Consider the following 232,601-nt stretch of genomic DNA (forward strand, 5'->3'; position numbering starts at 1 on the left):
AGTATAACACAAAATGGAGCTTGGGAAAAAACAGATCCATTTTTAGTTTGGGAGAACAAGCTGTTCTCAAGCCAATCACAGTTTGGGCCTGCTGGACAGGGAGCAGGATACATCTTGAAGGGCTGCCCAGTTGATTGACTTTTCTTTGGGTTCAACACACGTGTCCTGTGACCCCGCCACACTTTCCCATGCCCTGCGATGCCCCATCTATTCTAACAGACATCCCTAATTCCCCCCATCCTCCACAAACAGATCAGCCTCGGCCATCACACTTGACAGCAGCCATGTGTACGACTTCCCTCTGTGATGTCATGGAAGTTTGCTGTCCAATAATTAGAGGGCGAGGAAGGGTCAGGATACGATGTGGACAGGTGATCGAACAAGATAGAGGAGCTCACCAAATCAACCTGCTCCGGCTGGTTTTTATTCAGCACATCTGCACCGGTGATGTTTCGTTAAATGTGGAGTGTAAAAAATAAAATCAGAAATAATATCATCAAGCACATCATTTACCTTAACCTGGGGAAAAAAGTATTGTTCATATATGGAAAATGTTTTCCATCGTAATAGGGTTATATATCATACTGAGGTTATATATTTAACAATAATACAAATAAAAAGGTTGTTATTGATCAAACAATGTGACATAATTACAATAAAAGGAATTATTATCAATAATATTTTACAATAATTATTTAAAATATAATTTCTTCTTATTATTCAAAATCATGAATTATAATTGTACTTATGTTTACAACTATTTCATATAATTTAATTTAGATTAATTATAAAAAAAATAAATGACAAAATGCTTTCCATTTTTCTTTTAGTCGGAGATTATATCAAATGTTGCCAAGTGCCAACACAACTGATCTTACTTAATAGATGTTAAATATATACACGGTAAAAAAAGTAATAATACTGTTTATAATTATTGGAGTACGTTTTACAAGAAAATACTATTTCAGTCTTTCTACTTAAAAATTGTATGTTTAATTCAATGCGTTACTTGCCATTTCTTTGTAATTATTTGAGAAATTTACCAGCAAGTTAAAATTGTTTAAAAATAAACTCTACACAATTTCTTTCAGCGTCTTCATATGCGTGTTAAGTTGAATATACATACATAAATAAAAACGACACCATTCTTTGTGTAAAATTTCCATTTCACAGGATGTCAGATCTCATAATCTCCATCTTAACTTGTTATCATCTCTAACATGTATCTGAATGGCTCTTCTGCTCAATCCTGCTTTGTGGTTCTGTACATCTGTTATTCATACAGCGCTCTTCGTGTGATTAAGTCGTCTCTTTGTGGACATGGATGTCCTCACTCTTCAGTGTTTTTGGACTTGCGGACAGATCTTGCTGTGAATCGAGGGTATGTCTGCCAGCTTGACACGCACAGAAGGAGAGCATGACATCAGGGCTTTGTCATTTAGAAGATCTATTCATGGATTACAGTGGAGAATGAGCCCCTGCCTGGAGGAGGCTTATTTCACTGAAACCCTAGCTGTTTTCACTACCATTTTCTTTTTTCTCCAAGCACTTCTGGAAGTATGTAGCTTGGGAGAGTACTATAGTTGGCATTACGTATTCAAATCTGAGACTTTTAACCCTTAGGCGCCACTTCGGAATACAAAAGAGGCTGTGTGCCCACATGATAATATCACATGAGCCTCCCACCCAAATATAATAAAAATGACAAACACTGATACCATAAAGTATTTCTATTTCTGGGAGTAGCCCAGGAAAAGCTAAGATTCATTCAAAAATTCAAGTCTTAATTCTTGGCTATCAAACAAATTAACTAGACCAGATAATGTATTACTTTTATATACACTCTTAAAAACAACGTGTTCCAAAGGGGGGTTTTCACAGTGATGCCATAGAAGAACCATTTTTGGCTTCCCGAAGAAGCTTTCAGTGATCAGTTCTTAAAAGAATGATGTTTTTCTTATTGCAAAGAACATTCTAACAATCTAAACAAATCTTTTCTACTATAAAGTACCTTTATTTTTAAGAGTGTGCATTATATGGAATGGCACACATTGGTATACTCCTTTTATTTCTTGTTTTGTCACTTAAAGAAACGTACTGTTTTATAATGCATTTCAACTCTTTAGCCAGTTATTGATAAAAATGTACATGAACGATAGATGGATTTCAGAAGTTTACACAATTTTTTTCCCTTCTTTGTTGCAGTAATAAATTGTTGTTTTGGCAGGCAGAATATCACACATCATAATTATTTTTTATTTTTTTTTATTTTAAGAAAACAATTTAGTTTTTCTTCGCGGCAAAAACTGACTCTAGTGACAAGTCTGACGTTACTTGCTGTTTGCTGAACCCAAGTAACTCTCTTGCCCTCTCTGCAACACAGCAGAAGACATTTCCTGTGGATATCAGGGAGCCATTCTACTCGCATACTGCTTCTTTTGTCTTGTCATTTCCCCAAACAACTGTCCTGTGATTTTTGGGGGAAAGTTTTTAATTTTTTTTGGAAATTTTATACTTCCTTTGTACTCATCACAGGTGTTTGTACAGCTTACTTGTAAAGGAGACGATAACATAAGCAGAAGCATGTTTGGACAATTCCAAGTTAAAAGTCATGTTTCAATTTGACTGAGATATCAACCAGCACAAAAAAAAAAAAAAAACATGGCAGGAATTATTTTTGAACTGGCTCTGATGTTTAAACATTCACACGGTCATTTCAAGTAAAACTATTTTCTATGGTATATAATCATTTAAAACTGATTTCTAAATTTCCAAGGAAAGCCTCTTCCCAGCAGGTATCAGGGTTTCCTCATTTTGCACATTAATCTACAATTCAAACAATTAACAATAATTTACAATTATAAATACATAATATTAAAATACATACTAAAAAGGTGCATTTACTAGTACAACCAAAGACATTAAAGCTGACTAATTTTTTACTGACACATTAAAAAAAAAAGTACAAAAGCACCACAAATGAATACAAATTGTCACAATATGTTATCTCCTTGAGTCAGGTTTGACATCAGTGTTGTAAAAGACCAACTGCTTTTTAACCAACTGCAACTCACCAAGTTTGAATGCATCTTCTTGAATGAGATTTGAAAGTCAATTGGGAGAGGATGATAATAGCTTTAGAAGACTTAGAATAGTGCATAAGGTGGACTTTCATTGAATTATTTAAAATATATATTTTTGTATTAAATTACTGCAATTATTAAACATGTGTCTAAATGTAATTTGTTATTAAAACTGTTTTATGAAAACAAAAAAATATTGATATAATAACAATGTAAATTATACTAGTGTCATATAATGCATAATAACAAATATATTGTGGTTGAATTGCCATGTTTTGCATCACGGCTTTGACAAAATCCTCCTATATGAAGTGAAATTGTCACAAGACAAGAGTTTTGGTGGCTCACAGTAAAAAGTGATCAGTTGACTTAAAAAAAAAAGGGAGGAAACCTGTTTCCCCATCTTATTTATTTCAATTACGCATTAAGTGTATTTACTTAATCATTTGAAGGCAATGGGTTTCCTCTTTTTTTTTTTTAGTAAAGTACACCGATCACTTTTTACAGTGGTCTCTTAAGGCCCTCGAACAGTGCTCTCTCTCTCTCCTCTCTCTTTGTCTATTAAAAGTAAAAATCCCTGAATACTTTATAACTCAAAAGTACATAAATATTATACCTTTATAACTCTTTAAATGGCTCCCAAAAGGTTCAGGTAGTATAGCTACTAACACATTCAGCATAACGTGCGAGTATGAAAGAAATTCCACATTCACCCGAGGAATTTGAACAAGATGGATCTAATCTGTCTTAATCCTCTGTGAACTCCAATTACAATTTTCGTGATCTACACTTGACCTAATACTCCCATGCGTGGCACCTCAGACCAAGAACCTTAACTTTGCTAATTGGGCCTTCTTGTCAACTCGATGAATGTAGGTCTTCAAACAGCATTCCCAGCAGGGTTGTTTTTAGTCTACAACTGAACTCACCAAAATCCTGAATAGAAAAACAGCGTTTCCTCAGCCACATGAATATCAATCATCATTGGTGTAATGTAACTTTATCTGTTTAATGGTTAATAACAGATAAACCCCCCCCCCCCCCCCCCCCTTTAAGTCCTTGAAAGTGACAGAGCCTGCTGGTTAGTGTTTGCTGTCGCTAAAGAGAAACTGGACTAGACACTTATGCAGCTAAAAGCATACTTAACTTAAAAGGTTTATAAAAAGAGAGATAACATACTTAGCTTTTATTTAATATTAACAAACACACACATATATATATATATATATATATATATATATATATATATATATATATATATATGTCTTTGTGTGTCTGTGTAGATAGTTAGATAGATAGATAGATAGATAGATAGATAGATAGATAGATAGATAGATAGATAGATAGATAGATAGATAGTCTTTGATACAATTTTATACATCCAAATATGAAAAGACAATATGGAACGAGGAACTGCTAAAAAAAAAAAAATCAGCCTCTTGTTTTTTACGTGTGTTCAAGTAAAAGACTGAAAATCCAGACCAGGCCATGAACTTGTCTGGAATTTAAGCACAAAGCTGGCTTTTTGCCTCAATTCTGTTTCAGCTGATAAGGCACAGAGCTTGTTTGAAGAGTCAATATAAGATCACAGAGAAAAAAAGAAAAAAGATAATTTTTTGTAAAGGACAAATGGGAAAAGATTGCTAAAGTCTATGTCCATTCCATGTGCGTGTGCGCACATAACGGCGCAAATACGCTTTACTCTCTGAACAAAATTGTGTAGACAAAGAAGGCAGAACACACTTACCATGCCTTTAGCCAGTATATCATAAAGGGAGTGAAGCATCCACCTTTATCACAGTCTATTCCATTTAAGGTTTTGAAATAACTGCTGTCTAGACCACGCAGAAACTTGGTGCTAAAGAAGTGAAACGACCTTCCCCCTTCCTGCGAACGATCTATTACCCCCCTCCCCGCCAGGCACCCCCTACCTCATCCATGAGTGGAATCGCTTTAAGTGCCTGTCAGGCAGAAAACCGGCTTCAGCATTGTGCAGCTGTAAGTTTCCCCGATCTGTTCTCCAATGAGATTGGTCCTTTCTTAACCACATGACTCAAAAAAAAAAAAGGCTAGAAAGTGAAGAGCAGAAGAAGATACTGCAGACGCCTAGAGAGCATAATCCTGTTGCGGGGTTGTGTACCTGAGGAGCAGGTTTAAGTTTCTAGAGCTTTTCCGACATAGTTTGTGGAGGCCTAGGAGAGAGCGAATGGGAGGGGGAGGAAACTGTGCATAATCCCTTCCCTGCAGAAACTTCCTCCCTCCTGCTCCCTCTCTCTCTCTCTCTCTCTCTCTCTCTCTCTCATATGAGCTGCTGGCCCTTGTCTGAGCACTGGAATGCTAAGGCCATGCTTCAAGAGGCCCAGTCAGACAAGCTCAAGTCAGTCACTCCTCTGTGACCTCAAGCTTAACATTAGCACGTGTGCACTGATGTGCATTTAAACCAAATTAGAGCCCTATTATCTCTTTTACACTTTTTTAAAAATTAGTCAGGGTTGAGGGAGAAGTGCTGTAGACTAAAAGTAGAAGGATACAGGTGGGAGGTGCGTACACAATTGTAATGAAAACATACTTGTCAGTAATAATATTTTTATTAATTTAACTGTTTCATTGTGGTATTGCCCTATATACACTGCATTCAAAAGTTTGGTAAGATTTTTTGAAAGAAGTTTCTGATGCCAACCAAGACTGCATTTATTTGATCAAAAAATTCAGTGAAAACAATAACATTGTGATACTGTTTTCTATTTTAATTTATTTTAAAATGTCATTTATTCCTCTGATACCAGAGTCATTAATTGTCTTCAGTGTCACATTATCCTTCAGAAATCATTCTAATATGCTGATTTGGTGCTCAAGAAACATTTCTTATGTAATATTTTACATATAAATATTAATATCTTATTGTTGAAAACAGATATTTTGATGAACTTTTCTGTACAAAAGAACAGAATTTATTTGAAATAGAAATACTTTTATCAATGTAAATACAGTTACTATTAAAAAATATTCAACAATCTTACTTATACATCTCTTACCTGAACGTTTTCATCAACTGACATTTTTTTAAAGACAAAAACAAACTTACTGAACAAACTTAAAGGGATAGTTCACCCAAAAATAAAAATTCTGTCATCATTTACTCAACCTCAAGTTGTTCCCACCCTGTATGAATTTATTTCTTCTGCACAGATGATATTTTGAAGAATATGGGTAACCAAACAGTTGATGGACCCCATTGGCAAGGAACACAATAAATGGAAGTCAATGGGGTCCATCAACTGTTTGGTTACCCATATTCTTCAAAATATCATCTTTTGTGCAGAAGTTGTGGAACAACTGGAGGGTGACTATGACAGAATTTTCATTTTTGAGTGAACTATCTCTGTAAGAAATAATGTAACACATTTATAATGCTTTTATTTTACCTTTGTAAAACTTTTTTTCCAGAATTTGACTTATATCACATGCCTCTACTCTGTTAACTTTTATCCAAGTGTATGTTTTGGATGTCAAACGAGACAAGGATCATTTTCCATGTCCAACTGTAGCAGTGAAAATAAGTTACCGTGCCTCGAGGTAGGTTGTGAACCCAGGCAGACTTTTCCATCGGGTTTCTCGCTTGCTAAGTAAACAGAACATCAGTGTTTCACCATAAACACAAACTTCATGCTCATATGATCAGGATACGTTTCCGTTGGCCTTTGCCTTCCTCACACTGTCTTAAGGCAATCACAAGACATATATGCTCCTCTGAGCCAGTATCTTATGAAAGGAATACTATTTCTAGCAATGCCGCTTTAACTAATACTTTCACTTAGAGTCAAAGCTCAAGATATGCAGAAGTCGAGTGGGTTTTAGAGCACTATCAACTGCTCATGTCTGTTCGAGACCACACACTCACTCCTGTAGCTGCTTAGAACCTATTTTAGAATCAACCTTGTCTTCACTGTGCCCTTTTCAAGAATTATTCTTGAGACTAATCGAACCCTGGGGATCTAGACCTCAGTGCTGAGGGTCTAGAATAGGGTCTATTAGACGTCCATTTGGACTCAAGCCAACACAGCACATGACAAGTGGAGTAAGTGTTTGCTCCACCCATGAGGCCCTTATGAAAAAAAGTGCTTTTCAGTATGACAGAACCGCCTGACCTCATGTCTGACACTTTTTATAAGATTTTTTTTAAATATTATAAATGAACAAGTCAAAGAGTTAATAGACTAAACTAAACAATAAATAAACACCTTACTAGCAGCTGGATTTGTTCAGCTGTGCACCAAATGACCCTTTGTTAAACTCCACCCTCCTCTCAGACAAGCTCTGCTGAAGGTCCCATAGGAAAAGAACTGGATCTTTATTCAAAGCAAATGCTAGATCACATTACACTAATAACACAATTAAAAACTGAATAAAAATCAATGCAAACACTGGTAAACTGAAAAGAGAAAAGCCTAATTTGAAAGCGCTTACAGTAACGTTAAATGTAAGTGAACGGATGTCTCACTCACTATTTTTGGATAATTTCTGTTCATTTCAAATTCCACCCAAACACATCAGAAGTCTGTAGAATTAGATTTAAAAGAGTAAAACCTTGGCTGTGTCCCAATTCAAAGGCTGCATTCTTCGAAGGATTCAGACTTCAAAGGCCGCGAAGGTTGGCCAGCCTATGGAGGACTCCTCTTGTCACCTAGCAACTGTGACCGTTTCAGTTGACGTTGAGGAGCGGCAGTAACGTTTGTACTGGATTTTTTCAAAAGTTATATTCAACTGCCTAAAAACAAAAACCGGGTTTAGAACCTGTCTAAATTTATTCACTTTTGCCCATTTATGTACATAATAAAGAGTAGGCCTATAAACTATATAAAATCACATCTTGGTAATAAATAGGCCTATAGCTACTCAACATTTAAACTGCTTTATATATTTTTACATTTGTAGCACCATCACAGGCGCAACTATCGGTAAGCAGGGTACGTGGTTGCTTACGGGCCCGGACCAATCGGGGCCCGCATGACGATATTGATTGACAGCCGGGGCCCTCTATCGCATTTTACTACTTTTAGTCTGATCGCATTTTACTTTATCGCGAATTTTTTTGAATGAATAATGACAACAAAATATTTTACTGATCATTTTATACATGTGTGAAATGAACAATGATGGATTTTGGTGTAATTTGTTTCGAATTGGGCCTTGCGAATCTCCGGGTCGGTAAGTGAACATGCATATTCTCACAGAGGACAGACCGGAAAATGCAGCTATAATGTAAGTGAGCATTTGTTTTATGTATTTGGACCTAGGCCTATGTGTGAGTAGTCATAGCAGTGAATAACAATGTGTTATGGTACGCCGTCACCAGCTGTGTTTTTTCATCTGTTATGGTGCGCATTCACCAGTGTTTTTTGTTTTGTTTTGTGGTGCCCGTAGGCTACTCCTGATTTTGTCAGTCATCTCAACTCTTATATGCTGTGTCTCTGTGATCCTATCCTGTCCTATTCATGGTAGCCTACTCGTGGACATTGCATCATCACGTGCTGTAGTAGGAGGCCCCGCCTTGATAATCCTGCATAAGGGCCCGGTGTTGGCTCGTTATGCCACTGAGCGCCATTATAACCTTGCTTGTGAGAAATACCATGTAGCTTTTAAGTTGCTAAACTATTTTACTGATAAAATCGTCAGAGCAGCGCTGACAACACGTTTCTGTGCGAGTGTGTGTCCATACTGTATGTGTATGCGTTTGAGTGGGAGAGAGATGGCGAGAAAGAGAGTAGTCTAGGCTATGTGTTTTAGTCTGTAAGGACCTTTAAAATAACTGAAATCATTTGGCGAAGTGATATGGAACTGTAATGTGGTCAAGAACTGTCTGGAACTACTTTAGCCGTGCGTCTCCCTGAAAATAACTACACCGCTTAGAACTTTCATTTTTTAAATGATTAAATTGCCCCGCAGTATACATTTACATAATGCAGTTAATAGAGGGCATAATGTATTAGTCCTACAGTTAAAGTATGAAATAATATTTAAACTTTTAACATTTTAGATACCATTTAAACCTATTAAATTTTTGTCTCACAATTACTTTTTTCTAACTATTGTGAGTTTATATCTCCAATTGTGAGTTTAAATTAGTTTCAATTGTGAGTAAAAATTGTAAGGGGGAAAAAAGTCAGAATTGCAGGATATAAACTTGCAATCCTGAGGAAAAAAAGTCTGAATCTTGAGTTTATATCTCGCAATTCTTATTTTTCTACTCAGAATTGCGAGATATCGTTTTCTGCCGCCAGGTAGGCTCCGCCCACAAAATACATCATTGCTGTTTGCAAACACCCAAATGGTTTGTGACTGATAGCTAAATTTGCTAAGCAAGTATGCTATTGGCCAGTAATGTTTTTAAGGCGTTGCTTAGCAAAGTGTCAAGTGAAGAATTAAATAAACATTGTATTAAACAATTTATTATCTTCTGCTGTCCTCAATCCCGTAACAGAATCCACAGGGAATTTTGATTATCTTAGCCTGTGTGTATCCGCAGTCTTGATATGTTTATGTAAGGATGTGCTGAAATATAAATCTTGGAGTGCTCTACCCTCACAATGACAGTAACACTTGCATGTAACTCTAGATGCACTACACTGTGATGAATTTGGTCCCCACCTACAGGTGCTCATGGAAAGTGAATTTCATGAAATACATCATTTTTACAGTGATGATAATATTAATACCACAGTGACTCACAAGATCCATTCTGTCTGTACACCAGTTTGCAATCAGCTGACTTGTCTGTTTTCCCGCTGGTCTTTCCATTTGCATACACTCTATATGGCAGTGCGGTAATATTTCATCAGGTGCACTTTGTACTATTTGCAGCTAGCTTACTGCAAAATAAATCACAAGCATTGTTAAAATGCATGCAAAAATTCAGATGAAGAACTGTGCCTTAATCTGTTAGTCATAGAAACTAAATGATCAAAATAAAAATGCATATAAATGTAAAAATAAAGTGTCAGGCTGTAGTGAGCTCTGCTATTGTCGTCTGACATTTGAAAGCATTATTGCCTATTGAGAATCTGTAATAAAACTGTTGTGTTCTTCAAATGGTCACATTATACTAGCACACAAAACTATAAAACTAAACAAAGGTAGTTAGGGCACAACGCATTTATGAGCATCGCAACAGACATCTCATTGGCTAGCAGACCTATCATATTGCAAAGGTAATACATTTGAGTGGAAGTTTTTGTGACAGTAAACAGCGTGTCTGTGGAAGAGAATGAATTTTGGGTTAATTGAGAGGCACAGTTTTGCGATAAAGCTCCACCACCTCGGTATGACCCCTGTAATATGAGCAGTATGACAGAGGGCAAGTTTTCCTTGACTCTAACAAAAATCTACTGCCTTAAAAAAATAAAACCATTCCCAGGTTGTCACCCATTTCTTTATCTTTAGAGGAAAAATAAGACCACATCAGTACTAGTATCTAGAGCCTGCGTAAATCGGATATTAAATTATCTTGTAATCACGAAATGTCTAGACAGTGGAACAATAAAAGGTTATTTGGTGATTTAAGGACTGTTATGGTTGTATTTGGAAGCAGTTATGTTTAACCAAGACATTCTGTCTGCAAGGTCCTTGACCATCAAAAAACTCACAATGGGAACAGGAAAACCCCTGTTTTTCCACTCTCCAGCTTGTCTTACAAATGTGGGATTTCCCTTATTAACCGACACTTGCATTGATATGAAATGGAATATGTAGCGCTACCAACCCAGATATACTTTCGAGCAGTGACCAAAGTGCAAGTAATCAAATGGAAATAATGAAATCCTTCAAACCAAACACTATTGTTGTCTCTCCTCTGTTTCTCCTTCATCCGTTTTTTTTTTTTTTTTTTGCTTGAGAGATCAAAGGCGAGGATTTTAGCATTCCTCTGAATAAGCTTTTAGCTTAACAACACAGGGCAATTTAGATCTCTTGCCGGCCAAGACAAAAGCTTCCATGGATCTGTTAGCTGATATTCTAGTGCCTATTGTTGCCCTTGAACCTGATAAATTTGACAGGGCCCAAGAGAATGGACATTGTGATTCCACAAAGCTCTCCTTCAATAACCACCGGGCTAATCTCCTCGCCTGATACCGTATTAATAACCTTTTAATTAAAACAGAAAGCGACATTGAACAAGGACTAAGCTGCCCCATGCTGGGAAGTATAACGAGAATCAATACATATACTCGCAGACTTTGCGAAAGGACGTTCGAAAGAGAGAGAAAAAAGAGGCCCCTGTGAAGTGAACAATGTCACAAAAGGCAGATAGTGAGGAACAAAAATATTTGCTTATCAAAGGACTCGAAAGGGCCAAAGCTAAACAGTGCATCAAAGTGTTTATGGTGTATTTGAAATTATTCGTATTCGAACATATTACATTTTATTCTATTGATTAATGACTTTTAAGTTGTTGTTTTTTAAAAATGAATGAATCTTATTTATCTTTTATTAATTGATATCTATGTGTTCATTTAATCATCATTAATCTTTATATTCCTTATGTTGCATGATTATTCGTTGATATGCTGATTTCTTCAATACCATATATTCTGATATGTTTAATTATTTTGAAATGCAAGTTCTTTTGTGTCTCTTCTGGGGTTTGTCCTGTTGACCGGGTGTGTTTTTCATCAGAATTGATTACGTGATGCTCCTTGGTATCACAATGTGTCCGTTTCCAACTCTGCAGACATCATATAATGCAAGATCTGCAATATTCTCTTAAAGGAGAACTCCAGCGCAAAATGAACCTGGGGTGTAATAACACATTGTTACCGAGTCGATTGTTCTCTGGGATTTGTTTTCATGATAATCGAGTGTAAAGAGTTTTATCTCTAAAAACTTTTTAGCTTATAACGCTAGTATATGGGGCATACAATAAGTAAAAAGAGATCGCTAGATAATACCACTAACAAGGCTCAAAATAGCCTCACACTAACGCGGTATCTTAATGAGGGTCTCTACATACAAAGAGCTGAACTGTACACGGCGTTCGAGGTTTGACTGGTCAAGACTGTTTTCCAAAGATGGCTCCGAGATGGTACTGTCTTTATAAAGTATATTATTATTAAACTGTCTGTACACTTACAAAGTTCTCAGTGCTTCGATTTGTATGTAGAGGTTGCATATTCAAAACAGTAACAAAGGCGTGGCTTGATGATGCTGTGAAGGTCCCGTACCTTTTACATTTCTTGGTGTCACCTCTGACGACATCTTCAATTGTGGTCCATGAAGAAAGTCTGAAAACAACAAAATGTCTTGCTAGAAACAACAACAGAGTTGCGTGCTAGATGCTACAACTACTACTTTCAAATTCTCACTATGAAGAGGCTCACTATGTTGCCATGGTTTCAACAGCAGTAAAAGCGTAAAACTAGGATAAATGCAGACATGACGCCATTGACAGGTGACGCAATGAGGAGGGTGTTACGCTGGTAAAAACTGCTAATTTCTAATTTCTCTAAAACATTTGAGATACTGTAAGTACATAATTGAACAAAATATATAACGCTGTGCTAGTGGGTTTTTTATATTGTAAAACAAAAAAACACATATTGTGCCTTTAAAAAGAGCATGAAATCAAAATTCAAATTATAATAAGATTTTCTACATTTGTTTCATATTTAGGTAACACTTTTTAGTTCATGAATTAACTAACGTTAACAAATGGGACCTATTGTAAGTTTCACTCCTTAAGTAAAATGGGTTGCAAATGCCGTTTCATGTTGACTTCAAGACTGAGATTTAATTTTTCACACAATTTATCTTAAAACTAAAAGGAAAAGCAGGTGAATGAAAAAGGAAACAGCATGATTTATAGCCAGGAAATGTGAAATGCTCTGATAAAGATGTGGTTGCTTCAGTCTGAGTCTGCAAAACCTGCTTAGAAAAGCTGCTTGTCTGTCCTCAGTCGTGCCTGGCACACAGGGGTCACGACCTGGTCATGAATCGCTTCTATCAGCTCCTTGCTGGGACAGGAGGGGAGGGGAGGGGAGCCGTGAGCGCTTTTGATCTCGGTTGGCTAGTCAAGCAGCGGGTAAGATATCCCTCAGTCTCTCCTGCAGGTCATGCTCTGTGGGAGCGGGGCTGAGGGCAGGTCAAGAGCACAGTTCTATTTTTCCTCTTCACTGAGACTCTGTTGAGCTCCTGTAGCTTCAAGTGTTGCCTCAGAGATGTTGGGTTAGAAGTACGATCGGCTATGAATTTGGAAGGTGTTCATTTATGCATCTAGAGTATCTTGGTCAGTGTAGCGCCCATAGAGGACCACAACAATTATTTTACTTGCTATTGTTTGTCAAAGCAGGTGGTATAAGGAGTGGACATTCTCATTCCAACAAGCATTTGATAGGTTTTTTGGTTGTTGTTGTTGTTGAAAAGATTCATATTTTTATTCAGGAAGGAAGCATTAAATGGATAAAAAAATGACAGTTAAGACATTATAATGTTTTAAAATAAATATTTAATTCAAATAGTTATTTTGAAATTTCTATACATTAAAATTATATCATGGTTTCCACAAAAATATTAAGTAGTGCAACTGCTTTCAACATTGATAAGCAATAAGAAATGTTTCTAAAGCACCAAATTAGCTTATTCAAATGTTATACATAAAAAGACAAACACATTCTCACCTCTGAAAGGTTATCCCATTTCATCTGGAATTTATGGCTCTGTGGTTTTTACAGCCATAGGCAGCACAATGCTGTGACATTTTCGATTAAAATTCATTGATTTGTCAGCGTGAGTGATGGTAACTGTTCCAAGATGGCAGAAGTGTTGAAATATCTAGACCGGCATCTACATATAGCCTACACATATGGCTACAACAACCTATAACAAAATGACCCTTATAGATAATGCTTAACACTGAACTCTGTTAGCGAGCTACATATACCAATTTATCTGTTCAATGAAATACCTTACTCACCCCTTGAGTAATAAAGAATCTCCACCTTGCTGTTACAACATTTCAAAATCAAAGCCAATGTTGATTCTGTTTTAATTACGAGCTCTGTTGTGTTCTCTTCTTGCCACATACTCTCCTCTGCTTGGCGTTATTTTTAATGGGTGATTCCCCAGAGGTTGGAGACTAAGGGTATGTTTACACGACACCGTTTTCAACTGAAAACAGAAAACTTTGTATGCGCTTTGGCCGTATATTTACATGACAACAGCGTTTAGGGGAGACCTAAAAATGTTAGCTTTTGAAAACGGGTTTCTAAGTGAATGCCTTTACCGTCTCCGTGTTAACAACAAAAACGTATTACATGTTCACGCATGCGCATTACGTGTTCACGGGGTGTTTTTTTGACAAAGTGATATCGCCAACTACTGGCCTTGTATGCATAATACAGCCTTTTTAGTCATTTTTGCAGATCCGAACGAACGGGGATAGTTTTGACAACGTTGTTGTCTGTTTTACACCGTTGTCATGTAAACATTCCCTTAGCGTTGTGAACCATGTCAAACTTTCTCACTCGTTGTGACAACTATACCTATGCCACTCCCTCACCAAACACATGTCTAAGTTGTAACTTTTGTCTATTTACGGATATGATGAGATACCCACGGGCGAGTGACGCAGGTACACAATTTCTCGCAGAAACCATGCCGACCAATTGGGGTTAGACAAAAAGACGTTGGGAAGGACTGTGGCTCATTATTTAAATTTTGTTCATTTTGAACAAAAAAAGTTACATTGTGTACCTTTAAAATAGAAAATATGTATTTTGAACTGTAACATTATATTGTTTTTATTATCTAATAAATGCAGCCTTGCTGAGCATGAAAGACTTCTTTCAAAAACATTCAAACCAACCCCAAACTTACGATTGCAACTAGTATCCACAAATCTTAGAATTTGATTTGATAGGGTCTCTCATCTAAAGGAAATTGGTAATTAAAGTGAAATTCACTTTTGCTGACATATCTGGCACAGTTCCTATTTATCAATCTTCTAATACAATACCCCAGCTTACGTCATTGAAAACTAATACATGAACCAGCTCAGAAGACGAGCATCAAGCTGGAATCAGTGTGTGGTCTTAAACATTGAAGCTTATTCTTCTCTTCACAGTGTCTCTTGACAGTAGAGGCTTTTTAGCTCTGGATATCGTCAAGCATTAAGTGGCTGAGAGTAATGGGATACATTCTGGGCACGCGGTAGAAGCCCAGCACTTTAGGAGAGGTGAAACCAGGACAATCAGAGCTGTTCCTCAGTGCTGTGTTTACATTTAAACCACACCTGCTTCCTCCACACAACTTGGAATGTCACAGCACTCCTTCTCAGAGCATTGAGAAGTCAGGGAGTTTATTTAACTAATTTCTGGTAGGATAGTCCAATATAAGCTTTTTCTAGAGATGTATGCCTGAGACTTAACACCTAGAATCCAGGTGAAATAAACCTGTGCAGTGCACACTCAATTTGTCATGTGTGCAATGTTGCAAATAAAACACTCCTGGATAAGACTTATCCAGAGGAGTAATTTTTTGTCATTATTAACTTTTCTGTTGTAGTTGTTGTTCTTACAGGCTAATATTAGAAAGTCTCACAGTAATTTACTATAAATGAGATTCAGAAATCCTCAATGATTGCTTTGGATGCATTGTCCTGCAGGTAATTTGCCTCTTCAAGTCATTCAATTATGACTGCTTTATGCCCTTATCATTTACTAATCATATTGGTTCTGCACTGCAAACTGCAGAACCATTAAAATGCAATAACAGAGCGAGCACAGAATACGGAGCTAGTGTGTGAACACTTAGAGGATTTTGGCGCCACCTACAGTCCAATTACATTTCTGCATCAGGACTTTTTGCTTATTACACCACGTGACGAACTGAAAGCCTATAATTCAATAAAGCTATAATTCAATTAAACGATACACAATTAAACCATACGAACAAGAATACTGAGATTACACATGATCTTAAATCTAATTTTACTCATCATAATAGCACTGTTATTAGGTAAAACGCAGTATGTGCAGCATGGTTAAAAAATATGATGAAATTCCTATTACTGGCAAAGAAACCTTTCTCAAGAGACTTACAGGGAAAGTGACATCGAAATACATCCTGCTATTAAAAATGTTACATGATTTTTAGGAATAAGGGAAATCGAAAAGTGAAGTTAACATCTATCCCTTCTCGGAATCCACATCAATGTGATGTTGCTTATAAATGCAATGGGTGTTTCTTCGACTAAGAGCTCTTTTGGACACAAAAAAATATACAATACACTTTTAATCTACAACAACAGCAAATATTTATCCATCACAATAATTAATTCTGTCATTTGATTTTTTTCCCCTAAATCTTTTTCCCACCACATCTCAAATTATGTATTTTGATAAATAAAATTATGGTGGAAACTTTTTTTTAAATAAAATTATCAACCTCTATACCAATTGTATGTTAAGGCTAATTTCTAAGGTAGTATTTTATGCAACCTAAATACACAGAACAAAATCATATTTTCACACTTTTGGAATATTTTTACATTACAGCTTATAATGAAAAAAATATTATCTAAGTGATATTAACATGATATGTGGGAAAATAATCTATTTCTTATAGAGTATGTAATTTCAAGAATTCACTTCATTGACAATTGTCTCCTTAGTAAACAAAAACAGTTTTTTAAAAGTAAAAATAACAATAAATGCAAAAATACATTTAACAGAGTGATTGTGTATCGATGTCAATATCAGCACTGCCTTATTTCAGTCAGAATGCAAAACAAGTGCCAATACCTTTTAAGTTTTCTAAGGGACAAAATAATTGTGGCCAGTACAATTTGCTTTACATTTTTTTAACTATATAGCACAAAAAGAAGAAGAAGAAAAGAGAACTGTTGCAATGGTTTTAAAGTTCAATTTAAAAAAAAAGTACAAACCAAGTTAAATCAAAATACAAATGCATTGACAAAGATCTTAGTATTGTTCTTTCTTGAATAAAAAGTGGAAAGCTTTGCTCATGCTTTTCAAATATTAATGTAATTCATATTTTAATAATTATTACTATTGTTTTCTTGTTGAGGCTGCTGTTATTGTGATTACCATTTGTAAAAGTCATTTTACAATAAGCAGGACAACATGCTTCCTGAAGTTTAAAGAAAACATATGGAATGATCATTTGAGCACTACAGACACCATATACTCTCACTTCCCACCACATTTTCTCAAGTGATCCAGACATCACATGATCCGTCATACTCTCCACATTAACCTTAGCGTCCTGTCTTTGAGCACTGTTTGACAGAGGAGCCCAGTTTATCCGCGAGAAGGAACGGGCTAAGGTGGCAATACTGGAAAAATGAAAACTATGATTAAAAGTAATTCCTTTTATTGCTTCTATTAAAAAAAATCATCACTTGTAAAGTAACCCGTATTTACCCATGCGCACAAGACAGCACATTTACCTGAGGAGTTCCGCTCTGGTTTGGATCTGGAGTGTCTAACATCGTAATATTGAAGTCTGTAGAGAAACGTGTGTTCTTGAGGACGGCGGTCATCTCGGCATCTACCTCCACTGGGACTTTCGTCTGGAATCGAATTAGCAAAACCACTAACTGAATAAGTCATACTAACATAAAAAAAAGAAGAAGTAGAAGTTTACCTTGAAAGAATGAGAGGCATCAAACTCAAAATAGTCAGCACAGTCAGGCACAGTTCCTTTATATGTGACCAGAGCTTTGCTCTTGATGGAGTTTTGAGGCAGTTTAAAGATCCGGTAAGTTCCAGATGCGTATTTAACATCACCTATGATATGTCGCAGGTCAAAGCATCACTTGTTAGAATTTAAAGCATCTGCCTGCATCCACATAAGAGCACAATGGCACATGAAAACAAATGCAGTTCAGCTTTCCACATTATTCCTGCGCCCCATGACACTTTGACACTCTTCCATTAAGCTGTAAACAATCAATGAAAGACTAGCTCTATGGATGCAATATTATATATTTTTTCAAAAGTGTTCAATGACATTACATTATTTTACTCACCCTTCAACCATTGAACAATAAAAGGACATTTAAAAGTGTAAAAGCATCAACAAGGTACTTTCAACAGACCATGAATAACCCCAAAAGCCTGCATCTTTCCACAGCAAAAGGACGGTTAAATATCACTGTGGTAATCTGTATTATGTAACATATGTTGCATAAATAAAAAAAAATAAAAAAAATATTTATTTACTTCAGCATTGTGTGATACTATTTCAAAGTGATTTCAGTCATTTTGACAGACATTTTGGGAGAAAAGGAAAAAATAAAATAATCATGAGGAAAAGAATGTAGTGACTGAAAAGAGCTCTTGCCATAGATATTCTTGTTAACGTCACATTAAAAAAGCAAGTGTTACGTTATTCTCATGTTATTCTTAAATAAAACATGAAAGATAATGATAGCTCGTTGAGTCAAACTGACGGATCAGCTTTATTTGTAGGGCAACCTTGAGTTTAGTTTCAGTCTTTTTGAATGGAAGTTCCCCAAACCGGAAGTGCCACCCATAATTCAGAACACAGTGAGCTCGTCAGGCATAAGGTGGATAATGCAAGCACATACACAAACAAATTGGTAAAAAAAAATAAAGATTTAAAAATAAAAGTTAACAAATAGGTTACCAGTCTTTTTTTGAAGTTCAGGATTGTGAACCACAATGTGACTGCCTGCAACCATGTGGGGAGTGCTGAAGCCTACGTCCTTCATCAGAGCGATGAGATCTCGCCAGTAGAGGGCGCCAGCCATTCCCTCACCTGATAATAACACGCACTCATTTAAATCCACTTCTTCGAGGCTAAATCCAATTCTCTTTCGCATGGATGAGACACATTTCATAAGTTAGTGAAGAATGCAATTTCAATTAAATGTGTTTCAATGTGGACCAGGGTTAGTATGACAACATATGTTTTTACATTACTTCAACTCATCAAAATAAGTTAAGCAATTTCACCTGTAATTTAAGTTGAAATTACTCAAAAATCCAAGTTTAATGTACTTAAAAAATTTAACGAAGCAACTTTTCATATTTTCATTTAGTTTCATTTGATCTACTAAAATAAACTAAAACTGAAATTATTGAATAAATACTAAATAGGCATGTATAGAAAATAGACAAACATTTTAAACTAGAATTATTTTTTTTAAATCTATTTAAAATATTAATAAAAATTATATTATACTAATCTGAATTATACTAAAACAACATTAGTGTTAACCCAGTGAGAACTGATTTTGACATAATTTTGTAATTTTTTCCCTCTTAATAAATCTTAACTCTAAACAGCCCCAAAAAAAGGAATGCAAGGAATGCACAGATGAGAGAATGTCAGAAAACAAAAAGAAATCAAGTTTACCCCAAAGAACTGGATCTTCTTTGAAAGAGTCTGGAACTACTTTGCTTGCATATATGTCACTGTAGTACAACTCTCCACCCTCCTATGAGATCATTCACGTATGAAACATAGCATTTGTAAGTGCAAGACTTCATAAAGGGTTTTGTTGCATAAATAGAAGAATGAGGGGGACATTTTCAGTAGCTATATGATGGAAATATCTCACCTTTAGAACTTTGTAAGCTTCACTTATCACAGTTCTCTTATCTGGGCACAGACATATTACACAATTTGACCTAGAAAAAATATTTTTTTTACAACTTTTGCACAGCCAGATTAATGGTCAACAAATCATGGAAACATCATAAATGACCTAAGGATGTGCATACACAACTACATCCAAAGAGTTGTTCTGTATCCCTGCATCACTGAGCTTCTCCATGTATCCTTTCACAAACACAGTGTTTGGTTTTGAGTATCCAAACTTCTCCTGATGGTACTGGATATATTTTTGCGAGGCAACAATCTAATTATGGAGCAAACACAAAGGTTAATGGTTGCATTTTCTTTCGTATTGATTTACACTTTTCAATTATACCATTTATACATTGGTTAACACTTATTTACTTGGTGATTTAAAGAAATTATTCAGATATTTTGTTTCTGAACTTTGAAGTACCATTTCGTCCGTCATATCCAGTCCAATGACATGACCGCTCTCCCCCACCAGTTTACTGAGGACGAAGCAGTCTCTCCCCGATCCACTGCCCAGATCAAGAACAGTACATCCTTCCAGCTTCTCTGGGATCACCAGGCCACAGCCAAAATACCTGCAGATTTATTTTCTGTGCATTACTGAAACACATCAGACAAAACTAAAGTTTTAAGGCACAATCTCAGTGCTGCTGCTGTACCTCTTGCAAACATCCGGGTGGACTTGTTTCAGGGCTTCACATGCACTCTTGGCCACGGGTCTGGAGGGCATGACACACGCAGCATTGGTCTGCAAGTCATCTGAAGTCTCCAGCCGAGAGCCATAATAATTCTAGTAGAAATTATATAAAAGTAATTTATACGTACTGTAAAATCTTATCCAGGAGGGCTTCTTACCCCAGCTAGGGGGTCAATTTACCTCAGTAAGGGGCATACCCCTCTTTACATTTTTTTACAACTAAATTAGCAAATGTTTCTATTTCTTTCCTATGATTACACATTGGCTGATGCATCTTCATCCTGCACATGCTAAACTTATTTCTAAATATATTACAATTTAAAAGTAAACCCACATTGTTCTTAATCTTCCCCCATGTTACCCTACATATGCAAATGTTTTATTTCTGTAATCCAGAGGCAAACTACAGTCAAATATTGCTCAGTTGGTCATCATGAATCCAACAGAAATAATGTTTGACCATTTCTTTTTTTTTTTTTTGTATAAAACTTATATTTATTTTTAATATTCCTCATTTAATGCAACAATACGTTGAAAAAATTACACATTGAAATTTTGAAATTGTAAAAATCCAACAAACAAATATCAACATGCCTCATAGCCTACTTAATGAGGAACATGATTCAGACATCTTTCTCAGACTTCAGAGGGGCAAACTGGAATCAAACAGCTCTGGTCATGTGACTACTTACACATGTCCACATGAAATCAAAACAGTTTGAAATCTAAAGTTTCTTGCATAGTGCACAATTTTCCATAAAATACATCGTCGACTCTTATTAGGCCACTCAAACGCAAAAGTATATTTAGATCATAGGTGTATGGTAGCTATTAATGTCGTTGGTCGCGTCGCGTCATTTGCAAAGTAAACATGGAGTAAAAGAGCGTTGTCACCGCTTACCTTCACGTTTTCGTGAACTGCAGAAGACATGCTAAGGGTTTGTGGTTTACGCTGAAAAGCCAGAGTCCGGAGAAGTGTGGTAACGTGTTTCATAAATGCAATTGTGCAAAAGAATCAAACGGAATGTGGTTGTAGTTTTGTGGACGTCTTCGAGTTTGTATTGTTTGGGATATAAATTTACCCAAAATCTAACGGATTACTGTATTGCAAAAAGTAAGACGGCCTAAACTTTAGCAATATGCTTCCAACTTCAGGGGTAAAGTCCTTGCTACAAAGATCCTGCAGATATGAATGATCCACGCATGTTCTAAATCAGTACTAACCACTAGACGGCGCAACTCGTCCATAAATTCATGAAACACTTTTCTGATATTATCATACATTACAGGCGATTTATTACTAGCTATGTTTAATGACTAGTGGGCAGAGGTCCCTTTAAGTGACTTCCTGACAAATTGTGAAATATTTCACTTTTATGGTAATATTGAACTTATACACTTATAATAAGTCTGTGATGATTTGTCAAATATAATGTCCTGGACAAACATCTGTAATATTCTAAAGTGTGTCTCTGAAGTTAACTATGGATGGAGGTGGTATAGTTTTGATATCTTGGCACAGTTAAAGTGTGAAGAAGAGGCCTGACTTGCTGTGATGAATGCAGACATTGTTACTCTCCCGTGTGTGTGCATGCAACTGGAAAACTTTTCCCACAGTGTCCTGCTTGACATTAAGCAGAATCAGTCAGCTGTGACCTTACTCTACCCTCAGAGTCCTGAGCCTTTTACCAAACAACAGCCTGTACTTTGAATAAAGGGTGGTCCAAGTATGTCTGGTTTCACCCCCTTGTAAGCAAATATCTGTGGGACGAGTCTGAAAGGCCTTTGTTGACAAAGACGAGACATTCTCTGTCATAGAGATGAGTCATAGTCATAGTATTTTGACCCCAGAAAATCAATAAAATAAATGGTACACTATAATTAATGCATAAGGAAATTAATAAAATATAATTCTAAATAAATGTTTCAATAAAAGTTCAACATTCATTATTTTTAAAATATATTTTATGCTCATGAATGATTAATAAAGATTATAAACAAATCAATGTACATAAATGTAAACATTTATTTTCTTATTTCTGTGTTCTTAAATTATTATTAATGTTAAGCACCATGAATTACTATTGTGTATGAAATGTTCTATATAAACCAACTCGCTTATATGCATAAATACAGATTATTTCAAGCCTATTAAATGAATTGTATGCTATTTGCACACATTCACATGTATGGCATCCGACTTGATAAGTTAACCTGACTGTTTATCAAAGCTCTGTTTTTTTTATTCCGTGACCCTTTGTAAGTGCATGACCACTGTACCGCAGACCGAGACATCAAAGCCAGTGTTCTCTGTGCGCCATTTTCCACCCCCTTCTGTGTTCTCTGACAAACGAATAGTTGTCAAGCTCCAAAGCTTGACCTCGGTCTTGGTCCCAGACTTATTTGTTTAATTTCTGTTCCTTTTTTTGTAGTCAAGGCAAGCAAGAGGTTATTGTCAGTTCAAGCCTGACAAACATCTATGCTGGGAAGGGTTCGCTGCCAGACTAAAGGTTATGAGAAGTTGAAGGAAAGGGTAATCTTTGGAAGATCAAATAAAGTGGAAGTCAGAGGAGGAGAATGTGTACAGTGTCACACAGTCTGCCTTTTCCTCAGCAAACAAAACCACACTGTTTCCACTTACTCACATGCACACGTACCATCTCTGAGGTCTTTTTTAACCTCTGCTGCCCTTTTGAACTCCTTAGACCATCTAGTTAAAGCAAGCTATTGCAACCATTCAAGGTTAGTTATTTCCCTTTTACACAAGAACAATGTATACCGGGATAGCATCAAATCCTGCTGTGTTTGACTCACTGTGGATGTTCATATGGTTTATACAATCAGGTGTGTGTGTGTGTGTATATATATATATATATATATATATATATATAGTATGTATATATATATATATATATATATATATATATATATATATATATATATATATATATATATATATATATATATATATATATATATATATACGTACATGGATGTGTGTGTGTCTGTGCGTGTGTCTTTTTACACTTGGTCTAAAAAAGGCTGAAAGCACTCAGATAAAAGTTACTTACATCTTATGTGGTGTTATTCTCTGCAGTTCATTTCTGCACTCTCTCTCTCTCAAAGTAATCTGGCATATCTAATGTGAGATATATGTTCATGTCATTTTCATAGGCATAACTGGGTCACATGAAATCTCTTTGACTTTTCTGTTTGATCAAACATGGAATATGCATGATCGCACACACATTTCCTTGTTATGAATCACAAAATAAGCCATATGAGGAGATACGAGGAAATGAGATAAATTTCACTGCTAAATTTAGTCGTAGTAAAGATGGAGGCACCCCTATACGCATACTGCAAAGTCCTGTGCTTAAGGTTACAAGGCCTGTTTAAGTGGCGAGTTCAGAAATAGGGGGCATGAATGGGCTGTAAATGAGCCAAGTAGTCATATTCCATGCAAGAAGTTCAGAGAGCCATAAATTACAGGTATGATTTAGAATCACCCGCTTAAGCACAAGGGGCATTAGCTATCATCAGCCAAGCACAGCATACTTTTTATGTACTGTTCCACATCGGCGGATTCATGCCAACTGTGCAACTTTCTTTGATCCATCAAAAATGCACGCAAGCTCTTGTCCAATTACGAGGAAGAGGATCTGTAAGAGAAACTCAGCAGGAATGTGAAGAGTGTCCTCCACTTAATCAGTGGCTCCTCTTTACTGACCCTCCCGACAGCACTTTACAGTTGTTCAGAACTTTATCATCCCTTCCTTTACAGGCAAAATGATGCCATTTATTATGCTTTTTAACATTCAAAGCCAAATCGGTTAGTATAACCTGAAACTCAAAACCATATGTACATCACAAACCTTTTTGATTTAAGTTAATCCCATCAGCTCTCACTTCAGCCACCCCCTACCCCCTCACTTGACACATAAAAGGAGGTGTAGGCCTACACTAAATGACCTAGTTTTGGAGGAAAACATAAAAGAAAGCTCATATTCAAAAACAGGCGTGCGCTTCTCCCAGCTTTGAGCATTAAAACCCCTCATGCTCCGCTGCCTGTCATCAAAATATGCCTGCATGTCATTTTTTTAGCTTTTAAAAACTTAAGTATTTAGATGTGAGAGAGCAGAAGGTGAGGGAATATGATTTCTCTCCTCCGTTTCCTGAGAAGCAACCCTGTAGGCCTGAGGCAGGTTGCCCTTTTTTGTTGCAGAGTGTCCCTTTCTTCCAGAATACCTTTTTACAGTCCACTGATCTGTCTTGATGTTGGCCCCAGTGATGCACGAGGTCATCTCTGTCCTATCACTTCCTCTCACATCTATGTATGTCACTGCAACCGGCAGGAATTAAGGTCATGACTCAGGGCCCAGCAGCTAAAATTTAGGTCAACAGCAAAGTTTAGTCAGCCAAAGACAAGGTTTTTATGTACAACAAACATACTCTTAACGAATTCCTCCTAACTTACTTTTTGCATGTAAGATCACTGTTTTTGTGCAGCCAGGGGTCGAGCACAGGTCTAGAGACATAAATTATGACAATATAGTAAGAACAAAAAGCTCTTGGCAAGACAAACAACAGTTTATTCTGATTGTGCATTTCAGAACTTTATTCAAAATCTGTGCAAGTAAACACCCAAATGAAATGTATTTTTAGAGATAATGATACACAATAATACTCAAATGTATTGCAGTTAGCCTGCATCAAAACAACATTTTAAAACCAATAAAAGTCTTTGAAGCATCAGTGTAATCCATCTTTGTACTGTACAGTACGGAACATGATTGTTTACCTGTTTGTTTGGTTTTCTCCTTGTAAAAAATTAAATTGAGTAAAAACAAAATAAATATCTTCATATGCACATTTGTTCCAAAAGTTCAAACATTTTGCCCAGTGGTCTATTTCTCATGACAAACATACAGATCACATTTTTATGTATTGGGCTCCATGACATATATATATAGCCTATATATATATGTATGGTTAAGACTTCGAATTTTCCCATGTCCAGTAATACATAGGAACCTTCTCATGCATCTGCATGCAACAGGCAGCAGTGTACTCTTAAATATCTGACATAACACAAAATTTTGCAGAACAGATTATCATAGTTTAATCAGGAGACACATGCAAAAGGAGGTCAAAAATCATCCTCTAAAGTACATATTCACATGGCATTTACTTTGAAGTCTCTTTTAGAAATTTCAAAACTAAAATGCTTTTCATTCATACAAAATAGCTGTCTTTCATAAAGATTATGCTATGTACATAAATATAGTTTATAACGAGTCTTTAAATTGATGAAAAACAACATGTCAAATTTAAGACTGCAAAACATCACATGAGCAAACATTTCTGTGGGAATGGCCTTAATATCACAAACACTCCCTTTATTAGATCAACGTGTCTATTAACATGACAGGCAGCTGAGATTGGGCTGATTTGTTTCAAGTCGATGCAACAATCTCTTGCATAATAGAACAACATTTTATGACATGCTAATACCAAGACCTGTTTGTAAAGTACACAAATACAAAACATATGAGGGGGAAAAAAGCAATCATTTGTAGTAACTCTTGTGATTTGCATTCATCATCTTCTAGAGTATTGTAAAAACCCAATGCTTTCTTGACAGGTAAATGCTGAGAATGCATAATAAAGAATAAAGCACATCACAACATTGTTTTCAATGAGAGAAAGAGTTAAATTAAAGAGGAGATTGATAAAAGTATACACACTTCACATACCATATTGATATCAAGACCCCATGTTTTAATACTGATGGATTCTTATTCCATATTATCCAAACATGAAGATATACAGCTTTAAAACTGCTGTTAGTTTATCCGAACAATACAGAACCAATTAGAGATGCCTATCTTTTTTAAAAGGGTGATTTCATTTACTTCAATGTATAAATACGGTGACAAGCCTTTAAAGCCTTCCAGGCATAGACAAAAGTGACAATACATAGTTATTTCTTCGTTTCAGCATGGTAAATTGAAGAATATTCACTAACAACTGCTGAGGCACAATCTGTTTATACAGATTGTCATGTGCATTGTTGCATCATAACTCACTGCCTGAGGCCAAAAGTCCAACCATGTGTGGAGTGGGAACTGATATTGTTACGAATACATGAGGGCAAATCTGTCACACACCTTTCATAGAAAACATATTTCCTTTGCTGCTTAGAATGTAAAAAAGAAATCCGCCAGAAAGCAGTGCTTTTAAATATTCAAATGAACTTTGGTTTCATGTTCTGTGAACTAAATGATCTTTAATTCAAGTGAAAAATGTGTGATGCCTCAATAGAAACAAAAGTAGCAATCGGGTAAGTTGAGAGAATAAACACATTTCTAGTTCAAGCACAGATACTGGTTCACAAACTCAAAACTAGTACTTTTTTCAATGACCCGTTTAGCCGTGGTGAGTCACAACTAAGTGTTCCATGGTAATTCTGTGAATTTTGTTTCAAAGTTCAAAGGCCTCAGTATTACCTGACGACTCGTTTTTGACCTTTGTCTGCATTTGTCTCGAGCCTGCCTCCAGTCCCTCCCCCTCTTTTACCAGTTGTGCATTGCTCCTCTGGAGCATATAATACAAAATAGGGTTAGTCTTGGTAAACCGAGGTGAGTCGAGCCCATACTTTTGTGTTTGATCGTCTCCATTAACCATCCTTGCAGGGCCCTTCAAATCCTTTATGATACTGTAATCGATTGTTGACCTTGCAGGCTCCGGCTGTGTAATATGGGGAGATTCTTGCCTATGAACGCTTGCTTTTTTAGGAGATGCATTACTGGGGCTCAGGCTCTGGTGAAAGTTTTGAAACTCACCTTCATTACATGGTTGCTTGATTGTATTCCCATTCAGCACAACATGTGACGGTGAACTGAATGTACTCCTGGGCTGAGACAATTCCTTCAAGCAGTTGTCTGAAAGAAGCAGCTGCTTTAGAACATTGAAACTTCGGTTTTCATTAGACTCATTTGGTGGAAATTTAGCTGGTGGACTGTCTACCTCTGGGGGGCTAGATTGGTCTCTGGCCTCTAGATGTCCATCAGCAAAACAACCACTGTCGTCTTCTTTTATGATACCAGAATGCTCCAAATCCCTGGCCTGGTGACTCGAGGAGTTATGATATTCTAGTTCTACCGAACATTTCCGCTTTTTTGGGATCGTTGGTCCCTGGCTTTCAACTGATTCTTCTTTGACACAACCCCTGTTTAGGTGCTCTAACTTGTTTGGCTGAAGGGTTTTGTTGGGTCGTTTCTTTAGGAGATGACAGAGAAGACCATCTCTGGTGGAAGCCTCGGGAGACAGTGGTTCTTGCTTGATGTTTTCATGAGAATGATAACTGGTGCTTTTTCTAGACTCCAACCCTGAATTCTGGCATTGCTTTGATATTTTGTTATAGTCATACATATGAACCTCATCAACTGGCTCAATTTTTATTGTACTATCCAAAGGAGGACCATTTGCTTGGCCTACTGACTGATGTGTTCGTTTTTCCAAAGAATTGGCCTTGCCATGTTCTCGTTTTCGTTTACTGCCTACCTTTTCATTCTGAGGAGCATTGCCCAGAAGTAGCTGAAGAACTGTACGTCTTTCAAGCAGATTCTCAATTTCTGAGACATGCTGTGCTGCTTCAGGTACAGTTGAAGTTTTTGCCTTGTCCTCTTCCCACAGTGGGTTATTACTTTGAATTGGCGCAGTGAGTCTTTCAAGTAAAGTTGGAGGATGGTTAACTTTCAGCTCTTGGGTCATGAGTTTGATAGGGGGTAAAGTTGCCTTCACTGGAGGAGAAATGTCAGGGTTTTGTTTTCCACACTGAGCTAAATTCTGTAACAGTTTACTCGCACTAAAGGCAGGTTCTTTTAGTCTTACATCACTTGTGGATTGTTTTGCTTTACAAAGATCCAAGGGGACAGACTGAGAATGGGGAGACCCATAAAGTGTATATGGAGATGCACTGCTGTTGGAGTCTCGGCTCTGGGTGTACGTTGCCAAAAGTTGGGGACTTCTACAACTCAATCCACAGTGGCCACTAAGTTCACTTGTGTCTTTACACCTAGCTGTACTGAAAACACTCTGGCTACTTGTAGATGCACTAGTGACCTTAGGGATTACATCATGCAGCAAATCTGGATTATCCAGACATTTGTTTACTCTCTTGTTATTTTTGTGATCCAAGAGCAACTGTAATAGAGTGACCTTGTGATGAGGTTTCATCTCTGGACATGCATCCACTTTGACAGGTGGACTCTCAGACTTCCACCTATTTAATGAAGACTCTGGGATTCTGTCCAGTACAGGTGAGGATGAAGTAGATACTGGTGTTTGTACATTTGTTCTGCTCTTTAAAGAAAGGTCAATAGGAGAACAACTAGAGTAAGTGCTCTCAGCATCACTGCTGTCTTTTGTGAGACTGCTGTCAGGGTTTGAGTGCTCGCTGTCTGAAAAAAGCGGAGAGGCCAGAGTGCCAAGGGTACAGAGGTCATCTTTCAAGTGACCCTGTCCATTAATTCGCTGTGAGGTGTTGTGACTGTTGAGAAGCTGAAGTAGGAGACTGCTGCAGTTCTGTGACGGTCTGCCTTGTTTCTCAAAAGGTCGACGCTCTCTAAAGCGTTGTCCTGTTCGCATGGAACCTTCTGTCCTTCTTTGCCCTGAAGTTAGGCTTGGACTCTGTCTGCTGGAGCTTGTTGACAACAGTTGTGAAGAAGGTATTCCGTTCTTGGTGTGTAAGAGGCTTAGTCCATGAGTCTGGCTGGAAGTTGTAGGTTGTTTATCTTGTGTTTGCTGTGTGGCCATGGCTGATAGTCTTTCACTAGCTGATCGTCCAGAGTGTTGGGTTTTAAGGGCATGTTCTCGAGAGTACTGTTGCAGGTGGGCCTCACTGGAGAGCAAAAGAGCCAGTTGACTACATGCCACACTTGGTTTGGGTGATGGAGCGGGGCTGGATCTGATATTTACCAGGTTTGCCACGGCTTTTAGGCGCTCGGTACAAGATAGAGACTCGGGAGATGGGGAGGGAGTACTGTTCTGCAGTGCCTTAGGGGATTCTGAAATACTTTCCTGGCTAGACCGTCGACGTTGATAAGGCACACTGTTGCTGTGATTCTGCATTTTGCTCTTGCTCACTAACCCTTTGAGGTGACTCAAGGCAGGTCTGTGGCAAGGCACATCTGCACTGTCCTCTTGTGCAGGCTTGCTTATCTGGCAGGGGGCGTCCAGTGGCCTCAAACCTTGGATAATCTGCTGTGGCAGGGTCACGTTTTGAAGTCGAGAACTGAAAGACTGCAGCAAACTAGCTAGAAGTGTACTCTCTCCTTTATCCTGGGAGGAGCCATTCTGGCCACTGTGGTGGTCTTCACTTTGCCCGTTCAGTGAAACGGAGGGTGCTGTTCTCCGTTGCGTCTCACTCTCTGCCCAGGCCTCCGAGTTGAGTAGACGAGCCTTTCTGAGGTGCTGCGAGGCTCCACAGTGGGAATTTGTTCGGTTCTGCTCCTGTCGAGTGCCATTAGGCTGTGCATGCTCTGTCCCCCCGTCCTTATTCTTCTGCTCTTGGCTTCCACTTCGTGTTGCTGCCGCACCCTGTCCTCCTGCTACCTGATGCATGAGTAAACCTTCCAGATATGTTAATACAGCAGAATCCTGGTGTGTTTCAGGGCCAGGCTCTTCCCCATGAGTCATGTTCAATACTATAGTCCTTTGTATGGTTGGGCACTACAATAGAGGAGAAAATCGTTCTGTTATGTTCTACCAAGAGACCTTACAGTTTTTAGCTTCCAAACCTTGTTTTTTAGGTAAAATTAAGACCTAATGTAGATTCACAAGCCATTCCCCCATACAGGAGGCAAGACTATTGTTTATAATCATGTTTGCCATTGTTAAGAAAAGTACAGGATTGTAATGCAGTCAGTCTTGCGGGATTCCATGGCACTGGTTCTATACTTCAAAGCTCCAGGGTTGTGAATAAAATCACTGCCACATCTGTCCACAAGGTCGGCTGTTGACGATCCTGCACAAAAGAGAGAAACATGAACTATTAATATTATTAGCTAAATTTTGCATACCACATATTATTGTATTATACAAAGCAAATTCATCTAATCTTTAAGAAGCAGAATCATATTTAACATGTCATATGTTGATAAGTTTTAGAGGCAAAAGACACTGTAAATGTGATTAAAGAGCAAGTTATTTAAGATGAAACATGACAATGATCAAACCAGCAAGGCCAAAAAATATAAATGCAAGTGTTTTGACAGCCATTTCACATGCAAAAAGTCATAACCAACGATGGACTTTTTCATATAATGAAAGATTCACTTTTTCCTATGACAGCAATTACAATCCGTTTCTTGACTGAGTTTAATTTTTTCCTTCTCCAGACTCTTAAGCAATAGGAATTAGCTTGCCGTATCTCATTAAAAATGAATAAACAGGACTTGACTGTGGCACAAGACTACTTGATTGCTTTGACAGATATTAGGTAAAAAAAAATAACAAAGCAGAGTATCCTGAAGAGGATTAAATGTTTTGACAGAATTCTTGCCAAGATAGACCCACAGAACTGCCAGTTGAGAACTCAATTCTGTGTAAGACAACCACAGACAGCTAGCAGGTACTTTGGAACAGTCTTTCCATATATCTATAATGACTGGCAGGTTAAAAAATTAAACCGAGATAAAAGCAAAAATGCCACAGAAAGTGAAAAAAAATTATGTTATTATTTTAAAAAAACACTGTTTTAGGCTATATCTCTTATTGCTGATTTGCAGCAAACATTTACTACATGTAGCTGGCTGCTTTGACAGACATAGGTTAAATCGCTTAAAGGTTTTAAGAATTGGCTAAAGTTCCTTGCGATCAGACCCCTGTGTAATGTATCTCTCTCTCTCACCCTCTATGCAGTCACTGTCAGTGCCCGGAGAAGGAACACCCACATAATCCAGCCTAGTCCTTCACTTCCATGTTACCACAGTTGCTCTCACTACATCTCAAAATATACCACCCCTGGATCACACAGTGCCATTGGCTCTGTAGAATGATGCATTTATTGTGTATATGCGCAAGCCTGCTAAACGCTATACTCACCACACGACTCCCCGAAGTACAGTGAAAGTCACACACAAGCCTCTTGGTACACTAGTACCACAATTATGTCTACACATTAGAAACTGAAAACATAATTTGAGATTGAACTGTAAGCACTTAATCATGGAATACACACAAGGCTGACTTTGTCAGTGCTCTATGATCAGAGTGAAGGTCAATGGCTATGGTTGATTTGTTCTGCTAATAATTGGCACCTCTGGTTGTTCTACTTTGGCTGACATGGAGTGGACAGTACGGGATGACCTTATCAAGCCATCGGTCACAGAGATGTCAGAGTGACAGGCCAGAGAAACTCCTGTGCCACCAAACTAAATACCTCTAATTTGGAATAAAGCTACTGCTACAGACAAATTACTGAATGTAGCCTAAGTCTTAGAAAGACATTTTCAGCTATTTGGTAATGGTATGGGATACTACTATTTGTCAAAGAAATAGTCAAGGAGTTTCATTAAAAATTTGGTCCGAAGTTGAATCAGACTGTGAAAATTAAATCTTTGTCTCTTGCTGACCAAGCGTTATATCTAATGTGTCAAAGACTGGAAGAGGGTAATTGATTTGGGCCAACAGCAACAACACTTTGTACTATACTTGCGTCAATAGGCACTGTTGTCCTAATCCAATGAAAAGAGGAAACACAATACTGACAACTCCTTCACTCTGTTAAACAAATAATTTTAAATTATTTTATTTTAACACACTTCTCATCTCTAAAGAGGAACCTTTATCGAAATCAGATTTTTTTATTGAAATCAGATTTTTTTTAAACAGATTCGGTAACAACTTTCAAATCAAAGCTTTGCAAAGATTAGAAACAGCATTTTATGACAGCTGTGAGCTTCAAAATAATTGTGTAAGAAGCGATTGTAGTAGCCTCTCTTAAAATCTAGTTATATATGAGTCCGTTCACTCAGTTCTTTTCAGGGTTTTTTCATCACAATATTATCACCATCAGTGCAGGGAGAAGACGCTCCTGAATGAGGCCTGATATAAATGGAGAGGATGTGATATCTGGACTGGATCCCTCATTCTTCAATTGCAAGTTTGGAAGATTAATTGACCCCCAAAGAAATACCAGATCATAAATTACATCCACAGTCCAGAAACTGTAATCCATTTAGGCTATTTAAAATGCATGATGAGGCAAAAAGAGCAAAACCTGCTGCATGCCCTGTTTGAAGTCAAGGTCATTTACTCCGCCGGGGCTGTTTGAGTTGATGCAACAGCTGGCATCCATACAAAGCATTAGGTCCTAATAAAAAGCGACAAAGCTGCCCTTGTGATGTGCGTTCGTACCTGGCGTCTAGATGATGTGTTCTCGAAATAAAAAGGAATCTCAGACATAGTTGTGCCACTGCAACTGCTATGTTGTTGTTATCCTCTGGTTGCACACATAGGCACAAAAGCCTGTGGAACTACAACAACACATTCCTAAGATAGCGTTTGGTGACTCAGTCAATCAGGGCCATGCATCATTCAAACTAGGTCACTGTGACCTACTTAGAAACAAGCATTATGGGCATCATGCATCGACATTTCCCAGCTGGGGCACACCCCTTTAGTTAGGGCTTTGCCAGGTGCAATCTCTGACTCCTAGTAAAAGCATGGTCTGACCTACATTATGACGACCCTATGATGAGCTACCCTTTCACATGGGCAAGCATGGGCAATACCAGCATGTTTTAGCCAAGCAGAAGGAACCCTTTCCCAAGTAGACGGCAGAAATATACAGGGGCCCCTGTGTGTATCGTCACAAGACTCCAAACATAATTCCAGAGTCCTGACACAAGTAATAGTCTTGACCTTAGACTTGTAGATTTATGATGGCAGCATAATGTTAACAGGAACACTTAGAGAAGACTAAAATGGTTCATCTTCGACTACAGAATAACATGCATCTTTGTCGGTTCTCTTTCAGCCCAAAAACAAATGGCACACTGAAGTGATACCGAGTGCACTAAAGCTTGTCAAGGAAAAATTTAATTACTGCCCACAAACAGGAAATGAGAACAAACTAAATATTTGTACTCTTAATTCACTGTGGTAAATGGCCCAGTTTCCGGGGGTTGGAAATTACTTGAGGAACGTGAGCATGAGAATCAGTCTGTGCCCAAAAAACAAAAAAACAGATGATAAAAATACCAAAACTGACTTTGAGTACTTTAGAGGAAGTTTTTGGCTGTGTGAACTTGTACCCAACCTCCAGAAAGCTGTGACCTTTTTTAGGCTTCACACAGAAAAAACAAAAACAAATTTGCATTCGTAGTAGACATTGTGAGAATAAGTCAGATAGAAACTAATAGCTACACAGCGAGAGCCCGTGGCCCTTTAAAAGTCACCCTTCGCCTTAACTCAAGAGATCATGTTTATCAGGATCATAGTTTATGCCAGTCATTATGTAAACAGCTCTGACCAAGTATAGCAATCGACTGCCAGTACTGCAACGTGCAACTGTACTTGCAAAACCAAACACAAGTTCATATGACAAAATAAACAAAAGTCACATGGTGCAGTCTAAAGTGCAATATATATCAATGGTCTGAAAGTCCAAATCGAGAAGGAACCAAAGAACCCTTTTATTAATAAAATAAAAATTCACTGCATAGTTGCCTTAAGGGTCAGATGAAGGGACAGCATGTGCGTCATGAACCTCATGTCATCTGTTCGAGTCTTTAGAGATAACTAAGCAATGTTCTCATCCAAAACAGACAGCTTCCACTTTTTCCAGGATGTGATCTCATTACAAGTTACTGGCAGTACAGGTTATATGTCAGGCACGATGGGTCTAATCCAGTAGTTCTCAAACATTTTGTCTCCAAGGCCCCCCATTGTCAACAACAATCGATGGCCCCATGGTTTTTCCAGTTATTTGTGATTTACTGGAAAATAATTTTAAAAATATATTTTGTACTCACAATTTCCCAAAGTTCCATCATCCCAAAGTCCATGGGTTCCTTTAATTACTTTTTAGTTAAATGCCTGAAATAAGGTTTTGGTTTACAAGCTAAATATATTATCATGTTTATTCTAAAATGTAAAATACATCAGTAATACCCCGCTCATTAGTTTTTTTCAGCTTTTCATGTCTTGAAAAAGGCTATAGTGGCTTAATTTGGCAATATATTTGCGCTCCTGTAAACTATTCAACTCAAACTTTTACAACTTGTAGACTTTAAATAAATATTAAAAGAGCTGTCATAGGCTTAGTGGTGGTGACGCTGAAGTCATGCGACACCGGAGTTAGTTCGTTTATAGCCTAACTTCAGCTTTTTACTTCCAGTGATTCCATCAAGGCTTCAAAATGTATACAATTTAATCTTGATGAACAAAATGTGCAAAAATCCTAAACTTTTGTTGTTTACAGAGCTTATTTTCTGCAATAATCCAAAAGCCAGTGGGAAAAAAATCTTGTTGTTTTGTCGAGGGAACCAGGGTGATGCAAACTTTTGGGTTGGCCTACAAAATTACATCATTTCAGCAGCACTCTATGAAGATACTGATATGGCTAGAGACTTCATGATGTTAAACATATCTGACTGATTTCTTTGTGCATATATTTAAATAAGGGGGGGAGGGGGGGTACTAAATGCAAGCTAATTTTTAACAACCTAAAACTAATCACACAAATTATCTATAACAGTAGCAAAATAAGAAAATATGAAGTATTAAGACACATCCACAACTTCAGAAAGCTCAAATTCATAAGGGTCCCAGCAATGTGGAAGAGATATTTCTGCCATGCACACACTCATATACAATATACAATCTTACCTTCTTACGCAACAGTGACATCAAGAACAGGTACAGTGTAGTAATCATTTTGCTCTGCAGGCTGTAAGGTTTCATCTGAATACTAATATACCTCAACAACATCCTGCCCGTCTTTGCTCTCTCCTTCTGTCTCTCCTTTCTTTCTTTGGGGTTGACACCCTTCAGTGCCCTAGCCCTGACCAGTGAAGGAGGAGGGCAGCGGCTTGTCCTCTAGGCAGATAACCAAGGCCACTAATCAAGTGTGCGAGCACCCGGGTGGGGGATTAGACGCTCGCTCTGAGCAACTCAACACTAAAAGCAGCTAAGTGCGTGCACAACAAGGTCGTCATTAAACCTGTAGTAACCCTGTGGCTGGTCTCTCTCACTCTTTTTCTCGCCCACACACTCTTATGTGTGCCGCAACCACGCCGTTGGTGCTCAGTCACACAAAACAGGCTGACACACACAAGCGTAGCCTCTCTTTATACACCCTCACGTATTCTCGCGTACACACAGACCCACACGCCCACAGACGGCCCACTCTTTGCCGAATAGGGATAATTCATCATATTTTACAACTGACGGCTTTCTACCTCAGCTGAGTGATATTGCATCCTGGCAGCGTGACAGGAACAAGGCACCGCTAGCCCTTCTGACAGCCTGCATTTTGTGTCTTAGAAGATGCTGCGCTCTGTCGCCGCACACTTGCTTTTATATTGCAACAGCGCGTGTGTGCGTGTTGGTGAAGTGGAGCAGAGACTGGTCATGGCTTCTTGATTACTACAGTCGACTAAGAAAGCTAAGCCAAGCTGAAATGCTTCAGCAGACAAGACCTTTATGGCTTGAACTTGCCTTGCAGTGGTTAGTGATAGAATTTTTCCCCTTTTTTATTAACAGAGGAAAGTCTAACCAATGGCTTTCCAATGTGTGCAGCAAATGATCTGGAGAGAAAAGTTCTCATTTGGATCATTCGTCTGCTGCACATATGCTGTGAAATTCTCAAGGTGCTGGCATTAAGAAAAATACAGTCATTAGCCTAGTGTCTTAAAATACCAGCTGTTTTTTGCTATTTATACACACACAACTATTTTTACTTTGGCAAACAAACATTATATTTTAAGAGTTTTGTTTTGTTTGGGCAGTGCAAAGAAAAAAAAACCGGCATGTTTTGTTAAAAAATGTTTAAAAAAATGTAAAAAAAATGTAAAAAAGAAAATTAATAAAAAAAAACAGTTTTAAGAAAAAAATTAAGCCTGTTGCCTCAGCAACATGCAGCAGGTATTGATCATTAAATATACAATAAAGTAAGATTAAAAAAAAAATGCTGATAACCGACAGATTATTGCTTATAATCAAGTATTCAGTTTGAACTTGAAAAAATATGTTTCAAAATAAGCCTGCTTTAAATATCCAAATCAGATTGATAATAATAATAGTAATAATAATAAAAGGAAAGAAATGCCAATATTCGAGGATATGGTCACTGATACATATAGGGTAAAGCTGAAATAAGAGAAATTATAATAAATATAATAAATATATATAAAGTTCTAAAGTGCTAAAATCGCTAAAACAAATAAAAATAAAGCTAAATAAAATGCAGAACAGAATTAATAAAACGTAAATTAAAATTGAAAAATATAAGCTAGTTCAAAATAATAAATACTATAATATTATAATATAGGCCTATATATTTTTTTCTAAATGATAGATCCAAAAAATTGCCACGCTTTACTTTAAAAGGTAAATAACCAACCAACATGCATATGTTACATACAAAGATAAAAATATATTTAATCCAGTTGTGCCTTAAATTTTATCTAATATACCCCACCCAGGAGACCATTCACAGCATAATGAGCATGATTACGAGCCTAGCAGAAGAAATGAAGAGAGAATGAAAAATATCACTGCCTCTCCGTCTGAGAGCTGGGGATTAACACAAAATCTACCGTGCATGCACGTATTCGTGTAAGTGTGTTTGGGGATGCAGTGCCACCTTGACACATTGACATCAAGCTACTGTCATGTGACACTCTGTCATTGGCCACCTGGCAGATCCTCCACCTTCTCATGACCTCATCCTCCTGTGACCTGAGGCTCTGGGCACGGGCCCGGCCCGTCAGGCCCCTCCCTCTGCTCCCCCTGCTGCGGGAAGGTTGAACAGGTCATCGTGTCCTCATCTGTAATCCGCTGCCATTCGTCAGCAGTGGAGGCCGGAGGAGGCAGCCTCGCTACGAGGGGAGAATGCCCAATTAGGCAGCTGTCACACAAAGCAGAGGCAGCAGAAAGAGAGTGAGAGAGGAGAGGGGGAGGCCGGGGGGGAAATCATCCCCTCCTGTTTGTGGAGAGGACAAGCAGCTGCGGGTGCCAATTACATTGATATGTTAACCATTTCCACCCTAGAGCAGAGGGAGAAGGCAACGGGGCTCTCTAACCCTTACTTTGTCTCCCGGTGGAATTCCTCTCGTGGGGTCTGTTTACAACCGCCGTCACATTCGGCTGAGGAACTTGACTCGAATCATAGCAACTCCACTGTTAATAAAATAAAATAATTATTGCTGGAAAAGCATTCCTATATAACTTTCGCATTTGTGTCCCTCTCTGTTAATGACACAGGAATCCGTTTTGCAATAGTTCAAAGAGGTACTGCTACACATATAGACAATGAAAACAAGGCTGTCAATGGAAGCGTCATGCCCATTCAAGCAGATTTTATTTCGAGCCAAGTGGATATTCGATCCGACAACCTCATTCAAAAATGGTTTCCCATGTTTTTCCATATAGCGAAAATAAAGGGTGATCATTTTAAAAATGTCTATGTCATGTCAAATTAAATTTCACAATAGACAAATAATAATAATTAAATAATAATAAAAATATGAATTCAAAAATCCTCAGAATCTTTCACCACCTCATTTTCATTTTAGTAATTTTAACTACTATCTACTTTTACAAAGAGCAGACTATAGGACTTTCTATACTTTCATATACTTTCTATAGGAAAATCTTTTGAGGTTCTATACCATTCTTGGCACATCCATTATATATTAAAAGTTAAGCTGAATACTTCAATGTAAAATAAAATCATACACTACCGTTCAAAGGTTTGGGACTATTATGTTCACTGAGATGACTATATTTGATCAAAAATACAGTAAAAATAGTAACATTGTGAAATATTATTAAATTTTAAGATAAGTTTTCTATTTTCTAATATTGTAAAACTAAACTTCATAAATCATTCTAATATACTGATTTGAAACATTTCAGTTCAAAAGAACAGCATTTATTTCAAATATAAATCTTTAGTAATATTTTAAATCTTTACTGTCACTTTTGATACATTTTGTGAATTTTGCTAAATAAAAATGTTAATTTAAAACTATAATATCTTACTGACCCTAAACTTTTCAAATCTGCTGTAAATCATGACCGTATTACTGTTTAACATTCTGTTTGTGAACATCTATTTAAGCACCAGGCGAAAATAAATGTAAACTTGTACTTGAACATAATCTTGTTGTTATTACAGATTAGAAATGACCCCAGTCTTTTTTTATTGAATTCCTATTGGGGGGCTGGGGGGTGCAGCCCTTAATTAGGAGGGTTAAACTGTGCCGGACCCTTAAGACAGGTTATGCGGCACAAAAAGATACAACCCAAACTTAAACGCAAAAAGAGATAACACAGCTGGAAGCACAGCCTTTATCAAGACGAAGAGACCAAAGGGGACCATTTCTTATCCTGCAACTTATTTAAAGACCTCAGGTTCGTCTTTTCTCTACTGTCACAATCTCCTCCTGTTTCACATGCCCCGGATAGAACAGGCAAGTGCAGTTACCGAATGCTACAAGTTTAATCAGAGATGAATGAGGCGCTGGAAGGGAGAAGGAGCTGACTCGAGGCTGAATAATCGCTCCTCTTCTTAATTAAATGATTGAAGAAAAGCCAGCACATTAAAAGGAAGACGGTGCCTGGGTTCCCTGCCTTTTCCCTAGATGAGAGAGAGAAGTTATTAACACAGTAAAGTCTCTGCAGTCATCAGAACCAAACGCTTAAGTCTAGAGGAAGGAGCAGAGAGTTTTCAAGGATGTGACCGGACAGAGTCAACTGTCAACTTAAGACAATGTAGACAAAGAAACTTCATATAAGGCCAAACTTGAAACTGCAGCTATTACTGCCAAGCTTCGAAATGATTCAACTCAATATGTAACCAGTACATCGAATCAATCCAATACCTATGCTGCAGTATCTCTGATCTAAGCAATTCATTTAAACCCTTACAACCACGTTTCATTTAAAAGCATGTCAACACACAACGTTATACTACTAGATAGGCAGTAAATCCTTTACATGCATTTCCATCAACATAAAAACAAACCACTATCTGCTATTTAATTTGGTCATATTTCCAAATATCCAGGGGTTCATCAAATATGATAGGGAATTCTGTGAGGACTAAAAGCAGACACTGTGTTAGTGAAACTGGATGTGTTAACAAGTTACATAAGCAGGTATCTTTCATTTTCATGTCATGGAGGTGCCATGAATAACACAATACCAACAATCTGCTAAATTAAAAAACTCATTCCTACATATATACCAACATTAGGAATGCCCTGATACTCTTTAAAGTGCTTTGGAGTCTAATATAAATTACAATTCTATATAAACATGATAATAGTTCTGTAACCTACATACATACATATATATATATATATATATATACATATATATATACATATATATATATATATATATACACATATATATATAAGTACCACAGTATTACCATCCCTGTACTATGGTATCGCCACACCACTTTTTAGGATAAATAATAACAAACCACTCTTAAATGAAATCATCATAAAGCCTCAGGAAGCAGCAATACTTTTTCAGATCCTCAATTGTAACTCGGCATCTAAAATGTGCGGTGGACATCTACCCACAGAGCAGCTAGCGCTAGGCCTCCACAGCACATGGGCTTTTTATGTGTCTCTCCTGTGTTCCTGGCCTGCTCTCTTTACTACGGCCTGCTCCCAAAAGAGCTGACGGTACACTTTCCATCGGTTTGACTTAAATAATAATAAGCACTTTTGAAGGACTTGAAAAAGACAAAAGTAATGAACAACTCGAGAGAGGCAATCGTTGTCCTGACACAGACGGATGGACATGGCAAGGCCTGTCAGTCCTACAGTTGCTAATTAGCAGAAATGAAGTTGGATTAAAAACTTAATGGGGAGGAGATAACAGTGCAAGACACAAAGCTGAACGATTCAGCAAACCTTTGACAGGCCTGTCTCTTTAAAAGTAATGTTTACACAGTTGTTCTCCCTCCCTCTATCCTCTTGTCCTATTTTCTGTTTTGTTATTTATTAATGAGTGTCAAACAGTAGCATAAACACTTACGAACGATAACGATAATGTCCTTGGTCATGCCTGCAGCACTTCGATGTTCTGTACTTAGAAGGGTTGAATCAGTTTTGGGATAGAGTGATTGACACTTTGATGCTATCGATTAGCATTTCTAAGTTTTACAATCATGACTTAAAAGGATTGAAATCAGAGACAACTTCCTTGAGAGGGGTTCTAATGTGCTAAAGCGTGCTTTTGCATGCTAATAGTAAGGGGTGTAGAAATTATCTAAAAAGTGGTGAGGGTATAATATAAATATTTAGCTTGCTTTACGAAAATTAATTAGATAATTAATTCGATAATTAGAAATTAATACATTTTCTAAAGGCAATTAAGTTAGTGCTAGCCATGATATGATTACCATTTGCGCATTCATTCAACTGGGTGACAGAATTAGCTTCCAATTGGATTTAAAGATGTTATTTAAAGTTATCGGCTACTTCTTTCTACTGTGCCAAATCAAACTCTTAAAAATGATTATTTGCTAGAAGTTGAGTCTACAATTCATCTTTTAAAGTATTGTTATTGTCAACTAAAACTTAAAAATGTTTTCGGTAATTGAAACAAAGCTAAAATAAAATATAAATATAAAATGAAACGTTGACGTGAGAAAATTACAAAATACAAATGAAATAAAAATAAATTCCTACTAAATAAAAATATATTTTTTTTAAACTTCAAAATAAAAATAATTCAAAATATTAATAAACACTATATTAGTATTTAAATAATACTAAAATTACACCGATTGGTCAGTGTACACAGGTGAACGCCCCTTAAGAAAGGCTAACGGTAGACGTGCTAAACCAGGCTAATAATATAAAGCTTCGTTCTGACTAGTCAGTTATGAAAATATGTAGTTTTTTTGCACATCTTTATTTTATAGATTATAAATATATCATACGTGGTAATGTATCTACTTCCTTTATTATATCACAATAGCATCCGTTTTACAGAGAATGGAAGCATATGCCATCTCAATCTCCTGAGTGCTCAGTACTGATCACATAAAAGAACTATAAAGGCTTGAAACAGCACAGAATTTAAAGGTGCATTAATTTCGGAGCCGAGTTTGAGATAACTCATACCTAAGTCAAATAAAAACCCCTGACATGACAAACGGTCCTACCGAGCGGCAGCCAGAGAACAGCATGTCTCAAGTTGTCTGCAAATGGGAGAAATGAATAAAAACGGCTGAGCAAATGAGGCCCTGGCTGCGCTCACACAGAGCAAAGTGAACTGTTTACTCAGAGCACACAGGGGAAGATGACTCGCTCCCTCCCTTCCCCCAGTCTCTTCCTCAGTAACACACACTCTCGCTCTCTGTCTGTAGTGAGTGAATGTCAGAGGGTGAGTGTGCGTGACCTTGAGTCACGTCAGAAGCACAGCGAGGGTCGTGCTGCCTGAAGGCGTCCTTGAACTGCATCTGCAAGACAAACCCTTCAAAAATAAACCCTTCACGGTATCCTGATAGATATCTCAAATATCCTGCCTTTCTTCAATGGCCATCTGTGCTATCAGTCCCAGTGATGAAAAATTTCATAGAGCCGTGTACCTCTACCCTCACACCACAGTGGAATCGCACAGTTATGTGCTGGTCTAGTCAAAGATATGATTTGCAATATGAAGGGCCAGGCAGTGCATCATCTACTCTAAGAGATGACAAGGGGGGAATAGAAGAATAAGAGTGCTTAAAAGGAGGTCAGATAGCTTTTGCACACTGATGTAGTGTTGAACACCATCCATAACAGTTACATGCATGCCAAATAATGCAATTACAAAAAGGATGCACATGAATTTTTAAGTGTATCTAGGGTGACCAGACGTCCCGAAAAATTCGTGACAGTCCCGAAATCTAAGCTGTTGTCCCGAATCCGGCCCTAATTGTACCGAAAATTATACTAAAGCAAAATCTTGAGTAGTTGTTACTAGTTATTAGTTATGATAAAACATTAAAAACTGTCTGTGGAGGTTGAGTCGTCCTGCAGCCAGCCCCAGCCGACTGCTCATTGGCTGCAGCATATTTTTTGTTTCTTTTTTTTAAGTTCTACAAAGATACCGTAGGCGCGAATTTAGATATGCATTGATATGCTCATTTTCATTCATTGATTCGTTTCGTTGACATGGCTGGTGTACCGGAACATTCAGCTAAGAAATTAAATTTAAAAAATGTCACTAATTCAATACACACCATTTTACGTAATTACAGCTTGCCACCTCAATGCATGATTGAAGTACTCCGAATGCTATTGCATTAACACTTCGTTGGATGTCCACCCTAGATAGGGTGGCTTTTTCTGGCAATTCAAAAACAGATACATGCAGAGCATTTACAACGTGAACGATGACAGATTCTCAGAGGCCCGGGCCCCCTTCCGAGGAAGTAGAATTGACCCCCTCGGCAGATGAAACCCTACACCCTGCCAATCGTGGCCCCACTGGTACCCAGCTGTTCTTGTCCTGCACTTGGGTGTGCTTTAGCCTGCATAGAGCGGTTTTTAGTTTAACCTCAGGAGGGTGATCAGGAGGAGACGGAATTCAAAGTTGTTCATCATCCCGGCCTGGTATGGCTGAAAACATGTTGCCAGATATCTTATCTGGAAATACAACGCATGCAGGTTGCACTGCAGAGCTAAGTTTACACAAGTCAGTGGAATGCTAGGACACATTTGCCTTTCACAACACTCAAGTGCAGGTGTACTGTGACAAGAAGTAGAAATGTAGCTCGTTACTATTGAAATTGGCGAACACATGGGCGAGAATGCTTGTTCTTGCCAGTAATGCTCTGTAGGGATAGGGATATCTTGAGTATCCATTTCTTATAAGGCAACATGCTGAACAACTGCCAGGGGTCCTGATAAGGACCGAGATGAGGTGACCCTGAGATCAGAGGTTACGTTCATGGGCAAAAATGGAAAGGCTGATTAGTTAGTCTGTCTTCCCCTTTAAGACAAAGGTCAACGTCACGGACCATTAGAAGTGATCCAGAGAGCTGGGTGACATAGCTTAAATAATCAGTAAAGAAATTGAATAGAATAACAAGTAAACAAAAAAGAATAAAATACCAATTTATTTTTAAGGCAATTGACAAAATAAATAAAAAAGATTTGATGTAAATTCCATATGCATTTTCTCTGAATAAAGAAATTAATTTTAATTAAATTGTAATTAAAAAAAGTAAGCTTTTTAATGTTGCTTAAGTTTAAGTCTGAAACACATTCTCATACTTGCTCTTTAGGAAACCTTAAGGTCATGGTCATGACATTTCATATAATTTTTTAAGCATATTTTTGAGTCACAATCACAATGTGTTTAAACATGTTTCAATTGCACACGCTGCTATGTGTTAAAACTAAACACATTTAAGCCGTGCCAATTTAAACATCGAGCGCAAGACACGAAAGAGAAGAGAAGATTTGAGCACCTATCCGAAGCGCGCACACGGAAGTGCATGTACAGCACAAAAATATTGAATTCTCTTTCAAGTATTTTAAATAGTTTTCTTAGTCTGTTCATTTGTGCCACCTGACATTTTGGGGTTTTAAGATACCAAAATTTTAAATAATAAATACTAAATGTACTGAAGATAAATTTAAACTAAATATGTTTTATAGAATGAAGTGATACACGTCACAGGTTTATCCAATTATTTTAAAGGATTATGGACACAAAAATATGCAGGTCAGGTCATTAACCCCCATCTGAAAAGCATTTTAAAATCATAATTTGCATTGCTTGCAAATATATAAAGAATATTAAATATATATTTCCAGCTATAGTGAATTATGTAGAAATGTTTCATACAGAGAGTAATGAATCAATGCTATATTTATATTTGTAATAACCTTTCAGATCAATGTAATTCTATTTCCACAAGACACCAAACTCCATTCCAAGCCATTTAAACTTATTTCACAGGGACTCTTGCTTTGTGCTGGAGAAAATAGGTCACATATAGTCATCCACTTTTTTACTGGACAAAAGAAAAGTTCAGCTGAGTTTTATCACATAACTCAGCAGAGACCACCTTCATTAACCCCAGCGAAGAGAGATCAAGCTCTCATATTGCCAGATGTGCTTTGGAGCCCTTATCAGCCAGCATGTATGTGAGACAGGCTGATCTTAATTAAATACTGCTCCTATCCAAAGGCTATGCAGTACGCTCGGTTTTACTCCCTTCACTGCTGCCTTTTCCCATTCAGGGAGGAGATTATTTCAGCAGCTAATGGCGGAGGACTCTAAAAATCCCTTGCCTTATTAAGTAACATATTGTGCCTCATGCTATCTTAAGCAAATGGTTTCGCTGGAACTCGCTAGAATTCAAAGCTGAGACCTAACACCACGGCTTTGGTCGTGACAGGTTGCCTCATTTTGGAGCCACGTTTACTCACTTGTTAGGTCGCAAATCCTAGATGTCACAATTCTCAGTTTTAACTCATCAATATCACCAGTCACGTGTATGTTTTCTTTTTTAATGCATGTTAAAATCTTGTGTAAATGGCAAGTCTGTGAATTTGACATTAATTTAGTGCATCTCATTTTTTAAAGCAACTAAAATCTGTACATTTTCTGTTCACAGGACATGTTCTTGCATAGACAGCTGATGGATTGCAGTAGAATGTAACAGAAGCCATAAGATGCTTTTTTAACTAAACTACTTTAAGTTTAACTACTTTCAACTTCAACACAATGTCTTAAATGCAACTATATGTCATGAGATGCTGACAAACACCAAAAGACAGTACTTTACATAGACCATCAACTTTAAAACATTGCAGAACAAATGCAACAAAACTTGTCTAGTGTAAACAGCTGAAGTCTACCACAGACAGAAAGACAAAATCAATTGCAAAATATTACTGTGAACTGTTGACAGTGATTGGTTAATGTTCACTGATATGGAAATAGAACAAACAATATTGTCCTCGAACACATTATGTAATATCAATTCAATGTTTTGGTATGTTATTAAATTATCTTGACTATTTTTTAGCATATATTGAAATATGTGCTATATACACATTGCATATAGTGTATACAAACTGTGAACAAGAACGTTCAAACTGTCCTATATATGTTATTAAATTATCTTGACTATTTTTTAGCATATGAAATATGTGCTATATACACAGTATATATAATTTTCACTAAAAATACAGTTGCTATGTTAACCATTACACCGTGTCCTAACTACAATCGACGCGCGATAAAAGGTATCTTTTCCATGTTAATCAGAGTTTTTGTCTTAACCAGCCGCGACGGCAACACGCAAATTTTACAATTGGTTTCTATTTTTCTGCGATGTCGTGGCTGGAACAACAAACACAAAGTGTGGCAATGATAATCTCAGGTACTGTTTATGTGCTTTATTAAATGTTAAAACCGTGTAATGTGACTTTGAATATCATTTAGTGCTCCTAACTTTGTAGCTGTAAAAGCAACAATGGATAATTCACCTCAGATCTTGAAATTAAACAAATGGAAACAAGAACGTTTAAACTGTGAACAAACAAGTGTATTCTTTGACAAAGATTGTTTTCAGTATCTCTGTAGCCTATGTATTTTTAATAATGCTTTAATGGTGTTAATATTTGTGAATTTAATTATGTAGTCTACTAATCCATTTTCTTGGGAGTGCCGTCAAGATTACTCTCTGGTGCTGTGCACTTGCCGTGAGACTCCGCCCACACGCTGTTCTGATTTTGATTGACTTTGATGCATCTCGCAGTCGCGTCACGTCTAGTGTGGACAGACAAATTATTTGTCGCTGGAATCTTATCGCATCGCGTCTGGTTAGGGCACGGTGGAGCCACCAAAAAAAAGAGATTTCACATATTAATTAATTTTTGGTTTTACGGTTATAATAAATGTGGAATTTGAGGTAACTGGTTACTATATTAAATGTTTCATTGGTACTCCATTTTTCCAATACAGTCAAGCCCGACAGAGTTCAATGTTAATAACAAGCTAGTGTAAAAATAGATTTTTTTTGTGCTCTGGAAAAGGTTCTTGTGTTGGCCTACAGTGTGTGTTTTGTGTCTTTCACATACCTTCCAGCCTGCAAACTGTCTGTCTAACCCTCGCCCGACCTTCAACCGAAAGAGAGGCAAACATGGTTGACCTGCCACTAAACTTTCCCCGGCTGGATGATAAGCACTTGTTTAATTATATTCATCTACATGGATCTGACATTGTTCCAGGATGATGTCAGAGCTCAGCAAGGTTAGCGGGAGCTGAAAGTGGATGGGAATGTTAAAGCCACCCACTGCAGCACTTTGCAGGCAGCAACTTTATTTTCTGCTTTGTTCCACGAGCTCAGAGGGCAGCTTCACTATCCGCTGTTACCGAGGTCATACAAGGACATCTGCCGAATACGGGCAAACCAGTTGGGAACAGTGTGGAAGATGGTGTTAGAGAAATAAATGTCACTCAAACGAGAAATAAGACAGCTCTGCGTGCTAATAGTTTGTTGGATGCTAGCCCACAATAGAATTTTTAAACAAATGAACTTAATTTTGGTTCAATACACTATAAAGGCCCGATACTCACAGCACAGTTGTTTTTTTGTTCTTTTCTTGGGGGTAAAAACAAGTTTGAAAGACCTGAGCAGCAGTACACCATTAGCAAACATCCCAATGACGCTTACACTGCCACAAGCGGTGTTTAGATGAACATGTAACAATGAGCTGTAAGCTTTCCTTTCAATAAATAACCACACAGCAAAAATGACAGCGGTGACAAAACAGCCGTTAAGAAAGCATCCGATCATATGGATGTGGATATGTATGCATGAGTGCTTTAATTCGGAACTCCAATAAAGTCACATCATGTTTATGTAGCACTTTTTACAATAGAAGCAGCATTACTGTATTAAACAAAACAAAAAAGTGTGTTTAAGTGTAGCTTTCAACTAAAATTACAACTTTAATTTCTATCTACTATAAAGCAGCTCTCCAGTGTGTTCACGTTTTTACTCGCGAAGTCTGACCTCGACGGACTGAACAGAAGAAATGAACCAGAGAAATGTCTGCTTCAAAGAAGGCGGAGCCACAGACCACACCTACCCATTACGCAATCACTACAGACCAATGATAGTTCAAAGGTGTTTACCAGCCAGAGGAAAGTTTTCTGACTTTTGCAAGCTGTTTCAAACTCCCAAAACAAACTTAATTTTTGCCTGATTTTGTTCAAAATTAAGTCACTTCGGTTTCGTTTCAAAGTATATCGGGGACTTAATAGTATCGTTTTCAGTGTTGTTACTTTCAAGCTTCACATTTGTTAAAATTTTCTAAATTTGAGTGATCGCGATCACATTAAGGAACTATATTTTTCAAATAACATCTTTTTTTAACCTAAACGATTGGTGTTGGCATCTACATGAATGACATGTGGATGTTTTCATGACAAGAGCAGGTCTTGTGAAGTGATCAATCAAAGGCAGGTCAATTCCCTTTGATAGATAGGTTTACGTGCGTGCAGTTCAGGAGGGGAAGAGTACGCAGGGCTGCTATAAAACATCTTTAATGGCTGAACCCAGTGCTGCTCCAGTCTTCATCTCATTTACAGGCAACTTGGATGTTTTATCACCTTCAGCTCTCCTTGCTGGCCTCGCCACCCACACGAACCGAGCGGGCGGATGGTGGATGAGCAGACCTGGGCGCCAATTATGTCATTGCCCTTATTTACGCCATTCAAATGTTTTCAGGTCATCTCTAATCTCTTCCTAATCAGCGAGTTCAAACCACAAAAAAGATCATATCTTTTCAAAAAACAGGCCAGCTAAATCAGAGACGTTTAGCTATGAATGTCAGACAAACCACAGTTACATAAAAAACAAAATGACACATAAAAGTTTAAAATTATCAGCCTGCTGTGCATAAAATGGAGGTTAACCGAAGCATATGTGAAATTGTGTCACTGCAGTTGACCGGAGTTAAGGTCTGTGTAGCACAGGGTCACGTCGACGTGCATCAAACGGGTATTAAGGTCGTAGCTGTCGTTTTAGATTATCACAAAATCCCCTTAGATTCACTTTGAAAACAGATCGATTTGCCTGTAAGTGGACTCCGAGTACAAGTTATCCTATCTTATGTAACACATACTGTGCTAGTGAGATCACTGGACTAGAACCTAGTCATTTGTGTGACAGTGACAAAATGTAGATGTTTACATGTACAAAAAAACTACTACGTACAGAGTACAAAAAACTACTACGTACAGATTAAAACAATAAGGTTCTGCTTTCAGCAAGATTTAACAATCCAACAAGTGGCCTCCATTTTATGCACTTTGGCCCAAATAATTCTATCCGAGCGTAGCAGTTGATTCCGTGTTCTAGTTCCTTTCTGCTGATGCCACAAATGAACACAGTACAGCAAAAAAAATTACCATGAGGTCGGTGGTAAGAACAATAACATCAGTCTGCCCTTGCACTGATAAAAATGATTTTGTGGTGAAGTAAATACTACATAAAAAAATGTTATCTACATGAAAAAGTTAGTTCAGGCAATAATTTATAAAACTATCTAAATTCTATATTAGTACTCAATTCAAGCGTGTAGAAATGAAAGCGTAAATATTAACATTTTAAGAGTAAAATTACTCTGATTTTCTGATACTGGTGTTCCCATCAAGCACTGGGCCTTGAATAATTATGAGGTTGATTTTTCACTGTTTTCCAGCTGTATTTACACTGTTGTATTATTGCTTTTGTTGTTAGGATTAGTAACTTGCCATTTTGTGACATTTGGAGTTCATTTTCTACTCAAAGTGACACATTCAAACACAAAAACGATCCATCAAATGTTACCGTCATTGTGTATTTTCTACCAAGTATTGAGGTCTTTGTGTTCAGGTGCTACATCCCTTCTGATATGTAGATATGTTGTGTCACACAATATCTGTTGTATTAGCAACTGTTGCTCTGTACTTGTACTCTGCATAATGACAAATAAAGTTGAATCTGAATCTGAATCTGAACAAGTTAATACATCCGAAAAATCATCCGCACCCCAAACTTTTGAATGTATGTACTGTATGTATGTATATTACCCACCACAAATTAAAATAATGATCACTTTCAACACAGTTCATCTTAAATTGCATAACACCTTGACCTTACTTGAGGCTGTTACCTTCCACAAATAAACAAATCATGTGTTCAGGTCATCTGACACACAGAGCTTTCTTCACGAAGCCTTGTTTTCACCTCAGCTCTAGAGAGATCATTGTTCACAATTAACTCAAATCACGGGTCGAGGGAAGATCATGTGTCCTGACCTGACAAAACAGCTTATTAAACCGTGCTTGACCTTGGTGTGACTCCTAAAGTGGATGTCAACCTTGAACCGCGAATTCAACCTCGAACGTACTAGCGACAAACGGCCTTGATCCACTCAACAGAGCAACCTGGATCAAATTTCGGCCCCCATTATTGAAGATGCCCACTAAAAATACAAGAACGAACAGTAAAGTGCTGTTCCAAAGCGGTCTGGGTGATAATTATCTCTGCCTGGTGGGAAACAATCTGGCTCTCTGGGTCAGGTCTAAGGCCATGCGCAAAGGTGACGATAGCGTCATCCTAAACGGTTTGACCAAGACATGTCCGCCCCTTCAAGGTCTTGGTCTCCTTAGTATGCGACTATGCGCTACTTGGGGGAAGGGTAATGTTCTGATTTACTGATGACTATCAAATGGAAAAACAGCTGCCTCTTTTTGATGAATGAGGTGACACTTTTTGTTCAAAGCGCAAATGCGGCCATAAAACCTTTAAACAAAACAAGTAAAGCACACGACCACAACAAAAAGACTAAATCTCTCACCTCAAAAGCATCAAGAATTAACATATCAAAGCGGCATGTTGAAAACACAGAACTGTAATGTTTACCCAGCTGTCCCTGGTGCTTCTCTCTCTCCAACGTCGCAGATTCCTTCCACAGTCTAAACACAGAGGCCAACCAGACTACTCCAAAAAAAAAGTGCCATAAGCTGAACTCAACAAAACCGCATCCCCCGGGTAACGGCATGAACTACACACCCAAAATGTATTGTGAAGGGGTGCCTGCTGTTGCTCGGTAACAGATTAGTCCAGTTTATGCTTTAGTGGGGTGGATCTACTGCCCATCACCACTCGCTCTCTGCCAAATCATGGCAAGAGGACTTTCCAGACACTCACGCTAAATAGCCCTTGACCATGAACTCTCTGACTGTTCAAACATTTTCAGAAACCTTGAACACATCTCTGTGATGCCAATACAACCCCAGAGCTTGTCTGTAACATCTTACAGCAACAATCTATCTTTTGGTTTCAGCAACCTTTAGAAAAAACTGAGCATACAAGAAAATATTAAATGTCTTTAAAGAACATTATTTGGCTGAACATGGTGTTCCCCTCTTATTCTCAGTGCCTTTGGCATTAAGAGGTTCATTTACTAGGTGTAGAGACCCATTTGATAGAGTAACTATTAAGAAATTCCATTAAAGGTCTCCATACTCTGTACAGAAGGCTCGAAGTTATCAAAGAAACGTATATATCAGATAATATATCTACATAAAAAATATATATCCTTGTATTTCCATATTATTTTTTCATAAATAATTACTATCGGTTACTTCTATTTTTACTCAAGAAATATATATATATATATATATATATATATATATATATAGGCTACATTGAGGAGCCAAGAAAAGTGTTTAAGTCTAGCATTTGTTATCGAGTCATTCCCAATACTGCCTTAAATAGCGGCTGTGAATACTTGACAGAAAGAAAACTAAGTGCCCATATATAGCTACAGTAAACTTTATAACCCGAAGATTGCTGAAAACGTAACGCAATGAATGCACTTACTACTTTTTAGTTTTTGTAGATTTCCGCCCAACAGCGACGATATTCATTATTTTTTGAATTGTGTATTTTTTTGTGTATCTCGTTTTAATTTATTTATTGGCGCCTTTGTGTGTATAACTATATAAAATACAAAGTTATGTCATGAATCTCTAGATGGTGCAGGCTGATAGGTCCTTAACTCAATTGTTAAGTGATCACATCGTTATCTACAGAGTGCAGCTGATTGGTTGCTGTGGCATCAGCAACCAATGAGCTTTCTGCTCAGCATTCAAATACTTGGCATTGTTTGCAGCACTCCTCAGAAACCCTCCACCTTCCCCAGCTCCACCTGTATAGAGCTGCTACAGGTTTTTTTTCATGTATGTTATATGTGCAACAACAGCATGACTGTGAATGTATTGGCAGTAGCAAGTCTCTGTACTTGCTCTGCAGCAGCCATAATCAAAAACAGCAGCAGCAGTGTAGCAGATCTATTCCGCCAAGACCATAACATAAAGTACATAAGCACATATATACAGCCTGATTAAAAAAAAATATTGCAGTATAAACACTACAGAAAAATATCTACCAGTTGACACATTTCCACGGTGGCAAAAAATATATCAAACCACCCTGCTGTAATCCAAACTCTAAAAAGCCCAACACTCAGTGCAAGAGCAGACGGTAATACCCAGCGTTTATATTCAAAGTGGGGGCACAATAATCTTTTCTCACCATATGTTATAGATTACCTGGTAATGAATTCTGTTTAATTAACTCTTAAGAAACACCTCGAAGGTCTAAGTTCAAGCTGTGCATTATTTTCTTGATCTGCCCGGCATAGAGCCGTCTTTGTCTCGGCGGGCAACCATTGGATTAGATTTTCCTGACAACATCTAGCAAGCATGACCTCATATCTTATCGGAATGGGTACACAAAAAAGCAGCTGGTGAAATCACTCATGTCGTAATGCCACCACAGAGCTCCTTGAAAAGACTTTACTTTCACAGTACCTGGCAGAAACCAATCTCGAACACATAGACCATGCAACAAGTCTGATCACCTAACTGTTATGGTCCTAATATGTGGATAAGGTGATTCTCGCAACTAACCACGTTTCATGTGCCTCTCCATGTGACAATAAATCCATTACCTCTGCCTCACATCCATTGGACACGCTGCTCTCCTCTCTTGCAATATATCAATCTTCTCAGTCATTCATAAATTCTAAAAATCCCCTTTTAGTTAATTGCTGAACCAATTTAATTCCAAAGAGCAAGTCATAATGAAGAAGGGATACATCCACGACTCCCTCTGACAACGCCACTCTTTTTGCGCTTGCTGGTGTGAGTGGATGAACAGTGAAAGATGCTTGCATTAAAGCCATATAATTATGTGTGGGTGAAGCACTCCATGGCTCGGCTTATTGTAGCAGACACAATGCCCTTGTCTGAGCTCTGTAGGCTCCAGAAAGGACAGGCGGCTAAGAAGTTGTGAAGGACAATCCCCCCTAATAGGACAGCACTGCGGCGGCCTTGGACTCTGAATTCTCTGCTCGACGGGGGACATGCATCAATCCGTCAGCCCAGCCACAGACAGCCCTGTAACCTTCAAAAGACTCAGGATCGGTGAGGAATGATTGGCATTCGAGTGAGCCACTTTTCTCAGTGGGATTTGCTTCATATAACCCAGAGTGGTTAAATTAAGACACCATTGAATAACAGTCTTAAGTCCAATTTAACTATTGCCCCTACTGCGTCCTCTCAAGCCTTCAATTATGCTGATCCTGCCACATGGTGACCTACGAAAACCTTTATCCCTACAGCCATTAAAGCTGTCTAGAGACATTGACGCAGGAGCCAGGGCAATACATGGTAGAAATGATCGGCTCACCCCGCCGCCCTTGTTCAAAACTGAGCTGAAACATAATGGCTACAGTACAGAGCTAAAATGTTGTGGTTTTGGTGAATATTTCTTGGAAATATTTGCAGAATCAGCCAATATCCAAAGAAACTAAAAGACTGGTTCGAAAGTTTCAAAGCTCACTATGACATTTACTGTAGTGTGTTATAAGCAGACCCAGAAAGAATCTGCAGACAATTTTCACATGCTGTGATATGGATTTAAATGTGGTTATATCAAGCCTTTATTGGTAGCTGACATGAAATACTTCCAGGACGTTGATATGTCGTACGGTGTGAAATGCTAACCCACCTCTAGAATTCTAAAAGTCACGATAAAACAGAATTGATCATATTTTTCTTTTGTATTGTGACGTATATCTGAGTGAAATGGATTATCGACAAAGAAAAAATGTTGGGAGGTGACTTGGTTCTCTGCAGGGGTTGTTGATTTGATTTTGAGATGTGGTCATCACACTGAAATATTAATGCAAATGTGCATTTAGTAAAAATAATTTTTCTTTTCATGCCAACTTTAAAAACAGCATTTTGCCACTCTTTAAATAACTATATTAAAAAAGTGTGAGTGGTCAGGTCAGGTAGAAGACTTTATTTAAATAAAAAATTGTTTCAACCACAGATGATGATAATGAGGCCAAAGTTCTGTAGTGCACCTTTAAAAGAAATGGTGACCAGTCACAGCACCTAAAATAAATAAACACATTCTCTTATTCATTATTTCTTACCACAAATCTTGATGTTGATTTAGAAAAAAACCTTCATGAGCATGTTATTTATCAACTACCCATAAATGTCAGAAAATGTGACCCAAAAATTGTATACATAAGGGGCGAGGCATGTGTAGAATTTTATGAATGACTGGCATTCCAATTCTACAGAAATCTGTGGAACTTTCTGTGGGCACATATTCCATGTGGGCTTGGTTATAAAATTTCATAGGAATCTGTAAATAAAAAAGTAGATTATGGACTGAGATATTATATAAACGGATAAAAAATAATAATCTAAAAACCTTCACAAACAGAGTTGGCTACCAACCCGTTAAGTTTGACTTCTGATTTCTGAGAGTCAGAAGTCAAACTGACTTCTGATTTCTGAGAGTCAGAGTCACATGTGCAACATAGTGCACATGTGCCATAAATCGCATACCTAATATTGGCTTACTCTATAAAAACATCACTGATACACATCGCTTGCCACGGGCTGACATTTCTATTCTACAGATGGAAAAATCATTTCTGTGGTGTACTGCTGATAGATGAGCTGGCACACGGAGACATGATTTAAGATGCTTCTTTCCTTTTGCCCTCCACTTCTGCTTACGCCATTAGTTTAATACGGGACTCTTTGCTTGCATTTGTCTTTTTTTTACCCCCCTCCCCATGGCCCACAACACAAGCCAATTTAAGAGGCACTGTAAATGTATTTTCTTAAAAGCTGGTGCGCTGCTGAGATCGCATTGATCCCTGATGTTTACAAGATCACGTTCAGTCGGTTGTCTCTTCAACAAGCCGTTGCTTGCGTGCATACTTCTCTTCCTGATTTATCTGACCCTGATCTCACAGTGGGCCGGCTGTAATTTTTTTTTGCAAACTATGAATAATGTACTTCAATCTCCATTATGGTCAATCAATTATGGGTTATGATTGAGGGGCGTGGTGACCTCCTGTCTGGTAGATGATCCTGCCATTATCTCATGAACAATGAACCCCTTCCAGCCATCCATACGCGCACACACACACACAAACCATTTCACCTCTTCACTTCATCCCTCCATTTCCTCATCCTGGCTTTCTTTCCACATGATCAGATGGCATTTACTGTTCCGCTCAGTGCAAAACGACAGAAGTATTTCGGTCTCTCTACTCCAACTGCATACTCTGTCAAAGCCCAGTTACCTGAGCTTCGAAATTCAATTTGTAATATGATGAACTGACATCATAATATTATTCAGAACAACAAAAAAGCAAAGCAAGAGTTGGCAAACATCTCCATAGGACTGTGAACATCATTTAGGAGTCCAACAAAATACAGAAGAAAACCACAGACATTCCTATGCATAATTAAACACATACACTTTTAGATATCCATATATTTTGACTAGTGTATTTCCATGACTATAACCGTCTAATTATGAATTCACTAACAGGAATGTTTAAGAAATAGTTCACATAAATTAAAATTATCACCATTTACTCTCCAATCGTTCCGAACATGTATGACTTTTTTTCTGTGAACACAAAAGGAGAAGGGCTGGGTATCGACACAAATTTCACAATTCGATTAGATTAGATTCCGATTCGATAGGATAGCGATTATTTTGGATATTTCAGGGTTTAGTACATAGCAAATTTTTTCAAAGAATAAAAATCTCTCAACTAAGGATGTAAACTAGTGGGTACTAAATTACTATAATATTGAAGGTTAAATTATACATTTCAATTTGTATACAAACACTTATATTACACACAAGGAAGTTTTTATAATAATAAAGTTAAAATACTAACTTAATAATAACCTAATTATGTTTCTATCCAATTGATTTTTGGAAATATATAAAATTAAATGATGGCTGTCTTAAAAACTTTTATTTAAACATACATTAAATTTCGAAGAACAGTAAAAGTATAATGAATATGTAACATGATGCATATATTTAGCTAAATCTTCCTCTCTAGATCCTTTTTCTTGCTGTCTAACGAGTTTATGGTCAATTTTCGGAGGTAAATGTATAACGTGACTCTGTTTACAGGCTATTTTATTGATGTCTTTCCACAAACACTGATTGAGCAAATTACATGAGACATAAGGATTTCATTAAGTATTTTTTAACATACCTTCTAATGTTCATTCATGTTTATTCTGTGCTGTAACTAGTAGTAAAACACAAGAGATGATTAGTTCATGTGCGTTTCGCGCTGCTGCTCTGTTTGTTCTGAGGCGCTAAAGCGATCAGTCAAACCACATTAAAATTTTGTAATAAAATTGACAGAAATTGAAAAACTTATTTTCATATCAAAAGTAACAAAGCTTATAGTGATTTATTGGAGGTAGTCACTACAATTCCATTCATTCATCAACTGAACACAGCATAGACTAAAAGATCGATTTTTGGGATTTAAGAATAGATATCGGTTCATATAAATGAGAATCGATTAGAATCGAGAAATCTATATTTTTTTACCCAGCCCTAAAAATGTATTATAAATTAGGCCTATTTGTTTTCCATACAATAAAAGAAATGGGGTCAAGAACAACATGGGATGCCACTGACTCATATGAAAAAAAAACACGTATTTTGTGTTCCACAGAAAAAAAAGAGTCATAAAAGTTTAACAGTAAATAAATGATGGATTTTTTTATCTGTGTGTGTACTATCCCTTTTAAAGGGGTTTAGGCAACTATTTCAACTTAATAATAAAACTGTTTAGAAATCATTTGGAAGGTTAAATAACCTTTTCTGGCGAAAATGGTGACTTTCCCCGCAACCGCCAGCGTTCCCAGGCTGAAAACAAACCTTGCAACATGGGGACTAACATCCCTGTAAATTGGAAATAGGAAGTCTTGTGAGAAGCGAGAACGAGTGAGAATCACAATCTGCTTTACGGCAATTCGACAATTCGCCAATGTTATATGATACTGTGCATTATGTATTACCCACCTCGGTAGACATAGCTCCACATGATAAAGTTGGCTGGCTCCAATAATAACAAATGCACATGAGCAGCGGTAGAAAGGGGGAGGAGGGTTCCGCAAGTGAGTTTTTTTTACGACAGTGTTGTGAAATATACGCCCCACAGCTGTAGGGGGAGCTCGTTGACAAAACATGCAGCAACAAAAGTGAAAATCAGTGAAGAAATGGCTAGAGTCAATATTATGAAGCTGCAGACTCAGAGCCTGCAGCTACAGTCCCCCACCCAGAGTCCCGCATTCTCAGATCCCTCGTTTTTCGAGACAGCGCATCATGCTGTTCGGAAGATCGTATAAAACCCTTATCAAAATGCCATTTAAAACAATAGGATGCAATATTACAGTCTCGTTTTATTTAAAGTTATCCAAATAAATATTTGCGTTCCCTGCTTAATGCATGTGCCAAAAAAACTCATTGTGTTATCTGACTAACAAATTACCCAGTAGTTATTTTTTGAGCGTGCATGGGTGTAATTGAAAGAAAATTACTGATGGAAGGGATACAGTTACAGATTGAACAATCTTCTGAAAAATATTATGTGATATTATATTGTTACAATGTTTTTTTTAATTCAAATTCCAATTTTGCTTTCAGTTCAACCTATAATGGTCTAATTAACATTATACCATGCTAACATTACAGAACCTGTTTTTTGATATTTTGAATGCGAAGCAAAACTCAAATAAGAATAGACAAAACACCAATAATAAACAATTCTGTACTTTATTTAACGATCACCTAAACATCATCTTGCTTTAAACAGGACAAAGCGAAGAAAAAAGGAAGAAAGAATTGTGTTATTGACTTTACTTTTCGTCTTCAATTGCATTAAAAAAACCTCCTCATTTATAAGTCGCTTTGGATAAAAGCGTCTGCTAAATGAATAAACGTAAAATGTAATGTAAATACCTTGCATAAGGTAAAATAATTACTTTCTGGTAGGCGAATGTTCCTTCTTTTTTCCTTCTTTTTGCAATCGTTCTGTCAAATTCCTCAATGTCACTAAAATAAAAGATGAATGCCATAGTCAAAAATATTGTGTATTTATAGTTTTAGGAGAAAAGGTCTGGTAATTAAAAAAAGGTCAAACGTAAATCTGATTAAATAATTAATGATGACATTCTTTGATATTAACACACTTAATGTATTTAATTGGTCTACTTTAATGTCAACTAATTTTAATCAAATTTTTACAATGGCTTGTCTACAAAAAGTCTAAGGTTAAAGGCTAACGTTAGCTATCAAAATATTTTCGGGGAAAAAAGGCGAAAAAACATACATTAACGGCTCAAATTTTGTTACAAACTATCTTTACAAATATTAAAAGGACTGTTTATATGTTGGTGTATCGATGAGCTATAAAGTAGTTTGATTTTTAAAAAAATTGAATGAGTATGATTCGCTAAATAAAATTGACGATACTCACGTTTTGGCTTAAGTTCTTCACATGTTGATCTGATCAAGTTTGATGGGAGGCGCCGTCTCGAAAAACGAGGGGTCTGAGAATGCGGGACTCTGGGTGGGGGACTGTAGCTGCAGGCTCCGAGTCTATGAAGCAGGTCGCGTTTGCTAATAAGAGACAGATATCACACGCGAGTCCCGCGGATATAAAGGAATAAGGATATTTAATTCTACCGAACTACCCGCAAGTGCTTAATTACTACTCACAGGTCAGTTTATTAGACGAATGAAACTTTTGAGGTAACGCAGCGTGTCTAATGTAACACTCTCACACTAAACAGCCTTTAAATGTGTGTTGAAAGTTATAATGTTATTCTATGTGTTAGTTTGTTTGCTATATGAAACTAGCAGTAAGCTAGATCAACATTAGAATAACATACTGATAATATTTTATCATGTTGAGCTATATAACATTGATTTGTTTTATGTACATTTGCTCACCTGGCTAATAAAGCTGTCAAGTCGTGACTCGTGAAGCTCTGTCAAGTCCAAGTTAGTCGCGGACGTGGAGCTCTCGGCATCTCAAAAACGCCACGCCGATATTGATCCTCATTTTAGTTCTTCTTTTTTGTCTCAAAGTCTGCTTGCCATGGTCTATGTTTGAACGAAACAAGAACAGCGTGCCGCTAAATGTTACGCACTACGCAGTTGTCCACGTCTGTCGCCATAGTTACGTCGTGGCTATGGCAGTACGAGCTATGGTACGAGCGGAAACTGAGGATAGCGCGGATATTGCGTCATTGACAGGCGACATTTATTTCCGGGTACGGCCAATAATTAAAAGTTGGAATTTCTCTGAAATGAAAAATCTTTGAAGACTTTTGGGATATTGTAAGTATACAACTGCAGGAAATATATCACACTGTGCAAGTGATATTTGGATATTTTATTACAAAATTCTTACATATTGTACCTTTAAATAAGAAGAAATGCTACATGAAGTCATTCATTTACAAATATGGAAAACATGAGTTGAAACTGAGTACACAAATATTACTATTAACTGGCTGTTATCACTATCCTAGATATCTACTTCTTTTAATCTAGACTTCAGTGACAAGATTGTTTACAAAAGCTTACTTCACATCTCTTTTAGAAAGACTAAGAGCTTTAAATTTAAACAGAACCACACTATAAACAAATTACGCTTTAAAGGTGGGGTATGTGATTTTCTTTTTTGACCATTTTTTCAAAATCACTTGAAATCCTATTCCTGACCCAATTGCTGGCTGTAAATTAGAAGCACTGAAATGAAAATTAAGCAATTTAATCATCTGTGGAACGGGCAGGACTCGAAAAACTCCAGCCAATCATTTTCAAGACCGTCTAGAATCATTGGATAGAGAATGCGTCACTCAAACGGTCTTACCATGCCCCCCTCCCCCCGCCCCCCTCCCCTCTCGCGCGCGTGTCCCGTTCGTGCGCATACTCAAAGCTCGTGACCCAGGCACAGGAAGTGCAAGTCGCCCCGGTACAGAGATAGAGAGAGAGAGAGAGAGAGAGAGAGAGAGAGAGAGAGAGAGAGAGAGAGAGAGAGAGAAGGAGAAGGTATAGTTGCTTCCGTTTGGAGAATGTCAGACAAGACACCACCACAGAAAAGGAAACCTATTTTCGAGAGAGTAATTGCGAACAAAACGGCCGAAAGAGAAAGGTCTAAAACCAGGGTCATTCTAGGCGATGCTTTTCAACGTTGGCGGCAACTGAAGGACCAGGAAGGACTACCAACAGATGCGGCTGTGGCAGTTTTTCTGCTTGACAGGTGAGAAGCCGATTAACTTGTAGTATTTACTACTAATCAGGGAACTGTCTTTACTGACGATATGCACACGAGAATTGTAGCTGTTCTAACGTTATAGCCCAGCCATATGTAGAACTAGCTAGCTAAACAACCTGTTTGGGGAGGAAGCTGATGTGAGCGATTGTGTTTATGTATGGGCATCTGAGTTTTCGCTCTGCTTGATTGCGCGTCCATGTTTTTCGAATGGGTGGAGTCAGAGCCAGCGTTGGAGGAGAAGTAGGTAGGACCTTATGAGTTGTGTATTTTCAAAATCTGCCGGCTGTTTTGCAAATCACATACCCCACCTTTAAAATAACGTGAGTGGGTAGTCAGGTTTTTTTTGGGTTACATGTAATTGTGACCTCAAGCAATCTGTTCCTCCTAGCATTCGGGATTTTTTAAAACCAGAACAAACGGAGTAAAGGATGTAAGAAGAGAACCAACTCAGTGGTTTTTATTTAGTCATGCTCAATACAAAAATAAAAATCAACACAACTGCCCACATACAGTGCATTGTGTGTTTAAAAAAGAGAAAGTGTCATTACAGTACATTATTCAGTGCAGCTGAGCTAATGACACAACACCATGCTCATTCAGTACTGTCTAATGTCATAAGGTTTATTTATCCCAAAAAAACTATGAGTCAACCCACTGAACATTATATACTTCAGATCCTGTTGTTATCCACAGCTCCACACTGGATTGAGAAATGCAACAAAAGCCAGAGGCATGAATATAAATAAAGGTGCACTCAGTAACATCATACTGACACCTACTGGCCTGGATGCATGTAGTATGTTTACCAACTGCTGCCACTATGCACCATATCTCTTTACCTTTTTTTCTGTCTCATTAACTAAACGAATACATATAATGCATAATAACGCAACTGACAGACTATTGCGATTTCTTTCTGAAAAAAAGGCATTATGTAGTGTTTTTCTTTTAATGCATTGTAAACCGCCTACATTTTAAAAGTGTAATATAATGTAAACAAATTTTAATAGTATGCAATTGCACAAACTGTTCAATTGCATGACCCAGTTGGTCATGTGATATCAACATATCTGCAGGCATAAGGGGGCGACCACCTCCACATATAGTAAAAATAAAGACGGCTGGAGTCTCAAATTAGTGTACATAATTGCTATTTCTCAAAAGAGCCGTTTACTTTGTAAAACCTACATGCTCACAATTTGTAAAACTACCCACATGCTAAAAAAAATAATGTGAATAATGTGGTTCTTTTTACAAAACTCATACTACTGTGTGCAACACTGAACTCCAAACAATGTTGTTTTAAGAAAGCATACCTACACAATGATTTTCAGGATAAAGATTTATAGCATGCGCCATGCGAGATAACTTCTTGTTTTTCAATGCACGATCTTGGAGCACGTTAAAGATTTCACTCAAGCACTTGAAGAGTCACAGTTAGACTAAACATAAACTATGAGGTAAGCATGGTGCTAAAACCGTCCTCTTATCACAACCACAGTAACAATGTATCTAGTGCTTTAACTGAGCTCGGCTACTATTAGCACAACATCACTCTTTTATATCACATTTCACGTGCTTGCCCGGTGCACCCTCTATAAATTTACACGTGTAACTTATATTCTGATATAATGTGCGTATAGTCCTTGGCGCTTTCAAGTAATCGTTTGATCACATGTATTTGTTAAAACAACCGCACACATTATACGTGCATGCCTGCATGTAAACATTCAATGAAATAAATGAAGACTCAAAATGGAAACGTCAGCTCCCACCACCCTATATATCCTCTGCTTACATATACGCACTAGCCATTAAAATACATAGCGGATTCTGGATTTGCTGCTAATGCATTGATGAACAAACGAATAAATAAACCAGAAATTTTATTTTCACACTAAGCCTTACCAGTTCGGATGAAGAGAATCCAGTTGAAAATTATGCTGCATTTTAGGGAGGCGCGCATATGATATTTCTCTCTACGAACAATTCAGATGTAGGAAAACGGAAAGATGACTGGGGCTGACAGCGTCTATTCCCCACATGCGCGGTTTTCTTCTGCTCTTGAGTCCTGCAGTCAGTCGCTTGACTGAATTGTTTATTCAAGGTATCCCCGGCACTCTGCAATGCCATGTTCACTCCTCCTACCCTCCTCATGGACGCTAGTGAGATCCGATGCAAGAGTAAATTGTTCTTGTAGGGATTCAGTCGAACCGATTCGCAAAGAGTGAGTACATTTATAAAAAATAAATAAATACACTATTAGGCCTATAGTAAACACAGTTCCACCAAAACTCCATAATTACAACAATAATTTCGATTAACAGTATAATAAATTATCTTAGGATAGCTGTCATTTTTTAAAGAAAGCAAAACCAGCCAGGGCAAACTAAAAAATAGAATGGAAAAGCTAGAAACAAGCTTTAAAAAAAAAGAAACGTTTTCCATTTGATCACCATGGGAAGATCTGTGGGGTAGGTGACTTGTTAACACAATAAACATGTGATAGGCCTACATAAAATATAATTAATCATAAATTTGGCTATACCCGTATTTAACAGTATTTACAACAATAACGAAACAAAGAATTGTAAAATTACTTCTGAGAAGACTTTTGAGTAATGAGTAGCCTAATGAATCATTGAATTGTTTTATCGGCTCAGTAAAATGAATCACCCGTGCGAATCGAATCGCTAAACTGAATCGGATTTCCCAATGCTGATGGACGCCACCCTTAAAGCCACAGCTTAAATATCTTTCTTCTTCCTAACCCTGGGCTTTAAATCAGTGTGTATATATATATATATATATATATATATATATATATATATTTCTTCATACGTTTTATTGGTAATGTTATTATAATAAGAAATATAGTTTAAAATCAAATTTTGTTTGCTGTAGTAAAAATGAAAGCAAAAACATTCAACTTTAAAAATTGACTTGCCTGCCTAGTTCATTCTTTCTATGCTTAAAGAAGTCTCAGGTTTTACACCAAGTTCACACCTTTTAAGACCCCATATGACCAGTCAACAGTTCTGGCTGGAGTAAACATGCCCCGCTGAGGTTACAGATGGGCTATATCCTGATGGGACAGTATCAGCCATCAAGTTTTTCACAGCTTTCTCTTGCATACAAAGAGATGTTAACATCCCAGCTGCCCCTCCTTACTAAAGATTCTCTCTCCCTCCCAAGATAGTCACATGTTTGTGTGACAAGCTGTGAGGAAAACCTTTTGCTCGTGTGTGATGTTTACACATTTCACATTTTTGTCAGGGCTCTGATTAGATATGGTTAGACAGGTTTTAATTAAATGTTCAGTTACACCGCAAATCATGTCATCAAATTTATGTTTCACTTTTCACAATCTACATTGTTTCAAAGCAGCTTTACAGAAAACCATGATGTTAACATTAACAATATTTTTATATATTATAGTCACATTTAGCATTTGAGATTGCCAATGTAAGTATAAATCGGTCTACACGAGTATGAATGCAGAAAAAGTTGGACTTATATAACAACTTTATATAAAGATCTGACCGGTAATATAGTTAAACTATAGTTTGCGATTAACTAAAATCTAGCCTATTGCTAAAAAGGTAAGTAGAATACACTATTACATTTTTCAGCTAAAAAAAAAAAGTAAAATATTATTGTGTACTAATGTGTAAAATCCATAGGTCTATACTCTATAGTATTATTGGTTTAGAAAAATTAAATGAGAAGCTCAATGCACAACCCTGAAATTGTAAGGAATATTATGCTATTTGAAAAACAATTGTTTGTACCTCTGTTGTGTATTTATAGAATAATGCACCAGCACTCAGATACAAAAAAAAAAAAAAGAAAGTATTTTATCACAGCGAAATCAAAGTCAAGCAATTCAAGTATAATCATAGGTTTAAATAGCACATATTTTCCCTCTGTGTGCCTAGAAACGGATAGCAGTTCAAACACTGAACCCAGATCAGAGAGCAGAGTTAAAAAACAAAGGGACTTTGGCCTCAGCATGTGACGGTCACAAAGGGAAACATTAGGTCTGCCAGGAGACAATGACCTTTGATTCCACTGATTTCCCTTGAACCTTCAATGACCAGGAAGAGCAAAGGCTCACTGGGCAGGCAGGTGCAAACAAGGATATGGGGTGAGAAGCGCAAACTGCCATCTCCCCTTTGGACTCAAATACAAAGGTTGTTGGTCTTGCCAAAGAGGCCACCATAGAGAGCAAAATTACTGTTTAACACAATATTGACTGAAAATAGACATTGTGAAGTCAGAGCGAAATGAACGCGGACTACATATGTAGCTGCATAAAAATATAAATATATGATTGTAGTAGCTAACGAAATAATGTAATTGAATACAGTGAGTGCATAATTATTAGGCGATATGATATTTTGATCATATTATTTTCCAAGAATATTTTACCAATTCAATATCACATCATTCTTAATAACTAGCCTATTCATTTTGTATATAATCATCTAAGTGAAATATAATTGTTAACTAGGACTGGAGGTGAAAAAAATGCCTTATATTCAGATGGGCATAATTATTAAGCAAGCTTTCTTTTTTGAGAGATTTAACTCACACTGAAAAGTCAAAAATTATTAAATGCCCATGAGACGGATGCAATACTATAGAAACTGCCAAATTAAGGTGTGATCATTGGATAAGAAATGCTATTTGTAGGTGCAGGGACACAAAAACAGGTTGAGAAGAAAATATATTGACTGCAAAAGACTTGCTAGTGAAACCATCAGTAAAGCTTTAGTCTCCAGTGCCACCATTTTCCAGAACTGCAAACCTGGAGTCTCCAGGTGTACAAGTTGTGTCAGGTCCTCAGAGACTTTGCTAAGGTAAAGAATCCTGAAACATGATAATCCAGACTTAATAAGAATTACAAGCTTAAGTGTTGTGAAATACATGAAGACTGTTTTTTTAAAGGCTTTATATAAAGATAGATAGTAAGTGTCTCTTGACGGACCAGCACCACTTTCTCATGTTTGAAGAATTTATATTCTGAATTTGTATTTCACTGTTTTTATTCATTTTAAGGAATAATGAATCTGTTTTTGTGAAAGTGAGAACTACAATAAGCATCATGTTTAAACAGCGCACACAACGCCTCTGCACCTCACACCCAATACGGGGCAGGAGTAGCCTGGGAAAACCCAGACGAACTTCCGGCAAATTTAGATTTGCTCTGCAAATTAGTCTGGCGAAGAGCCCATTCAAGCTCATTTCCAATCTTTCCAAATCGAGGCACCAATCTCAAACGTTGAGGCGGGCTTTACAAGATGATGATCGATCTGATTGGTTTTAGGTCTATCCAATTGCGCCCAGAGGCATTTGAGCGTCGTCCGTTTCCAAATCGAGGCACGAATCACAAACGTTGAGGCGGGCTTTACAAGATTACGATCGATCTGATTGGTTTTAGATCTATCCAATTGCGCCCAGAGGCATTTGAGCGACGTCCGTTGGCGACGGCCCTTTGGAAATCAGCTGTGAATGAACCTTCCCCAGACCCTAACTCAGTTACGACTGAGATGGGTCTGGTTTTAACCAGGCTAGGGCAGGAGTGCTGTTAGTCAATAAATGGGAAAACAAAGTAACTTGCGCTACTTATTAGAAAAAGTAATGCAGATATTTTTTTGGGGGAAAAAATGCATTAATTTACTCGTTACTTGAATAAAGTAATCTGAGTGTGTAACTCACGTTACTTGAAATGTAATGTTTATAAATATATACCATCTGTGGAAGGCATAGGACCATAAAATCCGTCCGAATTAAATGAAAGCATGTGTTCCCTGTCAGTCAACGTTTGTTTGCATACCCCTGCACAGCCTGTTCACACAGACATCATACGTCATCACCGTGTTCACGTACGATGTGCACTGAGAGCGAGAATAGCAGGCAAACGTTATTATAGTACTGTTACTCACTGTACTGTACATTTTTCTCACTGGTGAAAGACACATGATGTAATCCAATAACGTTGTCTCTGGTCGTCTCGCTTCTCGCCTCATATGCTTTCAATGCTAACAGGCTAAAGTTCAGATACTGCACCTTTAATTGATGCCCAGAACCAAGCTGTGAGTCTAGGGTTGTGTTGAACCGCTGCTGATGAGGTGTTGTCACTTTATGTTCATATGACAATGTACATTTCCTCAAGCAATATGTTCAAAGGTCTCAGAGCATAACTGGAGAAAAACAATTCAGTAAAGCTGTCAAAAAGTTTTTCAGCAGCATGTTACTGTCTGTCACTGATGTTTTGCTAAGCTTTATTAACAAACTATAACTGGGTCAAACAAAGACTATAGTTCGAGACTGTGGCTAGTTGTCACAATGTTAGTAACTATAAAGATTTAAGTAAAGAGTACAATTCCACAAATCTTTGTTTTCTCTAGCAGAGTTAGTTGGCATGTAGTTGCAACATTACTAATAGTCACAGAATAGAATAGAATAGAATAGAATAGAATAGAATAGAATAGAATAGAATAGAATGTCTAAAGGGGACCTTCAAAATAAAGTGTTACCACAATTTTTTGTGAATTCTTAAAATTCCAATATCATCATATTTTTATTAGCTTTTGGGTAAGCAAATGAACACGGTAAAAACAAAACATATGTGCTACCATTTATATTTTTGCTGTTTCATTAATTATTTTGTGTTTCATGATTATCTTACTGTTTATATTATTTGTGAAAAGTCTATAATAAGGTCTTTAATGGCAGTTTGACAACTTACCCCATATAGCAGTACAACAAGCCTGGCTATTGATCAACATGTTTTTAATTCATTACTCATGGACAAAAACGATGTAAATGTTCAATAACCTTATTATAACCAAGACTTTAAGGTTTGTGCCTAAATTTTACCTACTTTTTGAAACTAAAGAAGGAGAACTAAAGGAGAAACCAAATAAATATTTAGTGGAGTAAAAAGTGTGAACTTGCCCATGTTTCCCCTTTATCATGTTGTGTACTTTTAAAGTGAGAGTATGTTGCATTTAAACTAATTTGGCAAAGCATTCAGATTGCCCAGAGGGGTTAATTGCTTGTTTTGGCCTGTGTTTGACGTTCTTGTATACTGGAGTGTTTCCTGACCATTAATGTGTCAATTCTTTTGTTTTTGCATAGAGTATATCAATATCCTCACTGGTTGGTTAATGGGACATAATGCTTAGTCAGTGGGTTTTATAGTTGGTTTCGCCATCTTTGATGGGCGAAGCGCTGTGCCTTTTTGAATGAATGCTTGTTTGAGGTGAGACACTCTGTGGATTTAGGTCTTGTATCATAATGTAACCCTCGTTATATCCCTGAGCGATGCAGATCAATAACTGCTGTTTATGCATGCAGCCAGCATATACGGCACTACATTTCAGAGAAAGTAAAGTTGCAATTATGGCTGCTTAAAATTGGCATGGTTTCAGTGTCCAAAGAAGCAGCACTGAAAATAAGAGACAACCATCATACCAAAAAGGTCTCAGTGGATATGAAACCATTATGTTGTTTCTTTGTGCAAAAGATAAATTATCAAATAATAGTTCAAATAAAACCATTTATTATTCATAACAAAGAACCATAATCAGATGTTTACAAGACCTCACATATGCAACGGCTAGATGCGGCAGAAGTTAGAGTAGCTGCATTCGGGGACTGGCAATGTGGTTAAAGATCTAAGGTATCTCGAGAGAGAGCAAATGAGAGGGAAGTGGAGGAGAAAGAGACTCAGAAAAACGGAAATAACCCCATGAGTGTATTATGTGGAGGGTTGTGACACACTGTGGCTTTCTGCACTTATGTGGCAGAGCGGAGAGCGGGGGCGTAAGACTTGGCATTTTACAGAGGAAAGGCCTCACTGTGTGCACATTGTGCAGCCATGTGTGGCATCACCACAGTTCACATCTTACCCATGTACAGTCTCCCAAATTTTCCCAAAGTGACTTTCTATTCTCATTGGCCTTGTTCCCTTTTTATCCAAATGCTTAAGCATGGAAAATCACTGACCTAGCTTCAGGGAATCTAAAGGTTTAGGGATGTATGAATTGTGCCTATCCTGCTTTATAGTTTATCCAATGCACGGAATAGTCAAACTATGAAATCAAAAATGCATTTTTAAAAATGTTGATGTTGAATTTATTAATCAGTATTCCATTCCGCTTTGACTCCTCCTAGCAATAAAATGTAATTTGAGTAAATCTCCCTTGAATCTCATTGGCATAAATAGTTAATATTTCTCCTTTGTACTGAGGAAGGCATGTCATAATCCTACATTTGAATGGGGTAACCCTATCAAAAGCTGGACTGTTCCATGACAAATTGCTTATGTTAATCTCTAGATGAGCATACCTCTTATCAATGTGCTGAGGTCCCACATTTATTTTGCTTTGGGCGACTGTCTCTTCCATGTGAAGGATCTCACATTATAATCCACAGATCACATTGAATGGGGCAAGTATCTCATTTCTCATTGTGCGCTCCTTCCATTTAGGGTACATGCTAAAGGAAAGCCGACTGAATGAGGCTTTGAGTTGAATAGGACCGCAGGGTGAGGTGCTCAGAGCCAGGGCTAAGTCATCAGGTGGACGGTCATCTTAGCCCATTGTGTGATTTAACGCTGGGTAAATGTCACCGCCGAACATCCCAGATCTAGCTATTCACTCCTACATTTCACTATAGTCAGTTCTTAGAATGTTAAAGGGCTTTGCCGCATTGAATGTTTTCCTCTCAAATGTCGGATAAGTATTACCCTCTAAGCATTTAATTAGGTCTGCCAATCAATTAAAAAAATTATCAAATGACCTAAATGATGTGCTGATTAAATAAAAAAACATTCATATTTGTTTAAGGTCCCTCTGTGGTGAAAATCAAGTTTTTAATGTTGTTTACATGTCTACGTGGTGTTTTTAATATGCTTTAAGACAAACCAGGAGCAAATTAATAAGTCAACACCATTGCTGAGTATTTTCTCCTTAAAACTCCAGTGAACCAAGACAGTCTCAAAAACGCAGTTTGAAATTGCTGGTGTTTCTGGCTTCAAAAAATACCTTGTAACCAATCAAGTCAATGTGTGATCGTCAACAAGTGGATCTCTGAGCTGGTGTGAGTGAGTGGAGATGGGGCTAATTTGCATATTCATAGAACTGTGTATACTAAATGAGGCAAGGCTGAAGAGTTACATTCAAGCTATTTTAAGGCATTAAGAATTTAAAGGGGAAAAACGTTTAAATATATCATTTTTGTGATCAAAGATGAGTTTTTGATTGACTAGGCTGACTTTAAAAAACAAAACAAATAAATCTAAACACTTCAAAAACATTCCATTATTATTTTGGCAGAAAAAAAAATAATTTTACTTCCACAGTCCACAGCAATCGATTTTGTAATTTAGTTTGTGATTACAAAACTGAAATTGTTTGTTTGCTGCTATGTTTTTTGCAGCTGCTAAGCATGCTGCTTTGTTTGTCTCGAGCACAGACGTACATTTCAACAAGGTGACGATGCGGACAGTAATAGCAGTAATAGCGGACAAATATGCTTTTTATTTAGGTTGTATTTAGCATCAGATCTTTTCTTTCATATTGTGACAGACACACCAGAGTTTAACTGATTATCAAAAAAAAAAAAAAGAAACAAAAGAAAATATAGGGTAATGTTCTATGTATCGGTTGATGTTTGGATTTTGAGATCTGGGCGTTGCACTCAAAAGTGAAGGCAGATGAACGTGAGCTTGCAGGGGTGGAGTTTAAGTAGACTAAATTATTGGAGAAGTATTGCATACATAACCAGAGATATAATACATTAAATTGACAGCTCTGTATTTAGTATTTTATATGTCCCAAATACCTAAAAGGCAAGTGAAAATCAGTGATTTTTACTAGTCAACAACACAAAATGCAAATGACTTAGGCTTTGTGTCCCAGAGATTACTAACACAGTTGGCTCATTTTATGTTATTATTTTTTAATGAGTTTCTTTTTCTGGCATGTCCTATATTCTTTCAAAAACATGTCAGAATTGTCCGTCTATATGACTCGCTGACGCAGACGGGGAGCTGAGAAGCAGGTCAGGCGCTGATCCACATGTGTCGTGGTGGATGTGTGGCTGAGGGGGAGTGAAGCCCCACCAAAGCGCTGCGGCGATGTGTCAGACCTGCTCGCTCTTTTGTGGCGTGCCATTCATTCTGCTCGCATGCTTTGTTTTCACATCTTGATGACCTACTTTGCGCTCTTGGAGTAATCCTCCAGGATCGTTCCACGGGTGGTTGGGGTGGAGCACTTTGCTTTGCCTATCCCTTATTAGAATATCAGATAGCAGGAGAAGGTCTCTCAAAAAAAAAACTAAAAGAAAAGAAAAAAAAACAGGAAAAACATCAAGGACTGTCTGGAAGTAGAGCACATGGGCGTTATGTGCATTTTCTCAAGGGCCTGGGCTTGAACTCATTTACCAGGGCCTTGGCCTGTAATCGCAAAGACTATTCTGAGTCAATGCATGGTGCTTTTGAGTAAGGCTATCTATTCTTAGAGGAAAGACTTCAAGTTGGTCCCCTGCATTGGAGGGTTCATTAAAATATAACCCTGTTTGAAGCAGGGCTAGTTTTATTCGTCTGTCACTCGCTTTATAGATCATGAAGTCATTGTAATCTTATGTTTTGACTAATCAAGTAACGTAACGTTCATTACGTTTCAGCTGCAAAGAATGTTTTAACTTTGAGTCATGTCAAAACGCAAGCTTAATATTAGACTATTTTTATGTAAAACTTCCTAACAGATCAGAGCTACTTCTTGATTATGTACATTTTGAAGTTTCATCGCTCTGATTTTTATGATCCCTCTTAGAGCCAGAGTCCCTGGTTAATAAACTGGATCTTGCCCAGGCCCTTCCCACTCCAAAGCAACCAGCATAATTACAGAGAGGATCTTTAATTAGGGCGAAGAGAAGAATTATCCAGCTGTGGCCAATGCAGTCTTCTCCTACATCATTTTCTCTTTCAGTGAGCCAAAAAATCAAAGGAGGGAGAGGACTAACATCGAGGACGGGGAGGGCACCTTGGTGGAATTTACCCAGCAATGTTGTTTTTGCTTCCTCATACTGTTTTCTGGGACTTTACCCTCTGTCCTTCACCACAGAGTGGAGATCAGACTCTTGTCATCTCATTTTAGTTTTACACAGCACTGTACTACAACAATGTTTTGCACAAGAAAAACAATTGCTGGAAATAATGGGTTTATGATATATTTTGATAAAATTGCTTTAACTTTTGTGAGTCAGTGGAGATCTTTGGCTGTCGTATCACATCTCTTTCAGTTTTCAGTGTTTTCAGTGCCTTGCGTCATGAATGTCATGTTTTTAAGACAAATACAAACATACACACAGAAGGCCAGAGTAGGCCATGTTTGGGGGATGGGAGTGGGTGCTCAAGCTGCTTACCGACTCTTGCTGCCGAGCTGCCAGGGAGAAAATGCAAGCAGGGTCAGTCCAGTTCACAGCAAGCTATTGACATGCTTTTGCCCTGATTACTCATTACCAGAACAGCGGGAAGTAGTCTGGGGCACAGAGTGCTCCCGTGCCCTGGCATACGGGACAGGCCCCACCATTCATAACTAAAAACCTATTACTCTCTATTACAGGACCAAAGGTTAACAGCCAGTGACCCTCTGCCCACTGCTAGCAAGACACTGGGGTGATACTGACACTGCTTACAAAGGAACACAGGGCTGAATATTCGTCTATCTGTGATTCTCAGTGTTAAGTGCAACGCTGCTGATGACTCATCTAAAGAAGAATATGTTTTGTGGGGAATAGCTTGTGTGCTTGTGGCCACCTGGGAAATTGTGCCAGTGAGTGTGTGACCACATTGGCGCAAAAATGGTCATGAGTGAAAGGGACAAGGTTCATAAAGTTGCTTTATGAGCTGGAAATAATGGAAGTAGATGTCTTGAGTCCAAATGATTCCAATTATGAAACTATAAGATTGGATTAGAAATCCTGAAAACAACAATGATGAAATTAGAAACTGGGTGTTTCTTCAACTATAATGGGCCTGTGGACTTTTAGAAAATAAACTCCCTTGCAACCTATTTTTCACACTCTCACTAGATAGTTGCTAATTTAATACTAAGGGCCAGATTTACTAAACAGGGCACATTAGTGTGAAGGCGCAATTCCAAATAAGTGCCGATGGTATCTACTGACGTGCAAATTAAAGAACACAGGCGCAGTCGGATCATTTCCATAATTACAAATGCAATCTACCAAGAGCAGCACAAATTAGTATCTGGTTTAAGACATGCTTTTTTGGAAAATACCAATAAAAATGGGGGGATTTAAACCTTAATTTTTGTTGGCTAACATATTTTACACCACTTTCCAAAATGAGTTGATTAGATCGTTGGCATTTGCCATTGCTGCGATCTCCTGTGAGTGACAGGGTGCTGGATAGGATATAAAGTATATACCCAAATTATATTCATATCCTTAAGTATATTAAATGAAAGACAGCTAAAACTTGTACTATGATGGGAAGGTTCTATGAATCAAGCTTCTGGAAGAACCCTTTAAAGTTCTATATAGAACCTTTTAGAACCTATATAGAAGAGTGTGCACTGCTTTGCCTTTCATCACAGAGAAAAGAAATGATGCCATTTGGGTCGGATGCTCCATAATGTCTATTTAAGGGTATCTCCGAATTTATTTGTGATACTAAATAAAACACAGATGATGAAACCACAGTGGTAAACTAAGGAGACTGACCTTGTCCTGCCTCTGTAACACAACCCTAGAATGATCTGCAGGTCAGCAACCTTCCCCTGCCCTCCATTGTCAGACCACACTCTCTCCTTCTCGCTCTCTTTCTCATGCTTCTCTCCCACACTTCTCTCTCTTGGTCTCTCTCGCCCCTCATGAGGGTTTACGTCTCCTTATCTTTGTCTATGCAAAATCTACACGGGTCAGCTATTATACTCATGCAGCGGCCTTTTTAAGCTGTCATCACTTTTCTCAGTATTACAAAATAATGCAACATTATAATGTCAACAGAGGTCATGTAGTATTATGTTCCGCTTCTCCTCCAAATTGATCAATACACAGCAGAAGCACCTGAAAAGTTTGCTAGTATGTGTTGTTGTGTGGGGAGGGACTCACATTTTCCAGGTGACTGAATGATTGTGACGCAGAGCGATGTGGAAAGCGCTCTGTTATTGCTGAAAAACGAGACGGCGTCAGCAGCTTCTTGATGTCCCCCATTCAATGAGTAATTACTGCAAATCGCAAAGGCGAGTGCCAGAGAGCCTGAAGACGCCTCATCCATTTTGACGCTCATCTTTGCAATTTAAACCACCGGTGATCTCTCAAAAGGGCCTCTGCAATTGCGGCGCATTTGCACGGCATGATTTTCACTTGTCCTTGTCTGCCGAGCTCCTTATCTACGACGCCCTTCGTTATTATTCTCTGAAAATAACTGTGCTCAAGGTGAAAGAAGCCTTGTGAAAGCTAGCTCACTTTTTAATTCTCTTTACAAGTCACCAGCTTTTTTAGAGTAGTTTCATATACCTGCTGCACATGTATGCTAGTAGGAAAGGAAGTCGAGGCTCCATGATATCAAAATTGAGGTTTGTGGCTTTTATGTTTATGCATTTAGCAGACGCTTTTATCCAAAGTAACTTTCTGCATTTAAGCCTACAACCTTGGCCCTGTTATAGCTCCATGCGCTACCAGCTAAACTACATGAATGGGTCTTTTTAGTCAGTTAGGATCAAGTTCATCTATATGCTAAATTTTACAGTTACGCTATACTGACAAAAGATTTTGGGGAAAATACACATTTATAATGTAGTTGTCTTCTGGGAAAAACAGATCAACAATAGTAATGACCCATCGTGTTTACATATTTTTGTCCAAATAAAATGATAGTAAATTGATATAGTTTGATATAGTAAAAAAAAGAAAAGTATTATTGTTTTTCCTTAATGTAAACCTGCCTATAGCATTATGAAGTATCAAATCTTGGTGCATGACATTATTTCTACTTGCTACTGGCTATTTAAATAAAGAACAGAACAATTAGATATTTCCTGTTTCCTGTTTGTCCTCATCACATGATTACAGTAAATGGGTTCTGATGTCAATTATTTATTTTTATTTATTTTTTTCATGTAGTGTTACAAGATACAAAAAGATCCTGTAGGGGTTTGAAAATATGTCAGTCGAACATTAGTAGTGTCAGAGAATTTATGTGAAATCCATCATCCTTCAGCAAATTAAACCATAATCCATGTTACTTTAGCATTTACTGGACACCATTTGCCCAGGCATGTACTCTTGGCTCATATCTCTCTGTCAATCACAGATGGGCATTTACAGGCTAAAACAGGGACTAAAGCAATCTTGTGCCAACAAGGACATTCATCTGCCAAAGACAAATTGGTGCATTGAAAGTCGTTTAATAGATAGGCTTATGTGAAATATGGAAAAAGGGGGTGTGTTCTGATGTTCAACAGCACTCAGAAATGAACATTTGCTTGGTTTACAACCTGTGTTGTCTCATTAAATATTCCTTATTAACACATCAGTAAATATCTAGCTTTTTCAGTGTAGTGCAAAAAAAATAAGAAACCTTAAGCCTTTAGGTATTTATGAAGCTAATGAAGTCAAACAATATCTTACAGGGACAGTTCACCCAAAAATGAAGATTCTGACATAATTGCAGACTCATGTCGTGAATTTCTTTTGTGGAAAACAATAGAAGATATTTTGAAAAATGTTTTTTAATGACAATGAAAATCAGTAGTGCCAAATGTTCTTTTAGACCAAATTGATTTTTTATTCTATGGACAAAAACAATTGAAAAACAGATTGGGAATGGCACAATGGTGAGTAAATGATGACAGAATTAGCATTTTTAGGTGCATAACCTTCTAAGCAATTAAATAAAAAAACATTTACAATAGGTCGAAATGGCTATGTGGTGAAGAACCACATCAGCCTCAGGTCACTAGAGACTTGAGGATTGACCCATTGATAGATAAAGACGAAGATCTCAGTGGTCAAGCTCGTTATCCGTGGACACTCTGTTAGAGCCCTTATTTCCAACAAGACAGTAGATTGGAGAACCAAATACAACAATATTGATTTTGCAATTGATAGTTGCATGCCTGCTATTGATCAGGATCAAGCATCTGCCATTTGCAGAGGTGTGCATTTTCCATTGGTAGTGGGTTTGCAATTAAGACCCGTTTAGCATTCCAAGCCCATGTGTGATTTGTTGTAATGGATGTTCATTAACTTGCTACTTTGCTTTTGGAGGTCAAAAGACAGATCCCAGAATCCCAAGGGCTTTAGCCTTCTGCACCTCATTTTGTGATGTTTTATTTGCCCAGAATAGTTTTTCAGTCATTTTGAGTTGTTGAGTAGTTGAATTTTGTAGTTGCAAACAGAATGCTAGAGAAGCATGAGTATGAGCAGTATGAGTAAAATATTGTTATCATTATAATTAAAAATGCAGGAGGAATGTGGTTTGAAGCAGAAGTTGTCAGACTCTCAGACAACCCAAAGACCCCCTAGAATGAAAATAACAGATTTTCTTGGAAACACTGTACATTATCTTTGATTAATGACATCAACAAACATTATTATTATTATTATATTATGCTAAACTAGAATTTTCTTGATTAACAACCTTTAATTTGGCATATCACAGAGAGAAATTTCCATTTATCTAATGATGGTTTCACTCTATATAAGCAATCAAATCAACCAAAGATGATGTTAAAGGCTTCTTTCAAATTGTACTATTTATTTTAAGATATATATTTGTGTGTGTGTGTGTGTGTGTGTGTGTGTGTGTGTGTGTGTGTGTGTGTGTGTGTGTGTGTGTGTGTGTGTGTGTGTGTGTGTGTGTGTGTGTGCGTGCGTGCGTGCGTGCGTGCGTGCGTGCGTGCGTGCGTGCGTGCATGCGTGCATGTGTGTGTGTGTGTGTGTGATGTTTTCTGTGATGGGTAGGTTTATGTGTAGGGTGAGTGCAGGGGATATAATATACAGTTTGTACAGTATAAAAATCATTGGATCTATTTGAAGTCCCCATAAAACATGAAAACACACCATTTATCACATCTGAACCTTTTTAACCTGTTGGGTTCCTTTATTAAGTTCTTAATTAGAGAATGTGTGTAATGTTTTCTGGATTGTAAACATGCCTGTGTCTGAATTACAGGACTTACAAACTCAAGGCCAGCTTTACCTCTACCCCCACTTCCATCTCTTGCTGCAAAATCAATGGAGTGATGTAGGTATATGGAGGAGGACTTGGGGACAGGCTTAAGCAGACTGCTTGTCTGAGTTCCATTTCATGCATCAGCAGCTACAAGCTCAAACACCATGATCAGCCTTTGCCGTTCAACACCGCACTTGCTCACACTAGTACATGCACCATATGCAAGCACGCACACACATAGCCATGCAGACATTGCCATGCATTGAAAAGGCAACACAAATATTGGATGCCACATTGATCTACTGGATATGAAGTCTTGCTGCACCAGCGCTTCCGTGGAAACATTGTGGCATTCCTCTCTATAAGAATAATTCAGCCTTTGGCAGTTCATACTCTGACAACAGTTTGACATAGGGAGTAGAGAACAAGGGGGTTTTCCGAAAAAGCAGGTTATTCGACTTACCTGGGTAAGTTTACTCAGAGTAAAGTGGATAAAATCAACTTTCTGTTCCAAAAGGTAACTTTGAGGTATGTAAGTAGCCACAGCAACTTATTTTCTGAACATAACCTTATGTTCCAGGGTTAGTTTACTTTTGAGGTCTTCAGTGCATGCATGTCCTGATGAGGCTCCAGCGGGCTTGACAGATTTCATGACGATATGCACTATTAATGTAAATCGCCTCAAAACAAAAGAAGAATAAAGAAGTATAGGTGCATTCACACCATGTTGTAATTACCATAATTACAAGATTTCAACTTCACATTCTTGTAGAGCTCATAATTACAGCTTGTAAGATGGGAATTATCTGAGAGCTCCTCCTTATACCACATGATCGCTGGAATACCTGTAACTCTGAGTATCATACTCCAGGTTGACTGAACTTACTCCAGACTGCAGTTTTGGAACCTGCATACCTCAAATAAGCAAGGTTTGGGTTAATAAACCAAGAGTTCAGGGTGTGCTGGTAAGTTAACCTTGCTTTCTGGAATATCCCCATGACACAGGTATATATTGAATTAATAGTTCAGTGAAATTAACTCTAAAATATTTTTAATTAGATTAAAATTAATTTATTAAGCTTTTTTTTTTAAATAGAAGAGAAATTGGAGTCAAGTCGAGTGTAAAATCGGGGTCCAAAAGCAAACCTAGTTGACAACCACTGATGGCTAAAGGTTATGGATCCAAGTAACCCAGAAACTGAAAGGTCACTCATCTCTACTGTACCCTTGGGAAAGGTGTTTACCAAATGCACTGTCCAAATGTATTGCTAATTTACTGGACGAATAAAATGACAGTAAACACAATGGCAGCCATTTTAAAGATTTAAATCAGAAAACAAACAAAATAACCATGTGATATCTCTGATTCTATTTCTGACTGCGCACATCCAAATATAAGCAACTGTGGCCTCTATGTTCCAGCTTAATTCTCTGTTTATAGATAGTGAGTCACTAAAAGAACATACATCCGAAGACCTTTCTCTTTACTGTGGCCATAACAAATCAAGGAACTCTGGCTCCTGACCTGTAGGTGTATTATAAGAAAGCCAGCTGCCTATAGCTGAAGCTAATTCATCATGACATGGTCAATGAGGATCACACTGGTTTGGCCTGCAGGGGAACTTCCATTAGTTTGCTGTCCACTGCACAACGTGTCTTATTCAGGGGGTAGGATTGACTGAAGAGAAACAGATCCATAAATAAAACTGCATAGATCCACTCAGTGACTTTTTCATCTCACCATCTTGTAAACATAAAAGTCACCTTGTGGAAAGGGTTAAATAAATTGAGGGGAAAACATATCTCTTCTGAGCTACAAAACAGTTATCTTAGACTCGCTAGATGGATGGATGGATGGATGGACGGACGGACATTTTTGGAGGATTTGTCCCTTTATATTCCAAGAGCCATCCTTCAGTTTTGCAAAGAAGAGGTATCCCTCATTGCTTTAATGTACCCAATTAACACAAGGAGAGATCTGGTGGTGAAGTATTTGGGGAAATCAAATTCCTTTTCAACAGGCCCCTTGCAGGAAAGCCAGCAATAGGCCCCTTTATCTAATATGTGCCAAGAATAATTAGGTTATTCCAGCACTGCCTGTTGTTGCTCAGTAATTAGGCTAGTCTCTTATGGATTCACTCCAGGTCACAATGACCTTGAGGAAGAGGGAAAAAATTGCCCACTATTGACATCTAAACTGAGGATAGCGGGTCAATTCCCACAGCCGGCAGGTTCACCCTGATCACGTACTGTGCGTTCCAGCGGCGGTGATGCGGAAAACCGTTGGAAGTTGAGGACACGGAGATGAAAAGGAATGTATGATGAAGTGTAGCAAGGTCCTCAAGGAGACAATGAAGGCTCTGCCCCTCCCATGCCTCTTCCTGCATAGTCCGTGTTCTTGGCCTTGCTTTTGAGGTAACTTAAAAAACGCAGTTTCAGATACACTTTTTGTTGTGGTTATGCAATTAAGAAGCTGTTCATCTTTCACAAAGCACATTATGGAATAACAAAATTAGGCTACATGTTAAATTACTGGTGTGCATCTTGAGACAAAACAATGGCACTGACAGTTTTTTAGATGCCAGTGCAAACTCAAATTTTTGCACTTTTTTACAGCAACATGTTTTTTGTTGTTGTTGTTATTAAACAATGCTTTCTCTGAAATAGAGTATAAATGATACTTTAGACTAGAGGGTCACCTTGTAAATTGTCTCCGTAATTTTCTAGTAAGACAATGCTGTCTGCCAAGTAATCCATGCTTTTAAACTCGTTTTGTGGTGATAAATGTGCATCGTATTTTAATATGGTGATAACAAATTTTGTTCATCCATGCTGTTATGCAATGTACAAGCCATTAAAGATCTTCTGTCATCTACATTCTGCCAACATGGCTAGTTACAGTGTGGTAATTGGTCATATTGGATCCTTAATCAAAAAGCTCATCGTTTCTGCTGCCTGAAAAGCAACGATTACAGTCCCATATGCTGAGATGAAATGAAACAATTACATGTGATGGAAGCCAAAAGAATCTGTAAAAATAATGGGAATAATTGATCAGCACCCATAATGGGAATAATATGTGTCACTTAAAAATAATCCACATATTTATCTTATTCTTATTTTGAATTCCAATGTTTTTTGTAATTTATAAAAGGAAATCTTTTTGCAATTAAAATGGACATGCAATACACAAACATTATCATAGTCTGTCATGATGACACATTTATAAGTTGCTGGAGGCAGGGTCGTAATTGTACCTTTTTTTTTTCTTTCTTTTTTTTGGCAGTTTTGTCTCACTTGCTGCTTCGTGCAAGATAAGATATGACCAATGGGGGGAAAGAACACATCCTAACAACTATGTAGATCTTTTTTTTTGTAAATAAGTGCTAACATAATTGTATAGGTTTTCAGTTCGGGAACACATTTTCAAATATACTGTGAGTGTGTGTGTGTATCTGTGAGTAAGTTGCATTAAAAATCCACTTAGCTAAAAAAAATTACTTTGAACAGCCATGATGCTTCTGACTGGCCCTTCTGACAAGATGCATTGTGACATAAACTGAATATGTGTTAAAAAACAGATAGAAATCAACAAGAGGTCACCCACTAGGGTCATCCAGTCATCAGCAGGAAACAGAAGAGGTCATGAAAGGTCAGACTGATAAACACCTTCATTGATGGGTGTGAGTCACCAGCAGGGCAGGAAATGAAGAGCTCCACCCCTCAGGGGTCACGAGAAGTTAAAGGTCCCAGTGAGGACACTGTTCTATGACGCAGGAGAGCACAGGCTGTGCAGGGATAGCGCAGATGAGTAGGCAGTATTGGTGCAATAAAGTTCTGAGTCCCCTCCTCCTGGACAGGACAGGCTGAGCTGTTAGTATAATGTGAAGTCATATGTCTATTGAAGGACTGTGGCATTTTACAGCCTTCAAAATCTGCATAATATAATACATGAATGAATATAAATATGCATACATAAATGAAATGAATAATTGATTCACTTGAATAAATTCAACGTCTTTAATTTTTCTAATGTTAATGCAGCTGTTGTCAACATAAAATTAATGAATCAATAGTGATCAAAGGTGATCAATATTGATGGCCTATGGATGGCCCATAGCAGCTGAAAACTGGTGAGGAACCCAAAAAAAAAAAACAAGGCTATATTGCTTATTTGAAATTGCAATTAGAAGTGGTGTGACTGACCGTTCTGAATAAAAAATGACAAACCTGACTCTCTGTGGAGTCAAGGAGCATTTTGCAGCCCGTTCCAGGTCAGAAGTTACCAGACTGGGCATCAGAGAGTGGTTTTCATTTATTCATAGCTATTAATGCAAACACACGTGTGTGTTTGAGTATAAATTTGTAAAGTACATTTTGGGGGCAATCTACTATTACGTACTGTAGCATGGCCCAGTTAGCCAACTACAAGTCTGTTCTGCTCACCAAGGCTGCATTTATTCTATAAAAAATTACGTAAAAACCATGTGAACATATTTTAAACTGTAGTTTATTCCTGTGAAGGCAAAGCTGAATTTTTATCAGCTTCAGTGATCCTTCAGAAACCATTCTAATATGCTGATTTGGTGCTTTCAGGGAATATGGGAGGTGACGATAGGGAACGCTGGAGCGAGGAGAGTTGTAGGAACTTCGCTAGTAGTCATCGTAGGAATCGCTGAAGGTAATTATACAGGTAGTAGTCTGAAGTCCTAGTTGTAGACAGGACAATGACTATATGAGGTATGTGCTTTTATGCCAGAGGTGATGAGCATGCTGATCAAGTGCAGGTGATTGTAGTTTTGAGTGATATGTGGTTACTACGTGTGTGTGAATGGAGTATGGAGTGTATGAGGGAACTGCAGACAGAGGAACTGTGACATCTACTGAAGGAACGTTTTTTATTATCAACACTGAAAAAAGTTGTGCTGCTTAAATTTTTGTGGAAACTGTGATACATTATATATATATATATATATATATATATATATATATATATATATATATATATATATATATATATATATATGTGTGTGTGTGTGTGTGTGTGTGTGTGTGTGTGTGTGTGTGTGTGTGTGTGTGTGTGTGTGTGTGTGTGTGTGTGTGTGTGTGTGTGTGTGTGTGTGTGTGTGTGTGTGTGTGTGTGTGTGTGTGTGTATTGTGTAATACATAATATAGATTTGAGAGAAATTATTTTATTCAATTATTTAATTAAACGAAGATGCATTAAATGAATATAAAAGGACAGTTTAGATTTTATGACGTTACCAAAGAATTTATTTTATTCATCTGTAAGACTGGAAAACAATTTGAACTCACTCTCGTGCACTATGAAGATGAAGGTCTCACCTCCCTCATCCAATCTACATCTCTTTACCTCGACCCCCACTCCCTCCCACTCGTGGTGAGATCTACCAAACACACACAAAAATCTAAATGGTTTAATGTGAATGATTATCATCGAGTTTTATACATGTTTGGTATTATTTGAAATGTCTCAGTGCGACTGGTACAAATATCTCATTCCCAAAGAAGTAAACCAAAAGGTAATAAAGTTCTTAAAGGGGTGGAAAACACGATTTAACTTTTCTACCTTTAGCTAGTGTGTAATGTTGCTGTTTGAGCATAAACAACATCTGTAAAGTTACAGCGCTCAAAGTTCAAAGCAAAGAGAGATATTTGCTTTTAAAAAATTCAATATCTAAGAACTACAGCAAACGACCGGTTTTGGACTACACGACATTCCTCCGGGTTTGCTGACGTCAGCATATCCCATTATTTACATAAACCCCTCCTCCGAGAATACTTAATAAGCAGGGCGAGGCCATTTTATATTGCTGTTTTGGAGATGAGTTGTCGCAATGCCATCGAAACGCTGCTGTTATTTTCATCCGGATTGCAGGTCCGCTTTGTTCAGCCTTCCTAGGGACGAGGGAGTTAGGGATCAATGGTTAACATTTATTTTTAACTCGTTCCCTCATAATTATGACCCAAATCTCGCTCTCTGTGCTGCACATGTTACGGAGGAAAGCTTCCACAATCTTCCCGAGCTCAACGCATGATTCACACATCGGCTTGTCCTGAAAGATGGATTAGTTCCAACTTTAAAAACCGAAGCTTTTGTTTACGGGCCACAACCTGTAAGTATGATTTATTTTTCCTCGATGTGTTTCCTGCAATAGTTCGTATTGTTCCTGCAATAGTTCGTATTGTACGTTGTAGCAAGGAAGTAAACAAATGACAACGCTGTTTGGCTCTGCTGGTTTGTTAAATGCTCATTCATACTTAACGTTATCCGACAAACACCTAACGTTACAAACTTTTTTTAAATCTCAACAGCAAACTTGGAATTAGTATAAATTATTCTTTGATTAGAGCTTTTATGTTTATCTACATGCTTGTTTATTTACAGTCATGCTAAACGTGGTTCTGTGTTTGATTTGGCTACTGAGCCGATGTTTAGTGTTCGTTTTGGGTTAATAGTTCTGTCGACAGATATTTGTCTAACAATCATTCTAAAAATACAAAAGTAACTCAGTAACGATCACTATAGATCCGCAGTCTTTACTCCAAAAAATTCCTTTGAGGACTGTAGTATAATTTGTTAGAACGATTATATGAAATTCTTGTTTATGAAGCTTATTTTTTTTAAATTCTATATTAATTAGTACAATTAAATAACAGCGTATCGACTTCAGGGTTTGGTGCCAGCGCTCTAATGCTCCCTGTGACTCTTGATGGTAAGCACTGGATACAGAATATCACGCACTTCTAATGTCGGGTAAACATTTTCCTCTTTGTTCTAGAGCATTTGATGTTTTGTATTGATTATCTTTGAATTGATTATGAAATTGTAATGATACATTTACCTGACATATTAAATTGTTATATTTGATTATTCTAATTGACTTTGACATTATTTTCATTCAAGAGTTTAAAAAGAATAGTAAAACATTCGCTCACATTTAATGATGCACAGATATCATTAAAACCTTTTCATTTATGGAGTCAGATGAAATAACGAGTTAATACATATGAGAAAATGTGTTGCTGTCACAATCCACACACGGGAAACAGAGAGATCCAATTGCAAGTAAGAATTTATTGGGTAATCCGTAAATAATAATCCAGAAACAGGCAAAAGGTCGATATCCATGTAAGCAGTCCAAAACACGAACCAACGAACAAACAAACAAACAAACAAAGCAAAGAAAACTCTGGGAAGCGGGTGACATAGTACAAGGACTCTGTGACGAACACTAACACGGACAGGGAATATATACACACAGATCTAACAAGCTGATGGGAAACAGTTGAGTTCAATGAACTGATGAGTGACAGACAGAATGCTGGGAAATGGAGTCAAATATGAAAGACACCGTGAGAACGAGGACCCCTAGTGACAACCCAGGGAAACACAAACCAGACACTGTGACATGACCCCCCCTCTACGGAGCGGTTACCAGATGCTCCAAGACAACTAACACACAACACAAGAGTTCAGGAGGGAGGTGGAATGGTGGAGGATCAGGAGGAGGGATGGGGGGCCAGGTCCATGAAAGGGAACAGAAACAGGGGGTGATGGTTTAGCCGGGGGCCAGGGCGAAGCAGACAGCCCATCGGGCGGCCAGGGTGAAGCAGACAGTCCATCGGGTGGCCAGGGCGAAGCAGACAGTCCATCGGGTGGCCAGGGCGAAGCAGACAGTCCATCAGGCGGCCAGGGCGAAGCAGACGACCCATCGGGCGGCCAGGGCGAAGCAGACTACCCATCGGGCGGCCCGGGCGGTGAAGACCCCTCGGGCGGCCAGGGCGGTGAAGACCCTTCGGGCGGCCAGGGCGGTGAAGACCCCTCGGGCGGCCATGGCAGTGACGACCCCTCGGGCGGCCATGGCACAGGAACAGAACCCGGCTCAGGCTCAGGAACAGAACCCGGCTCAGGCTCAGGAACAGACACCGGCTCAGGAACAGACAACGGCTCAGGCTCAGGAACAGACACCGTCTCAGGAACAGACACTAGAACAGTAACAGCCACAAGGACAGACACAAACACAGAAACAAACATTGGCTCAGGAACAGCAGACACTGGCTCCGGCTCAGGAACGGCAGACACTGGCTCCTGGCTCAGGAACGGCAGACACTGGCTCCGGCTCAGGAACGGCAGACACTGGCTCCGGCTCAGGAACGGCAGACACTGGCTCCGGCTCAGGAACGGCAGATACTGGCTCAGGCTCAGGAACGGCAGACACTGGCTCAGGCTCAGGAACGGCAGACACTGGCTCCGGCTCAGGAACGGCAGACACTGGCTCCGGCTCAGGAACGGCAGATAATGGCTCAGGCTCAGGAACGGCAGACACTGGCTCCGGCTCAGAAACGGCAGACACTGGCATGTCCAGGATCCGAGCCAGACGCTCGAAATAGTCCATCAGTGTCCTCGCAGCCACACGAATGGGCATCTCCTGATCTGTCTCCGACTGGGCAGACGTGGCGTGAGCCATCTCTGTCTGGGCAGATGTGACCTGAATAGTCTCTGACTGGGCAGATGGGACGTGAACAGTCTCTGACTGGGCAGACGGAGCGTGAACAGTCTCTGACTGGGTAGACAGAACGTGAACAGTCTCTGACTGGGCAGACGGAACGTGAACAGTCTCTGACTGGGCAGACGGAACGTGAACAGTCTCTGACTGTGAACTCTGGGTTGGACATCGCCAGCCCAAGCTCGATGAAGGACCGAAGCGGAGAGTGGTGCCGGCGCTCACCTCTAGCACCTCCTCTCCTGCGACCTCCACGGGTTCCAGAAAACCTAGCCAGGCGGGTTCCCTCAAACGATTGTTCAATCCTGATGGAAGGAGACTCGGGGGATTTGGCCGCCATGATCTCCTCCGTTTGACGGGCCCATAGCGCAAATCATTGAAAAATGTTCATCCGCGGAGGCACCTCTTCGGTCTTAGAATTCCCCCTCTCGATGGCTGGGGAAGAGCCATGAAAATCCTTACCGCTGGATCTAGACATGACGGAGTCCTTCTGTCACGATCCACACACGGGAAACAGAGAGATTCAATTGCAAGTAAGAATTTATTGGGTAATCCGTAAATCATAATCCAGAAACAGGCAAAAGGTCGATATCCATGTAAGTAGCCCAAAACACGAACGAACAAACAAACAAACCAAAGAAAACTCTGGGAAGCGGGTGACATAGTACAAGGACTCTGTGAAGAACACTAACACAGACAGGGAATATATACACACAGATCTAACAATGTGATGGGAAACAGCTGAGTGCAATAAACTGATGAGTGACAGACAGAATGCTGGGAAGTCAAATGTGAAAGACACCGTGAGAACGAGGACCTCTAGTGACAACCCAGGGAAACACAAACCAGACACTGTGACAATTGCATTTAACCAAAAATACCGCGAGAGAAGACATGTAGCACGCAGAGCCCTTCCATGCTGGTCGGATGCCGGACTTTGGGCCGATCGAGCACGACCTTGCATCAAAAAATCCTAAATAAAACGTATCACATTTTCCACAGAAATATTAAGCAGTACTGTTTTCAACATTGATAATAATAATAACAATAATAAATGTTTCTTGAGCAGCAACTCAGCATATTAGAATGATTTCTGAAGGATCATATGACACTGAAGTCTGGGGTACAATATCACTGTTTTTACTGTATTTTTGATCAAATAAATGCAGCCTTGATGAGCAAAGAGACTTTCAAAAACATAAAAAACTTTTCCCTACCCCAAATTTTTGGAAAAAAGTAAATAAAAAATAATAATTATATTGTAGCAGTATTACAACAGTATTTAGCCTTAAATTGTTGCCTGTACATCACACCTCAAAATAGTCGCTACTGAAGACTTTTGGAACTGTGTGCGTCCTTGTTCTTGTGCCATCCTGAGAAAGTGCCATTGAGATGAATGGGAATGCTAATGGATAGCTTTCTCCAGGTGTTATGGACCTCCTCAGTCCAAAACATAATGAGAAAGCCATAACTACACTCCCTTTGTTGCAAGCATTATCGCTGTAGTATTTACTCGGCGTTCTAAATCTAACCGACCCTGAGATGTATTTAGGGACCGTGACTTACTCTCCCGAGAACAAACACAGACAAACACAAACACACAGGCAATATATTAAGACTTTCACAGGGAGGTCTCTGTTCCAAGAAGACCTTAAATAAACTGGCACATAGTGACCAAGAGGATGCAGCTGGACCATCTATCTGACTCCTGGCGCTCGAGCTGAATAGACAGAGAAGGGAAAGGGGGAGAAGAGAGCGAATGAGTGAAAGAGAGACGGATGAGGGCAAAAAAGAGTGCTAGACTCAAGAGCACAATGTGTGCACCTGGATAAAGCTCCCCCACATTACTCAGCTCTCATCCGGCCCAGTCCGGATACACTCATCAAAGACCCCTGCTGTCTGAACTCCCCTCCACTCTTGTGCAACTTTCCTTTCGGGTTTAATAACTCCTCTTCCTGCTCTTTGAATTATTTTAACAGCATCACGTCTGAGCTTTAAATACTTCCTGGGACTCCGAGAGTTCTTGGAACGGCGTTGAGAGCCTCTTACAGAGGACACTGTATCGCTGTAAAGTTAGCAAAGTCTTAGATTTCAGAGAGACAGTTTACATTGATATCAACATACATTTTGTGTGTTTGTGTGTGCGTGTGATTGTGTGTACCTACTTAACTATATTTTGGGGACAAATTTGTACCCAGAAGTTACCAAAACCTGAAAAAATACCAAAAGTAAATAAAGATTTTTTTTTTTATGTATATGTGTGTGTGTGTGTGTGTGTGTGTGTGTGTGTGTGTGTGTGTGTGTGTGTGTGTGTGTGTGTGTGTGTGTGTGTGTGTGTGTGTGTGTGTGTGTGTGTGTGTGTGTGTGTGTGTGTGTGTGTGTGTGTGTGTGTGTGTGTGTGCGTGTGCATGTATGTACTGTACGCACTAATCCACCTTACACCCATTTTCTGTGTCACACTTGTTGATTTAACTATTCTGAAGAAAAAATACAAGGCCATTTGTCTCTGTTTGTCTCGCGGCCAGACTGCTCTATAAAAGGCAGCTTTAACACTGAAACAGATAGGCCAATGGCCTGCATAGCTCTGAGGGACAGGAGTACAGAAGGTCATCTACAGCATGGCTGATGAGGCGCTGTCTGTAACCCAACTCACTGTGGGAACAAAAGGCCACAGAGGTCACAACCTCTCAGTCTCTCAGCCGAATGCAAAGATAGGAGTTCAGAGAGACAAAGAAAGGGATGTGGATTTAGAGAGCCATTAGCTAGTATTCACCACTGCAAGTGTCAAATATTAAATTTTTTTTTTTTTTAAAGTGAATATCAGAAAAAGATAATACAGTATTACAAAATATTCAGCAGAGTCCAAAAGTCTGAGACCATGTGATAATGCATTTATTTTGCATTTGCAAGTATTTGGTTTGTCATCTGTTTTCTCAGGAGTTGCGAATGTTTCAACGATGTTTATCACGCAGTTTGGTTTTTTGAATAAAAATAATATTCTGTAAATGATATTATTATATAGGCTAATAATACAAGTTTTATTACATTTTTTATTATTATATTTATTAAATATAAATAAAGAATAATAAATGCTATTAATAATAATAAATGTTAAATATTGTTTTTTTGATTCTAAGTTTCAAAGAAAAAGAAAAATGTTCTAAAAATGCAACAATAATAAAACATATTATATTGTTTCTAGATTTGAAAGAAAAAAAATGTCCCTTTTTTGGGGGGTCTCAGACTTTTGGACCCCACTGTATACATACATGTTTATTTAAAAAAAAGTTAAGTTTGATCGAGTGTATTGCCACAGAGGGCTCCAGTTTATTTATTTTTCTGGTATAAAGTTTATTTTCCCTTAATTATTTAATTTTTTTTCTTCTTTGACCAAATTCAGCTGCTACAATATACCTTCAGGTGTGAAATTTGCTGTAAATAAAAGCTCCAGGCATTGTTATTTAAAAAAAAAGACACCACGAGGGGATATTTTAACAGATGAGCACCTGATAGGTCTTGGAGAGCTACTTTGCACATCTGTCCCCATTCTTTATGTGTCGTACCACCCGTAATCTCAGTAATACCTCTCTCCTAATCGCTGTAGCACAAGGCCCTCTGGAAGACTCCGACTCCATCACTTAATCCGGTGTCCTGTTTGATTCTGCAAGGCACTCATCGCAAGGCTACGTGAACAGAGTGGAATATGTTTTCACGCCCGGGTGGTTATTTGATTAGGTATACCGAAGGTTTATGTGATAAAGCGCTAGCCAGGTCTCGATGTAGTAAGCTCTCTTCCAATTCAGAGACAAGGACAAGAGGAACACATGTACTGTATGGGACAAGCCGAGAGTTTAATGTCATCTTGCAGCAGTTGCTCCATACACCTAAGAGGGTAAAGCTCCCAAGTTTCTAAGAAGTCCTTGTTCTTATAAAACAGAGCCCCTTATATAATAAAACAGCATTTTGAAATGGACACGTTGTTCTTTTTCAGAGGTTCTGGTTAGGCATATTTAGCTCGAGGATAAATGGTATCATTACCGAGTCTTCTTTCAATAAACTTGTCGGGTGTTGTATTATTGATTTCTATAAATGCTAGCAACTTTCAGCTGCATTTAGCGAAGCCTTCACTCACGTATAGTATTATTGACATACATGATGCCGGTGACTGGCTCTGGGAAATAAATGTTTGTGTGTTTAGCTTTGTTCGGTAATCTGTTAACCATTCCTGCATTTGGAAATAGGCCTGTCTGCAGTGTGACATGAGGGGGCCGTGGGCAGGCCGATTAGAAAGCTACTTCATTACCCTTTGTCACATCAGCTCAGATTTATGATAGCTAATGGAGGACACACTGTTTCTGCCATTTACAGAGGGAGATGGGAAATCAGAAGTTTTCTGCTATTCATTACAGTCAGTTCATTGCGCTTTGGAAGAGAGAATGACTTTTTTTAAGCAGCAAGACCGGACTACTCGTCCCTTCAGACTGTTTCACTTTGCAAATGGTGTAATTTATTTCAGAGATGTTGTTGGGTTGTTTAAATGAGAATTATGAGTTGTTTTGGCCAACTGTATTCTGAGGAGATTTTTTAGCTATTTAGCCGTGAAATGCAAACAAAATAAGTCATGCACATTGATTGGCTCAATGGTAGCATCTGCTGGCTACCAATGGTACTGCAGTGCTTGCTAATTTAGGGCTGTTTCCATAAATTACTTTTAAGTAATATGAATTCTAATAAAATGCTATGTATTAGCCTTTAAAATGTCTTACTGTGCTTGGTTTATTTATATTCTTGCAAGTTGCTTGTTGCAAGACAGACTGTTATGTTCTAGACATATTCCTCGTGATGTCATTGGCAAAGGTGAAGGAATTATGAGATGTCACTGCAGAACTCCTTCAGAAGGTCACATGGCCAACACATAGTTCAAAACCATAAAACACTCAACTTTATTTGCTTAAAAAGCCTGTGAAGAAGTTTGTAAATTGTGCTATTCTAAAGTTCAACCATAAACCCTGGCACCCTAAATCACAAGTCATGATCACTGTCACCTGTATTCTTAGAAGCAAAATGAAATCCCAAATGTTTTATCGAAGTGATTATTTATACAGGAATTAAATTGCTTACAAAATGGAAATTTTAGCAATTCATTTAATGCATCAAATTACATTAGAAGATTTCATTTTGTTAAGTGGTATAGGCCTACTAAAGAACTGTAAGCTTTCCAATAAATTACTTTTATTAAAAAATGAATTAATGGATCGATAGATGTATGGCTGAGTGATTTATGAATAAATAAAGAGAAGAGAGAGACAGATGAATAGATGGATGTTTATAGTCCAGTCATTTTATGAGGAAAAGGTTGAACAAATTGCAACAGAAGCAAACTCAACTGATTTTGTATCCTCAATATGTCCTGAGTAAGGAAAAAAAGCCCCGAAGAATCCCATTAGGGGAAAGTTTCGAAAAAGACCCAAATAAATCCCATTTATACGCCTATTCATTCTTTTTCTCACGTGGAAAGGGTAAAAATATTAACCTTTAGATATCATCATGAAAATCACTGAGTTGATTACTTACATCAGGACAAACAAAAAATGTATCACAAGTTTTTTGAAAATGTTTGTTAACATGGACAAACGGTGCATAATCTAATTACGTATGTGCTAATTTGCATAATTACCCAAACAGTTCTAAACATTGGGTATAGCCAGGTGAAAATGTCTTGTTGAATCTTGTTACATATAACAGTAAACTACTTAATATTAAGGTCTGAATGGAACCCATTTATGCTACCCATGAACATTAATACAGGAAGAAGTACTTTAGAAACCAGCCTTTATTAATTATTATTGCAGAGAGGGGGTTTGGGCATTGAGTGCATTGTGTACGTAATTAGATTTTTTGATCCAGACACTTTTTATTTCACCTACCTTTTGTCTTCTGCATTCTCCTTACCTGTGTCTCCTGTTCTTCCCTCAGACTCGTCCCCCAGAAACATTCCCACTGACCCAGCCCCAAACCCCCTCTCTGCCATAATAATTAATAAAGGCTGGTTTCTAAAGTACTTCTTCCTGCATTAATGTTCATGGGTAGCATAAATGGGTTCCATTCAGACCTTAATATTAAATAGTTTACTGTTATATGTCATCACGATTCAACAAGACATTTTCACCTAGCTATACCCAATGTCTAGAACTGTTTGGGTAATTATGCAAATTAGCTAATACGTAATTATATTATGCACCGTTTGTCCATGTTAACAAACAATTTCAAAAAACTTGTAATACATTTTTTGTTTGTCTTGATGTAAGTAATCAACTCAGTGATTTTCATGATGATATCTAAAGGTTAATATTTTTACCCTTTCCACGTGAGAAAAAGAATGAATAGGCGTATGAATGGGATTTTTTTGGGTCTTTTTCGAAACTTTCCCCTAATGGGATTCTTCGGGGCTTTTTTTTCCTTACTCAGGACATATTGAGGATACAAAATCAGTTGAGTTTGCTTCTGTTGCAATTTGTTCAATGTTGACCCCCATTTTGGCTTAAAATGACTGGACTATTAGGCTGAGGAATGGCAATATTCTTCTACCAAAGTCATAATTATCTTAAGCATTAATTATAAAATGCAAATTTTGTATATTAAACTGAAATATTTTCATAGCTTTCAATTAAGACAATATTTTGTATTAAGCGCACTGCATGAAAACTGTGTAGTAGAATTCTGATTCTACTTGTGCATTGCTGTCAAAATTATAGCCCTAAATACTGCATATATGCAATGATAAATTTGAAGTATAAAAAAACATATCTTTTTATAAAATATTAAAAGGATAGTTCACCCAAAAATGGAAATTCTATCATAATTTGCTCACCCTCAAGTTGTGCTAAACCTGAATGAGTTTCTTTGTTCTGTTGAACACAAAAGAAGATATTTTGAAGAATGTGGGTAACCAAACAGTTGCTGGTCTCTATTGACTTCCATAGTATGAAAAAAAGGAACCAGCCACTGTTTGATTACTCACATTCTTCAAAATATCTTCTTTTGTGTTCAACAGAACAAAGAAACTCATACAGGTTTAGAACAACTTGAGGTGAACAAGGTGAACCTTATTTGGGTGAACCACCCCTTTAATAGTAGGCTATTATAAACACATTCATCCATATGTGTTCCAGTATTATTTTTACCTTTTTTTTATGAAGGCCATGCAGGCCACGTACTTGCTAAATATTTGTCTAATTACTTTTGATCTTTGTTGCCCCCTGCTGTCTGTGTTAGTTAGACCCTTGTGTTTTTTAATCTCCGTATTACAGCATTTACCTACTGATTTCAAGATCATTATGGCTTTTTTAGGTATTCTTTTTTTTCACACCTCATCCTAGATTACACATCTTCAATTACTAAAATTACATATAAATTACTAATCACATATCATTTTATCATCAAGAAATACAGTGCATTTCTTAATCAAAATTGTGATTACCAGCAATGAAATCGAAATGTTTAATGAACACCATTTGCTCTAACTAAGGTATAAATCCATTGTCTTATCCACATTCATGACAACTTTGTGTTACGCTGTGAAATTTCTTGGCTGATATGGTTTCTCAAGTGGACAATATTCTTCATATTTGGCAACCTGACTTTAGTCTAGAGAGCTGAATATTGGCAATTGCCTCCAATCCCCTAAGATCTCTCCTCAAAGCAATAACTAGCTTCAAACTTATATGGAAATGCCAATGCCTAAACACAATACAATACTAATCTTCAGAAAGATTATCTATAAGGCCTGTCCATGCGCCAGCTGTAATAAGCATTGAATTCACTTGGCCTCATGTCCCTAAGGTCTTTGCTATTTTAGATCATTTTGCTAGCTGGCTAGTAATTTCTATTTTGAGATGAGATTTGCATTCTTAATAAGAGGTAAGAGGCCATGAGAGGTTGTGAAATAACTGAGTGATTTAGTATAGAAGGAGAAGTGGTCTAAGTACAGATCCCTGTGGAACACCAGAGGATTGTTGGTGGGGAGATTAATTGGATGGTTTTCTATGGTACCTGACAGGCTTAGAAATGCAGGCGGAATTTGAATTTAGGGGCCCTGCACTTTAGATGCCCATCTCACAAAAATATGGTGGTTTATGGTTTCAATCAGTGTTGGGGTAAGTTACTTTTAAAAGTATTGTATTACAATATTGCGTTACTCCCTAAAAAGTAACTAATGTAATTATTTTTTATGGAAAGTAATGTTACATACTTTTGTGGTACTTTTTCTCACCTGGGCTGGGCTTGCTTGTTTAATAAGTCAAAGCACAGTCAAAACAGTTCAGAGTTAGTTGTGATATTTGAAAAAAGTGACATCAAATGGTTTATTCCTGAGGGTGTTATGCTGGAAAATAGATTGGGATCTTAGTCCTAAAATAACTAAATTATCAGATGACAGAAGATAGATAAAAGAGTTGAAAATGTTGAAAAAGATGCCATAGAGTAACAGGCTTGATAAGTTCTTGGATCTTGCATCTAGACTCAATGACAGACAATAAGCAGCCCATAAGCTAAGCACAGAGAATTACCACTGCAATGTACAAAATAATTGTACTTCCTTGTAAAGGAACTAAGCTGACATGCATATTTGGTTACATGAAACCTGTCATGCTGCATTACTGTTCTGAAGAATGTATTTACGGTAAAAGGTGTACCCAAGGTATATAAAGAATCAGTTCCTCTGCATGACCAGACCAGTTTTCATCATGAAGGCCCTAGTGTGTGCTTTTATTGTGGTGCTCCTCTGCAGTGCATCAGGTAAGAAAAAAGATTTTTCTATCTATCTATCTATCTATCTATCTATCTATCTATCTATCTATCTATCTATCTATCTATCTATCTATCTATCTATCTATCTATCTATCTATCTATCTAATATAACAAACTGGACATTGCTAGCTATCATGTCTCGGAGTAAGAATGGAATGTTAAAATTGAAAATACTCTGATAAAGTGCAGAAAAAGGTCATTATCATCTATTTGTCTAATATGTAATCTCTCATCAGTGCACTCGCTGAAATGCTACACCTGTGTGGATGGGGACTGCAAGACCCCAACTGAATGCCCAACCTCAAGCAATTTCTGCAAAACGGTTGCAACAGGTAAGCCAACAATAATATTTTAGTTATTTACTGTATTTTCAATAGTCAGTAATACTGAGTATAATTTTAATAGGCTATCATTGATATACTATTATAGTTTGTGTTCATATTTTAATATATAATTTTTATTTAAATGAGTTTTTTTAAATATCTATATAGTTTTTGTATGTTTTAGTTTTTATTTTACTTTTTATTTTAGTTTATGTATTTTAGTACTTCAACTTAAACTAAATGTAAATGTTGGCAGCTAACTAAAATAAAATAAGTTTAATGTTTGTTTGTTTTTTTGTGGTTTTAGTTCTAGTTCATGATAATGACCCTGAAACAGCTTCATATTTATTACCCCTCCACTGGTGATTAAAAAAGGAAAATGTATTTATTTATTTATTCTGTATTCTAGAAATGATTGACCTGTTTTTCTTGATATCTGCAGCCACTGTGTTCTCCCGGACATGCGAGGAGTTCTGTGTGCCTGGAGTGAATACCTACTGCTGCACTTCTGATCTGTGTGACTGATCTCTCAATGTCACCAATCCTGTCCATCTACTGTCCTTGACTCAGGCACTAATGCTCATTGTAATAGTGTAGTAACACTGGGTTACTGTAGGTGTATGTTTTTTCTTTTTCTAATTCCTTTTCCATCTGATTCAACATGGATTGTTTTACATATCACTGATTAAATTAATTTCTAATCAGCATGATTTTTGTCACGGCTCTGTATGATTTGATTTATGAATGAAATAAAATCTACTCAGTAAAACGCTGTGTATGTGTGTGTTGAAGTCAAAGCAGTACCAGAGAGATGTAGGTCATTCGAGAGAGATGTTACGATTCCATTTGTCTGGATTAACCGTTGCTTTTAACAGATGAGAAGACTGGAAGCTAAACATGCACTCCTCTCATGAGATGCAAAACTGCATATCAAAAGTTTATTATGGGTGATTTAAAACATAATAACCTGCTTGTTTCTTAACTCTATGAGAGTCGATGAGAAGACCTATGCATTTTTATAAACCCTTCAGAAGTTTAGTCAACAATATTGTGAGGTTATTGAACTTTATTGTTCCGTCTGTGAGTCTTATGACAAAAGTAACTTTTACTTTTGCACAGATAACAGTTGTGCTGCTCGTTATATTTATAATAATACTAATTATAATAACTTTTTTTTTTAAACATTGCAGTCTTACGTATACATACTACATGCTTCTTGTACATAAATAAATTGGGCAGCTTCTAATAATCTTAATTCAAACAAGGAAATATGGGTCAGCTGTGAATTAATCCTCCCTTCTTTATTTTCCCTGACCGCAGGGTTTGTTATTAAAGAGATTGAGGATTTTCTTCTTTTGAAATAACCAGCTGGGAACCTGCGCACCTTCTTTCACACAGTGCCTGTGACAGCAATTTATCTTGTCATGTTCTCTAATGGACAGCAAAAGATTAAGAGTTGTAGGCCTCGTGGGTTGAATTGACATGGCATTTTTGTCAATTTACAACTTCTAAGAAATGAGCAAGCGAATGAGCTGTCGTTTCTCAGAATCGGAGCTCTTTTGCTGATTAAGAGAGAGTGAGAGATCCAAGATTTGTCAAGAAAGAGGAAGAAAATTGGAAACAGGACACATAGCAGTGATGGATTAACTTTAACTGAATTGAGACTGTAAAAAAGGCCTTGCCATCTTGGTTCAGCTACGATTAACGTGAATTCCAGTTTATAACTGGATATTGAATAAGAGAAAAAATGTTGGGTGGGGGTTCATTTTAAATATTGCAAACTGATTGGACAGTGAGAAGTGGATGTTATCCACCGAAAAGAGCCAGAACAGAAATGCAAGTTTGTTAAAATGATGCCCAAATACTTCATTTGCATTATGTGAAGACATGAAAAAAGTAGTACACTTCATTCATATTATAAAGATCACTGCAAAAAATATATATTTTTCCGATTTGGAATAACATGCACTAATGATTGATGCACAATAAAACCAGGAACATGCATTAAGAAATTAAATAGGCTTCATTTTGATTTCTTGTTGACTTTCAAATGTAATCTGCTACTTGAATTACCTTAATAAAATATGCATTTGTAAGTATGCAGGACTAATCATTAAATTTATGTGAGCACATTAATTATCTGAGTGCATTAGTTGTGCTTTCTCTGCCAGACCAGCCATCACCTCAAACTGCCCTTTTCATTGCAACATAAAGGAAATGAACAGATTGCATAATTTGGCACACTTCCAAAAAATTAAAACAAGCAGATTATCACTGAAGCAAATCAAATATCTGGTGACCTTCACAATCGTCTGTTTGCACAGCCAGAGAGAACCCATGAACACCTTGCTTTCATTTTGACACACTTTTTGCAACATCTTACACATTCTTATACCAGATTCACCTCCTTTCCTGATATCTGAAGCGCTGTGCTGTGAACCTTAATCCTCTGGGCCTATTTTTAAGACAGTTCCAGATATAAACGACCTTAAGGGTTGTTGACAAGACATCACATCCACTTTGGCTAAAAAACACTCGCTGTGCTATTGCAGGTAATGTCATATGCCAAGGCGGTGCATCCTTAGCTAGGTAGATTTTCTCTCGCTGAAAATGGATGAAAGGAGAATTACCAAAGTGACTATTACAACATACCATGCCACACTCCTTGGGTTTTACAATGTAGAAAGTGAAACTCTGCATTTCTGTGTGACTGGAGCCTTATACAATTGATTTTCGATGGTCTAACCTTAGCTAATGAGGTTGATTCAGTCATAATAAATAATATTTTTTACTTAAAACTATCAGATGGTCCCACACAGTGCAGTCAAGGTTTTTGAAGGTACTTGAATAGATTTCCTATATGTCACCTTCATTTTCCGTGTGGATGGAGACAGAACAAGGTGCTTGATTAATAAAATATCACTGCCATATTTAAGTATATTTTTATGTCACCAGCAAGAAAAAGAGGTCAATGTTCCCTGTGTAGAGACAGCTGGTGTTCTGTTCCTATAGTTTAATTGTGTCTACTGACAATGTGTTAAGAGATGCACAGATGCAAACAAAATGCAGTAGAAAAAAAAGAAATATTAAATAAACATGGCTTTAAGTTTTTCAGGTGTCTTATATGGCGTAGTAAGAAATACTACAGAAATTGAAGTAATCCAATGTAAAATAACAATTGATAGTCTTCATTGTATAAAAATGAAATAGCCTACATTATAATGCAAACAATTAGTTACAAAAGTTATTCGGTCAAGAGCAGAGATGGAGTGATTTTCTTTGTCTTTTGTTCTTTGATATAACAAGACAGACAGCAGCAGCAGGATTATTATGCTGCTGGCACGTTTATGTCCAATATTCTGTTACACAACATATGCAGGGGCACGGGAATATGTTTTAGGTTGGGGCTGCTGTTTCTTTTCTTTTCTTATCTTTTGAATAAACAATATCAAGTCTATTAACCTCGTCAAAATTCCGCGAATTACAACAAGCATCGTTGAGAACACTAGTTAAAACATCATGCACACACCCGAACTTGACTGCATCACATTTTTGAAATGATTGATAGTGCGGAACTGACCAGTCTGTGGGACATAAATTAAGCCTTTAAATAAAAGGGCTGTTTACACTGTCATAGGCTACAATAAAAGAGTCTGCATAGCGATAGGAAATAGAAATGAACACAAAAAGCCTTCCTAGTGCCTACATTTTACACAACACTGACGGTGGACCGTGGACTTGCGCTCAGGAGTAAAGCTTCATGCGGACGATCTTTTTCTTTTTTTTTCGGTTTTTTTCCGAACGAATTCTTTCTACGCACACACAATGACGTCACACTCTGCATATAAAAAACATAAAATTTATGTTTTAAAAAAGCATAATTTAACATATAAATTGGACTCACACTTTTTAAATAGCCCACTTAAAGAGTTTATTACAAATAAATTGCTAAATGCTAAAAATGAATAAATGTAGGCCTAAATAAACGAAAATTTGCGTTTTCCATTTAAATACTGTGAAAACAGTGTTGCGCGCGCTTTTGACCTGCTGGAATTTGTAAAAATTATGCGCGATACAAGCACTATTTAACCAGAGTGAATGAGAGATGACTGAGTGAGAGGAGGTAGGTGGGTGTGTGTGTGTGTGTGTGTGTGTGTGTGTGTGTGTGTGTGTGTGTGTGTGTGTGTGTGTGTGTGTGCAGGGGCGTCATGCAAGCCAAAATTCTGGGGGGGCACAATCTGAGGCAATAGTTTTCCGACGGTTAGACTAGGCTAGCTATCGATAACCTTACACTGACACAACTTAAGTTAATGCTCTGAATTCGCAGCTAACATCAAATCCATAGCTTTTTGATCAAGTTAAAATTTCCAGGTCAACCACAAATAATCCCACTACCTTTTAATATCATCCGATAACTAATTCAATGCCGATTTGTTGCTTTGCCCACTTACCACTTCAAAAAACATTGCCAGCTCAATGTGCGAGACGAGTGAGTTGCTTGAACATACACAGCAAAGATTCTAGAGCGCTGTTTGATATACACAGACACCATATTAGGAAAAAGGGGCAGGCTGATGCTGACCGATTTATTACACATCCAGAAGAATCAGGCATGTGATTGGCTAAGGACAAAAAAACAGGAAAATATACCGATTTTGTTTTATTAACATTAATTAATAAATGTTTTATTAACATTATTTCTCCCAATAGATAGTAAATAGATAGTTTTAATTGTCATCATTTACTCTCTCAAGTTGTTTTAAACCTGAATAAGTTTCTTTCTTCTGTTGAAGTTATTTGGAAGAATGTGGTTAACCAAACAGTTGATGTACCCCAGTGATTTCCATAGTATATTTTTTGCTATAGAAGTCAATGGGGACCAGCAACCGTCTGGTTACCCACATTCTTCAAAATATCTTCTTTTGTGTTCAGCACAAGAAATAAATTAATATAGGTTTGGAACAATATTACAGTGAATAAATAATGACAGAATTGGGTGAACGATCCCTTTAAGGGGCTGCATGTTTATTATTAGGGCTACTGTCTCTTTAAGACCTGTACGCGACGCGTCTAATATACACGCATTTGACAAAGAGATTTCTCTCAATTTCCTCGGTTTGCTTTCTATTTAGACATAATCAACTTTCTTTATGTATTTGTGTGTAACCTTGTGTGTATTTGAAAGTATTAGCGAAATAAGACTCGAAAGATAACTTAGTAACCAGGCGCTGTTAGACAGGCTTTTTTAGTGCATGTGCGCGTAGGGTGTTTTCGCTCAATAAAGCGCATGTTAGAACAGCGCATCTACAGTGAATGACATGTTTAACCGGCAAGGCTCTAAAGCACATGCAAATAATTAACTTTTGTGAACTCACTGAACTGATGTGTCCCGTTCCGCTGCGTTAACATTTGATGTGAGTATTTGTCGCGTTGTACACAAATGCTGTTGAGACGGAGGCGCCAGAACTGCAACTGATAGAATGCACGATATACATATTTCTACAAAAGCAGTCAGCTTGTTTGGAGCAAGGATCATAGCGCAAATTTGAACTATATCGATATATACAATATGGTCTAATTCCATATCACATTTAAAAATATATAGATATATTTTTTTATATCGATATACCCCCATAATAGTAATAAAGTTGTGACAAAAAAATTATCAGGGAGGAAAAATTTGAGGGGGCACGTGCCCCCTCACTTTGAATGGGCATGACGCCACTGTGTGTGTGTGTGTGTGTGCACTTCGCCGTCGGAGAGAAGAGAGCAAGAACGCGCAGCTGACGTTGCTTGGGCCGCTGGCAACAAAACGGACAGCTTTGGGATCGGAAAGACGTGAGAGACTGACCGACCGGTCACCAGTCCGGGCCGAACATGCGGAAAATCGGGTGATTCCGGTCCAGGGCCAGTCGATCGGTGCATCTGTATAGTAGCTGTTATATGATCACCGCACTTAAATACACCTGCTTAACTGTTCGTTTGCGCAAATATCCAATAGTATCCAGCTGCAGACCCGCAGCACCACCAGTTTCAGAACCCCAGCGCCAGAACCGGAAGTAAGGGGCGGAGCTTAGGTTCTAACACCTGCGCCAGGACCGGAAGTGAGGGGTGGAGCTTACGTTCTTAACCGAGTAACGCCACCTAACGTTTTGGAGCGTAATTTGCTTAGACACGAAACGTCATTATTACACACGAAATGTCATACTTTATACCCATTATAATGATACATTAAGGTATAGTACAATAAGCATTTAAAACATTGATTTTGTGTAATATAATTCTATATAGTTATCCGTTTTATTGTATTATGAGAGTTACTTCCTAATCGTGAAAATAATGCTTGAAACTTATGGTCATTTTATATAAAATATACTTTATTTCACAAGAACATGTGCAGCATGCATTTTTCTTTATGTAAAATAATGGGTAACACTTTATATTACGACCCGCAAACAACTGCGTAAGTAAACCGAAATTACGTGTGTACGTTTCTGTAATTATAGTGTACTTATGTGTAGGTATAAGGAAACAATATGTTACGTTTTGGGTAATAAAGGGGTAACAAGAAGATAAACAACCTGCAAATAACTTTGTAAGTAAACCGAAATTACGGTGTACGTTTCTGTAATTACAGTGTACCTCCGTGTAGGTATAAGGGAACAATATGTTAAGTTTTGGGTAATAAAGGGGTACAACCAGATATACAAGCAAATTATTTATAATGTAATTATTTTAAAACTAACAGGTACCTATTCTGTTAATATATTCCAGGCAAAAATTGTACATCTGTTGTTTTTTCTCATCACATTTTTATCACATTTCTGGCAAAATATGTTCTTGTGCAATGTAGTTACAGGGTAATTTTGACATATGTGGGTTGTACATTAAATATATATATTTTAGGTGTAAATTAAGGTGGTGCTTGTTACCCCCTTGTACTGTGTAGTTACAGGGTAAATACTTAATACTTAATGTACCGTACTTCAAATAATAGCCGAGTCCCAAATAGACGATTGTCTCTTTACACGCCTGGTGTGGCTGCAGGTCTGGGTAAATATAAGTCCGGTCTCAAATAGAGGTCGGGTCTGTTTTTTAGTTTCAGGTTGTATTAAATCTTCTAAAACCCGTCAGATCGTCCGCTTTTTGGCGGAATAGAATGACTGCTGCGCATGACACTGGGCGCTTAACGACCAGAGAGAGAGAGAGCCCCGGCCGCGCGCGCGCACTCTCACGTCTTCAAACGAGCACTGTCTTGCTCTTTATTTGTCACATAGTTATAGTTCATACAACGAGCAGTGACTCACTGTGTAATAAAAACATACTCTAAATATTATTTAAAAGGTGCAACAATTTTTAATATTTTTAAATACTTGCAAAAATAACCATGCTTGTGTCATTGTAAATAATTCCGCCCCTCCCTCACTTCCGGTTCTGGCGCTGGGGTTCTGGCACTGGGGTTCTGAAACTGGTGGTGCTGCGGGTCTGCAGCTGGATATATCTCCAAATATCTAATCAGCCAATCACATATGGCACCAACTGAATGCATTTAGGCATGGTCATAGGATATTCTGAAGTTCAAAATGATGGACAATAGAAGATTGGAAAAACGTTGCATGGTCTAATGAGTCTTGATTTTTTGCTGAGCCATCCAGGTAAGAATTTGGCATAAACACAAGGATCCATCCTGCCTTGCATATAAACGGTTCAAGCTGCAGGTGGTGGTGTGTGGGGGATATTTTCTTGGTACACTTTGGGCCTCATAGTACCAAATGAGCATTTAAACGCTAAAGCCCACCTGAGTGTTGTTGCTGACCATGTCCATCCCTTTATGACCACAGTGTTCCCATCTTCTGACTATACTCAAATGGCCTTCGGTCACCAGATCTCAATCCAATAGAGTACCTTTGGGATGTGCTAGAACAGGAGTATTTGCATCATGAATGGGACAGCCAACAAATCTGCAGCAATTGTGTGATGTTATCACGTCAATATGTAATCTCTGAGGAATCAAAAATCTCTAAGGAATGTTTCCAACCCCATGTTCAATCAATGCCACGTAGAATTTAAGCAGTTCTGAAGGCCAAAGGGGGTCCATAGCAAGGTGCACCTAATAAAGTGTCCGCTGAGTTTGTGTGTGTGTGTATATACCAACACACATACACATACATTTACGTTTACATATATAGTTTAATAAACAAGTTACTTACATTTTAGGGAAAATATGGCTAATATGGCATATTAAATATAATAAAGTTTCTTTTTAGTTACAAGAATTGGCCTGAAGTGAAGTGGAGCATCCACAAATAATAATTTCAGAAATAATGTTAATTAATGTGAAAACTATAAATGAAAATATGACATTTTAATTTGCACAGAACCAAATCAGCATCAGAGATGCTCATAGCTTTAGTCTTTTACATGCCTGTGTAAAGACAGGATGCCTCTGGATCGCATTTTTAAATTAGACTAGTGACTGGAATCTACTGTAAATTACTCAAGTGACTGTTCTGACTATGATTCCGTCATAGCCCAAACAAAAGCTCTCAACCCACTTCTCTAGTAAGTAAACAACTTCACCATTAACAAGCTCAGCACTTGATAGAGGGGCTGCCTGGAGTGGTAATGGTCCTCCACATCTATTGGATTAGAGAAAGGATGTCATTCAGTATTAATCTGTGGAGCAGTAGGCAGCCTGGAACACTAAGCACTCTGCTCTCTGTCTGCCTGCCTCGTCCCATTGTTCATCCTATGCTGAGGGCGCTGGAAAGAAACCATACTTCCCAGAATGAATATCTTCTGCTTCTCTCTGGTAAGATGTGATTCTGCTTTTCTTCTCTGTGGTTTGTTGATCGAAAGTGTGTGAATGAAACATGAACTGCTGGAGGGTTCAAAGGCAACATGTGACGGTGTATGAAGATCAGGAACCATGCTTTAGGAGGGCCTTTATTTTTGCTTCCTTATAGTGAAGAAGTCAAGTCAGTGTGTTGTGTATTAGGGCTTAAATTTGTAGCTCTTGCTTTAAAGATAAACTATTTATCACAATATCCAATTCAATTTCATTTCACTGTAAAAAATTAAATGATCATAAGTTATAACAACAAATGTTTTAAATTGCTTTAACTCATCAAAATAAAAATAACTTTTTTACAATATTCAACATTTCAGTTTAATGCAATTTAGGTTGAAATAACTTAAACAGTAAAAAATTTAAGGCAGCAACTTTTTTTTTTTACAGTGGTGAAAAATGTATCTGCCCGATGTTGTTTTGTGCAATGTAGGATTAATGGTGGTCTTGTGTCACTGAATTTACGCTGCTCTGATTTTCTGTAAGCAATATAATGCTTCTGGTTATTTGTTTTATCTTCTGCGCAAATGGATTTGCACTCGAATGCACTATACAAGGGCCGTTTACACGACAAAACGCAAAGTTTTTATGCGTTTTGGCTGATCATTTACACAACATTGCTGTTTTGTGGGCCTGAAAACGCAAACTTTTGAAAATGGACAAAAATGCGAACTTGTGAAAACTGTGACGCCCATGCATATTATGTGTTCAGTCGTAGGTACACGTTTAGTCTATAAACCTTATTCAAAGCAGGGCCATTACAGGTTTGAAAGCGAGGCTGTGAGGGAAAGACTAAAGCCGCGGACTGACTTAACGACTATAAGGCCGATTACGGCTTACGACTGATCATGCCCAAACGCGCCGAGTCAGAGACAATTGCGTTCAGTCGTTGGAAACAGTCTGTAAGTGTGTTCAGTTCAGTCATGGAATGTTTTAGCTAGTCATTAAGAGAGTCCCTGGCATTATTGTGTTTTCAATGGCAGAACAATTCAAAAACACATGAAATAACTGTACAACCCACTGAAAAGATGCATGTCTATCCAACACAGCCTCCCTTTCATTCCCATTTCATTCATTAAAAAATAAAGATGGCGCTGCTGTGAATAAGATCTATATGTGTAATGTTTCTTTACAAAGTGGCATCGCCAACTATTGGCCTGGCATGCATAATACAGCATTTTTTGTCGTTTTCGCAGATCCATGTGAACGTTGTCGTGTAAACATACCCTCATAAATCAGGGTTTTCAATGGGGTCTGTGACTCTTAGTGGAATTTGGTGGTTGTACTGCAATAATTATTTGATCTCAAACTATTTTTTTTTTTTTTTCAAAAATTGCTTTAAACTAAAATACAGCATTAACTTCGTTTAAACCAAGGCTAAAGTTGATAAGCTTAAATTAAGCTAAATTTTTCACATTTGAGAAAGTGAAATTAAAGTGTATCTATATGATCTGTATATGGATTTAGTTATATATATATATAACAATATATGCATAAACATTAATATATTATAAAATGCTATTTTATTGTTAATAAAGGCTTAAAATGCAACACTCAGACCTGGCTTCACAGACAGGGCTTAGATTAGGCCAGGATTATAGGCCTTAGTTCAATAAGGACATTTAAGTAGCTTTTATAAACATGCATTAGAGAAAACATTACTTGTTTGCATCTTGAGACAAAACAATGGGACTGACATATTTTAAGACTATAGCTTAAGCCTTGTCTGTGAAACCAGGGGTTAATTTTATATAAGGTATTTTTGTAACTAACAAGGTCCGTCTCTCTGTCCAACAAGGGGATAGAGACCCTTGTAATAAGTACACTGTACTTAACATTATTAGCTTATTAGTAGCACAGATTGTAAGTGACATGTTCTTTTTGTAGGAGGGCTCGATGGACAGCCTGTACGAGGCCGTGCAGAAGTCCTGTGAGGCTCAGGTGTACACCATCCCCAGCAGGTCCCACAGTCCAGCTGTTCTCTTAGATGACACCACCAACTGGAAGAGCGCAGGGCGTTCCATCTCCATGGTAACTATACAAATGACTGCTGGAATGTTGCATGCATACTGCACTGTCATGGGAAATGTATCAGCCATCTGGGTGCTCGCTATAACAGGGCTGTGGACATCATGAGCTTCAATTAAAAGAAAAGCTGCTGCTAACTGATTATACTGAAACCATATGGAAATATATTAACATCTATTTCAGGTCTGTTTGTGAAAGAGAAACCTGAAATGTTAGGCTTGTGTATTCTTGAGAACACGTTAACATATGCATGCATGTGATTTCACGTTAATACATTTCACAGAAAAATATACAATAATGTATCACTATACTGCCTCATACTGTATTTATTTTCAGGAAATTTCTCAGATCAATTCAGACAACACTAGAAAAAAGAAACAAAGGTGAGATCAGTCTGTGTTTTTTTAGTGAACAACAACAACAAAAAAGTTGAACTTCCAGTCAAAGTAAAAGTGAAAGGGCCCGTGTGGCTTCCATATAGCGACATATTGCAAAATGTAAACTCTCTTTGAATATTTGTATTTTGTTAAATGTTTTCTTGTGTCAACTTTCAGGTCACTACCAAAGTCTGTTTCTGAAAATGATGCTTTAGGTGTGTGATATATTTCGTCTTTCTTCTGCATCACATCACCAAGCTGCAATAATACACCCTTGTTGTCCTTGTCCTTTCACGCTCATAATTAAGAAACTAGCTTGACTGACAGGCAAACAAAGAAAAATATTTGTACAGTGTTTATCAGATCATTATATACATGAATGACAGGACAAACAAGATTGTCTAAATTTACTTCCACCGAATCAAGATTTCCAGAGTGAAAATAAGTAAAAGCATGGAACACTGGTGGACCTTAAATTAATAAATCTATAATTGTTTTGGTTTCCCTCCTGCAGATAATACCATCTGCACTAATTCTGGCTGGCCGGCTGCCAAAAAGCAGGAAGATTTAGTCCTCCTGAGGAACAATCAGAATGAAGGTAAAACCACTCTGAGGATTTGTAGGTTAAGCCCGACTAGATTTCATTTAGAAGACACACAGAGGCAAGCAACAGCCGCTTAACATTGGCCAATCAGAAAGCCTTATTGCGTCAAATCCCATTCACAGTGAATGGAGAGTGGTACAACACACACACAGTGTTGTGCAGTCATCAGCTCACTTAAAGCACTTGCTTGTCCAGCGTGGGATTAATTAAGAATCAGCAGGGTCTTAATTGTAAATAGGGCACTGGACTTTAGGGCACTGAGGACTTTCAATGACAAAGTACTCGGGTAGTTGACAAAATGTGTCATGGACTTTTTAAATCAACATTCAAGATTTTAGATTAAAGCTAGGGTATAGGCAATGTTTTTCATAAACACTTTTTCTTATACTGTTTGAAACTCTCATCACATCCTGATAGCAATCAATAATAGAAGTGGTCTAAATTTTACAAAATGTACATATATTTTCTGTGGAAGTGTCAAACCAAAAAATGTTCGTCCAGTCATTGCATTTGGTCCAGTGCAATGATAAGATGTCCTACCTGCCTGTCAGCATATGTATTTACATACCTTTGCAGACATCACACGTCATCAGCATGTTCCATGACATGAGGCTCTCACTGTAAAAAATTAAATGATCAATAAGTTATAATAACATGTTATTTTACATTAAATTAACTCATCAAAATAAGTTAAGCAATTTGCAATTTTTTTGAAGTTATACCTATAAGATCCAACTAATTATTTAAGTCAGTTTAATGCAATTTAAGTTGAAATGACTTAAACATCCAAATTGATTGTACTTAAAAAAATGTAAGGCAGCGACTTTTTTTAGACACGCCTAAAAACAAAAGTGCACCTTTTACAGCTCCTCCTGCACTAAAACGAGCTTATGCTGCATTCACGTCATATCGTATATTACGTAATTGAGAAATGGCAACCTGTTGCATTCTACTCAGAGCAGTTCACGTCCCCAGACTCGGATTTATGGGTTTCTATATCACCACAGAAATGAATAGCAGTCAGGTGGCACAAGTAAGAGCTCTGTTTACGTTCATTATTATTATAGGTCATTTAACGGCATCTCTAGGCACGTGACGCTTTGCAGAGTCTGCTCTGGCTGTACGTGTCCATGTGTTTTGGACGAGGTGTGACTTTGGAGACGCTCCTAAGGGAGGGTGGGATCTTATGCTTTCAAAGCTGGCTTGCTATTGCTAGCCTCTCTGAAATTGCCCACCCTACTTTTAAATGTATATAGGAGAGAAGTGTATATTTCATAGCTGGTCATCATTTCTTTGTCATTTTACTGCCGAGGAATCATTGTTTTGCCCTTTAAATGTTCCTGTGGTGTGACACAGGAATTAACACAGAAAGTAAAAGTACAAACACTTCATGCAATCTCTCATTTAATATTTTTTGTTTAGGTTCATAATAGATGCATAATGATGATTAAAGAAATGGTTTTAAAGGGAGTATAGCAGGACATGTCAACTTCCCACATGTATTTTATGTCAACTACCCATTTGTTCTATACATTCTGTCCACGTCTTCCTGATTAGTGTAACATAATCTAACTAGTGTGAAATGTAGTTTATCTTACTAGGGTGTTTTTTAAAATAAAAGACAATGTTAAAATATTTTAATCACTATTATTTTTAATAGATGATGAAAAGATTGTAACCTTGCACTAATCTGAATTTCAAATGGTGGTGCAACTTATGTTGTTAATAATGTTGTTGAACCTGTCTGTAATGCCCACATTTCCTTGACTAAGCACAGTAAAATATAATGCCGGTATTTCCCCTCGTCAAAATACGTGAAGAAGCAAAACAGGAAATGAGGTGCAAAGCCACATAACTTTTCTCGTACGGAATATACTATTTAGAGGTCTGCTTTGGTTAACATTTTTTTAAATCTTACCAGAGATTCTGTAATGACGTGGTATCATGTACTGAAGTCGTCTGCTAATAAAATAAATGGCTAAATAAAAAGCAAAATATTCATAGTGACTTGGTTGCTAAGTATTATTGCTGACTAATTCAATTAATGTGTTTAAATTTCAGATATAGTGAGAGCTGTAAGAAGGGCTGAAAGCCAGAAAATGGCAGACAGAATAACCAATTCAAGAAACATACAGCAAGAGATGCCTGTCCAGGTCAGAAACCGACATTTTATTTTAAACATTATGATTGAATTTTTTTTTTTTTTAATTCATGGAAACAATATATTTTAATGTAGCATTTTATCCTTTTCTCTATCAATCAACATACATACACACATACATGTTTTGCATTACTTATTCTATTTAAATTTCTCCTTCTTTTACTGTAGATTGTCTATAATGAGGGGTGTAATCCAAACCAGCTAAGCAGCAGACAGAATGACATGGTGAGTTCAAACCCTGTCCACCCAGGTCGTTTTGTGCCATCTGGAATGTAACTGATCATCATGTATTTATAGGGGCTGAAACAACAGTTGTCCACAAAAAGGGTATTGTGGTTGATTGTGTCTGTACAGATGGTTGGGTGTGGGGCACGTTCTGCCCATGTAATCCCTTTGCCTACATTGCATTAGATTCAGTCGAGACTGCTAAATTTGTTTTGTGTTCACCAGCATAAGGGCCAGTGACTGCTGTAAAATGGCCAAAAATGAGACTGAGGAGAATATTGTTAGCATAATGAGGCTGTGGAATAAAATACATAAAATGATTATATTTATCTTATATGTTTAAAATTATTGTATTGTATTTTATTTATATAAATTAAATTACCTTCAAAATTAAAATGTAACAATGTCATTTAACTATTTTGTCTGTTAATAGCCTGAGACAGAAAATGCAGAGATGACAAGAGGGACAAGGGTGAAAAAAGTAGAGAGGAAAAGCAGTCAAAGAGGAACTCCAACACAAGAGACAACAGGTAAATTAACATATTAACTTGATGCAATAGCAATTACTTTTGTGGTGCAACAAAGATTTTTATTTGAATCTCTGTGTCAATGTCACTGACAGACAATGATTTTTTTTAACGTCTATTGCAAAGCTCACATTAAAGGTGCCAAAGAAATGAAGCATGACATTGGGCAACAGTCACATAAACAGGAGACTTACTGTGTTTCTGCTGACGGGTCAAGGATCATGGAGACAGCCCGTTCTAGTAGGCATCGCTGGAGTAACCCCACCGAAACAGCTGTAAACTGGCTCCAAGCCTACAACACCTGTCAACGTCCCCACAATGAACATCGTGTCCACACCTGTGACTGCGCTACATCCAGAATCCCAAGTCAAGGAGATAAAGTCAACGTTCAAAACATGAAGAGAGACTCCTTGCCCAAAGGAGTGGTGCGTTCCTCAACCAATGGGGATTTCTGTGCTCCCAATGTAAGTCATTTTTGACATAAACTATCAATCAAAAGTTTAGGGTTTTTTTTTTTTTTTTTTTTTTTTTGAAGAAAGTCTCTTATGGTCACCAGGGCTGCTTTTATTTGATTAAAATACTGTAAAAACAGTCATATTGTGAAATATTATTTCAATTTTAAATAACTGTTTTCTATTTCTATTTATTTCTGTGGTGGCAAAGGTGAATGTTCAGCATCCTTACCTCAGTATTCAGTGTCACCTGATCCTTCAGAAATAATTTTAATATGCTGATTTGGTGCTCAAGAAACATTTTTATCAATGTTGAAAACAGCTGTGCTGCGTAATATTTTTTGTGTAAACCGTGACACATTTTTTCAGGATTCTTTTATGAATAGGAAGTTAAAAATAACAGCATTAATTTTAAATAGAAATCATTGTAATCTTAATATGAATTTTATCTCATGTTTAACCGCCATCTACATAAGAGCCAGAGGCAAATTCCTGAAGGACTGGGCAAGGTGGAGCCGTTCTCTGTGGGTTGGCTAACTTGGCTATATGAGCGGCCTGTTCGCATCTCAGAAAGCATCTAAAACAAACTGTAAAATAGGTGCTATGTTTATATATGAGTCACATATTTGAGGTCTATTTAACTACATCCTCGCCTAAAAAAAACTCTTAAAACTACATTTTGTAACACAACCATGGTAGGCCTAGTATTTTTAAAAATATGGGGGATTTGTTCGACTGCCATGACAGTCACCGCAAGCGGAGTGACACAAATGGTTAAACGGTTCCTAAACGCCATTTTCATTTGTCAGCAAAATCCTCTAAGTCCACAGAAACCAATCAGATGTCGCAATGGATAAGACACATGCCTTTGGGTTCGAGAGAGACCCAGGTTCGAATCCACTGTGAGACACCAATGTGTCCCTGAGCAAGACACTTAACCCCTAGTTGCTCCAGAGGCATGTGACCTCTGACATATATAGCAATTCTAAGTCGCTTTGGATAAAAGCGTCAGATAAATGTAATGAAGGTGTGCATATAAGTAGGGTTGCCAACTCCCGTAGCCTATTAGCCGGGACGTCACAAATATTGGGCCTAATTTATTTGTCCCGTAGGCTACTGGGCCTTGTCCCATTTATTTACTGCTACGCTGATCTAACCACTGACTGATACAACAGCAACACACAACACTTGAGAATGATCAAGACACCTGTCATCATCCAATCACAGCTCACGCGCATCAGACCATGCGTATAATAAACTCTAATTTGAGAATTAATTATTCTTTTGGGTCAAATCATTGTGAGATTTGAGAACAGAATCCTCTTCTGTCTGGTCCGGTTCGATCCTGACTCGCGCAAACAGCAAATCCCTTTCACTGTCCGGCCGGGTTTTGATTTCGGTAAATCAGTTTTGGTGAATTCAAACAACGTGATTATTGTTCATGAGTCCAACATCCAGCTACGCAAGAAAACATGAAATCTTCCTGAGGGAATAATGCTGATGTGATTTGCTGCTCAAGAAACATTTCTGATTATTATTAATGTTTTTTTAAAAAAAGTCAGGATTCTTTGATGAATAGAAGGTTCAAAGGAGATTTATCTGAAATAAAAAAGCTTTTTTACATTATAACTGTCTTTACTGTCACTTTTGATTAATTTAATGCATCTTTGCTGAATAAAAGTAGGCTATTACTAATTTCTTTAAAATGTAGGGTATTATGTTACAAAAGCTTTCTATTTCAGATAAATGCTATTATTTTGAACAATGGTTTAAACCTAAAATTGTGTGTAATGTGAATTTTTTGTGTGACCTTGAAACTCATTTTAGAATTAAATTGTAGGTTAAGCAAAACAAATGTGTTTATGTCTGAGAACCTTTTAAACACATACGAACCTGAAATGACATATACTGTGTGATATAGTACAAATATTTCGAGTGTCCCTTATTTTCCTGTAAAGAACCACAATTGTCCAGTATTTTTTTTTTTTTGAAGTTGGCAACCCTACTTATGAGCCGGCTTTCAATTTCCGAGCTGCAAGTTTTTATCATGTTTTATCCATGGTTACAGTGGCAATGACAGGATTTTGTGAGTAGCAAGTAAACACAACAGTGTTCCTTGTGCTGCTGTAAAAATCTTACAGAAACAGATGCGGCAGTATCTGAACTCATATATATATAAAATATAGCAATATATGTTGGTTCCATATCTCAAAGTCTCTTAGCCTTTGCAAAGCGTTTAATAAATTGAATTTCTATATATAGTATACAATCCGTCTAAGCTTTATTCGTGATATAAACCTCCCATCAAGTGCTGAATGCCGATGTTGTTATTGCAATATACAACTCTCATTGATTGTAATTTCCACACGCTTAAAACAATTCAGGGTAATGAAATCTAGTGTTTTCTAAAGGTATACACATAGACCGTGTAAAGTTTAATCCTTTCCTGTTTCCTGGCTTCTCATATGGCTATCTTGTAAGGGTGAACTACTACACTGTATCACTCTCAGATAACCTGAAGCTCTCATAAAAGGTTAGGAAGGGCTGTTTGTTTCCAAAGGCTTGTGGTGCTGGAAGAAATAGATTATAATGCTGTAATCCTGGATTTGGATTTTACTGCGGCCGATTGCACACGGCTGGATTATGCTGTTATTGTTTGTAAGGTTTTCTTGAACATTATTGGTCAGTTCATGTCTCATACAGCAATGCACATTAAGGTCTTTGTTCATTTAAATGATAAGTTTTTAATTTTAGTGCCTCTAGCGATGCCAACTTGCCAAGTGTATTTGCCAAAAATAATGATTTTCAAACAGGTTTCCAGAACGCTCTCGCTGTCTTCTATTGGCCGCTCAAACAAACAGTCACACCCCCAAACTCAAGCCCTTGGTAGACCCAATGTTGCTGGTTTTGGCTTGCTTATATTTGTATAAAGAGGCTGTGACCTACATGCTTTGCATATACAAAATACGTAAGACAGATGTCAGATAGAACTGGTTGTTGTGCAGTATTGCAAAAAATTCCAAACTAAAAGTTGTGAAAGCAGACGAGAAGTATTTCAAAAGCATGGGTCCACTTCCTTTGCGCGCAATGGAGCTTACTTCCCCTATAAAGAAACCAGATTTAGCAATTTTGGCAAAGGAATATTGATTAATAAGCTTTCACTTGACTATATTTATAGGTTTTCCTATAATGTGAAGTGATGTACGTGACAATAAACATAAAAGTTATATAAAAGACAGTAGAAGCACAGATTCTTGCATTTATTCTACAATCTGAGGGCCTTCATGAAATCGATATGGTGCAAGGAGGGATCGATTATGTAAAAAGCACCTCTATGGAAATTCTTTTTTTCTGTGTGTGTACACTGAATTTGTGTTACTCTAAATGACTGTGAAGTGGTAAACCACAAAATGCAGACTCAAGCCTTCAGTGTTTTTCCCCTGTAAAACTGATGCCTTGATAATAGACAGAACACGCATTGGCTCACATCCTGTGTGCTTTAAGGAAGTTCTCGTGCTCGGTTGTTCTGCTGAGGCATTGCAATTTATACACTTGTGGAGCTGAGAGAAGTAAAACCGCTAGTTTCAGATTAGAGTTTCATTTTAAGAAAAAACTGAACGCACATCAAGGCAATGCTTCAAAGGGCTGCTTCAAATGCATCAGACAAACCAAAAAGTCTTAAACCTAAGGTAGGTTTATTAATGTACCTTAACAATGGTAATATTTTGAAGGTGATATTATTTAGTGTTACCATATCCCAGTAGATCTGACACTGGAGGGGAAAAAACAACAACATCTTGATTCTTGACATCACATAACATAACCGAACAAGTATGAATAGCTTCAGGTCTGATCTGATGTTAACTCAGTTTGCTTTTTGTATGAGATTACAGGGATTTTTAACTTAGAGAAATATTTGTCATTTTCCTGTGGAAAAGCTGACAGGTTCTGAGCGGATTAGGAATCTATCAGTGTTTTTATCAAATTGAAAACATTACATTAAAATGATCAAGTACAAGCACGTCAAGTGCTGTTTAATGACCTGAAATGCATGATGACAAGGACAGTATAATTTTTGTTTTATACAAAGTAATGTACATACATGTGCTTTGATGTTATATCTATTCACTGTTAAAAAAATAAAAAACAGTTGCTGGCTTAAATTTTTAAGTACAATCAACTTGGATGTTTATGTCATTTCAAATTAAATTATATTAAACTGACTTAAAAAAATTATAATTATATTATACATTATAAATATATATAGTAAAATTATATTATACAACATACAAAAAAGTAGAAAATTGCTTAACTTATTTTGAAAAGTTAAAGCAATGTAAAAACATACGTTGTCATAACTTATTGATCATATAATTTTTTTAGTGTTTTAAATGTGCTCTGTTTTATTTACCTGACACAGCGATCCACCAGTTTTGGGAGATTTGACACGTTCAGAAATCAACACTCCCCTTCCAGACTTGAGGAAAATGGAACACATGAGGTAAGAAGAATTTGGATGAATAAGACACTTTAATCTGCTCTTAAAGAGTTTATGCCGCGTTATGATGCTATGCAAAACAATCAGTTACAATTGTCTAATTGACCACTGGACAGACATACGTTTTTACATATAGACAGATTAATAAAACATATTGTGTTTATTTGTGCACAAAACAGGCAGAGGGTGAATCGACAGCAGAGAACTGTGAGAAACCAGGAAGTCTGGGAAAAAAGATGAAGGCCATCTCGATGACTATGCGTAAAAGGATGGGCAAGAAACACGTCAAATCCTACTCTGAGGACATGGTGAGTCACAATGCAAGTTCCTCATAGAATTACTGACACTGATTAGGCAACTCCGTTTTTCATTATCCAAAATATCAGCAGTTTGTTCAGCCATAGAGGAGACTGGGGGTTGGATGACACATTTAAATGTATAAAGATGTATTATCCCCTCATTAGCCTAATTTGTATTATTATCTCATCTTATAAGCCTTATAAGTCTTATATAAATATAGAACTGGTTTCTATCTCTATTAGCTAACATTTGTAGGCCTACTTTTGTTTTTACTCAGATTTTTTTGGTATATTAGTACCTTATTACCCAGAATTGTACCCAAAAATGATGACCCCCCCAAAAAACGAACCCATGTAGCCAAACTGCCCCAGTCATCCCATTCAATCTGCAGAATAATTCATAGGAATATCCAGACTGATATTTTGATTGGTGCAGGGTGATGACACTGAAGGAGAAACGGAGAATGGAAGTCCAGCAGAGAAGAGCTCAGACCGCACCAGCAACTCATTAGAAAGCCTCAACAGTGGACAGAGCTCGTCCAGTAAGAATCTACACACATGTGACTGAATTACAAAGTGTTTTGACATTGCAATCATGCTCTTATTGTTTTATATATTTATTGGCTCAGGTGGTGTGACCAGCAATTCAGATGTATCCAGTAACAGAGATAGCCTGAAACTGGAGGAGGAAGTGCCCTACACGGGACATTTCTGTGGACGAGCAAAAGTTCATACAGACTTTGTTCCCAGCCCATATGATACAGATTCCCTCAAACTGAAGGTGAGCTGAATTAATCAGCACAAATTTAAAACATAAATTGCCAACAGGAAGTTAATGATGTCGGTGGTCTTTTTTAGGTGGGAGACATCATCAGCATCATAAGTAAACCACCGATGGGCATATGGACTGGAATGCTCAATAATAAAGTGGGAAATTTCAAGTTTATTTATGTGGATGTTTTGCCCGAGAAAGAGAAGGAGGAAGAGGATGAGGCCCCGATTATAAGACCTGTGAAAGTATCCAAGAATCCACGACCAAATACACTGCTGGAGTTATTAGAGAGACTGCATTTAGAGGTATAACCAGACAGGACATACATACACATGAACACACATAGAGAAACATAGAAACATCAAGGCCTATCGCGAACAGACCGAGGGGGAAGCTTAAAGGCACACGTTTTTTGCATACGTATATTCACAACATTTTTAAACTCTCACCCTTTGTACACACCACTATATATCAATCCTACAAAAAAATCGCTCAGCTCCCATAGAGAATGATTTGAAAATGCCTGCTCATACAGTATCTACTCCAATGGACAAATATGTTTAGAATCAACTGCACACTTTTTTTGGCCAGATGTAATGTAATTTAAATATTTCCATGATAAATGTCCATGAATTTGTCCTTAACTGGACAGTTTTTAGCTGTATTAGCTGTATAACTTTTTAATGTTTCAAATGTCTTTTGTCTCAGGAATATGCATCTTCATTACTCTTGAATGGCTACCAGACAGTAGATGACCTCAAACATCTGAAAGAGAGGCATTTGATTGAGCTGAATGTGACTGATCCAGAACACAGACACAAGTTGCTTGCTGCGTCAGACTGCCACTATGTCACAAGCAGTAAGTGTCAATGCAACCAATTTGATTGACAGCTGGGGGCCAAACCATATTTTGGTTTTCACTGTGTCCATCTCAGGAAACATTATGTCAGCAAGCCACAGGAAGGGCATAGATTCTGCTATCTTTGCATCGTCTATTTTTGTGTTTGGATGAAATTCTGCCTTTTTGAAATACTAGAGTTAGACTGTAAGTCATGTAATATTGAATGTCACAACCTTATCTGTTTTAATTTAATCCATGGCACTCTGTGCGGTCAGGAACAGACCTTTCCAGGATTAATTGCTGTTTGGATGTGGGCTCACTGTGTGAGCAGGTGGCACATGGTTGGGCTGCTCTGGCTACTATGAGTGTGGGATAATAACCTGGAAGACATACTGCCATTTAATTAACATTAATTTCATTTGGGTTTTTGCACAAACCTGATTTGATTGGCAGAGATTAAATTAACGAGCAGGAGATTTAACCTTTCTGTGCTTTGACCTACAGTAGATGGAGAGGGAGAGATGAAGGGCGATGAAGAGGAAGACAAAGATAATGACTGTCCCAGAGACTCAGGTTGTTTTATTCCAGCAGAGTGTCCTGACAGTTGAGAGGCACTCACTAGTTATTACCTAATGTCTCTCTATACTGATATAACTATTGGTAAAGCTACAAACAGACACAGAACGATGTTTTCTTTTGTTATAATATGTGTTAGTCTTTCATTTAGATACTTGTGCTTTGTCTTTACACATTTTTGTTCAGCTTTGTGTTGATGTAACCTTTTTCTGTTCAATGTAGATGTCATTTGAACTTTCATGCTACCATACTTGTGTGTGAGGAACTTTTACAAATGTTTATCATGACTGATTTATGTATAATAATATTATAAAATTATAAAAAATAAATTATTTATTCTGCAGCTTTCTCTTGTTTCTAATTTTGGAATAGGTACACATTGATACTGCTGCTAAAATTCAGATCATTAACTATTTGTTTCTCAAAATAACTATTTGGTTTTTTGAAACAAGTCTGTAAGAACTGAGAACAGGACAGGCACAGAGATCTTATTATATGTATATTTAATTATATTAATGCATAGGTGCGTCATAATTAAAATGACAGGGCACTGTAGCAAGTCACTTTAAAAAATGTTCCCAATGTTTCCATATGATCAATTTTACTACTATCTTGTAGCATGAAATGTTAAATTAAGTTTGTGACCACTTTTATGCATTTTACTTCTCTGCTCTAGAAAATATAGTATCAGATCAGATACATATTATAATAGAGTGGAGAAATATTTTTATTTGATTAATAATACTACACTTTTTGTAAATGCAGGTCTGCCAAGAATTAAATATTTTAAAATGTTACAACTTAATTTTGAGATTGGATTTAAATGTATTATTATTGTTATTGTTGTTTTTATCATAACAATTATTTGTTTGTTTGTACCATACATACTTAAAAACGCACTTATTTTCTTATTTCTTTCTCTTTATAATTAAACGCACTGACTTCCTTCACATTCCCTTGGTTCGAACAGGAAATTGTGCAAAAGTCCGTTTGCGTTTTAAAGTGCATTTTGGGAAATGTAGTTTACAGCAAAGATAATTCCACTCACAGTGTAACTATGAGGCTGATGAATAGAACTACAACTCCCAGAAGCCTAACAGATCGTATTAGGTTGACGTGTATGTATGTGTTCGTACTGCCGGCGCAGAAACTGAATGAACATCTTGTACAGTTATCCATAACATATTGTTTTGGAGACATGGCGGGAGAAATGTCCATAATAGGTGAGTGTTAATTTGAACTAATGTACCCGGCAAGATACATGTCAAATTTAACCGAAGAAACATTTGTGTACGTTAGCCGTTAGCTAGAAACCGAACTGACGCATCTGGCATGAAAGTCCCAAATAACTGACTGTAACGTTACGTGGATAACTAGATTGATTTCAACCAAATCAGAAAGTTAAAGTTAGTTATCTTGTGTATCGTGAGACAAAACAGTCAGACTCAAACATAAGCGGCTTTTAACGTTATACGCAATTTATAGATACAGCTGACTTTCGTTCTTTATATTAACTGTTACAGTTGTTACAGCGGCTGTGTCTCAAAACCTAACTTAAAGCGAGACGGCATTTTGGCCTTCATGAATACTGTTTAGATAGGCACCCTTCCAAATGGCATCGTGTTCTTTGCCATGTTTTATTTTTCTATATACCATGGTTTTGGACATTATATTTGAAATGCTTATGAACGGCATATACATATGGTAACCAATAGGTTCTACGGTATAACAAAATTATCATGCTATTGCCATCTGATACTGTCCCACAATACGTTTTTGTAAGGTAGGTCATTGCCTGATTTCACCATTCTTTTCTTTTCACCAGTCATATATATTTGTATGTCCCTACAGGTTCTGTCATCCTGGCTTTATTCCTAGCAGGATATCTGGGACAGCAATACCTGCCTCCTCCGAAGCCCAGGGTCATTGGGTTAGATCTTGGGACCACGTTCTGCTCAGTGGGAGTGTTTCACCCTGGCACAGGCGATATTGAGGTTATTGAAGATGACAAAGGTCGCAAAAGCATCCCGAGTGTGGTGTCGTTCACCCCTGCCGGCGTGTTTTCTGGACATGAGGCCCAGGAATTGTCTGACACAAATCCTCAAAACACAATCTACGATGCCAAGAGATTTATAGGGAAGATTTTTGACCATGAGACTTTAGAGAGAGAGAGTGCACGATACCCGTTTAAGGTACGCATTTCATACGTTACATTCGTTCATTTCTCTTGCAGTATCTCTGACATTTTCTTTTTAATATTTTATAGGTGATATTCAACAATGGGAGTGCAGAATTCTTAGTCTCTACAAACAGCACTTTCACAGTTACTCCTGAATTCATCGGATCCCGTCTCCTCCTCAAAATGAGAAAGATGGCGGAGAAGCAACTGGGAGTTCCTATTAATAAAGCCATCATATCAGTACCGGCAGAGTTTGATGAGAGGCAACGAAACTACACCATCAGAGCTGCTAACCTAGCTGGTCAGTTTACTACTAGCTTCTTAAAGTGTCATGAAACCCTCCCATGTTTTAGCCTTGTCGTTCACTCCTCAGAGCTGAAAAAGTCTCAAGAAATGGGCGTGTATAGCTGTGGAAAAGTGAGAGTGTAAATGGTGTGAAGAAGGGAGAAAACAATCAATAAAACACAGACCTACAAACACACTCATTATACAGAATAATGAATATTAAAATATGAGCGTTCTCTTGTTGTTAAATAAATTGCGGCGTTCTCATGCGTGCTCCACATATTGTTATAGTCATTATATCTCCCATGTATTTGCAGTCAAACTCCAGCTCTAAACACATCGCAGGGAAAATGCAAACAACACTTTTGGGTTACTGAGGAAACATACACGTATGACACATGTGCCTGAAGGACAACAACACAGCTGAACAGGCAGAGGTGAAGGAACAGCGCTGAACCAGTCTTTCATGACATTTGAATTGGCGCTGAGCAATATCACAATTTTTGATTGTGACGTGGATGATTAAAATGTCTCCATGATCTGCTTTTGAAGGAATTCAAAATTCACGGTGTCCGTGCCGGAATGTGTCCGGACACCGTAACCATTATCTTTCGAGTCGTGCCATGCCGGAATGTGTCCGTGTCTGTGCCGGTGTCTGTGTTTCTTTTAATAACGAAGAAAATAATGACAAAGATTTGTATCTCTGCCACTTTAGCCTAAATGTCTGCCACCCTTGTTTATTTTATATTGTTACCTAGTAAGTTTTTGTTTTAAACAAAGGGACTGTTTGGCTGTAATGCTCAGTTACATGCTAAATAGTAAATCTAACTTGAAAAAGAATTGTGATTTTCCTAAAAAAAATGATATTTATGATATTTTTGCAATATCGCCCAGCCCACCCCTAATTTGAATTCTCTGCTGTATTGCAATCTCATGCATAAGACAGCGCATTGATTGGATTTAACAAGTTCATTGTCATGAATAAAATTTAAAAAAAGTTCATTCAAATGAATTAAAATATTGTAACGTTGTTACTATAGCCTATTAAAAACCAATTTATATTTAATGTTGTTACTGTACCCTAGTAAAAAACAAATTCTATTTATTATAATAATTATAATTTGAGTTGTTATTTTTAACCTTTAATAATAATACCAGATGACAGGGCTCTCTGTATGTTAACAGCATTAGGTGAGATATTTTTTGTCTTGATAAATATTAACATGTATCTACTGAACCTAATATTTATCCAAATTAATCGATATTGAATCAAGATCGGAATCAAATCACAAGATCAAGCAATAATAAAAAGAGTAGCCTGCCAGTCATTGTACCATGTAAACATTGTAACATATTGTCACTAAACTTAACAAAATTCTGTTTAGTTACCAAATGTTTTAACAATCACAATACACATCCTGCTTAAATGTCCCTGTTTGTCAATGGATCTTTTTTTGCACACAAAATTTTGCTGATATTTCACCAATGTCACCACACCTTGTGTGACACTTACAGCTTAGTTAGGTCTTTCTATTGAAATGATTGAAAATAGCCTGTTGATAATGTTCTGGTTAAAATCTATAACCTGTTCAATGATCAGTAGTTAAATAAAATGATCTATCACTGTGCATCTCTTCTTTTATCCAGGGCTGGAGATTCTGCGGGTGATCAACGAGCCCACGGCGGCAGCAATGGCTTATGGACTGCATAAGGCAGAAGTGTTTAATGTGCTAGTGGTGGATCTTGGAGGAGGAACACTAGATGTGTCACTTCTCAATAAGCAGGGTGGCATGTTCCTCACCAGAGCAATGGCAGGTGAGCCTGATTGTGATTTACATTATAAACGTGTCAGCACAGAGATTTTACGGTGGTAGATATATATTTGTGGCTATTAATGGGCAGGATTACTTCATGTTACTTGCTTAACTGTGTATGTAGATGTTTATGGTTGTCAACAGGCCAGGGCCGTCCTTACGGCGCAACTGGTGCAACCAAACCTGGCCTATTGTGACTGGACCTAGGGGGAAGCTTAATTATTTTATTTTAACTTTAATATTTTTTTGCACTTATACCACACTTATTCATTTAATTATGAATTATACACGTGAGGATTTTTTTGTTGTGGTTGGGTGTGTGTTTACTGTTTATATGAATGTATGTCTGAAAAGAACTGTCTCAGAAAACTTTCCATGGCATTTTCTTCTCATCCTACCTCTGTATAATACCTGATGCAGTGGTTTATAAGCGCACTGCTTTTCCATAAGCTCCACCTACTGCCAAACAGTGAATTTGCATTTTCATTCAGCCCGTCTGCTGTTTTTGCTCAGACCAATTATATATGAAATGCATAATAATTTAAAATTTCTTAAAAATGGTTTTAACTTTTTTTTACTCATCGTGACTAGCGTATCTACAGAGACGGCAGCCAATGAGTGAGAGGATTGTCTCTGACGTTTAGTGAAACTCCACCTGCCACGTCATTTCTTCATGGCGAAATCTATTTATTGAGGGGGGCGACACATACCACTTAAAAACACTTTCTATAGAAAACTGTTCGTTCTATACAAAATCTCATGTGGGTGTACATGAATTGAATATTGCTTTTTACTTTGTATTTAATTGTATGGTACTTAATGTCAGAATTAAATTAAAATGTCATGGAAATTTCTAGTCAATGCAAGTTTTTTTCTAGTTCTGCTCAGTTCTACATTTTTTTTTTTGCCTGGTTATGTTTTGTGAGTGTTATCTCTATAAAGTTATTTATTTCAATACTTTTCTGGTCATCACAAATTACTGGAAAATCATTGAAATTAATTGTCTAGAATATGGAGGTTGGTTCCCTGGTTATGAACTTTTTTTAAATGACACATTTTTCCCCCAGGCTCAGTGGTTTGACCTCAATGGGTATTTAGGCTGCAAGGTTTTGTGTAATACTCTCACTGAAACCTCACTGACATTTAACACACATGGAAATGATGCAACATCAGGTGCACAAGCCTCATCCTGTTTCTGCACGTGATTAACACATGTTTTTATTTCCATAGGTAATAACAAGCTTGGAGGTCAGGACTTCACCCAGCGTTTGTTGCAGTTCTCCATGGAGCGAGTGCGGCAGCAGTACGGCGTGCCCCCTACTCTTAAAGAAGACATCCACCTTCTCCGACAGGCTGTCGAGGCCGCCAAACTCAACCTCACCCAGGACTCTCAAGTTCATCTCCGAGTTCCTCTTCACCTGCAGACAACAGGAGAGAACGGAGCACGAGAGGAAAAAGTCCTGTTTGAGGAGAAGCTGACGCGGGAACTCTTCGAGGAGCTCAATGCAGATCTCTTCCAGAAGATTCTGGCTCCCATTGAGACTGTCCTGATAGAGGGCCATCTAGAGAAAGAGGAGGTGGATGAGATTGTCCTGGTCGGAGGATCTACGAGGATCCCCCGCATTAGACAGCTGATCAGTCAGTACTTTGGGAAGGACCCGAACACCTCCGTGGACCCTGACCTGGCTGTGGTGACCGGGGTGGCCATTCAGGCAGGCATCATGGGCGGCTCTTGGCCTCTCCAGGTCAGCGCAATTGAAATTCCCAACAGGCACCTTCGCAAAACCAACTTCAGCTGATTGGTCGAGAGACTTGAACTGCTGCTTGGGCATTTGTCACATGACTGATCTGTGCCAACAAGCCAAAAACTGGTTAAATGACATGTTTAATGTCTTTGCTTCCTCAAATGCATTAGCTTTGCAATGAATCGGGCCAAACGCAGTGGTTACTAGAGCATTTGTTCTTTATGTCTGGAGTTGTTTGCCCAAATCACAATTTGTATGTTTATCTTCTGAACAGATGCAGAGTATTTATTTAGATCTTCATTATATAAATAGCATTGAGAGAATGTTTTTGGGACAATATCAGTGAGTTTGTTGGCATCTGTGTGCCTAACTGTTACTAACTGTGCAATAAGTCTTTTACAACTGGTTTTGGCAGGTTTAATGATGTTGTATTCAGGGGAAGCAGCTGTTTGTATTTAACTGAATAATCATTCCAGTCTCAGCTATTTATTTATTTATTTTGCAGAGGCTAGCTATCTTATCAGCTAGCTGTTGCTTGTGCCTTTTTTTATTTCCACATTTAAATGTTTGATAGACTAAGCATAGTCTTGATTTTATTTTAAAAGACTTGTCTTTTTATGAAAGTTTGTTTTGTTTCTCTAATATAGTTAAATATTGGTGTTGTAGTAAACGGTAACTGCCAACTGTCAAATACAAATCATCTAAAATGTACCAGCATGACCAATGTGGTATAAAGTTCAAGAAATATTCAAACTGAAACTTTACAATTTAAGTGATTTCAAAGATTTAGATTAAAATATATATTTCATGCTCAAGTTTCACATTCTATATAAAAAACTGAATTATGTAGGACAAAAAAAATGCTAAACGTTTTTTTTGAGTTTGCCTGTCCTGTTTACATAATACTACATGCTCAATATTGGAGGTGAAAATCAATTATGCAAAGTGTGAACTTAAGTTTATTGCACTTTACATATGTCAGAGTCCAGAACATGATAAACAAGTCGAAAAGGGAAAAGTTATGATACATTTGTCAGTGTGAATGCATATCCAAACATTTCCTGTAACTCTCTTCAAAATATTGAATTATTATAATTCTATTTTTGTAAAAGTCCAGTACCATTTCATGTGTCATTAAAATCCTTTAACTTTTGCTACTGTGCAAAGAAATACAAACACTGTAAATCTGCAGAGTTTTTTTTATTGACTGACCTCTGGAACACATCATAAAAACATCAACCAGCACAATCGTTCAGCCCCGTCCTCTGTGACAGCACAACCACTGTAAACAATGTCACATCTCACATTTACAATATTAAATCTGGGGTCAGGGCACCTCAGCAACAGGAAGCCCTGTACAAAGTATTCAATACATGAAAAGCTACTTAAACGAGAGTTGACGCTAAAATTATAATTTAATAGTTTAAAAAAGTAAAGTCACTGAACAACATTCAAACACTTTTTATTATAGGACAGTGTCCAAGTAATATTGCACGGCATTGAAACTCCAAGCCAGTTTTCCTTATAAACAGTGTTCAACAACAGCCGACACTAAACCAAACTTTAGGTTTCTGTAATCCCCCATTACAAACTAATTAGGGGATTTCTATTTTTTTTCCTTAAACCAAACCACAGGTATGTATGCAGAACATGTGCTTAAATGTTCCATGTATTCTGGCATCATACTGACCAAGATAAGGCTGGGTGATTTCCTCTCAAAATGACAACTGAAACATGCTAAATAGGTGGAATATCAAACACGGTAAATATCACTGGAGGGCTAAAGGCAGGCACTCTGTAAACACCTGTTAGTTCTACAAAATTTACAACCGTTTGAACAGAAGGCATCATTAGACTTTGAATATCACATCAAATCAAGGTCTAGAAATAAAAAAAAAGCTGGCATTATATACGTTGTACTCCACATTGGCTGGCTATGGAAGATTAGAAAAAAATAAAATCCCCAAAAACCGATAGATAAAATCCACTATATTACCACAGGCATGCTTGCAATACGAAGCAAGTAACAGGCATTCCAGCATCCTCAAGCGTTACGTGGGGGAAGAGGCCACAGTTTTGGTAATAGTCAGGAAAACCACACTTCATACTTCTCTTTATTGTCCAGAATTTAGAACAAACAACTTAGCGTAAGGAAAAAAGGGGGAAAAAAGTGTACAAGAGTCCATCATCACCAGTAGACTAAGAGTTAAGTCAGTAGTCAGTTCAGAGGATACACCACAAGTTGGTTCAGGATGTGATGCATTTTTTTTTTCGCTCCATGAGTCAATGAGCAACGCCTTAATTGGTGTAGTAGTTAAATCCATTTTCCATGTATGGTTCATCGCTGCTGACTCCGTTGCTCACCTCTGTGGAAAAAGATGAAAGAAGGCAATAAAAATAAAGTTTAACATCCATGACGTTTGCAAGACGATGCAAAATCGCGAACCGAGGATCTTTAAACACACTTGAGACACACCGGCTCTGTTCCAAACCTCAGTGAGCTGCCTACGTAGTCTGCATTTTCTGAGGCATCAGGTGTGCCTCTTTTTCAACCTTACAAGAAAATGTTTTTTGCCAATTTAAACCTTGGCCAAATTCAGTCAGTCGGTATTACACGCATTACAACAAGCAAGAAGTTTTTCACTCAAAATAACATTTATTCACTTTTAGTCAAGGTTAGATGTTATTACTTTTATTCAACAATATCAATCAAAAACAGTTTCATATAACTAAAAATGTACATTTTACTCAATATTGTGTTTTTGTGCTGATTTGTTCATTAGCTTAGCTGGATGCTAACATCAGACTGGATTCAATTTCCAATAGCCAAGTCTCTCCTATTCAGACAAAATTGAGGGAAACAATTTTCATTCAGTACGTTTACTCAGTAAATCAATAGAAATTGATCAAATTAAAGACATTTATAATGTTACAAGAGATTTCTATTTTAAATAATTGATGTTCTTTGGAACTTTCTATTTATCAAAGAATCCTGAAAAAGATCCATCACAGTTTCCACAAAAATGTCAAATATCACAGCGATTTCTAAGAAACACTGTTGATATTTAAAATCGACACATAAACAAATATTCACAAAATTGTTTGTTTAGTTGTTGCAGAAATTGCTTACTACACCTTTAAGCAGCACAACCGTTTTCAACATTGGTATTAAAAAGAAATGTTCCTTAAATCACCAAATCATCATATTAGAAGGACTTCTAATGGTTCATGTGAGGTTCAACATAATAATAATGCTTTATTAGAAGGAATAGTTGCCTATGTAGTTTGCAAACTTGGAACAGAGCTGCTGGTAAAAAAAAACACAAAAACAGATTGTAGATGTTCTTTTTGAATTCCACACATCTGAATGATCCTCCCCCTCGTACTCACCATCCGCAGGCCAGTTACCCTGGCCAGTGATGCTACAGATCATTCAGTCTGTGGGATGTCAGCGGAGTATGGATTGATGGATGGATGAATGGATGCAGGAAGAGACAGGACGGTGGCAGGCAGTAAGAAACGGGAGGGAGAGGGGAGGGATTCGGGAATGAGATGGAATAGGATGCGGAGACATACAGTAGTGGAAGACTCAAACCCAGGAGGTGGACAGCTACTGTGGCTGACCTTAAAAACACACAGAGGCATGCGAACATTGTTGGGACACATGCACACACAAAGCTAATCCAGAAATACAATGCATGCAACGTGTACAGTTAACCGGACCTTAACCCTGTAAAGGCTGACATTTGAATTTTACCCAAACAGAGCAAAAATTTGCAATTTCTAGCAGTTGCTGATGTTTTTATGGTCTAAATGTAAGATGAAATTCTGGCAGCTTGTAGTGTAAATCAATGAAACCTTTATAACAGTATCCACCTTATTTAGCAACGCGGATTTTAGCGAACACTGGAAGCCTCACACATTCAAATGACAAATGGCCACTCTTACGTTAAAAATAAGGTGGATAGTAGACTACTTGCATAAAATGTATAGAAATATCAGTTGTCATTGTAGTTTTGTTCTGTAGTTTTTTTTTTTATGAGGGCCAAAACATGTAATGCAATGAAATACTATGATGACAGAGATGTACAAATGAACGTTCCTCAAAAGCCTGATGTATTTGATACTCACGTTAACATGAATTTTCTGAAACCTTTGTTTTTCTTGCTAAAGTAGGAGTGTTATTCAGAATGGCAGCAGCTGAAAGGTTTGTTTGAGATGCGCCCTCTACTGTACAGACCTGAACTTGCATTTCCTTCAGACTGAGGTTTATTCATGTCACTTTTGGTGTGAAAGGGCGCAATACTCAAACACATTACTTTTAAAAGTAACTTACCCCGAGACTGTTTATTTATATATTTTTAATCTGCAATTCAATTTACTTTATCTATGGACCAGTTAACAAACAATTTTAACTACAATGTAACTTCTTCAGGTTTAAGTTCTTTATCATTCAGCTCTTTGGACTTTCTCCTGGTTCGTTCCAACCGTTCCTGGCGACGTTATAGTTTTCTTGCTGTAACTTGGGCCTCATTTATCGCCAATTATCAAATGTTTATATATTATAATTGATAGTGAATCCCTTCAATTGAGTCACAAGATGGTGCTAATGAGCTTGGTGGTATGAAAAGTGACGCATTGTGGAGTAATAAATGAGACATTAAATAAATGTAAATGTACAATGGTGAAATATGTAGTTTAACAGTCATTATTACACATTTTGATTGCCCAATAAGCTCTTTCTCACACACACACACACACACACACACACACACACACACACACACACACACACACACACACACACACACACACACACACACACACACACACACACACACACACACACACACAGAGTATGAGAGATGCCAACAGGAGGTGTTCTGGTGGCTCTTACCAGAGAAGATGAGCTTCTCCTTCATGATGTTGACATCTCTGCTGGATCTCCTGACAGCTGCGCTCAGCATGATCTGCTCTGGGTTGTAGCTACGCATCCCACTCATTCTCCACCTGTGATCACGTGCACACAAACACACACATACACAAACCGCCCTTTAGTGACCATAGCCAAACAGAGAATGCGTTGTTACAGCTGACTCTGCTAATAAAACACTAATTTTTGATTTATAATCCCAGTGTTGACAATCAAATTCATGAATCAACTCATGAATCTCACGGTGATTTATTAACGTAATTGGTAGACACTAAGATATGGTACAACGTATTTACATAACCGTTCAAAAGGTTGGGGTCAGTAAAATTTTTGACTTTTATTCAGCAATGAAGCATTAAATCGATCAAAATTGACAGTAAAGCCATTGTTAATGTTATATAGATTATATATTTCAAAGAGTCCTGAAAAAAATGTTTCATGGTTTCCACAAAAATATTTAGTTATAATTTACTGATAATAATAATAAGAAATGTTCCTTGTGCAGAAAATAATCCTATTAGAATGATTTCTAAAGGATCATGTGACACTGAAGACTGGAGTAATGATGCTGAAAATTCAGCTTTGCATCACAGGAAGAAATTACATAATTATATTAAAATAGAAAACCGTTATTTTAAATTTAAATAACATTGAACAATATTACAATTTTTACTGTTTGTTTGATCAAATTAATACAGCCCTGGTGAGCATTAGAGACTTCTTTCAAAAACATTTATTTTTAAAATATTGACCCCCAAGTATTTGAATGCAAGTGTATGAATAATTTACTAAACACTTAAGACTTAGATTGATGTATGAACCAAAAAAAAGCATGTTAATCTATAGTGACCATCTGTTATACAAAATATGTTTTTTCCCCCCTGATAATATCCAGCACCATCTGTCACAAATGACATTTTGGAGTGTTGTTGGCTCAAATCAAGACAATCAGATTTAAACCATATGACTGGCAAGAAAGCTCTCAAGTAATACTTCTCTGCAACAGTAGAAAATGACTCTTGCAGAAACAAAAGCACATTCCGTACTCATCCAGTATAGAGACTGAGTATCAAAGCAAAATCCTAAAGTGTATTTCCTGTAGAAACCTGAATTAAATATGAATTATATGTTAAGTGATAAACAGTGATATTAAAGTGTAATCAGGTGGGCTGAGGTTTAGTGAGAAGAGTTAGTAATAGCATTGACAAAATCCAGGACAAACAAAAGATCCAGGCAGAAAGATTGAAACAGGGTTATACAGAGAAAGAAGGGCAAGAAAGGGAGATATACACTTGCAGCATGGGCACATAGTGCTGACCCAATTACCTGATTATGTGATAGCTGAGAGATGCCAGAATGCAGCAGAGAAGAGGAGCATGCACATCAGGCAGAGAGCAAGAAGAAGAGGAGGAGAGGTGGAAGAAAGGGGTAAAAGAAAGGGAGAGAATCAAGAGGTCAGTTCAGAAAAGCAGATGCAAATGTCACTATGGCAAGCGCAGCAAACGTAGAGGATCCAGAGCCCCACAAAACATGGAGTTCTCATTTCACACATTACCCAGTGATGCTGATCTGGAACATTAAACATCATAATGAAAAATAACTGGCGAGTATGCTAAACATCCAATGCAAATAAATGTTCTTCTTATTTATTATTCTTTCCTTCTATCTAACCATGGTCGAACGAAGATGCAACACACAATTTTAACCACAACCTTTAACTTTCTTTACTACAACATTCAAAGTCATATTTTCTTTTAGACTAAAACTGTACTGTAAACAGTAAAAAAGAGAACAAATTTGAAAATATCTCTTTAGTAGTAAAAACTAAATATTTATATACAGAATACTCTAACTTTCTATAAACATTAATATTTGTATTTGCTAATATTGTATTGCTTGTAATGTAGATGATATTGAAAGGATTTAAATTGAGATGAATATTTAATATTTAATTAAAATATGTTAATGTATGTGTTGGAAATTTGGAAAGAAGAACTAAGATATTGTTGTTAGTGTTAACTAAAACTAAATATAAAACTTTTTTTAAAAATGAAAACCTAAAAAGAAAATGAGAAATGCTGCCTTGACAACTAACTGAAATAATTTTAAGTTGAAGTACTAAATACACACACACACAACCAAACACACACACACACACACACACACACACACACACACACACACACACACACACACACACACACACACACACACACACACACACACACACACACACACAAACAAACTTGACTAAAAAAAGACTAATAAAAATGACAAAAGCATAAAACATGATTATTAAAACAAAATTAAAATGAAAACTGAAAATATAAAAAATAAAAACCAATTCAATATATTAATAAATACCTAACAGTATATCAAAAATACTAAAATAATTATTTTGAATAGAACATCATTCCTATAATCTACATCATACCATGTCAGACAAGTGGACACTTACTTCTGGAATATAAATATTCCCAGAACTACAGCAAAGGAAATGAGATCAGTGGAGATCCATATCAAGCAGTACTCATCTGGAGTCTGGAAAGACACAAATGCTGATAAGGCACACACACCACTAGATGGTGCAATAACAATTCATATAAAACATGATCCTGAATATTATATTGCAATTTTATCAATATACATTATATACAACATATGTCAGTAACTCAATTAACATATTTAGCATATTTGTTTTAAATTCTAGTAAAAAAAAAATGAGAAAAAAATGAATAAAGCAGTATGCTTTTATTTTGAATAAAGGCCAGAGCAGCAGATGTTGACCAATTATATTTCTAATCCATTGCATAATGAAGAATCTACAAGCAGATGAGGCTTTGTACCATGAGCCAGAGCGGATAGTGCAGCTTCCTCAGCACCTGCGGGGCTTCAGAGGAGACGGACGACACCCCACTGCACCACAGCAGAGAATACAGCCACGGGGCGTTCACCGAATACAGAGTCAGACTGATGTTGTTCTCATTATACAGCCTATTCAAATAAACAGAGATATGGTACGAGCTTGTACACACTTGACTGGGGACTAAAAGCCTAAAACACCAACTGCAACACATTTTTGTCCATCTCTTATTTTCAATGTGCTTGTTTGTTGTTGCTATGGCTTTTTATGTTGAATTTAGATGCGAGCAACAAGCTTACAAGCTAAATTGTGCCCTGGAATAGCAACATTGGCTATAATATAGCTTGAGTTTGGCTGAACAACTGCATTTCCGTTACATTACACTAGTGCAGCAAACACTGCAGCTTTTGTTCCCAAACTGTCCCTTATAGTGTAATGTGGATGTTGTAAGTGAGACCAGGTGTTTGTAAGTAGGGCAGAGGCCTACCGGACGTCCTGCACAGAGGCCTGGTTGTAGCGCAGCAGGACCCTGCTGATGTCTTTATGATGGAGTGTGTCGAGGGGCAGCTTCTGTACTGAGGTCTGTTGTAAACCCGGAGCAACCTGCCTCACCATCTCCCTGTTACTGTCCACCGTCCACATCACCTACACACACATTCATAAAAAACAGTTGAATATGAGAAGGGGAATACAAACTATACTGTATCAACCATGTGAAGCCTGACATATAAAGTGATAGTCAGAAAAATCTAACTACAAATGAAAAAAGTATCATGAATAAGATTTAATATGATATCTATTATGATAAAGGACAATATGGAACTTATATTCAAGGAGGGGGGAAAAATCAGAGGCCCAAATTGAGCAAAAAATATTTTATATCAGTTGTCACTCTATATTTCCCAATAATATATCTTTATAAAATGATATTTAAATGCTTTGTTTTATGATCAAAGCTCTGTATATGTTATAGTATGGGGCAACACATAAAATGCATTGCAATACTATGAAGACTAAGAGATGTACACATGCTCCTCAAAATCAAGATGTATCAATTTTGATACTCGTATTTAAAGATTTTTCAAAGAATTGTGTAAGGATAATCATCTTGAATCATCAGTGTTCATCTTAAAATATTACTAACAATATAAACGTTATTATTACATTTACTTTATAAAAATCAGTAAAGATTCAACCTGAAGGTGAACATTTTTACAATTATGCTAAAAGGCTTTTTACTTGTTGAAAAAAGTATAAAGTAAACTATCAATCAGATGATAGCAGATTATGTACAACTGGTGTTTCAGCAAAGTTTTGATCATGTTGATAATTTAGGCCTTAGAAATTTGCTGATCAAATATGATACAGTAGGCTTTATAAGGTTACAACCATAATGTAATTAGTTTTACTCACAGCTAGGGGGCGCAACTATATAACCATATAAAACAGGAACAAACGTATCCTAAAGGTATCCATTTCAACCCCAGGTTAAGGACAAATGTGATTTCCAGTAGCATATCAAAGGTGAGTATCACTCTCCCTCAAGACTAACCTGCCGTTGAGGTATTCCTGACCTCAGAACAGTGTCCAGGGTGAGGTTGACCCAATCATGGTGGTGGGGGTGATTGGGCGGTGGTCTACGCAGAGTGAATACAGCCGAGATCTTGGATTTAGCCGCTAGTTTCAGCATCTGCTCCAGGCTGCACACGGTCTGGTTCCCCACAGACCAGCGCTCAGATGCTGACATGTACTGTACAGTCCAGAAAGGATCATCCTGCATTCAGTGAAATCAGTTAGTCAAGCTATTTCAGATATACATACTTATACATTCCTAATGTAAAAAAATTAAACCTTAAAAGTCAAAAGAAAACAAGGACATTTAGTCTAAATTATGAAGCTATGACACTGTGCTTAATTACATTGAAGTCCACTTATAATTGGAGTAAAAGTCAAAATTTAGATTTACATAACCCTTAGAGATAAACAGACCATATTTGTTACTGTACCTTTAAGATTTCTGTATGCAAATGTTATCTGTTATAACTGGCTAATCACTTTGCATGAAATGCAGTATAGTTATTGTTCATTAGGTTGGGCTGATTGCACAAAACTAACAGCGGTCGATGTATAAATTTGGGCGAACATATACTAATGTGCTAACATGTACTAAATGTTTTCTACAAATGACCTGTTTTGCAATATAATTTCCATTAATGGTCAAGAGAGAGGCTTAGTGTGAGTATTAAAGTACATCTACATAAAAACCCTGTTTTTTTATAATCCCCATTCAAATTTAATAACACGCTTCAGTGTTGCCATAAATAAATGCAAATTACTAACACTATTACATCTCTATTTCAGCTGTATTGACCCATGGCTAAGCCATGTCCCCAAACGCGATGAGCCAATCACAGTGCGCATAAGTAACCCAATACCATCGGACATTCTCTGCTTCCTCATCCATTGAAATACATTGCAGTTAGTCAGTTTTCATTCGTTTTCATATGTTTTTTCTTGTCATTTTAAGTTAAAAATGATCAAACGGTGTGCATGGGGTACATGCAACTCCGACACTAGGTATCCCGAGAGGCTGGACGACGGTGTGTATTTTTTTTACCCTTTCCCAAGCCACATCTCAACCGAGATAAGTGTCTGGATTAAGTTATGCAGTAGACCACAACACCAACTAAACGTGGATTAATTAAACAAGGATGTCCACATCTGTTCTAAGATAAGTCAACAACGTATTTGAGGGTTATCTTTAACACCTCTAACGTAACGTTAGCCTAACATTAGAAAACATTAACGTTAGCTTCTAGCTCCATTGTACATCATGTCACTTAGCTTCATTAACGTATCTGTAAATAACAGAGATAACAAATGTTAGCAATGTTGTGCTGAATGATTCATGTAAATACTGTAGCACCAAACTAACGGAGAGGTACTCTTGGTAAAGATGGTATAAGGCTTGTCCTGGAAACATATGCAACTTAGACCTGTACATATTTAATTGGATCATCAACCATTAATTACATATTGAAGCACAACATTTTAGACAACTTTCTACCAAAATATATATCTAATCTTTCTGTCTCCAAAAATCATCAATCGCCTCCTGTGAAATGTCTCCTACTGTGACAGCTGCCATAGTGCCTGTCACCGAATGTTGACTGTTTGTCCGAGTGAGTGGAGGGGGCCATAGGTCAATTGTAGACATTGTTTAGAGCCAAAATAGCTCATACCTTCAGAAACCACTGTCCAGCGTTCAGTGAGCTCAGATCAGTCCAGTTGAAGAGTGAAGCATCCTCATACTGTCTCTCTGGGAACGCTCTCTTCACATTTGTGGTTCTCCTCAATGTCCGGTCTCTCATGAGGAACGGCACACCATCTAGACTACAGCCAAAGCCAGAGTTACTCAACAGTGTGTGATTAGACAGCACTTAGATGCAACTGAGAAAGTGCTTCCATTAGGCCTGAACCTGCCAGCCCTGCTGGGTAATATTCAATGATAAGAGAGTGAATAAAAGAGGTGAGTGGACTTACTGTATGCTGTGACTGGCAGAAGAACATATGTATGGATTTATTGCAATAGTGGGATTGTTGTACAATTGAAGAAGTATTATTTATTTATTTATTCGGCAGATGCCTCTTTACAAAGGGGAACCAATAAACTGAGGTTTAATGACTTGAAAAAGCACAATGGTGGTAGCTTGTGATTGAACCTTTGGGTAATCAGACAAGATCATTTAACCTCTAAGCCACATCAACCCATTTTATTTGAATATGGTTTTATACCAGTGCGACCACCTCTCAATGAAATTAAACCAGATGTTCACAACCAAATCAATATGTTGCCAGAAACAACAACAACATTTTTTACATTTTTAGATTCGAAAGGATAACAGAAATTATTTACTTTTAATTTCTTCAGTTAAAAATGGAAAAAGAACAAGCAAATAGCATGATTGTTTGCAGTGTTTTTAAAAATGAGGTCAAAATTATTTTTGTAGTAATCAACATTATGCCAGAGATTCTGTTCATAGAGCTTCACTTGTATTTGAGATATCTCAATCAAAAAAGCTTGAGTGAGGACTCTCTTTATCCAAGATAAATTACAACACAACAGATGGACAATTTCTGCTCCATTATCTAAAGATGTGCAGGCAGAGTAGATTATAGCTTAAAGGGGCTTCTTTATAAAGTCTTCCTGTCTGTCCCAGTGTTCAATTACTATGCACTCCCTGGGTTAAAGAGACGTCATGACTCATGCCAACCTCTCATTATAGCAGTCTCGCTCTGCCACACTAGGATTCACACTTTGAAACACGCACTGTGACACACACTGCTCTGTATAATCTATTGATTGAACTTTACCAAGAGGAGAACTAGACAGAATGAATGCATGAATACCTGATGGTCACATCCACCTCCAATCCACTAACATTTCTCTGCAGAGCTCGGTTGAAGGATAGTAGAGTGTTCTCTGGAGCGAGCTGAACAAGAGGGTGGGGGGGGGAAGAAAAAAACTTTTAAATAATTAAAAACAAAGATTAAAGTACTGCATACTTGAACCCTATGGAAGCAGCAAAGGAAAGAGCATTGTTAAACCAAAATGTGAGACTCTTCTCAGCCTGGAGCTAGGCAATAGCAAAACATCTTGTTGTTTGGATATAAATCAATAACTCATCTCAGAGGTTCACTGAGTGCTTGAGGGCCAGACAGATGCACAATCTATGGCTCCTCTGTGGTTCATGCTTATGCAAAGGCATGCAAGCAGGAACTTGAGATCATCTGAACACAGCGGGTCTACATGTGACAAATGCAGAATGAGGGTGAGATGCTTCCTTTGAAGCACAAGTGAATGAGGACTTATGGTTATGACCCTCATCTCAGAATTCTGGCTTTTAAAGCCACGGTGGTCAGTTCCACACCTATGATCTCAAACCAGCACCCTCAGTGTGTTTTCAACCCAGGTTTGGGTGTTTACAGCTGTAGCTAGGAGTGGCAGAAGACAATTACTTGAAGTTCCTCCAAACAAAATTGTTCACTAATAAGGTAGCAGAAATCGTACATAACACTGCTGCTAGAAAGACACATAAGAACGCTGAGATGTTATTATTAATTATATCTTTCATTTATTTTTCTGTAGCCATATTCAGAAGCGGACCAATTTTTCCGAGGGGAAATAAGGTAGATTTGTGTTTTTCACAGATGATTTCAATCCAGAGCAATTAAACATCTCTTTTTTTTTCACACAAACCCCAAACATCTACAGCGGAAAATTACACATACACACACAACCAGTCAAAAGTTTGTAATAATTAGGATTTTTTTTATGTTTATGAAAGAAGAATCTTACGCTCACCAATGCTGTATTAATTTGAAGAAAATACATTAAAAATAGTAATATTGTCAAATAATCTATATTACAATTTAAAATAACTGTTTTTATTTTAATATACAGTATAAAATAACAAAAATAACATCCATGCATATAAAAAGCGCATTTGACATAACAGACCACAATACACCACTGATACACACGAGTGTATTGAAAACCTTTCATAACCACCAAACCTTGAACAAAGCCTACACAGAGATTCTCACTGGCTCTTACCAGAGTTATATTTAGCTATGACAAGCCAGGGAAAAGAAATATGAGAAAGATAAACGAAGAGAGAGTAAGAAAAAGAGAGGGAAAGTGAGGGATGGAAAAGATACAGGCAAGAGATAGAGGCCTAAAGAGAGAGAGAGAGAGCAAGGACCAAACTGCCTCCAGCAATCCGTGATGTAGCCTGAGCTTGATGGAGCATCTAGGGAAGACAGGAAGTGCACAGCACAATGCTGACAATTTGGCAGCTTACCATTGGAGCTCCTTGATGGCCGATGATGGCGGGTGCTGCTTTGAGACTCCCACGCTCAATAATGCAGGGTGAGGTGATTGACAGCGGAATGAAGTACAGCGTGAGGAGAACACTCAGGTAGATGAGGAGAACTATCATCTGGAACCCTAAAGAACCAACAACGTAGTTATCTGAAATTACAACTATGGTACAGCTTCAAAAAAAAGAAGAATTTTAGGGATAAAATGGCTTTAAATTAGATGTTTTTAAACAATTTGATTTTGTGATTACATGTGTTGTGTCATCATCTTTGCAGTAGCTAAAAGGGAAATGCCTAAATGAAATTTTAAGCTCAGAACAACTAACTGTGAATGCTTAGCCAGCACATGTAAAGTGTGCGGTCTCCTTGTACATAATGTGCTTTCTAATATTAGTGCTACTGTAAGTACATTTATGTTGACAGTTGAGGAGCCATGACCGCAGCTGTCCTGAAGAAGAAAACTGTAGAAGTTTAGGCTGCTAAAATGTGCAATATCTTCCCTTGCAGCAATGCTGAATATATAACATTCTTGTGTTGAACTATGAATTGCATTCTCAGCACATGATGTGTGGAATTGAGCTTACACAGCTATTTTAATTCACATGCGAAGTTAATCCACATGAATAGTTTTCTAAATCTCACAAAATGAAGACAAAATACACTTCAATTCAAAAGTTTGGGGTCTTCTATTTCATAATAATTTTTATTTAGCAAGGACGCATTAAATTAAGTGACAGTGAAGACATTTATAATGTTACAAAATATTTCTATTTAAAAAAAATTGCTGTTCTTTTGAACTTACTATTTATCAAAAATATATTCATCTGTTTCAAAATTGATTTATAATAGTACATTTTTCCTTGAGTACTAAATCATCATATTAGAATGATTTCTAAAGGATCATGTGACACTGAAGACTGATGAGTAAGTGGTGCTGAAAATTCAGTTTTGCATCTGAGGAATAAATCACAGTATTTTATAAATTTACAATCATAAAATATATAATACAATTTTGACAATATTACAGTTTTATTGTATTTTTGATTTAATAAATACAGTTTTGGTGAGCATTAGGCTTGCTGCGATAGTCGTTGTTACCAGAGTTACACGGTGTTCAGCCACACACCAATTACATCACTTGCCCACAGCCGTATTCTAATTTACACACACACACACCTCCATGGTGTATGCAGTGCCTATTCATTTAGTTAATAAATCCGACTTGTTCGTTTTGTTATTAAAGTTCAATGTTTAATATAAGCAAGTTTGTCTCTGTTTTGTTATTGTGTTTTTCATTAAGAATAATAATGAAACCACCATTCAAGCAATTGCCGCCCGCGAATTGCCGTTAATTCATAAGATGCAAGCTGGAAAAAGCGAGGTGGAAAGACCCCCACCCCCATATTAACCGGTGGGAAAATTTTCTAAAAAAAAAAAAAAAAAAAAAATATATATATATATATATATATATATATATATATATATATATATATATATATATATATATATATATATATATATATATATATATATATATATCTCACCAACCCCAAACTTTTGAACTCTAATGTAGGCTCTGTGTACTGTACGTCCCTGAGGAAGAAGAGAAAATTTGTTCTGATTAACTAAATGAGCTAAGCCAGTTAAATCTGTGCTTAGTTGAATCAGATGAGCTTGGGTAAACATTTATTAATTTCGCCCCTAATGCTGTAACATGATACACTAGAGCATTGAGCTAGTGGAGATAGTAATGTGTGCCTATGTGACGACAGGAATGTATCGATAGGGATGGAGGATTTCTCTGTGTATCTCTTTAATAATTAACATCTGGTTAATAATGATGTCTAACTGAGAGCCTGATCTTTGAGCGAGGAAGTGAATTCTGCTTACTGGTTCTCTCTCCTCGTGCCACCTGTCCCGCCACCAGCCAGGCCAAAGCGGTAGTTGCCGCCAAAGCGCCGATTTGAAGGAAGGGACCAGTAGCCTGAACAAAAATGGAGACATTCATTTGTCCTAAATACACAAACATAGACAGAATGAGAGAAATGTCTAGAAGTTCACCCAAAAATGAAAATTTTGTCATCATTTACTCACCCTCATGTTGTTCCAAACCTGTAAGAACTATTTTTATCTTTGAAACACAAATAAAGATCTTTTTAATGAAATCTGAGAGATTTCCATCCCTCAATTGACAGCTACGGAACTAGGGTGACCACCCGTCCCGCTTTGCGTTGTACCGCACAGTATTTTCACCCCTTGCCCCGCACGTCGCATATTGAGAAAATGTCCCGCATTTTCATCAGTCCGTTGGTTTTTAATTATCATATTAAAGGTGCATTGCGCAACAATTCATGTTAAAAATACACGTTTTCTAACCCATACATGCATAAACAATTGCCTGATGGACTGAATGAGCCCTTCTCTGATCACTGCAATTGCCTCTATAATCCTGTACAGTAAAATAAATAAGAGGGATTCGGGTTCGAATTTGAGACTGGGCGTGACGTCATGCGCGTTCACGCTCACCAGGCTATGTCTCGCAGGTTTGTGTTTTCGCCGGCGCCGCCATTCTCCGCATCAGCGAAGACAACTCGTGCGTCAAAGGTAGAAGATGGATTCAAAGAGACCGGCTTGTAGTCCGTTCCAAACCCCAACGCAAACTCCACGTAAAGTAAAGAAAAGAAAATTGTCGTCTAGTGCCACCAAAAGGTCCAAATTGGAGTCAGACAGGCGTCGGAGTAAGACGAGAGTCTACCTCGGGAAGGCATTCAACAAATGGAGAGATCTCCGGTCTGCTCTTGGTCTCAAACGGGATCCTCAGTTGGCTTTTTTCTTGATAAAACGGTAAGATATAGCCCAGTCTCTAATGTTTGATACAGCCTTGTGTCCATTGCTAACATGCTAAGGTGTTCATGTCATTGACCAACAAGGAAGAACGCCGTTGCATTGGCTATATTGTATTTTTCGGTAAAAATAGTAAATTGTTCCCGTGAATGTGGTACATTTTGTATGTAGTATATATGAGGTATGTGGGAGCTCGTATTCTATCAAAACGAGGAAAACGTAAAATATTTTGGTATTGTGATAAAATACATGTTTTATTCTGAACATTGCAGGAAGGGAAATACAATGGTAAAGGGGTAAATATTTTTACTTTACTCATACTGTTTAGCAGACTAACTATTTACTAAATAAAGTATTGACACATTTCACATTAATGTTTGTCAGTGTGTATTGTCCCTGTCAAAATATCTACTAAATAAATCAGCGCTACATGTAGTTTAGTGATTAGCAAAACAGTTCAAGATTCTTGAGTGTGATATAACATGCTGATAAAATGACCGATAATTAGACAGAAATTTTGAGTAAATTATAACAGAAAAAGGATGTATTTTTATTGGAATATTCTACTTAGCAGATCAATAACAGGCTGAACCCCGCAAGTCTTCGGCGGATTAGCCTGTTTGGCTTTTATGAAAACGTCATGGTGACATTTGATTGTTTATTACCTTGAGACATTTGAGTGAACGTTGTTGACCAACTGTGTATGGTATGATTATTATTTTGAGCTTTTGCGAAGTAATCAATTATATTGTTCATGAACGTGTTTTCATAACAATACAATCATAGGTGGATACAGTAAAAACATAAACAAAGTTTTCTACTACCCCCGTTTTTCCACTCACACATAAGAGTAATTTACTCAAATGTCTTTCCTTCCATATTTTTGAAATGACTTGCAGATTTATAACTTTATTACCACTGAAGACATTTTGGCTGTACACCAAAGATCTGTGCGGCAGATGCTCCTTTAGTTATGAACAGCTCGTGCTCGTGCATGCGTGCGTGTGCGTGTGCGTGTGGTCCATGAGCGTGCACAACTATGGTTGCAGTTTCGCTTGTCGCCAGAGGGGGCGTAGTTCTGCAAAAACTCAGAGACTTGCGTTTTGCACCTTTAAGAAAACGTGCATGCTTTCTTTTGCCTTTTTAAGAAAGTATCTTTTTGCGGCGTAGTTTTTCACCTGTATTTAACAGCGCTTCGTCAGAAGTACAAATACAACAGCTGTTTTTAAAATCCTATCTAATGGTTGAAAGCAAAGGAGTAAACACGGTCACTAGTAGGTTGTGACGGCTGTCAATCAAAATGTGGAGCGTTGATTCGTTCCATGTGTTTCTGAAAACAAATGGATAATTCGGTAAATTAAATTTAACAGAATTTATCAACTTGTTTCCTGCAGTGGTTGTTTTAATTCACAACATTTCTAAAAAAATTGAAAGTTTTTGGTTGTCATGTAAAATAAAGACATGTTATGTTACATGTAATGGTGTTTTCTGGTAGGGACTAAAAAACAAAAAAAATTATCAGCTGAAAGGCAGAATAAATATGTTTTTATTAAATTAGATAAACATAACAGTTTCAGGTTATGTTTTAGTGTTGGTAACATGTCCCACATTGTCCCACACAAACTTATAATCGTCCCATATTTGGTTTGTTTGATGGTGGTCACCCTATACGCAACTACCACTTTAACACTTCAACACTTCAAAAAGTTCATAAAGAGATCATAAAACTAATCCATATGAATTGAATGGTTTAGTCCAAATTAAGACTTTTATTCACATAAATATTCACCAACTCACACAACTCACTCATACAGGTTCATTCTTGTATGTTACGCAGCATGTTTGAGCTTCAGCAAGAACCAATGAGTTTTGTTCTCACATGTCAAGCAAGTATAGCTGAGCTTCTGTTTATGTTCACTGCTCAATGTTTATGTGAATAAAAGCTTAAATTCAATCTGTTCATCATAAATAAAGCGATCATGTTTATACAGAAAATTTTTGACTAAACCGTTCAATTCATATGGATAAGTTTGATGGTATGTAACTTTTTGAAGCTACAAAGTGGTAGTTGTGTTGCTGTCTATGAAGGGACAGAAAGCCCTCAGATTTCATCAAAAATATCTTCATTTGTGTTCCAAAGATAAACGAAAGTCTTATAAGTTTGCAACGACATGAGGGAGAGTAAATAATGACATTGTTTTCATTTTTGGGTGAACTAAGCCTTTAAAGTTTCTGTAAAAAAAAAAAAAATTGCAGAGAGAGATCACACACTCAAGACAAACTTCTAGCCTGAAGCATACACTATGGTTCAAAGGTTTGGGGACTGTAAGATGTTTCAATGTTTTTGAAAGAAATCTCTTACACTGCATTTATTTAATCAAAAGTACAGGAAAAAAAGGTAAAACTGTGAAATATTATTGCAATTTATAATAAATATTTTCTATGTTAATGTATATTAAAATGTAATTTATTCCTGTGATGGCAAAGCTGAATTTTCAGCATCATTAGTCCAGTCTTCAGTGTCACATTATTCTTCAGAAATCACTCTAAAATGCAAATTTGCTGCTAAAGATGCATTTCTTGTTATTATCAATGTTGAAAATAGTTGAGCTGTTTAATATTTTTGTAAAAACAGTGATACTTTTTTCAGGATTTTATGTATAGATTGCTCAAATGAGCAGCATTTATTTAAAAGATAAATCTTTTGAAACATTACATATGTATTCACTGTCACGTTTGATCAATTTAATGCAACCTTGCTGAATCAACTTTTGAAGGGTAGTCTAACTAGAAAAACGTATATAGAAACATCCCTGACATTTTTACCAGGCTTTTGAAACCTTGAGATTTCTAAAAGAACATACCTGTAGAGAAATCCAAACTACATCCCATTCCTCTCCCCACATCTGAGTGACGGATATCACGCCAATTATTGTAGCGAGCAAAGCGACTGTTACACCAATCTAGTGAGAAAAACCAGTTAATTCAGTTAAAAGTCATATTACACAATTCTACTTCATTTATTCTCAGTAAACCAAACTAGGCTTCCTTCTCGGTTCATAAACAAACAGGAAATACAACTTCTACTATCTCAATGTGGCCAGAAAGCCTCAGGGCATAACAAGGTGTCTGTGACACTGTGCCAAGGTTAATTTTGTTTGTCTCACACAAACGGACTAGGTTTTCTATTTCTATTAGAAATGAAACATTTCAATGGTAGACAGGTACCTTGTGGAGCCAGTGAAGGTTTAACTGCTGTCCGACAGCTACATGACACAGGGCTAAAATCTGGACCAAAAAAGGACAAATATCAAGTTTAAGCTCACATAATGCTGAATGGTGACATGTACACACATGTGTGAGAGAGATATTTAAAGCGTTAGTGGTTCTGGAGAGGTTTTGGTATGCAAACCCACAGTGTAGTATCAGCGCTACAGAGCAGTTACAACTCACCATTAAAAATGCAATATAGGTGAAACCAGCTGCCGTGGCGGCCAATATGGGAATGGTTCCATCGCTCCACTCCCCTGAACGGTTATATAAAAACCTGTGGGAGCACAATACCGGAAAACCGTTAGAAGTTGATTATTCAGTATCAGAATTCGTGGGTGTCCTCCATAATGTTCAGACCTAACCAAATAACCAAGCCCCTGAAAAACAAATAGAAGCTACTAATCTTTTGGCAGGCTCCACATTTCTCTTGCTCGCTCTCATGAGAGCTCTGGATTATATAAGTATACTTTTACCAAAGAGGTGGATCAGAGAAGCATCTGTTTTACAAAAAGCATCATCTGCCTTGTGCGTATCTTTGAAACAAAGGAAGATAAAGCATATGAGACCATGAGGCACAGTATTAGGGTCAGTATTAGCTTTCTTCAACATCTAGGCACAACGCCTGTGATCAGAATTGAATACCTGCCCACATTTACTCAATGTGTACTGTAGTATATCCTTTATGAATATAGTATATCTTTATGAACTTTATGATAGTATATCCTACCCTGAAAAAGGGCATATTATTCCACAATATGTTTCAGACTGTATGCTGTAGACATCTTTATGCTATTTTTAATTCAGAGAGTCGTATAAAGTTAACATCTTTAAAAAAATAAAAATAAAAATGTATATAATGCTGGGGGGGAAAATGGCAAATGTTACACTGCGTTCACGCCATGTCATAAGTACCGCTCAGTACGCTTTCGAATCGCTGTCGCGGTACTTTGATGTCATTCACCGATCAGTCAGTGCAGCTTCAAGTCAAACACACTTTAAATCTGCAGTGGTCAGGTGGTACAGCGGCCACGGGGTACAAGTCATAGCTCTCAGAAAATTACAACAAGCACATGAAGGCTTTTTACATGGCGTGAAAGCACCTTTAAAAGAATGTTAAATTAATGTTTTCAACACTGATAATATAAGAGATGTTTCTGAATTTCTAAAAGGAATGAAGACTGGAGTAATGGCTGCTAAATATTCAGCTTTGCCATTACAGGAATCAGTGACATTTAAAAATAGAATACAATAGAAAACAGACGTTTTTAATTGTAATATTATTTCCACAATATTAGCCTACTGTTTTTACAGTATTTTTATTCAAAGGTAGCCTGGGAGAACATGAGAGACTTCTTTCAAAAACATAAAGAAGTCTTACTGACATAGTATATACTGCAGCAATAGCAATATGTTAGTATGTTTATCTGAGCCTAGAATCAGAATGGAAAAGGGGTGGGCATGACATAGATCACCCCTCTGAACTGACAGGCTGAACTGCAGCTTTGTGGGCGGAGCCATATGGATGGTTTGCCTGCTAGATGCCACTCCTGCCTAATCACTGATTCTACATGCTTGCACGGTCCCTCTGGGCATTAACTAGAGTTCGCTGTGAATCAACCCCTTTTGTCCTCTACAGTAAAATCAAGGACTCATGTACCTCCCACGAGACTGTGTGGGAGGAGGTGGAGGCCACAAAGAAGGATAGAAGTGACATTGAAAAGGAAAAGAAAACAGAAGATGAAAGAATTAAAAAGGAGATCATGAGGATCACGAGAAAACGACCTTGAGGAAAAAGCAAACAATGGCTTTTACGGTCACGTTGTTTTTAATGTCCTCAACCTGTTTTACGGAGTATGTGGTTACTGGGAAAAGGAAGATTATGTAGTATTGTTTCGTCACGCCTCAGTTACTATAATGCTTTATATATAGGTGTTTGCAAATCTTCATTGGTACACCCTACAGCTTGATCAAAATGCGCCTGCCTCCTCACTTGTTTTCTATAACATACTGTCCAATAGTAATATACTGTATGTGGCTGTAGTTTACAGCTGTGTCTTCTGTTGTCTAGTTATTTGTTTGTGCATATGGTATTTAATTGTTTTTTCTTTCTCTTTTATTGTTTGCTGGAAAAAACTGCTGAAAAAATCATTTTGATTTGACTAAAAATGTATTTAATAGCTAAACCATGACTGAAAGTAAAAAAGTATTTTTTTGTTAATATTATATAACATAATGCAGATATACTGTATTAATATATAATGAAATGTAATATATTTTATATATAAATAAATATCATATATCATATAAAATATGATATATTATTCAATATGAAATAATATATTACTATTAGTGCCGTCAAATCGATTAATCGCAATTAATTAGATTAATCGCAATTAATTAGATTAATCGCAATTAATTCCATCTAACATAAAGTTTGTTTACATAATAATGTGTGTATACATTTATATATATATATATTTATATATATATATAGATAGATATGTAGTATAAATATAATATACTGTATATACACACATATATTACGTAAACACAAACTTTTATGTTAGATTTGACTACTAATTACTACATATGTATGTATGTATGTATGTTTATATTTTATTTCTGTATTTTATGTAAACATTTAGTTCACAAAAATAAGCAACACACAAGGAACACTGCCCTTGGTCCTATATCCCAAAATGCACTCTGCTCGACTTGCCCTTCCGTTTAATGTTTGACAAATTAACTGGAAATAATAGCAGCCTCGAAGGTCAGCATAAGTTTCTTGACTCAATGATTAATTGGACTGACAAAAGCTAACACAATTTTTTTACAACCTTGCATTAAAAATACAAAATAACTGCATTTATTCAAGATGATAATTAGCTGGATTAAATATGTAACCAGTATGCAATGCAATGTAGCATACTACTCTAATTCATTGCTTAATGCATACTGTTTTAAATACTAAAAGTAGTATTTGTATACATTGCACAGTATGTGCAATCAGCAATTCCATTCTAAAACCTAGCCAAAAACAGTCCAGCCTATCTATTAAAGTTGCAATCTGTTCCATCAGAGTCTTTTCCATGATCTCTGGATTACTTTAAGCGTAGGATTATACCAAATTTGTTTCGGGAAAGCTCATGAGTTTCTTGGATGTATCTGTGCAGAGAAACCGAGATTGTGGGATCGTTGATGAAAGCGTATGATTTTAAAAGGCCTACTCACCAGTTAAACTCACTGTAGTCATTGTGGGCCTCCCACCAGAAGTAAAACCACACCAGTAACAAGGAGAAGGTGCAGAAAAGAATGAAGGTCCATAAACACTCCCACTGGAACAGAAAAACACACACACACACAAAAAAATAGGAGTTTAAAATAAATCTGTTCCATAATATGTGTCGATCAACAAACTATTATTAAGCAGGTTGGTATCAGCATGCAACAATACAGTCACTGTGTGAAACTGTCCCAAAAGATCATCTCGACCCCTGGATGGAGAATCAAATTTCAAAGTACTGTAAACACTGTTTAAAAATTGAGTGAAATTGATGGAGTTCTCATAATGCCTCAGGACATGACTGCATACTTAAATGAAACTCAATTAATCTGAATAGAGCTGCTTCAATAGTGAGAATTGCCTTAATCACAGATTCATTATTAAAACATTAGTTGTGCTCTCAGCAGTGTACAACAGAAGGTCTTCCTGTTGCCTGAACTCAGCTCCCTTTCTAAGACATCAAGAGATGCATCAAAACGCAAACACTAAATTCATAGCAAATCTGCAATAATTAAATATAAATTTACCCATAGTTTACTCGCATTATGTAACAAATTATGCTTTCTCATCCGATGTTCTTCGCATCAATGGTTATTGTTTTATAGAAAAATGATGGACTGAAATGAAAATATCATTGATTTGGTAAGGTCTTTTAGTACCATGTTAGCCACTCTCACCTTCTTTGAGTTAATTTTCAGCATATCACCAGCACTTCCCCACACATTTTTTTGTTTGCACATACACCCCTGGCACAGTCAACGTCTTAACAATAACCAATGTACTGTGAATAAAGTCAGAACATAAAAATATCACCATTTATTTGGCTCACAGAGTAGTGCGTTGTCTACAGCACACAAGAAAATTTGTTTTTTTTGTGGATTAATTAAATGGCTAGTGTGCAATTACATAAACAATGAATAACAATAAAAACATTCATTTATTCAGACATAAATAATGCTTTAATGTTCTAATGGACTAACGTTACTATAATTTTCAAATCATAGTCATTTTCCTTAATGGTTTTCCTCTTTAATCCACCCTGGTGATTTAGTGTCACTTCTGTATATGGCAGATAACTTCTAATTCCTTCACATTATGAACTGAAAGGAGACAAAAATACAGGTATAAACCACCCAGTATAATGAAAACCTGATTTTTTTTTAGAACAGCATGGTCAAACAAAGAAAATTAGAAATGAAATAAAAGTGAAAAATTAAATTAAATAAAACCTGGTTACATGAAGAAATTCACTCTGTTCTCATTGCAAAATAAAGACAATGCAGAATGACAGCACTTACTTCAATAAAAAAAATAGTGGAGACACAAAGTACTCACACTGTCAATCTTCTTCCTCATCACTACACAAAGAATGAAAATATAGTCTGCCATGAGGGAGCAGAGCAATGAAAACAATTTTGAAATGTTCACAAAAAGCAGTTGGAAAGCATGTATTAATTCCTAAGCTCCATGCCTCCATCATCCAAAAACACCTAAATATAGATGGATAAAGAGGATTATGCGTAATTCTAAGCAGAAAAATAATTCACACGAATAAATGCTGCTAAACCTAAGATCTCACACCAACATCACAGGCTGTCTGAATGCGCCAAATCAATAGCACACCATAAAACGGGTCAAATGTCAAATGCGGTTTTGTTTTTCCAAATGATTTTTCCATCGAGTTTAAAAATGACACCAGACTGAGAACAACAGAAATGTTTAACACTGACAATGGATGTGGGTGGATGCAGGGTGTTGCTATATGGTTTAACATTATAATATACAGTATAAAAAAAATTATATTCAATTTAAGCTAAATATTACATTTATGCTGTGTTTTTAAAGATTAACTTTGAGTGAGCATGACAGCAAAGGTAATCTACATATGAAAAAGGGGGTAATGAGCATGCACAATTAAATATATTATTAAGTCAAATCATAATCATAAGTAAGATCACTTTGAAAACCAAAAGCCCATTTCTCCTGAACATGCTGCATAATTTGAAGTATCATTCGTTGTGGCCTTGTGGGACAAGTTTTGCGCAAAAGTTTAATAGTTTAAGTTCGGGACTTATTCATGGCCTGAATAACTCATCCCACAATCTTAAGATGAAGATAGTTCAGCGTATGAATTGATAAACTCGGCTGTGTTTTTGGCACTGCTGTGGTTGTAGCAGATTGCCATGACATCATCAGGGTCAATAAGCAACAACCAAGAGACAACTCGACAGAAGGGATTCAGAGCAAACTGTGTTTCCTCTAAACGAGAATATCATCTTATCATTAAGCCTCAAAGAGCTTATTTTCAAAAACACTTGTTTGATTCTGTCCCGCTGATTCAGCGCCACTTCACTACTTAGTACCAAAGTAAACCCACTTTTTTCCACTATTTCCTGAGGGGAGTGTTGAATTTGTATTGTGCAAGCCAACTGTCTGGACTTTGAATGTCTTATTGTTACAATCACAGAGTTATGTCAGGCACAGAAACACTTCTATGAACAAATCTTAAGGTAAAATCAAAGTAACAATTCCCTTCAAAACGATCCCAGCAAAGCTTTGCATGGCACATTAATTTTAATGCTGTAAAGTAAACGTGCTAATTGGTTAAGGTGGGGTGAAATGGCATGGTTACAGTGGTTGCCTTTAACTATCTTCATTAAGTTAAACAGGCTTATCTGATGCTAAAATATGGGCATAATAACAATATCTCAAACTAAGATCTGCCGAGCACTGGCTGCAATTATGAAAATTAGCTTCTTTAGCATTTCCTGAGCAAAGAACTGAGCTGAACCACTGCCCAAAAACATGACAGATAGAGGCATACACACAGCAAAAAAACAACAACAAAAAACAGCTTTTCCTTGGAGTGCCTTGACTTTGATGCCCCATAATCATATAATTTATTCATACAGTATTTACCGCACGCATCTGCCAACTGTAGACTGACTGCTAAATATCTAGTCCACATAGACAAAGGGCAAAGAACACAGGGAGGCCAGAACTGCCCGATGAGAGAGAGTAGGGGGAGCAGCAGAACAGCGTCCTTTCATAACAGTCCCTCAGCTGTAAGTCTCATCGGTGAGTGAGGTGCAAAATCAAGTCCCTTTTTTACAGACTGACCCATTCTGGAACAGATGTCACATAATCCATTAACAGAACTGTTCAAAGAAAACATATGCATTCTATTCATAGAGTGGTTATTTTACTGGTGTACAGAAGCGCCTTTCCAATACGGGTCTCAAAAACCAGACTAGACAACAGAAAAGGAATGTCATTGGAGGTAAAATTTAGGATAGAGGCATTTAAAAGTGTCAGTATAACAAAGACTAAGCAAAATGACTTTACTAAACCACATTGATTCAATATAGCACCACTAGTGCTTACATCTTCATGGGTTAGTTGGATCATTTCTACTGAATATACAGGCAGTAATAGTGGAAAAGGTGCTATGTAAATTCTCACTGTAGTGTTGGGTATTTTTGGTCCTGAAAGTAGTTTCACAGCAGCTCGACAGTGTCTGTCTGAAGGTTACAGTCAGACATACTAGATGTGTAAATGTAAATGCAGTGATCCTGACTAATTTCCACTTGAAATTACACTCTGTTTATTTCTATTCAAAGAGTTTCCATTGATGTTAATTGTTATGTAAAAATATGGGTCAATAATGTGTAATGTTGTGGCGGCTGCCACAAAGAGTGCTTTCATAAGCTGCCTTTGCAAATCTGCAAACGGAACAAATCGGAATATGTACTTTAAACATGGAAAAACATCTTCATCAAAGAACTAACTATCAGATGTAGCTAAATCTCGATTTAAAAAGCAAAGAATAGCCAGGATCTTTGTAAATCTATACTTCAAATCCATAGTTAACCCAAAAATTTGAATTCTGTCATCAATTAGTCACCAACTCATTGAAAAGCTCCCGAGAAACATAAACAGATTGAAGATGTCATTTGGAAAAATGTTTTTTTTTTTGTCCATACAATGATAGTCAATGGAATCCAAAACAACAGAATTTAAATTTTTGAATGAACTATCCCTTTAACATCTTTCTCTCTTCTTCTCCAATGAAAAATAATAACTGTAACCTTATTATCTCCATGTTGATGGACAGGAAAAATTAAATCTGACAAGAACAGGCATTGTAGGTCACCTTGTAGGAAATGCTTGCACTCGAATACACCCACAGATCAATTCATCAAAGCCATTTAAAAATGCTGCTCTCTTCTGTAAACGTGAACCCTGAATGACAGCAACAGCACTGGCAGAAGAGTGGAGAGAATCTGAAAGCAAAGTCTTCCTACATGTGAATACAAGAACATTGCAGTGAACGGATTACTACGTGCAAAACAGCGTCTGGGGAACAGAAAGCAATCACAAAATATAATCTGTATTCCTGAGGGATGGCAAGAGTTTAAGAGCTGAAGATGCAAGTACAGTTCTGTGGGTTTCTTCCAATCCACTGGTAATGACAGTCTTCACCCTGAGGGAAAACACAGACCTTTTTTTGTTTTTTTGGGTGGCCTCTGGCTGAGTTGGTGGCAGTTCTGTACCTGCTGTAGGCTGGAGTCATAGTATGTCACTGTGCATCATGCCTATGCTGACACCCTGCCCTCAATACTGACTGGAAAAGGAGAATGTTTATACTAGTGTTTTCACCAGACCAAAAGGTATTTGAACTCCATTTAAAAAGGCTAGATGTTGAAAGGGATATTTCACCCCACCTCCCGCTAAATATGGTTAGCATAAGGCCAAATTTGTTATGAAAGACACTGACAAATACATTCTATAACCAGTGACATTTCAGTTGATGAGTGCTCTATGAATGAAAGCAAAGTAAACAACTAGTTGTCTGTCATGACACATGTATACCACACATTGCGAGGTAATCTTTACTGTCAATCCCTAATGTTAGAGCTGTCAACCTCTCTCAGATTAAAATGATAGAAAAGAGGGGAACTGTGTGGAGTGGGTAGATCCTGAGAGGTTTTGGCAGCAAATCTGAGAGGATGAAAGCAGGCTGGCGTAATGATGCTTAAAATTTAGCTTTGGTAAAAATATTTTAAAATAGAAAGCAGTTATTTTACATTGGAATAATATTTCACAATTACCTTTTTTTTTGTACTGTATTTTTGATCATATAAATCCAGCCTGGTTGAGCATAAGAGACCTGTTTAAAAACAGTACTGTACAAATCCTACATTTTGAATGGTAGTGTATGTAACTGATCACAGTTGATTCACTACATGCCATTCGCTGCTGTTATTGTGTATATTGGCTTGTACAGACCATGCAGGGGCCCATGGGAGAAAAGGACACTTCTATTCATGTGTCCTTTGTGTTGGGATGCGTAAATGGAAAAACTCTCAATTATTACTTAGGAGGGATCTCTTTTCAGTGGAGCACAGCTTACAGCTTAGACAGGAGACAATCACACATTTCTCTGTCACACTCACACTACCCAGACACAAATACAGGCTTCATAGAGAGTAATTCAACAGGACATATTATACGTATTAGATCCCTTTATGCCATGCTGTTCTGGGGTTTAATTCACAAAGCTTTTGTATTGAGTTTGAAATGCCACGTGGAATCTCACCGCTCCAGTGATTCCACAGATTGAGTCAGGAATCATGAAATATGGATGCACTTTGTATAATCCCAGACCTCACACCCAGAGTTTAGTGTGTCATATGAGGGTGAGAGCTGGGCTCTGAAGCGATCAACTGTGGCAAGATGGGACAGAGGTCAAATTGTTACAGATGAGTAAAATATCATATCCTGTTTCATTTAAAAGTGACAGGAAATGACATTAGCTGCATTCATTGAGAACTGACACCATTCTATCTCTCTGTCTCTCACTTACAGACAGCTGAACTGGCTGTTTCTGTGGACAGGGTCAGGCCTCCCACTATGGACAGTCAAGACTGAGCCGAAACTGCTGACAGCACAGTACAAGCATCTGAGAGCCAGAGAACAACAGGAAACCAGGGCAATGGCCTAGTCTCCTTTTGTGGAATTAAAATGGAAATGTATATCTGCTCCCTTTTCTCTCATTTTATTGTATTAGGCATTGATCCAACTGCACACTGATTGGAGATATGCGATGCACATCTTCATCTGGTTCTCACACTATGTTCTGAATCCAAAAAAACAAGTTAAAAAGCAAGCTCATGCCCCAACCATGAAGGTGGTACCATGGTAAGGTAATGTTTTTGGATGGATATATTATGACACTTTCATATACCACAAATATATTACCAAAGTACATTTCCCAAAACAAAAAAGCAAATACAGACGAAAACATTATTTCATTATATAATATTATTATAAAAGAATATTAATATATATATAAAAGAAGTCTCTTCTGCTCACCAAGGCTGCATTTATTTTATCCAAAATACAGCTAAAACAGTAATATTGTCAAATACTTTTCAGCAAGGATGCATTAAAGTTGCTGTACTTTGGATCAAATAAACGCAGCCTTGGTGAGCAAAAGAGACTTCTTTTAAAACATTAAAAAAATCTTACAGATCTAAAATGTTTGAATGTTGGTGTATATATAACAGGTCCCAAGTCTATGGGATTCTTTCACCAGTTTTATTATAACCTTGGCAAAAAAATTTTTTTAAAGTCAGATCCACAGGACTTTGTCCTGCATTACTTGATGAATCAGTCATGTCTATAATATAAGATTCAATAACAAATTATACATTATTTCTACTGTAAATTTTACAGTAATTTTTTACAGTGTGCTTAAAAGGACATGAAGTTTGCAAATGATTATCAAACGTACTCTCAGACAAATACAGTTTCCCTGGTGCCATGTGATGCTCCTCCTTTCGCTATCGACATGCATCTGTACTGATAAGATTCCAACTTTATCTTGGTTTCTCTGACAACCATCTCTCCTGCTTCTCTCAGCAACATGACTACGGTCAAAAATCTGTGTCACTGATTTTCAACACAAAGTCGTCTCCTTTTGCACCCGTCTCATCTTACAGCCTGATTCTCTGACAAGCAATTGTGTCCCAACTCTCTTCTCCCACAGGGACCTTTACGGAGTACACAACTGAAAACAATAATGCTCAAAGGCAAAACTCTCTCTGAAGGAAAGCAAACATTTAATAAATGCACCTCCAGGGAGTTCGGGATATTTTATTTGCTTGCTTTAAAAAAACTTGCATGAAAAGGAAGGGTTATAGTTTTTCCACTAACACATGTGTGTTTTTGAGCTACTAAAAGTCCTTAGAGAGATCATGGAAAAGGAAAAAACCTAGAGGATGTTTATTAGCGTAACACTTACTGTGGCAAATCAAAGGGTACGTACAACATGAAAGGCCATATGTTCCCTTGACGCTGTCCCTATTCTACTAACGTAAAATTTATACAGATCTGCAATGTTTTGATGAAAGTCTTCTTTTACTAAAGCACCCTTGTGGACTCTTGGCCTCGCTCACTGCATTAGACAACGAGTATAATACCATTTGTTGGCAGTCTGGAGGCAGCTCTTTCAACACACATATATAACATCACAATTCCCCTGATGCTCAGCACGTCCTTTAATTAACTTCATGGAAGCGGTATCCTAGACAAAAAAGTGCTTTGACGCATAAGAGACCGATCATTACTTACCTATACTTGACTCTATTGAAGCAGACATAAGCAAACCCCAGTCAAAATACCCTCAAACAAAAAGATTATGATTAATGTGATTCCTAATTAAATGATTTTATCCTATATGACTAATATTTGCTTGCTGAAGTAAATCAATTTCTAGAACATAATCGATTACATTAAAAAAGAGAAAAAAATAAATGGAGCCTGCCATAAGATTTCAGAAGACTTACTGATTTTAATGAATAAGGCTCATTAGTCTGGTTATTTCACACTGAGAAAAGTGTTTTAAACGACTGACCTCTAAATGACCTAGAGTTCCTTAATAGGCTTGTATTCTCATATTGACACTACATCACCCTCTCTATGCATAAAACAAAAATATTCGTGTCACACTAGTCTCTGTGACAGATAAAGCACACAAGGGAACACAGAGTTTGCAATCAGCCAATGAATTTCTGACCTGACTGCACAGTGACCCTTGACTAATCTGAACTTTGATCTTCTTTCTTGGAAACTATGACTCATCATGTGACCTATCACACTTTCAAAATAATCTGTATATCTTTAGGTTGTTACTTAAACATTATGAACCTGAAATATATAGTTTCGAGGAGTTTGCAGTCAAATAAAAAAAACAAGGAACATAATTCTATGCTTTTTTTTAATGCAAGACTTTTATTTTGAAAGACGTGTGAACGCTGTTGACTCTTCTGTCAGACGTGGTTTAGAAGCGCCTGAGAAAAACGTGTTGCCTGATTTATAATCTGCAGTCAGATGAGCTGTCAGGTTATATGTCAGTATTATTATTTTAACGTTATTTTCGTAGCTTGTTACAAAATAAAAAGTCTCTCACCTCAGAAAAACAAACTTTCCTGTCCCGTTAGCCGTTATACTGTGCTCATAGTGCGTGCAAATGCAGAGGCAACTGATGTATATCACTTCATAAAGTGGAAAAATAAATTACGAGCATGCAACGTCATAGTTACGTTGTCAATTAGTAAGTCATGAAATTACCAAAAAGCACCAATAAATTACGTTAACTGGTATGCCGTGTGTCAGCTGGGAAGGATTTGCATGCAGGCATGTTTATTCTATTAATCAGGAGCAGTTTCCATATTTACATTTTATTAACACGACATGTAGTATTGTGTGTTTACCATGACTGTTGTATCCATAACCCCAAAATGCAACTTTTTTTCACTTGGTGTTATTTTGCATATTTTTAATTGACTGTGGTGGCCTACCATCTTACTAACTTTATTGTATTAACAAAAACTAGTTTGGGACTGCCTTACCTTATACTGTTTGTTCATCGGTTCTGGTCATAATATTATGAAATGAAATACATTTGCTTTTTTTTTTTTTATGCAAATTTATTATTATTATATAGGCTAATTAAATTGGTCAAATTCCTAAAAAACAAAAAAACAAAACAAAGGGTAACCGACCATGGAAAATGTAGCTCCTATGGCCAAGTCAGTTGAGTTCAACTGTTCCACTGGACACCACACAACAACAAACATGTCACGATCAGTGTAGTCTGATTTGCGAATGAACCACTGATGTGAATCTGAATATTTTGGGTTAGTTCTTTAAAATGAATTGGTTAAAACAGAGTCTTTATTTGTTTTCCGTCTTTAAGAAGTAACAGAATCAAATGACTAAGAATCAGAAAAACCAACGTTAGCTTCTTTGATATGATGCCGCTTGTTGGGGCAGTGTGAACCGGATTTAATCACTGTTGAAATCTGATCCAAAAACCTTCACCACAGCAAAACATTTTCATTTTGAGCTTTAATAAAGTCTTCAAGTCACAGCCAGATGGCTTAGAGACAGGGTAACTCACCTTGGTGGTGTCATCATGTGACCGCTGGTAGCGTTTCCAGCGGCAGCCGTATATTCCGGTTAGACATGACAAACACAGCTGTCTCTCATAGACCTGTAAGGGTTGGTGCTTCACCATGCTCCTTCAATCCAGACTCCAACCCACCTCACTATCATCCCACTGACCGCCAATGACCCTGCAGAAAGACACACACAGAGCACTGCATAAAACAAACAGTAGATTAGCATTAGAACCATGTGACACTTCAAATGGCTGACACATCCATAAATCATAAGAGGGAGGAGTGGAGAACTGAGAGTGTTTTTACAATTCTAACATTGTTACTGATCAATGCCATTCCATGTCCTCTAAATACTGTAGATGCATAATTTTTAACACTGACCATTACAGCTCAATTTTTGCTTGTTAAAGATGTTGAAATTTACAGTTCAAAAGTTTGAAGTCAGTAAGATGTTTTTTTTTTATTAATACTTTTACGAATGAATGAATTTAAAGTCATTTATACTGTTACAAAAAATTCTATTTCAAATAAATGCTGCACTTTTGAACTTCCTATTCATCAAAGAATCCTGGAAAAAAACGGTGTCACGGCTTCCACAAAAATTTTAAGCAGACATAGATAATAACATAGATTTTTATCTATTTTAACATAGATAATAATGATGAAATGTTTCTTGAGCACCAAATAAACAATTAGAATGATTTCTGAAGAATCATGTGTCACGGAAGACTGGAATAATGGCTGCTGGAAATTCAGCTTTGCATCACTGGAATAAACTACATTTTATAATATTAAATTAGAAAGCTATCATTTTAAATGGGAATAATATTTCAGAATATTTCTATTTTTACTGAAATTTTTGAACAAATAAATGTAGCCTTGGTGAGCATAAGAGACTGCTTTCAGACTACTTTCTGTCTGTGGATCAATCTTTTGTGGACCCTCAACTGCTCTCGTGTTCATGTGGGTCAGGCACCAGATCGGCGCAGTGCCCATAGTAATCATCACTGTATGACCGAAGAGAATAAATTCACATTCTTGCAGCTTCAGCCCAGAGATTTTCCACAGCTTATCAGTCTCTATGAGGTACTAAGCCTCTGGAACCCTTATCAGGGAAGGCAGTGAAGCACTGGCATCAGCCAAAACACTGTCAGCTTTTCCGCAGTGCTTGGATTTGTGTAAATGAAAAAGCTGTCTCATTATATGACAGAGAAGTACTTTTAATGTTGTTCAATCTTAGATTTCTGCTACAAATCTGCTTAAATGTATTACGTTTAAGAAACTATGTTAACAGTAGCCATCAAAAGCTTGGGGTCAGTGAGATTTTTAATGTTTTTGAACGAATTAATTATTTTATTCAGCAAATATGCATGAAATATACAGTACAGACTTTTAAACAGTTACAAATTTTCTCTTTCAAACAAATGCTGTCCTTTTGGAGTTTTTTCTGAGAAGAATTCTGAGCGCAACTGTTTTCAACATTGATAATAATGTTTCCTATGCCCAAAATCATCATATTGGACTGATTTCTGAAGGATCATGTGACACTGAAGACTGGAGTAATGATGCTGAAAATTCAGCTTTGCGTCACATGAACTACATTTTAAATTGGATTAAAATAGAAAACAGTTATTTTAAATTGTTAAAATATTTCACAATATTACTGGGTTTTTTTCTGTATTCTTGAGCAAAACAGATTTCAAAATCTTACCAACCGCCACCATATTTATAAGCATGACTATCATAACTCTGAGCACCTCCTCTTCTTATCTGCTAAATTATTCATTGCAGAGTTCACCCAAACAGTAATCAGGGACATCAGGCAGAGAATAGAGACCACCAGCAGCCTTTCATGTGCACTGTATTAGTGGGAGGTGTATCCGGTAATTAGAGGACCCAACAGAGCAATGGGAGTTAGTTGCGTCACCAAGATCTCATGTGAATGTGCATGAACCCTCAATCCAAATGCACACGGGACGGAACATGATAGCAAAGACATTTCTATAGGTTAACTGAACATTACAGGAAACATCAGAAGTCACGTCACCTCATTTTGACAGCATGAACCTGCATAGTACGATGAATGTAAGAGGCCACGCTGTCGAACTAGCATCCGCTAATTTGCTTTGCCATGTCCTTGGAGTTAAATATTTTAAAATTATATTAAAAAGTTCCGCTTGTACAAGGCAGACTGAAATATGCTTTTTCGGGTGGGGGGGTGTTATATAACAAAAATAGTTTCTTTCATAACAAGAATGAGCTTCAAATGCTTCTGTTCATTACTGTAAATTAGCTGTCCGTGTTAGTTCATTAAAAAGAAAGCAATTATTCTTGCACTCCCATGCAGAGAAGAGAAACCATTTTGGAGAACTGTTGAATAATTAAGCATCTCCTGTATTTACTGCTGGGTGTGTGAAAAATTTAGAAGGTGAACGGTAATCTAACAGGTGGGATAATTATAGGGTTAATTCGATCTGGTAATGCCAGACATGGCTTTTTACATCAACATTTTAATGTTTAATATTTGCGTGCCAGGATACATTTAGAATGAACCATTTAATAAACTAAATTAGAATGAATCATATGTATTTAATCATTAATATCCTCCAGGAATTAGATGGCTCAGTAAATAAGCATGGAGGTCAAAATAATTAGGATTAATCACTGTTGTCAGAAACTGGAGATGAAATGCAGCCGTCAGCTGTTCCGTGTCTCAAGAGATCCCTCAGAGAGGGAAAACATGCTATTACACAAGACCACGGTGAAGAAGCGCAAAACTCTGCTGTCTCTTTAAATATATCAACTTTCTGCCAGGTCACCAGTAAAAAAAAAAAAAACGTGATTTATATTCTGGAAAATACGGTATCTATGCACTATGATGTCACCCTAGCAGCACTAATGATGTCAGCATAAAATGTAAGGGACAGTCACACACTTAGCTTTCTCGTAATCCTATTTATATATATATATATATATATATATATATATATATATATATATATATATATATATATATATATGTATTTATTTATTAATTTAATAATAATAATTATGTGTATATATATGATTCATTATTTTACAATTGAATATAAGAAATATATTAACAATAAAAAAAATGTGGAAAAATAAAACCTTCATAAACACTGATGTTTAGATTTGCTTTCTGACTGATATTTTCAAGACTGCAAATTTCATCTGCATCAGCAGGCTAATTAATTTTAGCATAATGACATGCTGAAATCAACAAAATTCACTTCAGCAAATGTTTAGGCTACTTGTGCAATACATACACATACACCCAAATAACGTAGGCAAGAGTAAGTTTCTGTCAACTAGTGTGAAACTTTTACATCGGGCAATCGTTGTTGTTCAGCACTGAAAGCTGTAGTTGACTCTGGCGACATATTTTTAGGGTTCTGACATGGGTGAGAGAGTTTAGGAACAATATTCTCCTATTTTGCTGCTTCATTTCCTATTGCCAGAAAACAGCCTCCATTAAGGGAAACGGTTCAGCAGTTTGAATCTCAGATTAGAGTTAGAAGGGAAAGGTCGAGTTAAAAGGAACCTCCCACGGCAAAAAGAGCCAGTATCATTGACAGTCTCAAGAGCCTTAAGGTGCGGGTACGTTAGTGAAATTTTGGCAAAAGTTTGTGGGCAAAAAAGGTTGTTTATTGTCAATAGTTTAGTGATGCATTGAGCACAGCTCACAGAAAAGTCACTTTCAAGCAACTTTTTGTTGGTTTGTGTGGCAAATCCATGAACATGAACCCGTTGGAAAGTCTGCATGGAACTTTTTCACCCTGATACAAATTTCTCAATCATGAGGATTCATATTAAAATGCCTGGATTTTGCCTGCGAAAGTCACCAAACAACAGTAAATTTGACTGCACATTTAGGCAGAAATGACCACTGTGTGTCAGTCTACTATTAGTATCTTAAACATGTTTACTATATACTTAGGTTAAAGTACTGGTCACACTGAGCAAAAGATAAGCAGGTTAAACGGTTTACAGCCTAATCAAGCCACTGAGTCATTTTTAAGATGTCACTGTACCACGGTCAATTTGGTGAGACATTTAAAGTAACCGCAGACAATGAAGGGCTCCTCAAACTGATGCGCTACAAATGACTACCATTGGTCCTCGACAAGTGAAGAGACAATTGAAGAAAATTATAACAGTCACCTCTTTGCCTTAGGGAAAGGCTGCTGATATTTCTTTTTTTTTTTCAGGCGTAAGATGTCAAATCTGATCGATTTACAGAACAAAGGTGTTGCATTTTCCACAGGAGGAGACAAATTGCTTTCTTAAGCTTTTCTTCATGTGTATCAGGTAAATTCTTCTTTAAGGAACAATTTGATCCAGTTCAGATGTTCAGAGTAACTGGTGCTTAAAGGCAGGGTAGGTAAGTTTGAGAAACTAGCAGAAAACTGCTGGATTTTGAAAGTATCCAAAAGAGAAACTCCCACCTCCTTCCTTCTGAGCTCATTCCAACGCCTCAAAAACACTTGAGCGCACAATGCTAACCGCTCAGCTGGAGGACGCGTTTACCAGTGCGGAGCGGGGAGGAGCGAGTGCGATGGAGTGACATCATGTCAGAATCACAGGTAATAAAATACCTAACTTTATCATTTTGAATATAAACAACCAACATGGCTGTTAGTACTCACTATTGGTACGCGCCTCTCGTCTTCCGAAATGAGCGAGTCAACCGAGTGCACGCATGTGGGCAGCTCCTGTTGCAGCAGGGCTGGTAGCCATAGCAGCGAGGGAGAGGGAGAGTGACAGTCGCCCATCAATCATTGCATTCGGTCCGAATTGAATAATGAGCTGTGTTTATTGCACCCCTGAGAGGACTACAGACACTCTATTTTTATAAACTCCTTTTCAGAGTACTTACATTTTAGATATGTATTGGTAGGCCCATATAAAGACAGTTTAAATAAATTTGGCAAAAAGTGTTTTAGAAACAAATTGCCTACCCTGCCTTTAAAGGGCAAGTTCGGTATTTTACACTTAAAGCCCTGTTTTAAGATCGTTTCTGATGAAATAGAACGGTTAAGATTGAAATTTGGACACATGCTGCTGTCCCGAGAATTTTAGGTTTCTGTGTTAGCACCCCCCCACCTACACAATGGTTTCATAGGGGCACTGGAACAATCATTCACAAAACGCATTAAACTTTAGTTTACAAAGACGTGAAACTCACCAAGTGGTCTGGGGTGTTCACTGATATGCTCACACAAAAATCGCTGCAAAAGATGCTTTCCAACAGGTTTTATCGTAGTTTTTGTCCAACTCCACTGACTTGTATTGGATGTTCTGTGAGGTACATTATTACCCCGCCGACGGAAACGGAAATGGGGTTGTTTGTATTCTTTCTGTAGTCTTATGCAGTCGCGGTATCGTAGGCTACGCTATCCAAACATTTCTTCTGTGTATTCAATGAAATACAAATGTCTTGCTTGCAATTGGCAAAGGTGCATTATCGCCACCAACTGGCCTGGAGTGTCTATTATTCAAGCTCTCAACGGAAGAATGTCCGGTTGTGAGGCATTTGGAAAAATAGGTCCACAGTTTTACAACGAATGGTAAAACACCTGTTGGAAAGCATCTTTTGCAGCGATTTTTGTGTGAGCATATCAGTGCACACCCCAGACTACTCGGTGAGTTTCACGTCTTTGTAAACTTAAGTTTAAAGCGTTTTATGAATGATTGATCTAGTGCCCCTATGAAACCATTGTGTAGGTGGGGGGGTGCTACCACAGAAACTGAAAATTCTCGGGACAGCAGCATTTGTCCAAATTTCAATCTTAACCGTTCTATTTCATCAGAAACGATCTTAAAACAGGGCTTTAAGTGTAAAATACCGAACTTGTCCTCTAAAGAAAATAAAAACTATTCACAGACACCCTTTGTGTCTTACTGGTACCACAGAAAATAATACTGATTAACATGAGGATTCAGTTTGAAAACAGTAACAAAAAAAACAACTAGCCTAAATCATGTTGTTTTTACTAAATGGAGGGGTGGTGATTAAGATGAAACAGGCTCTGCCATGGCCTGACTCATATTAGCAGGTTGTTTATGTCTGACTCCCTCCGAAATGGAAGTGTTCCAATGCTGTGTCAGCAGCCCCCCACCCTCCCCCACTCCCCCTACTCGCCCTCTCTATAACAACTAAAAGATATTCTAGTAACCATCTGTTTGCTCAAAACTGCCAAATACCTTGCGCAAAGCCTGAGTTAAAATACTCCCTTACAACGAGGGAGTGAATGCGACCTCACAGATCAGATGCTCACAGCCCCTTTTTAAAACACTTCAGGCTGGAATTTACAAAGACCACAAACAGTTCGGACTTGACCTCTTCCACAGCACACCTAAATAAACACAGACAGGGTCTGAGCGGCGGAGGACCAGCAGAGCTGGTGCGGCTGGAGGTGAAATTATATTTGGGGTGGTGGAGTGTTTCTTAGAATATTGTTTGAGAAACTGAGCCTATCAAAAAAAACTGAAAAGGATGCATACAACTTTAGTGGATGTGCAATGTACCCTACGTTTGCCTATCAAAAACTTTTAGAACAACCTTATTTCTCAAGAACTAGTAGATAAAACTTCCATCAAGAGATTGAATTTTATCCAGTATAGTATAATCTCCAAACATAATAAGACCAAGAGTTTTGCAACTTTATTTATTTTGCAACAATATTTTTATTTAAAGGGGTCATCGGATGCAAAAATAACTTTTATATGGTGTATGCATATGTCTTTGCAGCATGTGGACACAACCACCATACAATGAAAAAAATCCATTCACTCAGTTTTTTTTAATCCTCAAAAAGTCTAAACACTCTCAATAATCAAGCCGTTTGGATTTTCCGCCCACGACCACTGACGGACTGGCCCGTATTAGCATATTTCCTGTATTAGCATATTTGCAATTTTAACCAAAGTATATTACAAACTTTACTTGAAGACCCTAAAGAATGGAAAATGGGAAAATGGGCATCCGATGACACCTTTAAATTTTTTTTAAAAAAGCGAGATAAATCAAGAATATCCAGGACATTAAAGCAGTGTATTGTGCAACACATTAAAAATTCAACAACCAGCATATCTGATGCCCAACGTGGGGCATATCATTTGTAAATTAAGGAAATGGTGAACAAAATAAGTGTTGCATTCATGTCAAATCTGCCTTTGGTGGTAGGTACTTCCATAGCCGTGGTGTAAATATTTTATCAGTGAGTCCAGGGGGCGGGGCTTGATATTGCGGGGTGGTGCCGTGGAGGATTTTAAATTAAATCCTAATATTAAACAGCTCAAACAACACCTACATGTTGGAGCATCAGCAGGAAGAATGGGTAAATTGTGGGATTTTGACACTCAGTATGCCTACGTGTGCAGTAAACATTTTGTCACTGGTAAGTCAAATATCCAAATGTCAGTTTTATGTATTATGTTTCTGTAAGCTAAGCTATTCTGTCGCCGATTACGTTCCCATCCAGTGGGCATAGTTCTCAGAGTAATCTGACACGTTGCGCTCTGTCTCAATTGCCTGTATCTTTTTTTGTGTCCTTAAACGCTCGTTTTTTTTTGTTGTTTTTTGGGGGGTCGACAGCTTATAAACTTAGTTCTGGGTTTTTTAGCTTGTTTTCTGTACCCTCACATAGCAGCACATTATTCTGATTTGTGTTATAAGTCAGAAATGAAAAGGAGGCACGCAATACAAAGTCAATGGAGAGGGTTGGACTGTTGTACAGTGTCAAATGAGTTCTGAAGCATGCTGGTCCTCAACTCCATGCGAGAATGGCTTTTGAGTCATAAAACCATATTCGACAACATATAAAAACGAAACAATCTTTAGAGGCTTATTCTTGGTGACAGAAAATGACGAAAAAGTCTGTTTTTGATTGATTCCATACATCAATAATTTTTGTAGAAGAATTATGTTGTGAAGAAAGACCTGCCAAATTCGCAGTCCACAGCTCACTCAGAATTCTAATGAGCATGGCAAAATACTGATGTAGAAATCTGTTCATTCAGAGGGTCCAAAAGGCCAACAAAGCACAACATTACAACTGTGTATTAATGCAGTGTTTTATAATCTTTTAGGGCAGCTCATGACAGAAATATTCCAATGGAAAATGTTTATGTGACAGCAAAATGTTGCTTGTAAAACATTGGACCACTATTTAAGTGACACAAATGACACACAGGCTAAATCCCCAAATCATTACCTCAAGTCAAGACATGAAATGAACCCGAAGAGAATGCATGGGGATTGCAATCTACACTGGCAGAAAGCATTAATGTGTCCACAATCAAATTGTATGAGACAGGAGAGACCATAATTCTTCATACTGTCGAGAAAACAATGGACCTCTCTGTTATAATGTCATATGGTGAGGTCCAACATAATATTTGTGAAATATTGTAAAATAGGGGGAAGCATGAAGCTATGGCACATTCCAAATCAAATGCTTTATTTTTGACATGCTTATTTATTATGCAAAATGCTAGTGTAGGTAAAAATCTATGTATTATTTATTGACCGTCTTTGCACAAAAATGTGACTTAACCAAATAAATAAACGGTCTGATTACCTATTAAATAAAAAATATATATTAATTAGGCCTACACAGATCTTTGGAATTGGACCATGGACCATTGTCCGTTGGCAACATACATACCCATGCCACTTTCATGTATCTCTGCAATGTCTCTATTTTTTTAGTAGCTAAGCCGACAGATTGTTTTCTACGTTGCAATGGACCATGGGAGGAAAACCTGTCACTCACATGAGATCGCAGCAATAGAAAGCCAATTCCCGATTAACAAAATCAAGCCCCACCCTAAATTTTTTCTTGTTTGAGATGCTGTTTTCCGCCGCATTTCCACCGCAGGAACTTTCCCCAGGAACTAGGAACATTGGGGTGGTACTCGGTGTGTTTCGACCACATGAACCAGGGTTTAGGCTAAATGAAGTTCCGGGTAAAAATTTCACTCTCAGAAAGTCCCTGCTTGCGAGGTAGTACTTTTTTTAATGTTCAGGAACTTTCGGGGGTGGGACTTGGGTACTGAAGATGCTGATTGGTAGGGTCAATGCCCTATTTTGATTGGTTGACTCTATGCAGCATTTAATTTTAACCACCATTTTTTAAAAATCTGTAAAAAAAAAAAAAAGTTCGTGGGACAAATTGTTCTTGGTAATTTCGGTGGAAAGCCGGCTTTAGGTCGAAAGAGGGAAAGACTATAACAACTTCCGTTTCATACAAACTTTAAGCTAATCAAGTGCAAATAAAATAGGTAACACTTTAGAATATTTAATGAATAACTACACAAGAACCAATGAGTAACACAATATTAACAATCTAGTAACTATTATTAACTAACAAGAAACTCTGATTAACGAACTAGTAAGTAAAAGCGCACAGATGAAGTGGTAGTTCACTATTAACTAATCAATAACTACTATTTTTTTTATGCTTCCCAGAGAAATACTGAAAAAGTTTATTAACAATCTAGTAACTACTATTAACTAAAAAGAAACTCTGATTAACGAATTAGGAAGTAATAGTGCACAGATGAAAGTGGTACTTCAATAACTACTATATTCTTTTATGCTTCCCAGAGAACTACTGAATATTTTCATAATTCATACAAAACTAATCAATAGCCAATGCAGGATAAATGACTAGCACTACATTAACATTTGAACTGCTACCGTAAACAAATACACAAGGTTGTTTAAATTATCAATATGTAAGCTGTTAATAATTGGCCTAAGCTGTCTATTTATCAACTGAATAATTTTAAAGAAATGGATTTTTAAATGCATATGTCGGGACTCGGGACCTTAATTGTCCTGTGGCCAATTTTCTGGCATTCCTTTGGACTGGCATTGAATCACTAGAGTCACGGTGACGTATTGAGTCATCAGCCATCCAAATACCATATAGAGTGAATTTATTATTTAACTTACCCCACAAAAAAATTTGTTTTTATGTATGTCTCCTAGCATATATATATGTATGTGTATATATATATATATATACATATACGTGTGTGTGTGTGTGTGTGTGTGTGTGTGTGTGTGTGTGTGTGTGTGTGTGTGTGTTTCTTGTGAGTGAGAAGATTCTACACTTTATTGGCTTTTCATTAGTAACTATTGTAAGAATCATGGGAACAAACTAGTAATGACTCAAGTGTTACTACATAGTTCTATGGGAATTACTAATTATTTGGATCCGTATTCTAAAGTGAAGATCATGGTAACTAACTAGTAATGACTCAAGTGTTACTATACTTCTAAATAAATTTTCTAAAAGTATACTAAAGTTCACCAAACATCTCAAACGCTTGAAATTACTTTTGTGTTTGGTTGCACAAATCATGACTAGATCATGTAGTAACACTTGTGTCATTACTAGTTAGTTCCCATGATCTTCACTTTAGAATATGGATCCAAATAATTAGTAATTCCCATAAAAGTATGAAGTATGACTTTCATCTGTGCACTATTACTTCCCAATTTGTTAATCAGAGTTTCTTTTTAGTTAATAGTAGTTACTAGATTGTTAATAAACTTTTTCAGTAGTTCTCTGGGAAGCATTAAAAAAATAGTAGTTATTGATTAGTTAATTGTGAACTACCACTTTCATCTGTGCGCTATTACTTACTAGTTCGTTAATCAGAGTTTCTTGTTAGTTAATAATAGTTACTAGATTGTTAATATTGTGTTACTTGTTGGTTCTTGTGTAGTTATTCATTAACAAAGGAACCGTATTCTAAAGTGTTACCAAAATATACAAGATAAACCATCTGACTGTACCTGATCCCTTTCGTGACATATCCATTTATTCTTATAAGAGTTTAACGTAATGTATTTTAAAAGTGGAAAAAGCTACTTAAATCAGCAGTTTTTTTAAATCAGTCTCTGCCATCTAAATTAATCAACAGCTGGTTTAGGAACACATGACAATCAAAAACAAATAAGCAAGTCCCTCATTTCCTACTAGTAAATGACTAATAGACTGTCATACCATGACAGGTATAAATCATGATAAAATGCTCAAGAATTGGTGAGGGTATATGAACTGGGTCACATGTCCGATGAGTTTCCTTAATAATTTCTCATTCACAGAGATCTGTCCTCTTGGAATGAGTTCAAGCAAACAGTTTTCATCATGTCTCCCAGGACAAGGAGAGGACATCTTCAGTGGACAAAAAAAAAAATACACCCAGTCAGCAGAACGCTGAGCAATGAGGATCTAGGAAGACCTTGTTCTGATTAATCGAAGACACTGTAATAGATGCGAGTTAAATATAGTTCCCTTCCTCTATTGTATAATGTTGTTGTCTTGAACACGGATGTAAGATGCTGTCATTTTTCCACTTGACGTCTATTTAGAAGAAACATTCACTGTCAGGACACAGTGACTTTTCATTTTAAAAAAACTAAGAAAATTATTCACTGGCCCTAATTAAAATGTCATAATAAATGCAACAAAAAAAAACAGCCAATTACTAGCCATTATTACATATCCAACTATTAATCACTCTAAACCAGCAAAATGATTCACTCTAAACCAGGCCCAATTAAAAGGGTATATTTGAAGGCATTATTTAGAAATTGTGACAAGTAACACAAGGCACTTTCAGTGCTAAATGACCATCAATGTAATTATAAAGGAAGCAATATAGTGTTACAGAAGCCTCCTTTCTCCCTGACTGGAGACAGTCTATGATTTAATGCCACAGATGAGAGCTGGGCTGAGTCTGTGTACTCAGGATATTTTAGTTACTCACTGGCACTAATTAAAAGCAGCAGGTGGTGCCATTTGGGGGAGGAAAGTGAGACAGTAGAGGAACAAAAGGCAAAAATCCTAACTGACCTGCAACACGTTTTTAAAAGTCTAAGCAACAATAGCCAATAACACATTTGCTCAAAAATGAGAGGAGACTCAACTTGCAATTGATTTAAATCGAGTTATGTTACCATGTTGCTAAGATAATGGAATGATACTCTAAAAAGCACACAATGTATACACACAAATATTAGGTAAAATAATAAATTTCCACTGCAAAAACTAAAAAGTTTGGGGTCAGTACAGTTTATTCAGTAAAGGCCCCGATACACTCACGGCAAAGTTCTTTTTCGTTCTTCGCTTAGGGGTAAAAATAAGTTTGAAATAAGTGAGCAGCGATAGGCTATACTGTAAGCGAACATCCCGACGCCGCCCACACTGCTGAGATGAATATGTAAATCTGTGCTGCACGCTTTCCTCTCAATAACAAAATAAACACAACAAAAATTAAATACAGCAAGCATTTTTTAAAGAAAGCATAAGAAAAGCATCTGATCATAGCAATGTGGATATGTTTGCACGCGCTCTGCAATTCAGCACTCCAGTAAATTTACGTCACATTTATTTATAGAGCACTTTATACAATAGATTGCTCAAAAACACAGAGCTTTACAGTATTAAACATGAAAAACCGTGTCAGTGTCTCGTTTAATCAGAAGTACAACTTTTTGTACTATAAAGTAGGGATGCTCCGATCAGGATTTTTGCAGACGATACTGATAGCCGGTTTCTTGTCATGGTGATCGGCCGATACCGATTCCGATACTGATTCTTAATATACTTAATATAAGACAAAGATAAATACAAAAAAATTGAGCAGTCTGATACAGCTCACAGGGTTAAATTAAACACTGTCCAAAAGTAAACTTTGGAGGACAACATAAACATTTAATCACCTAAAATAGAGAAGTCTTATGTAACTTAAAGTTGCAGTAGGGAGTTTTGAGAAAATGTTGACTTAGCCTGAAAATTTGAACAAGCACAACTTACAGCTCCAACCCCCTTGCTCTCTGCTGCGCTACAGCCCTCCCTCCACAGCTCCTCCCCCACAGCGGAGCCTGCCGTGAACGCGCAGGCTAGTAAGCCGGACCACCGATGACGGCGGATTATAAACAGTTATGGAACATTCACTAATAGGGACGAAACATTAACAATATGCTTTACATTGACTATGGCCTGCCCATACTTTGACTACAAACTTGGTCCTCAAATCATTATGTATTTTGCAATACATGTAACTTTATAAGGTTGCACTCTTTCTATAAGTTATAGCTACTTAGATAACGTTAAAGGATTAGTTCACTTTAAAAAACTTTTGCTGATAATTTACTCACCCCCATTTCATCCAAGATGTCCATGTCTTTCTTTCTTCAGTCGAAAAGAAATTAAGGTTTTTGATGAAAACATTCCAGGCTATTTCTCCATATAATGGACTTCAATAGGACACAAACGTTTCAAGGACCAAATGACAGTTTCAGCGCAGCTTCAAAGGGTTTTAAACGACACCAGACGATGAATAAGGGTCTTATCTAGTGAAACGATCGGTCATTTCAAAAATAAATAAAAAACTTGAAGTTTTATAAGCACAAATGCTCACCTTGCTCTGTTCTGTGATGCACGTTCGTGATCCTGTTCGAACTCGTTCATCCAAATGAACAAATCCTTTTTCGAGTCATTCGTTCGTTGAATGAACGAAATGATGAACGAAATGACTCGAAAAAAGATTCATTCATTTGGATGAACGAGTTCGAACAGGAGAGTCACGAACGACGGTACGCGCTCGCGCTGTGCAAGAGAGGGGTGATCAGCGCGTACACGAGCGTGATTGACACTGCTAAGACATTCCTCCTGTCTCTGATTGGTTGTTTCTGACCGGGAGCGGTGTATTTCTGCAAATGGCAGTAGGACCACAGGGAGGAGCCAGAGGAGCTTGATTTTTTTCACAGATTATCTGTCTCATATTCTACTTTCAGGACATAATGACAGTTTTAACAAATATTTGTTTACAAAAGCTACCTACTGGAGCTTTAAACCTTGTCCAATAAACCTTGTCCAGGACAAAAATTTAATAAATAAGTAATTTAAACTCCTAAAAGAACAAATTGTGATCGGTTTGATGCTACTCATTAGAAGGGATGGGCATTTCAAGCAAAAATAATATTCGAAGATAGCTGGGTATTATTCGAAAATTGCACCCCCCTCCGCCATATGCACGCACACATGCATGTATAGGCCACACAAGTGAGAAAAGCGGAGTGGTCTGACGTTTAAATATAACTTAAAAACGTAAATATACATTTCATATTTGTTTTATATATAATATAATGTAATTTTTTTTTATTTCATCTATGTTGATTATATGAAAAAGGAACCGCATGAGATGGGTAAGATAGGATCATAAGATGCCCAATATATCAGGACACATTTGGAATGGGTCAGATATGATTTTGACCAATTAAGTTTTGTTTTGTAGAAAGCCATTATTTAAAGTGAATTTCATTTTGTAAAAATTGTATCTTAATTTCAATCAATGTTTCATCAACCAATTGGCTGGATTTAATAAATAAGAAGCGAAATATAGCAGACAATATAGGATACGGAGGCGCCCGCGCGTGAACTGGAGCACGTCTCATAAATGAACCGAAACTCAGCGTATAAATGACTTGCCTCACAGACCTGAGAGCGTATAGAAAACTTGAAATGCTTTAAAAAAAAAAACATTCAAATCGATAAGAAATGGGGTACTCTCTATGTAGGCTAATCCGTATGAAGTGTGCATTTCTCTCTGTAGGCGCGTTCACTACTGCGAAGATGGCGTCAACATCGCCAACTGTATCTTTGCAGCCAGAAAACACTAATTTATTAATAAACAATTCAAATGTACCATGCTGCTTAAACATTACTTTTGCCGGTTCTTTGTGGCAAGCTTTACTGTGCGTTCACACCCCCGCCGGCGAGAACGGCAAAATACGCTCTCGCCGCCCTGCTAACGACGCCGTGCAAGATTCGTGGACGCTCTGATGTAGATCGAATGCTTGATCTTTTTTTAAACTTCATTTAAAGCTGCCGCAAGCAAATAAGCATATTGATCAGTTTTCGTGCAGACTGGCCACACGTAGGGTATGTTAACCTAATAATATATTTTAAATGTGAAAGTAACTTTGAAAGTAAGAAAATTACAGATGGAAAGAGATTAACAATTATATTTACTTTGCAAACGAAATAAATAAATTCAATTTGTGTGGTGTGGCTTTTGTGTTCATTTTCAACTTTTTTATATATGTCCCTGTACGTAAACAGGGACAAGTCATATAACAATGGTAAACCCGCAACAGAAATGATTAACTTCTCCTCCATTTTGCTTGAGAACTAATGTGGTCGGAACCAATGTTACCTGGCCTGCGTTCTCTGGAATCCTCTCAAACGGAGCACTTCTACATTCCGATTGGTTGCCGCCGAACCGCGTCATAGCGCATTACCATAAAGTTGACCTGATTTCAACTCTCCTCACCGCCCTCACCGTACAAGACTCGCCGGAGCTCGCCGCCCTCGCCGGAGCTCACCGCCGGCTCTCATTGAAAATTAATGACTTCCGGCCACTTTGACGCTCTCGCCGGCGGTGGCGTGAACGCACAGTTATGCATGCGCTTGATATGCGGAATATAGGCAATATTACGATAACGCTCATTATGGTTTAGTATTTTCTCCTATATATATATTTAAGTAATTAAATTAATATAAATATGCGATTAGACTAATGGCTTAAATGAACTCCTACTAGTCAACTAGAAAAAAACTTTAGTCGTGCACAGGCAGCCCAATTTATTTCACATATTTCCTAACCAACGCGTCACTGCGGGCGTTCTGAGCGAGCGGCGCTGTGTGGACTGAGCGAGCGAAGCAACTCTTCAGAAGGTGATCTCTCTGGAGGACAATGCTGCTCCACATGAGATTCCTTTTAGAGGCTGACATTTTTTCGGGAATCCCACGGGTCACGGGATTCCCGTGGGATTCCTGCAGGATGGGAGTCATCTTTGCTATCAATCACGGGATTTGGACGGTACAGGATAAATGGTTAACGGGAGCAGACGGGAGCGGGAATCAACCAATAGCAAAGACGACAAAAAAAGAAAAAAGTAAATGCATCATTTTGTAGTTTCCTTTTAATACGCCTACAATGTAACGCAATTAAAAAATAACTACACGACCCAGCCGTCCCAGAAGCCATCAGTGCTTTTTGTCACGGCTTACTGCCGAAATTCAAAGAGCAGTGATGGAGGGAGCTAACCGCCGCGGAGAAGTCGATGTGGCAAAAAATGATTTACAGCGCAAAGTCAGAAGTAATGACATGTCTATTAAGTTCACAGAACTGGTCGGAAAGTCTGAAATATTAATTAAGTTTATGAGAGTAGAATGTGACGGTGATAGCACAATGTACGCTGCTTGTAAGACATGCTTAGTCTTAGTCAAGTACGCAAGTGATTCAGGGACGAGCGGTCTGAAGAAGCACACTTGCAAGGCAAATTCGGGAAAGAATCAGGCAAGCATCGCTTCGTTCATCAAGCGAAAATTGCCGTATATGGGAGCGGTACAGGAGCGGGAGTCAGTTTAAACAGGAGCGGGATGGGATTGGGAGTCAATTTACCAGGAGCGGGATGGGATGGGATTATTTTTTAAACTTTGGTCTGGGAGTGGGACGGGACAAGATTTCTTTCTACGGGAGTGGGACGGGACAGGAGTGAAAATCCACTCCCGTGTCATCCTCTAATTCCTTTGAAACATACATGGCAAATAGCTGTTTCTCGACACATCATAGTAATTCCACACCGGTGATGACATGACTGCCAAATCATTTAAGTCCCCAGACCACGCATCATGTACCTTCTCACGTTTTTACATAATCAAATTGTGATCGGTTTGTGAGATCGGCCAAGTTTAGTGAGTACCGATCGAGTCATAAAATGTGAATATCGGCCGATACCGATCTCCGGCCGATCGATCGGAGCATCCCTACTATAAAGCGACTCTCCAGTGTGTTCGCGTTTTTAGCTGCGGACGTCTGACATCGACAGACTCAACAGAAGAAATAAACAAGATAAGAGTTCTATGTGAAGGAAGGTGGAGCCTCAGCGCGCACCTACTTATTACCTAATCACTACGGACCAATTGGAGTATGAAGGCGTTTACCAGCTAGAGTGAACTTTTCCAGTAAGTTTGTTTGGCAAGCCATTTCGAACTCCTGAAGCGAACACAAACCGAACTTCATTTTGGCCTGATTTTGTTCAAAATTACGTCATATCAGTTTGTTCTTTGATTTCGCTTGAAGTATATCGGGGCCTTAACTAAGAATGCATTCAATTGCTCAAAAGTGACATTAAAGACATTCATAATGTTACAGAAGATTTCGATACAAATCAAATGCTGTTCTTAACATTGATAATAAGAAATGTTTCTTGAGCAGCAAAACAGAATAATTTCTGAAGGGTCATGTGACTGAGGACTAGAGAAATGGCTGCTGAAAAGTCAACTTTACTATCACAGGAATAAATTGTACTTTAAAAACTATTTTATCGATTTTTCAGTACTGAATGAAAAATAAACAGGATTAATTTATAATTAGCATTTTTCGCCAAATAGGTTTTGGAACTGCAACAGAGTGCATACAACAGTTGACAAAATAAATCTCTCTCTCTCTCTTTCTCTTACATCTTTAACCCAAGCTTGTCTATGCACATCAGAGACAATATAGTTTCAATTACGAGCAGAAAGCTTAAAGATGACAGGGCATCAATTTTCACCCATACATCACTGTGCTAATGTGGAACAGTGCCATTTTTGAAAGATTAAATGTGGTTAATTTAATGCCCCATCATTTATTCAGGAGAGTAGTAAAGACATAACACCACTTAGTGGTGCTCTTTTAAGTAATCATTCCTCCTTAGCCAACTAATTGACTGCCTGCAATCAACCATATTTGGTTAGAATTTACTCTTGTGTCAAGCTTACTCCAGTTGTGTTTTGAGAGCCTTTTAAGGATTTGTTTAGACTGCCAGCAAAAATCTGCCATGTTTTTTTGGCATATTGGCAAACTCTAACCCTAAACGGTGTGTATTAGTGTGGAATATCAAAACATGGAATTAAAACAGGATATTTATTGTTTTATTCCTGAAGCAATTCTCAATGCAAATTAAATTAAATACAAAATCAGTGGCCAACCTTCTATAAAAAGCAGGCTTTGCCATAAAAATGTTTTCTAATAAAATATCTTGAGAGAGTGAAACAAAATGAAGGACTTAACACCTCCTACACACGAGGGACAGATCAAAACGAACAACAAACCAGCATAAGCATACTGTGTTCAGATGGCTTCACTCACTCCAAACAGAGGGATGCTGAGCTTGGCACGTTCTCCATTCAGCTGAACCCGCTGCCCTCCAAAATGCTAATACAGAAAGCACAAGAATGGCCTAATGGAGCAGTTTGCAACAACCCCTGGAGATTAAGTCCAGTGTGAGAAAAAAAGTAATTCTGGATCAGACCTTAATCATACAGTAGGTGCTGAAACATTTCCCTGGAAAACCAGCACCTGACGAAGGCATTCGGGGCATGCGGAAACAGTAGGAACATTGTTCTGGCAGAAACGAAGACCATCAAATCCTTAACCCTTCCGGTGCCATATGAAATCTCAGAGGCAGTAAACACAGGTGCCATCTGTGTTCAAACGGCATCATGGGATACGTGGCTAATTCATAGTTTCAGTCATGTGACTGTGAACTGGAAGGCAAAACATCCCTTGAATTACAGCACAATCCTGTTCATTTTTCCATTGAAGAAAAAAAAAAGATATGTGAACAAAACTACATATCACACATACTTTTGGATATTAAGATATTTAGTGGTTTCTTCAATGTTTTTCTGTGGGAAAATGCTTAAAGTGAAACGTTGCACACTGCGTTTAGATACTGGAGTCATCTACTTCCCGGTACATAGGATGTTATATTAATAAGGGGTATATTAAATTTGGTCCCCCAATATCAAATGAAATAAGCCATATTAAGCATGAAATTTAATGTTAAATTTAAACATTCATATTCTTGGAATTGCTGCTTAAATACACAGTAGTATGCATCATTAATAAGGTGTACTGAATTTGCCCTTTAATAGCACCATCTTAGTACATTAGCTGGTAAAAAATAACTAGAGAGAAGCGGAGGAAAGCCTTGTTTTGCCCTCCAGGTTTGACGTCATGTGAAAACTATGTGCAGCAGTAAGCTTCAATTTGTTTGCTGATGATATGATGCAGGCTATAGGGTGATATCAGCTAAATTGGGCCACTTTTTGGTAAATCCTTTGGGACAATAATACAATACCATATATCAGGGCTCTACAGTGCGACCATTTTGCTCGCATATGCCCCTAAAAATCGATCCGTGCGAACCGGAAAAATGATTTACGAGCACAATGTGCGAGTTACTACAACCTACCATAATCGAAAACGAGAAGATAACTAAATAAAAACTAGTTTTGAATGACAAAAACTATGACGAAAATCTATTGACATTTTCGTCAACGAATAAAAACTAGACAAAAAAGTTAGATAGTGACGATTTGGGAAGCGATCCAGTCAGAACTGATGTCCTGCGTTTGTAGATGCGCATATTTATCCTGTAGTATTAGGGACGTGCTGCTGTTCTACCAGCGGCACACGGGTTCACATGCGCTGCATGTCTCATGAAATATTAAAAAATGTAAACGTTTGGGAGAATGAGTAGAGCAGCCATATAGATCTGAACGAGAGTGACGACGACGCATAGTTTTCTGTGAGCACACACTCGACTCGAAGCGTGCAGCCACACACACACACAACGCGCGTGGACTGCATTTACCTCTCTTTCGTGTCTGAATGGACAAATACACAACATTATGTCGAAATGTCCGTTTTGGAGAGTATTCTATTTTCGAATACTATTTAGGACGGATAGTATGCGAATTAGGACGCAGCAGTAAACTGTGTCGGTTAAGTCTTAAACAGTTTTGAGTGAATCGGATGTGCATCAGTGCAATTGGATCCGCATGTCATTGGACATGATCCGATGTCTTAAAGTGACAGTGAGTAATAAACCTAATGCAGTCTGTGTCCTTAATATTTATCAAGCAACAAAAGAAAAAGAGAAAAGCATTCACTGCTCGTTAATAGCTTTAATAAGGATTCATTATATTTCATTCATACAAATAAATATGTCTGCTGCTTGAAATAATAAAGAATGATGTATGCAAGTAGTTATAAAGAAAGCATATATCATTCATTGAAAGAAGACTATTCTACTTTAGGAAAAGTGGTTTTATTTAATTTTAAGTTTTTTTAAGTCACAGTAGTTAAGTCTGTATATGTATTGTATGTTCAAACTTTAAAATCGTTCATATTAACAGGTTAATAGATGTTTTCTCCGGGAGTATATGGGTTTGGACATTTTAGAGAAATTCTAAATGAATGCATTACAATTGAACTAAACCCATTATATTTTAGTCATCTAAGCAACACAGAGCAACACGTTCCCCTTGTTCTGTTTTACTAAAGTGATTGTAAAGTGTGATTTATACTTCTGCATCAAAACGACGGTTTCACACCATAGTTGAACAGAAAGAGAAGGAGCACACACGTTGTGTTTATATATATATATATATATATATATATATATATATATATATATTTATTATATATATATATATATATATATATATATATATATATATATATATATATATATATATATATATAAAATAAACAGTTTGTTAAACTCTGTTACTTGAACATTTTTCACTGCGCTCCAAAATGTCTTTGTGTGCTCCTAGATTTTTTCATTTAGGAGCACATGTGCTCCTTGGGAAAAACCTTAGCGTAGAACCCTGTATATGCCTTTCCATGTGTTTTTATGATTAATAATGACTGTTTTTGATAATTTTGTGTTGAAATTATGTAATAAAATATAATTATTTAGGCCCTACATTTCTTGAAACATTAGCTGTGCCAACTTTTTTTGCATGAGCAGTTTCAGGTAAAATGGGCCAGTTGTTCAGGTAAAATGGGCCAGTCAAACTACAAACACACAGACACACACAAACACACACAGATGATGGCCCATTTTAGCTGAAACCATGTGGCCCATTTTACCTTAGTGGGTTAAGGTAAATTGAGCCACCAAGAAAAACATCACTTTTTCAAAAAATATGTTCATATACCAAACTAACAACATTATTTCTGATTGATGCCATCAAGACAGATATTATGCATATTTTTTTATGTGCATGTTTGTTTTTTTATAGATTTATCATCCTTATAGTAGTTAAGTTAGATTTGGTATGCCAGGCTACTTACCATGCAGCTTTCTGGTGTAGTCTTGATTTGAATGATTCCCCCGCACACCATATCAACCATAAACTAATCAAATCACCTGTTACTTGTCAAGCACAGTTATGACAACAGTTTGAAATCATTTGCAGTCATTGGCTTTAAATTCCAGAGGAGCTGGGACCCCCAAACCTTAAATGGCCCATTTTACCTGATATCACCCTACTTAATCATCAAACACTACATCTCTGCTTTGACTTAACCTGTGCTGCAAAATTAGCTAAATTTGGCAAGCTAAGGTCATCACTACATATCACTTCTATAAAAATAAAAAAAAGTTTACCTGACTCCATCTTATCCCAATGCAATGTCTGTGTGAACAGGCTGCGCAGTAGTATGCAAACACATGTTGACTTACAGTGAACACATGCTTTCATTTCATTCGGACCAAACATTTTATCGTCCTACGCCTTCCACAGATGATAGCCTATATATTTATAAAAATACATCTGGACCGCTTAACATAGTTTTTTCTATCAGGATATGAGGAGACTTTCAACCAGCATAACAAAAAATGTTTCTGTGGAGAATCTCCTATTGCACCTTTAAAGACCCCCAAGTATCAAAACACACATCATCAGATGCGTTTTCTTAAGAGGGTAGACATTTCATTTGGTCATTTGGTCCACTAATGATGCAACGCTGGGCTGGTCTCAGAGTCTCGTCTATTATTCCTTGACATGTGGGAGGGGGGTGTGAACTAATCAGAGACAGCACATGGTTCAGCTCCCACAGGACTGACAATAATAATAGGTCATCTCACAGCATCACCCGGCTCACTTACGATAAGGAGGGATAATTCAATGTTAAACCTCTCATGCTAGCTAAATGAAGACTGTTTCCTTAGAGATGGGCGGCAGTGGTGTTTTACTCAGCTGATGTTTGAAGAGATCTTTATTCTTTGCAAACTAACATTAATATAAAATTCAAGTGTATGTTACAAGATACAACAGCAATGGGTTTAATTTCAGTTTTTGGTCTGGTTTGGTTTCTAATGGCATTTCAGATTTGTTAATCAAATGGAATTTAAAATCTAAAAGTCTTCATGCTACTAGTATTCAAAAATAAATCACTTTATTAAAACGTACAAATGTGACTCAGTCAGAATTAACTTTTCAAGCTGCATTTATATCGGTCAAATCAGGGGGCAACAATTAAGATACAGATTACAAGTTTAAACGAAGCAAGATTAACAACCAGTGACATAGATATATAGGTTATTATGATTGTACTGATTAGATCATCTGAAATACCTAAAGTGATTTACCTGATTAAAACATGTTCCTGGATCAACATTCTTTTGTTGGACTGGCAAAATTCCTATTAATGACTGAGTGTGTTGACTTTACATGCGTAAGAATATTTCAATGTTTATCAGGATTTTTATCACATTTTCTGACAATCTATAGTGTCATGTAAAATAATGAAAGTGAATGGCCAAACCAGAGTAAACTGTCACCACTCTTTTGGATATCCAAAACAAGCTCAAATTTGAGGAGATTCAAGAGCTTAATATGATGAGTAAACATGAATGTTGCTCCAGGAACAACAAATGAATGTTGAGGGGGAAACCAGATGCGATCGTGTCACCTGGCGTCAACAGAAACGACGTATCCGTGTGCCAAGCAAGAGGAATTCCAAACAATACAGTTCGTTTACAAAACAATCCGTTGATGTTGGTGCAACATAAAATGTCTTTTGGTGCGCCTTGTGCTAAACTTAAATGTAAACATCAATCTTAATAGCATTCAAAACAAAACACTCATTTTGTGGTAACATATTTGCAAAATTATGTAAATCTAAATTAACAGGACAAGGTTTATAGTTGCGTCCCAAATGACATACTATACACTGTACTTATGCACTATGTATATCCATCCAATGTACTATGTGTGATGTACTGATGTACACTCCTATGTACTGATTCTCTAGATCAGTGGTGTGAACACACTACTCGCACTATTTATACTAAAAAACGTCATAGAATAGTGCATAAGTATGCAAATTGGAAAGCGACTCATGTTTTATCTGATGATGATCCTAACGAAGTAATTTGGGTGTAATGGGTGGAGCTAGAAGGTCCAACCACACCATAACCACACCCATAACTGTATCCCTCCACCCATTAGACCCATTAGTTCCATTAGATTAGGTGAAACTGGAGGCTGCATCCGAAATCACATAGTCTCTTGAGAAGGTACTTATTTTGAGCAAGTAATTACCTCACAAAAGCTAAAATGTTCTATAGTATGAATGTGTAGTATGTTTGCAATCCGGGCATACTACATTCGCTATGCGGTCATTATCATGTGACCTGATAGTAAAGTGTACGCAACTTCAGAATCTCGCCAAAGTAGTAGGCCATCCGGGTTGTTTTTTGCCTACTCATTTATGAGGACTGTGATTTCACAGACAAACTTATTTATTCACATACTGTTTTTGGCCTACTAGTATGGAAGTATGTGAATCACATACTCTCCAATAGTTACTTATTTTGAAAAAGTAATTATTTCACGACCGCTAAAAAATAATGTTCTATATAGTATGAGTCTGTACTAGGCTACATGTACTAGGACGTGCTACATTTGTCATGTTGTCATTATCATGTGACCTAACAGTGTTAGTGGCTCCGCTTCACTGCCGTTCACAAAGTGTCTATCATGTGCTCACTTCAGAATCTCATCAGGAGTAGTAGGTCATACGTGTACATTTGCCGACTCTTTAATGAGTACTGTGAATTCAGACAAACTTATTTTGTCACATACAGTTTTTCGCCTATTATACAGAGGGGAAGTATGGCATTTCGGATGCAGCCTAGGTCAAGCTTAACCAATGACGTTCAGAGAGGGAAAGCTGGACGTCATCTGGCTCTGCAGTGAGCACCACTTGGATAAGTGCGAGAACGCCATACTGTTGCTATGGCTACAACGCGATTTCGGTTACATAGCTTGTAATCTAACTTTTGTGGGTGCTGAAATATTTGAAAGTCCAACATATAGCACTATGTGTTTAAAATGTATATAACTTGCGAGATCAACCAACTCAACTTTTTTTTTTTACTCCCCCACCTCGCCCTGTCAACATTCATTGGAACGTATACCGTCTGTGTCCTAACACCTGATTACCGTTTAATATTACATTAAATATTACATTAAACGAACAGCCTTGCATCAATTTAACACAATACATGTAGGGCTAAACAGTTTTTCCACCATTTAATGGTGGTCAGCGATTAAACAAATCGTTTAAAGTGCGGATGATAAAATGAAAATAAGAAAAACACGTTTATAGGGAGTTTCTTACCTTATCTCGACGCGTTTGCCCTGTAGTTTTTTAGCTAGTGAACTCTGGAGGAACGTTTCCTGTGTGCGTTCCTTCCTTCCGTCCTTCCTTCCTTCAACACCTAACGGGACAGGTAGCCAACAACTGACACAGCAACTCAATCGAAGGATATTAAAAGAATATGAGACTAACGTAAATTAAAAGTGCGAGTACAACGGAAGACACGAGAAGCAATTTGAAAAAAAATAAAAAGTGTCTGAACTAAAAGGGCATGTTGTTTGTTTGCTGGGCTCCGGGTGGTCTTTGTGTGTACCTGTGCTCGTGCTTCTGGCAGACAGCGAGACAGCACAGAGCAGTCCTGCCGCTAGCTTATGGGCGGGGCCTATACTGAGGGCGGGGCCAAATGCTGCTCTGTCTTATTGTGCTCCCTACTGTCCAGTTGAAGGAGTCCAATTTTCAATGCAATGGCATGAGCTAAAAATACAACATTTGTTATGTTTTATTTCGTGTATTTATCATTCATTTGAAAATTACTTTCTTAGTCGTAAACTGTCAAAGTAAAAAAACATAATTTGCATAGTATAAAAAAGAAGTTGACCAATATAGAGGAAGGAACTCAAGTGCAAGAATGAATTATTACAAAAAGTCCTTATTATCTTTTATTAAAACAAAGGCTTTTAATGTAATAATCCTATATATAGTTCCTATGTACACTTATTTCTAACTTATTTCATTATCTTTTTATATTCTTATTTAATTTTTACTTAAAAGGCATTTAACCCTCTGCTCTTTGCATGTCGGTCAAAAAAGACAGAAAAATGTATTTCAATGAAATTAATTAATTATATTTTAGTTTTATAATGGTTTTTATTTCATAATTTGTTATTTTAGGGGATTTTATGCTACTTAATTATATTTACACTGTATTTATAATCCATTTATTCACTTTTTGAGCATAGACCTGGTAATTAAATGTTGTAAATCTTGAATGCAGAGCACAGTCTTAAGTTTCATCTCTTTTCAAAGATGACACTTGTCAGATTGAAAAATGCACAAAAATACTATTTTAAATTTTTACATGAAACATATATTTTTAAAAAAAAGTTTTACTCTAAAACTGCAAGAAAATCCAAGCCATGATTCTAAACAAGTTGTGTTCCAAATTTGAACTTGATTTTTGGCGACTTTTTTTCAGAGCCATTTAACCTGTTCGAATCATGTCCATGATTTTTTGTGTGTGTGTGAGTGTGTGTGTGTGTGTGTGTGTGTGTGTGTGTGTGTGTGTGTGTGTGTGTGTGTGTGTGTGTGTGTGTGTGTGTGTGTGTGTGTGTGTGTGTGTGTGTATATGTGTGTGTGTGTGTGTGTGTGTGTGTGTGTGTGTGTGTGTGTGTGTGTGTGTGTGTGTGTGTGTGTATATGTGTGTGTGTGTGTGTGTGTGTGTGTGTGTGTGTGTGTGTGTGTGTGTGTGTGTGTGTGTGTGTGTGTGTGTGTGTGTGTGTGTGTGTGTGTGTGTGTGTGTGTGTGTGTGTGTGTGTGTGTTTTCACATAGGAAGTGCCAAAACCTAAACCTAAAAAAAACACACAAAAAAACAGAGTAAAATTGTTCAACAATTCTTCTACCTGTGGAAAAATGTAAAAACTGTTAAATTAAGTTAGTACTAGTAAATAATGCATTAAATAGTGGAAGTGAAGAACCAACACTAAAAAGTAGTCTGTTGTTTAGGTTGCATCAGGGTAATTGCTTGCCCTGACATTTTAGGACCTGTTCAAATAAACTGGACACCTATCCTCTAATCAGCTCATTCATCTCCAAACTCCTCTCTTTGTCTGTTGTACTTGTGGATCTTTATTTTCCATGAATTTGGAGTTAAAAAAGGTCTGATAAAAGGACAGTAGAAAAACAAAAGTTTTAAAATATCAAACCCCAAATACCAATTTCATTTTATTTAATGAGGGAAAAGGAAAGGAACAGCCTGTACCCATGAATTTGATAAAGCCAGCACTGTATTATTCAACCACTTTCTTTTATCGCCATCTAGTGATCAACATGGTGTAGGGTGAAAAAAAAGTTTTGAGTTATGCAACTTTTTGTTCCTATTTCAAAGGCAAGGTTATCTGAATAATTACCTCAAAACTTAAAACATACCAAGCCACATTTTGAGATTAACAATTTAAGAACTAATCATTGTGACTTCAATTTGTAAAAGTGACTAAGGTCACAGCCAATTACTCCTTATCCTTGATGACTAAAAGCCTGGTCATTAAAGGCCCAGGCCCTAGACAATGAAGGGAATTACTCCTCATCAGTCTGCGCAAAGAGTGTGTTCCATTTAGTCACGACAGAGCTAAAATCATACTTAATAATTCTCACCTAACCTAACGCACAAACTGTGTAGCCTACTTACTGAGGAGGTTTGCCTAAATTTTGCTTTTATTTTCCAATGACATAGTCCACATCTTACGTTACAGTGGTATAAAAACCGCACCCATGAAAGATATGAATAAGGGCCCGTTCATACAATAAACGATAACTAGCCTTTATAAAGATAACTTTAACGATAATAAACACAAGCGTGTGCACCAGCGGACGATTTATTCTAAGTGCGTGCTTTGCCTACGTTTGTCATCTGCCACATTAACTGCTCGAGCTCTTTAAAACAGGGTGGATTTTTGTCATGATATGAGGCAACACACGGGTCGTGGTCTATATCAAAGAGGGTTTTATTCAGCTAGTACAGAATAACATAAGCTATGCGTTCGACTCTCGTGGTTAGCATACCCCGAACTACGGTAGCTTAACATGGACAAAAGACAATCTCACAACATCTCCCCCTTTTGGAAGTTAGCAATAACAAGATCCCAAACATCAGTATTTTGCAATATTAATTAAATCTTAAATTTCCTTAAACAATATAACAAAATAAATGCAACAACTATGTTAACTGTTTAATCAAATAACATCTTCCTTTTGTTTCCATTCTGCAAATAATCTCAGAACGGAGCAGGACGTCACAGGGGTAGACTGCCCTCAGTCCTGGAAGGGGTTATTCTGCCCTTTTTAATATCATCAGTCTCACAGCCTAAGAGGCACTTTTATCTCACGGCCCCTTGAGGTTCTTTTTACAGGAGTAGATGGTGGAAGGGGAGGCCTTGAGGAAGGGCCTGCTGGTAGCTGGCTCACTGGTTATTCCGGCGGCGCCATCACATCTGTCGGTGGGGAACCGCTGTCCTGAGGAGAAGCTGTAGACTGAGCACATTGCTGTTCCCCAGGAGGTTGGGTCTCATGAACAGTCTGGAGGTGACGCCTGTTCCGACGGGTCACATTCCCATTGGCCATCTCCACGAGGTAGGATCTCGGCTCCTTGGACTTACTTATGACCCTGGCAGGTGTGGCCCATCCCTTCTCCCCATCGAGCTTCACTCTAACAGTTTGACCAGGGTGAGGTTCAGGGAGCGCACGTGCCGAATGACTGCGGTTGTAGTAGAATCTGTATGAACTTTTCGCTGTAGCGTCCTTCATGTAGACTTGATCCGGGTTGAATGGACGTGGCAGCAATGACTTTTCTAGTACCCGAACCGTAGTACGGATTTGTCTACCAGTCATGAGCTGTGCTGGACTTTCACCTGTTGCTGCGATTGGTGTAGAGCGATATCCCCTAAAGGGCCAAGCAGGGATCCGGCCGTTTTAGGATGTACTTGGCAGTCTGAACAGCCCTTTCTGCAGCTCCGTTCGACTGTGGATAATGTGGGCTGGAGGTAATGTGAGTGAAACCATACCTCTGTTTGAAATCCCGGAACTCTGCTGACGTGAACTGTGTCCCGTTCTCACTGACCAGTTCTAGCGGGATGCCCCATCTCACAAAAATGTGCTTAAGCTTGTTAATAACCTGCTTGCTGGTAATGGTGGTGAGGGAAGCAATCTCAATGTCTCTAGAGAAGTAATCGACAGCGACAAGAAAAGTCTTACCCTCCAACTCGAACAGGTCAACAGCAATCCTTTGCCATGGGCCACTGGGCCACTGGGCAGGGGAGTGGTTACCAGTGGTTCACGTCTTTGTGTAGGTTTGTGTTCTCTGCAAAAGTCACATAATTTCACTTTGTTTGTGAACTGTGCTCCGATGTTTGACCACCAAACTGTCAACTTGGCTCGCTCCCGACACTTGGTGAGGCCCTGGTGACCTCCGTGCAATTGGTCCAGGACCTCAGCTCTGAGTACTGCTGGAACTACTATGCGGTCGTGGTATAGGACCAGACTGTCCGACTCTGATAAGTGATTCCTGGCTGCATAGTATCCACGCAGTGGTGAGCCCTCCGCCATTTTGCGAGGCCACCCTTTTCTGATGAATGTGATTACTTTTTGAAGTTCAGCATCTCTTTGCGTGACTCTGCGAATTTCCTCGAGCTTGGGTGACTTGATTGGTTTGCTAGCCACCATAGTGTTCACATATGCCTTTACTTGGGTTTCCGTTTCGGGCATGTAACTGTCTTTCAGTGGATGTCTGGAGAGTGTATCTGCGACTACTAGCTGCTTACCGGGAACATGTTCAGCAGTGACGTTGAATCGCATGAGGCGCATAAGCAGTCTCTGACATCGTAGTGGCGTTTTGTCCAGATCGTATGAGTTGATCAATGGCACCAGTGGCTTGTGGTCAGTTTGTAAACGGACTCGGCCCATACCTTGGATGTAGCGGGCGAAACGTTCACAAGCCCAAACAAATGCCAGACACTCCTTTTCGATCTGCGAATACCTCTTCTCCGCATCAGTGAGTGTGCGCGAGCAAAAGGCAACGGGCCGCAACTCTCCATCATGGTCTTGCAACAGGGGAGCACCAAGGCCATAACTGCTGGCGTCGGCACTGACCACTGTTGGTTTGTTGGCGTCGTAATAACAAAGGGCTGGTGCAGCCATGAGCATTGCACCAGCGACACGGTTTTGCACACGGGTCATGGTCTATTAAAGAGGGTTTTATTCAGCTAGTACAGAATAACATAAGCTATGCGTTCGACTCTCGTGGTTAGCATACCCCGAACTACGGTAGCTTAACATGGACAAAAGACAATCTCACAACAATTTTGATTGGCTGTCAATGTTTTTACCGTTCATCAGCTGAAAAAAAATCGTTTTGAAAGTGATTTCAGCGATATCCTTTCTCTGTGAAGTTTGCAATAAAGTTGTGGTGTGGACTCTGCTATTCTTTTATATATCTTTTTATATTAGATCTTTATTATAAGTTATAGTTATAGTTATCGTGCTTGGTGTGAAGAGCCTTAAGAAATAATTTTGTCTTGCAAAAAAATTGTGATCTTTAAAAAAGACACAAAACAAAAAACAAATAGGGGTTCCAGATCAGTCTAATGATGAAAACGTCTCAGTTACTGACATAACCTCAGTTCCCTGAGATAAGGGAACGAGTATTGCGTAGCTATACGCTGTGGGGAAAACTCCTTTTCTCTGAAATACTGAAGCCTTTTATAAAATAACGCAGTGCTACTGCACGGCCATAACAGTCCTGAGGATTACTCACACGCTATTGGCTGGTAAGTGAGAATTGCACGAATCAATTGCAGAGCGGCGTAACTGCGAGGACCAATCAGTGCGAAGCCCGCCGAGCTAAGAGCAGAGCCCGGCAGAAGGGGCAGGGCATCTGCCTATAAATAATCGACGAATCACCAAGTCGTGTGCGCCATAACACGGCCGTATATACGCAATACTTGTTCCCTTATCTTGGGGAACTGAGGATAGGTGAGAAACCGAGACGTTCCCTTTCGAACAGTCAGTCGTATTGCTTAGCTATACGCTATGGGTAACCAATCCAATCAAGCCATGCTATGATACGCGAAACGACACGTACTGGACTCAAGTTGGACGCTCAATGTCCTCCCTCCCTGATCCTTTTTATGACCTGAGGGAGGAGCGAGACCGAAGGAAAAGCGTACAGGGGAAGGCTGGGCCAGTCGTGGACCAGCCCGTCCCTGCTCTATGAGAAATATGTTGGGCAATGACAGTTGTATTCAGAGGCGAGGAGGTCTACCTCTGCCGTCCCGAAAACACTCCAGATCATTTGAACCGTTTGGGGATGGAGGGTCCATTTCCCTGGGGACACTTTGCCTCAGGACAGCATATCTGCTCCCTGGTTCAGTCTGCCCGGCATGTGCAAGTGCAGGTTGTCTTGTGCCCATAAGAGGAGACTCTTAAGAGGTCTCTTGGTCCCCACTCTCAACGAGCCCGCGAGATACTGGATAGCCAGCGAGCGCTCGTCTGACAGCCACACCCTCATTTGGGCCGAGTCTAAAACCGGACCCGCATATTTATTAGGAGTTCTAGGCATTCTAAATGCCTGAGGAGCACAGATTTGTGATGGTTCAGTTCCTCCTCCGACCGGGCCAAAACGAGCCAGTCGTCGAGGTAGTTCAAGATGCGTATTCCCATTTGTTTCAAAGGGGAAAGTGCTGCATTCATACACTTCGGAAAAGTGCGGGGGACAGTCCAAATGGTAGGACTGTATACTGATAGGCCATCCCGTGGAACGTGAACCTCAAGAATGGTCTGTGACGGGGAATTATTGGGATATGAAAGTAAGCATCTTTCAGATCCACTGAGAAAAAACAATCCATTGGGCGAACCTGCATGAGGATCTGTTTCAGAGATAACATCCTGAAAGGCCGTTTGATAACGGCTTTGTTCAGGTGTCTGAGATGGGCCTGAGGCGTCCTTTTTGGGAACAAGGAAATAGGGGCTGTAGAAGCCTGACTCGCTGGGCTCGTTGAGAGTGGGGACCAAGAGACCTCTTAAGAGTCTCCTTTTATGGGCACAAGACAACCTGCACTTGCACATGCCGGTGGCACAGCTTATAGCCCCTTTTTTCTAATAAGCTCATCACTTTGGCGCGGAGGACGTGAGACTGGTTGCTCTTCACCGAAGTGTGGGTTATGCCCACAAAGCGGGGTGGATTGCAAGCAAATTGGAGGGAGTAGCCCTGTTCTATTGTGTTTATAACCCAACGTGACACCAGGTATGGCTTTCCAAGCCTCGGCCCGGTTGGCTAGGGGTTTTATAGAGTCGAATGGCGGCGCGCTGCATTCGAGTAGGGAGCCGACTCTAGTGTGGTGTGGAAGAGGAAAAGTGCTCTTTAACCGAGTATTTTTGTTTTTTATTATGTTCGCTATAACAGCGGTCGAGTGCAAGGGGACGCGAACCTGAATGGGGCCACCGCTTACACCCGCAACATTGGCTTGAGCTAAACAGAACACTCGGGGCTTTTTGAAGGGCGGTCCGGCCTCGGCGGGACTTAACCCTCCCCTCTTCCTGGTCTGCAGATCAGGACTGCTTCTTCGGCTCAGGGTCCAGCGTGATTCTAGGCCGGGGTCCCTGACGCATAGGTGGGAAGCATTTCGTCTTACCGAAGCGCAGCCACTGCTCAGGCGCTGTGTGGGGCTGAGTAGCTGCAGGCGCTGGTTTTGTCTGCTGCTGAGCCGGCGTGGATTTACGGTGGCTCGAGGCTGCAGAGCTGGATCATTTGGGCAGGAAGTGTCACATAGCTTGTGATGCCTTATATGCCGTCGTGAAGTGCTCAGTGAATCCATCCACTTCGGGGTCGAAGAGACCGGAAAATGCACTCCGGCACTACTAGGCTGCCCATGGCTCTGCCAATGGCCTAGGCGGTGGCTTTTGTGGCATGCAGGGCCAGGTCTTTGGCGCTGCAGAGGTCACGGAACGCATCTGGGTCGGGTCCAGTCTCGTCCATAGAGCGGTCGGAGGCGGGCAGAGAAGGGGACGCACCTGGATTTGGTTAGTTCTTCGTGGACTTCCAGGAAGAACGGGGTGGCTCTCTGGCGAGGGGCCTGCTAGTGCTCCGGCAGAAATCACTCATCCAAGCGGCTGCGAGTAGGCTCCTGGTAAGGACGCGGTAATGACGCGGATGAGTTCAGCATCGATACCGGCTCTGGAGTGGCTGCGCTGATGAGACGGTAAGGGGGCGGGGTCATCTACGGAGCCTGACCATTCCTCCGCGTCTGAGGCCACCAATGACACTGAGTCATCGTGCGTAACCTCATGGGGATCTTCCTCCGATCCGCCAAACGAGACGAGACCACTGGCGTCGAGTAGGGGGTGCTGGTCTGAGTGCAAGAACATCAGAGGCGAGACATCTCTTTGTGGAGACTGTGAGGCACACGGGGTCTGAGCTGGCTTGAGCTCACAAGTCTCTGTATACTCAGCCTTCTGAACTATTTATACATAGCCTATTTGTGTGATTTGCATGAATTCTGGTAGAAAATGAAGGAATCTGTTTTGCACATAAACCAAACAAAAGGGGTCTGTTTCTCTTACTGAAATCTCTTTTCTACTTATTTATTAAGAATTTAAAAACATGTGCAACACTGAAATAAGTTACATCAGCTTTTGAGAAGTAACCTAGCTCACATCTTACATCATACATGTTTGGCACAGCCCCTCAGTTCAGCCCATAACTCAATGACTGCTTTGTGCAGATTTTCTGAGGTTCCATGAGCATTTTGATCATTTCTTTAAACCGATAACTAACATGCAAGTGTTGTGCTACTGTAACAAGCAAGACATCTGATTCATGCAATACTGAAGTGCTGGTGGATCTGAGATGTTTAAAGAGACTCCAGTAAACAACATATTGTCATTAGCAGCAGCACCACATGTTTGTACAACACATACCACACACAGGTGGTCAGTGCACAAAACACATGCTTTTGTTCTGATCGGGCATTTAGAAATTTACCTAATAAAAATCTGACAATTTTAGAGCAATTTGAGAGCTTTTTTAATCTTTAATGTATTTCTGATGCACATTCAATGCATGGATTGCTCATTTTCACAAAGAAAGAAAGAAAGAAAGAAAGAAAGAAAGAAAGAAAGAAAGAAAGAGAGAAAGAAAGAAAGAAAGAAAGAAAGAAAGAAAGAAAGAAGGAAAGAAAGAAAGAAAGAAAGAAAATTGCTTTTTTAAGTGGACTGTATGCCTTTTCAGGAATGTATGGTACGCAGCATGGGTGTGTGTATAATTAGGGGTAGAAAAAAGGTAATAAAGTGGGTAAATTAGGTAAATGTGTTGTAAATTCTTTTTGATGAAAAATGTAAAAGTTGCATAAAGAAAAAGTGATTAGGATAGCAAAAGAGCTCAGACCAATATGGTCAACAAAACAAGAAATGTAAAAAAGACTGATTAACATAACATTCAAAAAAAGCTCAGTAAAATAAAATAAAAGTTAGTTTCAAATGTACAGCAGCCATTCCTGCACCACACCCACAGCCTGAAAAAGAATTCACGATTTGACGTGGCAGCGTTGGGGGAGGATGTGAGCTGGGGATGTGAGCATTTCTTTGCATCCCCCAACAGAATAATCTAGAAGGAATGCTGACAAAGATGGAAAACTATTATAAAATTAAAACAGTTATTTTATATATCCTGGAGTCATTTGTGTATTTTTTTCGACAAACAGTCTATTTAACCTTTATACTCTATTATAAAATACACATTCTGTTCTGCAAAACACTGCCAACTCAGCAGAGTGAATCTCGGTGCTCTGAGTTAAAATGCAATACATTATCCTTCCATTACACACTTGATGGCAATATATAAGATTTTTCATAGGTTTTAATAAAGACAGCACTTGTTTAGTTGCAGAGTTTAGCAAAAAAATGTTTTTGCAGATTTCAGAAGGCTTTAGGACCATGCAGTGGTGGAATGTCAGAGTTGAGGTCATTGGATCCTGAGGGAGGGCTCTCCCAGCTTCTCCAGGAAACCCAGACGTCCTCATTTGAATAACCCATCTCCAGCTTCTAGAAGTTTCTTTCCCGGACTATAAAGGCCTCTGCTTCAAACACTCTGCAGCAAAGCAGCATCCGAGAAAAGAAGAGGAGCAGCATCCGAGAAAAGAAGAGGAGCACATCTGAGAAAACAAGAGGAGCACATCTGAGAAAACAAGAGGAGCACATCTGAGAAAAGAAGAAGAGCACATCCAAGGAAAGAAGAGAAACAAATCCAAACAGCTGTCCAAGGTAATTATTGGGGGAGGAGGAGGTGTATTTCACAAATATTTATTTGGAATGGCTTTATTTTGTATCCTAAAAAGTCTGCTGCACACATTGTCAGAGAATACTTTTTTTACTCTTATTACAAGTTTTTTTGTATTTTTAAAATGTATTTACTTGCAACTTAATCCATAACCAACTAAGGTTGGTAATGATTTAGGGGAAACAATTTTCTTTACTCTTTTCATCTTATGCTTAGTTTATATGCATAGCACAGTTATAGGATGTGTAATATTAATAGTTGTTTTATATATACGTTTAGTTTCTTCTTAGTGATGCAAATTTGTGCAATTGTTTTTCTTTTTTTCTTTACACTAAACTGTAAAGAGTGATCAAATTTTCCAATTGGGAGTGGTTTTCTGCTATCACTCAATCAGTGCAATTCACATGCGGGTCTACTGTGGAAGTTCTGATTGGTTGAAAGTTTCTCCCTAAGATCTTCTAACCAATAAGAAGAGTCTACGTGTCTTTCTTTCTCTTTGTGCATGAAGTAGCAGCAGAGCAGACTTCTCAAATGTCTGCTTCAATCGAACCTTAATTAGGACAAGAAGCAAGGAGCTCAAGTCACTGATTTTGTGACTTTGATTTGCACTATAACCAATGTACATACATTTATTTTTGTGTAGATTACCCAAATGCACCTCTTGTCTTTCAGAGTGAAAATCGCAATCGTTGACAACTATGAATATGAAAACGTATCAAGGTATCACAGATGATAAAAAGCAACATACAAAGATGAAAAAAATATGTGAATAATCAACCACGCTGACTTACATACTGTGCTTGATAGTGGATAAGGACACATAACATCTTATAACCAACTTTACACTCAAGAATAGTTTTAAATCATAATTTCAACATGCAACGTAATTTCTATATGCAGTAAAAACTTCTGATATTTAATTAAAAGTGATTTGTCACATTTCAGAACTTTATCAAATAAGCAAGCTCATGTTAAGCCACACATTCCTGTCTGATTAGTCATTGCTATTGCTTTTGTTTAACTCGTTTGACCTAGAAATCATGGCCTACAATCATCATTTCTGAAGGTTTACCAATTGAGGGTATATATATTCAAATATACAAAATTATTTCAAACTGATATAAACTCATGAACAAACTATTAACTATGCAGCCTGTTGTTCCTAGAACAAACACATAGACATTAAAATTAGCATTGGTGAAGAATTGGTGAATTTGCACTCAGTATCACTGATCTCCCCTCTTCTCCTCTAGGCTTTCGTTACTACCCGAAAATACAGCAAGCATGTGGGCGTCCAACCTCATTGCTCTATGCCTTTTGGCTGTGGCCGTGTCCGGTGAGGACAAAAAGCTGAGTACTCATGCAAGCTCCATGGCAGATACCAGCGCAAACCTGGCCTTCAATCTCTACCACAACATCGCCAAAGAAAAGGGACTTGACAACATCCTCATCTCTCCTGTGGTGGTGGCCTCCTCTCTGGGCATGGTAGCCATGGGAAGCAAATCCTCCACTGCGTCCCAGGTGAAGAGCCTATTGAAGGCTGACGCCCTGAAGGACGACCATCTGCATACAGGCCTGTCCGAGCTTCTGAGTGAGGTGAGCGACCCCCAGGCCCGCAACGTCACGTGGAAGATCAGCAACAGGCTATACGGCCCCAGCTCTGTCAGCTTCTCAGAGGACTTCGTCAAGAATAGCAAGAAGCACTACAACTACGAACACTCGAAGATCAACTTCCGTGATAAGAGAAGCGCCATCAACTCCATCAATGAGTGGGCTGCCACGTCCACTGCCGGAAAGCTGCCAGAAATTACCAAGGATGTGAAAAACACAGACGGTGCTATGATCGTCAATGCTATGTTCTTTAAACGTAAGCATTTATGTTGGCTCTTTAACATTAATATAGATATTTACTTGAATAGTTTTAGGAATATATTTAATTATTCAGTTATATTTATTATTGACCTGGGAAAAGCCCCATTTGTTATTTTCTTAGGATGGATTTTTATTTGAATAATTCCAGGAAAGTCTATTTCATATATCATCAAATTAAATTAATTATTAAATTATTTTTAATTATAGATCTGGAACTAGCCCCCATTGTGATGTCGTGGCTTTTTAAAAAAAAAAAAAAAACACATTTACTCTGATAGTTCTAGGAATGTCCATAAAATTATATTATAATTATTACTTAATAAATTATATTTAATTATTGATCTCAGAGAGAGCGAGGCAAAAATAACAAGAAAACATTACTGACTAAAAATGTTAATGTTTGTTTCTGTTTCCACAGCCCACTGGGATGAGAAGTTCCATCACAAGATGGTTGATAACCGTGGTTTCCTGGTTTCCCGGTCTCACACGGTCTCGGTTCCAATGATGCATCGCACAGGTAAAACCAGCAGCTTATCTTAAAGTCTCTGACCCTAAATCTATTACCTTCAAAAGAACTCAACAGTATTTAACTTGGTCTTTTACAGGCATCTACGGCTTCTACGAAGACACACAAAACAAGCTGTTTGTGGTCAGCATGCCTTTGGCACATAAGAAGTCCAGCATGATTTTCATCATGCCCTACCACGTGGAGCCTCTGGAGAGACTGGAGAAACTGCTCACTCGCCAGCAGGTGAACACCTGGGTCAGCAAGCTCGAGGAGAGAGCCGTCGCCATCTCACTGCCTAAAGTTAGCATGGAAGTCAGCCACGACCTTCAGGTGAATCATTTTTGCATATAGCTGGTTGCAAACCACAACTAACATTTTATGCACAATGTATGAGCTTCTTTTTCCTTGCTTTTCAGAAACACCTGGGAGAACTTGGTCTCACTGAGGCTGTGGACAAATCTAAAGCTGACCTGTCCAACATTTCTGGCAAGAAAGATCTTTACCTCGCCAATGTCTTCCATGCCTCTGCCTTCGAGTGGGACACAGAGGGAAACCCATTTGACGCCAGTATTTACGGAAGTGAGAAGATCAGGAACCCCAAGCTCTTCTACGCCGACCATCCCTTCATTTTCCTTGTGAAAGACAACAAGACCAACTCCATACTTTTTATTGGCAGGCTTGTTCGGCCTAAGGGTGACAAAATGAGAGATGAATTGTAACTTTTAGGCTATTTTAATTCTATTTTACGGGGTTTTAAAATTGTTTTATTGTTGTTAATGGTGTGACTATTACCTCATGAGCCCATTCCAATGGATTATCTGTGTTTAGACAATCTAAGTCAACCTGTCAGTACAAAAACATTGTTTTAAGGAGGTTGGTGATATACATCAGGAGCAATGCAGTCCTATAGGTGAGGAATTGGAACCCCACAAATGTATACAATGTTTTGACATCAATTAGTTAATGTGCATTATTCAATCAGACACTATGCTTACATTAAGTGTAGTGCCATTGATGTTAAGCTGTAGTACTGTGGTATTTAAGATTGTGCTTGTAGAAGCCCTCTTTATGAGCATGTGAGATCTGTGTAGGGTTTGCCTTATCTTTAACGTTTAAAGGGAAAAGGTAGTCCTATGCAAGTGTTCCTCAAGCACAATTGTAGGTTCTCTGATTTCACTACCATCAAGATTTTTTGACTCCTGCACTGATGCCTGTCTTCTAAATTCTCCATTTTGTTAGATGTCATGTTTCATTGTCTTTAGCATATCTTTTGAGAAAGTGTGCTGATCTTTTTAAAAAAAATCTATTTTCCTTCTGTTTATGTTTTTTCAATAAACTGAAATGAAAAATATACATTTTGTCCTGGATTCTTTTTTTAATTATATGTTTTAAGTAATGCTTTAAATAAATAAATAAATACATAAAGTATAATAATAAAATAAAAGGCACACTGTCATGAATGACTGAAAATCAATATCAATAATGACAGATAAAGGCATAGCACATTGTCATTGCTCTGTCAAGCCTTAGTTTAATCCCAGTCATTCCGCCTGGTTTGATGTGGCAAATTCCTCTGTGTGCTGGAATGTGGAGCTTCATCGGTGTGTTTATTCTACTGAGGGCTTACATTGTTGTCTCACCTCCTCACCTGCTAAGAGACATATATTTCCCAGACAGCCTGCTGTCTTTATGGCACCACCATAAACCCCAAAACAACAAAGAGCACATTTGATGTGGGGAATCAGTTACTTCCTTTTACAGCAGATCCATCCCGGCTGAATGTGTTAATGAGTGGACTTATACAAAGGACGGGTTAGAGGCTGGAGTGAAGGGCTCTCATGGTGATATGGCCAATCTGGAAAGCTTAAAGAAATAGCCAAAGATGAGTTTTGGTCAAGATAATTAACCAATGCGTAAACATTGTCAGGATAACCCTGCAGACTTAATGTAATATGCTGTTCATAAATGAAAACAACTTGTTTAAGGGATATGATTAAAGATAACATCCAGCCTACTAAATGTAGGCTATGGGACCTACTGTAGGACTACAGTGCAAAAACCTATTTTACAGGGCCATCTTGTGGTAAGCAAAAAAACTGCATGCATTGAAGACGTCCTGATGTTCTCGAACATTTTGTTAGTGAGTCCAACCTTATTTTGAGAAATGTTTCTCATCGAAATATGATGGAACGACAGACGCACGATCACATTAACTATATTATAATTACCTAAAACAACTTCAACTTTTATGTATCAGGGGTTTGTTAGACAATGCATAGCCTACTCTTTATTTTTTATTTTTTTTATATAGCCTACTCTTAATGGCACGTCACACCTTGACCTATATCGGTGAGAGAGAAAAAGGGGGGGGGGGGGGGGGGGGGTGCTATGCTATGTAGTGGCATGTAGTCGTTGTTAGGCATAGTTCTTCATTGGTTCAAGATTAGTTTATATCTTCATGTTAAAGTACCATTAATTCAGATAGGCTACATGAATATAGGGTGGAGTTGGGGTAAAGGGGTTAGTTAGAATTTTTTTAAGCATCGAAAATACATTTTGTTCCAAAAATAACAGAAACGACGACTTTATTCAGCATTGCATTCTCTTCCGGTTCTGTTGGGGATCCGCTTTCACGAGGCCAGTGACGCTGCTGACGTAAGACGCTGCTGACGTGTTATCTGGTGCGTCCGTGTATTCGGGTTCAAATTAATATGTCTGGTCAAAAAAAATGCAAGTCTTCCTCTGTGTGGAAATCCTTAGACATGTTTGCAAAGATTGTTTTGTTTACAGCGTACGTCTCCCTCAGACTGTAAACGAAGCTCGGGCGCACCAGATAACACGTCAGCTCGTCTTACGTCAGCGGACTCATGAACGCAGATTGAGAATACAATGCTGAATAAAGTCGTCGTTTTTGATATTTTTGGAATAAAATGTATTTTCGATGCTTCAAAAAATTCTAACTAACCCCCTGAGGTCACGTGGACTACTTTGATGATGTCTTTATTGCCTTTCTGGACAAGGACAGTATACCGTACATAGATTTTCAATGGAGGGACAAAAAGCTCTCGGACTGAATCTAAAATACCTTAAACTGTCTCCGAAGATGAACGGAGGTCTTACGGGCTTGGAACGACATGAGGGTGAGTCATTAATGACATAATTTTCATTTTTGGGTGAACTAACCATTTAAGGAAAATATTTATATTTTTAGAATGACAATTTGTTTTCAAACCTATCTGTGGAGTAAAACGCCCCCAGGGGGAAACGCTTTCCACTATCGGAAGTTACCATGGTCAGAACATCATCCTTTGTTTATCCATCAAATGTAATCTAAAGTGGTTGAATAAAAAATTGTGAATTTTATATTTTAAAATGACCTCAGATTAGCATCAGCTAGCTAGTTAGCTAGCTAGTTAACACCCGATAACAATATTTTTAAAATAGGCTGATTTTCAGCATGGTTCATTAATAAATAGGCCTAATCATATGAATCTACTGTTTCTTTTCTTTTCTTTTCTTTTTTTTTTTTTTTGCTTGTCTTTTGGCTAAAACTGCTTGTACTTTGATTTTGCTGTAAATGCAGGCTATAAATATAAGCAAATTGTGTTTTTTTTAGCACATTTTACCACATTTACCATTTTACCACACCTGTTCTTAGGACATTTAAAGCTGTAAAGAAATTGTTGTCTTTTAAACTGAGATTGGTCCAGTGTTCCACTGATGACATCCAGCAGCATTCTGAGCATAAGCTAGCCTGATGCACCTCAGAGGCTCTTAACATCAGTAGTTGAGAAAGGATCTGTGTTCCCTGAGTACTACTGATCAAATACCAGTTTGTATTTCAGTAGATTAGTATCCAGTTTAGATGCCTAAAAAATCATATTCACTTTTCAGGAGGCGGGACCTTCCAGAAATTCACACACCACAAAACGGTGTGTATCGAGTGTTGCTTCGTGAAACTCTCAAACAGCTTGGTCAGTATCCCTTGACCTGAAAGGCCTCTCCATGCTGGCCTGGAATGCAGATTCCTGGAACTTTACTTTGGATGCATCAGGTGACTTCGAATTGGAAGAAAGGTAACATAACGTTTTATCCTGTGTATAACAATCCACCGGCAGAACGTGTGGAGACATCTGTGAGCTGGACATGGACCTATGACCTGGTTGACAACAGATCTGGGATCAGATCTGGAGGAACACATATGAATGGGTCCAGCTGAGATGGTGAACAGCCTGGACCATCTCATCGGGCAAACAACAGTGAGATCAGATCTGGAGAATCTAGAATACCTACTGACCAAAGCTCAGGCAATCAGGTTGAGATGAGACAGGCCGTTAAACGAAGAAGGAAGACTTCTGTCAGGTCAGAGATCAGATAACAGAAAAAGAGAAGATCAGAACACCACTCTGATTCTGACTGAAGCCGTTTTTAGAGACTGCTCAATTTTGTAAGTGTCATTCAAAGCAAGCATGGATCATGACTTTCCATTCACACTCTCTGTAATATCATCTTGTCTATTAAGGTGTTTGTCTGTCACAAGCATATACATTTCATTGTAGACAGGAGTAATATAGAAAGATTGTAAAATGGTGAGAAAACAGCATTTTAGATCATGCATTACTCTCTGCCCTCGCTACATCACGGATGGGGATACACAATTTGTGAGTTGTTTGTCTGGGAGCAGAGCATGTGCTGCCAGCTCTGACTGTGTACACTGCGAGCAGCTACTGTCAAGGACGCTCTGCTCCTGCCAGGCGCTCTTTGAGGAGAGCGCACAGACTCGTGTTCCTCGCGCCTCTGGTCCCGTAGTTGCCAAGGCAGAGCTGCGACTCAGGTCATGGGGTTCGCAAATGGATCTGGCAGGGGGGTTAGAGACAGGCTTGGACTTTTCTCTGCTTTCAGCTGCCGAATCTAGTCCCACACTCAGCAGTTTCTTCTGCCCCGAGTGAACAGTGAGTTATTAGCATCGAGGCAGATGTTGAGGACACTCCTGCTTATGAGGAGCTTATGGGGGTTGTGACTAATGCCGTGGCTACATTAAACATCGACTGGCCGGCAGAGAAGCAGGAAGTTCGTCATAAAAGTAAGCTAGATGAACACTTCCCTATAGATCACAACCTCCTCGTCGGGGCCTGCCTTTTTTCCCGTTCTCCACACTGAGGTGTGGAAGAAACAAGTTTCTTATTGAGTCTTTATTTCCCAGACGGTCAGACCTCAAATTATTCCTCAATCCTGGGGCTGAAGGAACATTGCTATGGGCTGATGCCTACAGTAGCTATCTACCTAGCAATCTCTCCCTTGAGTCAACATCATTCCTGAAGGCCCAGACGTTACCCACCAAGTCAGTCAGAACAAATTCGCTTTGGTGTGTAAAGCATATTCAACAGCAGGTATGCCTGCACACCATGTCCATTCTGCAGGCATACCAGGATGACCTGTTTAGAGACCTTGATGATTGAATTTATTCTTTATTTGTTATTGTTAGATGTGATGATGATGATGACCTTGATGATGAGGGCGAGGGTGTGGGTCAGGACATATTAAGAAAGCTGTGCCGGACCACATATATATCTCTCCGGATTTGGCTACGGAGAGATTTTTATGGCTTAGACAAGTTTTCTCATGGATGCCCTGCTTGCCCCTCTTGGGCGATGCTGTCACCTAAGTTGTTGAGAGGTTTCAGGAGGCAAAAAAGCAGGTGGCGGTGTTCGAGAGACATCTCCCTCGCCTCTCTCAGATCTCTCGCCATCTACCAGCTCCTCACTTCGAGAGCAACAGAAGCAGAGCCTCGCTACCCTTTCTTTTGGCCTAGCCTTGTCACCTCGCACTTTCACAAAATGCGTGGATGCAGCACTGGTTCCTTTGCGACTCCATGGGCACTCGCATGCTGAAAATCAATTGTGCTTTCGCGCTTCGGCTGGAGCCGAACATAATCATCACATAATGATTATTTTAGGTTTCAGACATTTAAATAAACATTAGCTGGTAAAAATACTTTTAAAGTTTGTTAAATACACACTGATTTCTATGGAAGCGGCAATAATAATCCTTTCAATAATAATTTGACAACGTGTTTTATTCATATCAGATACATATTGTATAGGTAACTATATTTACTCTATTCTTCTCCCAGTTTATCGGTCACTTACTTTAATGTATTTTGGGAGAAGTGGTTGAATTTATGCGTTGTAACTCCGACTGTTTTAAGATCCGATTCTCTGAACTGTGGTGCAAACTAACATGGCGGTTCCCATCAGGCATTAAAGATCAACTAACAGGGTCATTATAAAGGTGTTTAAATGACAAAACACATTCACTTACACATATTCAAGAATATCAGAATATCGAGAATCAAGAATTAGAATATCAGATGTATTTGTTCATGATAGTTAACAAATTTGTGAATATTTTGAAAAAAAAGGAAAACCTAAATAAAACCGTTTAACAGAAAATGTAAGTTATCATTTTAAACAGCTTATAAGGCAGTCAATCCCTCTCAGATAAACCCATTCTACATGTTTAATACAACTTAAACTGCACAGAAACTTAAACATTTCCTTTTATAACCAGTACAAGCCAAGTGCTTCATCAGAGAGAGAGTTAGTACCCTTTATTAAACTGAATTAATATGTCAAATAAAAGCAGTTAGGTACTAGTTTTGCCCTGTTTACTAAATGTATGGCAACTAATATGATTTATTCTGCATAGTATAAATAATTATTTTTGCATAAATTAACAGAACTCACAGAATTATTGCATTCCATTTAGTAATTTCTCTGCAGCAACTTCTTAATCAGCATACACACAGTCACGTTTCACAATTTCCATGAGTCCAGAGACAGCTTACAGCAGCCTTACATTTGTAATTGCTTGGTATCAACCAACCGTCAATTTGGCCTTTGCATAAACATCGCTAGAATATCGCATTTGGTCTTAGCAACAGATGTCCACTAAGCTTCGTCAAATCTGATTATGTCACTACATTGTTTTTTGGTTAGAGAAGATCAAAGAAAAATAATTAAAGCTCCCCATGAGTAACATATGGATGAATAACACAACATGTGAAACCTCTGTGAAAAAAAACCTGAAACGTGGACTCGCCTTTGGTACAGGATGCACATGGGGCCACTCTGTGGCCAAAACAGAGCAAGTGTTAGACATTGGGAAAGAAACACACCTTCACTGACTACCTGTTCCTCAGCTGCCATTTCATTAGCGCTGTTGTTTCTGCTGTGCTGGGCAAAGTCGGATTAGACAGACAACAATCAATCCTATTAAAGTAGTCTTTGTAAGCTGCACTGAAACACAGATGCTTAAATTGTCCTTTGTGTCTCTCCCATGCAACTTGTCATTGTGTCTTTCCTTCTTCGTCAGTGTTAACATCCTTCCTTGCGCTTCTCAGATTTTGGGCTTGTCCACTTGTCTGTTGGCCTTGCGAAATATTGACTTGACCTCCTCCGTAACCATGTCTTGCCAGTTATCTCTAAAAGATGAAAATTGATGTAGAAAGTTATAAATAATAATGACAGACAGAACTGAAGATTCATTTTAGGACTTCGGAAAGTGATGCACAACTGAAAAAAATACACAACATGCACGAATAAACGGATATGCAATTAGTCCAGCACAATTAATGAACACCATCACAGCACAAACCCACCAGAAGTAAACCTAACCACATGACAATACAGCACAGCATGCAAGGTACTACCTCCTTGCAATTGGCTATGGGTTCATGCCTTTTTCTCAGCTTTCCTTCTCCTGTAAGCCTCAATGTCCTCAGGTCTCAAACCATGGTTGTCTTCCCTGATGCATAAATCCAATTATCCCATTTGTAAATAGTATCCCATTCATAAGTACAAAGAGAATTATTGTTAAGCACAGAAATTAATCTGAAAGTACAATATTTATTTGGAAAGAGTAAAATAAAGGGCAATATAATGAAAAGGCCGAACTGCTATACATAAATGTATATAGGTTATGTTTACAATATTTAAAATGCTAAGTTTATTTAAAATATTGTAAGAAAAAAAATTAAATGTAAAATAAATTGTTAAATATTATTCAAATCTTACCCTGGTTTGATCTCTGGTGGTTTTGGCAAAGGATTAGTAAAATTAGATTTTCCAACAAGCCAGTATGTCTCTTCAATGCCTTTTCCCTAAAGAAATCCATAAAAATTAATTAAAAAAGCTAAAAATATCCACAGTAAGTTAGTGCTTACACTACCATTTAGAAGTTTGGAGTCAGTTTAATGTTCCTGAAAGCAATTTTAAATATTAATTTTGCAATTTAAAAATAACAGTTTGATAAAAATGTAATTCCTGTGATTGCTGACAAATCCTGAGTTTGTCAGCATCATTATTCCATTCTTCAGTGTCACATGGTCCTTCAGAAATCATTTTAATTTACAGATTTGCTGCTCAAGAAACATTTCTTATTATTATCAATGTTGAAAATAGTTGATTTAAAAACAGCATTTATTTGAAATATAAATATTTTGTTAGATTATAAATGTCTTTACAGTCACTTTTGATCAATTTAATGCATCCTTGCTCAAAATTATTAATTTTTTAAAAAGAAAATCAAACTGACCCCATACTTATTAACAGCTGTAGTGCATGTCAAAAAATTATTTTGTTCAAATATAATTGAATTAATTATGATTATTAAAAGCGTTTGTTTTAGTACCTTCAGCTCAGTCTTTCCTCGAACTTCTATTTTGTAGCCATCGTTCAGTGAGTGGAGAATCTTCACTGTACTAATGTTCACATGAATTCTGTAAGCTGATGGAAATGATGTTTATTGACCGATCTTCTCATTAAAGTACAGGGTTAGTATATCACATCTGTAAAGAAAAATATCTGGATGGAACATACGCAACCCTGTAGATTCCATACGAGAGGCGGTGTTGACTGTGTCTCCAAAAAGGCAGTATCTAGGCATAGTTAGACCCACGACTCCAGCAACACATGGCCCTGGATAGAGAAGAAACATGATAAGATAAAGGATGCAATATTTTATAACTACATATTTGGACAATGAAATTTAATCTGTCAAACAGATTACATGAGCATTACAAGAGATTTTTCATAACATTACCACTAAGCGGATAAAAACAGCTGGAGATTGAGAGGCTAACCTGAGTGAATGCCGATCCGTATCCTGACTGGAACTTCTGGCATGTGCCGCATCTTGAAGGATCCCACAGAGCTGAGAATATTCAGGGACATGTTGGCGATCTCGGCTGCGTGCTTGTTGCCGTTCTTCTTCGGCAGCCCAGAGGCCACCATGTAGGCATCTCCAATGGTTTCAACCTGTGATGAAGAAGAGTTAAATGGCTTTTCATGGAAATCGATCGGCATTTTGTCCTGGACATCCAAGCCAGTGTTATTTTAGTGTCATTGAGATACTATTAAAGTATCAAAGGCATTTGTCGACAATTTTCAAAAATAACTGTAATAACATTGTAATAACCCTGAACCAAGCTTACCTTGTAGACATCGTGGCTGCCCAGCACAGCATCAAATAGGGAGTAAAGGTCATTGAGCAGATCTACAACTTCAATTGGATCACTAAGGGATGAGATGGTTGTGAAGCCTACAATGTCACTGAAGTAGATGGTGACTTCATCGAAGTACTCTGGCTCCACAGAGGCACCGGTTTTCAGAGCTTCTGCCACAGAACTGAATGAAAATTGAAAAGAAGTTCAATCTGACATAGAAAGATTGTTGATCCAGGAACATGTCTTACTTGAGAAGTGTGATGGAGAATGAAAACACTCACGGAGGTAGCATCTCAGCCAGAAGCTTTTCAGTCCTCTGTTTCTCTACCTCCAGCTCTTCTGTTCTTTCCCTGATCAGGTCCTCCAGGTTAGAGGAGTACTGCTCCAGCATACGCAACATGGAGTCAATAATATTGGTCTTTTTGCCCTTGTTGATGAGCTTGAACTGAGAACAGACCATTAAGATACATTATGAGTGAATAAAACATTAGATGTCGTTTTTCTTTTAGACATATGCAAAGGAAATTTAATTAAAGTGTCTTTATTTGTAATGTTCCTGAAATCTGGAAATACTGCTATCCATGCAGGTTGTCATATTGTAAATAGAATATATAAATACACTATACCATTCAAACGTTTGGGGTCTGTAAGATTTTTTTCAAAATGTGTTTGAAAGAAGTCTCCTATGCTCACCAAGGGTTTATTTCATCAAAAATACAGTAAAAACAGCAATATTGTGAGATATTATTACAATTTGAAATTTTTTTTTTCTATTTTAATATATTCCTGTGATGCAAAGCTGAATTTTCAGCATCATTACTCCAGTCTTCCATGTCACATGATCCTTCAGAAATTATTCTAATGTGATAATTGGGTGTTGAAGACACATTTCATATTATGTTTTTTTGGAAACCCATGAATTTTTAAATGTTTTTTACATTTTTTGATGAATAGTTCGCAAGAACTACATTTAGTTTATGACCCATTGAAAGCATCCTTAAATAATAAAATAAAAATAATAATAAAATAACACATGAAATAAAGCAATGTAATAATAAATTATAACAAATTTTAAAGCAATAATTATTACAATAATAAAATAAAATAAAATGGCTGGCCTAATATTTGGTAGAATCATTCATTATACAAAGTCTTTTAATTCTGTTAGCCAATGCACTCAAAGCTCACCTGATCAAAGATCTGATCAAAAGCAGGCCTTCTATCAGGCTGTTCACACCAGCACTGCTTCATTAACTGGATGCATTCCAGTGGAGCTTGATCTGGAGCTACAGTGGGCCTGCACATAGGCGGAGGTTTCTTCACCTTCCTTATTATCTCTGTTGATGCAATAAACATGTCACTGATAATAATACCTGCCCACTTCCTGTTATCACAGCCTGTTTACCAGTTCATCAAACTTATACTGTAAGAACAACTAAGTACAATTTATTTACAACCAACCTTCAGGAGTCAAGCCCAGCATACAGTACGGCGCTCCTCTGACGACTACTTCTTGAAGTATAATCGCGAAGCTGTACACATCTCCTTTACATGTTCCTTTCCGTGGACTTTCTGGATCTCTGAGAAATTCAGGAGCTGTCCAGAATAGATCTGAAAGACAAAGAATAGCCTTATTATGTCTTTATTCCTAATATAAGGAAATTAGATGGAATCAAAGTGAGATTTGCATTGTAAATAAGTCTTTTTTTTAAGTCATACCCTCTGGAGGTAGGGTCTCCTTTGGAGCTTTTTGGGACTCAAGAATCTCATTGTAACCATAATCAGTGATCTTTAAGACAAAACGTCCATCAACTACACAATTACGAGACTTCAGGTTCCCGTGAGGAAATTCCCTGTGGTGGAGATATTTCATGCCCTATTGGATGGGTAACAGAAACCATCAGATTATAATGCCGACAAAGACAGATATTATATTGAAAGAGCAGAATGAATTTGAAAATGATCTGAAGGTTATTAGAAGTTTTCATAATATCATAACATTCAAAGGTACCTTGATGAGATCCAGCAATAAAGAGGATTTAAACATCCAGTCCAGTTTGACATCGTCATTTCGAAGGAGGTCATGTAGACTCCCCCGAGAACAGTGTTCAGTGACGATGGCAAACATCTCACAATCAGTGAAGAACCCCAAAAACGGATTGACATTTTCATTCCGTAGGTCCCTCATCTGGGAATTATAAATATGATGGGAACAGTCACTCAAAGAACAAGCTCATACCAAACTATTAGTTTTAAATGAAAGGTTTAGAGCCAATACCTTGGTGAAAACCTTAGTGGTGCTCTGTTTAACCTCCTTGAAATGTCCTTCCTTAAACTTTTTTAGCCATACCCAGTCGCCCTGCAAAGATCAAAAAGACTTACATTTACATTTGGCAGACACTTTTATCCAAAGCGACTTTCATTGCATTTAAAGAGGGAGTTCGGCCAAAAATAAAAAAATCATCATTTTTATTTTCTCACCCTCAAGTTGTTCTAAACCTGTATGAGTTTATTTCTTCTGTTGAACACAAAAGTAGATATTTTGAAGAATGTGGGTAATCAAACAGTTGCTTGTCCCCATTGACTTCCATAGTATGGAAAAAAAATACTATAGAAGACAATAGGGACCCACATTCTTCAAATATCTTTGAGAAACTCTGGTTTAGAACAACTTGAGTAAATGATGACAAAAAAATATATTTTTGGGTGAACTATCCCTTAAAGGTACACATTAACATTTTATCAGTTCTTGCTTTCCCTGGGAATCGAACACTTGACCTTGATGTTGCTAGCGTACTGTTTGAGCTACAGGAAAGTTTAAAAATTTGGTCAAGATAAAAAGACATGGTGTGTTCAAAAATACATTTAAATGACACATAAAGTCACCTCATAGACGGCCACGTTTGAAGTTTCATGTGTTGCCGTTGCCATGCTGTTCATAGAACGGGACCGGTCACCTGTGCTCTTCTCCTCAATGTAACTTTTTGAATCGCTAAGATCCTCAAGGGTGATTTTCTGTGAGCAAAGAGTGCATAATAAATGAAGAAAATATAGTATAACATTTTCAGAAAAACGTGCTTAATGCTTAAAGAAGGGAGCTGATTAGACGACATACTCTCTTGCTCAGCTGCGGGTTGATGAAGGTCAGGTCCTCAAGTGTAAGTAGGATTCTGTTCGGCCCTTTGATCAGCTGGATTTGTTGAATTCGCCACCTACAAAGATCAGACGAGATCAGGTAACACTTCTTGTACCTTCTATATATTCATAAAATGAAATAAATCATAGGTTCTGTCAAAATCAAAGCAAAATTACCTTATGAATAGAGTTAGGCCAATACAACCAAGAACTATAATGAAGACCGTCACAAACGCTATGATGACGTATATTAATTCCACACCTAAAACACAAGAGAATGAATTAGCTGAGCATATAAGCTACAAATTACATATAAATCTATATGCACTAGTTAACAGTGGATGTATAAAAACAACAATGTTATTAATTACAAGTGAAAAAGAGACTGTTTTATTTTAATTCTTTTAAACCTTTTATTTATTTGTCTTTTAATGATAATAATAATAATAATAATAAAAGTTACACATAATACATACAATAACATGCACCAGTTAACAATAATCATGTAAAACAGCAATAATATATTTGTTGGCAAGATTAAAATAAAATATTACTCTTTAATTTTAATTATTAATTTGAATTAATCATTCCTTAAAATTAATTTAAAAAATAATAATAGTAATAATAACATTGATCATTTACTAAACGACATTGAGCATATTTGCATTTTGCTATCTTTAGCATAAAATACTTATTTATATTTCTTAAAATAATTTGACTTTGAATAATAATAAAAGTTTTTAAAATGGATCATTTACAAAAATATTGAGCATAAAAATAGCAATTTGCTTAAAAAGCATTATACCCAACTGCTAATATAACTATGACATACACTCACCTAAAGGATTATTAGGAACACCATACTAATACTGTGTTTGACCTTTCCTTTCGCCTTCAGAACTGCCTTAATTCTACGTGGCATTGATTAAACAAGGTGCTGAAAGCATTCTTTAGAAATGTTGGCCCATATTGATTGAAATGCATCTTGCAGTTGATGGAGATTTGTGGGATGCACATCCAGGGCACGAAGCTCCCTTTCCACCACACCCTAAAGATGCTCTATTGGGTTGAGATCTGGTGACTGTGAACACTGTCATGTTCAAGAAACCAATTTGAAATGATTCGAGCTTTGTGACATGGTGCATTATCCTGCTGGAAGTAGCCATCAGAGGGTACATGGTGGCCATAAAGCGATGGACATGGTCAGAAACAATGCTCAGGTAGGCCGTGGCATTTAAACGATGCCCAATTGGCACTAAGGGGCCTAAAGTGTGCCATGAAAACATCCCCCACACCATTACACCAGCACCAGCAGCCAGCACAGTGGTAACAAGGCACGATGGATAAATGTTCTCATTCTGTTTACGCCAAATTCTGACTCTACAATCTGAATGTCTCAACAGAAATCGAGACTCATCAGACCAGGCAACATTTTTCCAGTCTTCAACTGTCCAATTTTGGTGAGCTCTTGCAAATTGTAGCCTCTTTTTCCTATTTGTAGTGGAGATGAGTGGTACCCGGTGGGGTCTTCTGCTGTTGTAGCCCATCCGCCTCAAGGTTGTGCGTGTTGTGGCTTCACTAATGCTTTGCTGCATATCTCGGGTTGTAACGAGTGGTTATTTCAGTCAAAGTTGCTCTTCTATCAGCTTGAATCAGTCGGTCCATTCTCCTCTGACCTCTAGCATCAACAAGGCATTTTTGCCCACAGGTCTGCCGCATACTGGATGTTTTTCCCTTTTCACACCATTCTTTGTAAACCCTAGAAATGGTTGTGCGTGAAAATCCCAGTAACTGAGCAGATTTTGAAATACTTAGACCGGCCCGTCTGGCACCAACAACCATGCCACGCTCAAAAATGGCTTAAATCACGTTTCTTTCCCATTCTGACATTCAGTTTGGAGTTCAGGAGATTGTCTTGACCAGGGCCACACCCCTAAATGCATTGAAGCAACTGCCATGTGATTGGCTGATTAGATAATTGCATTAATGAGAAATTGAACAGGTTTTCCTAATAATCCTTTAGGTGAGTGTATATACAAGCTGAGAGAAATGAGTGTGACTTTTAAGAAGAAACAATTGCACAATTAAAATCTGTCAAATATCTGTTTCTCATTGAACAACATTGTGTGTGTCTGTCGTACCTCCTGTGCAGATGGCATCGGGATGAAACCAGCAGCTGGAGTCTGAAGGTGGAGGTGAACCTCCAGGGAAATTAATGGACTTGCCAGCAAACAGCACAGTGTCCGAAGTCAGGTCTACTTGAAAACAACGATACAGTTGAGTTCCCCAGCCATCAGTATCCAGGATCACGTAGCTGGTCTGCCCGTTCCCTTGGGCGTCTGTGCGTATGTTCTGGTTGAACCCCGAAAATGTGATGTTCCTCGTGAAGAAGGCCAGGTTGGACCCGGAGAACCACTGACCTGCTCTTCTGGCATTGTGCATGGACTTGGCAAACAGGTACAAACTGTTGTAGATTGTACCAAAGAGAGGAGAGACCTGAAATGTAGCAGAATATTTTAATCAAGCATTTTATGCGAGTGTACAACTAAGATTCATAATGTGTCAAAGTGCACCACCCACACCTGCTCTGGCTCTTGTGACACTATCAGCTCTCCAAGTCGTTTGGCCATATTGAACGCTTCATTGAATGACATCAGATCTGACTCCACAGTGACGGTGAGCACAGCGCCATAGGCTTTGCGCAGTTTGGTGTTGTTTTGCAGTGGGAAGTAGGTTGTGTTGGTGTAGGGTAGGCTGTACAGGAGTGTGTCGTACGGTATAAACACATATTGACCATTTGTCAGTCCCATGTCATAGGCCTTCATCAGGAAAGAAGATTGTTGCTCTCCTCCAATGAGCGCTGAATGCATGCACATAATGATGACTGGAACATGCAAGAAAACTGAATTAATTCATGTTGAATTTTAAAAGCATTTAGGACTAATATACAGTATGAATAGTAGGTTTTGTCTTAATATAAAAGGCTTTATTTAAATTCTAAAAGGGCCATGATCCGAAACTTTTTTGAACGTTTGACAACTGAAGACAAACCTTCAAGCAGTGTGCACTGGAAAATTTCACATACACTTGTTTCACAGAAATATCTTTAATTGAGTAACAAATGTAGTGCATACTTTTACACATGAATGAATAAATGTTTTTGTTGTATGTTTACAACTATAGGATTTTGAGTGAAAAGTCCAATTACAACCATGCTTGTGATATTGTATGTTAATTTTAAATTCCTAGTTCTCTTTCTCTTCCTAAAATATTTTTTGTTCCAATTACCTGTGCATATACAAATGCTTAAAGTAGACAATAAAACCACAGAAAAGTTATAATCTTAAAATAATATTATATATATATATATATATATATATATATATATATATATATATATATATATATATATATATATAATATTATTTTAAGATTATAACTTTTCTGTGGTTTTATTGTGAATAAAACTTATGAGAGGTTGACCAGGAAGAGTTGTCATGTGTTTTAAATGTTAAAAGGTTCCTATTTATTAATGACAATATTTATTGGTTAAAACAATGTTTTGTAAAACAATTACATTATTGTTTTAGTGTTTAAACATGTCATCTTAAAAAGTATTTCAGGTTTATGTCTATAAACACACACACACACACACACACACACACACACACACACACACACAGAGACACAGACACACACACACACACACACACACACACACACACACACACACAGAGACACAGACACACACACACACACACACACACACACACACAAAACGCTGAGAAATCATTCTAAAATGTGTGGCAAATAGCCTTGTCCTCTCCTCCCCTAAAATGAATGTTTAAGCTAACAATGCATATCTATGAATCCAAAACACTTTACCTTTTATCTCTCCTGCGTTTTGAATGCTCATCAACGTGTTCTCCAACATAGTATTATTATTCCCCATGGGCGCAACAATGCCAACAGGAAGGCCCTGGTTTCTGAGAGCACTAGCCAATTTGACAGCCGTGTCGATCCATATATCCTCATTAGAAGACACGATGCCTATGTTAGCCCAGCTGAAATACTTAAGCACCTTGTAAAGCACCCGTGTCGGAGATGGTAAAGTCCGGGCAAATGTTGGGTAGCCCTGGACCCGGTCTAACTCATAGTTAATGCACGCCCACGAAAATATAGACTTGTCCCAATTCTTGCCCATGAGCGAGGCGGCATTGCAGTATCCTGGATTTGTAGGGCCTACAAATGCATCAACAACCTTCTCATATTGTACAAATGAGGTCAATGCTTTTGATGTCTCGCAAGCTTCCTGAAGGATGACAAAGTCTATTGTACAGCCCAGGTCTAAACTAAAATCTTCGTTTATGCGGCCAACAGCCAGTCTGGACGCAATGGAAGGAAGTGCTTTAGAGTAATAAGGGTCACAGTTCCAAGGCCCCAGGACTCCTACTTTGAAAATCAGGCATTGGACACAGCATGGGAACGTCAACACACCAAGAATTATCCATATTGTAATGCTGTAAAATGGAAGTGTTGAGAGGCTGTGTCTGCTCCTGAGGACGGGGCAGCAGGGGTAACTGGTTAACTCCCATAAAGCACCTCCAAATGGGAGGTGAATATGTCGCATTGTCCTCCTTTAGAAGCCGTTATGAGAGATGGACGTCACAATAAGACACCTGGAAAACAGCAGATTAGATATGAACTGGAGCCACTGCACACTTTTAGCATCATTTTCAAGGCTAAACATTCAATATATAGACCTATCTGTTACATAATAGCCAGGCTGTATATTTTCTACACAATGTAAACATTTCAACTCACTAAAATTGAAAACTTAAGTTAAGTTTTTATTTATTTTATAAAATCAAAGCCAAATCTACCACCAGAAGTGATACGATCATTTGTCCAGTCTAAATGTAATTAACGTTACAGAAGAAAAACAAGTTGAAACTAAACGTTTAGAACATAGTGGATATATAATGTTTTTGACAGGATAAATGTTTTGTTTTGACATAAAAACTTTTTTTTACATAGTTTTATCATATTTTCTTAAGTTATTGTTGTATTGTTTTGTTGCAAGCTTCATACACTAGAAATGCAACAAAAAAAATGTAATTCCAAATTTATCTCCACTTACATTTATACTAGTGCACACAATAAAACACATTGCTAAATAAAATATTTAGAAATTGAACTTACCATTATTCATATGGGCCTCTTGATGCATGAAAACATTTCCACAAAGTAGCTGTAACTTTTTCTTCCAGTGGTTTCTTTCATAAAGTCGATTTATATCCTTCATAGAGTTACCCGGTCAACTTTCACGACGGTTTCCAGCATCAGTCGTTCCGTGGGAATAAATAAATGTGAGCAGAGCTCACAAACAACAGTTTGATGAGGCTTGTCAGTGGCGTTGAGAGATTCACCTTAAGCACCCTGGAGAGCTACTTAATGCCTGCAGTCATCAATAAAGGTGTTCTTTTGCACCTTCACAATTCACACCTAACGTTCAGCGACATTTTCCAGCTTCACTGTTATAAATATTGCTGTACAAAAATTCTCGATAGTGTCGTCAATTTGGGCTAAATTATTTACCTTAGTTTCGTTATATTGCAGGTTCCTAGAATCGTTGACGATTTTAAAAAACAACAAATACATTTTGTAGTAAAATCAAATGGAAAGCGATATTCGATATAAATCTCCTTGAAAATATCAAAAGGCCTAGATGTTTCTCTGTTCAATGAAAGTCCTTTGAAAGTGACCCGCGGATGAATCTAATCCATACTTGGTCAGGGACAAAATAAGAGGATTGCAGACATACGTTAACGCTTCAGACCCGCCACCTTTACTGACTGAGCTAGCCATGAAATCAATTAGTTACCTTTATAAGAAAAATTGAGGAAATATAAAATATTGTTGTTAATGCACATTATGGTGTACAGTCATCACAAGCGTTAAATAGGACGAAGACATTATGCGCCGAAAATAATAATTAGTGGACTGAACCAATCATATAACGTCATAGCCTACTAAGTGATTTTCAACAGGCCTTCATTTTATTTTACATTAATTTATATTTTATATTCGTGGTAAAATGTAGAGATCGTTTAAAAACTAGTGTAAGTGTAAGGATTTTGGAAAATATGTGAATAATAACAAAAAAAAAGTAATAAGAATTGTATTGTTCAAAACAATTAAATATGTAATATCATTTATTATATCATTTATTGTAATATCATTTACAATTTGCACACAAAATACATGCCTTGTATTATTTATGAACACCATCACTGTTATTATCATTATTTATGAATACCATGGCATATATAGATCAGATCATTATACAGGTAAGATGCACACACACACACACACACACACACACACACACACACACACACACACACACACACACACACACACACACACACACACACACACACACACACACACACGACAGAGTTTTGTTGAGGGTCTGATTTTTTTTTATTCATGTTTTTTGGGTTTACAATGGCTTGATTTGGCAGACAAAAGCCACAAATATTCATTTTATAAAACAATTATTTTTAAACAATTAATTAAACAGTAATTATTATTATTAAACAATTACAACCTTCATTGCTAATTTTTGCTAAGAAACAAAAATTAAACTTTATGCCAAACTGCTATTTATTTTTTCAAGAATTACAATCTCTACATTTTTTTTGCATTTTATTTTAGTTTTTGAGCTCTCATCTTTCATATTTAAAGTTCATATTTAAGGCTGAGCAAGGTCTCAGCAGCCCATTTTCACCTCTCTCCATGGAAACCCCGTGGCGTATGAGCGTTTATGCAGTGTAATTAGGCATTTGTTTGGTGTAGTTGTGATAGGCCCACTTCAATTGAATTTGCACAAGGTGTATTGGGTAATTAAAGTTAACGAAGGGCGCTCCCTTGGACGATCCCTAGAGTTCTCTTACATTTGCCTGCGTCAGTTAAAACTTGTGTTTTGAGAACACATCTGAGGTCTCTCTGAGCTCATTTAGAATATTAGCATAATGTTTATGGTTTACAGAGATATACGAGCACAGGTAAGGACAAACGTTTACAGGACGAATGCTGTTTTACTGTGTGGTCAGTCTTACATCACTGTTTCACATTGGAGAAACATTTGCTGTGAAAAGCTTGCATAAGTCTTGACTTTCTGACTGATCATGTGACTTTGGCATTTCTGATTTGCTTGAGGAGCTTAATGCACCTGGGCATGGATGTTGGCCTGTGTACGTTTGCCTTCAGGTTACTGTAGAGATTTTCTGGTGATTTGTGCAGTGAGAGTGAGAGAGAGAGGGAGGGAGGAGGGCGAGAGAGATGTGCTGACCCATATCCAATAAGCCTCTGAGCTTCTTAAAAGTTACACCTTCTTGACACCTCTGCCCTACAACCAGAAACAGATGATGCAAACTCAGCAACCACAGCCCAAAGCACTTACAGGTAATAATACAGCAATCTGCAGCACTCAGTAAAGGAAACAAACCTAAGTGTCTTTAAAAGGTTTAAAAACATTTACGGTTTGTATTGATATAGATTTGAATAGGGTTAGCCCTAATTGATTAACCACTGTTGAAGATCTACTTCACATACTATACTTTCTAATATTTGTGTTACAATTTATAATATTTTATAATTCATGAGCTGAATTTTATATATAACTGTTTTACTCTCATTGAAATGGAGTCTCAAATACAAGTGTTTTTGTTTTATTGTACTGCCATCTAGTGGAGAAAAACCTTGTAGATTACAAGTTGATTTAAAATTCATGTTTTAAAAAATATAAAACTATACTACAGATCATGGATTATCACTGTTGTCCTCTAGTTTCTTTATTTCACTTATTCTTCATCAATCTGTTTAGAAACCCTGCAGAGTAAAGTTACTCTACAAGTAAATAGTTTTCTCTGTGATCTAAATCCACTGGAAAGTCATGAACAAGTAATAATATTAATACAAACAAATGTACATGCATCTTTTAAGCTTTTTTATTCCTTAAATTCAGTACAGTTTTCACATCAATGCCATAGAAGAACCATTTTTGGATTTTCAAAGAACCACAGTAAACGGTTCCTAAAATACCTTTTTTTTCTTTTCTTTTTTAGTGAACTTTTTGTGCAATGGAAAGGTTCAACAGATGTTAAAGGATCCATCCATAAATACTGATAAAGAACCTTTATGTGTGTAATTTAATCTCAAATTGTATAATAGTAACCTTCAACATTACACTGTAGAATTAATGAGGTATCATGAGGTTATATGTTAATATGAATGTATCAATAATAAATTAGACTGAACTGAATTGTGTTTTATTTTATACTTCACATTTTGAAAACATAAAAAAATGTGAAAGGGCTGTCAAAGTTGTTACATTTTTGTAAAATTTTTGAATTGAATATTATTACTGATGGGAAAATACAAGATTAATCATGATTGTTGTTGGCAACCCTCATTTTAAACAGTGAAAAATAAAATCCCAATGTGCATATAGGAGTTTTTCCTTATAGGAGTTTGTCAGGGATATACATGTAAACACTCTTGTCCTTAGGCATGTATTTCCCTTGATATAAAGCAAATATTATATATTATGTATATTTGCTTTGTACTGAAGTCAAAGCAAATAATTAAGCAAATATAAATTATATAAATATTAGATATTATTTGCTTTGACTTCAGTACAGTGACGGAGTAAACGTCATTATTTGTTTGTTTTAATTTAAGAATAATAAAAAAAACCATTCAGAAGTATCCGGAATCAGAAAAGATTTCACCCTCTAGTGTGAGGTCTACAGTATTTAAATGATGTGTGGTTGTAGTAGTATATGCTCGCCGATAGAGGGCGTTGTTGAAGCTCGCCGCGTTCAGACGTTCGTGGGCGCGGATTATCATCATCAGTGAGTGAAACTCTAGACGAGACTCTGCTTGCGGTGGCTTTTTATTGCTTCATCTTCTGCGGCGAGTCTGTACTATATAGCAGAAAGATCGACAAAGACACAACCCAGACAATACCGCAGACGTGTTCAGTTGCCACACTACAAAAAGCTCTGGATGACAATGACTAAAACTAAAGTATTTTCCGATGTTGGCCTGGAAAAGTAAAAGCTCTCCGACAGACGAGTCTCGCGGCACATGGTAAGTTTTACGAAAATGAAAAAAAGTTTTCTCCTGTGTCTGACAAGCGTGTTTATATTGTCTTTTTTACATAACAAAATTGAAATGTACGCGGATTCCTTAATCTCCGATAGTTCGCGTGATGAAGAGTAAAGATATGGACAATGAAAAAGCCTAGATAACCTATATTTTTGCATTCTGGTATCGTGACAAGCACAGTTTTGTTAAGCATTGTCAAGCTGTTGGAAAGTTTGTATTTTTAACTGAGCACAGATGTGAGTCCAACCCGTCAAAGCAGAGATTTTGGCTGCGTCTCAAAACTTAGTGAGCTGGCTTCCTAGACAGCATAACGTTAGTAGCCTTATCCAAAATGCTGTCAAGGTAGGCAGACACAAGACTTTGAATCAAACCCAAATCCGTTAAATTAACAGAAGGGTGTGTTTTATTAGAAATTAACCAATATTGTTCGAACGGAATATTTTTAAAAATAAATATTGTTTCATACTTTGTATACAAAGTAACTAAAAATTCATTAAACTACAACAATAAAACATGATATTCACGATTAATAAATGATGATGATGGCGAGATGTTTGCAAGTTTATTTGCAATTGAGCTTAAATTGTTCTGTTTCTCATTTGAATGAATGGCTACAAACAACTGAGTAATTATGGCGTTTCCTGTTAAAGGAAGTGGCATTAGCATGATAAAGTACTACTCTTTAGAGACTCACCAAATGGTGCCATTTGTCAGTAGACCTGAATAAAACAGCAGTCCAACTTTACCTGTTCATTATTGCAACCCATTAAAAATGCTACAAGAAATCCACATTTTCTACTTAGATATTGTTCTAAATTGTCTTTGTTCTAGGGATTACGGTGCTACAGTATATTGCATAAAATTGAGATAATGCTGTACAGTGTGCATGAGCTTTCTAGGATATGGGTGGCAACCCGCATTTTTAACTGTACTGTAGTCAACAACCTTAAAAATGTTGAACACTTTGATGCATGTCTCTAATTCAAAGGTTACGTGCTGCTGTTGGCATCACAAAAAGTAGCCTACCTGGCATACAAAAGTTGTATTACTGAGCTGTTTGAGACACTAAGCTCCCATTAAATCTGTCCCCCGCCCTTAAAGTACTGCATTCTTTCAGCTTTATTGGATTAGGATGTCTGCTGTCTGCTAATTAAATTGGTTAAGAACCAACTTTAGTTCTTTTGTACTGTAGTTTTCTTTTGGCTATGTAAACTCCAGGAAAGATAAATTACGTTTAAAGTGCCCCATTATGATTTCCCGAATATTTCCTTTCATGTATCTATTACGCATACCTTTTCATATAGCTGTCTGTGAATGTAAACGGTCTGCAAAGTTGTAAAGTCGGAAGTGCACGACAAATAAAGTTATTGTCTCCCAAAAGAAAGACTCTGAACCGCCTAAACGAGTCGTCAGAAATTCCAGTCTCACTTTCGTGTCCTGCATATGTAACAAGGTAACACATTTGCATAATGCCTGCCTATGGTTTTCATTGGCTGCCCGAGAACAACGTCTACTTTGACCTGCCCTCAAACGTGCTCGGATTGATTGCTAAAATCGACGCCATTGTTACTGTCTTTACAGTGTAAACAATCTGAGCTTTAGGAAGCCTCCGGAGTGGAAGTTCATTCATGGGAATGGGCGTTTTTGTTTAGACACGCTTCAAGCGGGGTAGACCAATCACAACAGACTAGGCCGTCTGGCAGATCAGACCAGAGTAAGCTCGCGGAAAGGCGGGATTTAGAGAGAATGAATCCTCAAATGTTTTTGGACATTTGACGCTTGTAAACTTGTTGGAGACCTTCAAATCGAAACTATGAGCCTTTAAAATAGCATAATAGGAGCACTTTAAAAGGATCTGCCTTTTGATACTAGACCGTTTTCATGCAGACTCGATGGCTGAGCCTTACAGTCTCACTAAAAGGGGAGAAAGATAAATGGTTTAAATGTGTAGCTGTTTACCACTGACAGTGATTGCTCTTAAAATACATTCCACTTAGACTTCAGGCATTCAAAGCAGGGACTTAAGAGTGTACCACACCTGGAGAGTTCATAACCCCTGGAGCACAGGCAGATGTCTACTGACAGAAGAATGCCATGCCTCCAAGTTACATTCATTTTGAATGTTCTAAAGTTAGTGTTACATATATGTTATCATTACCAAATACAAAAATTAATAAATAAATGGGCTGAAAATGGTTTTCAGTGCTTTCACCTCATGTCCTAACTCCTAAGAAGAGAGTAGAACGGACATGATTTTTTAGGAAAATGTTTACTTGAAGAGGAACACATCTTGACCAGAGCGAAAGGGAAAGAAAATGGCTGAGGTTACAAGTCGGTGTCTATATCCCAAACAAATACTCCCATTTAAAGGGATAGATCACCATCAAATGAAAATTTTACCATCATTGCCAATCGTTCTTTTTTGGACCACAAAAGGAGAAATCTTTTTAAAAATGTCACACTCACCCATATAATAGCAGTAAATAGCAACCACACTTGATCAAGAAAAAAAATTATTAAATAAAACTAATGGCATAGCGTTTTGGTCTCGTGAGCTTTCTCAATGCCAAGTTGACCAATGAGAAGAGGTCACATGTGACCAAAATGTTTGTAGGCTGAAACCCTTTTGTATACCACCAGAACACTTGGAATATATGGCACTTTTCACATGGGACCATTCTGTGATACTTTTTTTTTTTTTTTTTTTTTTAAAGCTTGATGCTGGTCTCTATTCACTGCCATTATATGGATGAGCATGAGTGGACATTTGTTTTTAAATTCTCCTTTTGTGGCTAGAAAAAGAAAGAACTGCATACAGCGCTAGGTTAGTAAATTATTACTTAATTTTCATTTTAGGGTGAACCAACCCTTTAAGCAGATTCATCAAGTATAAGCAGCACTTTACAGTGTTACATAGTCACGAAGACGGTGTTTTTCCTTTTTTGGTACCACTTTCTCATAGAACTTCTGCTTTTGTTATAGTAAAAAGATTAAAAAACATAGTTATAACTCACTAAATAGTTGTAAGTGTGCACTGCACTCTGTAACTTGGTGTTTTCATTGTACCTATTATGCAATAAATTACATGAGAGGTAATTGTTTACCTAGCATGCTGGTTCTGTTAATCGTTATCTATAGGAGTACACACAATCTTACAGACTAATTAATGTTCAGTCATTTTTGCTGCTTCATTCTCAAGTCTCTTTCGAACTGTTTTGTAATCAGGTTAACCCTTGCCCAGATTCAGCTGTAATTTTGTAGAGTGTTGAAACAGGGTTTAAGTTCATGTCTAATAGTTAAACTAAGAGCACATGGTAGGGTGGTCAGGCAACACAAGTCATAAGTAGAGCGTGGGAGAGCGTTTATAGATTTTAGCTGCAGTCATAGAGAACATCTCCATCTATTAGACACATAGACCTTCTGTTTGAGAGTCTTCTGCATACTTCATGAAAACACGTAAGCAAGATTCAGATATTTATGTTTAGAATGATGGTGTACTCTTATTTTGCACTTTCTTTAATAAGTCAAAAGTATTTACATGTGTAATTCAAATTATTCAATATGAAAGCAATATATATATATATATATATATATATATATATATATATATATATATATATATATATATATATATATATATCTAACTGGAGTTTATAATAATTTTAATTCAGCAAGGATACATTAAATTGATCAAAAGTGACCATAAAGAAATTTATGATTTTACAAAATAAATATATTTTAAATAAATAATCTGTTAGAATGACAATTGGTGGTGGAACTAATATACTGGGTACTGCAATCCAATTAAAAATATCGGAGATGGTCGTTTTTCTCCCGCCACCTGTTCCTCAGACTGGACGGTGCTCACACGGGTTGCCAGTTTGAGCACACAGACTGGCAACGTGCAGTATCACAGACAGGGTTCGTACGGGCGTGCTTGAAATCCTTGAAAATGCTTGAATTTTGATGTTGTGTTTTCAAGGTTTGAAAAGTGCTTAAATTTTGGATAAAATGCTTGAAATTGTAACTGTATTTCTCTCACAACAAATACCTATCTGACTAAATAGTTTGTTTATTAAATGGAGAAATGAAATGTAGCCCTTCACAAACAAAGCGATTTGCGCTACGCTGGCCAGAGCAAAAGTAGGCGGAGTTTTCCATTTTGATTTCCGCGCTTGTTTGGATGCCCCGTTTTTATTGTCTGCCCGGGTAATCGCCACAGAGCGCAGCGGCAAAAGTTTAACTTTTTAATTTTTGACCGCGGCATGCGCTCTAGCTCACCAATGCTATGCTGCGCTTTGGTTGACTCAGCAACAAAACGTCTTCGCGCGACGTAAGCCATTGAAATAAATGGCTTTCATAGTGCAGCGCATTCCGCGTCCTGTCTGAAAGGGCCATTTAGTGACTGAAATTACTTGGTGTGATAAATTAATGTAATGTTAGTATTGGATGTCCGTTATGGCACATTCATTTGTGGAATATGCAGTGAACATAGCCAAAGTTACAGCACAGTAACTGTAACGTTAACTACCCGCAAATTAAAACCTGCAAACGTTAGCCCATGCATAACAACAATCGTTGATTACTAAACAGAAATTATGCCAGATTGAGTGTCATACAAATAGCCTACTGTAAGGTTGAGGATGGCTTTGTGCAAGACTGCTCTATTCAAGTAGATAAATGTATATGTCTTGGCAATTCAATACTTAAAAAAAATTAATAATAATTAATATAGGTTATTTATCAGGCAGGTGCCTGTGCACTGTCACAGTCTTCTGGGTGAAAATTGAATTACAGGTTGTTGTTGCACTATCTCAGATTTTGTTCAAACCTTGTCTATATCAAGAATGTGTCCCAAAACCAAGGCCTGTAAAATATTTCTGTTCAAATCCCGTCTTCATATTTTCAGCCCTTGAAATTTCTTCAGTTTTACAGCCTGAAAATCACATTATCTTGGAAGCAATATTTGGACATTAATATAATGAAAAGTATAATTCATAGGCATTATCTACTTAGACAGTGATACATTTTGAAAAATAAAACTTGTGATTTGCTTAAATATCTGATCCTTCCGCTATTTCGGAACACAATTTCTCCTAAATAGCATTATCTCTTTTAATGTGATAAAAACACTAAATAATAATTTTGCCTATGTATTGGTATGTATGTAATTTACAGTGGTGTAAGGTGCTGGAAAAGGCTTTAAAATGGACCTTGAAAGTGCTTGAAACCCTGCACAGACCAAAACAAAAACAAACATTCCAGCCTGGAAACGCATTTCAAAGTAAAATAACTGGCTGTAGAAGTGTTTTTCAGAGAAACGAGTATGTGACATAGCATGTTTCCTCAATATATGCAAACATATTATGGTATTTTTATGCTTTAGTGCAGTGAAAAAGTTACATACAGCACCTTTAAATATTAAGACCGTTTTCAACATTTATGATGATAAACAATGTTTCTTGATTAATAAATCAGCATATCAGAATGATTTCTGAAGGATAATGTGACTGAAGAATGGAGTAATGATATTGAAAATTCAGCTTTGCATCACAGGAATAAATTACATTTTAAAATATATTAAAATAGAAAACAGTTATTTTAAATTGTAATAATATTTAACAAATTGCCATTTTTTCTGTGAGTATGAGAGACTACTTTCATAAACATTAATATTTTTATATTCTTATTTTACTTTCAAACTGAATTACATTAGGACGGTAAATTATCATTAGATATTTAGACATACATTTAGAGTTCTTTCCATTTTTTAAATTTATTTCACAAGTAAACCTGGTAATATAGATATGCGATATACAATAATCATTGCTAATAATACTGGGTTTGCATATATTAAAGCATCAAAGTCTTTGAGTTTCATTTATATTCTTTAACTAAATGATGTGCTAACAGCTCTTGAATTCTCCATGAGAAAAGCCTTGCAAACTGTTAATCATGACAAATTGTCACTGTAATTGAAAAAGTCCAATTTAATAGGCTTTTTGATCATAAGAATTAGGTCAAATCCTTTGAGAAGATGCAGAAAAATTAGGGCTCATCAAGTTGTACTAGAAGAGAAGAAGCTTGAATATTTATGTTTTTCATGGAAAGGATGAATAAACACAGACCTAGTGACAAGCATGTACGTACAGCAGTAAATGATTGGCTACGTCGGTTTACAGAATGATTCTGATTGACTCAAACCTCTCAAAGGGCCCCTGTGAAGTGGATTCTAGTTCAGTTTTGATGATAACCCTTTTTTACATTCAGTCGATTTTCTTGAGAATGATTTTTGGTGATGCTTGAAGTTAATGTGATTTGATTGGTTCTGTTTTGCGACGTTCATGGCTATAAAATTAAACCTGTTAATGTGTGTTTTTTGGTTTATAGCTCACCATGGCCACATTGCTGTGTCTCTTCTCCTCTGTGCTTGTCCTTGCTGTCATGGGAGCAGTGAAGAACTGCCATCCGCAGTGCCGTTGTGAGGTGGAGAGCTTCGGCCTCTTCGACAGTTTCAGCCTGACCAAAGTGGACTGCAGCGGAATCGGCCCCGGGAACGCTCCTGTCCCCATCCCTCTGGACACCTCCCATCTCGACCTGTCCTTAAACTCCATCACATCCATCAGCGATTCGATGCTCTCCGGACCGGGTTACACCACCTTGGTCAGTCTGGACCTAAGCAGCAATGTCATAGCACATGTCAGTCCCAAAGCGTTCTCTAAACTTCGTTATCTGGAGACGTTGGACTTGAGCAACAACGCCCTTGAGGGTCTTGGCGATGGCTGCTTCACTGGACTCCCTCTCGTTGAGCTGGACCTGAGTGAAAACCAATTCAAAGAGTTCAGCCTTGATCTCTTCACCACCAGGGCACAGGATATACCAATCATGGTGGATCTGTCGCGAAACCTTCTGACCTCCATTACCAGGAGGACGCCTGGCCATCCGCTGTACATCAAGAGTCTTATGCTCGCAGGGAACAGATTGAAGAGGGTCCCGACGCTTAACGGAATCCCACTTCAGTATCTCAACCTGGACGGGAACCTCATCTCCAGCATTGACGCAGGGGCCTTTGATTCGATGACAGAACTGGTTCACCTGTCTCTCAGCGGCCTGTCTGACCTGACCTTGATTCAACCAGGTGCTTTCAGGGGTTTGAGGAACCTGCAGGTCTTAGACTTGTCAAACAACAGCCGGCTCAAGACGTTGAGCCCAGATGTATTTAGCGGACTCGTCTCTTTACAAGAGCTCCATTTGTCCAATACTGCTGTCACCCCATTATCAAGGACCGTCTTTACCCAGATGCCAAGCATAAAGAGTATAACTCTAGGGTCAAACGTGCATTGCTGGAAGACACACAAGCAAGGACAGTTTCACAGACAGATTGGACAGGCAAAACCCAATGATATACTTACCTGTGACAATGCAGGAATGATCTTATGAGCCTGAAGTGCCAGGAAAGACTTGTTTTCTCATCTCTATGCCTTATTAGTATCTCTTAAGATCTTTTATATTTTCTAATTCAAGATTGCATCATATTTGCACATACTATGCCAACTAAGGTCCGCTATTTTACAGGTGTTCATCATATTTTAACACAGAGACAGTACATAATAATGTCCTTTGCACTTTATTTATCACATTTCTGTTCTTCTACTTAATGTCACCTGAGATTTGAAGTGTGATGTCAGCTCTAATGTGATGTTTATTTTGTTTTTTAACACAAAAAGTCTTAAAGTGTCAAGTTGTGTATTCAAACAACAGTGTATAGCTCAATTTAGAAGTTATGGTGCCTTACAGTGTCATTCATTTCACAGTATTCTGGAGATGTCCCCCCATATGATACACTTTAAATGACCATAGAAGCATACAGTTTACACTAATGCATACAAATATTCTCAGAAGGTGTATTAGAATGATTTACAGTGGACCTTAAACACTAAGGGGAGGCAAATTTGGTTCATTTAGATGTTTTTACTTGTTTTAAAGTGGGGCATTTCTTTTTTGATAGAAGCTTAAAGAATAAAATACAGTATGTGGAATTTAAGAATTTAAATTTGGCATTTTAATGTAATTTATTACTTTAGCAGTGAAATGTTTTCCTAATTCTGAACCTAAAACATGATTTACAAACTACAACATTTTCTACACATCACTCAGTCTGACGTTTGAGGGAAATGTAACGTTAATGAATCCTCTTTATCACTTGAGGTGTCAGACGTTTACATGATGTTGCTCTGAAATTTTGCACTTTTGATGTTTTAAGATGGCTCATCATGTGAGTTGAGGTATGTTTTATGTTTGTTCAAAACTATACTCCTAATAAAAGATAATCAACTTTAGATATCTAATATCTTGTGATTTAATGCTCACTTCCCCAAACAGTATTAAAACTTCCAAAGTTAAGCCAGGGCTCTTTCTGAGTCACGTAGTGCATTAGTCATAATGCAGGCCTCACTAATGTGGTTCTCTTCAGGCTGACGCACTCAGACAGCAATGATTTGTTTCTAAGAAACACCCAGTGTTATATCCCACAATTTTTCTTTACATACAATAATTAAGCATTAACCATTCACTCAGACTAACCATGGACAGCAGTTTTAGGTGGACCGAAGACTTGATTGCTGAATTGGACCATATGACTCTAGCCTGTCATGCTTTAGGTTTGTAGGCCTCACAGACCGAGTCTTCATATATCCCCTTAGCTACTCTGAATTGTTGCCAAGATCCAGCTCTTTGAAATTCTAGGAGACTAATGCCAGAGACACATCCCCCTCTTCTTTTCTACACAAAAGCTTAATGGAAAAAAAGGTTTACTTAACGGCTAAACTTTCACTTCATCACTTTGCACTTTCTGCCATGCTCAGGATAAATAAGTAATGTAAATAAATGTGGGCCAATGAGGAACAACAGTCAAGAGCAAACCGTCAATGTTATCATGACATTCTCGAAATGTTTCTGAGATTTTTCTTTTGAGAACACAAGAACACCATTTTATGAGGATGAATCATTTAAAAGACCTTTAAATGCAAATTAGAGTTGCATTTCCTGAAGAAAATACTAGCACTATACAGTAAAATAATAGCTTTAGTTCTCTTTGCCATTCTCTACAGCACACATTTTTTTATTAACATTCTATTAACTTAACATAATATTCAATGTTTATCTAGAGACATTCAATGTTGCTGCTTCTTTTTTATTTATAAATTGTAGTAGTAGTTGATTTTTCATTTGTTGACACTGGCAGGCCAACTTCACTGTTGTGATCTACCCAACAAATTAAAATAAATGAGCATTAACCTTTACCATTCTTTTACAGAACAATGTAAATGTCAAAACGCTGCTTCCTTGTCTTTCATGAGCCTCAACTTGCCTTACTATGTGAGAGGTTGTACTAGATATGATGATGTAAGCAGTGTACAGAGTTAAATGGTTTATGGACTACTCTGAATTTTGTTTCTCCTCCTACCTCCGTGTACTATCCGGCTTGTAAAGATTTTAGATAAGAACGGAAATTAAATGGGGCTTAGGTGTATCATTTGATGGCATAATCAAAAGCCACAGTCCACTTGCAAAAGACAAATGTTGACATAAAAAGCCCTGGTGCATGGAGAGTTCTTTTTTTTTTTTTTAAATCAACTTGTAAACACCAACCATGCAAAATCCACAAGTCTGTTAAAGCCTCTCGACCCCAGATTCCCAATGTCCAGTTAATTCAAGGCTGAATTGCCAGAGAAAAGACAATGGCCCACTGCCAAACATCTGACACAAACTCAAAGCACAAGAGAATCGATATGGAACAAACAATCAAATTTAAGTCAGATTAAAAGGCTTCAATGTCTGAAACCAGAACACAAACAATAAATGGAATGAAGCCTGGAAAAATAATGCAGCCATGGTCACATTTCGCCCATGGAAATCTCATGAATTTTTCATTGGAGAAGCATTCTTACAAAGTGCCATGCCAATGCTTGCTTCAGACAGCATGCAGATATTGATTTCCAATTCGGATTCATAAAACAGCATGAGAAAAAATATATGAAATCTTTTTCATAGCTGTAGTTTTAAATTACAAAGTCTTGCACAGAAAAACTGCACTATACATGCTCATAAAACATCCCACATGATGAAATCTCATTGCAATTCGTATCTGTTTTACATTTTGGTGAATTGGTGGCTAATTTGTGTGAATTCGTACAATCTGTTATTTAGGGGTGGGGTTCGGGGAGAAGCTTCATTTTTTCTATAAATTGTACATTTTCGCATGATTCACATTGTACAAATTCATACGAAATTACCACTTCACGAAATAGTTTCCCATGAGATTGTGTTGAGCGCACATTACAAACAAATTAAAAGTTCTCATGTGCTTCCTTGAATAAACAGACAGGATGGTAACATGGCTATCTAGTTCGACATGCATTGAAAAAAAACACAAGCAAATAACTTCCCTCTCTAGATTGCACAACCTTAAAAACAGCAATGTACAAGTTGCTCATATTTTCTAAGTTTCATTCTCAAGCTGTTGATGAGATCACAAGCAGTACATTCATCTTCATTCTCTTTCTGCCTAATGTTAAAGACCCAGCATAAGTCCTACAGTATCAGAAAACCAGCACAATAGAGCCTTTCTTGCTGTAACAGTGCGTGCAAAAGAAAAGCTTTATTGTGCACCAGAATAGACACATCAGGCTCTGTCCACACGTCACGCTCAACTGGGTTAGTGTTTTGTGTCAGAACAGGCCATAGCTAAAGTCACTTACAGAGGTGCTGAACACATAATGATGTTTGCATTCCATGTAATGCATTAGCGCAATACCATCTTATACTTGTATTTTTTTTTTTTTTGCATACTTCTGCAATGTGGGTTCAAGAAATCTCAGAGAGCCTCAAGCTAGGGGAAAAAAGAGCCTTGTTGTACAGTACATTCAATGAAGGTTGAGGACGTAATCTGATCTTGGAGCAAACTGTTTTGCCAAGAAATCTTTCTTTCTTTGGACTGTACCATTCACAGGACACTAATCTGTCTTTTCATGTGTGAACAAAAATGATTTGTACATGGCTCTAAGCATTAGCTAACTCCTTTTTCCTGCAAGGGACTGTATACATCGAAAATATGGAAGAAATTAGTGCTTTGTTGTCGGTTTAGTCAATTGTACACTGTTGTTTGCCCCTGAGCATAGACCTGTGAGTGTTTGCTTTTACTTATCTGCTTTAAAGCACGTGGGTTGGCCAGCTCATGCTTATTCCTGCCCATTCCTGAGTGGTCAGTCCAGGTTTCCAGTTTTGATTGATAACAATGAGGATTGGAGATCAGGTTCACTTTCAGATCTGTAAAAAGGGATGGCAACAAAGTTTACAAAAGATCTTCTGCAGCACATACGAGCATATGAATCAGCTAAACGATTAAATGATTTTGTTAGACATTGTGTAACTTTGGGTTGGTGTTGTACTGCGGGCGTTCCAAGAAAAACAGACATATCCTGCGATTGTAAGCCCACACTGACGTCCTACACATCTGGTAGACATTAAGGTTCGCTGACTCAAGTTACTCGCTACAGCGAAACAATCGCACAGCTCAAAGGAACCTTCTAAGGGAGCTTTCTCTTTGCTGAAATGCTGCACTTGTTGTTTAAAGGGATCATTTCACCCCAAAAAAGTTAATTCTCACATTATTGTCTAACCCTCATGTTGTTAAACCTGTAGATGAGTATCATGTCATATGATGCCAGGGCTGGACTGGCCATCGGGCATACCGGGCATTTGCCCGGGCCCGACGTGCTTTTTGGGCCGATACAGATCATTCTTTAAAAATATATATATAAAAACATTTTTTTTGTCTAAACGGCCCATAATACCCGTACATCGGCGGCCCATTCGTTTAGTTTTGCTTAATTGGCGCGCTGGGATCTTTGTGCCGGTGTAATGCATTTGACAAAAAAAATCAGTTTTTTTTTTTAACAGACCGGCCCATGAAACACGTAGATCAGCGGCCCATTGGTTCTTTTCTTGATTGGCACTGGGCTGGTCCAATCACATCTTTAAACTCCTCCCCCTTTGGACTCTGAGCGCGCGTGCAGTGTCAGTGTGTATCTGTCAAAAAAGTCAGAGATGGAGAAGAAACGCAAGGAATGTGCAGAGAAATAGCGTGAAAAAAAAGAAACAGGCCCTTCAAGTGTCTGATGAGGATATTGAGGAGGATCAGGAGAGAATGAGTGAGTGTAGAGAACTGTGTAGCAGAACTAGGCAACTTTCAGAACACTTAGGTAGGCTATGAGTGTAGGAACCCATCACCCAGTTACGCATTATTTACACATCGGCATAGTTGATGATTACGCATTTTACTAGAATTGTAATGAGACGCGTTTGTAAACCACGTTTTCCGCCAAAATAAAAGATCATGTGTTTATCTCTTTCAAGCATGGAAATTAGTACAAAACTAAATATGAAAGTTCCTTTTATTTTTCAGTGCATTTGTTTTACAATATGGCTATTACTGCCATGGAATTAATATTATAACTATTATTATGCACTAGTGTAATGCAGACAGACACTATATCACAGCTTTGAGTTTTTCTTTGTTCAATTTGCACACCGATTATGGGTTGGAGCTCTTAATTTTTAACTCTCAAAGTGCAACAGATTGATGAATTTAACATAAAAAGCACACATTTTTCTTATGGGGGGCTCCCCCGAACCCCCCTAAAGGGACAGAGGTCCACCCACCACAGATTTACCAAAAATTATTTGTCAAACACTGGTATTGCTATGCCAATGCAGCTTATAGCTTGTTTTAGGATTCATCATTGTGGGGTAGTTCGATTGTATTTTACAATTAGTAGGTATTTCATCTATTAACTCTTACTCATTCCTACTCACTCATTAGGCTACATGGCATTAGTGGTTTTAGGAGTTAGTGTACATATTCAGGGGTGTGAAAAGATCGGTTGTGTTTATGATTATATGTAGTGGGCCAGTCTGGGCCAAAATGCCCGGGCCGATTTTTAGTCCCAGTCCAGCCCTGTATGATGCCATAAGTCACTTTCAAATTAGTGAGGAGCTATCATTTGCAACTCCAAATTTTGTAAGTCCATATTATTTATCTTAAAAAATATATTTTGTATATTTTTATTAACCTAATTATTAAACTAATTACAGTATATAAAACTATGTTGTCAGTGCACTACAAATAAACTGGGTATTACCTTTATTTTGTCATTCAAACGTATAGCCTAGAAAAAGACAAGGCTATGGCTATGCAGAGGACCTCAATAATAATAATAATAATAATATATATATATATATATATATATATATATATATATATATATATATATATGAAGAATCTTTCCATATTGCAATGAAGTTCTTCTACTTAAAAAAACTTTTTTAACTTTCAAGGCTTTATCATATGAATTTGACCATTTTTAAATATCAAGCAAATTTATCAAGTGTAATCTAGTGTATATGTTAACGTCGTTCATTTTAAAGAAACATAGCAGGTTGTGAATAAGCTCGGCTTTTATCTCCACTAGCAGCTGTGTAATTGCCCTCACATGCCTTTTTATGCCTCTGCAATATCCAGATTTCCCAGCTGACTGCTTTGAAACTATTTAGCTTTGAGCACCACCATGTGGCTGCAAAAAATAGAACAAACTATTCTTCTTCAAGGAATTTCAGTATACAGTATCCGGCAGCATGTAGGCTATGTGTGTACTGTATGTAGCCTATAGGCCTATTTTTTTCCAGTAAGGTATCAGAAAACATTGGCACGTTTTTATGTTTAAGTATAAATCTAACAATGTATAATAATTTCCAAGTGGTGTAAGAAACACGATTGTCCAGTGGCGGTTTTCGGGCTTGGCTTAGCGAAGGGTCAATACTATTCTCTATTCACTCTTTGTATCTTATACAGTTTTTCTTCTCACATAAAGATATCTTATCTTAAAGATGTTTGGATATTTTTTACTAGAAAATAACAAAATCCTAAGTAAATTATTATTATTATTTGCAGTATGGGAAGAAACTCTAAACAGCAACAACAACACAAAGAAAACATCAACTGCATTTTAAAAGTAAAGGAAACCCTTCCTTATCTGTAGTTTAGTTTCCTGCACAGTGAGAAATGTACCTTACCACAGCTGGACAGACACACATATTGCAAGGAAGGATTCACAAAGGAGCAATGTTAGTCTATCTAGATTCCATCATTCGTCTCGTAGTTTCTGTACAGTTATAATGGGATGTCAACAGTGATTGAGATTCCCTTGCTCCAACAGGAAGGATATGATCCTTGTTTCCCTCTGGCGTGTGGCAAACTTGCCTTTTCCTTCCTGAAGTGCACACTGAAATTGGCTGAAGCTGCAGGCGTAATTAAACTGAGGGAGTAGCCCACATTTCCCTGCAGTGAATAAAGACAGTGGGTGTTTACGGAGCTAGAAAGAGTTAAGTAGAACTAAAAGTAACATTTGTTGTTGTAGCCTATACTGCGGAGACGTGACAGAAGAATCGGCTGATAACTGTAAAAGCGCGTCCGAATCTGCTTTGTGGCTGCGAGGACAGTCGTCAGAGAGTAGCCTATGGAAAAATTGTAAATGATGAAAAGCGCTTACAGGTGTTCCTTGACGTTTCTGGCATTTTTGTGTATGTTAAAAGGTAAGCTACTTCTCAAATTCATAGTTAAAATTGCGGTATTTTCAAAAGTAGGTTGCTTAAAACTTTTTTTCTTAATAAAAATAATGTTTTAGTAGGCTAGTGTAAACAGTTACAGTTCTCAAACTTTACTTTTAAAGTTTTTGCACCCAGAAATCAAGGCTACTCACCCTCGTGTTGTTTTAGACCTGTGTGAGTTTCTTTGCTCTGTTGAATACAAAAGATATTTTGAATACTATGGGTAACTAAACAGTGGTGGGGCACCCTTGGAGTCCATAATATGGAGGGAAAAAATACTATGAAAGTCAATGGTGCTCACCACTATTTGGTTACAAACATTCTTCAAAATATCTTCCTTTGGGTTTAACAGAACAAAGAAATTCAGACAGGTCTAAAACAACACAAGGGTCAGTTTATGATGACAGAATTTTCATTTTTTTAAACTATCCCTTTAATAGTTGCCTACAATCGGAACACAGTAGCCTACAAAAATTGCTTTTGTGTAACTAAAAATTCTACTCTGATTTCAGCATGTGAACTGTGCTTATTTGTTCGAGGAAGTCGTGCTTCCAAGTTTGTTTCTGAGGGTAGCAGTCTCGAGTTGAGCTGTGAAGTGCTACACTGTGGTTTCCTTGGCTGGACTGGAGGATGGGCTTTCCAGGAAATGCAGAGCACAGGATTTACTCGCCTCACTCCCTCCGAACGAATCGATTTGTCTAATTACAGCTCAACAGCCAATAGCACACATCTATTAGTCCACATTCACAACATCAACCAGTCAGATGCTGGACCATACAAGTGCATAATAACCTGGACTTCGGAAACAAATAGCAATGGGCATGTGACATATGTTAATGTGACTGCAGGTAGGCTATGTCTATTCTGGACATGCTATTGTTTTTAAATTTGCACACGGGATATTGCTAAAAAATAAAATGAGAAAGTATGAATGGGATCATCAACCTTTAGCGAAATCAAATCCATTTATTGTCTTTATTTCTTTACAGCATCAGTAGACTCATCGGGAAGAAACCTCTCTCATAGAGTTCTGCTGTGCCTTAGTGCCTCGATGTGCTTTCCTCTTGTTCTGGGATTAGTTTGGTGTCTGACCCGGGATCATCCACCACCACCCCCTGTCCCGCCTCCCTCCTACACTTCCTGTAAGAGCCAACTCTCTATTGTGTCATATCAACTCATCTATCTATCTCTATCTATATATCTATCTATGTGTGTGCGTGTGTGTGTGTGTGTTTATCTGCCTTGTGTTTAAATTACTTTTTTTTCTGATAGTTGCAGCTAGAGTGAAACCAAAACAGGAAGTAAGTACCTCAGTTTCTTGTGCTTTCTGTTTTGTATAAAGCAGTCATGGACAGAATGTTTTATTGTATTTAATAATGTTCTCTGAGGTCCAATGCTATCAAGATTTCTACATTAAAAAAACAACAACATTTTTATTAAAATAATTTTCAACGTCCCTGCCATTACATCTCGAAAACTTCCGATGTTGAAAAAGATTTTATTACATAGTTGAAACATTTTCCAACAATGTGAAACATTCCTGCTTATTACATATGTTTATAAGTCTTGGTTGTGGCAAATAAAGTGTAGTGTCGTGTTTTAAATAAAATAAAAAGGATAGAATAGCATATCACAACTATTCAGTTTGACTGCGGCGCTACAGTATAAATACTCAGACAAAGCAATAGTGACACATGGTAAAAACAATGGAACACACACCTGTGTTTTGCGACATTACTGTCGGATCCAATGTGGTTGGCACTGCATAATCTTTTATTTTCAGTCTCTCTGAAAAGCCTGCAACTGTGTCTTGTTTAAAAATGAATCCTCAGTAAAATTAAGTGAACAATTGAATAGTCTTACTGACGCAATTTGAATGGAACTATGTTAAAAATAAAGTTAATCCACGCTTTCTTAAAGGGATAGTTCACCCAAAAATGAAAATTAACCCATGATTTACTCACCCTGAAGCCATCCTAGGTGTATACATTCTTCTTTCAGGCGAATACAATCGGAGTTATATTAAAAAATAATGGGAGTGAATGGGTGTCAGTCTTTGGAAGTCCATCAAAGCGCATCTATTCATGATAAAAGTGCTCGACGCGGCTCTGCAGGGGTTAATAAAGGCCTTCTGAAGTGAAGCGATGCATTCGTGTAAGAAAAATATCCATATTTAAAACTTAATCGACTAAAATAACTATTGTATTCATCTAAAAGAAGAATGTAATATACACTTAGGATTGTCAGGGTTCTGTCACTTCTGTCTCTAGTCTATTTCTTGTTTTTTCTGCTTGTTATTGCCCTGACACTCCTGTTTTGTCTTGTCTGTGACTTGTTTCATGTGCTTTCATGTCATGTTTTGTCTTTTACTGTTGCATGCAGCTTGTGTTTTTCACTGGCTGCGTGCTTTCATGTTGTCATGTTTTGTGTGAACACGTGGCTTATGAGTGTTTTCATTGGCTGCTTGTTCATGTCTCATTTTGTGTGAGCACATGGCTTGTGATTTGCTTTACTGGCCATGTGCTTGTGTTTTTGTCATGTGTGGTGTGAGCACATGGCTTGTCATGTGTTTCCTTGTGCCATGTGCTGTCCTAGGATTGTCTAGCCCCTCCCATCTTGTTACCTGGTTAGGTGGTTGCATCCACCTATGCAAAATTTAGCATATTCTGAATTAAGAAATCATTATAATGCCGTCAAAAATAATTTACAGGGAACATAAAGAATTACTTTACCTTCCGAGTCTATCGTTCATTGTCACGTGACAGACGCAATGAACGGATCGTTTATGAACGACTCATCACTATCCTGCATTTGAGTCCTCACTACTTTCCTCAACCCAAATCCTGACAAGGATGGCTTCAGGGTGAATAAATCATGGGCTAATTTTCATTTTTGGTTAAACTATCACTTTAATGTAAAGATCACAAGGTTGGTAATCCAAAGACGTCTTGTAATCCCCAGAGACGTCTCTATGGTTTTGATGTTGGAGTAATCCTGTCTTTGGGTCTGTCTCGTATATACTACTACATGACATGTGCAAATTGGTGGGCGGGGCTTAAGAGGCAATGATGTAGAAGTAGGCGTTGATCTTCTTCTGTAGATGCGGTCTTTCGTCCCATTATAATGTGACAAAATCCGAAACGAGTCGTTTTCGGAGCTTGATTTCAATAAAAGCTGGTTTTGGACTGGAAGTTTTCAGTTCTGAAACTTAAAGGATATTTCATAGTACAATGACCTCTTATATGTCAAAAGATCAAGGGAAATTAGATTTCTCCATTCATGACCTTTGAATATGATACATTTTTTGTCATTATTTATGCAGTTGGTGTATGCAGATATTGCATTGAAAAATTCAAGGCGGCAGAATGATTGTCCAAAACAAGTACCTGAGCCAACTGTTTACTCCTCTGTGCATTTCTCCTGAACAGAAAGACTTCATCTTACATTTCTATCTCGCATGTGGCTGCGGGTATTTTTGAATACCAGAACAAACATGACTGTAAACATAGGGACTGTACAGTTGCAATGTTAGACACAACAAGATCGAGAATATATCAAACTTGTGATCCTTTGAAATGTGAATGCTAGCAATGTTACACTTGATTTAATATAGCTGTAATGCCATATCTGATGCCGTTGATCTTCCAGAGATGCCTGTAAGATATGCTTTGTGTATATGGATTGGGTGATTGTATATGAAATAAAAGGAGACATATTTGAGCAAATGACATTGGACACATTTTTCGAATGATTTAGACAACAGACCGCTATTTGACACAAAATACATTTTTATTTTATAATAAATTCTTAATGGCACATGCCATAACCAAATATACATATACATCATCTTTTAAATTGTTTTTGACTCTGCATTTTTTTTTACGTAACATCAACAACTTTTAAAAGCAATAAATTATGGCAGTACAAACATATATGCCATCACATTTTATGTGAACGTTTTTACTATTGTGCAAGAATATTTAACTCGCTCTCTGCAGTCTAATGCCCTCACCAATAAGTACCGCTGAAAACTAACAACTGATTCATGAGGAGAGACACACATTTGTAAATAAATAACACAATTTCCAAAACAAACTAAAA

The 232,601-nt window shown here is 37.6% G+C and overlaps 10 protein-coding genes across 23 annotated transcripts; 6 read left to right on the top strand and 4 right to left on the bottom strand.

Moving 5' to 3' along the window:
* Window positions 1-16,043: 16,043 nt before the first annotated feature.
* On the bottom strand, window positions 16,044-21,621 carry LOC143716053 (arsenite methyltransferase). The gene is made up of 10 exons (XM_077208166.1): window positions 21,308-21,621; window positions 20,369-20,499; window positions 20,134-20,284; window positions 19,844-19,980; window positions 19,681-19,750; window positions 19,476-19,557; window positions 18,744-18,875; window positions 17,739-17,881; window positions 17,542-17,664; window positions 16,044-17,427 (listed from the first exon to the last, which is right to left on the bottom strand). The coding sequence occupies exons 1-10, from the start codon at window positions 21,398-21,400 to the stop codon at window positions 17,350-17,352; spliced, it is 1,140 nt and encodes a 379-aa protein (XP_077064281.1). The 5' UTR covers window positions 21,401-21,621; the 3' UTR covers window positions 16,044-17,349.
* Window positions 21,622-24,996: 3,375 nt separating this feature from the next.
* nrip1a (nuclear receptor interacting protein 1a) lies at window positions 24,997-62,556 on the bottom strand. 4 transcript variants are annotated; one of them, XM_077208167.1, is made up of 3 exons: window positions 62,286-62,556; window positions 30,319-30,436; window positions 24,997-30,141 (listed from the first exon to the last, which is right to left on the bottom strand). In XM_077208167.1, the coding sequence occupies exon 3, from the start codon at window positions 30,106-30,108 to the stop codon at window positions 26,890-26,892; it is 3,219 nt and encodes a 1,072-aa protein (XP_077064282.1). In that variant the 5' UTR covers window positions 30,109-30,141; window positions 30,319-30,436; window positions 62,286-62,556; the 3' UTR covers window positions 24,997-26,889. The 4 variants fall into 4 exon arrangements, with proteins under 4 accessions (XP_077064282.1, XP_077064286.1, XP_077064284.1 ...); XM_077208171.1 differs by lacking the exon at window positions 62,286-62,556 and adding an exon at window positions 35,305-35,741; XM_077208169.1 differs by lacking the exon at window positions 62,286-62,556 and adding an exon at window positions 52,683-52,873 and having other exon boundaries at window positions 24,997-30,436.
* A 31,297-nt stretch (window positions 62,557-93,853) lies between these two features.
* On the top strand, window positions 93,854-95,024 carry LOC143715636 (uncharacterized). Its single transcript, XM_077207411.1, has 3 exons — window positions 93,854-93,920; window positions 94,169-94,264; window positions 94,698-95,024. Exons 1-3 carry the CDS (start codon window positions 93,869-93,871, stop codon window positions 94,778-94,780), a joined length of 231 nt encoding a protein of 76 aa, XP_077063526.1. The 5' UTR covers window positions 93,854-93,868; the 3' UTR covers window positions 94,781-95,024.
* A 7,838-nt stretch (window positions 95,025-102,862) lies between these two features.
* On the top strand, window positions 102,863-116,806 carry samsn1a (SAM domain, SH3 domain and nuclear localisation signals 1a). Of its 3 annotated transcripts, none has more exons than XM_077208173.1 (16): window positions 102,863-103,067; window positions 104,991-105,134; window positions 105,468-105,514; window positions 105,686-105,723; window positions 106,023-106,106; window positions 108,174-108,265; window positions 108,442-108,498; window positions 108,932-109,028; window positions 109,152-109,489; window positions 113,898-113,978; window positions 114,155-114,283; window positions 114,711-114,816; window positions 114,898-115,055; window positions 115,133-115,351; window positions 115,755-115,905; window positions 116,392-116,806. In XM_077208173.1, exons 1-16 carry the CDS (start codon window positions 103,044-103,046, stop codon window positions 116,493-116,495), a joined length of 1,869 nt encoding a protein of 622 aa, XP_077064288.1. In that variant the 5' UTR covers window positions 102,863-103,043; the 3' UTR covers window positions 116,496-116,806. The 3 variants fall into 3 exon arrangements, with proteins under 3 accessions (XP_077064288.1, XP_077064289.1, XP_077064290.1); XM_077208174.1 differs by having other exon boundaries at window positions 102,870-103,067; window positions 114,904-115,055; XM_077208175.1 differs by lacking the exon at window positions 102,863-103,067 and adding an exon at window positions 104,812-104,859.
* Window positions 116,807-117,515: 709 nt separating this feature from the next.
* hspa13 (heat shock protein 70 family, member 13) lies at window positions 117,516-123,662 on the top strand. Its single transcript, XM_077208216.1, has 5 exons — window positions 117,516-117,686; window positions 118,315-118,655; window positions 118,730-118,943; window positions 120,575-120,742; window positions 121,972-123,662. The coding sequence occupies exons 1-5, from the start codon at window positions 117,521-117,523 to the stop codon at window positions 122,538-122,540; spliced, it is 1,458 nt and encodes a 485-aa protein (XP_077064331.1). The 5' UTR covers window positions 117,516-117,520; the 3' UTR covers window positions 122,541-123,662.
* Window positions 123,663-123,667: 5 nt separating this feature from the next.
* gdpd5b (glycerophosphodiester phosphodiesterase domain containing 5b) lies at window positions 123,668-179,953 on the bottom strand. 5 transcript variants are annotated; one of them, XR_013195942.1, is made up of 18 exons: window positions 179,907-179,953; window positions 179,615-179,714; window positions 155,032-155,206; window positions 145,514-145,617; window positions 142,463-142,556; window positions 142,238-142,297; window positions 141,874-141,972; window positions 138,056-138,149; window positions 136,147-136,292; window positions 134,693-134,775; window positions 133,525-133,675; window positions 131,835-132,056; window positions 130,770-130,927; window positions 130,266-130,413; window positions 129,878-129,960; window positions 127,384-127,496; window positions 125,877-126,110; window positions 123,668-124,852 (listed from the first exon to the last, which is right to left on the bottom strand). XR_013195942.1 is itself a non-coding variant. In XM_077208202.1 (18 exons), exons 3-18 carry the CDS (start codon window positions 155,146-155,148, stop codon window positions 124,785-124,787), a joined length of 1,755 nt encoding a protein of 584 aa, XP_077064317.1. In that variant the 5' UTR covers window positions 155,149-155,206; window positions 179,615-179,714; window positions 179,907-179,937; the 3' UTR covers window positions 124,644-124,784. The 5 variants fall into 5 exon arrangements, 3 of the variants coding, with proteins under 3 accessions (XP_077064318.1, XP_077064317.1, XP_077064319.1); XM_077208202.1 differs by lacking the exon at window positions 125,877-126,110 and adding an exon at window positions 128,746-128,760 and having other exon boundaries at window positions 124,644-124,852; window positions 179,907-179,937; XR_013195941.1 differs by having other exon boundaries at window positions 179,615-179,953.
* A 9,414-nt stretch (window positions 179,954-189,367) lies between these two features.
* serpinh1b (serpin peptidase inhibitor, clade H (heat shock protein 47), member 1b) lies at window positions 189,368-193,367 on the top strand. 2 transcript variants are annotated; one of them, XM_077208211.1, is made up of 6 exons: window positions 189,368-189,620; window positions 190,309-190,356; window positions 190,890-191,503; window positions 191,927-192,025; window positions 192,114-192,346; window positions 192,433-193,367. In XM_077208211.1, exons 3-6 carry the CDS (start codon window positions 190,921-190,923, stop codon window positions 192,733-192,735), a joined length of 1,218 nt encoding a protein of 405 aa, XP_077064326.1. In that variant the 5' UTR covers window positions 189,368-189,620; window positions 190,309-190,356; window positions 190,890-190,920; the 3' UTR covers window positions 192,736-193,367. The 2 variants fall into 2 exon arrangements, with proteins under 2 accessions (XP_077064326.1, XP_077064325.1); XM_077208210.1 differs by lacking the exon at window positions 190,309-190,356 and having other exon boundaries at window positions 189,452-189,620.
* A 5,007-nt stretch (window positions 193,368-198,374) lies between these two features.
* Window positions 198,375-209,987, bottom strand: gucy2f (guanylate cyclase 2F, retinal). 3 transcript variants are annotated; one of them, XM_077208179.1, is made up of 20 exons: window positions 209,859-209,987; window positions 208,542-209,335; window positions 207,239-207,540; window positions 206,798-207,152; window positions 204,834-204,918; window positions 204,637-204,733; window positions 204,408-204,536; window positions 203,800-203,880; window positions 203,533-203,709; window positions 203,241-203,397; window positions 202,983-203,132; window positions 202,710-202,858; window positions 201,803-201,966; window positions 201,510-201,702; window positions 201,159-201,333; window positions 200,896-200,994; window positions 200,708-200,802; window positions 200,092-200,177; window positions 199,728-199,822; window positions 198,375-199,499 (listed from the first exon to the last, which is right to left on the bottom strand). In XM_077208179.1, the coding sequence occupies exons 2-19, from the start codon at window positions 209,284-209,286 to the stop codon at window positions 199,750-199,752; spliced, it is 3,312 nt and encodes a 1,103-aa protein (XP_077064294.1). In that variant the 5' UTR covers window positions 209,287-209,335; window positions 209,859-209,987; the 3' UTR covers window positions 198,375-199,499; window positions 199,728-199,749. The 3 variants fall into 3 exon arrangements, with proteins under 3 accessions (XP_077064294.1, XP_077064293.1, XP_077064295.1); XM_077208178.1 differs by lacking the exon at window positions 199,728-199,822 and having other exon boundaries at window positions 198,601-199,499; XM_077208180.1 differs by lacking the exons at window positions 198,375-199,499; window positions 199,728-199,822; window positions 200,092-200,177; window positions 200,708-200,802; window positions 200,896-200,994 and having other exon boundaries at window positions 201,196-201,333; window positions 201,510-201,525; window positions 201,621-201,702.
* A 3,559-nt stretch (window positions 209,988-213,546) lies between these two features.
* On the top strand, window positions 213,547-222,172 carry tsku (tsukushi small leucine rich proteoglycan homolog (Xenopus laevis)). 2 transcript variants are annotated; one of them, XM_077208214.1, is made up of 2 exons: window positions 213,547-213,815; window positions 220,224-222,172. In XM_077208214.1, exons 1-2 carry the CDS (start codon window positions 213,813-213,815, stop codon window positions 221,271-221,273), a joined length of 1,053 nt encoding a protein of 350 aa, XP_077064329.1. In that variant the 5' UTR covers window positions 213,547-213,812; the 3' UTR covers window positions 221,274-222,172. The 2 variants fall into 2 exon arrangements, with proteins under 2 accessions (XP_077064329.1, XP_077064330.1); XM_077208215.1 differs by lacking the exon at window positions 213,547-213,815 and adding an exon at window positions 217,128-217,289.
* Window positions 222,173-228,172: 6,000 nt separating this feature from the next.
* Window positions 228,173-232,228, top strand: LOC143716075 (uncharacterized). Its single transcript, XM_077208218.1, has 5 exons — window positions 228,173-228,485; window positions 229,013-229,348; window positions 229,490-229,642; window positions 229,773-229,801; window positions 231,823-232,228. Exons 1-5 carry the CDS (start codon window positions 228,425-228,427, stop codon window positions 231,922-231,924), a joined length of 681 nt encoding a protein of 226 aa, XP_077064333.1. The 5' UTR covers window positions 228,173-228,424; the 3' UTR covers window positions 231,925-232,228.
* The last annotated feature ends 373 nt before the right edge of the window (window positions 232,229-232,601 follow it).

This window comes from Siphateles boraxobius, unplaced genomic scaffold (genome assembly GCF_051911475.1).
Source record: "Siphateles boraxobius isolate OS27281-9 unplaced genomic scaffold, OSU_SipBor_1 6, whole genome shotgun sequence".
Lineage (NCBI taxonomy): Eukaryota > Metazoa > Chordata > Actinopteri > Cypriniformes > Leuciscidae > Siphateles > Siphateles boraxobius.

Bases quoted from the DNA above. Each gene is read 5' to 3' on its own strand.
- LOC143716053 (XM_077208166.1), bottom strand. From the start codon at position 21,400: ATGAAACACGTTACCACACTTCTCCGGACTCTGGCTTTTCAGCGTAAA. The intron at 20,500-21,307 runs GTAAGCGGTGAC...AATTTCTACTAG, and splicing joins CAGTTCACGAAAACGTGAAG to AATTATTATGGCTCTCGGCT. The intron at 19,981-20,133 runs GTACTTCAAAGT...CTCCATAATTAG, and splicing joins TGGATATGACGGACGAAATG to ATTGTTGCCTCGCAAAAATA.
- nrip1a (XM_077208167.1), bottom strand. From the start codon at position 30,108: ATGACTCATGGGGAAGAGCCTGGCCCTGAAACACACCAGGATTCTGCT.
- LOC143715636 (XM_077207411.1), top strand. From the start codon at position 93,869: ATGAAGGCCCTAGTGTGTGCTTTTATTGTGGTGCTCCTCTGCAGTGCA. The intron at 93,921-94,168 runs GTAAGAAAAAAG...ATCTCTCATCAG, and splicing joins GCTCCTCTGCAGTGCATCAG to TGCACTCGCTGAAATGCTAC. The intron at 94,265-94,697 runs GTAAGCCAACAA...TGATATCTGCAG, and splicing joins CTGCAAAACGGTTGCAACAG to CCACTGTGTTCTCCCGGACA.
- samsn1a (XM_077208173.1), top strand. From the start codon at position 103,044: ATGAATATCTTCTGCTTCTCTCTG. The intron at 113,979-114,154 runs GTAAGAAGAATT...TGCACAAAACAG, and splicing joins AGGAAAATGGAACACATGAG to GCAGAGGGTGAATCGACAGC. The intron at 115,056-115,132 runs GTGAGCTGAATT...GGTCTTTTTTAG, and splicing joins CAGATTCCCTCAAACTGAAG to GTGGGAGACATCATCAGCAT.
- hspa13 (XM_077208216.1), top strand. From the start codon at position 117,521: ATGAGGCTGATGAATAGAACTACAACTCCCAGAAGCCTAACAGATCGT. The intron at 117,687-118,314 runs GTGAGTGTTAAT...ATGTCCCTACAG, and splicing joins GGGAGAAATGTCCATAATAG to GTTCTGTCATCCTGGCTTTA. The intron at 120,743-121,971 runs GTGAGCCTGATT...TTATTTCCATAG, and splicing joins CCTCACCAGAGCAATGGCAG to GTAATAACAAGCTTGGAGGT.
- gdpd5b (XM_077208202.1), bottom strand. From the start codon at position 155,148: ATGGTGAAGCACCAACCCTTACAGGTCTATGAGAGACAGCTGTGTTTG. The intron at 142,298-142,462 runs GTGAGTTGTAAC...TTTTTGGTCCAG, and splicing joins CCTATATTGCATTTTTAATG to ATTTTAGCCCTGTGTCATGT. The intron at 138,150-141,873 runs GTATGTTCTTTT...ATTTTTGTTCAG, and splicing joins TAGTTTGGATTTCTCTACAG to GCTACTGGTCCCTTCCTTCA.
- serpinh1b (XM_077208211.1), top strand. From the start codon at position 190,921: ATGTGGGCGTCCAACCTCATTGCTCTATGCCTTTTGGCTGTGGCCGTG. The intron at 191,504-191,926 runs GTAAGCATTTAT...CTGTTTCCACAG, and splicing joins CAATGCTATGTTCTTTAAAC to CCCACTGGGATGAGAAGTTC. The intron at 192,026-192,113 runs GTAAAACCAGCA...GGTCTTTTACAG, and splicing joins TCCAATGATGCATCGCACAG to GCATCTACGGCTTCTACGAA.
- gucy2f (XM_077208178.1), bottom strand. From the start codon at position 209,286: ATGCGACATATTCACCTCCCATTTGGAGGTGCTTTATGGGAGTTAACC. The intron at 207,541-208,541 runs GTAAAGTGTTTT...TGCATGTTCCAG, and splicing joins AAACGCAGGAGAGATAAAAG to TCATCATTATGTGCATGCAT. The intron at 199,500-200,091 runs GTAAGATTTGAA...TTCATCTTTTAG, and splicing joins CCACCAGAGATCAAACCAGG to AGATAACTGGCAAGACATGG.
- LOC143716075 (XM_077208218.1), top strand. From the start codon at position 228,425: ATGATGAAAAGCGCTTACAGGTGTTCCTTGACGTTTCTGGCATTTTTG. The intron at 228,486-229,012 runs GTAAGCTACTTC...CTCTGATTTCAG, and splicing joins ATTTTTGTGTATGTTAAAAG to CATGTGAACTGTGCTTATTT. The intron at 229,802-231,822 runs GTAAGTACCTCA...TTATTTATGCAG, and splicing joins GAGTGAAACCAAAACAGGAA to TTGGTGTATGCAGATATTGC.